We start from the raw sequence: 288,358 nt of genomic DNA, 5'->3' as shown, positions 1-288,358 counted from the left end.
TCAGCGAGAGGTGGATGGTCGGAGTGGTGGAGGTGTTGCCTCAGAGTAGTGGCGTCAATGGAAGACGCGGCTCTTCCTGTTACTGGATTACAGATGCGCTGTGGATGTGAGAGTGGTGGCTACGCGGAGGGATCTGGAAATCGTGCTCTCCTGGGGCAGTAGAGTCAAGGTGCCGACGGCAGCAGCAGGGTCGAGTTCTCTATGGCTAGTTAAGGTGATGGCACAGATCTCCCAGGAATAGTGCTGCTGAACAAGGATATTCCCGCCGTGGCTTCCTGGCCTAGAGGAGGTAGCGTCTTGGTGGCACATTGCTTGTTCCATACTGATTGTTTGTGGCACTAACTGTCTCTTGAACCACTCATGTTTTGGCGATCTTGATATGTCCCCGGTCCGCTGAAGGAGGTGGGTGACTGGAAAATCTGTCTGAAGTGACTCTGTGACATTTCTATACTTTGTAGGGGACACTGGAGGACTTCCCTTTAAAATTTAAAACTTGGCTTGCTGATAAAGCTGAGGTTGTGTAATAGCCCAGCAGGGCTTTTGTTTATTTAAGCATAATCAGAGACATGGTCTAAACAGGCTAAGTCCTGACAGACATTGATTGACATCACTGCTGGGCATAAAAGTCTCTTCTAGACCAAGGGGTTCAGTATTGTTTAAAGAAAAGAGACAAAGCTTATGATGATTGTTTCATATCTATAGTGGTAACATCAAGTAGTCTGCTGATTTAATTGTATGTGTAGATATATTTCCTCAGGTTAAGAATTCTATCGAAAGGATCATTTGAGGGGTATTTGTTATCGCTTTGAATATTCCTATTTGCTGAGTCTGATCACAGAAGAGTGGGTATCAATAGGTTGTTCTAAGATTGGAGTCTAAATTAAATCTTTTTTTTTTCTATGTATATATAGGTCATAGACCTTAAGCACTATACTGATGGTATTTTCACATTTTTGAGTAAAGGCATTATCATAAAGATAATGGATCAGTAGTCACATAGAACACAAAAAAGAAAAGAAAAAAGAAAAAAAAAAGGAAAAAAAAGAAAAGAAGAGAGAAGGGTTAGAAGGAAAGCAAGATAAAGGGAGAGAGAAGGGGAAAAAATTAAATAAATATATATATATATAAAACTGTGGGCAAGAGTACTGATAAGAACATGGATAGAATGGTTTTTGTTAGCCAATATAATCCACTTAGCAATAAAATAGAAAAGTTAATACGCCAGAATTGGCACATTTTGGAGGAATGTAACAAGGGAGTGATACAATTTAAAGAACCACCACTCATGGCCTACAAAAGAGTCAAGAGCTTAAGGGATCAGCTAGTTAAAACAGATGTGGGCAGCATGGGAAAAATTCAACAGACCCTTACAGGTAATAATAGAGTAGGTACTTTCCCTTGCTATAATTGCATGAGTTGTCACTCAATTATTAAAGGAGAAAATTTCCACCACCCACAGAGTGGTAGGAAATATATGATTAAAAGCTTTTTTACGTGTGAGACAACTCATGTAATTTACCTCATTAAATGCCCTTGTTCTCTGGTATATATTGGCGAGACTACCCGGAAGGCTCGTGACCACATGAGCCAGCACAGATCAAACATTAGGTGCAAAAATAAAGAGGCCCCTGTTTCAAGCCATTTTTTAGAGAAGGGCCACAGTGTCAGTCAGATGAGGTGGCAGATCATAGATCATGTGGGCCCCAATAGAAATGGTATGGATAGGGAACGTCTCCTCCAACAAAGAGAAATGTGGCGAATACACCAATTAGCTACATTACAACCTAGGGGTCTAAATAGAGACTATGATCTATCTTGCTTTTTCTGAACATGATAGTTTATAATGTTATTTTATTTTATCATGCACCTGCTTCATTTTATGATCTAAATAGTTGCATACTCTTCTATTTATTTATCTCACAATATATCTGAGGTTGTTTTAGAACTGTCCCAAGAATTTAAGATATATATATATACACAAAACTCTTCAAGTGACATAGAGAGTGTACTATTGTCAATGCGATTTTAAATATAGAATGCCACAACTAATAATCTATCTGCATCCACAACATTCATTACTGTGTATTGTTTTTATTTAGGTGGTCATTATAGTGTGAGAAACATTAAATTATATAGGCCTTGTGCAATAGTTACATATGACCACTAGAGGGAACCATTTCCTCAGTGTAGGTGCATTTTGGCGCCCTGTGGAGGGTATTTAAATGTTTGTGTGTTGTTAATAAAAATATATCATGAGGAAGGGGCTGTGACCCCGAAACGTTGCTCTTTGAAATAAATATTGCCTTTTTAACCTTTGGAGTGCTGGAGTTCCATTTTGTGTTTGCAATCTGATCCAATCAGCTAATAGGATTGAGCTTGCATTCTATTGGCTGTTCCAATCAGCCAATAGAATTCGAGGTCAATCCTATTGGCTGATTGCATCAGCCAATAGGATTTTTCCTACCTTAATTCTGATTGGTTGATAGGTTTCTATCAGCCAATCGGAATTCAAGGGACGCCATCTTGGATGACATCACTTAAAGGACCAGTCATTCAGTTGTTGGCCGTCAGATGAAGAGGATGCTCCGCGTCGGATGTCTTGAAGATGGACCTGCTCCGCTTCGGAAGGATGAAGATAGAAAATGCCATCTGGATGAAGACTTCTGCCACTTGGAGGACCTCTTCTGCCCTGATCGGATGAAGACTTCTGCCCCTCTAGAGGTCCACTTCTGCCCGGCTGGGTGAAGACGTCTCAAGGTAGGGTGATCTTCAAGGGGGTAGTGTTAGGTTTTTTAAAGGGTGGATTGGGTGTGTTTTAGAGTAGGGTTGGGTGTGTGGGTGGTGTTTTTTAATGTTGGGGGGATGGTATTGTATTTTTTTTTTACAGGTGAAAGAGCTGATTACTTTGGGGCAATGCCCCGCAAAAGGCCCTAAGGGCTATTTGTAATTTAGTATAGGGTAGGGAATTTTATTATTTTGGGGGGCTTTTTTATTTTATTAGGGGGATTAGATTAGGTGTAATTAGTTTAAAATTCTTGTAATTCTTTTTTTATTTTCTGTAATTTAGTGTTTTTTTTCCCGTAATTTAGTTTATTTAATTTAGTGTTTTTTCCCGTAATTGTAGTTAGTTTAGATAATTAATTTAATGATAGTGTAGTGTTAAGTGTAATTGTAATTTAGGTTAGGATTTATTTTACAGGTCAATTTGTACTTATTTTAACTAGGAAGTTATTAAATAGTTAATAACTATTTAATAATAGAAATGTACGATTCGTTTCGGATCGATTCGGAAATTCGGCCGAATTCGGTAAATTCGGGATTCGGATCGATTCGAATTTCCGAATTAAAATAGTGCAGAATCTACCGAATAAATCCGAATTAGTTCGGATTTATTCGGTAGATTCGGATGGCCATGGATTACACTAGTATTGTACAGTATATTAGGTTATATCACTCTGCTATGGGTTAAACTTAATATACAGTACATAATACTAGTCTAATACACAGCACATCCCACCTAATACTTACCGAAATTCTGAATTTCCGAACCGAACCGAATCCAGCCGAATTTATTTGAACCCGAATAAATCAGAAACAAATTGATTAGAATTTTTCCAAATTCGAATCGACCCAAACCGAAATTCTAAAAAATCAGAATCGAACCGAACCAAATGTTTTCGCCATGCACTTGTCTATTTAATAACTATTGTACCTAGTTAAAATAAATACAAAGTTACCTGTAAAATAAATATAAATCCTAACCTAGTTACAATGTAACTATTAGTTATATTGTAGCTATCTTAGGCTTTATTTTATCGGTAAGTATTTAGTTTTAAATAGGATTAATTTATTTTATTATGTTAAATTTATTTTGTTTAATTTAAATTATATTTAAGTTAGGGGGGTAGACTTAGGGTTAGACTTAGGTTTAGGGGTTAATAAATTTAATATAGTTGCAGCGACGTTGGGAGGGCAGATTAGAGGTTAATAAATATAATGTAGGTGTCGGCGATGTTGGGGGCAGGAGATTAGGGTTTAATAAGTATAATGTAGGTGGTGGCGGTGTCCGGAGCGGCAGATTAGGGGTTAATAAATATAAGGTAGGTGTTGGCGATGTTGGGGGCAGTAGATTAGGGGTTCATAAGTGTAAGATTAGGGGTGTTTAGACTCAGGGTTCATGTTAGGGTGTTAGGTGCAGACATAACTTTTATTTCCCCATAGGAAACAATGGGGCTGAGTTAGGAGCTGAACGCTGCTTTTTTGCAGGTGTTTTTTTTTTCAGCCAGCTCAGCCCCATTGTTTCCTTTGGAGACATCGTGCACGAGCACGTTTTGCCAGTTTACCGCTAACGTAAGCAACGCTGGTATTGAGGTGAGATGTGGAGCTAAACGCTCATTTTTCTGAGGCTAACGCCGGCTTGCAGAAAACTTGTAATACCAGCGTTGGCTTAAGTGAGCGGTAAGAAAGTGTTAGCCCCGCACAGCCTTACCGACAAAAACTCGTAATCTGTCCGATAATTATTTTGCAATATATTTGTAATTAATATATATATATATATATATATAAATATATATTTATCTAAAATATATTAATGTTATTTTAAACAAATATTAAACTCAAGACCTATTGCTTTTGTGTCAAACATTTCTTGTACACAAGTAAGTAGTGTTTAATGTCCCTTTAAAGTATTATGTGACAACTGATATTGGATGATAAATAAGGATGGCATTCTAAGTGGTTATTGCTAGAGGTCATCTTTTTCTTTTTGAGACACCCATCACTCATATCAATGTTATCATCATTTTCTCATCTTTAATCTGCCAACATCTATTTTTCACCCTCTACTTGACTTATCATGGTAGCACATATGGTACTTACAGACACTTGTGCCTGAATGTAAAGACTTTGTGCATTTATAGGATAAATTATCTGGGGTAAACATATTACCTGGATTTATTATATTCTGGTAGATAGCTGTATTAGGTTATATAGCTAGCTATATTCCTCAGTGAAAAGTATAGTATAAAAGAGAGAGTGAAACTCACAAAGGCACCAATGTTTAAAACATCAATGGACCATCAGAAAACTGCTTTGTTGACCTTGTCAGCATCACAGCCCGATGCGGGGCTTGTCAGAGCGATGGAGTCAATGGGAGTTTGACATCAATGCCAACACCGATAACATCGTCAGCATTTTACTGCAGGGGGGTCTTATTCAAAGTGTGTTTACACAGCACAAACAGCGCCCTCACTGAAACTAAAATTAGTTTCCTTGTAGTCACACTTCAAATATTTCTGTGTGGAACTTTTACTACAACTATACTAACTAGCTCAGGCACTGTTTGTCTCAGCAGCTGATAGCCATCGAGACAAACATGGCCGCTACCACCCTTGAAACGTGCAATTCACTACTTTGAACATATCAATTTTGTGTCCATGTGTCCAAAGCAAAGTGCCGGGTACTCCCACTAGCAAGCCTCACTATCTCCCCCTTAACGCCTATATCTACGTCACACCTAAGATACAGTCCCCCTGCTCTGCCTTGCTACCTCCCACCGACTGCCTACACCTACGTCATGGCTAACCTACATCCCCCCTGCACCACCAAGCTAACTCTCCTGACCGCCTACACATAATTTTTCAAGACTTATTATCTTCAAGCATAGTACCCCAGGATTGGCGTAAAGCTGATGTTGAGCCACTCTTCAAAAAGGGAAGCAGGGATGATCCAGAAAGCTACAGACCAGTTAGTCTGACATCAATAGTGGGGAAGATATTAGAAGGGATAATAAAGGATTATATTGATGAGCATATGCGTGTAAACAAGATTATGACTTCAAATTAGCATGGTTTTATGAGAAATAGATCATGTCAAACTAATCTAATTAGATTCTATGAGGAGGTAAGTAAAATACAGATAAAGGGGTATCAGTTGATGTGATATATTTAGATTTTGCAAAGGCATTTTATACAGTGCCACATGAGAGATTAATGCACAAAATTAAGGGACTCGGAATAGCTGAAAATGTTAGCTCATGGATAAATAACTGGATAAAAGATAGGGAGCAATGAGTAGTAGTGAATGGATCATACTCAGATTGGACAAAGGTAATCAGTGGAGTCTACTAGTGATCAGTACTGGGCCCTGCTCTTTTAATATTTTTATTAATGACTTGGAGCAAGGATTAAATAGAGACATCTCTATTTTTGCAGATGATTCTAAGTTAAGTAAGGTCATTAGGTCAGAGCAGGATGAACTTTCATTAGAAAGGGATCTGCAAAAATTAGAAGTATGGGCAGGTAAATGGAAAATTAGATTTAATACGGGAAAATGCAAGGTTCTACATTTTGGAAGTAAAAATAAGCAGGCAATGTATTATTTAAATGGGACAAGACTTAGCCAAACAGAGGAGGAAATTAATTTGGGAGTAGTAATAGATAACAAGCTAAAGATGGGTGCACAATGCAGGGCAGCGGCTTTAAAGGCTAATAAGATACTAGCATGTATTAAAAGAGGCATTGATTCAAGGGAGGAAAGCATCATTCTGTCACTATATAAATTCCTGGTAAGACCTCACCTTGAGTATGGAGTGCAGTTCAGGGGATCGATCACTAAAAAGATATTGCACAACTAGAAAAAGTTCGGAGAAGGGCCACAAAGCTAATATGGGGAATGGAGAATTTAAGCTATGAGGAGAGGCTAGCCAAGAGGTGATATGATCACTTTATACAAATATATTCAAGGGTCATGTACAGAGATGGCAGAAGCTCTGTTTATTCCAAGAAAATTGTTTGTGACAAGAAGTCACAATTTAAGGCTGGAGGAAAGGAGATTTAATTTAATTTTAACGGAAAAGTTTTTTCACTGTAAGAGCAATCAAATTGTGGAACTCATTACCAAAGGAGGTAGTGAATGCCAATACCCTAGATACATTTAAAAATTGTTTGGATACATTTCTGGCTAGAAACAAAATTGATGGATATGATTGCTTGTATTAAATGGGTCACCTTTTAGTGGGATTAATTTAAGCTCAACTGGAGCTTTTTTTAAGTATATTAGATTTGTATAGGTTGAACTCGATGGACTTCAGTCTTTTTTCCCATCTAACTGCCTAATGTCAAAAAATATCTAAGTATAATAAAGTATACTATAAGTAACAATCCTTATTAAAGGCATCGGAAAAACCTGCACAGCCTATCCTGGCTTCTGGAACTCAGTGCCGGACCGGAATTGAGCTGCAGACCATTGGCGGGGCTGATTGCCAGGGAACCGGAAGAACCTGCATTGCCATGTAAAATGTAGATTATTTAATGTATTGAAGATATCTTAAAAGGAATGTAATAGTTATTTGCTATTATTTCAAACATAAATATATATTTGAAAACACATGTTTATGTTTAAAATAAAATTAGGCAAAAATTAAATCCATTTTAAGATAGCTACAATAATTTAAACAATATGAATTGTAAATGACAAAGCATATAATGTAAACATTAACCCCTAATCTGCCATAACTTGAAACTAATTTCAATATTTAAATGATGCATTGTGATGTGCAATGCATATAATTTAAAATGTGATTAATGTTGCTTGTATTTATTATTTCTTATTAAAGACAGAATAATTAATATAGATATACACAGCTGTCTGCCTGTTGTGTAAATATATAATTTAATGATACCGACTTCTTTAACATAAATACATATTAACATATATATGGCATCCCTAATAAATTCAACAAGCTTACATTAAAACATATTTTATGTATATGCAATAGTTAAACCATTATGCGATATACATGTATAACTGTTTAAATATTGAATATCAATGCAAGGCCTGACTACATTATATCTACAATCTTTGAAATAAAATGCACGGTTATGTAGAATGAATATTAGTTTAAGTATTGGGTACATAAATTAAAATGTGGTTATTCTTGCTTGATGCATTTATTATTGTAAATAAAAATATATTTTTAAAATAGATCTTTAAGTTTTATAAAAGACAGTCACATTATAATTATAGTATCACATGACTATTATTCAATAAAGCAACTGTAACACGAATATAAATTTTAAAATATATATTTTTAACAAGAAAGAATAAATACATATTAATTTATCTACAATAGTTAAAAAAATATGCATTATACATAAACAAAATATTTTAAAAACTGTAAATAAATGTACTATTAACCACTAAGCTGTCTTAACTTAATCACTTAATGTATGAGTGGTGTTAGTTGATTAAGTATAATAACAAAAGGGATGGTTATCCTAGTAACACAAAGTCTCTGCAAAAGGGTATATATAACCAAGTATATCTATGTAACCCTAAGAGTGGTAAGCCCAACGATAGCTGTACGCTGTTAGACGTGTGTAATATGTAAAGTTAAGCTAGGAATCTTTAAGCATTAATTAATGACAGGTATTATTTCCCTATTACTGGTAAGGATTTCCAAAGGTTAAATGTATTGTTGTACGCTAAGGAAACCAGAGGATGATACCAGAGATCTCCCTAGTGCTTTAGTATATGCCAATTGAGAACAGATTAGTTAACATGTAGTATAATTAGCTATCTATTCGCTTGGCAGAAATCACAGGGAATACTTGAATAATGTCAGTAGAACACACAGCCAAATGTTAACAGCTTCTAGTCTCAAAGATTGTATAGAATATGATAACCGGAGGCTCACATAAAAGTCAAACACACACTTGCTCAAACCTTAAGATATTGGAAAGGTGATCCGGAGTGTTCAGGAAGAAGCCTAGATGATCTGGAACTGCTGCGTGAGCGGAGCGGTAGTGAGCTGGGACACAGTGCGACTGTCAGGCAGGGAGACTAGCAGTCGGCTGTGTCTGATGACGTAGGCAGCTGTGTGTACCGCGGAGAGACAGCTGTTTTGATAGCTGCGTGTGAGAGACACGTATATCCAGAGATGGAAAGAACAGAGGAGTAGTAACAAGGAAGCGCAAACTAGTTAAGGTAACTAGAACCAAATATATCTGCAAGGCAGGTTACAGGCTGACAGCCTATTCTGAACCAGAATCCTGAGACGAAGTCCAGGTAGACAATCTCAATTAACCAGCAATGAGTGTTGGTAGGAGGTGCTATAAATAGGCAAGGGCTTAAAGGGACAGTCAAACACACAATAACCCTTACATAGCCCCCCCCCAACAAGGAACCACAGCGTGGGTCACGGTCTGGGACGGTCTGGATTGGGTCTGTGAAACAGGGACACCAGGCGAGGAGCTGAGACATTCGAGGCCAGTTCCCAGGAATCATCCTCATGGCCGAAATCTTTCCAATGAATGAGATAGAATAGAACCCCTCGACGGATGCGAGAGTCCAAGATACTGTGCACAACATATTGTTGATCTGGAGGATCGGGAAGAACAGGATCAGATGTGCCAGATCCAGATGTAGGAGCGTTACAAGGTTTGAAAAAAAAGAGACATGGAACGTCAGATGAATTTTGAAACTGGATGGGAGCTCCAGAGTGACAGTAGGTTTTTCGTAGAAAGCCAAACATATTGGCCTATGGCATATTGAGGACTAGCTCGATGGCGCAGGTTGTAGTACCTCCTCTGGGATGCCTGTGCCTGGAGTATGTTATCTCGAACAGAGGCAAACAGCTCAGAGATATCATTGACTAGGTCATCAACCTGAGGACAAGGGTTATCTACCCTTGGAAGTAAGGTAAAACGTGGATGTAATCCATAATTTATATAGAAAGGAGAGGAACCAGTAGAGGAGCTTTTGTTGTTATTGTACGCAAAATCTGCAAGTGGTAGAAAGGTTGCCCAAGAATCCTGCTGATGAGAACAGAAGCAGCGCAGATACTGCTCTAGCCACTGGTTGACCCTCTCTGTCTGCCCGTTTGTCTGGGGATGGTATGCAGTGGTAAGTTTCTGTTCAATATGTAGAGCTTTGCATAAAGATCTTCAAAATTTGGAAGTGAACTGAGTCCCCCGGTCACTGATGACAGTCGTGGGTATGCCATGTAAGCGAACAATGTGCTGTAAAAAGAGATCACATGTCATTTTAGAAGTGGGTAACGAAGTTATAGGTACGAGGTGTGCCATCTTTGGGAATAGATCAGTGACAACCATGATTGTGGTAAAGTTACTAGAGACAGGGCGATCGACAATGAAGTCCCTAGAAACTGTTTCCCATGGAATACTAAGTGCTGGAAGAGGCTGTAGAAGTCCCATAGGTAGCTGTCTAGAAGGTTTGGAGGTGGCACAAACTGAACACTTGGATAGGAAGTCTGCAAGATCCTGTCGTTGAGAGGGCCACCAATACGAACGACTAAGTAGTTCTGTGGTTTTTTCTTTCCCCATATGTCCCACTAGAGGTGAGTTGTGAACTGAACTGAGGACTGCGGGTCTCAGACTTAGAGGTATATACAGTTTGCCATCTTTGTGAAACAAACCTTTTGAATCTTGTGCGAGTTTGTGAAACGGAACAGAAGTTTCTGTGGTTGTTGCATCCTTGAGCAAAGGTTGAAGACTGGTGAGAATTCCAACAATACAGTCCCTTGGTATATTAGTGGTAGGTTCACTGGCAAGGAGAGGTTTTGAAGCCTGCCTGGAGAGGGCATCGGCTTTCCCATTCTTGGAACCCGGTCGATAAGTGATGATATAATGGAAACGGGAAAAGTAAAGACTCCATCTCAATTGTCTAGATGATAGAGTACGATTAGATTGGAGATATTGTAGGTTTTTGTGGTCTGTATAAATGACCGTGGGCTGATTTGCACCTTCTAACAGATGCCTCCAGTGGTCAAAGGAGCATTTTATAGCTAGTAATTCTTTTTCACCCACCGGGTAATTTAATTCAGCGGGTTGCAGGAGCCTAGAGAAAAAGGCCACTGGATGCAGGGAATCTTTAAAGGATTTTCTCTGTGAGAGAATAGCCCCAATAGCGAAATCGGATGCATCGACTTCTAGTATGAATTGTTTGTCCATATCTGGATTCTGCAATATAGGAGCTGAGGTGAATCTTGACTTGAGGTTGTCAAAGACGGTTTGAGTCTGGTTTGTCCATCTAAAGCTATCTTTTAGTTTGGTGAGTTCTGTTAAAGGTTTCATGATGGCAGCAAAAGCTTTTATAAATTTTCTATAAAAATTAGAAAAGCCTAAGAAACGTTGTACATCCTTTTTTGTTTGAGGTGTAGGCCAATCTAAAATTGCCTGCACTTTGTCACTCTGCATCTTAATTCCCATAGGGGAGATTTCATAACCCAAGAATTATATCTTTCTAGACTCGAATATGCATTTCTCGAGCTTTGCGTATAGGTTATTTTTTCTTAACCTAGTGAGTACTTCCCTCACGTGTATTCTATGTTGGTCTAGGTCTTGTGAAAAGATTAAAATATTGTCTAAATAGACAACAATATAGACGTCCAAAATGTCCCTGAAAAGGTCATTGATTAGACACTGGAATGTTGCTGGAGCATTACATAATCCGAATGGCATCACTGTATATTCGAATAGACCGTATCTAGTCCGAAAAGCAGTGAGCCATATGTCTCCAGCTCTAATTCGTATCAGATTGTAGGCACCTCGGTGTGAGGATACAGTTTTGTTTTTAATAAAATTATCAGTAAGTATTTGTAATTTACCAGTTAAAGGTTTTGTATGAATACACAATCTCCTTAATACCATTACTTAGGTATAAGGTTCCTGTGTGTATTCAGTTTTAATGGTGGATTTAGTATTTAATGTCACAACTATGATTCTCTGTAGTTGTGACTGACTCATATGATTTATTTATAGACAGAGATAATTTGTACTTTGAGATATGAATATAATAAATGAGCTTCTCAGAAAGTAGGCTAAGACTTGGAGATTCGATATAAGTAATAAGTTTGATATGACATATAATAGAAATTGAGCAGTGATGGCAGTTACAGCGTGTCTTACTTGGATATGGTGTTTAGTTCAATGTCTAAGGAGACAGGAGAGCAGCGTCTGATGCCTGCAGCGTGTGAGCAACTCCGGCGTGCTGCGCAGTGAATACTGAGAGTCGGAGGTGACGTCAGCAATAGTCTGAGCGTCCGATTGAAAACTGGTAACGAAGAGAGATGCAGCTTGACACAGGTGCTAAAGCAAAAGTGAAATTGATTTCCCATTCAACTTTGTATATCAAGTTATAGCGTAAAGTTAAAGCCATCAATAATAAAGGCAAAAATAGTGAGCAAAGTTTTAGAAAGAGAGAGGTTGAAATTATCCTCCAATATTAAGGATTGCTCAAGGCTAATTATTCTTTAAGATATAAAGAGACAAGATGCTGTCTCAGAACACTCTTTAATAATCAAGCAATGTCTTATGGGTAAAGTGTGTTTAAATAGTCAAACTGAGGGGAGGAGAACTTGACTTAAAGGTACAGTGAAATGGTTGATGCTGACAGATCCCCCCATTCAAGAGGGCCTCCCAGCAGTCCGAGGGCCCGGCTTAAAGGGAAAGCGAACATGATAGTCCTTCAGCAAATCAGGTGCATTTAAATCACGGAGAGGGACCCAGGAATTTTCATCATCCCCATAGTCCTTCCAATGTACCAAGTATTCAAGGGTTCTTCTTCGATACCTAGAATCCAAAATCCCATCTACTTCATAATCTAGTGGATCAGGTATAGGGAGAATGGAAAGATCAGAGGATGGAGGTGTTGTTCCCAGATAGGGTTTCACCAAGGACACATGGAACGAGGGATGTATTCTCATTGTGGCCGGTAATTTCAAAGTCACCGCATTGTCATTTATTACCCTGAGTATAGGGAAAGGTCCTATAAATTGATCAGCAAGTTTTTTACTGGGTACAGGTAACCTGATATTTTTAGTTGATAACCATACCATATCTCGGGGTTTATATACCGGAGATGGTATCCTCTTTTTATCATAGTATTTCTTCTGAGCTTCTTTGGCAGCGGCCAAATGATCTTGTAGTGTGTCCATAACTTCTTTCAATGAATCAGTGTAGTTGGACACTGATGGAGAATGGGAAGAAGTTATAGTATTTGGATATGTTCGAGGATGAAATCCATAAGTTGCATAAAAGGGAGAGACTTTTGTGGAAGTATTGTTTGAATTATTATAGGCAAATTCCGCGCTTGGTAACCATTCCAACCAGTCATCCTGTTGAGATGAAATAAAACATCTCAAATACTGTTCAAGTGTCTGATTCAATCGTTCTGTTTGACCATTTGATTGGGGATGGAAAGCTGTCGTAAGTCTGAGTGTAATTTGTAAAGCTTTACATAAATATCTCCAAAATTTGGAAGTAAACTGACTTCCTCGATCAGTTACAATTGAAGCAGGTAAACCATGTAATTTGACTACATGGCTATGGAAATATTTGGCAGTGGTAGAAGCAGTTGGTATTCGTTTTAATGGGATGAAATGGGCCATCTTGGTTAAATGGTCCACTACAACCATTATGGTATTATGTCCATTTGAAATTGGTAAATCTACAATAAAATCAATTCCAATCATATCCCAAGGTTTCAAAGGTATTGGTAAAGGTGTTAAGAGACCATAGGGCTTATGATGTTCTTTCTTTTTCTTTGCACAAACGTCACAATTTATCACATAGGAATGAATGGTAGTTTTCATCTGGGGCCACCAGTATTCCCTACTTATTAGTTCAGCGCTTTTTTCAATACCAGGATGTCCAGCTAAAGGGGAATCATGGTGTTGGTGGATAATCTGGTTCCTTAAAGTTGGTGGAACATAGATCAACCCATCTTTCATATATAATCCAGATTCAGTGTCTGGTGTACAAATAGGTGGAATTTGAGTATCCACATTTTGTGCTTGATAAATATCAGATGTCTCTAGTATTGTTGCTGCAATGATTTTAGTTGGTGGAATTATATATGTATTAGTTTGAGACTCCTCAGTTGTCTCAAAAGATCGTGACAAGGCATCTGCTTTTTCATTTTTTGTTCCTGGAATATATGTTAGCTGGAAATTAAACCTGTCCAAGAAAAGGGCCCATCTTACCTGTCTTGATGACAGGGTTTTATTTTTCTTCAAATATTGAAGATTTTTATGATCTGTAAAAACTTGAAAAGGAATTACAGTCCCCTCCAAGAGATGACGCCAATGTTCCATTGCGGATTTCATGGCTAATAATTCCTTATCGCCTATAGAATAATTAGTCTCTGCTGTAGTTAACCGTCGTGAGTAATAAGCGATAGGATATAGTTGATTGTCATGTATATCTGGTTGCATTAATATTGCACCAATCCCAACATTTGAGGCATCCACCTCCAAGGTGTAAGGCAGATCTGGATCAGGGAGTCTCAAAATTGGTGCTGTAGTGAATTGTTGTTTTAAATTGTGAAAAGCACATTCAGCATTGGAATCCCAAACAAATCTTTGTTTTCCTGTCAATCTTGTTAGTGGCTGTACAATGGTAGAATAGTTATTGATAAACTTCCTGTAGAAGTTTGAGAAACCTAGAAATCTTTGTAAGGATTTCAGGTTTGTAGGAGTTTGCCAATTGATTATGGCTGTTACCTTTTCTTGGTCCATTTGTATGCCATTGGGAGAAATTATATATCCCAAAAATGTAATAGTGTCTGTATGGAACTGACATTTTTCCATTTTGGCGTATAATTGATGTTCACGAAGTGTTGAGAGAACCCATCTTACATGTTTTCTGTGGTCCTCTATAGATTTTGAATATATGAGGATATCATCTAGGTAAACAATTACGCACACATCCATAAGTTCTTTAAAGATCTCATTTATAAAGAACTGGAATGTGGCAGGGGCGTTTGTCAAACCAAAAGGCATAACATTATATTGGAATAGGCCATATCTTGTTTTGAATGCTGTCTTCCACTCATCACCGGATTTCATACGTATTAGATTGTATGCACCTTTTAAATCTAACTTGGTGAAGATGTTTGCACCTGTTAGTCGTTCAATTATTTCCGGGATGAGTGGTAACGGATATCTGTTTTTTATCGTGACTGCGTTTAAGGCACGATAATCAATTATGGGTCTAAGTGTACCATCTTTGTTTGTAACAAAAAAGATGGAAGATGCTACTGGTGATGAAGATGGGGTTATAAAACCCTTTCTTAGGTTCTCATCTAGATATTCTCTTAGATGATTTAATTCTTTTTGTGAAAGGGGAAAGATTTTCCCTGATGGTATCTCTATCCCTGGTTTTGTGTCAATTGGGCAATCAAAATGCCTATGAGGTGGGAGAGTTTCAGCATTTTTAAGATTAAAAACATCATTGAAATCATGATATTCTTGAGGTAATGTGGAACTTATATGTGCGATATTGACATATGGGTAACATGTTTTTTGACAGTATTGTGATGTGAAAGTGATTTTATTTTGTGACCAATCTATGGTTGGATTATGTTTTTGTAACCAGGGTATACCTAGTACTATTGGGTGAATTGAAGTGGGAATAATGTCAAATGTTAGAAACTCTTTGTGCCCATCAGGTGTGATGGTTAATAAGGGTATTGTATGGTGTGTGATAGGACCCTTTCAAATTTGAGATCCGTCAATTACCCTAACAAAAACAGGAGAAGATTTCTGCAATATTGGTATTTTATTTTGTTTAACTAAAGATTCAACAAGAAATAAGCCTTCAGCTCCAGAATCAATAATGGCTTCGTTCTGTAGTTGTTGGCTGTCCCACTGTAAAGTCAATATTATTGACAGGTAGGGTATATTTTTAGATTTTTCACATGAACAATTATTTAATAACTTACCCTTCTTTTGACGGGATAGAATAGGACATGTGGAAACATCATGGTCTTTATTTCCGCAGTAAAGGCAGAGATTGCCTAATCTTCTTCTTTGTTTTTCTTCTAAACTTAGAGGACCACGTATGGTACCTATTTCCATTGGTATGGGATTTATTTGGGTTTTTTCTTGATAAGATTGAAAATTTATTTTGGGAGTACTTTCAAAGAAATGTTTTTCAGTCTTCCTTTCCCGGTACCTTCTATCCATAGCAATACATAACTTAATCAAAGCATCCAAACTTTCAGGAAAGTCCACTCTAGATAATTCATCCTTTAAGTGTTCTGACAATCCTAGGCGAAATTGATTTTTCAGACTTACTGTATTCCACTCTGAGTCTGTTGCCCATAGTTGAAAATCTGAAATGTAGTCTTCCACAGGCCTTTTTCCCTGTTTAAGGGATCTTAATCTATTTTCTGCAGTTTGTTGCTTATTAATGTCATCGTATAGTATTGCCATAGTTTGGAAGAAATTCTCAAGAGAATTTAAAATAGGATCTTCTGACTCTAGGAATCTATCTGCCCATGCTCTGGGTTCTCCAGATAGATAGGATATTGCAGTAAATACTTTAATCTTTTCTGATCTGTAGGTTCGTGGTTTTAAGGTAAAAAGTAATAAACATGCATTTTTATATTCACGAAATTTCGTGCGATCACCAGAAAATGGAGTTGGGGGATTAACCTGTGGTTCAGGTGTCTCATTAGTTTTTTGACTAATAAATTCATTTATTACTTGCTTAAGACTACTATTTTCATTTTTCAATTCGGTTAGTCCTTGTGCCAATATTTCCACCTTTTGATTTAGTGTGGTGATCTGATTAGCCATTTCATTAGGATCCATGTTGTACCTAGAAATATGTGTGTGAATTTAAATATATTTTTAAGGCTTGATTATTCTGTGAGGATACAGTTTTGTTTTTAATAAAATTATCAGTAAGTATTTGTAATTTACCAGTTAAAGGTTTTGTATGAATACACAATCTCCTTAATACCATTACTTAGGTATAAGGTTCCTGTGTGTATTCAGTTTTAATGGTGGATTTAGTATTTAATGTCACAACTATGATTCTCTGTAGTTGTGACTGACTCATATGATTTATTTATAGACAGAGATAATTTGTACTTTGAGATATGAATGTAATAAATGAGCTTCTCAGAAAGTAGGCTAAGACATGGAGATTCGATATAAGTAATAAGTTTGATATGACATATAATAGAAATTGAGCAGTGATGGCTGACGATTTCCAAACATATAAACATAGGAATTTCAGTAATGCATTACCCTTTATATAGTTGTCCTAGCATGCTTATATACTTTATCGATGGTGCACATACCTTGAATAAGAGAAATAAGTAACAGTTACAGCGTGTCTTACTTGGATATGGTGTTTAGTTCAATGTCTAAGGAGACAGGAGAGCAGCGTCTGATGCCTGCAGCGTGTGAGCAACTCCGGCGTGCTGCGCAGTGAATACTGAGAGTCGGAGGTGACGTCAGCAATAGTCTGAGCGTCCGATTGAAAACTGGTAACGAAGAGAGATGCAGCTTGACACAGGTGCTAAAGCAAAAGTGAAATTGATTTCCCATTCAACTTTGTATATCAAGTTATAGCGTAAAGTTAAAGCCATCAATAATAAAGGCAAAAATAGTGAGCAAAGTTTTAGAAAGAGAGAGGTTGAAATTATCCTCCAATATTAAGGATTGCTCAAGGCTAATTATTCTTTAAGATATAAAGAGACAAGATGCTGTCTCAGAACACTCTTTAATAATCAAGCAATGTCTTATGGGTAAAGTGTGTTTAAATAGTCAAACTGAGGGGAGGAGAACTTGACTTAAAGGTACAGTGAAATGGTTGATGCTGACACTCGGAGATCCAACTTGGTGAAAATCGAGGCTCCCCTTAATCTTTCTATTAACTCCGGAATGAGTGGAAGGGGGTACCTGTTCTTTCTTGTACGCTTATTTAGCTCCCTATAGTCGATAATGGGTCTCAAAGTACCATCTTTGTTAGTAACAAAGAATATCCCAGCATCTGTAGGGGAAGTACTGGGTCTAATAAACCCTTTCCTAAGGTTTTCATCAATATAATTTTTTAAGTGTCCCAACTCTGGCTTGGAAAGGGGATATATGTGACCATAAGGGATCGAGACCCCGGGAAGTAAATCGATCGGGCAATCATAAGCCCTATGAGGCGGTAAACTTTCTGCATCTTTTTTATCAAAGACATCAGAGAAGTCAGCATAATGTGTAGGTAAGGTATTAACATCTGTCTGTAAAAAGACTGAGCTGTCATTATTTGGACAAGAGGTAGTAGGGGTTGGAAAGGTAAGACTGAGATCTTCCCAGTTAAAAATAGGTTTATGAGTACATAACCAATCAATACCAAGTATGATGTCAAACATGGGAGAAGAAATAACATCAAAAACACAGGTGTCGGTAATGGTGGTTCAAGCAGTTACCTGGAGAGGTGTGGTCTGATGGGTAACAGGACCAGAAGTAAGTAATGAACCATCAATAACCTTCACAGAGACTGGAGCTTGTTTACACACAATAGGAATTTTATTTCTTTTCACAAAGCCATGATGAACAAAATTCCTGCAAGAACCAGTGTCCACAATTGCCTCAGTGGATATCTTGGAGTGTTGCCACTGTAAAAGAAATGGAATGGTTATGTATGAAGTTTTAATCGTTTTCAGCATATAGTTTTCTATTGATTTAAGTGACCTACCCTTCTTAGTTTTAGCAAGCACTGGACAGTCCTTAACTTCATGGGTGGGGCAGGCACAGTACATGCATAGACTATGCATTTTCCTTCTTGATTTCTCTTGAGGGGTGAGCGGCCCCTTCATAAACCCTATATCCATGGGTTGTGGGGTTTCCTTCACCTGGTAGGTAGGAGTAGATAGATAATTCTTAGAGCCACTAGCCTTTTCTTTGAGACATTCTCTGAGGCGTCTATCGATATTTATAGTGAGTGTAAAGAAATCCTCTAGGGAATCAGGGATTCCTGTGCGTGAAAGTTCATCTTTTATCTCTTCAGACAACCCTAGGCAGAATTGCGTCTTAAGAGATACCTCATTCCACTCTGAATCACGAGCAGAGATTTTGAACTGAGTTATGTAATTTTCCACAGGATTCCTCCTTTGTTTTAATGACCTAAGATTATTTTCGGCAGAGACCTGCTTAAAAGGGTCGTCATATAGCGCCGACATTTGACTGAAGAATGTTGAAAGGGACCCCAGTATGGGATCCTGACTCTCATAGAAGGAGTCTGCCCAGGCCCTGGGCTCCCCCCTGAGGTAGGATATTACTGTAAGAACTCTGGCCCTTTCTGAGGGATAAGTGCATGGCTTCATTTCAAAAAGCAGCATGCAGGAATTTCTGAACTCCCTGAAGCGTGTCCTATCTCCAGAGAACTTCTCTGGGGGGGAGACCAAGGGTTCAGGGGGGGAATCAGTATTGGTTGGTTTGGGGGCTAGAACCTCCCGTAGACAGGCTTTTAAAGCCTGATTCTCCACTTGTAATTCGTGGAAGGATCCTGATAAAGCATCCAATTAGTCTGATAACACTTGTACTCTATCATTCAGTGGTTCCTGTTCCATATTGGCTTAAAGAATAAGATTACAGGAATTAACGGTGTGAAATTTAAACACTAATTCCTATTTCCTTGTGGCTGGTTAATTATGTAATATGTAAAGTTAAGCTAGGAATCTTTAAGCATTCATTTATGACAGGTATTATTTCCCTATTACTGGTAAGGATTTCAAAAGGTTAAATGTATTGTTGTATGCTAAGGAAACCAGAGGATGATACCAGAGATCTCCCTAGTGCTTTAGTATATGCCAATTGAGAACAGATTAGTTAACATGTAGTATAATTAGCTATCTATTCGCTTGGCAGAAATCACAGGGAATACTTGAATAATGTCAGTAGAACACACAGCCAAATGTTAACAGTTTCTAGTCTCAAAGATTGTATAGAATATGATAACCGGAGGCTCACATAAAAGTCAAACACACACTTGCTCAAACCTTAAGATATTGGAAAGGTGATCCGGAGTGTTCAGGAAGAAGCCTAGATGATCTGGAACTGCTGCGTGAGGGGAGCGGTAGTGAGCAGGGACACAGTGAGACTGTCAGGCAGGGAGACGAGCAGTCGGCTGTGTCTGATGACGTAGGCAGCTATGTGTACCGCGGAGAGACAGCTGTTCTGAAAGCTGCGTGTATGAGAGACCTGTATATCCAGAGATGGAAAGAACAGAGGAGTAGTAACAAGGAAGCACAAACTAGTTAAGGTAACTAGAACCAAATATATCTGCAAGGCAGGTTACAGGCTGACAGCCTATTCTGAACCAGAATCCTGAGACGAAGTCCAGGTAGACAATCTCAATTAACCAGCAATGAGTGTTGGTAGGAGGTGCTTAAAGGGACAGTCAAACACACAATAACCCTTACAACGTGTTATAAGTCCAATGACATATATGAGCTATATGGTTCGTCAGTAATGTTTCAACGACATGGAGATTGTGTGTGTATCAGACAAGCTTGCACCGCAGCTTACCCCAAAGAAGAATCCACTTGCAAGGTGTTTGCGTCTTGTCCTCTGGAGTGGGTAACTCAGTTCTAACAATCCTCTTAGTGATTGTCAGGTTTGGACGAGTGGAAAGACCAGGAATCTAGCATGTTCCTCTAGCAGCCTCCCATTCTCTGACATCACTGTGGGTGTGTACACAGGTCACCTCCGTAACCAATGTGGTCTAAAGTAGGGCAGCTGAACACACAATCATTATGTACAGTGATGCCATCCGGTCCTGGGGAGGAGGAGATTTACTCACATGGAATCCAATCCGGCTTAACCGATCACCATTGTGACTCCTCCGACTTCCTCCTCAGATGGCATTTGAGGAAAACTCAACTGTGGGACAGATTATGGGGATACCATTCTGCAGCTCCTGGTCAGCTCAGAGAACGGGCATGTAGGGAAAATGCCCTACTATTTTAGCTCCCCGCTTCTAATAGGTCAGATAAAGTCCAATGTGAATAAGAAATTGAAGCGGAGCAAAAAGTAGTGAAAAATAAAAAACAATATTTATTTATAATAGTATAAAATGGCAATACACATAATGGTAAACAAAAGGGTTTGAAAGAACACAACTGCCGCGTTTCGGCTTCCTGCCATTGTCAAAGCTTTGACAACGGCAGGAAGCCGAAAAGCGTCAGCTGTGTTCTGACAAACCCTTTTGTTTACCATTATGTGTATTCCCATTTTATACTATTATAATTAATTACTGTTTTTTATTTTTCACTACTTTTTGCTCAGCTTCAATTCCTTATTCATGTTAGTTGATTAAGGCCTAATAAATGGTAACCATCAATAATCACCTAATCAACCCCCATACAGGTATGAGGGGTGGTTAGGTAATTAAGGCCTTATAAATTGTAAACATCAATAATCATCTAATCAACCCCCATACAGGTATGGGAAATGGTTAGGAGATTAAAGCCTACACATTCCTAAATAAATACAATCCCCCAATCAACCCCCATACAGGTATGGGTGGTGGTTAGGAGGTAAAGCCTAAACCGCCACCTCCCAACGCAAACTAGAGCTACACTAACTCAAACCCCCCCTCTAAACTAACCACTATCCCCACTAAGTTACAAAACACACAAAAAATATGTTACATAAAAAAAATAACTGACAGAAATAAAAATAAAAAAACATTATCCAAAATATTTTCTTTTACCTAACACTAAATGCCCCATAAAATCAAAAAGCCCCCCAAAATAAAGAAAAAGCTAAACCCTAACTCTAAAATAAATTGCAATAGCCCTTAAAAGGGCCTTTTGAAGGTCATTGCCGTAAAGCGATCACACCTCTTTTGCAAAAAAAAAAGTCACCAAACCCCCCACTTACATTACAGGAACCCCCAACCTCAAAATAAAAAAATATATAAACTAAAAAACCTAGTCTAAAAAATAAAAAACCCACACCAAAAAAAAAACTATTTCATTTTACAACTGTGACTCATGGTTAATGAAGACTCCAGCTTCTCTTGATCTGTCACAGGCCCCTCTTTATCCAGGTGCTGGGGCCCATCTTCGCAGTGGCGGAGGCGGACTTCAGCAGTCTCTTCAGCTGCTTCCACTCCCCAGCTTCTTTTCTTTGGCTCCCATTGGGGTGCCCTCCTCTTCATGGGATCTCGGTCGCACACTGAAACCCGGAAGTGCAAAGCCCCATTATATTGGAATCAACCCATATTCACGGCAACGGAGGCAAATTTCAGTGGCCTCTTTCACAGCTTCCACTACACAGCTACTTTTCTTCAGCTCTCATTGTCTCCATACCAAAAAAAAACCTATTTAACCTCACAATTGTGACTCCCTGTTGATGAGGACTCCGGCTCCTCTTGATTTGTCACAGGCCCATCTTCATCCAGGCACCGGGGGGGGAATCTATGCGAAGGCGGACTTCAGCGGCCTCTTCCACCGCTTCAGCTCCACAGCTTCTTTTATTTGGCACTCATCGGGGAGCCCTCCTCTTTATGGGATCTCTGCTGTACACTGAAACCCGGAAGTGCAAAATCCCAATATATTTGAATCAGTCAATAGAAATAACTTTTTTAAATTTCAATTCTAATTATCTTTTTCTATTGGATGATTAGAATTTAACGTTTAAAAAACGTATTTCTATTGGCTGATTCAAATCAGCCAATAGGGATCGACTGATTTGAAATCAGCCAATCAGAAGTAAGGGGTGCCCCTATATATGTGGGGTTCCACACTTCCATGTTTCAGTGTGCGGTGAAGATCACAAGAGGAGGATTCCACAAAGAGAACTGAAGAAAAGAAGCTGTGGAGCAGAGGTGGCAAAGAGACTGCCAAAGTCTGCCTCCTCTGCTGCGAAGATGGGACCTGGGCGGCATTTAGAGTGGATGAAGATGCGCCCGGCTGTTGATGAAGGTTGCAGAGTGGAGGCGACAGAAGAGGCCGCTGAAGTCTGCCTCTGCTGTGAAAATAGGCACCCGGCGCCTGGATTTTGGATGAAGATGGGCCCATGACGGATCAAGAGGAGCCAGAGTCCTCATCATATTTGATTTTTTTTTTTTTTTTGGAGGGTGGGCGTAGCTTTAATGTAAGTGGGGGGATTTGTAACTTTTTTTATTTTCCAAAGAGTTGATCGCTGGCAATGCCCTACAAAAGGCCCTTTTAAGGGATATTCTAATTTATGTCGCCCTAGTTTGTATCTCAGTGTGCTTGGTTTGGTATGTTATGTGTGTGCATGTTTGTGTATGTGTATGTATGTCTATATTTATAATATTTTCTCATAATATTGAAAATTTATTGTTTAGACTGGCTTCTAGATTTTCAAATCATATTTGTCAAGCCGTCCTTGTAGCTAAGCGTATGCACACTTGTCACTTTTTTTGGTGCTAATGAGCTAACATGTTTAAAATTATTTGATTTTTTTTTTATTTTGGAGGGTGGGCATAGCTTTAATGTAAGTGGGGGGATTTGTAACTTTTTTTATTTTCCAAAGAGTTGATCGCTTTAGGGCAATGCCCTACAAAAGGCCCTTTTAAGGGATATTCTAATTTATGTCACCCTAGTTTGTATCTCAGTGTGCTTGGTTTGGTATGTTATGTGTGTGCATGGTTGTTTGTATATGTATGTCTATATGTATAATATTTTCTCATAATATTGCAAATTTATTGTTTCGACTGGCTTCTAGATTTTCAAATCATATTTGTCAAGCCGTCCTTGTAGCTAAGCGTATGCACACTTGTCACTTTTTTTGGTGCTAACATGTTTAAAATTATGTGCCTAAGACAAGCAACTTGTTCTGCTTTACATGTTGCAACTAATATTATTATGCTTGGGGTATTTTTAATTTTTTTGCTCCACCTGAAAACATTTTTGTGGCCACCCACGAGTTGCAGTACTGAAATTCAAATTACTTTGACTGATTTTGGGCAAGATTAAGAGTAGAGCGCTATTTAATGCTTTTGCTGGAGTGTTAATTGTACTAGAGGTAAACTTTTTACTCACGTCGGGTTGCGCTCGTATTATGGGTTACAATTAAAAAGTTTTTGCTCTTGTGCTAACCCAATGTGCGCAAAAAAACAAACTTAGAATATTGCACGTGCAATAACCTTTTCCCTCATAGAAGTAAGTGGAGCAAAAATGTGGAAAGAAACACCCCACTCGCGTGCTACCCCGAATGCATATTCTCAAGTGCGCTAACCGAACAAGAAAATATGAATATTTCACATTCCAATGTTCACGTATAAGAATATGTTCTATTTATTTATATATATATATATATATATATATATATATATATATATATATATATATACACACACACAGTATATATATATATATACAGTATATAAATATATATATAAAAAACATTGGAATGTTAAATATGTACAGAAAATGTACTGTATAAAAACTTATTAAATGTGATTATTGCATAAATATTAGGATTGCACCGATACCATTTTTTTATGACTGAGTACAAGTACCGATACTTGTTTTCAAATACTCGCCAATACCAATTACCGATACTTTTTTTAATGTCATGTGACAGTTTACCAAGCACAATACAGACTAATTAAGATTCCTTCTTTATAATTATAAAGGGCTGTAATTCAAAAAACATTATGAAATAATAAAAAAGTTCACTGAACAGGTTTATAAATAAAAAATATTACAATAAAATATTACATTTAAAGGGGTGATGCAATTGGGTTGTAGGGATGTTATATAACATCAATCTGACATTTGTATGGAGGTTCAACTCTAAGCTGAACAGTCTTTCACTTTCCACACTACTGCATGGGGCAGAAAGATATTTTTGGGCCATTTTAGCCAGAGCTACAAATTTGTTTATTAACTGCCCAGTACTTCAGGGGTTTATCTTAACAAGGTACAGTGATCTCTCCTACAATAATACAAATAACAGCAATTTGTATTGGCAGAACAGTAGTAAACAATTTTTAGCTTAGTCTCCACTCCAGTTTAAAATGAAATGGGAACATGCAGTTTGAAAAAAACGCCACAAGATAGCATATGGGTAGGAAGTGGAGGTATCGGTTTAAGTATCGGTGCATTTGCATGAGTACAAGTACTCATGCAAATACTTGGTATCGGTACCGATACCGATACTAGTATCGGTATCGGTGCATCCCTAATAAATATGCTATAACATGTTTTCATCTACTTAACTGCAAAGGGTTTCAATGCACTTCTATATGCATTAACTTCAATTGCACTCAAGTGATCGCGTTTACTTTCAACTTGTAATATGAGCACAATTTTACTTGCACGAATTTAAACACGAAAACCCGATAATTGCTCACACATAAATGATAGCGCTCCACTTGTAATCTTGCCCTCTGTATATAGATTAATAAGAGCAGGTAGTTCAATGAACAAAAGTAATAAAACTACTAAAAGCAGACTTTAACAAACTGATGGACATGTTGCTGTCATTCTTTTTTTCTGAGATATTGGGGCATATTTATCAAGCTCCGTATGGAGCAGTTATGAAGCAGCGGTCACAAAGACTGCTGCACCATATCCCTGTCCGCCTGCTCAGAGCAGGCGGACAGACATCGCCGGAAATCAACCCGATCAAGTACGATCGGGTTGATTGACACCCCCTGCTGGCAGCCGATTGGCCGCGAGTCTGCAGGGGGCGGCGTTGCACCAGTAGCTCTTGTGAGCTGCTGGTGCAATGCTGAATACGGCGAGCTTATTGCTCGCCATATTCAGCGAGGTCTGGCGGACCTGATCCGCACTATCGGATCAGGTCCACCAGCCCTTGGAAAATAGGGGCCAATGGATTGGTTTGTGCAGTAATTATGGCAGCTTGCATGCCACCTATACACAATTGCTGTTCTTGATATTTCATATGTTTTCTAATAGTTTTTGTGGCAATAGGAAGAAGTGAGATTAGGCAGCAGAAAGAGGCTAGGGGTAGATTTATCAAGCAATGGATGCTGCAATCTACCCCCGTAGTTTCAGGTTCCTCTTAAACTGAAGTTAAAAAGCAGCAGTCTTAAGACTGCCAGTCCTTAACTCATCCGCCACCTTTAAAGTGGCGGACAGCAATCATTCCGATTAGATATGATCGGGTTGATTGACATCCCTTGCTAGCAGTTGATTGGCCGCAAATGTGCATAGGGCGGCATTGAACAAGCATTTCACGAGAAATGCTTGTGCAATGATAAATGCAGACAGCGGATAAATGCCGACAGTTGAGAATAACATTTTTCCCCCAAGATATGTAATAAAACTCTACATTAAATAGACATAAATGTGACTTTCAGTTGTTAGAATGAGATTAAGAAACAAGTTAAAGCTAAGGTTAGGGTGGTAAAGAGAGAGTACAAGTTGTTACTGAATAGGATAAGGTTTGTGAGGTGGGAAGATCACAAAAGAGAAGACACCTCATTCTCTGCCATGAGTTTGAAGCGGCAAAGGGTGGTGGTTTGTTTTGGAAGGTTGCAGAAAAGGAGAGGATATTGTGAGCAGGTTTCGTACACCAATATTGTTTGCCTTATCCTCTCATAGAGATGTTAAAAATGTTCCCATAAAAGAATGATTTCTCCCTACATAAAGGGGTGGCACTTAAAGGAATATTAAACCCATATTTTTTCTTTCATGATTCAGATAGAGCATGTAATTTTAAGCAACTTTTTAATGTACTCCTAGTATCTTGGTATCTTTATTTAAAAAAGTAAGAATGTAAGCTTAGGAGCCATCCCATTTTTGGTTCAGCACCTGGGTTGTGCTTGATGATTGGTGGCTATATGTAGCCATCAATCAACAAGTGCTACCCAGCGTTCTGAACCAAAAATGGGCCGTCTCCTAAGTTTACATTCTTACTTTTTCAAATAAAGATACAAAGAGAACTAAGAAGAATTGATAATAGGAGTAAATTAGAAAGTTGCTTAAAATTGAATGCTCTATCTGAATCATGAAAGAAAATAAATAATGAATGCATACAAAATATAACAATAAAAAAAAATAATGAAAGCAGTCATATTTTATAAGAATTTGTTAATTGCTTAGTAAAGAAAAAAAATATGTATATTTGTCAATTAGTTTGTTTCCCAAATCCCAGTATAAGGATGCATGGGAAATAAAGTTTAAACAGCGTGGCACACTCAGAGGTTCCTTTCAACTGCAGCCTATATTTACTCAGCTTATCGTGTTCCTCCAGTTCATCTAAGGACATGAAAATGAAATGTCCTACACCAGAAATGATTCTGATTTATTGCATGCACAATGTCATGGTGCATTAAAGGGCTTTTCAAGGAAACAAAATAGATAGCATATTTAAATTTCTATGGCAGCTGACAAATGCCATTTCCCATATTAAAAAATAAAGCAAAACAAAAATGTAATATACCAGACCAGATAAACCTCAGTTGTTTACAACCAGTTCTGAGTGCCGTCATTTTTGAATAGCACATCATAGACAAGGTGACTTTTTTGCTGTAGTATTAAATATTGTAGTTCATTTTTCTTTGTGTCATATAAAAGAGAACATTTCAAAATGTATTATAGGTGTATTGTAGATTCACTAATATACTCTAGTGTCCAGAATAAGGCCACATTTCCTTCAAAGCTTGCAGAGGTGTGCGACTCTCAGTAGTGTCACTGCTAAAAAAATATGTAAGGGAACAACACAACAATGGAGGGGTGCACGCAGGATAGGAGGACACTGCAAAGTCCCCAAACAATATAAACAGTTTGAAGAAGAAGCCCCAGCACTCCAAAATTATTTTCAGCAATTTATTAATGAAAACAACCTGTGTGCTAAAGATTCTTCTTCAAACTGTTTAGTAGTGGGACTGCTGACTGACAACCATGTTTGCGTAGGACCAGCAGTTCTCTGTGGCTCCCAAGTCGACTTTGACTATGGGCTCCTTGTATTACCTAGTAAATACTGTTATGAAGCACTTGCAGTGAAGGTTTACTCATACAAGCCTGGTTACCACAAGTTGCAAAATAGCAGTCATACTACTACTAATTTGCAACCTTTCCACCACATCTTAGGTTGCAGAGATAAATTCTCTCAAAATGTACTTCTTCAGGAAGATTGACAGGCCCTGCTGTTGCAGATTTGTCACGCAAGGGCGTGGGGCAGTACTGCAAAAGCAAATTTTTTTTCTGCGATAGATAATACAGGCAGTCCACACACAGTGTCTACGACCCTTTGCTGCAAAGACAGATGGACAGATTAGACTAGTCTCGCAAGTCTGTGCCCTATTTAATTTTTTATGTGAGCCATCTTTTAACCATTGGAATATAGTTTAGAAGTTTCTACGGTACCAGTTTATGAGTCCTAATTACAATTCAGCATTGGAGAGCGCTAACCGGACAGAGGTAAACAGCGAATCACGCCATGACCCGTGGAGGCTCTGGGTCAATTCCACTGTAGCTACATAGACCAGTAACACCATGACCGCTACCCCATGGACAGCATAATTATGGAAATTTCACGTCAGAGAAGAGATCACATGATACAGGAGACATGTGAGACGCTGAGCGAGAGACACGGAGCAGCACAAGCGGAGGAAAACTACCGGGTGAGATATCACAACGATATTGGGTAAAGAGTTTTATCTTCCAGGAGGCCACATATCGCAGGAGCTGTACCAGGAAAAGGGGTGAGATGACTTCACTTACCTTCATAAGAATGATCGGATAATATTTGGGTAAGCTGATTTTGACTTTATTTCAAGTGTCACCGTGAGCAGCAAGTATCTTGGAACAGCAGGACTTTCACATTTTTCAAATGGTTCCACAAATTTGGGAACCTTATAGATCCATCTATTAGTACACAAGACCCTATGGGCTCAATTTATCAAGCAAGGGCGGATATATTCGCCCCGCCCACCCAAGCTCTCCTCTGGTGGGCAGCAATCTGCTGTCAGAATTTAACATTGCATGCAAGCGCTATTTTGCGCTTACATGCAATCCCACCCCATTATGCACAGACAGGAGCTGTCAATCTCCCCGGTCAGATGAGACCGGGGAGATTGAAATTCTCCATCTAAGAGGTGGAGAAGAGGGTAAGGGAGCAGGGGTCTGATGACTGCTGCTTGATAAATCATGATTGCAGGAGAATATCTTGATAGATCAAGCCCTACAGTATGTGTTGAATCCCCTTTGCAAAATTATAAATGTGATCATGTTATTTTTGCACTACAATATCCTTTTAAGCAGCTTTTCTTTAACATTTGTCATGCAAAAAAAATAATTTTAAATTCTGCTCTTTCATTTGTATGATTTTTTTTAGTAAAATGTTGCTTTAACACAACTCCCTTGAGTGCCTGAGTTCAGCTTTGATGACTGATGACTGAAGGCTGTGCTGTGTGGGACTTTAACCACAGTGTGGTATTTGCAGTATTTAGCATAATGATCATGGGTCATGCTTTGTGCTATAATTATTTAGTCATTGAAATGCACATCGTCAGGAGAAAATAGCTTAGGCCTGAGGAATGACTATATCATTTTGGGGCTGTCTCTGTGCACTACAAAATTTCTACATATTTTTTAACATTTTGACTTAATATCTAGTAAAGAAAGTCACAAGTATATATACTTTTGTAAGTGATGTTTTTTTTTGTAAAGGCATTTTATTTTTTAAACAGAAGGGTTAGATTAAAAGTTGCTTGTAAACTTGCCAAGGGGGTTCTTTGTAAAGGTAATCGTGTTTGAAACTCATTAAGTATTGCTTCATGTATATCGGTTAGTTAGTGGGCGTAACTGACATTAATACCGTGAGATGCTCAGTACATCAGCTGCAACATCAAACAAGAATTGTTAGCAAGATGGAAAAATGATTACAATCACAACGCGCTTGTGAAATTGTTTATGTAAATGTTTGTAATTGTAAATCATTCACATGTCGATTTTGTTACAGTAAAGCTGTGTCACTGGATAAAACTAAACGTGTCTGGGGCAGAGTTTGGCCACGCTGGCAGATGGCTGCACATTAGGATAGCTCCTCATCCCCAAAGCAGTAAAGTACAGTTTTAAAGGCATGCATTGAGCCCCTCTCTTAACATTACCAAACTGGAAGTATAGGGTAACAATCCTGCCTACAGCGGAAACATGAGGAGCCAACCTGCAGAGACTCTGGCACCACAATCCCTGCCACGCTGTGCAGACATCCACGGCACATCTGAACAGAGGTCCAAAAATCATTACAAGAATACTTCACACTTAACCATTCACCTGCCTCCTCCACAACAATTGTATGGGAAGCCCATAAAAGTGTCCTCAGTTGAGTTCTAATCAAACATAGATCCAAATTAAATAGAGAATATAGAGAAAAGTATGCTATATCACTGAAGCCTCCAAGCTTTAGAGAAGGAACCCAAGCACCAACCCCAAAAACAAGATATTTTACACTCCCTAACGCAGGCTAGGGTAAATTTGCAGCACCATCTACTAGAGAAACATCAAAGACAGGCTATGTTTTTGAAACAACAATATTATTCAGAGGGAAATAAACCGGGCAAATTACTTGCCAGAGCTATACCCAAAAAACAGCTAAAAATCCAAATCCACACCATATCAACAGACCACGGAACACTACTCAAGGACAGCAAACATATAGCTAAAACATTTTGTGACTACTACCATTCACTCTATAATATCCATGAAACCAAACAAGACGTAGACTTGCAGACTTTATCAGACTCCAGACAGAATGTCCTCCGGGACTATTTTAAAAATCTAAAATTACAGCGGACGAACAACAAAAAAAAAAAAACAGCTTTTAAAAATCTCCCTTCGGGAAAATCTCCTGGCCCAGATGGATTTACATTGAAATATTATAAACTTTATCAGTCTACACAATTCAGAAACTCAAATCTGAACATAACGTCACAATAGCACCCCATAAACTAAAATACCTGGGAATCTTCCTCATAGCAAACCCTCAAGATATCTTTAAGTATAATTATGTAAGACTAAAAGAGGAGATGTCAAAGGACCTCTACTCAGACTTTTTAGCCACACTAGAAAAACTCATAGACGACTATATATGGGCAGGCACTAGACCTAGAATCAAGCGACACGCAATGATGCTCCCTAGAGACAGAAGGGGTTTGGGAGTACCAGATTTATAATTATACAGACGTGTCACTTTGTATCCCTGATGAAGAGCTTGTTTTAAGCAAGAAACGCATCAGAGGCAGCTCCTGTGTACTGAGGTTGTATGTACAAGTTTGGGTGTGCTTTGGAAACATTTTCATGTTCTTAACAATGTTCTGAATAAATATATTGGATAACAGTACGGCCTGCAATTTCTTTGTCCTTTTGAATCTTTCGCTTTGCTTCAAAGACTGGGGGTGTGGTGTCACAACACTGACCGCAAAGCATGGATTAGACACACATATCTTTAACATTAAAACTATGGGAACGCTGGCATGGCTCCCCTCACAATCTTGTCCTAGGGTGCTCTCTTCATACCCTCTCTCTGCAAAGATACTACATGAATGGGACAAAACCATCAACACCAGTACAGAAATCCCCTCTATACCTTCCCCACTTCTCTCTATAAAAGAACACCCAAGTTTACTATACAACTATGTGGGCCTTCCTCAGGGAGTATATTACTCTATGAGGACTGGTGCATTGTACTTTGCTTTAGAGGGAAATAAATTAATTCACCAACATAGGTTACTAGAACTACGCCCAGATCTTCAATTGTCCTGGTTTAGATACAACAAACTCTCCCATTTCTTTTCCCATCACAAAAATAGAAAAGCCCTACTTAGATGTCTAACGCCATTTGAGCAGTTATGCACAATGGTCCATACTCCTAAACATTCTATTTCGCTAATATATAAAATCCTACTAATTCCAAATGTTACCCTGCTACCTACATACATTACATCATGACATAATGAGCTTGTATTGGATCTGGATGAAAAATTATGGCTCAAGACTTTCAATCTAACCAAACGAGTATCCTCATCAGCCACAACACAGAAGATGCTAAAAAAATTGCAATGCAGATGGTATCTTACCCCGCAGAGACTACACAGATCACTCCCCTCCATAAGCAATCACTGCTGGAGGGGATGCGGAGAGACTGGGACATTATCACACATATGGTGGTCCTGCCCTAACCTACGCTCCTTTTGGACTGAGGTGCTTAGAGTGATCTCGGATAAACTGAGCATTATTATACCAAATATACCAGACATTCTCCTCTTTCAATCCATCCCAAAAATTTGAAACAAAATCAAATCTTCTTGGCTGACTGTAATGCTCAATAGCGCTAAAAAATTTATTCCCAAAAAATGGAAATCCCCCAATACTCCCACCAAGTCACAGAAATACTAATTCTAGAAAAATATCATTATCATCTAACCGGTAACATGGAGGATCACATCGCCAATAACAGAGACACTCAATGCTAATTACAAATTGCCACTTCTTTCCGCCCCCCTCTCTCTCTCTTTTTTTTCCCTTCCTCCTCCCCTCCCCCCTACACATTGAGAGATGGAAAGCCGCTGGGTTATACTATTGTTTATCTTATTTATCTGTTTTTTTACCCGTTTTTTACACAGAAGACGCTACACCACCTTGTTTAGTTGAAGAAAAAACTTTTATCACTTTATTCTCCTCTGTGCAATACAATTTCTGTACTGAACCTTGAACTTTTCAATAAAGCTCATTTATTTTAAAAAACTAAATGTGTCTGGAGGTCTGGCTGTGGGTGTTCTTGGGCGTTTAAGAGGAATGGTCAGGATGTTTCCGCTACACCTCACAAAAGCACACTAATTAATTTATTGCCTCTGTATGTTGTTGTGTCTCATGCTCATGCCTCACTATTACAAGCTAATGAGTTTTCTTTTATTTCTCTGCTTTTATTTTGTGCATCTGTTAGAGTGAACTGCTTTACAGAAGACTTTTTTTTCATTTTAAAGGGACATGAAACACAAAATATTTATTTTATGACTCAGGTAGAATACATCTATTATCAATTTTACATCATTCTCTTTGTATCCTTTATTAAAGGATCATCAATACACTACTGGGATATAGCTGAACACATCAGTAAACCAAGGGAAAGAAGCATATATGTGCAGCCACAATCAGCAGCTAACTCCCAGCTCCTAAGCCTACCTAGGTATTCTTTTCAACAAATGATACCAAGAGAACTCAGAAAATTAGATAATAGATGTAAATTGGAAAGTTATTTAAAAGTGTATGTTCTATTTAAATTATTAAATAAAAATTGTGGGTTTCATGCCCCTGTAATTATTTTTTTCTGTAATATTTGAAAAGTGTTTTTTTGTCATCCTTTATAAAAATATGCTTTGAGAAGTGAACAAAAGATATGTTGCTTCACTGATTATAATGGATAGACTCTCGCAATTCACAACTATGACAAGAGACAGGTACACATCTTTATACATTTTGGAAATTTCGAGTTTGATGTTTTGGTGATTTTTTTTGCCTGTCACAAACAAATTTCTTTGTATCTAGGTCTAAGTCTCACTCTCACCACAGTAAGGATGAGGAGCATGTGTGTGTACATTCAGTTACAGGGGTTAAAAACATAGTAAAAGAAGGATTTGTTTGAATAAATTCTTTAAAAAAGAACACATGGCTACTTAACAAGTGAAGCACAAACAATTGCGCTGAGTGCTGAAATAACAGAATCTGCTATTACAAGTGTATGGTTAAATATTTTAACCAAGGCATCATAACATGGTCAAAACATTTTTAGTGCACCCTTTTAGAGTGCCCACTTTGCACATATTAAAATTTGTGAGTTAAGTGTTGTATTTGAGTGCAAACTAAAATAATTAATTTTTACATTAGAATCATTATTTTTATTATTTTTTTCACCCCCTCTCCAAGGGGAAAAAACAACACCCATACTTGAATGCTAATGCAAATCACAATAAGCCCCCTACTCTAAAAACCCCTAAACCACTGCATAAACCATTGCAAAGTCCCCACCACACTATTAACCCCTTAACGACCAAAAAATGTAACTTTTTTTTTAATTTGATCGCATTTGGCGGTGAAATGGTGGCATAAAATATACCAAAATTGGCCTAGATCAATACTTGGGGTTGTCTACTACACTACACTAAAGCTAAAACTATCCCAAAAAGCTCCCTACATGCTCCCTAATTAACCCCTTCACTGCTGGGCATAATACACGTGTGGTGCGCAGTGGCATTTAGCGGCCTTCTAATTACCAAAAAGCAATGCCAAAGTCATATATGTCTGCTATTTCTGAACAAAGGGGATCCCAGAGAAGAATTTACAACCATTTATGCCATAATTGCACAAGCTGTTTGTAAATAATTTAAGTTATTTAGGGGCTACACTATTAACCCCTAAACCACCACAACCCCATCTCAAAGTAACCTACTACATATTACCCCTAAACCGCCACAACCTCCATCGCAAAGTAACCCAATAACATCTAAACCCCCTACCCTAAAACCTCCAAGGTTATCCGAGAACAGACTAACCTTACTTTTAAAAAAAAAAAAAACAACTAACATTACTTTAAAAAATCCTTACATTAATTAAAAAAAACTTAACATTGCATTACTTAAAAATAATAAAAAATGCCATTATAAAAAATAAAAAGAAACTACCATTAAAAAAAAATAACAACAAATTACCAAAAGTAAAAAATCAGTTATGCCTATTCTAAAGCGCTACTGAAAAAAAATCTACCCCAGAAAAATGCCTTTAAAAGGGCATTTTGTAGGACATTAGCCTAAAGTGTCAGCTCTTTTTGTGAGAAAAATAAACTACAAACCTCTACCCCCCACCCCCCAAAAAAATAGTCTATCAAACAAAAAAACTACTCTTAAAAGTGCCCTGAAATGGGCATTTGGCTGGGCATTTAGATCTTTTGCTGCCCAAGAAAAAAAACAGAAAAAAGCTAATCTTAAAAAAAAAAATACCCACCCAAAAAAAAAACTAACACTAAACCACGAAGATGGTACTTACCAAAGATGAATACAGGCGGCGGAGCTTCATATTCATCCTGGGCACTCCATCTTCATCTCAGAAGGGCTTCATCTTCATCCATTTTCTTATCTTAATCCCTGAAGTCCTCTTCATGTGATCACAAGCTGAATTTTGAATGCTAGGTACCCCTTTTATATAGCGGTACCCTTGCATTCCTACTTACTGATTTTACATTTCAAATTTAAATCAACCAATAGAAAAAGCTTTCATTCTATTGGCTGATTTTAATTTGAAATGTAAAATTAGCCAATACATGATGATGGAGCTTCGCCCAAATTTATCTCTGGTGAGTACCATCTTCGGGGTTTTGTGTTAGGTTTTCGTAATCTGGCTCTTTGTGTCAAAAGTACCTTCATAACAGAGACGTAACTAGAAACCTAAGGGCTCCGGTATAAGAAAAAGAACCCATGAAGGACCACCCCCACAACACACCACCATCCTCCACCTTCCTCCAGTATTTATTGTATTAAATTAAGTGTACAGAGTCCATACATGCACATATATATATATATATACATGCAATATAAAGAAAGAGTGCATACTCTCAAAGAAACTTTACCATATATCTAAAAAATATATTAATTAAAAGTTGTCCCATTGGAACATATATTTTAATAAAATTGTAGCCAAAACAGTATAAACAGTTCATAGTCTCTTACTCAAAGCAAGATAATAGAGTTGTGTATAAACTTATAAATGGGTGTGTTTGTAGTTTTTTCTGGTCACGTGACCATTAAGACTAATCAAAGTCCACTAAAACTCTCTACAATATCTGAATGCCTTTTTAGAGCAGTTGATCAGATATTATTACTTATAGTGAAAGTGTCACATTGTGGACACATATGTTGCAATGTTATGTTTAACCACAAGTTTAAAATTCCTAAAATCACTGTTTATTTTACTTAAGTTCCTCTTCTTTATCTTGTAAATTGGTCACCTTGATTTTTAAATACTCCATTTTGGATACCATCCCGATTCTTGATGTAAATCTGGGCATGGAGTATATAATAAATTTGCGGTCTCTCCTTAGATTAATTTATCCATTTATAAATAGAACTCCACAGCATAGTTATGCTCTCTCCTCGGATCAGTTCATATATTTATATGCAGGACTATACTGCTGTTCACTCTATATGCTGATCTGTCAGCATTCCATACACAGCTTTAACCTCAACGACTGAACTCACCAAAGTTAAATCCGGCTCCTACATGGCGGTACATATTCTGGCGGCAATGGTTATTCTTCATCCTGGCGGTGCCGGTCCATCTTCATCCAGCATTGGTCTTCTATCTCTTCTTCTTTTCTTCTTATCTTTGGATATTCTGTCCCCAATGTCCTCTTTATGCAGTCACCCGCCGCACACTGATTTTTTTAATGTGGAGTACCCCCTTTACAGGGAGTGCAGAATTATTAGGCAAGTTGTATTTTTGAGGATTAATTTTATTATTGAACAACAACCATGTTCTCAATGAACCCAAAAAACTCATTAATATCAAAGCTGAATAGTTTTGGAAGTAGTTTTTAGTTTGTTTTTAGTTATAGCTATTTTAGGGGGATATCTGTGTGTGCAGGTGACTATTACTGTGCATAATTATTAGGCAACTTAACAAAAAACAAATATATACCCATTTCAATTATTTATTTTTACCAGTGAAACCAATATAACATCTCAACATTCACAAATATACATTTATGACATTCAAAAACAAAAACAAATCAGTGACCAATATAGCCACCTTTCTTTGCAAGGACACTCAAAAGCCTGCCATCCATGGATTCTGTCAGTGTTTTGATCTGTTCACCATCAACATTGCGTGCAGCAGCAACCACAGCCTCCCAGACACTGTTCAGAGAGGTGTACTGTTTTCCCTCCTTGTAAATCTCACATTTGATGATGGACCACAGGTTCTCAATGGGGTTCAGATCAGGTGAACAAGGAGGCCATGTCATTAGATTTTCTTCTTTTATACCCTTTCTTGCCAGCCACGCTGTGGAGTACTTGGACGCGTGTGATGGAGCATTGTCCTGCATGAAAATCATGTTTTTCTTGAAGGATGCAGACTTCTTCCTGTACCACTGCTTGAAGAAGGTGTCTTCCAGAAACTGGCAGTAGGACTGGGAGTTGAGCTTGACTCCATCCTCAACCCGAAAAGGCCCCACAAGCTCATCTTTGATGATACCAGCCCAAACCAGTACTCCACCTTGCTGGCGTCTGAGTCGGACTGGAGCTCTCTGCCCTTTACCAATCCAGCCACGGGCCCATCCATCTGGCCCATCAAGACTCACTCTCATTTCATCAGTCCATAAAACCTTAGAAAAATCAGTCTTGAGATATTTCTTGGCCCAGTCTTGACGTTTCAGCTTGTGTGTCTTGTTCAGTGGTGGTCGTCTTTCAGCCTTTCTTACCTTGGCCATGTCTCTGAGTATTGCACACCTTGTGCTTTTGGGCACTCCAGTGATGTTGCAGCTCTGAAATATGGCCAAACTTGTGGCAAGTGGCATCTTGGCAGCTGCACGCTTGACTTTTCTCAGTTCATGGGCAGTTATTTTGCGCCTTGGTTTTTCCACACGCTTCTTGCGACCCTGTTGACTATTTTGAATGAAACGCTTGATTGTTCGATGATCATGCTTCAGAAGCTTTGCAATTTTAAGAGTGCTGCATCCCTCTGCAAGATATCTCACTATTTTTGACTTTTCTGAGCCTGTCAAGTCCTTCTTTTGACCCATTTTACCAAAGGAAAGGAAGTTGCCTAATAATTATGCACACCTGATATAGGGTGTTGATGTCATTAGACCACACCCCTTCTCATTACAGAGATGCACATCACCTATTATGCTTAATTGGTAGTAGGCTTTCGAGCCTATACAGCTTGGAGTAAGACAACATGCATAAAGAGGATGATGTGGTCAAAATACACATTTGCCTAATAATTCTGCACTCCCTGTATATAGGAGTACCTTGCATTTCTATTGGCTGATTTTCTTTTTTAAATTCAAATCAGCCAATAGAAAAAGCATTCATTCTATTGGACGATTCAAATGTAAAAATTAAAATAGGCCATTAGGAATGCAAGGGTACCCCTATACAAAGGGGGTACCTTGCATTCAAAATTCAGTGTGCAGCAGGAGACTGCATGAAGAGGATAGAATATCTGAAATATGAAGAAAAGAAGATGGATAAAGATAGAAGAGCTAAATGCCCTTCTAAGGGCAATATCCAACCAAATGCCCTTTACAGGGCAATTTTAGAGTAGTTTTTTAGATAGCTTTTTTGGGGGAGATGTGCGTTACTTGTAGTGTAGAATTGTGTATTTTTTTTGGGGGGAAAGAGCTAAATCACTTTAGGGAATATCCTACAAAAAGTCCTCCTAAGGGTTATTGATATAGTTTTGTGTTAGTATAGGATTTTTTATTTTGGGGTGGTTTTTTAAAAAGTGGGATTTCAGTTTTAGAATTGTTTTTTTTTTTTTTTTTTGGTAATGGTAGTTTTTTTACTGGTGGCTTTTTTTTTTTTTTTCTTCCATGTAATGTTCATTTTCTTTTCCATAAATGTTAGGGGCGCGATCCGATATCGATCGCAGTTTGCGGCGCAAGCGAGGGAACCGGCGTCGCCCGCAGTTTCAGCTCGCAACTCGAGCCATCCCATATAGGTCGCCGTCAGATGCTAACGTGCCGTAAGTCTCACAAACCAGCGATGTCCAGAAATCTGCGTAAGTACAAATTTCTGGCGTCACCAGTGACTTGCGGCACGTTAGAAACTGCCGGCGCCTATAAAACCTGACTAAAGTTTAAAACACCCGCACTGTCTAACACGCCTCCCTAACATAGCCCGCACTGTCTAACACGCCTCCCTAACATAGCCCGCACTGTCTAACACGCCTCCCTAACATAGCCCGCACTGTCTAACCCTCTATCCGCTATCCCCCCTCACTAGCCTAACAATAAAAAAGCTATTAACCCCTAAACCGCCGCTCCTTTACCCCGCCGCAACCTAATAAAGTTATTAACCCCTAAACCGCCGCTCCCGTACCCCGCCGCCAGCTATATTATATCTATAACCCCCTAAAGTGAGCCCCTAACACCGCCGCCATCTATATTAAAATTATTTTAAAAAATCAGCCAATCAGATTCAAGTTCAATCCGATTGGCTGATCCAATCAGCCAATCAGATTGAGCTTGCATTCTATTGGCTGATCGGAACAGCCAATAGAATGCGAGCTCAATCTGATTGGCTGATTGGATCAGCCAATCGGATTGAACTTGAATCTGATTGGCTGATTCAATCAGCCAATCAGATTTTTTTAACTTAATTCCGATTGGCTGATAGAATCCTATCAGCCAATCGGAATTCGGCGGACGCCATCTTGGATGACGTCATTTAAAGGTATCTCATTCCAAGTTCAGCAGTCGGCCGGGATGGATGCTCCGCGGCGGCGGAGCGAAGAAAGAAGATTGAAGATGCCGCCGGAAGAATGAAGACTTTGCTGCCGCTTGGAGGAAGACGTCGCCGGAGGAAGAATTCTTCTTTGCCGCTTGGAGGATGACATCGCCGGAGGAAGAATTCTTCTTTGCCGCTTGGAGGAAGACATCGCCCGGATCGGATCAGGAGTTCGGCCCGGTGTGGTGAAGACAAGGTAGGGAGATCTTCAGGGGGGTAGTGTTAGGCTTTTTTAAGGGGGGTTTGGGTGGGTTTAGAATAGGGGTATGTGGGTGGTGGGTTGTAATGGGGGGGGGGTATTGTATTTGTTGTATGCAAAAGAGCTGAATTCTTTGGGGCATGCCCCACAAAAGGCCCTTTTAAGGGCTGGTAAGGTAAAGAGCTTTGAAATTTGTTGAATTTAGAATAGGGCAGGGAATTTTTTTTATTTTGGGGGTTTATTATATTATTAGGGGGCTTAGAATAGGTGTAATTAGCTTAAATATCTTGTAATATTTTTTTTATTTTTTGTAATTTAGTGTTTGTTTTTTTTTGTAATTTAGTTTAGTTAATTTAATTGTATTTTTAGATAGATGTTTGTAGTTTATTAAATTTATTGATAGTGTAGGTATATTTGTAACTTAGGTTAGGATTTATTTTACAGGTAATTGGGTAATTATTTTAACTAGGTAGATATTAAATAGTTAATAACTATTTAATATCTATTATACCTAGTTAAAATAATTAACAATTTACCTGTAAAATAAATATTAACCCTAACATAGCTACAATGTAATTATTAATTATATTGTAGCTATCTTAGGGTTTATTTTATAGGTAAGTATTTAGATTTAAATAGGAATATTTTAGTTTATAAATGAATTAGATTAATTTAATATAAATTTAGTTAGGGTTAGATAGAGTTAATATAGTTAATATAAATACTATAGTAACTATATTAACTATATTAACCCTAATATAATTAGGGTTAATATAGTTAATATATATAATGTAATACCTATATTAACTATAATATACTTAGGGTTAATATAGATAATATAGCTGGTGGCGGGGTAGGTAGATTAAATTAGGGGTTAATCATTTTAATAGAGATGGCGGCGGTGTAAGGGGCTTACATTAGGGGTTAATAATTTTTATATAGGTGGCGGCGGTGTAAGGGGTCAGATTAGGGGATAGATAAGGTAGATGGCGGCGGTTTTAGAGGCTCACAGTAGGGGGTTAGTTTATGTAGATGGCGGCGGGGTCCGGGAGCGGCGGTTTAGGGGGTAATAACTTTATTAGGGATTTCGGGGGGGGGGGGATCGCGGTTGACAGGGAGATAGACATTGCGCATGCGTTAGGTGTTAGGTTTATTTTAGCAGATCGCGGTTGACAGGGAGATAGACATTGCGCATGCGTTAGGTGTTAGGTTTATTTTAGCAGATCGCGGTTGACAGGGAGATAGACATTGCGCATGCGTTAGGTGTTTATTTTCTAGTTAGTTTAGGGAGTTACGGGGCTCCAATAGTCAGCGTAAGGCTTCTTACGGCTGCTTTTTGTGGCGAGGTGAAAATGGAGTAAGTTTTCTCCATTTTCGCCACGTAAGTCCTTACGCTGCATATTGGATACCAAACTGCGCGGGTTTGGTATACCTGCCTATGGCCCAAAAAACTACGGGCGACGGCAGAAATATACGCGCGTAACTTCTAGGTTACGCCGTATATAGGATACCAAATCCGCGCAAATATTGGCGTCGCCGACTTTTGCGGGCGACGATTTATATCGGATCGACCCCTAGTTGTTTTTTTTTTCAGTAATGTTACATTTTTTTTTTTTTTGGTAAGTTAGGGGGTGTTAGGGAGATTAGCTGGTTAAGGGGTTTGGAGGTTAATGGGTATTTTGCAATGGGGTTTGTGGCACTTTAGGGGTTACTAGTGTAGGGTGGTAGTTTGTGGTTAGTAGTTTACAGGGGTATTTTGTGATTTTGTGATTTGGAGTGTGGCGATTTAGGTGTTAATAGTGTAGTTTAGTGCAACTGTTTCCCCTGGCCAAACTCTTCATGAAAACTTTCAGGTTGCGTAAAATGTTTGAGCGTTAAATGTAATTGCATTCAAGCAACCGCATGTACTTTAAACTTGTAATACAAGGGGGCATTAGAAAAATATATAGAAAATATGGTGAGCATAAATTACTGCGAGTTTGTGTAAACGAATTTGGGGTAATTTAAACAGCTCACCACTTTTAATATGGATTTGAGCGTAAAATACACTGCAACTTACGTTCCTTGCACTAACTATATCACTCCACTTATTATTTAGCCCAAAATGTGGTAAAGAATCAACATGCTTTGCTACATTTAGTGTGGAATAATCTTTATTTTTTGCATAACACTTTCATGTGCTCCTGGTCTCTGGTTGTGAGAAATCTAAGAAGTAATTATGAGCTCAAATTGTTAATTGGACATTGTACTGTAAATTTTTCTTTCTTTTCCTAGTGATTAATTTTGCCTGTTTGTGTGCATTAAATTGTTTGCCAATACCTCTTTTTTGGAATTTGAAAGAGCTGATTTTGCCTATTAAAGCCACAACTTTACTGAACATGTAATTTCTGTAGTCAATATTGGTTATGGAAAAGCTATGTAAGAAGAAGAACACTACCCAACTCCTCTAAGTTTGTTGACCAATTAAGAGTTTGCGCAGCTGTGCTAATGACAATACCTGGTCTGTCCCCAGACATGCTATCCTTCCTATCTGAAACTTCTGAGCTTGCACTATCCTCCAACTATAGCATGTTTGGATCTTCTCAAGGTGCGCTTAAAGATTACTCCAGTTCAACATAACCCATACTAATGTTAGGAGATCCTCCTTGCTTAAATTGACAGTTCACCCAAAAACTTTCTCCCCATTAAATTGTTTACAAGAAGCTCCTTTACCCCTATTTTGGCATTTGAAATAGCTGATTTATATTGTGGTATCCCCACCTATACTGGAAGTTTCTACATTGGAGTCTCTGTGGTGTGCAGGATAGTTAAGTAATAAAATGATAATTAAACCTGAAAATGCAATTTCTCATAAATATTATATTCTTCAGCTGGTATAACATGTCATTGAAAATACATTAATATAAAAACAAATTTAGTGTACGGTCCCTTTAATCTCAAAAGTGCGTTATCGTCTACCCGCTCGTGCTAGAATGCTCTGCACTATATTAGCTTCAGTGGAAAGTTAGTATGCATGCTAAGTCCTGAACTCTCAATACAAATGTTTTGACCTATGTTCCTCTGTTGTCACAAAGAGGGACATGGGTCAACAGAGGGACATAGGTCAAAACATTTTTATTGGGGTTTCAGGACTTAGCATGCAAACTAAACTTTCACTGAAGCTAATATATTGCAGAACATTCTAGCATGAGCGAGTAGAGGATAACACACTTTATATTCTCATGGAGACTCTCAGAAGGTGCTTGGTTATTCTGATTCTACTAGCTCCCAGTATCCCTATTTGGTGTTACTGGTTATCCTGCTATCCTTACCTTTCTCCAGTTTTGTGCTACCTCCTGATATCTGGCAATCTGAACCTTGACTACCTATAATGACCTTGTCTCCTTGTCTGTTCCATTGACTTTGGTGTTTCTTAAATATTGTCTACCTGGTTTTGACCCTAGGCCTGTTTATTTGACTGCCTTCTGCCTTACACTTGAATTGACTCTTGGCTGACCAAATCTGGTTTTAACCCCTTTTGCTTGTCTCAAATACTCCAAGTACATCTGCTGACCCAGACTCTCTAATTGGCTTCTGCCTCAGATTACTCCTGAATGCATTTGTGGATTTTGTGGCGTGTTGCCTCCAGTCCCTGTGCCTCTTACCTTCAGTATACCTGTACTATTCTGGGTTTACTGGAAGAGGTGTATGTAGGGTGTACTAATACCAGTTTGTTGATCTCCTACTACTCAACTCCTCAAAGTAATAATTTACAAGGAGAGAGCCTAGACCATTTTAAAAGGTGTTTCTGTTAGACATGTGCGATTCGTTTTGGATCGATTCGGAAATTCAGCCGAATTTCTTAAATTCGGAGATTCGGATCGATTCGAATCTCCGAATTGAAATAGTGTCGAATCTACCGAATAAATCCAAATTAGTTTGGATTTATTCGGTAGATTTGGATGGCCATGGATTACACTAGTATTGTACAGTATATTAGGTTATATCACTCTGCTATGGGTTACACCTATAATACAGTACATAATACTAGTCTAATACATAGCATATCCCACCTAATACATACCAAAATTCTGAATTTCCGAATTGAACCAAACCGAATCCAGACGAATTTATTCAAATCCGAACGAATCCAAAACAAATCCGAAACGAATTGATTCAAATTTTTCCGAATTCGAATCGATCCGAACCGAAATTCGAAAACATCCGAATAGATCCGAACCGAATTTTGTTCGCCATGCACATGTCTAGTTTCTGTGGTATCTTTGCATACAATTAACTCTTAGCTGCTTGTCTATGTACACTGTAAATCAAATTAATAAATAAGCAACTTACTTTGTAGAACTGTGTAAATGGGAGATATTATGAGGCCAAAATTACATACAAATAACAGAGATTGACAAAAAGCAATGAAACTGTATAGTTTACTTTGATTCTACTGTGAACTTTGTATTGATTGGTACACTTAAAGTATAGCAATTATCATGCATGATATCCACTTATAGCTTTTACTTGTTTGCGGTGAAAGGTTTTATGAGCATCACTTATTCCCAATGGAGTTTTGTGCTCCACCATCTCCTGCTTTCACCTGTCAAACACTGATAAATATTGATTATAAACAGTGGCATATAGAAAGTTAAAGCTAGACGTATATATATATTTTTATTTGTTGTGCTATATGATTTAGAAAAAGAAAGAAATAAGCCTAAGGTTACAAGATCCTTTCATGTATTGTATCTGTCTTGCTATTACTTTGAAGTGGTATGAGGATTTTTTGTTAAGAAGACCCCACACCTCATATGTTTTTTGTTTTTGTTCCGTGCTTTCAGAATTGATTTTCTCTTTTCTAACAATAACTATTCAGAAATGTGTTTTTACTGTGTGTGTGGTGTGTATGTATGTTTATTTTATATATATATATATATATATATATATATATATATATATATATATATATATATATATATATAATTAAATTATATTGGTTGTTGCATGCTGTGGTTGCATGCTTTATTCTACTTGCATGATGCCTGAGAGTCATATCTATATTTCCTAGAAAAACAAAAGTTTCCTCCACATGTAAAAATGTTGTATTCATATTACTGCAAGAAGTAGGGCTATTGGAAAAGGAAATAAACCTGGGGAGTATTTCCTCATGTCAGGAGTTTTCCCAGTACATTGGAAAATATTGACTGAGCAATTCTACTAACCATATCCTCAAGCAACTGAAAACTGCCAAATCTAAGAAAATTCATATAAAAATAAAACATTACTAGCCAACCAAAGTATAACCCTATTAGTTTATGACAGATAGCCCACATCCATAGAATATGGTTAGCAATTCTACATGTGCGCTAGCCTGACACCTTGTTAGACCTAAAGCATCATATAAGCAAAGTGCGATTTGCATATTTAACATACTTCAATGTTCCTCAAATAGAAAACAATGTCATTTTTATTATTATTAACTTACAGTTATGGAAAAAAATTTAGACACCACTGCAAAATTATTAGTTTCTCTGGATTTACTATTTATAGGTATATGTTTGAGTAAAATTAGCATTTCTTTCATGTAATTGGCAAGAGTCCATGAGCTAGTGACGTATGGGATATACAATCCTACCAGGAGGGGCAAAGTTTCCCAAACCTCAAAATGCCTATAAATACACCCCTCACCACACCCACAATTCAGTTGTACAAACTTTGCCTCCTATGGAGGTGGTGAAGTAAGTTTGTGCTAAGATTTCTACGTTGATATGCGCTTCTCAGCATTGTTGAAGCCCGATTCCTCTCAGAGTACAGCGAATGTCAGAGGGACGTGAAGGGAGTATCACTTATTGAATACGAAGATTTCCCTAACGGGGGTCTATTTCATAGGTTCTCTGTTATCGGTCGTAGAGATTCATCTCCTACCTCCCTTTTCAGATCGACGATATACTCTCAATTTACCATTACCTCTACTAATAACTGTTTTAGTACTGGTTTGGCTATCTGATATATGTGAATGGGTGTCTGTCTTTTGGTAAGTATGTGTTTTATTACTTAAGACACCTCAGCTATGGTTTGGCACTTTATGCATTTATATAAAGTTCTAAATATATGTATCGTACTTATATTTGCCATGAGTCAGGTTCATGTATTTCCTTCTGCAGACTGTCAGTTTCATATTTGGGGAATATAAACATTTTTTTTTAAGAATTATTTTTTTTCTTACCTGGGGTTTAGTCTTTTTCTCAATTGACTATTTCTTGCAAATTGCGGGCGGTATTAGGCCAGCGGGTGCGTCAAATGATAAACTTTATTGCGTCATTCTTAGCGCGAAAATATTTTTGGCGCGAAAAAATAGGTCAATGATGCAACTTCATAATTTCCGGCGTCATACTTGACACCAAGACCTTTCACACGGTTGCGTCATTAGTGACGCGAGTGTGTCATTTCCGGTAATTTTTTGGCGCCAAAAAAGTTTTGTTGTGCGTCATACTTGGCGCCAAACTTTTTCATTATTTCAATACCCCATTGATGTTTGCCTCTTGCCTTTTTCTCTATCAGAGGGCTATGCTATTTGCATTTTTTCCCATTCCTGAAACTGTCATATAAGGAAATAGATCATTTTGCTTTATATGTTGTTTTTTCTCTTACATTTTGCAAGATGTCTCAATCTGATCCTGCCTCAGAAGTTTTTGCTGGAACATTGCTGTCTGACATCGGTTCTACCAAAGTGCATTTGTTGTAAAATTGTAGAAATTATTTCGCCGAATGTCATTTGTAATAGTTGTCATGATAAACTTTTACATGCAGATAGTATATCCATCAGTAATAGTACATTGCCAGTTGCAGTTCCTTCAATTTCTAATGTGCATGATATACCTGTAAATTTTAAAGAATTTGTTTCTGATTCTATCCTGAAGGCTTTGTCTGCATTTCCACCTACTAATAAATGTAAAAGGTTTTTAAAACTTCTCATTTAGTTGATGAAATTTCAAATGACCAACAACATAATAATTTATCCTCTTCTGATGAGGATCTATCTGATTCAGAAGATCTTTCCTCAGACATTGACACTGACAAATCTACTTATTTATTTAAAGTAGAGTATATGCATTCTTTTTTAAAAGAAGTGTTAATTACTTTGGATATTGAGGTAACCAGTCCTCTTGACGTTCAGTCTAATAAATGTTTAAATGCTGTTTTTAAACCTCCTGTGGTTCCTATGGAAGATAGTACTTCCTTTAAGGATTCTTTAGATAGGAAACTTGAATCATATCTAAGGAAGGCCTATTTATATTCAGGTCATCTTCTCAGACCTGAAATTTCTTTGGCTGATGTTGCGGCTGCATCAACTTTCTGGTTGGAGAATTTAGTGCAACAGGAATTGGATTCTGACTTATCTAGCATTATTCACTTACTGCAATATGCTAATCATTTTATTTGTGATGCCATTTTTTATATTATCAAAATTGATGTTAGATCCATGTCCTTAGCTAAATTAGCTAGAAGATATTAGCTTTGTGGCTTAAATCTTGGAATGCTGATATGACATCTAAATAATCTAGATTACTATCTCTTTCTTTCCAAGGTAATAATTTATTTGGTTCTCAGTTGGATTCAATTATTTCAACTGTCACTGGGGGAAAGGGAGTTTTTATGCCTCAGGATAAAAAACCTAAGGGTAAATCTAAGGCTTCTAACCGTTTTCGTTCCTTTCGTCAGAATAAGGAACAAAACCTCAATCCTCCCCCCAAGGAATCTGCTTCCAATTGGAAGCCTTCCTCAAATTGGAATAAATCCAAGCCATTTAGGAAACAAAAGTCAGCCCCTAAGTCTGCATGAAGTTGCGGCCCTCATTCCAGCTCAGCTGGTAGGGGGCAGATTAAGGTTTTTCAAGGATATTTGGATAAAATCTGTACAAAATCAATGGATTCAGAGCATTGTCTCTCAAGGGTATCGAATAGGATTCAGAGTAAGACCTCCTGTGAGAAGATTTTTTCTCTCACGTATCCCAGCAAATCCAGTAAAAGCTCAGGCTTTCCTGAAGTGTGTTTCAGACCTGGAGTCTTCAGGGGTAATCATGCCAGTTCCTTTTCAGGAACAAGGTTTGGGGTTTTATTCAAATCTATTCATTGTCCCAAAAAAGGAAAATTTATTCAGACCAGTTCTGGATCTGAAAATTTTGAATCGTTATGTAAGAGTACCAACTTTCAAGATGGTGACTATAAGGACTATTCTGCCTTTTGTTCAGCGAGGACATTATATGTCCACAATAGACTTGCAGGATGCATACCTTCATATTCCGATTCATCCAGAACATTATCAGTTTCTGAGATTCTCTTTTCTAGACAAGCATTACCAATTTGTTGCTCTTCCATTTGGCCTAGCAACAGCTCCAAGAATCTTTTCAAAGGATCTTTTATTGCGGTGTTTCCTTATTTGGACAATATCTTGGTACTAGCTCAGTCTTTACGTACTGCAGAATCTCACACAAATCAACTAGTGTTGTTTCTTCGGATCAATTTACCAAAAAGTTTCTTGATTCCTCAGACAAGGGTCACCTTTTTAGGCTTCCAGATAGAGACAGAGTCATGGACACTGAATCTAACAGACAAGAGACGTTTAAAATTGGTTGCAGCCTGCCGGCACCTTCAGTCTCAGTCATTCCCTTCAGTGGCTATGTGCATGGAAGTTTTAGGTCTCATGACTGCAGCATCGGACGCGATCCCCTTTGCTCGGTTTCACATGAGACCTCTACAGCTTTGTATGCTGAACCAATGGTGCAGGGATTATACAAAGATATCACAATTAATATCCTTAAATCCCAATGTACGACACTCTCTGACGTGGTGGATAGATCACCATCGTTTAGTTCAAGGGGCTTCTTTTGTTCAGCCAACCTGGACTGTGATCACAACAGATACGAGTCTTTCAGGTTGGGGAGCTGTTTGGGGATCTCTGACAGCACAAGGGGTTTGGAAATCTCAAGAGGTGAGGTTACCAATAAATATTTTAGAACTCCGTGCAATTCTCAGAGCTCTTCAGTTTTGGCCTCTGTTAAAGAGAGAACCGTTCATTTGTTTACAGACAGACAATATCACAACAGTGGCATATGTCAATCATCAAGGTGGGACTCACAGTCCCCAAGCTATGAAAGAAGTATCTCGGATACTTGCTTGGGCTCCTGTCTAATCTCTGTGGTGCATATCCCAAGTGTAGACAATTGGGAGGTGGATTATCTCAGCCGCCAGACTTTACATCCAGGGGAGTGATCTCTCCATCCAGATGTATTTTCTCAGATTGTTCAGATGTGGGGTCTTCCAGAGATAGATCTCATGGCCTCTTATCTAAACAAGAAACTTCCCAGATACCTGTCTAGGTCCAGGGATGTTCAGGCGGAAGCAGTGGATGCGCTGACACTTCCTTGGTGTTATCATCCTGCTTACATTTTCCCGCCTCTAGTTCTCCTTCCAAGAGTGATCTCCAAAATCATCATGGAACAATCATTTGTGTTGCTGGTGGCTCCAGCATGGCCACACAGGTTTTGGTATGCGAATCTGGTTCGGATGTCCAGTTGCCCACTTCCGTTACGGCCAGACTAACTATCTCAAGGTCCGTTTTTCCATCAGGATCTCAAATCATTAAATTTGAAGGTATGGAAATTGAACGCTTAGTACTAAGTCATAGAGGTTTCTCAGTGATTAATACTATGTTACAAGCTCATAAATCTGTCTCTAGAAAGATTTATTATAGAGTTTGGAAGACTTTCATTTCATGGTGTTCTTCTCATAAATTTTCCTGGCATTCTTTTAGAATTCCTAGAATTTTACAGTTTCTTCAGGATGGTTTGGATAAGGGTTTGTCTGCAAGTTCCTTGAGAGGACAAATCTCTGCTCTTTCTGTTTTATTTCATAGAAAGATTGCTATACTTCCTGATATACACTGTTTTGTACAGGCTTTAGTTTGTATTAAGCCTGTCATTAAATCAATTTCTCCTCCTTGGAGTCTTAATTTGGTTCTGAAGGCTTTACAGGCTCCTCCATTTGAACCTATGCATTCTTTGGACATTAAACTACTTTCTTGAAAAGTGTTGTTCCTTTTGGCCATCTCTTCTGCTAGAAGAGTTTCTGAGCTATGTGCTCTTTCTTGTGAGTCTCCTTTTCTGATTTTTTATCAGAATAAGGCAGTTTTGCCGACTTCTTTTCAATTTTTACCTAAGGTTGTGAATTCTAACAACATTAATAGAGAAATTGTTATCCCTTCCTTGTGTCCTAATCCTAAGAATTCTTTGGAAAGATCCTTACATTCTTTGGATGTGGTAAGAGCTTTGAAATATTATGTGGAAGCTACTAAAGATTTCAGGAAGACTTCAAGTCTATTTGTTTTATTTTCTGTTTCTAGGAAAGGTCAGAAGGCTTCTGATATTTCCTTGGCTTCTTGGTTCAAAATTTTGATTCATCAAGCTTTTTTGGAGTCGGGTCAGACCCCGCCTCAGAGAATTACAGCTCATTCTACTAGATCAGTCTCCACTTCATGGGCTTTTAAGAATGAAGCTTCAGTTGATCAGATTTGCAAAGCAGCAACGTGGTCCTCTTTGCATAAATTTACTAAATTCTACCGTTTTTATGTATTTTCTTCTTGGAAGCAGTTTTTGGTAGAAAAGTTCTTCAGGCAGCTGTTTCAGTTTGATTCTTCTGCTTTTTGATTCAATTTTTTTTCTTTCAATTATGAAAATAAACATATTTTTTTGGGTTGTGGATTAATTTTTTCAGCGGAAAATGGCTGTTTTTATTTTATTCCCTCCCTCTCTAGTGACTCTTGAGTGGAGATCCACATCTTGGGTATTGCTATCCCATACATCACTAGCTCATGGACTCTTGCAAATTACATGAAAGAAAACATCATTTATGTAAGAACTTACCTGATAAATTCATTTCTTTCATATTGGCAAGAGTCCATGAGGCCCACCCTTTTTTATGGTGGTTATGATTTTTTTGTATAAAGCACAATTATTTCCAAATTTCTTTTGTTGATGCTTTCTACTCCTTTCTTTATCACCCCACTGCTTGGCTATTCGTTAAACTTAATTGTGGGTGTGGTGAGGGGTGTATTTATAGGCATTTTGAGGTTTGGGAAACTTTGCCCCTCCTGGTAGGATTGTATATCCCATACGTCACTAGCTCATGGACTCTTGCCAATATGAATGAAATTAATTTATCAGGTAAGTAACTACTGACAACGTTTCTCCCAAATAACAATATTGTCATTTATAGCATTTTTTTGTAGAAAATGACAACTAATCATAGTAAAAAAGATGCCATGTTTTCAGACCTCGTCTAATAGAAAGAAAGCAAGTTCATATTAATTTTTAAACATTACAAATGTTTTAACCTAACAAGAGTTCTGGAATCAATATTTGTTGGAATAACCCTGATTTTCAATCACAGCTTTCATGTGTCTTGGCATGCTCTCCACCAGTCTTTCAAATTGCTGTTAGGTGACTTTATGCCACTCCTGTCACAAAAATGTAAGCAGCTCGGCTTTGTTTGAGGACTTGTGACCATCAGTCTTCCTCTTGATCATATTCCAGGGGTTTTCAATGTTTTCTTTTGTGTTTAGTGCAACTTTTTTTAATGCACTACCCTTTACGCAAGGGTCACGCTAACTCGCTGAGCGTAAAAACTGCGATTGCAGCCTCACATTCACATTAACTTTCAACATACGCTATTTCTGATGTGCACAAAAACCCGATATTGCTTGTGCGCAATAGAGCTCCATTTGTAATCTAGCCCTATGTACACAGCTTTAATGATTCCAGTATGTAACAGATATTAGAAATCTCAGCAAGCAGAAGAGAGGCTGCGTCATATTAACAAAGTTTTTACATTTAGATGCTATTGCAAACAATGCCATCCATTACTAACAGTAAATAAAATTAATTAATATATAATTCATAAATATTTGGTTCCCCATTTCTAAAAAATCCTCATGCACTTCAGTATTCTCTGCAGCAGGCCGCTCAGTTTTGGCTTTTTTTTATATCCATATTGTTCTATGCTAAATATTATAAATAGTCTCTATTGTAATCTATTAATGCAAAATGACGATAATAGTTATAATGATAATAAAAATAATAATAATATGATGAATATTAGAAGGAGGAAAAGGAGGAAGGTTATAATGTCAGCGTTGCGGAATCTGCTGGAGTTCTACAAATAACTGATAATAATAATGATGTTGAATAATAAAAATGAAAAGTATTTTGAAAGGAGCAGAAAATGAAGTGCTTTCTACCATCGTCATTTGTTTACTTACAAAATGATCCATAAACTATGTACATTTTAAAGTTCATTTTAAAAACGCATCATTTTCACGTAAGAAGACAGATAGGAGGTAAAAAAAAGCATTGGTTTTGACACATTAAATGCAGCTTTAACATCCTGTACACTTCTGAAACTACATAGTAAACTAGAAATCATACTGAGATATTTGGTATTAGCAATCACAACAAGGCAGAAATAAATGCAGCGCTAACATTCACACAGTACAGTATGTCCCATGCTGAGCTATTTTAAGACTATTCAGTGGACTGAATGCTTGAATGGTACAATCAATTTACTGAGTGTGAAGGAAAGGGAATATTATTTTCCAAGATGTCAAGACCTTTGTCTCTCTGAATATAAACGTACAGCATTCAAGAACAGTTATCCCACAAAAGTAAATGATGGTTATACATTTATCATGTACATTATACAGTATGACATCCTTTAATAATACCTACTCTATGTAAGCAAGAACAGAATATTAGATCAACAACATGACATGGTTGAAAACCAGGTTTCTGTACATAATTCCCCCTCTATTTTCTTAAAATTGAAGTCATTGTCAATTACAATTACTTTCAATTATAAGTATATTGTAAAATCTAGCAAAGAAAATAGGCACATAATAGGAAAGGAACATGGAATTGATGGCTTGTTTTGAATCTATTATTTCCAATCCAAAAACAAAATGTTTCTTTTTATATTATATGAATAGGAGCAAAATATTCTCTTTAAAGTGATAAACTTTAAATGTGCATGAAAGCAATTCAATTGTAAAAAAAAGCATTTTAGCAATATTGTTTCTAGTTAAAGTATGGGGGAACATATTCTGTCAGTGAAGACTTTGGGGTCAATTTATTATTGGCCGAATTGGGCCAATTCACCCTGTTTCCGCGATAACTTTTAGGCTCGCCGGAAACAGGAGTTAAGAAGCAGCGGTCTATAGACCGCTGCTCCTTAACTCATACGCCACCTCTGAGGCTGCGTACAGCAATCCACCTGATCCTATAAGATCGGGCTGATTGACACTCCCCCGCTAGCGACCGATTGGCTGCGAATCTACAGGGGTCGGTATTGCACAAGCAGTTCACTATAACTGCTTGTGCAATGCTGAATACGGACAGTGTATGTTGTATCATGCCCACCAGACTTTAATAAATTGACTCCTTTGGGGTAGATTTATTATCAGTAGAGCGGACATGATTCGCTACAGGTGATCCTGAAATGATGGGACTCCGAAGCAGCATCCGCTGCTTAATAAATGGAGCCCACTGTCTCCATAATTTGTGTGATACTATTTACTGCTCATTCTCTGAGAAGGTGTAGTGTTTAATTGCTGTTGCATGGGGCACTCACAGCATATATGTGTATGCAGCAGAAAAAACAGCAAAAACATTTAGTAGAAGCATTTTAGCTAATGTAATTATATCGCAAAAATGCTTCTATTTAAACCTAATATATTACTTATATGTATATATATATATATAGTAACGATAATAACGTTTATATTGAATAAATATATCTTATACCAAACTAGGGTCTCATAGATGAACCAGATCACATGGCTATTATAAGTAAAGACCGAAATAAATCAGGTTGCTAAAAATATAAGCAACATATCACTGCCGGCTGCTAATTTGACAGGAGCCACTCAAAAGACACCCCCTGTATATACATATATCAGGAACACACAACAAATATTTAACATTAAGTTCTACTGTCACATGAAAGTCATCTACTGAGCATGGGCAATAAACTGGCTGCAGCTAGAGTCGGTGTCTATTATCAACCACATCAAAGAAAATGCTACTCCTTTGCCTTCTAGTAGAAAACACAGCCCCTTTGTGGACTGTGACAGAAAGTAATAGACCCTGCACTAATTTAGTAAAAAAATAAAAATAAACAAAAGTTCAGGTCAATTAAAAATGGTGAATAATACATACTACAATGCTTTTTACGTATAACCAGCTGCTTTTTTCATTACAACAATGCAACAGACTGTTTTATATAATAATAATAATAATAATAATAATAAACCATTTTGTTTAGCCCAAGATTAGTTCATTTGGTAATCTGGTTCAGATGACTTGACAACATTATTAAATTAGTAGAAATGTAATAGCTCTTAATTCCTTTACGGAAAATCTTCAGGGCAGCAGAGGAGAAGCTGAGCAGTTAATGGGACAGTCTAGTCAAAATTAAACTTTCATGAATCAGAACATGCAATTTTTGAACAACTTTCCAATTTGCTTTCATCATCAAATTTGCTTTGTTCTCTTGGCATTCTTTGTTGAAAGCTAAACCTAGGTAGGCTCATATGCTAATTTCTAAGCTGTTGAAGGCTGCCTCTTATCTTAGTGCATGTTGACCGTTTTTCCCAGCTAGACAATGCTAGTTCATGAATGTCATATAGATAACATTGTGCACATTCCTGTGGAGTTATTTATGAGTCAGAACTGATTCGCTAAAGTACAAGTCTGTCAAAAGAACTAAAATAAGGGGCAGTCTGCAGAGGCTTAGATACAAGGTTATAACAGAAGTAAAAAGTATATTAAATTGTTGGATATGCAAATCTGGGAAATAGGTAATAAAGGGGTTACCTATCTTTTAAAACAATAACAATTCTGGAGTGCTGTCTCTTTAAAGTAGTATCTAGTGTTACTGCTACAAGCCAGCAGTAGTACAAAAAAATATATATTTTTTATTAAATAGGTCTTTATGTCAAAAACAAAAGTGGAGCTTACATACTCCAGACACAGGAGTCAATCAACTGTCTAGGTCATTACTGGATTAGCATTAAATAATGTAAAAATGTCAATTTAATTTTTCCACCTGCAGAAAATGCTTTCCTCCCTTTTAAAAAAAGGTTTTAATTGCATGAACAAATCACCCACTTTTTTTTTTTTGTTGGCACATTAATTTATTCCTTAGATTTTTTGGTAAAAGGGATAGCTTGTTATGCATTTTCGCAAATACAAAAAATAAAGCAACATTAGTAAATATTTTCCATTCACCAAATCTGACTGCACAAGTCTATTAAACAGAAACATTTTGGGCTAGATTAAAATTGGCATGGTAAAGTTACCGCAGGTTGCAATATGAAATAATACGACTGTACTTTATCTATACCTGTATATATTCATATAGCTATACAGGTATAAATATACTGTATATTTAAAAAAAAAAAAACATCAGATATATATAGAAATATATATTGAAAAATAAAAAAGAAAATGTTCTATGTGCAGAGAATTGGAATGTCAAATGTGCATAACTTAAAAAATATTAGCCTGCCACTTGTAAACTTACATTTTCTGCTAGATTACGAGTTTTGCAGTAAGAGCAGTGCAGTACTAACTTGCAAGTTATTGTTACGGCTCACTTCTCTACAGTGCTGGTATTACATAAACCCGACATTAACAGGCAAGAAGTGAACGTAGAGCAAAATTGAGCTCCATACCGCACTCCAATACCAGCGCTGCTGAAAGCTGTGGTGAGCTGGTTTTACATGCTCGTGAAAAAAAGCCTAACACCTGCAAAAAAGGAGCGTAAAGCTCCGTAACACAGCCCCATTGATTCCTATGGGGAAACAAAATTTATGTTTACACCTAACACCCTAACATAAACCTAATCTAACCTAGTCTAAACACCCCTAATCTTACAATTATTAACCCTAATCTTCCGCCCCCGACATCGCCGACACCTATATTATACTTATTAACCCCTAATCTGCCGCTCCGGACATCGCAGCCACTATAATAAACATATTAACCCCTAAACTGCCCCATTCCAGCATCACAAACACTAGTTAAATATTATTAACCCCTAATCTGCCGCCCCTAATAGGGACGGGAGATTAGGGGTTAATAATATTAGGGGTTAATAATATTAGGGGTTAATATTAAACTAGTGTTTGGAGTGCGGCGGTTTAGGGGTTAATATGTTTATTATAGTTGCGGCGATGTTGGGAGCGGCAGATTAGGGGTTAATAATTTTATTTTAGTATTTGCGATGCGGGAGGGCCACGGTTTAGGGGTTAATAGGTAGTTTATGGGTGTTAGTGTACTTTTTAACACTTTAGTTATGAGTTTTATGCTACAGCTTTGTAACGTAAAACTCATAATTACTGACTTTAGATTGTGTTACAAATCTTGTGGGATAGGCTGTACCGCTCACTTTTTGGCCTCCTAGAAAAAGCTTGTAATATCAGCGCTATGGAAGTCCCATTGAAAAAAGACTTTACGCAAATTGCGTAAGTTCATTTGCGTTAAGGCCAAAAAAAGTGTGCGGTGCCCCTAAACCTGCAAGACTTGTAATACCAGCAGTAGTAAAAAAGCAGCCTTGTGACATGCCTTGCTTTGTATTATTTTCTTTGGATATGATGATAACCATCTCAACACGATGTTCAAAATGTAACTATTTACTCAATGTTCTCCTTACCCAAATGTTATTGTTCTACTTTTCATTTGACTCAATAAAAAAAATTTGTTTAAAAAAAAAAGCAGCATTGTGAGCCTTAACGCTGCTTTTTCACTCATACCGCAAAACTCAAAATCTAGCCGTCTGAGTTTCATCTTCTCTAATGGGATGAATTCTGTACTGCATATTTATAACAAATAGCCACAGTAGCTCTTCTACACACAATGAAAAAAACTGTCACCTGCTAACGAGAGCCGCATGCATCGGCTTGTCATGTGACAACTTCATATAACATGGCACGGGTGCAGTGCAGGTATTATGGGCAGATTATTTTGTGGAGAGAACTAGAGAAAGAAGTCGAATTTCCTAGATAAAATTTCTCTTAAAAATAAATGAACCCCTTGACATCAAAATAGCATAGATCTATGTCATGCTGTATGAAGCCCATTGTACCGCATAACTTAGATCTCCTTCGCAGCTGCAGGAAGATCCAGCAGTAGCCAAGAGCTACTGCTTCATATGGTAATGGAGCACGATCAGGAGTTGCAAGTTACTTTTGGTTAGAGTCTGTGGCCTCTAGTTATGAAGCCGTCTACTTACCTGCATTCGCCGGCCCAATACACTCGCCTAAGCTTGCCTCACATCGCCGCCGCGGACCTGAATACGCTCGCCAAAGTTATCAATAAATCTGTCAAAAAGCCGCGCACCAAGTACGGGGCGATGAGCAGCGGACTGTGATAGTTATCACTCATCAATCTCGCTGCTCTTCGGCTTTTTTACAGCTTTATTGATACCCCTGTCACTAAGCACTCACACTATACTATACTGTTCTACCCCCTATACCGGCACCCCTGGAGCCCCCCGCAATGAAATAAAGTTATTAACCCCTAAACCGCTCCCGGACCCCACCGCCACCTACATTATACCTATTAACCCCTAATCTGACGCCCCCTATACCGCAGCCACCAACATAAACTTATAAACCCCTATCCTGCTGATCCCGGACCTCGCCGCAACTAAATATATTGTTTAACCCCTAAACCGCTGCTCCCAGACCCCACTGCAACTATAATAAATATGTTAACCTCTAAACCACCGATCCCGGACCCCGCTGCAACTATAATAAATATGTTAACCCCTAAACCGCTGCTCCCGGACCCCGCTGCCACCTACATAATACCTATTAACCCCTATCCTGCCCCCCTATACTGCCGCCACCTATAATACATTTATTAACCCCTATCCTGCCCCCTCTACACCGCTGCCACTATAATAAAATTATTAACCCCTAAACCTAAGTCTAACACTAACCTTATCACCCCCTAACTTAAATATTAATTAAATAAATCTAAATAATATTACTCTTATTAACTAAATTAATCCTATTTAAAACTAAATACTTACCTATAAAATAAACCCTAATATAGCTACAATATAACTAATAGTTACATTGTAGCTATTTTAGGATTTATTTTTATTTTACAGGCAACTTTTTATTTATTTTAACTAGGTACAATAGTTAATAAATAGTTATTAGCTATTTAATAACTACCTAGCTAAAAGAAATACAAAATTACCTGTAAAATAAATCCTAGCCTAAGTTACAATTAAACCTAACACTACACTATCATTAAATTAATTAAATTAATTAACTACAATTACCTACAATTAAATACAATTAAATAAACTAAACTAAATTACAAAAAAAACCAAACACTAAATTACAGAAAATAAAAAAATATTACAAGAATTTTAAACTAATTACACCTAATCTAAGCCCCCTAATAAAATAAAATAAAAAAACAAAATAATAGAAGTCCCTACCCTATTCTACATTACAAAGTAATCAGCTCTTTTACCAGCCCTTAAAATATTTTTTTTTGTGGGGCATTGCCCCAAAGTAATCAGCTCTTTTACCTGTAAAAAAAATACATCCCCCCAACATTAAAACCCACCACCCACATACCCCTACTCTAACCCACCCAACCCCCCCTTAAAAAAACCTAACACTAACCCCATGAAGATCTCCCTACCTTGAGTTGTCTTCACCCAGCCGGGCCGAAGTCTTCATCCGATGGGGCAGAAGAGGACATCCAGACCGGCAGAAGTCTTCATCCTATCCGGGCAGAAGAGGACATCTGGACCGGTATACATCTTCATCCAAGCAGCATCTTCTATCTTCATCCATCCGGAATGACGGTTCCTTTAAATGATGTCATCCAAGATGGTGTCACTCGAATTCCGATTGGCCGATAGGATTCTATCAGCCAATCGGACTTAAGATAGGAAAAATCTGATTGGCTGATTCAATAAGCCAATCAGATTGAAGTTCAATCCGATTGGCTGATCCAGGAAGGATGCTCTGCGCCGGAGGTCTTGAAGATGGAGCCGCTCCTCGTCGGATGGATGAAGATAGAAGATGCCACTTGGATGAAGATGTCTGCCGGTCCGGATGTCCTCTTCTGCCCGGATAGGATGAAGACTTCTGCCGGTCTGGATGTCCTCTTCTGCCCCATCGGATGAAGACTAACTGGGTGGGTTAGAGTAATGGTATGTGGGTGGTGGGTTTTAATGTTGGGGGGGTTGTATTTTTTTAAGGACTGGTAAAAGCTGATTACTTTGTAATGTAGAATAGGGTAGGGACTTTTATTATTTTTTTTATTATTATTTTATTAGGGGGCTTAGATTAGGTTTAATTAGTTTAAAATTCTTGTAATATTTTTTTATTTTCTGTAATTTAGTGGGGTTTTTTTTGTAATTTAGTTTAGTTTATTTAATTGTATTTAATTGTAGGTAATTGTACTTAATTTATTTAATTAATTTAATGATAGTGTAGTGTTAGGTTTAATTGTAACTTAGGTTAGGATTTATTTTACAGGTAATTTTGTATTTCTTTTAGCTAGGTAGTTATTAAATAGTTAATAACTATTTAATAACTATTGTACCTAGTTAAACTAAATACAAAGTTGCCTGTAAAATAAAAATAAATCCTAAAATAGCTACAATGTAACTATTAGTTATATTGTAGCTATATTAGGGTTTATTTTATAGGTAAGTATTTAGTTTTAAATAGGATTAATTTAGCTAATAAGACTAATGTTATTTAGATTTATTTAATTAATATTTAAGTTAGGGGGGTGTTAGGGTTAGTGTTAGACTTAGGTTTAGGGGTTAATAATTTTATTATTATGGCGGCGTTATAGGGGGGCAGTATAGGGGTTAATAAGTTTAATATAGGTGGCAGCGGGGTCCAGGATCCGCAGGATAGGGGTTAATTAGTTTATGTAGGTGGCGGAGGTATAGAGGGCGGCAGATTAGAGGTTAATATGTATAATGTAAGTTGCGGAGGGGTCCAGGAGCGGCGGTTTAGGGGGTAATAACTTTAAACTTAGTTGTGGTTTTAACTTAAATTTAGTTGTGGCAGTGTAGGGGGGGGCAGATTAGGGGTGTTTAGACTCGGGGTACATGTTAGGGTGTTAAGTGCAGACGTTTCCCATAGGAATCAATGGGATATAGGGCTGCAGCGAACATGAGCTTTCGCTATGGTCAGACTCCCATAGATTCCTATGGGATCCGCCGCCTCCAGGGCAGCGGATTGAAATCCAGGTACGCTGGCCCGGAATAGTGACGAGCGTACCTGGTAGTAGTTTGATAACTACCAAAAGTAGTCAGATTGTGCCGAACTTGCGTTTGGAACATCTGTAATGACGTACGCATCGATCTGTGTTGGACTGAGTCCGACGGATCGAAGCTTACGTGACTAGATTCTACTTTTGCCGGGCAGTAGGGCTTGATAACTAAGGCGAATCAGCCTCGCCACAAATACGCTGCGGAATTCCAGCGTATTTGCGGTTGACGGCTTGATAACTAGAGGCCAGTGCCTCTTCCCACATGTCAGCTAACTTGATATTTCAGAAGCATCTGTTTTTAATCTGAGGGTGGAACTCAGGCTTTGCAATGGGAATACTCTTTGGGCATTGAACTGCTACTGCTTTGGTTTGAGTTTTAGGTAAACAGATCTTCAACTCTTGGAATATATTGCTTGTTAAAACTTTACTTCTTTCATGCCTAATTTATTGTTTAATTGTTAACACAACCATCTTGGTCTTACTTCCAGTTCTGTGTCTGTGGGTTTATTTTGCTTGACCAAGGTGGTGGTGGTGGTGGGGGTCCCTTTGGTTCAGGTACTGTAATTAACCTGCAAATTAGACATAAAAAATAGACAAAAAATAAATAAATCAAACATAATATTTTGAATTAAAGATGTGTCAGAAACATCTTTTACAAATGCAGCTAAGAGAAGCTGAAAAATGAATACACATTAGCACTCAAATCCTTTAAAAGGTGTTAATAAGTGGTTATGTCAACTCAAATATAAAAATTAATTCTTTATTAGTAAAGGTTAAAATGGGTACTTTAACAACAACTAAACATGTATGGGCTGTTAAGTAAAGATAAATCTTGGTTTGAACAGGACCAGGAAATTGGGATAAACACAATATTCTGGGTTAAGTGCTATATGGGTTAGATAGAAATATTAATTAATATTACCAGTTATTCAGTCGGCAAAATTTAGCCCACACTACGGTTATAATGTCAACTGCTAATGGATAGGCTGATATGTGGTTAATAATTAGCAGTCATTGAATAATAGTGCTTGGTGCAAACTTAAAACAATATGTATTTGCTCTAAAATTACTTAAAGGGACAGTCAACACCAGGATTTTTGTTGTTTAAAAAGAAAGATAATCCCTTTATTACCCATTCCCCAGTTTTGCATAACCAACACAGTTATAATACACGTTTTACCTCTGTAATTATCTTGTATCTAAGCCTCTGCTGACTTCCCCCTTATTTCAGTTCTTTTGACAGACATGCAGTTTAGCCAATCAGTGCTCACTCCTAGGTCACTTTACGTGCATGAGCTCAATGTTATCTATATGAAACATGTGAACTAATGCCCTCTAGTGGTCAAAATGTATTCAGATTAGAGGCAGTCTTCAAGGTCTAAGAAATTAGCATATGAACCTCCTAGGTTTAGCTTTCAACTAAGAATACCAAGAGAACAAAGCAAAATTGGGGATAAAAGTAAATTGGGAAGTTGTTTAAAATTGCATGCTCTATTTAAATCATGAAAACATTTTTTGGACTTGACTGTCCCTTTAAAAGGGTCACCTATACAAAAAATAGGTTTGTATTTGTAAATCTCCACCATACAGTCCCCTATAGGGTGCTGTGGTATGTACTGGATTGCTCTTGTGAGAACCACCCACATATACACCAAATTATTATGCCAATGATATATTTCTCATTTACCTAAATAATTGATGTAAACAACAGTCAGCATAATTCTCATGTTATCAACTATTAAGAGTACAATTCAAATTTTATTGAACAAACCTCCTAATGATAACAGTATTTTTTTTCCAAATAAAAAACTTACAATGCACTGTTCCAAATTATTACGCACAGTAAGTTTCAAAACACTTTATTGGTTGTAAAGAACTGAAAATTGTCATTTGTTGTGTTTGCAGCATATTTACTGAAATCAAAAGCTATTTTAATCAAACTTTGAACAACATTTAAACTTTTTAAACATTTTAACAGGCCCCGTTACATTTTAACATAGGACCCCTTATTTGATAGCAGCTTCACAAGTCTTGCATCCATTGAACTTGTGAATTTTTGGACAGTTTCTGCTTGAATTTGTTTGCAAGATGTCAGAATAGCCTCCCAGAGCTGCTATTTGGCTGTAAACTGCCTCCCACCCTCATAGATCTTTTGCTTGAGGATGCTCCAAAGGTTCTCAATAGGATTGATGTCAGGGGAGGATGGAGGCCACACCATGACTTTCTCTCCTTTTATCCCATAGCAGCCATTGATGCAGAGGTATTCTTTGCAGCATGAGATGGTGCGTTGTCATGCATGAAGATGATTTTATTATGGAAAGCATAGTTCTTCCTTCTGTACCAGGGAAGAAAGTGGTCAGTCAGGAACTCCACATACTCCACATTGCAGAGGTCATCTTTACACCTTCTGAGATCCTAAAGGGGCCGACCAGCTCTCTTCCCATGATTCTGGCCCAAAACATGACTCCACCACCGCCTTGCTGACGTCGCAGCCTTGTTGGAACAGGGTGGCCGTCCACCAACCATCCACTACTGCATCCATCTGGACCATCCAGAGATGCACGACACTCATCAGTGAACAAGACTGTTTGAAAATTAGTCTTCATGTATTTTTCTGCCCAATGCAGCTATTTCTGCTTGTGAGCATTGGTTAGTGGTGGCCGAATGGAAGGTTTATGCACAGTTGCAAGACTCTGGAGGACTCTACACCTTGATGTTCATGGGACTCCAGAGGCACCAGCAGCTTCAAATATCTGTTTGCTGCTATGTAATGGTATTTTAGCAGCTGCTGTCTTGAGCCGATGCATGGATCTGGAAGAAATCTTCCTCAATGTGCCTTTATCTGCACGAACCCGTCTGTGCTCTGAATCAGCCACAAATCTCTTAATAGTGTGATGATCACGCTTAAGTTTTTGTGAAATATCTAATGTTTTCATACCTTGTCCAAGGCATTGAACTATTTCACTCTTTTCGGCAGCAGAGAGATCCTTTTTCTTCCCCATATTGCTTGAAAATGGTGCTCTGCTTAATAATGTGGAACACCCTCCTTAAGTACTTTTTCCTTTAATTGGGCTCACCTGGCAATCTAATTATCACAGGTGTCCGAGATTGTTTTCAGTGATCAAAAGAGCCCGGAGACACAATGCCATCGATGAGTTAAACTGAAAAATAAATAAAAAATTAATCTTTGTGACACTGAAATAGAATTTGCATAATAATTTGGAACAGGGTGTAGTAACCTCCAATGATAGATGATATACTGTAAATCACAAATATATTGTGATCAGAAATCTTAGAGTATCTTCTTGTTATATAGATACTATCATTGGAATTGTTATTAGTAATATCAGTCTGTGGTTACAGATGTAATCTACCATTTGTATTGCATAACCCTATTGTGTCATTGTACTGTACTGGTAGAGGTTAGACAATATTATTGAGCTTCGTTTGATAACTAACTGAAACTCAATAATACTGTCTAACACAAGCGAGCAAGTGCATTTGTAACCACAAACTGCTACTGTTAACATAACCATTACTTACTAAAGCAACTAATAATTAGGATATCCTCTATTTACCATCTTAATGACTTCCACCAGTACAGTATTGGGTTTATGCAATACGAATGGTAGCGTCATACTCTTCAAGGGAGCCGGTTCAGGAGTTGTTAACTGTTGTGCAGAGGTGTCAGGTTCTGGGGTTAAAGTTGTGTTTTGTCTGCGTGAGTCTTTCCTTTTTGGCATAATTAAACAGGTACAAGGTTATAGGAAATAAAGGTGATGGGTTTTATTGATAGGATAATTAGCAATGCAGAGATATGCAAATGATATAAGGCAAAGTCTATAGGCTGTAGATTGGAAATCTGTAGCATCAGGCAGAAATGCAGATCTTTGTAATAACAGACAGGATACTTGCATATGCTGTAAACTGGAACTATAGGCTGTAGACTGAAACTCTGTAGTAACAGGCAGGAATGCAGGTCTTTGTAATAACAGGCAGGATACTTGCATATGCTGTAGACTGGAACTCTGTAATAACAGGCAGGAATGCAGATCTTTGTAATAACAGGCAGGATACTTGCATATGCTGTAGACTGGAACTCTGTAGTAACAGGCAGGAATGCAGTTCCTTGTAATAAGACAGGATACTTGCATATGCTGTAGACTGGAACTCTGTAGCAACAGACAGGAATGCAGATCTTTGTAATAACAGGCAGGATATTTGCATATGCTGTAGACTGGAACTATATGTTGTAGACTGGAACTATAAGCTGTAGACTGGAACTCTGTAGTAACAGGCACAAGCAAGCAAAAGTACCTGAGGCAGTCCTTAGGAAATATCAGGGGATTAGCCAAGATCAATTGCCAGGAAATCAGTCCAAAAACTAAACACAGTGCCAAGGGAATATCCAGAAGAGTAGTCACAAAATGAAGCAGATATCAGGCACCAGAAAATCCAACAAATCTGTATTTCACTCAGGAAACAGGACCAGAGGGTCTGTCAGAGTATAACACTCAATGTCAAAGCCAGAACTGCAAGCAAACCTCCCAGATATAGAAGGCTGTTGATTATATGATTTGTTTCAGCTGGTAAGCAGGTGGAGCCAGAGAACCAAAGTTGCAGCAAACAGAAAACCCAATATTCTTAGTCTGTGCTCAAGCCATCTGGTGGCAAAGTGGTAAAACAACAGGCTGGGGAGGAACAGCAGCAGACAGAGAAACAGGTCCCAGGTTCAATTCTAGGCTGGATCATGACAGGTAGATTACATCTGTAACCACAGACTGATATTACTAATAACAATTCCAATGATAGTATCTATATGAAAAGAAGATACTTTCAAATTTCTTATCACAATATATTTGTGATTTATATCATCTATCATTGGAGGTTACTATAAGTGGGTGGTTGCTGCTCTTACCCGGATAACTTTATGAGTGTATTCTCACACAAGCAATCCAGTACATACCACAGCACCCTAAAGGGGCCTGTATGGTGGAGATTTAGAAGAAATAGAGAAGTTTGCACCAAGCACTATTATTCGGCAACTGTTAATTATTAACCACATATCAGCCTATCCATTACCTGTTTATATTATTACCGTAGTGTGGGCTAAATTTTGTCGGCTGAATAACTGTTAATTCCATGTTGGTGATTTCATAAGCCCATTAATATTTCTATCTAACTCATATAACACTTAACCCATAATATTGTGTTTATCCCAATTTCCTGGTCCTATTGAAACCAGGATTTATCGTTACTTAACAGCCCGTACATGTCTAGTTGTTTTTAAAGTACCCATTTTTAACCTTTACTAATAAATTATTAATTTTTATATTTGAGTTGACGTAACCACTTATTAACACCTTTTGAGGGATTTGAGTGCTAATTTGTATTCTTTTTTCAGCTTCTTTAGCTGTATTTGTAAATGTTGTAATTAATACACAGCACCTTTGGGCCACACTGACAATATATTCAAGGCCAGTGAAAAACTTTTAATGGCTTTATCCCTTATTTGATCATCTATAAGAGTAGCACCATCATTTCTCCATCCTTTTGTCAGAAACATCTGACATTGCCTCAAAACTTTTTTGCTGAATAATATTTGTTTGTGAGTCCTTCTGTTGTTGATGAATGTGCACATTGTATTGTGTGAATGATCTCAGCAATATTCCTCCAACTGAAGCAGCCTGCTGGAGATATTGAGAGTAGGGAGATAGGAGTGGCAACACAGAGGTTCCTAGACTACAGAGATTACATAGAGGGGCCTAATCTTGAGGTGCAGCAGTGGAGGAGAATCTGCATGATTAATGGGTGAAGAGCTTAAGGGCAGTCATGGATCCCCATACAGCGGAACAGGAGGAAAGAACCTGCAGGGGGAACAGCTCCAAATGGCTGGAAAACCTTCTCTTTTAATATGGGGCCTTAGGATAATGGCCCATTGGAAATGAAGCCACTACTACAAGTCCACTACTTAACCCCTATACTGCCAATACCCCCTAACTTATTAACCCTTATACCGCAACAACCCCCCAACGCTAACTACCCCTACACTACTTAACTACCTAAGCCCCCCACCCACCTCTAAGCTAAAACCTCCTAACTTACAAAAAATAAACACTAAATTTACAAAAAATAACAAAACCTAACATTACAGAAAACAAAAAACAACACTACCAAAAATAAAAACCCCACATTGCCCCCCCAAATTTTTTTTAAAAAAAATAATAAAAATATAAACCAACACTAAAAGTTAGTATAAGAATAGCCCTTAGAAGGGCTTTTTGTAGGTCATTGCCCTAAAGTGTCACAGCTCTTTTTAAAAAATAAATAAATTAGCTGGGCGTTCCAGGGGGAGTATAGCTAGAGTATAACGTAGGTGTAGGCATTCTGTGGCAGTTAGCCTAGCATTCCAAGGCGAATAACCTGTACTTTGATTGGGATGCAGAGCGATATATTCCAATCTCTAAAGTATAGGTTACAAGTATGGTGTCACAAGCCATGTTTGTCTCACCACATTTTCAGTGCTGAGACATTACAGTGTGAGGCAGTTAGTGGTTAGTGTAGGTGTAGTTAGAGTAAGGTCACACCCCACTATCGTGCAAAAAGCTTACTTCTAGCGAAAGCACTAAATAGAGCTCCACTCATAACCTGACCCTATGTTTCAAAAGTCTCTACTTTAACAAATTAGGATCATACTTTCAAACTTTACTGTGTATATTTTACAAAATACATTGCACTTTGTATTTTCTCTATTGTAAAATAAAACAGAGCTTCAGAAAACGTGAGGGACAGGGCACTTCCCTGGGCTGAACAAGTTTTCAGGGTATGTTTGAAACTCTATCACAATTCTTGTGAAATGCATTTTACACAAGCAGATTTCACAGATTTATCTTCTCAGCTGTATGCAAGTGACGTTTGCTCAAAATTCACAATGCACTTATTTAACTGACAGAAAAGTAATATTTACTAAACTTCTGGCAAAAAGGTCGTAGTAAAAACATTCCAGTTTAATTTGTATTTGCTGCAAATTTAGATTTTATATAAGTCCAAGTTAACGTCCTGTTAACATTTGTTAACGTCTTTCTCTGCTGTGAAAATCTGTATCCCAGAAAGCCTCATTACTTTCTATTGATCTCTAATATATTAGGTGCCAGGTTCTGCACTATTTCTAATTTAATTCAGTGAGCTCAGCCCTGTGGAGGTTAAAGGGACACTGTAAGCAAAATTTAATGATGCTTGTTACAAACTAACTACCCAAAATAAGCATGTTCTCAATAGGATCTCATTATGAGATTTTTACCATATCGCCATAATCTTCTTTAATAAATTAATTATTTTCCAAACCCACTCCGTGGGTATACTTTGCTCCTCTCCAATCCTGGCTGTCAACTGCAGTTTGAATATGGCGCCTAAAATTCTCTCTGCGCATGCGCAAGATTGCACATCGTCACCGCAAATGTCACTCCACTAAAGACTGCCTGGAACATAGAAGACCTGCTCTATTGATCGTACATCATAAGATCCAGCAGTGCTTTGAAGATCAGGGCGTGCAGGCTAATAGTGTTTCTATTGTACATAGAAAGCCTGGAGAACCAATTGCATAGATTTTGGTCTAAAAAGGGCAAGGTGATTCCAATCTAGCTAAGGGCAATTTCGGCTTCAATAGTTGATAATGCGCATGCGAATGAGAACTATTTAGTCTAATAATGATATGCAAAAACACCAAATATGATTGGTTATAGTTTTAAAACAGGTAGTGCCGAAAATTGGGGGCTGGATATTATGATGTAATCATCCAAAAATAAAGATGCTTTTTCTAACGTTATGCGGCTTCGTTTTTCAACATTTGTAGGTCAGTAAGTTTTACTTCATACATCTTACTTATTATATGTGTTTTTTTATACTAAATTTAGTAAAAGTTAGTATTCCTTTAAACTATAATTTGTCTCTAATCTAGAGAATCTTTGCTGATTGGGCCCATAGAAAATAATAAAGCTTTCTGGGAAGCTGAAACTGTTAGTTTTTCAGATTTATTTTAAGTGCAATATTATTTGTAAAAAATACACATAAATAAATTATGAGCCTAATTTGCTAAAGTTACACAAAAATTCAAAAATTCTAAATTTGTAAAATCACATTTCTAAATGCACTGCTGTATACAAAATAAAATAAAAAAATAGAAAGCGCAAAGTTTATATGTAATAAAACTTAATCTGAAATGTCAAGTAATATAATATACAAAGCACAAAGTGTAAATGCAGCAGAACTGTCATGTAATGCAGTGCTATATTGCACTGGTCTCTCCTTCACATACAGAAATGCATGGAACGTCCGTTGGAGAAATATATCAAAATCTGTCTTTATAGATTTTCACTAGGGATCATTCGGTGCTGGAATATCATTTTATATCATCTCATCTGAGCGGAGAGGTTTATATTATCAGACCCAATGTGAGACCAGTGATGGTAAAATGTCTATTATATTTTTAGGCAAAGGTGAGAATTATGAGGGTCTATCAGGAGATTCCTACATTTATTTACCATGACAATCTGAATATGATAGAAGTTAATGCTTACCTTCTACAAACTCACAATAGAAATCTTTGGAATTAATAAAAGGCATTGAAAAAGATTGTTAATAACATTAAGGGGCCGATTTATTAAAGTGTGGATGGACATGATACGATGTAACATATCATGTCCGCCGCAAATCGGACATCATGCCCGCCGCCCCCTGCAGATTCTCGGCCAATCGGTGGAGATGACCTGTAGAAATTGATTTTTGAGATAGAACTGCACTTGAGGCTTTGGCCCCCTATTTAAGAAAGTCTGGCGGACGTCTGGAGTATGTTTGGTTTGTTTTTTTTGTAATTTTTTTCTCTTTTTTTCTTTCTAATTAGTCTTCAAATATAATGACAGTTAAAGGGACACTGAACCCAAATTTTTTCTTTTGTGATTGATATAGAGCAAGCAATTTTAAGCAACTTTCTAATTTACTTATCAATTTTTCTTCGTTCTCTTGCTTTCTTTATTTGAAAAAGAAGACATCTAAGCTATGAAGCCAGCCAATTTGTGGTTCAGAACCATGGACAGCACTTGTTGATTGGTGCTGTCCAATCAGCAAGGACAACCCAGGTTGTTCACCAAAAATGGGCCGGCATCTAAACTTAAATTCTTGCTTTTCAAATATAGATACCAAGAGAATAAAGAAAATTTGACAATATGAGTAAATTAGAAAGATGCTTAAAATTGCACGCTCTATCTGAATCAGGAAAGAAAAAATTTGGGTACGGTATCCCTTTAAGATAACTTCAATTCAATATATGGTGTTTAATTCCCCTATAAAAAGTAAAAAAGAGATTAAAGGGATAGTCTAGTCAAAATTAAACTTTCATGATTCAGATAGGGCATGCAATTTTAAACAACTTTCCAATTTACTTCTATTGTTTAATTTGCTCAATTCTTTAGATATCCTTTGTTGAAGAAATAGCAATGCACATGTGTGAGCCAATCACACAAGGCCTCTATTTGCAGCAACCAATCAGCAGCTACTGAGCATATCTAGATATGCTTTTCAGTAAGTGATATCAAGAAAATGAAGCAAATTAGATTATAGAAGTAAATTAGAAAGTGGTTTAAAATGACATGCTCTTTCTAAATTACGAAAGAAAAAAATTGGGTTTCATGTCCCTTTAAAAACTGATATAGCATTTATTCAAGAGATGCACTTGAATGATAAACAACATGAGAGATTGAAGAGAGCATGTGTTAAAACATAATTTATGTAAGAACTTACCTGATAAATTCATTTCTTTCATATTAGCAAGAGTCCATGAGCTAGTGACGTATGGGATATACATTCCTACCAGGAGGGGCAAAGTTTCCCAAACCTCAAAATGCCTATAAATACACCCCTCACCACACCCACAAATCAGTTTAACGCATAGCCAAGAAGTGGGGTGATAAGAAAATAGTGCGAAAGCATAAAAAATAAGGAATTGGAATAATTGTGCTTTATACAAAAAAAACATAACCACCACAAAAAGGGTGGGCCTCATGGACTTGCTAATATGAAAGAAATGAATTTATCAGGTAAGTTCTTACATAAATTATGTTTTCTTTCATGTAATTAGCAAGAGTCCATGAGCTAGTGACGTATGGGATAATGACTACCCAAGATGTGGATCTTCCACGCAAGAGTCACTAGAGAGGGAGGGATAAAATAAAGACAGCCAATTCCGCTGAAAATAATCCACACCCAAAATAAAGTTTAAATCTTATAATGAAAAAAACTGAAATTATAAGCAGAAGAATCAAACTGAAACAGCTGCCTGAAGTACTTTTCTACCAAAAACTGATTCAGAAGAAGAAAACACATCAAAATGGTAGAATTTAGTAAAAGTATGCAAAGAAGACCCAGTTGCTGCTTTGCAAATCTGATCAACCGAAGCTTCATTCCTAAACGCCCAGGAAGTAGAAACTGACCTAGTAGAATGAGCTGTAATCCTTTGAGGCGGAGTTTTACCCGACTCGACATAAGCAAGATGAATTAAAATTTTTAACCAAGATGCCAAAGAAATGGCAGAGGCCTTCTGACCTTTCCGGAAAAGATAACAAATAGACTAGAAGTCTTTCGGAAATTCTTAGTAGCTTCAACATAATATTTCAAAGCTCTAACTACATCCAAAGAATGCAATGATCTCTCCTTAGAATTCTTAGGATTAGGACACAATGAAGGAACCACAATTTCTCTACTAATGTTGTTAGAATTCACAACCATAGGTAAAAATTTAAAAGAAGTTCGCAACACCACCTTATCCTGATGAAAAATCAGAAAAGGAGACTCACAAGAAAGAGCAGATAATTCAGAAACTCTTCTAGCAGAAGAGATGGCCAAAAGAAACAAAACTTTCCAAGAAAGTAATTTAATATCCAGCGAATGCATAGGTTCAAACGGAGGAGCTTGAAGAGCCCCCAGAACCAAATTCAAACTCCAAGGAGGAGAGATTGACTTAATGACAGGTTTTATACGAACCAAAGCTTGTACAAAACTATGAATATCAGGAAGATTAGCAATCTTTCTGTGAAAAAGAACAGAAAGAGCAGAGATTTGTCCTTTCAAGGAACTTGCAGACAAACCTTTATCCAAACCATATTGAAGAAACTGTAAAATTCTCGGAATTCTAAAAGAATGCCGGGAAAAATGATGAGAAAGACACCAAGAAATGTAAGTCTTCCAGACTCTATAATATATCTTTCTAGATACAGATTTACGAGCCTGTAACATGGTATTAATCACAGAGTCAGAGAAACCTCTTTGACTAAGAATCAAGCGTTCAATCTCCATACCTTTAAATTTAAGGATTTGAGATCCTGATGGAAAAAAGGACCTTGTGACAGAAGGTCTGGTCTTAACGGGAGAGTCCACGGTTGGCAAGAGGCCATCCGGACAAGATCCGCATACCAAAACCTGTGAGGCCATGCTGGAGCCACCAGCAGAACAAACGAGCATTCCTTCAGAATCTTGGAGATTACTCTTGGAAGAAGAACTAGAGGCGGAAAGAGATACGCAGGATGATACTTCCAAGGAAGTGACAATGCATCCACTGCTTCCGCCTGAGGATCCCTGGATCTGGACAGATACCTGGGAAGTTTCTTGTTTAGATGAGAAGCCATCAGATCTATTTCTGGAAGTCCCCACATCTGAACAATCTGAAGAAATACCTCTGGGTGAAGAGACCATTCGCCCGGATGTAACGTTTGGCGACTGAGATAATCCGCTTCCCAATTGTCTATACCTGGGATATGAACCGCAGAAACTAGACAGGAGCTGGATTCCGCCCATACCAGTATTCAAGATACTTCTTTCATAGCCAGAGGACTGTGAGTCCCTCCTTGATGATTGATGTATGCCACAGTTGTGACATTGTCTGTCTGAAAACAAATGAACGATTCTCTCTTTAGAAGAGGCCATGACTGAAGAGCTCTGAAAATTGCACGGAGTTCCAAAATATTGATTGGTAATCTCACCTCCTGAGATTCCCAAACCCCTTGTGCTGTCAGAGACCCCCCAAACAGCTCCCCAACCTGTCAGACTTGCATCTGTTGAAATTACAGTCCAGGTCGGAAGAACAAAAAGAAGCCCCCTGAACTAAATGATGGTGATCTGTCCACCATGTCAGAGAGTGTCGTACAATCGGTTTTAAAGATATTAATTGAGATATCTTTGTGTAATCCCTGCACCACTGGTTCAGCATACAGAGCTGAAGAGGTCGCATGTGAAAACGAGCAAAGGGGATCGCGTCCGATGCAGCAGTCATAAGACCTAGAATTTCCATGCATAAGGCTACCGAAGGGAATGATTGTGATTGAAGATTTCGACAAGCTGAGATCAATTTTAGACGTCTCTTGTCTGTCAGAGACAGAGTCATGGACACTGAATCTATCTGGAAACCTAAAAAGGTTACCCTTGTCTGAGGAATCAATGAACTTTTCGGTAAATTGATCCTCCAACCATGATCTTGAAGAAACAACACAAGTCGATTCGTATGAGATTCTGCTAAATGTGAAGACTGAGCAAGTACCAAGATATCGTCCAAATAAGGAAATACCACAATACCCTGTTCTCTGATTACAGACAGAAGAGCACCGAGAACCTTTGTAAAAATTCTTGGAGCTGTTGCTAGGCCAAACGGCAGAGCCACAAACTGGTAATGCTTGTCTAGGAAAGAGAATCTCAGAAACTGATAGTGATCTGGATGAATCGGAATATGCAGATATGCATCCTGTAAATCTATTGTGGACATATAATGCCCTTGCTGAACAAAAGGCAGGATAGTCCTTATAGTTACCATTTTGAATGTTGGTATCCTTACATAACTATTCAATATTTTTAGATCCAGAACTGGTCTGAAGGAATTCTCCTTCTTTGGTACAATGAAGAGATTTGAATAAAACCCCAGCCCCTGTTCCAGAACTGGAACTGGCATAATTACTCCAGCCAACTCTAGATCTGAAACACATTTCAGAAATGCTTGAGCTTTCGCTGGATTTACTGGGACACGGGAAAGAAAAAATCTCTTTGCAGGAGGCCTTATCTTGAAGCCAATTCTGTACCCTTCTGAAACAATGTTCTGAATCCAAAGATTGTGAATTGAATTGATCCAAATTTCTTTGAAAAAACGTAATCTGCCCCCTACCAGCTGGGCTGGAATGAGGGCCGCACCTTCATGTGGACTTGGGAGCTGGCTTTGGTTTTCTAAAAGGCTTGGATTTATTCCAGACTGGAGATGGTTTCCAAACTGATACCACTCCTGTGGGTGAAGGATCAGGCTTTTGTTCCTTATTGTGACGAAAGGAACGAAAACGATTATTAGACCTAAATTTACCTTTAGATTTTTTATCCTGTGGTAATAAAGTTCCTTTCCCTCCAGTAACAGTTGAGATAATAGAATCCAACTGTGAACCAAATAATTTATTACCTTGGAAAGAAAGGGAAAGCAAAGTTGACTTAGAAGAAATATCAGCATTCCAAGTTTTAAGCCATAAAGCTCTTCTAGCTAAAATAGCTAGAGACATATACCTTACATCAACTCTAATGATATCAAAGATGGCATCACAGATAAAGTTATTAGCATGTTGAAGAAGATTAACAATGCTATGAGAATTATGATCTGTTACTTGTTGCGCTAAAGCTTCTAACCAAAAAGTTGAAGCTGCAGCAACATCCGCTAAAGATATAGCAGGTCTAAGAAGATTACCTGAACATAAGTAAGCTTTTCTTAGAAAGGATTCAATCTTCCTATCTAAAGGATCCTTAAAGGAAGTACTATCTGCCGTAGGAATAGTAGTACGTTTAGCAAGAGTAGAGATAGCCCCATCAACTTTAGGGATTTTGTCCCAAAACTCTAATCTGTCAGATGGCACAGGATATAATTGCTTAAAACGTTTAGAAGGAGTAAATGAATTACCCAAATTATTCCATTCCCTGGAGATTACTTCAGAAATAGCATCAGGAACAGGAAAAACTTCTGGAATAACTACAGGAGATTTAAAAACCTTATTTAAACGTTTAGATTTAGTATCAAGAGGACCAGAATCCTCTATTTCTAATGCAATTAAGACTTCTTTAAGTAAAGAACGAATAAATTCCATTTTGAATAAATATGAAGATTTATCAGCATCAACCTCTGAGACAGAATCCTCTGAACCAGAGGAACCATTATCAGAATCAGAATGATAATGTTCATTTAAAAATTCATCTGAAAAATGAGAAGTTTTAAAAGACCTTTTACGTTTACTAGAAGGAGGAATAACAGACATGGCCTTCTTAATGGATTTAGAAACAAAATCTCTTATGTTAACAGGAACACTCTGATTATTAGATGTTGACGGAACAGCAACAGGTAATGTAACATTACTAAAGGAAATATTATCTGCATTAACAAGTTTGTCATGACATTCATTACAAACAACAGCTGGAGGAACAGATACCACAAGTTTACAGCAGATACACTTAACTTTGGTCGATCCAGCACCAGGCAGCGTTTTTCCAGAAGTATCTTCTGACTCAGTGTCAATCTGGGACATCTTGCAATATGTAATAGAAAAAACAACATATAAAGCAAAATTGATCAAATTCCTTAAATGACAGTTTCAGGAATGGGAAAAAATGCCAGTGAACAAGCTTCTAGCAACCAGAAGCAATAAATAATGAGACTTAAATAATGTGGAGACAATAGTGACGCCCATATTTTTTAGCGCCAAAAAAGACGCCCACATTATTTGGTGCCTAAATGCTTTTGGCGCCAAAAATGACGCCATATCCGGAACGCCGACACTTTTGGCGCAAAAAAGTAAAAAATGACGCAACTTCCGGCGACACGTATGACGCAGAAAAAAAAATTGCGCCAAAAAAGTCTGCGCCAAGAATGACGCAATAAAATGAAGCATTTTCAACCCCCGCGAGCCTAACAGCCCACAGGGAAAAAAGTCAAATTTTTAAGGTAAGAAAAAATTTTGGCGCAAAAAAGTAAAAAATGACGCAACTTCCGGCGACACGTATGACGCCGGAAACAGAAAAAAAAAATTGCACCAAAAAAGTCTGCGCCAAGAATGACGCAATAAAATGAAGCATTTTCAACCCCCGCGAGCCTAACAGCCCACAGGGATAAAAGTCAAATTTTTTAGGTAAGAAAATTTTTTATTCATATGCATTATCCCAAATATGAAACTGACTGTCTGAAATAAGGAATGTTTGAACGTCCTGAGACAAGGCAAATAAATGTTTGAATACATATATTTAGAACTTTATATAAAAGTGCCCAACCATAGCTTAGAGTGTCACAGAAAATAAGACTTACTTACCCCAGGACACTCATCTACATGTAGTAGAAAGCCAAACCAGTACTGAAACGAGAATCAGTAGAGGTAATGGTATATATAAGAGTATATCGTCGATCTGAAAAGGGAGGTAAGAGATGAATCTCTACGACCGATAACAGAGAACCTATGAAATAGACCCCGTAGAAGGAGATCATTGAATTCAAATAGGCAATACTCTCCTCACATCCCTCTGACATTCACTGCACGCTGAGAGGAAAACCGGGCTCCAACCTGCTGCGGAGCGCATATCAACGTAGAATCTAGCACAAACTTACTTCACCACCTCCATAGGAGGCAAAGTTTGTAAAACTGATTTGTGGGTGTGGTGAGGGGTGTATTTATAGGCATTTTGAGGTTTGGGAAACTTTGCCCCTCCTGGTAGGAATGTATATCCCATACGTCACTAGCTCATGGACTCTTGCTAATTACATGAAAGAAATAAGTGGTTTATGACTCTAATAACATCAAAGTAGGGGTGTGGAGATTTTGTGCTAGTTTACAAGTGGCAAGCTATTTAGCGTTCCCTCAAAATTTAACTTTTTGCGCGTGTCGGGTAGCACTTGTATAACAATTTGAAAATAAAAAGTTTGCATGCAAGCAAATCCCGGTGCACGCAAATTGTTGGACTTCAAACATCATGACTGTGTTATTGTATTCTCCCCTTAGGCTTCAAAAGAGCGTGCAAACTAAAAAAAAGTATTATTCTTGTGCACTAACCAAAACTGAATTATTAATATTACATATTCTAATTTTCTTCACATTGATATATATGTAATATATATATATATATATATATTTAAATATATATTTATATATACATCTGTATATATAGTATGTATAACTATACCTTTATATATTTATTAGTCCTAAAGCCCGTATACACGGGTCATTTTCTGTAGTGCAGCGGCCCCTCCCAGTCCCACCCCGCCACACCTGCTCCTGTCCGACCACGCCCCATCATGCCTGCTCCTGCCCTGTCACGCCCGCTCCCACACTCCCTCTCTGCTGTCTGATCCTCACAAATGGCCAGTTATGTTTGTCCTCGCGCAGTCTCTACTGCTCATGACAGCTTCGGCCAAACATATCTGACCTTTTATTATATAGGGGATATATATATATATATAAAAAAGAGATATAAATATTACATTATATACATTTATATTGTGAAGAACATTGGAATGTACAAAATGTGAAACATGAATCGGATTTAGCGGTGTAGGTCGTCTAACTCATTGTTGGGTTTAGCGCATTTGAAGATATCTTAAGGTGTGTTATGTAAATTTTAAATATAAAAATACAGTAATGTAAAAAATATTAATAATAATTAAAAATTATAATAGATGTTTTAAAATATTCTAAAAAGTAACTATGTATTCTATTGTTTTTTTTTTGTTTTTTTTTAGAACCTCTTTAATAATAATTAATTATTATTAATATTTTTACATTATTTTATATTTAATAATTACATAACATTCCTTAAGATAAATGTTTTCAAGTGCACTAACCCAGCACGCCTTAGACGAACAATGCTAAACCTGATTCGTAATCCGTATATTTTACATAACAATGTTTTTCACATAGAAGAAAATCTTCTATTTATTTTTAAATTTATTTATTTATTTTTATATATATATATATATATATATATATATATATATATATATATATATATATATACATGATTATTATTTTGTAATATATATATATATATACAGTATATATATATATATATATATATATATATATATATATATATATGTATACAAGGGTTGATACAGCGCCTATATATCCATTAAAATATGGGTAATGTATGGGAATATGAATAAAAGAGATAAATAATAGATTAAAAAATATTGATAATAAATAAAAAAAAGATATAAAAATATATAGTAAAATAAATAATACTAAAAAGTAAATAAATTGTGAAACAATGTTCATATAAGTCTTTAGAATGTATACAGTCCGTAATAAATCTTCACATAAAGTTGATATGCAGTAATAGATGGTATATAATACCCTTACCAGATATTACCCCAATCTAATGAGGTAAGTATGCCGCACTGGGGGTATATATAGATAGTAGAATCTTCTCCTTGTATCCAGATGTGATGCCTCTTGGGTTTTCGTTAGCCTCCTGGAGTATGCAGGGATGTGTTTCTGGTTGTAAATAGATCCCTTGCACTTCCTTTGGGTTGGTAGTTAGCCTCTTGGAGTACCTTTTCTGTCTTGGTATAAACTTTCTTAGGGGTCAATCATCCACAGAAATAAGCCTTCTGGAGTCACTTTCTGAGCCACAGGACCCTCTCACATGGAACTGCATGCACTGCCTTGAAAAGCTCAAAGGCTCAGAAAGTGACTCCAGAAGGCTTATTTCTGTGGATGATTGACCCCTAAGAAAGTTTATACCAAGACAGAAAAGGTACTCCAAGAGGCTAACTACCAACCCAAAGGAAGTGCAAGGGATCTATTTACAACCAGAAACACATCCCTGCATACTCCAGGAGGCTAACGAAAACCCAAGAGGCATCACATCTGGATACAAGGAGAAGATTCTACTATCTATATATACCCCCAGTGCGGCATACTTACCTCATTAGATTGGGGTAATATCTGGTAAGGGTATTATATACCATCTATTACTGCATATCAACTTTATGTGAAGATTTATTACGGACTGTATACATTCTAAAGACTTATATGAACATTATTTCACAATTTATTTACTTTTTAGTATTATTTATTTTACTATATATTTTTATATCTTTTTTTTATTTATTATCAATATTTTTTAATCTATTATTTATCTCTTTTATTCATATTCCCATACATTACCCATATTTTAATGGATATATAGGCGCTGTATCAACCCTTGTATACACATTTACACTTACTGATTCGGGTCATACATCTCAACCAGTACTTGTCTTATATAGCTGCCACTATACCCTACACAATATTGACTAGCGCCAATTATAGATTATCACTTGTGTCTACCCAGTATACTGAGTGAACACATTTTACTTGCTTCTCTCTCTCTCTCTCTATATATATATATATATATATATATATATATATATATATATATACAGTATATATATATATATATATATATACAGTATATATATATATATATATATATATATATATATATATATATATATATATATATATATATATATATATGGATATATACAGGTAGAGGTATATATATATATATATATATATATATATATATACTGTATATTTAAATATATATCTAAAAATACACTGTGTGCAGAATTATTAGGCAAATTAGTATTTTGACCACATCATCCTCTTTATGCATGTTGTCTTACTCCAAGCTGTATAGGATCGAAAGCCTACTACCAATTAAGCATATTAGGTGATGTGCATCTCTGTAATGAGAAGGGGTGTGGTCTAATGACATCAACACCCTATATCAGGTGTGCATAATATTAAGCAACTTCCTTTCCTTTGGCAAAATGGGTCAAAAGAAGGACTTGACAGGCTCAGAAAAGTAAAAAATAGTGAGATATCTTGCAGAGGGATGCAGCACTCTTAAAATTGCAAAGCTTCTGAAGCGTGATCATCGAACAATCAAGCGTTTCATTCAAAATAGTCAACAGGGTCGCAAGAAGCGTGTGGAAAAACCAAGGCGCAAAATAACTGCCCATGAACTGAGAAAAGTCAAGCGTGCAGCTGCCAAGATGCCACTTGCCACCAGTTTGGCCATATTTCAGAGCTGCAATATCACTGGAGTGCCCAAAAGCACAAGGTGTGCAATACTCAGAGACATGGCCAAGGTAAGAAAGGCTGAAAGACGACCACCACTGAACAAGACACACAAGCTGAAACGTCAAGACTGGGCCAAGAAATATCTCAAGACTGATTTTTCTAAGGTTTTATGGACTGATGAAATGAGAGTGAGTCTTGATGGGCCAGATGGATGGGCCCGTGGCTGGATTGGTAAAGGGCAGAGAGCTCCAGTCCGACTCAGACGCCAGCAAGGTGGAGGTGGAGTACTGGTTTGGGCTGGTATAATCAAAGATGAGCTTGTGGGGCCTTTTCGGGTTGAGGATGGAGTCAAGCTCAACTCCCAGTCCTACTGCCAGTTTCTGGAAGACACCTTCTTCAAGCAGTGGTACAGGAAGAAGTCTGCATCCTTCAAGAAAAACATGATTTTCATGCAGGACAATGCTCCATCACACACGTCCAAGTACTCCACAGCGTGGCTGGCAAGAAAGGGTATAAAAGAAGAAAATCTAATGGCATGGCCTCCTTGTTCACCTGATCTGAACCCCATTGAGAACCTGTGGTCCATCATCAAATGTGAGATTTACAAGGAGGGAAAACAGTACACCTCTCTGAACAGTGTCTGGGAGGCTGTGGTTGCTGCTGCACGCAATGTTGATGGTGAACAGATCAAAACACTGACAGAATCCATGGATGGCAGGCTTTTGAGTGTCCTTGCAAAGAAAGGTGGCTATATTGGTCACTGATTTGTTTTTGTTTTGTTTTTGAATGTCAGAAATGTATATTTGTGAATGTTGAGATGTTATATTGGTTTCACTGGTAAAAATAAATAATTGAAATGGGTATATATTTGTTTTTTGTTAAGTTGCCTAACAATTATGCACAGTAATAGTTACCTGCACACACAGATATCCCCCTAAAATAGCTATAACTAAAAACAAACTAAAAACTACTTCCAAAAATATTCAGCTTTGATATTAATGAGTTTTTTGGGTTCATTGAGAACATGGTTGTTGTTTAATAATAAAATTAATCCTCAAAAATACAACTTGCCTAATAATTCTGCACTCCCTGTACATAGAACATATTCCCCTATGTGAAGAACAATGGAATGTAAAATATTTACATATATACAGTATAGGCTCCATGTACTAAGCAGTCAGCGAGCTGCCCGCAAATATTTTCATGTCACAACTTGCACACGGAAATGTACAAAGCCGTCGACTATGTGCAAACCCACATTTTTAAACTTGCGAGCGTACTTATCTGCTAAACCTCGCTACCACACAATTTTTCAATGTAAATAGACAGATTTGACCACCTCGCAATAAACAAATGCACTAATAAATCTATTAATCGGAACGCTACATTTTTAGCTACCACCTCATTATTTTTCCTCACCACCTTTTAGGTGGCGGGTAAGGTACAAAAAAATAGGAAAGTCAATGTAGACGCCAGTCTAGACCTATATAAAAGGCAGTAATCATTGTACTTACAATGTTTATTTCTTCAGCTATGGAGACACTTCTCTTTTTGTTTCTTCTCCGTGTGATGCAAATCCGGTCTAGAAGACAGAATATCGAAGAAAATGTTGCTAATCGAATAGTTAGAAGAAGGAGAGTTTGTGTCCCACGTGTATTCCTTCCACAAGTTGGTTTGCACGGCCTTTCAGGCCGAGAGATTGTACGAAGATTCCAGCTTGATCGTGAATCCATATTACACTTGTATCAAGAGATAGAAGATTATTTGGAGCCGATAACGGCGCATTCACAAGCTATTCTGGGACTATTGAAAATATTAGCTGCATTGCATTTTATGGCAACAGGCTCCTTTCAGGCGGTTTCTAGCGTCATTACCATTATTGGAATAAGTCAATCAGCATTTTCACATCACTTAACAAAAGTCATAGAGTCTATGATGATTATGTTTCCACGATATGTTTGCTTACCATCTACCCAAGAAGAATGGCAATCTATAAAATCTAATTTCTATAAGATGGCTGGCATGCCCAATATCCTAGGGGCCCTCGACTGTACCCATGTTGCAGTAAGACCACCAAGCATGTGAGGAGATCTATAGAAATAAAAAGCATTTCCATTCCTTGAATGTTTAGATGGTCTGTGACCCCAACATGAAGATAATCAGTGTCTGTTCAAACTACCCAGGCTCATGTCATGATTCATACATCTTAAGGCAGACTGGCTTATATTGAAAGTTTGAGGATGGAGATATGCCCAAAGGATGGCTTCTAGGTAAGCATAAGTGGCGTCTAATTTGTATTTTTTAATTTTCATTTACATAATTGGCACCAAATGTGTCTTTTGTAATTAAATTTTAATTGATACAAATTTTGTATAATAAAAAAAAGTACACAAAATGTTTAAATTAGTATTCCAAAATTATTATTTTTTATTAAAGGGACATTACAGCCCTCTTGCTCAGAGAGCCTATGGTGCTTGTACCATCTGTTAAAGACTCAATTTGTTAATTGATGGCATGATACCCTAATCACATGACATGACATGATTGCCCTAATCTTTCTTCCTTTAAATGTTCCGTGAAGACTTTTCTGTTCAAGGAAGCCTACCACCCAACTCAATAATAAATTAACTTCACTTACCTAACATTTTCCTCATCTAACTCTGTATTAACATCTTTCTCAATCTTGCAGTCCTCACCTTCTGTTTATAAACCTCCTACCCTTCTAGATTGTAAGTTCTCACAGGAATAGGGCCCTCAACCCCTCCTGTATGTGTTTGTAAATTTTGTCCTGTATCTTACAAGTCTTGTATTGTTTTATTTAAATTAATTGTATCCATGGACAGCGCTGCAGAATATGTTGGCGCTTAATAAATAAAGTATAATAATAATAATGATACAAGCTCCACTAATCTTATCAGCAAATGTAATATTGTAAATAATGTTGCAACAATAATATCTTGTTTTGTTTCACATGCACGTGCAGAGTAGAAAGATGCTAACTTAAAACAGTGATAATTTTTACTAGAAACAATTTAGATAATACATGTGTATTTAAAATATGTTTCTAATCAATGTTGGATTTCATTTATGTGCATTTATATTATGACTGTAATGTCCCTTTAAATGTAAAATAAAATATTTAATTTTAAAATTCATCCAAATTTTTAAAATTTTTACTAAATATGTTGTATGTTTTACATTAATATTGTATTATTTCAAAATAATTCTGACTAATGCAATTCTATTTTTTTCTTCTTTTAGGAGATGGAGGGTACTCGTACAGAATGGCTGTTGACTCCATATAACAACCCCCAATCCAGAAATCAAGCTTGTTTCAAATAAAAACATCGATCTACCAGGGGGATAATAGAGAGGACTTTCGGTCTTTTGAAAATTAGATTTCGCTGTCTCGATCGTTTTGCCGGGGCAATGCAGTATGCACCAGAGAAAGTTGATACAATTATATTGGTTTGCTGTATACTACATAATATTGCAATTAAAAGGGGGTGCCAGTTAGAGGAAAAAAAAAATTCCCATACCTACTGATGATTGGACAGAAGAATTATGTAGAGAAAAACCTATTTATTGCAACAAGGGACATAGTGTCTGAACATTATTTTGATGAAAACATTTGATGTCATACTTTTATTGGGACCGCTTGCTTTTTCTTTTTTCATTACCTAATCTAATAGCCCTATTAAAATAAAAAAGCCCCCCAAAATAAAAAAAAAACCTAGCCTAAACTTAACTACCAATAGCCATTAAAAGGGCCTTTTGCAGGGCATTGCCCAAAGTAATTAGCTCTTTTACCTGTAAAAAAAAAATACAAACAACCCCCTGACAGTAAAACCCACCACCCACACAACCAACCCCCCAAATAAAATAATATCTAAGAAAACCTAAGCTCCCCATTGCTCTGAAAAGGGCATTTGGATGGGCATTGCCCTTTAAAGGGCAGCTAGCTCTTTTGCAGGCCCAAAGTCCCTAACCTAAAAATAAAACCCACCCAATACACCCTTAAAAAAACCTAACACTAACCCCCTGAAGATCCACTTACCGGGAGAAGTCTTCATTAAAGCAGGGCCAAAGTCCTCAATGAAGCCGGGTGAAGTCTTCATCCAAGCCGGGCGAAGTGGTCCTCCAGATGGGCAGAAGTTTTCGTGCAGATGGCATCTTCTATCTTCATCCATCCGGCGTGGAGCGGGTCCATCTTCAAGACATCCGACGCGGAGCATCCTCTTCCTCCAATGACTAAAGTTGAATGAAGGTACCTTTAAGTGACGTCATCCAAGATGGCGTCCCTTAGATTCCGATTGGCTGATAAAATTCTATCGGCCAATCGGAATTAAGGTAGAAAAAATCCTATTGGCTGATGCAATCAGCCAATAGGATTGAAGTTCAATCCTATTGGCTGATCCAATCAGCCAATAGGATTGAGCTTGCATTTTATTGGCTGTTCCAATAGAATGACCCGCTCCATGCCGGATGGATGAAGATAGAAGATGCTGTTTGGATGAAGACTTCTGCCCTTCTGGAGGACCACTTCGTCCGGCTTGGATGAAGACTTCCCCCGGCTTCGTTGAGGACTTCGGCCCGGCTTGGATGAAGACTTCTCCAGAAAAGTCGATCTTCAGGGGGTTAGTGTTAGGTTTTTTAAGGGTGTATTGGGTGGGTTTTATTTTTAGGTTAGGGACTTTAGTCCTGCAAAAGAGCTTACTGACCTTTTAAGGGCAATGCCCATCCAAATGCCCTTTTCAGAGCAATGGGGAGCTTAGGTTTTTTTTAGATATTATTTTATTTTTACAGGTAAAAGAGCTGATTACTTTGGGGCAATGCCCCACAAAAGGCCCTTTTAAGGGCTATTGGTAGTTAAGTTTAGGCTAGGGGTTTTTTTTATTTTGGGGGGCTTTTTTATTTTAATAGGGCTATTAGATTAGGTAATGAAAAAAGAAAAAGCAAGCGGTTCCAATATCCAAAATTGATTAAAAAAACAGCTTTATTGATCCAAGTTTAAAAATAACATGGTACACACAGTTAGTAGACGGGTTTTACGCGTTTCGGCTGGGGCCGTATTCATAAACCTGATTAGGCACCGGTGAGTGCCTGCTTAAAAGGGATACAAACTTGATGGTTATTGGTTGGTGTGAAACACACCCCTGTTAACCATTTGAATAACAGAATATACACAAACAGTTATTATATAATACAAGTAATTGAATCAATCAGTAAAAAACTTGTTTGAAGAACAATGCAATCACATAAGCAGCAATATAAAGATCATTAAAGAATATATATACATATTCAAAACAGTTCAATGTACATAACTAATACATATGGGGGAGCTTTATACTCTAGTGTGGGAAAAAAATAATTTTAGTATAGATAAAAATTATTTATTGGGTATAAACTAGATACTAAGAGATGAGACCATTAGTGTTATATACAAAATGCTCAGTAGAGTAAAATGCAGGTACTAAGGGAATTAAACTGCAGCTGCGACTGCAAAATGCTCAGTAGAGTAAAATGCTGGTACTAAGGGAAGGAAACTGCAGCTGCGACTGCAAGGGCTGGAACCGGAGCTAAACCATAAACAGTAGTAAATAGTAGTAAATGATGCTGCAAGTGTCTTAAGCTGTCACACAGCAAAACAACAATAATACCTTAAATCATCTATAGTTGTTTGAACATAATATAAATCTCAATCACTGATTGTATATTTCACCTGAATATCCATTAAAAAATGTGTACATAAAGGCTTATATTAATTAATGCCTGTAATATATGTAAGTTGATAGGGTGTTCATTCAGAAAGACCATATGATTTAAATTAGTTTATTTAGCTACATATTTACTCTGAACCTGATCTATTTAATGGCGAATGCTGATGAGTAGAGTATGCCCATGATGTTGATGGAGTGGCCAGGGGTGTACTGGACCATGAAACAATTTATTTCCAATGGTTAATAATATCAAACTCAGAGTTAAAACCCTGAGGAACTTGAGTGTTAAGTTTCATGATCCAGTACATCTCCTGCCTTGCCAAAAGTTGGTCCTTGTTGCCTCCCCTGGGGGGCAATTTTATAGTTTCAATGCCCCACATCTAAATAATCCAGTGTCCTTGTCGTGCATCTCAATAAAATGCTGTGATAATGCCGAGCATGGCTTATCATATTTAATGTAGCCTAGGTGCTCACGAATCCGTGTACAGACCTCTCTGCTAGTCATTCCTACATACTGTTTGGAATGTACACGGCACTCTATGAGGTACACGACATATGCACTGGAGCATTTGATGCATCCTCTGGAAGCAAACCTTTGTGTGGTAGTACATGAATAGAATTCTTCGCCCTCAGTGATGTAATCACAGGCCTTGCATCTATGATCCCCACACTTGTAGGTTCCATTGACCTGCAACCAGGAACTATTGGCCTTTTGCTTGGAAGGTAAGAGGCTTGGAGACAAAATATTACCCAAGGTCAGGTTCTTTGAATACACACACTTGAACCCCTTCTCTACTGTTGATCTTAGGTGTATATCACCCAAAAGAATGGGAAAATATTTTTTTATGATGTTACACACTGTGGTAAAATCTGAAGAGTATTGGGTGATGAAGGTAAGTGGTCTATCCTCCCTGTTCTCCCATCGATTGGGCATTAAAGTATTCCTTTCTGCTGAAGTGTTTTTTTTAGCCACATTGTTAAGCAACTTAGATGGATAGCCTCTATTTTTGAGTCTCTGTTTAATTTCCTTACATTCCTCAAGAAAATCACTATCTTGGCTGCAAACCCTTCTAGCTCTCAGGAACTGACTTTTTACTATTCCATTGAACACATCGGAGGGGTGCCCTCTCTTGTGATGAAGAATTGTGTTCCCTGAAATAGGTTTTCTATAGAGTTTGGAGTTTATTTTGTGTGCTGCTGAATCTCCTATCAGGGTGACATCCAAAAAATTGACTCTCTGTGCCACTCATAAGTAAATTTGAGACCTTCATTGAGGTACCCGAAAAATGAAATGGCTTTTTCCTCAGTGGATGACCAAATGAATATTAGGTCATCAATGAAGCAACGGTAAAAAACTACTTCTGCTCTGAGGGGGCTATCACCTCCATAGATGAAAAATCGTTCAAGCCAGCCCATGAACAAATTAGCATAGGAGGGGGCAAATTTGGCCCCCATGGCCGTGCCTTGCTTCTTGAGGTAAAATTTCCCCTCAAAGCAGAAGTAGTTGTGTTCAAGCAAATACCTGGTGACTCGTAAGAGATACGCTATATTATCTGTTGTTAGGTCTGCACTGGAAGTTAAAAAATATTCAATGGGTTCCAAACCCATATTGTGGGGTATGCTGGAATACAAAGAAACCACGTTTATGGTTAGCCAGCTGTAATGTTCGTGCCAATCAATTTCTTCCAGCATACCCAACACATGAGATGTATCACGGATATAGCTAGGCAAAGCCAGAACATATGGCTGAAGTATGCCATCTAGCCAATCACACAAAGGCTCCAGAAGGGAACCTATCCCTGACATGATAGGATGACCTTTGACATTGATCAGGCTCTTATGAACCTTGGGCAGATGATGGAAGACGGGGATAATCGGATGTTTCACATATAGGGAATCCGCTGTTTGTTGATGAAGTATTCCCAATTCCACCCCGTCATCCAGCATCTGCCCAAGTTCATATTGGAAGAGTTTGGTAGGATTCTGGCCCACAATAAAATATGTACAAGGATCAGTTAGTTGTCGCAATGCCTCATTGACATAGTCCACTCAGTCAAGAACCACCACACTACCCCCCTTGTCAGATTGCCTTATGACAATTGAGTCATTATTTTGTATTGAAATAATAGCTTCTTTCTCCGACCTGGAGAGGTTGTGTGTGGTTGGTGTAATGGAAGAACTCAATTTATTGAGATCCTCAACTACCCTTTTGTGGAGCACCTCTAAAGATTTACCCCGGTGGTGTATGGGGTAAAAATTAGAGGTAACTTTTCTTTGAGGAAACTTTGTGTTGGTTGCTTGAACAGGTAATGTGGACTCCCTCTCCAAACTCTCCAAGGAGGCAACACTGCAAGCCTCCTGGAATGTGAGAGAGGAAGGATGTGTATATTCAGTGGTGTCATTATGGCAGGGGCTCACATCATCAGTGCTGGCAATCATTTCAAAGTGCTTGTTTAAGGTTATTTTCCTGACAAAACAATTAAGATCGATAATAGTTTGGAAAAGGTTAAATATTCTATTTGGACAGAAGCCCAAACCAAGTTCCAAGATCTTAATTTCAGCTCTGTTCAGGACTTGTGAGGATAAGTTGATTACACTGCTAGATAAAGTTAGCTTGTCGTTCTGGGGTCTCTCAGGGTGTACCTGTGTTTGGGGGTATGTACTTGTTTCTCCCCTCCTCCCGTGTGCTTCTGTGCTACGTGAAAAACCTGCGGTACTGTATGTTCTTGTTGTTTAACAGTCCCAGAATGCACATGTTGCTGGGTTACCTCAGTAGTTGACAAAGTAGAACTATGTGGTTTATCTTGTTTTTTGGTCTGAATAATCTTTGGTCTGGCACCCAAATTAAGTGAATTATCTTTAACCATATTGGTAATTAGTGCTGCTGGCTCAAACTCTTCACCACTTACCTCTAGGTCTCCATTGCAATCATTCCCTGAACCCTCATCACCAGAAGTAGATGCCCCCTGTGACGATAAATCATCGTCTGTGGTTTCTGGTTCAGAAAATGTAACTCTTTTTTTAGATTTATTCTTTCTCTTCTTGTGATGAGGGATGAATGGTTGCACTTCTATATGTGTGGCTAGGCCCTGGTTGGCATACATAATGTTTGTATTAGTATGAGTATTTTTGTTTTTTTTATGATTAGCATTAGTAATACGTTTATTGTTATTAAATTGTCTTCTATAACGCTTATTATTTTTCTGCCAGATAAAAACTGTGTAATCCTTCTGGTCACGTAAAAACTTAGTATGCTTAATAGAAATCAAATCATGCCTAGAGGACTCAACCACATCTCTTAACATTGTATTCAGCTCTGCCTGTAATTTAGCAATGTTATTTCTAACTATAACCAATTGGTCAGATTTTAATTTTATGAGCATAACCATAAGTCTTAGAGAACATTCAGAAAGTATGCTGTTCCATTCTCTCACAAAGTCCTGATCAGACACTTCAAAGTTGGGAAATTTCTTCACCCTTAGTCCCCTTGGAATCATTTGTAAGGCTAAATATTTGTTCAAAATCCAGGAATCCAACTTCAGCCTGATTTCTTTAAGTCTCAAAATTTCCAAATTATGAAACAAGTCCCCCAGCTTAATATCTATTGTTGCTGCTGAGAAAAACGCCTCAAGTTCAAGTCCTTCTAAATCCTGATCATTCAAACTTATTAATGAATAATATTGTGTAGATTCTAGTGTGTTTTCCATGTTCAAAGCTTTAACAAGTAACAGGCAAACCCCTCTTTTAGGGCTGTGATGCAGGGAAGCCGCAGTATAAAGGAAATAAATAAATAATTCTGTGGTTAACCTGTAGATAGCCGTGTAATGAAAAGTAAAGCAGTCCACAGCTCTGTAATAATCGTTGCAAATACTAAGGTATAAATACAACTGAATGAGCACTATGTGGCATACATCCGCACAACACCTATAAGATGAGACAATCAAATGTGTAATACCATTCAAATTAAAGACTCACCCACTGTAATCCAAAATTGGCTCTGACGAGTATCCACTATGCGCGGAGATAGGGCAAACCAGGTGCTCTAAATACTCTTGTTGCTCACAATGAGGTTACATTTTTCGGCCATAGCCCAATACGTGCTGCTCCTGTAGTGACTTCGACTGTGCGGCTCTGTCAAATGCCAGTTCCGGGTTACCTCAATACTTTTAGTGAGCAGTTCCGTTGTACGAATGAGGATTGAGATGTGGGGTCACGTGGTAGACGGTAAGCCAATCCGATGCTGTGCTCATACTTGGAACTGAAATAACACCTTCTGAGTGTATGGAGCTTGCAAAGGGAAAAGTTGGTCCGCCGGGGGTTGCCTATAGATACTTGTGGATAGAGGGCACCATAAAGGATTCCTTGTAATCCTGGTAATGTAGATAATGAAAAAAGAAAAAGCAAGCGGTCCCAATATCCAAAATTGATAAAAAAAACAGCTTTATTAATCCAAGTTTAAAAATAACATGGTACACACAGTTAGTAAACGGGTTTTACGTGTTTCGGCTGGGGCCGTACTCATAAACCTGTTTAGGCACCGGTGAGTGCCTGCTTAAAAAGGATACAAACTTGATGGTTATTGGTTGGTGTGAAACACACCCCTGTTAACCATTTGAATAACAGAATATACACAAACAGTTATTATATAATACAAGGAATTGAATCAATCAGTAAAAACTTGTTTGAAGAACAATGCAATCACATAAGCAGCAATATAAAGATCATTAAACAATATATATATTCCAGTTGCAAGTACGAGCACAGCATCGGATTGGCTTACCATCTACCACGTGACCCCACAACTCGATCCTCATTCGTACAACGGAACTGCTCACTAAAAGTATTGAGGTAACCCGGAACTGGCATTTGACAGAGCCGCACAGCCGAAGTCACTGCAGGAGTAGGACGTATTGGGCTACGGCCGAAAAATTTAACCTCATTGCGAGCAACAAGAGTATTTAGAGCACCTGGTTTGCCCTATCTCCGCGCATAGTGGATACTCGTCAGAGCCAATTTTGGATTACAGTGGGTGGGTCTTTAATTTGAATGATATTACACATTTGATTGTCTCATCTTATAGGTGTTGTGCGGATGTATGCCACATAGTGCTCATTCAGTTGCATTTATACCTTAGTACTTGCAACGATTATTACGGAGCTGTGGACTGCTTTACTTTTCATTACACGGCTATCTACAGGTTAACCACAGAGAACTTTTGTTTTTTATTAGATTAGGTGTAATTAGTTTAAATATCTGTAATTTGTTTATTATTTTTTTTGTACTTTAGCTAATTTAATTTAATTTAGGTAATTGTATTTAATTTAGTTAATTTATTTAATTATAGTGTAGTGTTAGTTGTTACTTTAACTTAGGTTAGGTTTTATTTTACAGGTACTTTTGTATTTATCTTAGCTAGGTAGTTATTAAATAGTTAATAACTATTTAATAACTATTCTACCTAGTTAAAATAAATACAAACTTGCCTGTAAAATAAAAATAAACCCTAAGATAGCTACAATGTAACTATTAGTTATATTGTAGCTAGCTTAGGGTTTATTTTATAGGTAAGTATTTCGTTTTAAATAGGAATTATTTAGTTAATGATATGAATATTTATTTAGATTTATTTAAATTATATTTAAATTAGGGGGTGTTAGGTTTAGGGTAAGACTTAGATTTAGGGGTTAATAAAATGTAACTAATGTTTGAGAGGCGGGAGTGCGGCGGTTTAGGGGTTAATATGTTTATTATAACAGCTGCGACAATGGGGGCGGCAGATTAGGGGTTAAAAAGTGTAGGTAGGTTGCGGCAACATTGGGGGCGGCAGATTATGGGTTAATAAATATAATGTAGGTGTCGGCGATGTTGGGGGCAGCAGATTAGGGGTTCATAAATATAATGTAGGTGACGGCGATGTCCGCAGCGGCAGATTAGGGGTTAATAATTTTATTATAGTATTTGCGATGCAGAAGGGCCTCGGATTAGGGGTTAATAGGTCGTTTATGGGTGTTAGTGTACTTTTTTGCAATTAGATATGAGTTTTATGTTACAGCGTTGTACCATAAAACTCATAACTACTGACTTTTAAATGCGTTAGGGATCTTGACAGGATAGGGTGTACCGCTCACTTTTTGGCCTCCCAGGACAGACTCGTAATACCGGCGCTATGGAAGTTTACGTAAGTCATTTTGCAGGAAGGCTAAAGAAGTGTGCGGTATACCTAAACCTTCAAGACTCGTAATACCAGCGGGCATAAAAAGCAGCGTTAGGACCTCTTAACACTGTTTTTTTACCCTAACGCACAACTCGTAATCTAGCCATATAGAAATTAAATTTTTTTAATTTATATATATTTCTAAAATCAATAACAATGCAAAATTATTAATTATGTGTCATTAATTCTATAAATCAAATTCATTGAGTCCTATGTGCGACGTTACTTACGTAGGCAGCTTATTTTTTTTTTTGTAAGACAAATAAGGTTATTTTACAACAATAATATTGGACAAATACATCTATCGATATTTTACAAGCATTTTGTGTCAATTATTACGTTTTACATTTGTGTCTGAAATCACTGTCACAGTCGTCCGTTATGCCGGTGATGATCTCAGGCCCTAGTTGCTGATCAAGCTTCTGTTCATAGTCATTTAAGTTGGCCACATATGCTCTTCCACCTCCAGTAGCACATGCAGAATTTTTTTCTTTGGCCAATTTTGCTTTTGCAACACGTTTGATGTCGTTATATTATTTCTTGAGGTGTTCCACGTCTTTTTTTTCCAGGACCCTGGGCACTAACTGCATCCCTTATCTTCCTTATTGAAAAATTAGTCTGTTTCACACGGCATCCAAATAAATAATCATAAGATTCAATAATCATATCAATCAAAACTACGTTTTGCTGATGAGAAAAGTGAGGATTCTTGGATTTTGAAGTCTGGGAAAACGATCCAGACGAAGCAATATCGAATTTGTAATTAAATATTACAAAAATAACGCACAAAATGAACTGATCAAAACTTTTTGAGCAAAATTAATTTTTTTTAGAAATGTTGCACTATTATAATAGCTAAATTCTGTTCCTGCGACTACAATGACATTTCTGACACCTTGCATGTCACGTGTTGATAATTGGCCATACAATTCTACAGACAATTAAGTAAATTAGATTAGTCACGGCAAACGAGGCGTCAAATTTATCAATAATCCGCCACTGCTCGCGGTAGACTAGACGTGTCTATTTCGGAGTGTTTTTTTAGTACATAGTGACAGCGGACACTATTTCGACTGCGGCGAGTAACAGCGAGTTTATCCGCGTCTACAGTGTCGGATTATTTGAGTACATGGTGCCCTACATATTTAAATTTATACACAGTTACACATTAAACAATTATTAAATATTAAAGATGAATATATATATGATTTTTAATGTTTAAAGGGACAGTATACACTCCTTTTCATATAACTGCATGTAATAGACACTACTATAAAGAATAAGATGCACAGATACTGATATAAAAATCCAGTATAAAATGGTTTAAAAACATACTTAGAAGCTTTCAGTTTAGCTCTGTTGAAAAGGCCGTTGGAAAGCCCACTGCAAGTGGGAAATAAGACACTCCCCCCCTCCCCCTTCCCTTTAAAGGTATTTGACTGAAAGGGCTCCAATGTGTGTGTGTGTATATGTGTTTGTGTGTGTGTGTGTATATATAAATATATATATATAATTCCAGACAGTGTGCACTCCTGAATAATGAGAACAGCAGCCTTGGGGGCAGCAAAATAACAATAATAGCTCCGGACAAAAAGCTCACTCCACAGGTCTTTTGCAAAAGAATAGTCACTTTATTGTGAACGTTTTCGGTTTTAGCAAAACCGTCCTCAGACAAATAGTGAGACAAGAAAGAACACTTACCCACCACCAGACTTATAACCACTCGTGTAACAAACAAGCCGACACTACGTTCTCCCCAGTAGCTCGGCCCCTTCCGTCGGAGTGAGCATCCGGGGCAGCGTGTATCCGATACTAGAATCTACATTAAAAACAAATAAGCAAGTAAATAATGCATAGCACAATTTCGCAAGCATAACACATACCAGGATAATTTCGTCATACAAACAGCGCCCTTAATACCAAGCACCAAAGAGAAAGAGAGGATCGGTGTCTCACAACGTCAGCACTAAGTCTCACAGGTTACTATAGTAACACATACAACATATGCCAATAGGCAGAGACAAAAAGTGCAGACGATGTAAACACCCAATTGACAATACCAGAGAAGAAAGTCAATGGAAATAAAGTAGATCCCTAATAAAAACCTAAGCATATAGGCCAATGAGTGAATAAGACATAAAAATAGAAACACACATAATGAAAGGAACACACATAGTTAGAAATAAATGAGCCCTACTAATTTAGCAAATTAGATCACAAGCACAATAGAACAGAATACAACAAATAGATTAGATATATATATATATCAGAACTTAAATAATCATAGATGGATAGTGGATCTCATCAAGTGGCTAGAGGTGCTTACAAGAACACCTGCCAATCAAGATGGGTATTCAAACCCTTGGGAATCAGTGTATCCAAATAGAAAGTTCATTTTGCTTCCCTCTGTAACAGAATCCTATTATGGTCACCCCCCTAGGCATTGGGGGAACGTGATCAATAATAGTATATTTTAGGTCTGTGACTTTATGTTGCAAATCCACAAAATGTCATACCACAGGCTGTTCAGAGGTCCCATTCTTGAGAGCTGTCCAGATGGCTGAACGATGGTTCGCCATCCATGTCCATAGATCATCAGAGATCTTTCCTGCGTAATATAGGAAACAAATGCAATGTAGGAGGTAAATAATATGTGTTGTAGTGCAGGTCAGGCGGTACCTGTGCTTGTAGATTATTCTCTTATGGGGGTGCATGAAGGAGGTGCCTGTAATGAGGCCCCCACATGTTACACACCCCAAGCAATGATACACTCCCAGTTTGTTAATATTCATCCACGTACTTTTTTTATAACACTGTACTGGATCAGTTTTTACAAGGAAGTCTCTTAGAGATCTGGCCCGCCTATATCCCATTCATGGAGGTGGTGTCTGTAGCAATGGTAATGTTTTGTCCGTGTTGATAATCTGCCAGTGTCTGTTAATAATGTCCGGTAATGCCTTCTTATCATTAGAATAAGTGGTCATAAATGTCCTTCTATTGGCATCAGGGACAGCTTTTTTATTGTTCCCCAGCAATTTGGCACACTGTCTGTCCAGGAGCTTATTAGGATAGCTACGTGTCTGAAAACGATCTTTCATTTCATTCATCTGTTCTTCTCTGTTACCCTCTTCCGTATTGTTCCTCAACACTCGAAGAAATTGAGACTTAGGTAGTGCTCTTTTGAGTGTTGGTGGATGGCAACTTGAAAAGTGTAGAAGTGCATTACGGTCAGTGTCCTTACGGTACAGAGTAGATTGCAAGCTACCAATGTTCTTATACAGCCTTACATCCAGAAAATCAAACTTCCTTACTACAAATTATTTTAAATTTGAGCAGCAATTCTTTTTAAAATTAACTGGGACAGCGATGGGGTCCAATGTGGCCCCATCCTATGCCAATTTATTTATGGTCTTCTTCGAGGAATTCCGCACAGAATTGTTTAAGGTGGAGAACATCATCTTTTTCAAAAGGTACATTGATGACCTGTTTCTATTATGGACAGGAGCTACAGAGGAACTGGAACTTTGGTTCGCAAAGTTGAAAGCAACCCACCCTGCATTAAAATTCAAGATGCATTCTAATCATCAACAAATTGATTTTCTGGATGTAAGGCTGTATAAGAACATGGGTAGCTAGCAATCTACTCTGTACCTTAAGGACACTGACCGTAATGCACTTCTACACTTTTCAAGTTGCCATCCACCAACGCTCAAAAAAGCACTATCTAAGTCTCAATTTCTTAGAGTGTTGAGGAACAATACGGAAGAGGGTAACAGAGAAGAATAGATGAATGAAATGAAAGAACGTTTTCAGACACGTAGCTATCCTAATAAGCTCCTGGACAGACAGTGTGCCGAATTGCTGGGGGACAACAAAAAAGCTGTGAGAGTCCCTGATGCCAATAGAATGACATTTGTGACCACTTATTCTAATGATAAGAAGGCATTACCTGACATTATTAACAGACACTGACATATTATCAACACGGACAAAACATTACCGTTGCTACAGACACCACCTCCACAAATGGGATATAGGAGGGGCAGATCTCTAAAAGACTTCCTTGTAAAAACTGATCCAGTACAGTGTTATAAAAAAAGTATGTGGATGAATATTAACAAATCGGGAGTCTATTGTTGCTTGGGGTGTGTAACATGTGGGGGCCTCATTACAGGCACCTCCTTCACGCACCCCCATAAGAGAAAAATCTACAAGCACAGGTACCGCCTGACTTGCACTACGACATATATTATTTACTTCCTACATTGCATTTGTGGCCTATATTACGTAGGAAAGACCTCTGATGATCTACGGACATGGGTGGCGAACCATCGTTCAACCATCCGGACAGCTCTCAAGAATGGGACCTCTGAACAGCCTGTGGCGTGACATTTTGAGGATCTGCAACATAAAGTCACAGACCTAAAATATACTATTATTGATCACGTTTCCCCAATGCCTAGGGGGGTGACCGTAATAGGATTCTGTTACAGAGGGAAGCAAAATGGACTTTCTATTTGGATACACTGATTCCCAAGGGTTTGAATACCCATCTTGATTGGCAGGTGTTCTTGTAAGCACCTCTAACCACTTGATGAGATCTATGATTATTTAAGTTCTTATATATATATCTAATCTACTTGTTCTATTCTGTTCTATTGTGCTTGTGATCTAATTTGCTAAATTAGTAGGGCTCATTTATTTCTAACTATGTGTGTTCCTTTTATTATGTGTGTTTCTATTTTTATGTCTTATTCACTCATTGGCCTATATGCTTTGGTTTGTATTAGGGATCTTCTTTATTTCCATTGACTTTCTTCTCTGGTATTGTCAATTGGGTGTTTACATCATCTGCACTTTTTGTCTCTGCCTATTGGCATATGTTGTATGTGTTACTATAGTAACCTGTGAGACTTAGTGCTGACGTTGTGAGACACCGATCCTCTCTTTCTCTTTGGTGCTTGGTATTATGGGCGCTGTTTGTATGACAAAATTATCCTGGTATGTGTTATGCTTGCGAAATTGTGCTATGCATTGTTTACTTATTTACTCGCTTATTTGTTTTTAATGTAGATTCTAGTATCGGACACACGCTGCCCTGGATGCTCACTCCGACGGAAGGGGCGGAGCTACTGGGGAGAACGTAGTGTCGGCTTGTTTGTTACACGAGTGGTTATAAGTCTGGTGGTGGGTAAGTGTTCTTTCTTGTCTCACTATTTGTCTGAGGATGGTTTTGCTAAAACCAAAAACGTTCACAATAAATTGACTATTGTTTTGCAAAAGACCTGTGGAGTGCGCTTTTTGTCCAGAGCTAAATATATATATATATATATATATATATATTTATTTATTTTTTGCCTTAAACATCAAGGGGCGATTTATCATGTTCGTGCGGACATGATACGCTGTCGGCATTTATCATTGCCCAAGCATTTTGTGTGAAATGCTTGTGCAATACCGCCCCCTGCACATTCGTGGCCAATCGGTCACTAACAAGAGGTGTCAATCATCCCGATCGTAATTGATCGGGATGTTTGATATCCGCCACCTCAGAGGTGGAGGACAAGTTAATGAACAGTGCTCTTAAGACTGCTGCTTCTTAACTTATGTTTCCAGCGAGCCTGAAGGCTAGCACGGAAAATGCTGCAAATTAAATTGGTCCCTCAAGCTCAAATTGATATTTTTAAAAGCAATAGATTTAGTTTTCCCATACATATTGGGTTCAAAATGAATTTTAAATAATATCTGATTAAGAAATAGGAGGAGTATTGTGAATTAAACAAAAGTGCTAAATTAGATATTGAGGTGGGACATTATAGCGTTTATGGCTAAGAGAATTAAGAAAAGTTAACGGGACCTGATATAAAAACATTAACATTTTGGTAGATATCTGGATATAAGATTAATGTGAGCAAGTCAGAAGTGTTGTTGTTATTTAAAGAAAAATATTGAAAGTCAGATATTTACCCCTTTAAGGAGGTTAAAAAAACCTTGACTAATTCTTATTCTTTTCAATTATTTATAGAACGCCAAAAATTGCCCCCCCCAATAAACATAGGAATAATATGTAAAGGTAGCATTTATAGGAGACAAATGTGTAGAGGGCCCTGCCAAAAGTTACACTATTGCAAATCAACTCTCATGAATGTGATCTATAAAACAACTGGGCTTGTAGGCTTACTTACTTAGAGATTCAAATTACTAAAAATCTAGAGAAATTCTATAAAATGAATATAATTTTGTTATGTGAACAAGAGGTTCTGCACCTAAGAAGTTAGATGCATCTGCCTCTTTCCCTTACAGGGAGAATCAATTAGTAAAAATTATGATTTTAACCTGAATATTATACCCAATGCAAATGTTGCTCTTTTTACTTCTTCACAAGGAGTTTAAAATAAATGAAAAAGCCAGAGAGATATTTTATGGAAGGGAAGAAAATTGTGTATAAATCTTAAGAGACTTTATTTAACTTTCAACAAAGGTGACGTATTGCTACCTAATACGCAATATTATTACTGGTCATCTTTTCCTAGGATAGCAGTCGATTTCATACACGGCAAGAACTTTTTTTTTTTTTACAAAAAATTGCAAGAAGCTCTCATAGCCCCCATGGCTTTGGGATGTCTTCCACACATGCAGAAAGATAAAATTCTAGAGCTTGGGCTAAAGCATATATAACATGATGAAATGTTATGCCGTCCAGATTATAAATGATATGCTTCAATGTTTAAGTTGAAGGATGGAGCCCGAAACGCGTTTCGCCTGTGTGTGTGACCTCAGACACCAGACCAAGCCGATGCAAACAAATTCACTTGAATCGTTGGAGGATTGCTGGATTGCCTTGTGTGCGTAGAGGGATCGTTAAACATTGAAGCATATAATTTATCATCTGGATGGCATAACGTATTACTGAGGTGGATCGTCTGCACAGCCATACATTTTTATGTAAACTCCTAGAGGATGGGGTGAGACCACTCATTGAGTGAAGTTCTACTGTGCTGTGCCTCATTACTGGCGGATTTTGGTCTCTAAGAGCCGGTATTATTTCTTATATCTGACATATGCTAGAAATCATGCTGAGGACACTGACATTCACACTTCCCTTACGCTCTTTACAAGGCAATCTTGATGCATGAACTGCTTGACTACATCATACTAAGCTTTTGCACTTTGTACTGCTTGCATACTACACTGCTGCATTTGCTCTTAAACTTGCTTATACGATATATATTTATTTATATTATTTATCTGAGGTGTTTTATCTGGAGTACACCTTTGTCTCGTGCACTACCATACATAGGCCTAGATATAGAGTTTAGCGGTAGCCGTGAAAACCAGCGTTAGAGGCTACATTTTGGTAGATATCTGGATATAAGATTAATGTGAGCAAGTCAGAAGTGTTGTTGTTATTTAAAGAAAAATATTGAAAGTCAGATATTTACCCCTTTAAGGAGGTTAAAAAAACCTTGACTAATTCTTATTCTTTTCAATTATTTATAGAACGCCAAAAATTGCCCCCCCAATAAACATAGGAATAATATGTAAAGGTAGCATTTATAGGAGACAAATGTGTAGAGGGCCCTGCCAAAAGTTACACTATTGCAAATCAACTCTCATGAATGTGATCTATAAAACAACTGGGCTTGTAGGCTTACTTACTTAGAGATTCAAATTACTAAAAATCTAGAGAAATTCTATAAAATGAATATAATTTTGTTATGTGAACAAGAGGTTCTGCACCTAAGAAGTTAGATGCATCTGCCTCTTTCCCTTACAGGGAGAATCAATTAGTAAAAATTATGATTTTAACCTGAATATTATACCCAATGCAAATGTTGCTCTTTTTACTTCTTCACAAGGAGTTTAAAATAAATGAAAAAGCCAGAGAGATATTTTATGGAAGGGAAGAAAATTGTGTATAAATCTTAAGAGACTTTATTTAACTTTCAACAAAGGTGACGTATTGCTACCTAATACGCAATATTATTACTGGTCATCTTTTCCTAGGATAGCAGTCGATTTCATACTCGGCAAGAACTTTTTTTTTTTTTACAAAAAATTGCAAGAAGCTCTCATAGCCCCCATGGCTTTGGGATGTCTTCCACACATGCAGAAAGATAAAATTCTAGAGCTTGGGCTAAAGCATATATAACATGATGAAATGTTATGCCGTCCAGATGATAAATTATATGCTTCAATGTTTAAGTTGAAGGATGGAGCCCGAAACGCGTTTCGCCTGTGTGTGTGACCTCAGACACCAGACCAAGCCGATGCAAACAAATTCACTTGAATCGTTGGAGGATTGCTGGATTGCCTTGTGTGCGTAGAGGGATCGTAAAACATTGAAGCATATAATTTATCATCTGGATGGCATAACGTATTACTGAGGTGGATCGTCTTCACAGCCATACATTTTTATGTAAACTCCTAGAGGATGGGGTGAGACCACTCATTGAGTGAAGTTCTACTGTGCTGTGCCTCATTACTGGCGGATTTTGGTCCCTAAGAGCCGGTATTATTTCTTATATCTGACATATGCTAGAAATCATGCTGAGGACACTGACATTCACACTTCCCTTACGCTCTTTACAAGGCAATCTTGATGCATGAACTGCTTGACTACATCATACTAAGCTTTTGCACTTTGTACTGCTTGCATACTACACTGCTGCATTTGCTCTTAAACTTGCTTATACGATATATATTTATTTATATTATTTATCTGAGGTGTTTTATCTGGAGTACACCTTTGTCTCGTGCACTACCATACATAGGCCTAGATTTAGAGTTTGGCGGTAGCCGTGAAAACCAGCCTTAGAGGCTCCTAACGCTGGTTTTAGGCTACCGCCGGTATTTGGAGTCACTCAAAATAGGGTCTAACGCTCACTTTTCAGCCGCGACTTTTCCATACCGCAGATCCCCTTACGTAAATTGCGTATCCTATCTTTTCAATGGGATTTTTCTAACTCCGGTATTTAGAGTCGTTTCTGAAGTGAGCGTTAGACATCTAACGACAAAACTCCAGCCGCAGGAAAAAAGTCAGTAGTTAAGAGCTTTCTGGGCTAACGCCGGTTTCTAAAGCTCTTAACTACTGTACTCTAAAGTACACTAACACCCATAAACTACCTATGTACCCCTAAACCGAGGTCCCCCCACATCGCCGACACTCTAAAAAAATGTTTTAACCCCTAATCTGCCGACCGCCACCTACGTTATACTTATGTACCCCTAATCTGCTGCCCCTAACACCGCCGACCCCTATATTATATTTATTAACCCCTAATCTGCCCCCCTCAACGTCGCCTCCACCTGCCTACACTTATTAACCCCTAATCTGCCGACCGGATCTGAGCGCTACTATAATAAAGTTATTAACCCCTAATCCGCCTCACTAACCCTATCATAAATAGTATTAACCCCTAATCTGCCCTCCCTAACATCGCCGACACCTAACTTCAATTATTAACCCCTAATCTGCCGACCGAATCTCGCCGCTATTCTAATAAATGTATTAACCCCTAAAGCTAAGTCTAACCCTAATACTAACACCCCCCTAAGTTAAATATAATTTAAATCTAACGAAATTAATTAACTCTTATTAAATAAATTATTCCTATTTAAAGCTAAATACTTACCTGTAAAATAAACCCTAATATAGCTACAATATAAATTATAATTATATTATAGCTATTTTAGGATTTATATTTATTTTACAGGTAACTTTGTATTTATTTTAACCAGGTACAATAGCTATTAAATAGTTAAGAACTATTTAATAGCTAAAATAGTTAAAATAATTACAAATTTACCTGTAAAAGAAATCCTAACCTAAGTTACAAATAAACCTAACACTACACTATCAATAAATAAATTAAATAAAATACCTACAATTACCTACAATTAACCTAACACTACACTATCAATAAATTAATTAAATACAATTGCTACAAATAAATACAATTAAATAAACTAGCTAAAGTACAAAAAATAAAAAAGAACTAAGTTACAAAAAATAAAAAAAATATTTACAAACATAAGAAAAATATTACAACAATTTTAAACTAATTACACCTACTCTAAGCCCCCTAATAAAATAACAAAGCCCCCCAAAATAAAAAAATGCCCTACCCTATTCTAAATTACTAAAGTTCAAAGCTCTTTTACCTTACCAGCCCTGAACAGGGCCCTTTGCGGGGCATGCCCCAAGAAATACAGCTCTTTTGCCTGTAAAAAAAAACATACAATACCCAAGCCCCCCAACATTACAACCCACCACCCACATACCCCTAATCTAACCCAAACCCCCTTAAATAAACCTAACATTAAGCCCCTGAAGATCATCCTACCTTGTCTTCACCATACCAGGTTCACTGATCGGTCCAGAAGAGCTCCTCCGATGTCCTGATCCAAGCCCAAGCGGGGGGCTGAAGAGGTCCATGATCCGGCTGAAGTCTTCATCCAAGCGGGGCAGAAGAGGTCTTCCATCCGATTGAAGTCTTCATCCAAGCGGCATCCATCCGGAGCGAAGCGGCAGCATCCTGAAGACCTGCACCGCGGAACATCTATCCTGGCCGACGACTGAACGACGAATGACGGTTCCTTTAAATGACGTCATCCAAGATGGCGTCCCTCGAATTCCGATTGGCTGATAGGATTCTATCAGCCAATCGGAATTAAGGTAGGAATATTCTGATTGGCTGATGGAATCAGCCAATCAGAATCAAGTTCAATCCGATTGGCTGATCCAATCAGCCAATCAGATTGAGCTTGCATTCTATTGGCTGATCGGAACAGCCAATTTATTGATAGTGTAGTGTTAGGTTAATTGTAGGTAATTTAGGTAGTTTATTTAATTAATTTATTGATAGTCTAGTGTTAGGTTTATTTGTAATTTAGGTTAGGATTTCTTTTACAGGTAAATTTGTAATTATTTTAACTATTTTAGCTATTAAATAGTTCTCAACTATTTAATAGCTATTGTACCTGGTTAGACTTAGCTTTAGGGGTTAATACATTTATTAGAATAGCGGTGAGCTCCAGTCGGCAGATTAGGGGTTAATGTTTGAAGTTAGGTGTCGGCAATGTTAGGGAGGGCAGATTAGGGGTTAATACTATTTATGATAGGGTTAGTGAGGCGGATTAGGGGTTAATAACTTTATTATAGTAGCGCTCAGGTCCGGTCGGCAGATTAGGGGTTAATAAGTGTAGGCAGGTGGAGGCGACGTTGTGGGGGGCAGATTAGGGGTTAATAAATATAATATAGGGGTCGGCGATGTTAGGGCAGCAGATTAGGGGTACATAGGGATAATGTAAGTAGCGGCGGTTTACGGAGCGGCAGATTAGGGGTTAATAATAATATGCAGGGGTCAGTGATAGCGGGGGCGGCAGAATAGGGGTTAATAAGTGTAAGGTTAGGGGTGTTTAGACTCGGGGTACATGTTAGAGTGTTAAGTGCAGACGTAGGAAGGGTTACCGCATAGCAAACAATGGGGCTGCGTTAAGAGCTGAACGCGGCTTTTTTGCAGGTGTTAGGTTATTTTTCAGCTCAAACAGCCCCATTGTTTCCTATGGGGGAATCGTGCACGAGCACGTTTTTGAGGCTGGCCGCGTCCGTAAGCAACTCTGGTATCGAGAGTTGAAGCTGCGTTAAAAATGCTCTACGCTCCTTTTTTGGAGCCTAACGCAGCCTTTATGTGGACTCTCAATACCAGAGTTATTTTTATGGTGCGGCCAGAAAAAAGCCGGCGTTAGTTTTTCGGGTCGTTACCGACAAAACTCCAAATCTAGCGGTTAGAAATTACACTTTTATTTAGTTGCCACTTGTTTATTAGTGCTTATCCATAATCTTCTGTGTATATATATATATATATATATTTATATTTATACATAGATATAAATATATTTTGTACCAAAATACCATCAGTTTATAGAGACATATGTATTTATAAATAAATAAATAAAACATATTTTGCTATGTGAAGAACATTGGAATGTGAAATATCAATATTTTTATGTCGGTTTAGCGCCCTTGAGAGTGTACAATTGAGTTTGCACACGAGTAGGGTCCACTTTTTTTGCTCTGTTGACTGGGGTAATAGATTATGGCGTGCATGATATTGTAAGTTTGGCTTTTTGCGTGAATCAGTTTAGTGCAAGAGCGATAACTTTTTACTTTCAACTCGTAATACGAGCGCAACCTGACGAGTCCAAAAAGTTTACTGCTAGTGCTATTAGCGCTCTAGCAAAAGCACAAAATAGCGCTCCACTTGTAATGTGGCCATATGTTTTGAAAGTTTATGTGTTACTTTAACAAATTAGGATCAAACTTTGTATATTACTGTGTATCGTTTACAAATTACATTGCACTTTGTATTTTCTCAATTGTAAAATAAAACAGAGTTTCAGAAAATGTATATAATCAACATTTATTTGCATTTCTACAAGCAAAACACTACATTGACACACTGATAAGAGAAAGAGATACTCAAGTATAGGATGACAACCCTTTAAGCATTAACTATTTAGGAAACAGAAATATAATTTAAAAACTATTTATAATACAATTATTGCAGTAATTAGTCAAGAAATCTTGGATTTCAAGGGTTTGGTATATAAGATATTACTAAATCAACTTGAAAGTGCTAAGACATTGGGTAGCTTTAAAATTAAGTTGAATTTAACAATGTCTGCAGAATTAAGGGAGTTTCAAATGAGACTTTACCATAAAGATTATCTTACTCCAAACAGGGTTTGAAATATAACAAATCATGTCAAAATTGTTGTATAAAATGTTGTTACCTTAATCCAGTTATAGTCCACAATTTTTGACATTGCCCCCAAATTAATCAATTTTGGAAAAAGATTCAATTTTGGGTCACTGAAATTCTGAACCATCCTATAAATCTGGTAATAGAACAGTTTTTTGTAAATTTCTAAATCTTCCTAAAGATGAAAGGTGTTTTTTGACTTCAGTAATATTATTGTCAAAGATTCTCAGATTGTGGGTAAAGGAAAAGTCCATCTATACATAACGTATTAATGATTAAACAGACGATAGTAAAGAAGTAGAATGTCTCGTACAATGAAGAGAAAAGTGGATACATTCTACCTGAAATTGGATAGTTTTATTAATACCCTTCAGAAGAGTATACAAAATCAAATTAGATATCCTCTACTGCAACAAGACTAAATGGGTTTGGCTTGCAGATAAAATAACAGAATTATGGTTGGATACTCAAGTGTTAACTAATCTCACAATTTTGCATGCAGATTAGGTATATGAGATAAATCTGATGTATTTTGAATATTGATGAATAATTATTAATTACTTGCTCTTTTTCTTTTCTCTTTTGTTTAACTTCATACTTTTGTAAATATAAAATAAACAAAAAATAAATATATTTGTTTGTAATAATCCAAGCACAGTTCTGTATGTTTCTGAATCTCGATCCCTGATTTTAAGCATTAACAAAAAAAAAAAGAACAAAGCATCCCTTTTCTCTGAGAACAAATGCATAGAAGATAAATTACTGCTTCTGCAGCAATTAGTTTCAATCTGCTCTGTGTTATTGTTAAAACGACTTCTACCATATGTCAATGAAGAACAAAGCTGACATTTCTCTGTGTAATCTGCGTGCTGAAAAATGGCACTGACTCTGTAACTTTATCATAATCCTTTATTAAGTAGCATAATAATAAAATTAGGTTTAATTTTATTTGCGTGCTGTTGCATAATTGATTCTAGAATGCCATTATGAAATGTAGTATCACTTTTTAATTTTAAATGAGCTTTATATTAGACCCCTAAAAGGATTTGACCACAAATATTTCATCTAATATGTTTGTACAAATGTGTTGCTGTAAATCAAACAGCAAAATGCTAAAGTACACATTTTTATATTTTCTTTTTGTATTTAATTAGTATGTTGCTTGTATTTTATTGCAAAATATAAAAATGACTTATGAGAGTGCAAAGGGTAATCAAACTATAAAGTCACACAATTATTTTATAGGAAATTAAAATTACAAAAAAGAAAGTGTTCTGTCGTGTTAGATCATTTTATTATTGCACTATTGCTTGCATATATTAATGTATTATTTAACCCCTGCAAAGGGTTGACACATAGTTAAGGTCCAGAGCATTAATGTACTATTGGGGCCCAGCTAACTACATCAGGGGTCCATCCGATAAAAATCGTCGCCCGCAAAAGCCGGCGACGCCAATATTTACGCTGGTTTGGTATCACATATACGGCGTAACCTAGAAGTTACGCGCGTATATTTCTGCCGTCGCCCGTAGTTTTTTGGGCTATAGGCAGGTATACCAAACCAGCGCAGTTTGGTATCCAATATGCAGCGTAAGGACTTACGTGGCGAAAATGGAGAAAACTTACTCCATTTTCACCTCGCCACAAAAAGCAGCCGTAAGAAGCCTTACGCTGACTATTGGAGCCCCGTAACTCCCTAAACTGGCTGCTAAAATAAACCTAACACCTAACGCATGCGCAATGTCTATCTCCCTGTCAACCGCGATCTTCTAAAATAAACCTAACACCTAACGCATGCGCAATGTCTATCTCCCTGTCAACCCCGATCTTCTAAAATAAACCTAACACCTAACGCATGCGCAATGTCTATCTACCTGTCAACCGCGATCCCCCCCCCCCCCCCGAAATCCCTAATAAAGTTATTAACCCCTAAACCGCCGCTCCCGGACCCCGCCGCCATCTACATAAACTAACCCCCTACTGTGAGCCCCTAAAACCGCCGCCATCTACCTTATCTATCCCCTAATTAGAACCCCTTACACCGCTGTCATCTACCTTATCTATCCCCTAATCTGACCCCTTACACCGCCGCCACCTATATAAAAATTATTAACCCCTATTCTAATCCCCCTATACCGCCGCCAGCTATATTAATATTATTAACCCCTAATGTAAGCCCCTTACACCGCCGCCATCTCTATTAAAATGATTAACCCCTAATTTAATCTACCTACCCCGCCGCCAGCTATATTATCTATATTAACCCTAAGTATATTATAGTTAATATAGGTATTACATTATATATATTAACTATATTAACCTTAATTATATTAGGGTTAATATAGTTAATATAGTTACTATAGTATTTATATTAACTATATTAACTCTATCTAACCCTAACACCCCTAACTAAATTTATATTAAATTAATCTAATTCATTTATAAACTAAAATATTCCTATTTAAATCTAAATACTTACCTATAAAATAAACCCTAAGATAGCTACAATATAATTAATAATTACATTGTAGCTATGTTAGGGTTAATATTTATTTTACAGGTAAATTGTTAATTATTTTAACTAGGTATAATAGCTATTAAATAGTTATTAACTATTTAATATCTACCTAGTTAAAATAATTACCCAATTACCTGTAAAATAAATCCTAACCTAAGTTACAAATACACCTACACTATCAATAAATTAAATAAACTACAAACATCTATCTAAAAATACAATTAAATTAACTAAACTAAATTACAAAAAAACAACAACACTAAATTACAAAAAATAAAAAAAGATTACAAGATTTTTAAGCTAATTACACCTATTCTAAGCCCCCTAATAAAATAATAAACCCCCAAAATAAAAAAAATTCCCTGCCCTATTCTAAATTAAAAAAGTTCAAAGCTCTTTACCTTACCAGCCCTTAAAAGGGCCTTTTGTGGGGCATGCCCCAAAGAATTCAGCTCTTTTGCATAAAAATACAATACCCCCCCATTACAACCCACAACCCACATACCCCTATTCTAAAACCACCCAAACCCCCCTTAAAAAAGCCTAACACTACCCCCCTGAAGATCTCCCTACCTTGTCTTCATCACATCGGGCCGAACTCCTGATCCGATCCGGGCGATGTCTTCCTCCAAGCGGCAAAGAAGAATTCTTCCTCCGGCGATGTCTTCCTCCAAGCGGCAAAGAAGAATTCTTCCTCCGGCGACGTCTTCCTCCAAGCGGCAGCAAAGTCTTCATTCTTCCGGCGGCATCTTCAATCTTCTTTCTTCGCTCCTCCGCCGCGGAGCATCCATCCCGGCCGACAACTGAACGACGAATGAGGTACCTTTAAATGACGTCATCCAAGATGGCGTCCGCCGAATTCCGATTGGCTGATAGGATTCTATCAGCCAATCGGAATTAAATTAGAAAAATCTGATTGGCTGATTGAATCAGCCAATCAGATTGAGCTCGCATTCTATTGGCTGTTCCGTAATACCTATATTAACTATAATATACTTAGGGTTAATATAGATAATATAGCTGGCGGCGGGGTAGGTAGATTAAATTAGGGGTTAATCATTTTAATAGAGATGGCGGCGGTGTTAGGGGCTTACATTAGGGGTTAATAATTTTAAGATAGATGGCGACGGTGTTAGGGGCTCACTTTAGGGGGTTATAGATATAATATAGCTGGCGGCGGGGTACGGGAGCGACGGTTTAGGGGTTAATAACTGTATTAGGTTGCGGCGGGGTACAGGAGCGGCGGTTTAGGGGTTAATAGCTTTTTTATTGTTAGGATAGTGAGGGGGGATAGCGGATAGAGGGTTAGACGTGTCGGGCTATGTTAGGGAGGCGTGTTAGACGTGTCGGGCTATGTTTAGGAGGCGTGTTAGACAGTGCGGGTGATTTAGACTTTAGTCAGGTTTTATAGGCGCCGGCAGTTTCTAACGTGGCGCAAGTCACTGGCGACTCCAAAAATCTGTACTTACGCAGATTTCTGGACATCGCTGGTTTGTGAGACTTGCGCCACTTTAGCAAGTGACGGCGCCGCATATTGGATGGCTCGAGTTGCGAGCTGAAACTGCGGGCGACGTGGGTTCCCTCGCTTGCACCGCAAACTGCAATCTATATCGGATCGCGCCCCTGGTGAGCCAATTACAAGAGGCATTGCTAATCACCAGCTAGTTCCAAGTAGTGTTATTACTCCTGATCCTACCTATGTATGCTTTTCAAAAAAGGATACCAAGAGAACAAATGTAATTTGACAATGGAAGTAAAATGAAAAGCCTCTTAAAACTGCATGCTCAACATGAATCATGGAAATGTCATTTTTACTTTCATGTCACTTTGACACAAAGTACTGACATATATGAAAGAGCTGCATGTGCATATATAAAAAATATCTCCTGAGTGAAAAAGCTGTTTAAATTGTAAGTAAAAGGAAGTGTATGTTTTGTATAAAATTGTTACCTGTGTATTTATTGCTTATACAGAAAAAGGTTTATTAAGCACAGGCATATTTATTTTTTATAACACAAAGGATCATAATACAGTTTTAAACATTTTGGGCCAGATTACGAGTGGAGTGCAAACATTTGTTCCCGAGTGATAAGGAGATTATTGCGGGTATTTGCGCTCGTCTGGCTTACCGCTGGTATTATGAGTTAAATGTAAAAGTAAATGCTGGAATTATTACCGCAACTGTTTTTTAAAACTAAAAAGTGGCACAAAACACATCAAAAATACATTACAAAGTATAGTTACACTAATAATAAAACTATCTAATAAAAATTATTAAAAAAAATATTGCACAAAAAAGTTACAAGGGCTCAAAGATTTGAAATCTCAGGTTTTAGGAAAAAAAACATACATATACATCTTTAAAAATGTATATGTATGTGTGTATATATATATATACTAGCACTGCGGAATCTCTACAAATAACCAATATATATATATATATATATATATATATATATATATCTATATATATATATATATATAAAATACATATATATGTGTGTGTGTGTGTGTACATATGTATTTACAGGGAGTGCAGAATTATTAGGCAAGTTGTATTTTTGAGGATTAATTTTATTATTGAACAACAACCATGTTCTCAATGAACCCAAAAAACTAATTAATATCAAAGCTGAATAGTTTTGGAAGTAGTTTTTAGTTTGTTTTTAGTTATAGCTATTTTAGGGGGATATCTGTGTGTGCAGGTGACTATTACTGTGCATAATTATTAGGCAACTTAACAAAAAACAAATATATACCCATTTCAATTATTTATTTTTACCAGTGAAACCAATATAACATCTCAACATTCACAAATATACATTTCTGACATTCAAAAACAAAACAAAAACAAATCAGTGACCAATATAGCCACCATTCTTTGCAAGGACACTCAAAAGCCTGCCATCCATGGATTCTGTCAGTGTTTTGATCTGTTCACCATCAACATTGCGTGCAGCAGCAACCACAGCCTCCCAGACACTGTTCAGAGAGGTGTACTGTTTTCCCTCCTTGTAAATCTCACATTTGATGATGGACCACAGGTTCTCAATGGGGTTCAGATCTGGTGAACAAGGAGGCCATGTCATTAGATTTTCTTCTTTTATACCCTTTCTTGCCAGCCACGCTGTGGAGTACTTGGATGCGTGTGATGGAGCTTTGTCCTGCATGAAAATCATGTTTTTCTTGAAGGATGCAGACTTCTTCCTGTACCACTGCTTGAAGAAGGTGTCTTCCAGAAACTGGCAGTAGGACTGGGAGTTGAGCTTGACTCCATCCTCAACCCGAAAAGGCCCCACAAGCTCATCTTTGATGATACCAGCCCAAACCAGTACTCCACCTCCACCTTGCTGGCGTCTGAGTCGGACTGGAGCTCTCTGCCCTTTACCAATCCAGACACGGGCCCATCCATCTGGCCCATCAAGACTCACTCTCATTTCATCAGTCCATAAAACCTTAGAAAAATCAGTCTTGAGATATTTCTTGGCCCAGTCTTGACGTTTCAGCTTGTGTGTCTTGTTCAGTGGTGGTTGTCTTTCAGCCTTTCTTACCTTGGCCATGTCTCTGAGTATTGCACACCTTGTGCTTTTGGGCACTCCAGTGATGTTGCAGCTCTGAAATATGGCCAAACTGGTGGCAAGTGGCATCTTGGCAGCTGCACGCTTGACTTTTCTCAGTTCATGGGCAGTTATTTTGCGCCTTGGTTTTTCCACACGCTTCTTGCGACCCTGTTGACTATTTTGAATAAAACGCTTGATTGTTCGATGATCACGCTTCAGAAGCTTTGCAATTTTAAGAGTGCTGCATCCCTCTGCAAGATATCTCACTATTTTTGACTTTTCTGAGCCTGTCAAGTCCTTCTTTTGACCCATTTTGCCAAAGGAAAGAAGTTGCCTAATAATTATGCACACCTGATATAGGGTGTTGATGTCATTAGACCACACCCCTTCTCATTACAGAGATGCACATCACCTAATATGCTTAATTGGTAGTAGGCTTTCGAGCCTATACAGCTTGGAGTAAGACAACATGCATAAAGAGGATGATGTGGTCAAAATACTCATTTGCCTAATAATTCTGCACTCCCTGTATATGTGTATATATATTTACAGACATATATACAAATAGAAACTCATGCATACATATGTATACATATATATATATATATATATATATATATATATATATATATATATGCAGTGGAGCACTTTGCAGTTAAGTAGATGAAAACATTTAAAAGCATATTTATGCAATATTCATATTTAATAAATGGTTATACTGTGTATTTACTGTAAATATGTGACATTCCAATGTTCTGTACAAAGCAGAATATCAATATGTTCTATGTATTTATAAATAGATATTCCTATATATCTGTATATATCTATACCTATGTTTAAATATCTATATATTTTGGTATATATATATATATATTGTACAAAAAAACATCAGATATACAGTATATAGAAATATTTATTTATGAATAAATAGAACATATTCTGTTATGTGCAGAACATTGGAATGTAAATTATTCATATTGTCATGTCGGGTTAGCGCACATGAGAATATGCGTTCGGGTTTGAGTGAGAATGGGGTGTTTTTCCACTTTTTTTTCTCCATTGATTTGGGGGAATACATGAAGGTGCACACGATATTCTAAGTTCGTCTTTTTGTGCTTTTTGAGTTAGAGCACAAGCAAAAAAAGTTTACTTTCCACTCATAATACGGGCGTAACCCAATGAGTGCAAAAAACTTACATCTAGCACAATTAACGCTCGAGCAAGAGCATTAATTAGCACGCCAATTGTAATCTGGCCGGCCCTTTCTTTTTTTTACATAAATATGTTTTCCGTGAAATTTTCGTGTCAGCTTCTTACAGTTATGCTGCATCACTTTAAAATGATTTAGCATATGGTTATTTTGTCGCTTTAAGTCATATGGTGCAAAAAGTTAATAAGAACAGGTGAGTGAGAGGGAAACTCTAACAAGGTGAGGACATTAGTGACGATGGACATCCGCTAGAAGTAAGCTTCTTGCGCGTGTGTCGGGCAGCGTGCATATTACAACTTAAAAGTAAACAGTTTTTGCACAATCGTTAACCCAGGGTGCACAAAAATCTGAACTTAGAATATTGCTACCATGTTAACATATTCCCCCATAGACTTCAATGTAGTGTGAAAAGTGGAAAAATACCCAACAGTCATACAAATGCGATCTCATTTTCTCAAGTGAACTAACCCGACATTAAATATAAATATTAACATTTTACATGTTCTTCACATAGCAGAATATTCTTAAATACATACATATATATATATATATATATATATAAATAAAGGAGCGAGTAGCCAAACGTCATAAAATTAAAAGTTCCAAATTTTAATGGTCAAATCTTAAAAGCATTAACAGGATTCAATAGAAAGGTCTGACATGTTTCGGCCAATGGCCTTAATCTTAGACAGTGATTCTATACAAAAAAACGCCAACATTTAAAAGCAGTACTTGAACCCTATTGGTTGCTTGAGAAATAGTAATCAATCAGTAACAACTGAAACAAATTAATTGATTAATCCTAGATACATAGTAACTTATTTCTTGCACATAAACAGATTAAATAATACAAAGAAATTGGAACACCAATTTAAACACAAATGTATAATTTAGATTAAACTAAATTAAATTAAATAACTATTTGCAAATTTCTCTATACCTTTAGTATACAATAATTATTATAATTGAATTTATAGCTTCCTAAAAAGAAAGAGAGACATTTAATTTAATTTAAATGCAAACAGCTGAATGTACATAGAAAGGGAATCAAAAAGGAAATAATAATAATACATGTTCAAAGCTGAGATGTATTGGCCTATTAATGAGAGATTGTCAAGATGTAATGTTCATCTTAATATATATAGGCAAAGTAGTAGAAATGATGTTTCATTAGCTAACATAATAACGATAGCAGGCTAATGTATAGACAGTATATAAACATCTATTGGAACTGCCTTGTATATAAACAAGTGAGCAACTATTGCTAAGAAAATAAGAATATATAAAAAAGATGGAACACCCTCCATTAGCAAATAAACAGCAATGACTAACTGTAAAATATATATATAGGTGTAAATATAGATGTATGCATATGTGTACAAAGTTATATTTATCTAATTAGAAAGCGTGGTCTCAAACAATGGAGTACTACAACGCTCCAGTACACAAATTGCATACATGCATACAAAAAACCCTTTTAATGATTCCTAATTCTAGTGGTTGTGTATATATGTATGTGCATAAGAAAAACTAGGAATGAATGAGTAATTTATAATGAGATGGCATAAAAGTTAATGAAAGATGTATGTATTATTCCCAAAAGTTTATAACATCGTGAACAGAGTTATAACCTTTTGGAATGCGTGTTTCTAATGTAAAAATCCAAAAAGCCTCTTGTTTTAACAAAACCTTGTTAGTATCGCCACCTCTGGGGGCTGCTTTGACTTGCTCTATGACTTTCCATTTGAAAGTAGTGTTACTACTGTTGTGTCTTTGAATGAAATGTTTGGCCATGTCTGAGCATGGATCTGACCGTTTTATATCTGATAGATGTTGCCTAATGCGTTCTCTAACCTCTCTTGTAGTGCAACCTACATATTGCTTATTTGTGCATGTGCACCAGATCAAATATGCTACATTTTTGGACCTGCAGTTTAAACATCCATTGATCTTGTATGTTTTGTTGGTAACAGCAGATGAAAATTCATTTCCCTTGTGTATAAAGCTGCATGGAATGCAAGCGCTGTACCCACATTTATACATCCCCTTAGAATTCAACCAGGAGTTGGCACTGGGTGGTTTTGTGGGCAGTACACTGGGTGAAATTCGATTGCCTATAGTGACACCTTTTCTATAGGCAAATTTACACCCTTTCGCTAGAGTTGTCACCAAGCCTTCGTCGGCTTGAAGCATGGGCATGTGTCTACGTATGATTTTACAGATTTCTTTGTAATCCGAGGAGTACTGTGTGACAAACGTCACTTGATCAGCAGGCTCCTTTTTTGGTTTTGTTTTGTCCATGAGCAGAATACTTCTATCTATAGATTCAACCTCTGATTTTGCCTTTTGTAATGGTTGTATTTCTATAGCCTTTTTTGAGAGTCTTTCAGTGAGATCTTTGCTTTGAGTGGCATAGTCAGATTTTTCTGAACAGTTCCATTTTATTCTAATAAATTGTCCTTTTGCAATTGCATAAGGAACTTTGGGAGGGTGATTGCAATATACAAACAGAGCAAAGTGAAACTAATCTGCTAGATCAGGTTTTTCAGGTACCCCCAATGATCCCCACTCGAGGGGGAGGGGCAAATCAAAGAGGGGGTCAGAACATGAGACAACAAGCCCGATATTCTCTAAGGACAGGGAGAGGCCAAAACAAATACCATCTATAACAGATGGATCGTCAGCTCTCCCAGATACACATAACAGTGACATTAGAATAAATGTGAATTGTGATCACAATGTAATCAATTTAACTGACTATCAGTTAAGCAATACTCAGCTCAAAGTCCTAAGCTATGGATTGGGATTTGTACCCTCCAGTAGGTTCAACCTTTTCCAGACACTTGTTGACATTAAAGGGACAGTCTATACCAGAATTTTTATTGTTTTAAAAGATAGATAATCCCTTTATTACCCATTTCCCAGTTTTGCATAACCAACACAGTTGTAATAATATACTTTTAACCTCTGTGATTATCTTGTATCTAAGCCTCTGCAAACTGCCCCTTTTTCAGTTCTTTTGACAGACTTGCAGTCTAGCCAATCAGTGCCTGCTCCCAGATAACTTCTCGTGCACGAGCACAGTGTTATCTATATGAAATACGTGAACTAACACCCTCTAGTGGTGAAAAACTGTTAAAATGCAATCTGAAAGAGGTGGGCTTCAAGGTCTAAGAAATTAGCATATGAACCTCCTAGGTTAAGCTTTCAACTAAGAATACCAAGAGAACAAAGCAAAATTGGTGATAAAAGTAAATTGGAAAATTGTTTAAAATTACATGCTCTATCTGAATCATGAAAGTTTATTTTGGCCTAGACTGTCCCTTTAATAAGTTCAAGTTCAAGTTACAGTGAAAGTGTAAGTGAAGTCCCTATATGTACTTCTACTTTCAATAAAGATCATATTGCACCAAATCGAATGCATTTGGATTTTTCTGAAATTTGAGATATTGAGTCTTTAATTTCACTTAATGAACAAAGCCTCTCTTTAGAGACCAAGATACAGAAGACACAAAATGCACATATTGGTTTTAAGCCAAAATCTGTATTTTACCCCATACAATCGAGGGGTGATATTTTGGTTTCTTTTCAAAAGAGAGTGGAAAATTACCTTATTGAACTATCCAAAAAACCCTATACAGGGAAACATAACTTGACAAAATCTGAGAAACTGGCATTGTCCTCCTTAAAATCCAATCCTGACCTTGTAATCAAAAATGCAGATAAGGGCGGAAGTGTGGTTGTGTGGGACGTAAAGTCCTATAAAGGAGAGATTATGAGACAACTCAATAACCCAAATGATTATCGAGTTTTACCGTGTAATCCAGTGCAGAGTTTTAAGAAAGAATTGATATCCCTTCTTGATGATGGCCTAGAAGAAGGCCATATAGATGTAAAATTTTTTGAGTTTCTTATAGTGGATAACCCAGTTACCCCTATCATCCATGTGCTGCCCAAAGTTCATAAAAGTATCATCAATGTAAAGGGTAGACCTATAGTGTCAGGCATAGGCTCACTTTGTGAGCCTCTGTCTGAATGGCTGGACAGCATTTTGCAGCCCTTAGTCTATTCCTTGCCCAGTTTTCTCAAAGACACCAAGCATGTGCTTCAGATTTTTGAAGATTTCACATGGGAAGACAATTACACCTGGCTTACTGTTGACGTTGTAGCACTCTACTCTTCCATCCCACATACCATGGGCCAGCTAGCCATAAAATTCTTCCTTCAACAAAGGTCTAATTATACTGAGGAATTTATAGGGTTTATCCTAGAAATTTTGCAATATCTGTTAACACACAATTACTTCAAATTTGAAGATCTGTTTTATCTACAGTTACAAGGCACTGTGATGGGGGCAAAATACGCGCCCTCCTATGCCAATCTGGTAATGGGATGGTTTGAGCTTCATATGATATATGGAGACGCCAACCCATATATTCAATATATAAAGAGTTATCATCGCTACATTGATGACTTACTCCTGGTTTGGAAGGGCAGTACTACCACTATTAAGAATTTCATTGAATTTTTAAATGGAAATGAGTGGAATTTACAATTCACATTTGAAACCAATCAAACGAAAATTAATTTCCTTGATGTTGAACTTAGTGTTGTCACCGAAACAAATAAAGTTAAATCACAGATATATAGAAAACCAATATCTGGAAATACTCTCTTGCATGGTAAGAGCAATCACCCTCCCAAAGTTCCTTACGCAATTGCAAAAGGACAATTTATTAGAATAAAACGGAACTGTTCAGAAAAATCTGACTATGCCACTCAAAGCAAAGATCTCACTGAAAGACTCTCAAAAAAGGCTATAGAAATACAACCATTACAAAGGCAAAATCAGAGGTTGAATCTATAGATAGAAGTATTCTGCTCATGGACAAAACAAAACCAAAAAAGGAGCCTGCTGATCAAGTGACGTTTGTCACACAGTACTCCTCGGATTACAAAGAAATCTGTAAAATCATACGTAGACACATGCCCATGCTTCAAGCCGACGAAGGCTTGGTGACAACTCTAGTGAAAGGGTGTAAATTTGCCTATAGAAAAAGTGTCACTATAGGCAATCGAAATTCACCCAGTGTACTGCCCACAAAACCACCCAGTGCCAACTCCTGGTTGAATTCTAAGGGGATGTATAAATGTGGGTACAGCGCTTGCATTCCATGCAGCTTTATACACAAGGGAAATGAATTTTCATCTGCTGTTACCAACAAAACATACAAGATCAATGGATGTTTAAACTGCAGGTCCAAAAATGTAGTATATTTGATCTGGTGCACATGCAAAAATAAGCAATATGTAGGTTGCACTACAAGAGAGGTTAGAGAACGCATTAGGCAACATCTATCAGATATAAAACGGTCAGATCCATGCTCAGACATGGCCAAACATTTCATTCAAAGACACAACAGTAGTAACACTACTTTCAAATGGAAAGTCATAGAGCAAGTCAAAGCAGCCCCCAGAGGTGGCGATACTAACAAGGTTTTGTTAAAACAAGAGGCTTTTTGGATTTTTACATAAGAAACACGCATTCCAAAAGGTTATAACTCTGTTCACGATGTTATAAACTTTTGGGAATAATACATACATCTTTCATTAACTTTTATGCCATCTCATTATAAATTACTCATTCATTCCTAGTTTTTCTTATGCACATACATATATACACAACCACTAGAATTAGGAATCATTAAAAGGGTTTTTTGTATGCATGTATGCAATTTGTGTACTGGAGCGTTGTAGTACTCCATTGTTTGAGACCACGCTTTCTAATTAGATAAATATAACTTTGTACACATATGCATACATATATATTTACACCTATATATATATTTTACAGTTAGTCATTGCTGTTTATTTGCTAATGGAGGGTGTTCCATCTTTTTTATATATTCTTATTTTCTTAGCAATAGTTGCTCACTTGTTTATATACAAGGCAGTTCCAATAGATGTTTATATACTGTCTATACATTAGCCTGCTATCGTTATTATGTTAGCTAATGAAACATCATTTCTACTACTTTGCCTGTATATATTAAGATGAACATTACATCTTGACAATCTCTCATTAATAGGCCAATACATCTCAGCTTTGAACATGTATTATTATTATTTCCTTTTTGATTCCCTTTCTATGTACATTCAGCTGTTTGCATTTAAATTAAATTAAATGTCTCTCTTTCTTTTTAGGAAGCTATAAATTCAATTATAATAATTATTGTATACTAAAGGTATAGAGAAATTCGCAAATAGTTATTTAATTTAATTTAGTTTAATCTAAATTATACATTTGTGTTTAAATTGGTGTTCCAATTTCTTTGTATTATTTAATCTGTTTATGTGCAAGAAATAAGTTACTATGTATCTAGGATTAATCAATTAATTTGTTTCAGTTTGTGCCCCCTATATCTATGTATAACATCACAGTTGTTACTGATTGATTACTATTTCTCAAGCAACCAATAGGGTTCAAGTACTGCTTTTAAATGTTGGCGGTTTTTTTGTATAGAATCACTGTCTAAGATTAACGCCATTGGCCGAAACATGTCAGACCTTTCTATTGAATCCTGTTAATGCTTTTAAGATTTGACCATTAAAATTTGGAACTTTTAATTTTATGACGTTTGGCTACTCGCTCCTTTATTTCTACGATTGAATTTCCCTTCATGAGTAAGCCTGTCAATTTAGCAAAGCAGTGGAAAGCAAGGCGGTTTCTCAGACTTTTTTGTTCCCCTTACCTAATACTGGAGCACCCTCTGGATTGGAGGAGCAGATTGATACACATCACGGACGTCTCCTGCGTGTCTTGTGGTTGAAGCCTGAACCTGTGTGCTGAAGTCTGAGCCTGGTTCTCAGAAGCAAAGTTCGTAGAAGGTGTGGAGGAAGCAGCTTGACCGGTCTTCCTGGGGTGCGGCGGTGGCGGTACCAACAGGCGGACACTTGGTGAGAGCAAGTATTACCCCTCCTTCCACAATCGATCACTGTTTGCTATAGCGCTTACAGCGTTACACAGGCTGCCTCATTTACCATCAATCTGTTTTGTTTGACAAATGACTCGAGCTAACAACTAACTGTGTCCTGAACTCTCCTTTGTTTCTTTTATATATATATATATATATATATATATATATATATATATGATGTTTAGATGGTAAAATATATATCTATTTCTATATATCTATATGATTATATATAAATGTAGAAAGAGAAAATCAAAACAGAGAAAAGGTGCACAGCAATGTATGTGTATATAGAAATATGGCTATAGTTTCATGAGTCAAATTGACTGAAAAAGTTCAAAATACAGAATTATTAACTGTTCAATATTTTCTTATAAATGACTCCTTGTTTGCGGTAAGTATATTGTGAGTACCTGAAGAGACCTTAATCCTATGAGGTAAGTGACCAGCAGTGGGGTAGAGATGATCTCTTGGCTCTTTTTGGAATAATTCCTTGATGGTTTCCTGTAGTTGGTTTGTCTGGAAATGGGAATCCTGGACTCTTTTGTATAAGTAAAGATGATCCCCTGGCTCCCTCTGGGATGGTATCTGGACCAGTCTTTTTAACAATGGCAATCCTGGACTCTCTTGGTGTCTTTCTTTTCCTCTGGTGGTGAGATATCCAGTGTCCTCACATACTGTACTGGATAAGCAGCCGTTGCTGAGAGGCCAGCAGAAGTGTTCCTTTGGTGTCTGCTGTGGATCCTGGTGTCCTGATAAATGAATACTGTACTTTGTTCAGGTAAGAGCATGAAACAGTCCCTTGTTAGCAGGAGGAGTGAATGAACGCTGACACAGGTTGATGGTAGCTGAAGGTAATTAGCTGGCAAAAGTGGTTACTAGAACAGCTTAGGAGTAATTAGTTGAATTCAGTCACAACTTAAACAAAGGATACTGACAATGTCAGAAAATAAACTCTAAGGATAAATAAGCTTTGAGATAACAGAACTTGGCTTAAATTCACTTATGAACAGAGGGAATAAATCCCTAGGCAACTGAGCAAATAATCAAGCCATCAAGGAATTATTCCAAAAAGAGCCAAGAGATCATCTCTACCCCACTGCTGTTCACTTACCTTATAGGATTGAGGTCTCTTCAGGTACTCACAATATACTTACCGCAAACAAGGAGTAATTTATAAGAAAATATTGAACAGTTAATAATTCTGTATTTTGAACTTTTTCAGTCAATTTGACTCATGAAACTACAGTATAGCCATATTTCTATTTACACATACATTGCTGTGCGCCTTTTCTCTGTTTTGATTTTCTCTTTCTACATTTACCTACCACAGTGACAAGGGTACACTGTATCATTACATAGGCAGCACGCGTATACCTTACAGGACATAAGTAACATTTTACTTGCTTATATCACACAGTGATTCTACATTTTAAGATAACTAATATCTATCCAATATAAGACACAACCAATAGATAGATCCTACTAACATAGTGGTATTTTAGTTTTAGCGCTGGTGCCCTTCCTTTTTTATCCATGATTATGTATAAGTGTACAAAAAGCAGTCCAGTAACAGGTGACATAGAATATAGGATAAAACAGCTACATTTTGGGCCTGCTCAGCCCTTATTCATGTATATACTGTAGCTATTTTATTCTGTATTCCATGCCGCCTCAATAAAGGAACTTTTTATTTGGAAAACAGTCCTATTCCAACGTGCATAAAGAGCCGCTATGAATCCCTTTTTGCTTGCTCGCAACTGTTAGTGTGTAATTCCCGCCCCTTCTCTTGTGCAATCAATCGTCCAATCAATCTGTCAATCACTCCAAGCGAGTGAGTTCGGGGTGATTTTGTCACCGCATAGGTGACAAAGAGTGTAAGAAGCAACGGACTAATGACTGCTACTTCTCACATTGTGGGAAGCAGGCTCCGGAGCAACTTAGGTTGCTTTGTAAATTGAGCCCAATGTGTAATATATTTAAATATCCTTCTTTAGATACATATAAAAGTAGCTAATAAAATGATCAGCAGTAAAATCTATGTTTCTATTTTTTGCACAGTAGCACTGTTTACAAATTGAAGCATGAGATGTTATTGATATGCTCCTTAACATTACTTTTATTTTAAAATTACGAAGCATTCCACAGCCGTAAGAAAATATGCAGAGTTCACAAAAGCCACAAGACTCCAGTATGTTCAGCAATAAACAATAATATCTTTCTTTGTTAAGTATAAATATATATGCAGCACATTTCCTGAAATATGTAATTATCTTAGCGCCAACATCTATTTCACTTGCTATTTATACACACACACAAACACACTCATACTCAGTGCATACTGATTATCCACGTCATCAATATGCTAGAAACTTGCTTTCTTGGTACATTAAGGAACATTAAGCGCATTAAGCATGTAAGGTCTGGATTACACATTAAAATCAGCATTACAGGAAAAATCAATACAATCTACCTAGATATTTATAAATAATCAACTGGAACTTGCCAGATGAGCTACTAAGCTCCTAGATCAACTGCTAAAAGAGAAAAATAAATAAGGCAAGAATGATCTTGTCCTATAACATCAGTAATGTGAGAGTATAAGAAAAAAAACATTACATATATTTGGCTATCTTAATTCATGACTTTGGACTGTTTTCATTATAGCTATGATTTACTCCAATTCCCTGTTTTGACTTTCAAATAATTTTACACTGTTTGTTTTGATAGTAAAGGGATAGATTACAAATGGCGCACTATTGTTTGCGCGCAAGCGATATTTTGTTTTTGTGACCGTTTGCACGCAGGTTACATACATTACGCCCATATTACAAGTTGAAGTAAATGCAAACGCATGAGCGCAATCACAATTTACGCTAGAATGGTCAACTGTTAAACGGGTAAAAAAAAGTGTCACAAAACACACACAAAAAATACATTTAAAAGTACAGTTACACTAATAATAACACTATCTAATAAAAATTATTAAAAAAAGAAATTACAATAAAAAGTTATAAGGGCTCAAATATATAAGATGACCAGTGATAGAGGAAAAATGGGTCAAAAGTGCTTTTACATAGGGATCCATAGGAACACATGTATACATTTATGTATGCATATAAACACAAAATTTATGCTTACCTGATAAATGTATTTATTTCCGGATATGGTGAGTCCACGGCTTGAGTAATTACTGTTGGGAATATCACTCCTGACCAGCAGGAGGAGGCAAAGAGCACCACAGTTAAACTGTTAAATATCACTCCCTTACCCACAACCCCCAGTCATTCGACCGAAGGGAAATGGAGAAAAAGGAGTAACACAAGATGTAGAGGTGCCTGAGGTTATAGTCAAAAGAACAACTGTCTTAAAATAAAGGATGGGGCAGTGGACTTACCATATCCGGAAATAAATAAATATATCAGGTAAGCATAAATTTTGTTTTTCTTTCCTAAGATATGTTGAGTCCACGGCTTGAGTTGGACTCAACTTGTTGGAAACCAATACCCACGCTAGAGGACACAGATAAACAGGAAGGAACAAGACAGGAAATCCTAAACAGAAGGCCCCACCGCTTGAAGAACTGTTCTCTTAAAAGAAGCCTCAGCCAAGGCAAAAGTATAAAATTTGTAAAATTTTGAAATGAGTATGTAGAGAAGACCAAGTTGTAGCTTTGCAAATTTGTTTCACAGAAGCTTCGTTTTTGAAAGCCCAAGAAGAGGAAATAGCTCTGTGGAATGAGCCATAATTCTCTTAGGAGGCTGCTGTCCAGCAGTCTCATAAGCCAAACTAATTATATTTCATAACCAAAAAGAAAGAGTAGTAACAGTAGCTTTCTGACCTTTATGTTTCCCAGAGAAACAGACAAAGAGGGCCGAGGACTGGCGAAAATCCTTAGTCTCCTGTAAGAAGAATTTAAGAGCATGTACAACATCCAAATTGTGTAACAAATGTTCTTTGGAAGAAGAAGGATTAGGACACAGAAAGGGAACAACAATATCCTGATTTAAGCGTTCAATCTCCAAGCAGTCAGCTTCAGAGAGACGAGATTTGGATGAAGGAAGGGACCCTGAATCAGGAGTTCCTTCCTCAGAGGTAGTCTCCAAGGGGGAGAAATGACATCTCCACTAGGTCTGTAAACCAGATCATGTGAGGCCACACAGGGGCTATTAGAATCACTGACACCCTCTCCTGTATGATACGAGCAATGACTCATGGAAGGAGTGCAAACGGAGGAAACAGGTATGCCAACCTGAAAACCCAAGGAACCACCAGAGCATCTATCAGAATGGCCTGCGGATCTCTTGACCTTGAACCGTACCTTGGAAGCTTGGCGTTCTGATGGGACGCCATCAGATCTAACTCCGGCACCCCCCATTTGAGGACTAAGTTGGAAAACACCTCCAGATGGATTCTCCACTCCCCGGAATGAAAAGTCTGTCTGTTCAGAAAATCCGCTTGCTAGTTGTCTACTCCTGGAATATGGACAGCAGATAGACAGCAATTGTGGGTCTCTGCCCACTGAAGAATCTGAGTAACCTCTTTCATGTCTAAGGAACTCTGAGTTCCTCCCTGATGATTGATGTAAGCCACAGAGGTTATGTTGTCTGACTGGAACCTGATAAACTGGGCTGAGTCCAACTGAAACCAAGCCAATAGTGCATTGTAAATCCCCCTCAACTCCAAGATCTTAATGGGAAGAGCAGACTCCTACCGAGCCTGAAGGCCCTGAGCTTTTTATGAGCTCCAGACTACTCCTCAGCCCAGCAGGCTGTCGCTTGTGGTCACAATCACCCAGGAAGGACTCCGAAAGCATGTGCCCTGAGACAGATGTTCCTGAGAAATCCACCACGGGAGAGAATCTCTTGATGACTGATCTAACTCTATTCTCTGAGATAGATCCACATGGTTGCCAATCTAATTGTCTGAGTATGCACAACTGGAGAGCTCTCAAATGGAATCGAGCAAAAAGAATGATGTCCATGGAAGCCACCATCAGACTGATTACCTCCATAAATTGAGCCACTAACGAATGAGCAGAAGCCTGAAGAGAGAGGCAAGAGGAAATGATTTTGTTTTTTCTGACCTCTGTAAGAAAAATCTTCATCAATAGAGAATCTATTATGGTCCCTAAGAACACTAATCTTGTAGCAGGGGGAAAAGGAGATTTTTTCCGGATTCACATTCCATCCATGGGAACAAAGAAAAGACAACAATATCTCTGTGTGAGATTTTGCTAGTTGAAATGATGGCGCCTGAACCAATATGTCATCCAGGTAGGGTGCCACATCAATTCCACAAGAACGGATCACTGCCAAAAGAGCCCCCAGAACCTTTGACCAAATGGAAGGGCCACGAACTGGAAATGTTTGTCCAGAAAGGCAAATCTCAGGATTCTCTGATGGTCCCTTTGAATAGGAACATGAAGATACACATCCTTTAGGTCTATGGTTGTCATGAACTGACCCTCTTGTTCTAAAGGAAGAATGGAGTGTATAGTCTCCATCTTGAAGGGTGGAACTTTCAGAAACTTGTTTAGACACTTCGAGTCTAGAATGGGACAGAAAGTTCCCTCTTTTTTGGGAACCACAAATAGGTTGGAGTAGAACCCAAGACCCTGTTCTGCACTGGAACTGGAACTATCTCTCCCAGGGAGGAAATATGTTATATACATTTCAAGAACACCTCTCTCTTTATCTGGTCTGCAGATAATCTTGAGAGAAGGAATCTTCCTCTGGGAGGAAAAGTCTTGAATTCCAATTTGTAACCCTGGGATACTAAGTCCACAGTTCAGGGATCTAGGACATCTCGTATCCAGGCTTGAGCGAACTGAGAAAGTCGGCCCCCACCTGATCCAATCCCGGATCAGGGGCAAACCCTTTATGCTGAATTGGAATCAGTGGTAGGTTTCTTTGATTGTTTCCCCTTGTTCCAAGACTGATTGGATTTCCAAGAAGATTTGGATTGTTCCTGCTTGGAAGATGAAGGGGAAGGCTATCCTCTGAAGTTACGAAAAGGAACAAAAATTACTATGACGTCCTCAGAGATAATTTTTGCCAAACCGGGTCCAAACAAGGTTTTGCCCTTGCAAGGAATTGCCAGGAGCTTGACTTTAGAGGAAACATCCGCAGACCAGGATTTCAACCATAACGCCCTGGGGACTAGGACAGCAAAACTAGAAGTTTTAGCTCCTAGTCTAACAACCTGTAAAATGGCATCTACAATAAAGGAATTGGCCAACTTAAGAGCTTTAATCCTATCTTGAATTTTATCCAAGGAAGTCTCTACTTGAAGAGAATCAGACAAGGCATTGAACCAATAAGATGCTGCAATAGTCACAGTAGTAATACACACCACAGGTTGCCATTAGAGACCTTGATGAACATAAATCTTTTTCAAATAAGCCTCCAGCTTCTTGTCCATCTGATCCTTAAAAGAGCAGTTATCCTCAATAGGAATAGTGGTTCTCTTAGCCAGAGTGGAAATGGTCCCTTCAACTTTGGGTACAGTATACCAAGGGTCTTTAATGGAGTCCCCTCGACAGGAAACATTTTCTTAAAAATGGGAGATGGGGAAAAAGACACCCCTGGTTTCTCCTATTCCTGTGAGATAATCTCCATAGCACGGTCTGGCACAGGAAAAATCTCTGAAGTGGAAGGTTCATCAAAGAAACTATTAAGTTTACTAGATTTCTTAGGTGTGACAATGACTAGCTAAAATCTCCTTTAAAAATACATGAATGATACTACCTCAGTCTCAGAAGAAGGAATTATACTGTCTAAATCTGAGATTTCACACTCAGAAAGTCCCGATGTATCTTCCCCATCAGACTTATGAGAAATGGCAACTTGGGAACAGGCACCTTACTTTCTGAATTTTCTAGATTTCCTCTTGCGTTTTCCTTGTAATCTGGGAAAGGCAGCTAATGCCGCCGATACCGCTGAAGATACCTGGGCAGCAATTTCTGCTTTTAAATAAACTCCACTAGGAGTTATAGAGGAACCGCAGATCACTGCATGTAACACCATTGAGGCTTGGGACGTAGCAGGAAAAAGCTGAGGTATTATTTTACCAGCATTATCCTGAGAGACATTAGGCTCAAACATTTTACCTTTGTTTTGCAAGGTTTTCTTGACACATGAAGAACAAAATTGCATAGGAGCTGCAATTTGTGCATCTAAACATAATAAGCATGAATTCATGAGAGCAGGCTCTTGCTCCATATAAGACATGTTGTGAAACAGTAAATAAACTTGTACAGATAAGTTTCAAATATTTTAATATTCAATTAAAATAATCCAAGGAAAAAATTCACTTTAAATTTTATCCCAAATTAGGATTATTCCCCAGCTAAAATTATGTGAGAAAAGTTAAGAAAAATATTTAATAAACATCAAATTAACTTCTAAAATACCCCCAGGCAACCCCACACCTCAATTACTGAGGTGCCTTACCGCTACCAATTAAGACCAGATCACCCAGAAATTAGATATGTGCAATTCGTTTTGGATCGATTCGGAAATTCGGAAAATTCAGCAAATTCGGAGATTCGTTCGGATTTATTCTGTAAATTCGGATGGCCATGGATTACACTAGTATTGTACAGTATATTAGGTTATATCACTCTGCTATGGGTTACACCTAATATACAGTACATAATACTAGTCTAATACACAGCACACATACCGAAATTCCGAATTTCCGAACCGAACCAAATCTAGACAAATTTTTTTGAATCCGAATGAATCCGAAATGAATCCAAAACTAATTTATTCGAAGTTTTCTGAATTCGAATTGATCCGAAACGAAATTCGAAAAACTCAGAATCGATCCGAACCGAAACAAATTTTTTGATCATGCACATATCTACCAGAAATGGAGAACAACAACTTTTTCCTTAGAAACATTATGAAGTAAAGCCGGTCATGTGTCCACAACTGCCAAGCTCAAATTACTGCTGCGACACAGAGAGGCACTAAAAATAGCTTCCTGGTACACTGAGTACCAGAAATAACCATTTTTTTCAAACCGGACAGTTTCAAATGTTGCTGCGTTATATTTTAAAGCAATGGGGAAATGAATAAGCTGCTGAAATAGAAAAGTCTCCCTTTCTTTTAGTTTAAACTTGTGTTGTTTTATCAAGTAAATATGTGTCAGAAAATAAAGCCTAATAAAAACATTTTACCCTTTTTTTTAAAAGGTCTCACACATGCTACAGTGCCTGCTTCATGCCCCAGTGTAACCCATACAACAGGATTATCTATGTCCCAATAAAAAAGCAGTGTCTTTTAATTTGTTACATGCATGGTCTCCCCAACTGGAAGAAAAAGCACTTACTTGCTCCACTGTCCGGCATGTAGACAGTTACAAAGTATGAGAAAACACAGTTCTTCACAGAGACCTTTGAAAAAAAAGAACAGAGTAGCCAACTCTGGCTTTCTAAACCAGGGCAGCAATTGTTATGAAAACTCAGTAATTCCCTCTTTACAAATTCCTAACTGCTTTAAAGCCACCACTACCCGACTGCAAGGAATGATGTGGAATACAGCTATACCCCAAAACTAGCTTGTAGATAAAATCTAAATTTTTCTTCAGACACCTAAACTTCACCTCCTCCATGCATCAAAGGCAAAGAGAATGACTGGGGGTTGTGTGTAAGGGAGTGATACTTAACAGTTTAACTGTGATGCTCTTTGCCTCCTCCTGCTGGTCAGGAGTGATATTCCCAACAGTAATTACTCAAGCCGTGTACTTAGGAAAGAAATATATATTTGCATGTATTTCTATACATATGTATATATGTATTTATATGTGTATAAATGTATTTACAGACACATATACACATATAAATAAAGATATACATATGTATAGAAATACGTACATATAACTTATTGCAATCCTGTGCTCGTGTATGAGCGAGCTGGCGGCTGTAATTTTTTGCTGTTGTTCAAAACGAGGCTTCATTAAAGTCTATGGGGAAATACAATCCTACATTCACAACTTTGCAATTACTTTTTTTCTGCTTGAGGATGCAACTGTGAGAACGCAGAAGTTTGACTTCCAACCTGTAATAAGTGCACAACTGGGCGTGCAATGGTAAAAAAAAGTTGAGTGCAGATAAAGCACTGGTGGGAGAGTAAATTTGCGCTCCACTTCTTATCTAGCCCATAGTGCTTTGGTTTATATCAATATGACTTTGGTTACACATAAGCTTTCATGTCATTTTTGTGTGCTATTTTTTTACAGTTAGGCTCCTGTTTGAGACTTGGAGGTTTCCTCATTTGCCTGCTTGCTGTTTGGATTTGCAACATGACATCCTGCTTTCTTTCCTTCAGCTTGTCCCTGACCACTTTCTAGAATTGGGACTATGTTCCTGATTGATTCTGCTGATACAGACCCTTGGCTTATCCCTGACAACAAATATTGCTTGTTGGGGTCCTGTATTTAGACTGACATTTGCAATGTCCGAATAATTGTGTGGGTTTTTATGGCAATTAAATGACATAATTGCAGGATATTATTATTATTATTATTGTTATATATTTGTAAAAATCTATAAACATTATTTATATAAATTCATATGAGTTCCAAAAAAATCAAGGATGAGGTCTACCAAAAAAATATACAATTAGGCCTTATTTGAATGTTTGTGCGCACACACATGTATATACAATCATATATACACACTAATATATACACATTTGAGCCCAGTCATATACCATGACCCTTTAAATCATTGTTTAATTTATTTTTTTAATAATAAACACACACACCAAAATGTTTGTCTTCAGGTTCATTACTGATATAAAGCTAGGTTCCATGTACAGTATCTATTTCTATATAGTTATGTAAATATACATTTTATAGCTATTGACAGTGAAGAATATAGAAATGGGAAGGGTTCAAAAGTGATTATAAATATGTAATACACACAAACACACACACACACACATATACATATATATATATATATATATATATATATATATATATATATATATACACAATGTAATATAAGACAGAAAGAGGCGCCACATGTGCAGATCAATAGTACAATGTGTGATGTAAGCAAGAAAAATGCACACAGGGTACTCACATTTGGAGAAGGCATTCAGTCATGCCCATAGAAGCAGGCTGGATTTCTACAGCAGTCCAGCTAGCTGAGCACCTTCCAGATGGATATCCACGGTGCAGGACCACAGATAATCAGGAACAAAGGAAGGGAAACCAAATGAAGGGAATGAGCCCTACAGGTAGCGTAAGCTCAGAGAAAAATACTTTGCAATGAGAGTTAAAAACATCAAAGTGATTTATTAAAAACACAGTTTAAAAACAGCTCATGCTTAATAAAGTATAATCTCTAGCATAGATGTGGAGAAACCATGCAACGCGTTTCTCGGTGATAACCGTTTCATCAGGCATGTTTACAAACAAACTCATCTGCCCTTAAATAGGGCTACGCTACCCTCAGGTACAATAGACCCTCCCCTTCCATACATATTCATTATCAAATCAAAACCCTTTGTTTCCACATACACACATTAGTATACCTATGACTTAAATAATTATACATAAATATGCTCCCCTTTGCTTTTAGAACGTCCCAAACCTGCATAGATACCGTGCTGGGTTAACAATTGCAATCCACAATATTGTACTTATTGGTAAAACAAAGGGCATAATATGCATCTAGATTATCAGAGATGATAATAAGAATAATAATGGGCCATCGGTATTTCAACTGAAAATATCAGTGAACCGCAGTAGATATGAGTAAATGTTAAACATAACTTGTTATTATAAAAAACATTTACGTGATCTATAAAATCCTAATGTTAGAACCGGGACTTGTCTCTCAACCTTAATTGGTCTAAGCAAATATCAGTCATAGCAGCGTCAGCATAGACGTCAACCTAAACCGCCTCCTACCAAAGGTGATAGGTTCTACCCGGAGTATGACGATAATAACGTCAGTATACAACGCCCACTTTTAGTGCTGTAATAAATGCATGGCGGAGTAACGTTAACATACACGTGGACCTGGGCGACCTCCTACAGAATGTGATTGGTTCTTTATGATGATAAAAACATCAATCTACTACGCCCACTTATCGTAGCGTAATGTAAACATGTCAAAGCTCTAACCTGTCAAATGTCAAATGGATGGAGGTGCCCAGATACTAGGTGGTAAGGGTCCAAAAGGAGTGTAATCCAAAAGAAGGTGTAACTGTACTAAGATCCTAAACTAATACAGTGTAGTGTAATAAGGTGTGTTAGACTTCTTCTAAGTATTGTGCTCAATCTGATGAATTAAAATACGTGATTGATGATTATGTAGTTCTATTACTAAAAATGAATATAAACATTAACACCAGGATTATGAGTTTTGCGGTAACAGGGGTGCGTTGCTAACGAGCCTTTTTTTCCCACCGTTCACTTAAAGGGCCACTAAACCCAAAATCTTTCTTTCATGATTCAGATAGAGAATAGAAATTGAAACAACATTACAATTTACTTCCATAATTTATTTTGCTTCATTTTTTAAATATCCTTATTTGTAGAAAAAGCTATGTACATGGTGAGCCAATCACATGATGCTTCTATGTGCAGCAACCAATCAGCAGCTAGTGAGCATATCTAGATATGCTTTTCATCAAAGAATATCAAGAGAATAAAACAGATTAGATAATAGAAGTAAATTAGAAAGATGTTTAACATTTCATTCTCTTTCAAAATCATAAAAGAAAAAATGTGGGTGGCATGTCCCTTTAAGACAACGCTGGTATTACAGGTTAGCCGCAAAAAGGTGAGCGTAGAGCAAAATTTAGCTCCACATCTCACCTCAATACCAGCGCTGCTTAAGTCAGCGGTGAGCTGGCTAAACGTGCTAGTGCACGATTTCCCCATAGGAAACAATGGGGCTGAGCTGGCTGAAAAAAAACCTAACACCTGCAAAAAAACAGCGTTTAGCTCCTAACGCAGCCTCATTGTTTCCTATGGGGAAATTAATTTTATGTCTGCACCTAACATCCTAGCATGAACCCGAGTCTAAACAACCCTAATAGTACATTTATTAATCCCTAATCTGCCGCCCCGCCTATCGCTGACACCTACATTATATTATTAACCCCTAATCTGCCGCTCCGGACACCGCCGCCACCTACATTATACTTATGAAGCCCTAATCTACTGCCCCCAACATCGCCGCCACCTACATTATATATATAAACCCCTAATCTGCCCCCCCAACGTCGCTGCAACTATATTAAATTTATTAACCCCTAATCTGCCGCCGCCAACGTCGCCGCCACTATTATAAATTTATTAACCCCTAAACCTAAGTCTAACCCTAACCCTAACACCCCCCTAACTTAAATATAATTTAAATAAAACGAAATAAATTTACCATAATTAAATAAATGAATCCTATTTAAAACGAAATACTTACCGATAAAATAAACCCTATGCTAGCTACAATATAACTAATAGTTACGTTGTAGCTAGCTTAGGATTTATTTTTATTTTACAGGCAACTTTGTATTTATTTTAACTAGGTAGAATAGTTATTAAATAGTTATTAACTATTTAATAACTTCCTAGTTAAAATAAAGACAAATATACCTGTAAAATAAATCCTAACCTAAGTTACAATTACACCTAATACTACGCTATCATTAAAGTCTTCATCCGATCCGGGCAGAAGAGGTCCTCCAAGCGGCAGAAGTCTTCATCCAGACGGCATCTTCTATCTTCATCCATCCGGAGAGGAGCGGGTCCATCTTCAATCCAGCCAACGCCGAGCCATCCTCTTCAAACGAAGTCCAAGCGAAGAATGAAGATTCCTTTAAATGACGTCATCCAAGATGGCGTCCCTTGAATTCCGATTGGCTGATAGGATTCTATCAGTGAATCGGAATTAAGGTAGGAAAAATCCTATTGGCTGATCCAATCAGCCAATAGGATTGAGCTTGCATTCTATTGTATCAGCCAATAGGATTTTTCCTACCTTAATTCCAATTGGCTGATAGAATCCTATCAGCCAATCAAAATTCAAGGGACGCCATCTTGGATGACGTCATTTAAAGGAACCTTCATTCTTCGCTTGAACTTTGTTTGAAGAGGATGGCTCCACGTCAGCTGAATTGAAGATAGAAGATAGAAGATGCCGTCTGGATGAAGACTTCTGCTGCTTGGAGGACCTCTTCTGCCCGAATCGGATGAAGACTTCTGCCCCTCTGGAGGTCCACTTGTGCCTGGCTGGGTGAAGTTGTCTCAAGGTAGGGTGATCTTCAAGGGGTTAGTGTTAGGTTTTTTTAAGGGGGGATTGGGTGGGTTTTAGAGTAGAGTTGGGTGTGTGGGTGGTGGGTTGTAATGTTGGGGGGGGTATTGTCTTTTTTTTTCAGGTAAAAGAGCTGATTACTTTGGGGCAATGCCCCACAAAAGGCCCTTTTAAGGGCTATTTGTAATTTAGTATAGGGTAGGGAATTTTATTATTTTGGGGGGCTTTTTTATTTTATTAGGGGGATTAGAGTAGGTGTAATTAGTTTTAAAAAATTGTAATTCTTTTTTTATTTTCTGTAATTTAGTGTTTTTAGTACTTTAGTTTATTGAATTTAATTGTAATTAATTGTAGGTAGTTTAGGTAATTTATTTAATGATAGTGTAGTGTTAGGTGTAATTGTAACTTAGGTTAGGATTTATTTTACAGATATATTTGTCTTTATTTTAACTAGGAAGTTATTAAATAGTTAATAACTATTTAATAACTATTCTACCTAGTTAAAATAAATACAAAGTTGCCTGTAAAATAAATATAAACCCTAAGCTATCTAAAATGTAGCTATTAGTTATATTGTAGCTAGCTTAGGGTTTATTTTACAGGTAAGTATTTAGTTTTAAATAGGAATAATTTATTTAACTGTAGTTATTTTATTTAGATTATTTTAAATTATATTTAAGTTGGGGGGTTAGGGTTAGGTTTAGACTTAGGTTTAGGGGTTAATACCTTTAATATAGTAGCGGTGACATTGGGGGTGGCAGATTAGGGGTTAATAAATGTAGGTAGGTGTCGGCGATGTTAGGGACAGCAGATTAGGGGTTAATAAAATTTAACTAGTGTTTGTGAGGCGGGAGTGTGGTGGTTTAGGGGTTAATATATTTATTAAAGTTGCGGTGATGTCCGATCGGCAGATTAGGGGTTAATATATTTATTAAAGTGTTTCTGATGGGGGGGGGGGCTCGGTTAATAGGTAGTTTATGGGTGTTAGTGTACTTTTTAGCACTTTAGTTAAGAGTTTTATGTTACTGCGTTAGACCATAAAACTCTTAACTACTGACTTTTAAATGCGGTAGAAGTCTTGACAGGAGAGGGTCTACCGCTCACTTCTTCCAAGACTCGTAATACCAGCGTTAGGCAAATCCCATTAAAAGGATAGGATACGCAATTGACGTAAGTGGATTTGCGGTATGGTCGAATCGCGGAAGAAAAGTGAGCGGTACACCTGTACCTGCCAGACTCGTAATACCAGCGGGCGTTAAAAACCAGCGTTGGGACCCCTCAACGCTGCTTTTTAAGGCTAACGCAAGACTCGTAATCTAGGTGTAAGGGAGTACAATAAGTGCTCAAAAAGTATCCTATATGCTAGTGATAAAACCATTAATGTGCTAAGTGATCACCTAAATGGACCAAGTATAATATCCTATCCATATACTAGATATATAATAATGCTAATAATAAATTATGTGTAACTAGTACATAATATTAATAATGTGCATAGATACAGTACCAATATTAATATTGGTCACAATGTTTAATAAAATAAACGTGATTAAAGGAGCACAAATATCAAGTGGCTCGCTCAAAGAGGCGCCCCATAAGTTAGGTATAAAATAGGAAGAAGATGTATAATAAGTAAATAACCCAAATATTTGATAAACAACGTTTTTAAAAATAAAAGGAGAAATAACAGAAACCTGTAACTTTACCCAAAGTCCTATAGCTATTAGTTTTCTGTTTCCAGGGAAATGGAACTAAGAAATGGCCAGATACACTGTTATGCACTGCTTTCCATGTAAAATTCCTAAGCCAGCCTTTCTGGGTTAGAGGGGGGTGAGATAATCTGCCCTCAACATTTAAAATCTTACTTTCTAAAGAGCAAATCCTGAATTTATTCCAGTAATACAACATTTCCCAGATACACTTAAAGGGACATAAAACAAGTTGGGATAGAGACAAAATAATATAATATGTACTTTAATTACTTTACCTGCAAATTTATACCGCAGTGTCTCGCCATTAACCCTTTCTTTTTAGTTTCTGAATTGTAAAGCTCTAACTCCCCCCACACGATTCCTTTTATGGCTGTATATATGCTTATTGTTCTTTTGGTAAAATGCAAAAGTGAATAGGGATTATCTGCTGGAGCATGCCTAGAAGCTGTGAACTCAGTTGAAATACAATGCCTGTGTCTAAACACTGATAAGAGGGGTGGAGTTAGCTACTACAGGCATCTTAGCTATGTAATTCATTTTGCTTGTTTTTGACAATTATTTTAAAATACTTGTCAGCAATTTTTAAACATTTTTTTATGCAAACTATTTTAAATTAATTAACCCTTCTAGGATATGCACAGATCTCAACCTGTTTATGTCACTTTAAGTCATCTGCCAGCTAGCCCAATACAGATTTTAGACCACTGACAACATTTGATACCACATATTACAAGGTTGTCATATTTCTTTCAAACAGTGTCATATATGTGATTAAAATACATTTCCAGATATATTAGAGTCCCCTCTGATTGACCTCAGTTTTCGATGGGTAGAGGGCACTGGTTTTAATCATGTAACATAGTAACAAAGTAACACAGTAGATGAGGTTGAAAAAAGACTGAAGTACAACAAGTTCATCTTATAAAAATCTAAAATACTTACAAACTCCAGTTAAGATTAAATAATCCCACTAAAAGGTGACCAATTTAATACTAGCAATCATATCTATGAATTTTGTTTATAGACAGAAATGTATCCAAACAATTTTTAAAGGTATCTAAGGTATTGGCATTTACTACCTCCTTTGGTAATGAGTTCCACAATTTTATTGCTCTTACAGTGAAAAAAACATTTCCGTTGCAGGAGATTAAATCTCCTTTCCTCCAACCTTAAATTGTGACCTCTTGTCACGAACAGTTTTCTTGAAATAAACAGAGCTTCTGCCATTTATTGTATATGGGACTTGAATATATTTATATAAAGTAATGATGTCACCTCTCAAGCGCCTCTTTTCTAAAGAAAACAGACCCAGTTTGGCTAGCCTCTCCACATAGCTTAAATTCTCCAATTCCCTTATTAGCTTTGTGGTCCTTCTCTGAACTTTTTCTAGTTCTGCAATATCTTATTTTGCGATTGGTCCCCAGAACTGCACTCCATACTCAATGTCTTACATCTATTTATGAGGGGCTCAGGTTTATTAATTAAACACACAGGAACACACTTCTTCTGAACCCCCCAGAAATTATTTAGCACACAAACTAAAAAGTTAACCCTAAAAAGTTCCATAATAATATTTGTGTTTTACTGTGTATTTACTGTAAATATTTAACAATCCAATGTTCTTTGCATACAGGAAAATTGTATTTTTATTGTAAATATATATATATATATATATATATATATATATATATATATATATATATATATATATATATATATGGATTTACCTATACCTGTATATATATTCCTATAGATATAGAGGTATAGATATCTTTTTAACATTAACATTTTCAAATATATAGAGAAATATATATTTGATAATAAAAAGGAAAAAAAATTCTATGTGAAGATTATAGTAATATAAAATATGCTTAGTGCGCTTTAGGTTTCGCAATGTAGTTCTATCTCAGTGTCTGGTTAGCGCACATGAAAAATTAGTTATCTTAAGGCACCTTATTGAAATAATAAATATTAACTAAGGCCTAGATTACGAGTTTTGCGTTTGCCTTAAAAAGCAGCATTGAGAGGTCCCAACGCTGCTTTTTTCCTAACACTGGTATTACGAGTCTTGTAGGTACAGGTGTACCGCTCACTTTTTTTCCGCGACTCGAAAATACCGCAAATCCACTTACGTCATTTGTGTATCCCATATTTTCAATGGGACTTGCATAACGCCGGTAATACGAGTCTTCCTAAAAGTGAGCGGTACAGCCTCTCCTGTCAAGACTGGTACTGCATTTAAAAGTCATTAGTTAAGAGTTTTATGGGCTAACGCCGTAACATAAAACTCTTAACTAAAGTGCTAAAAAGTACACTAATACCCATAAACTACCTATTAACACCTAAACCGAGGCCCCCCCACATCGCAAACACTAAATAAAAATGTTTAATCCCTAATCTGCCGAACCAGAGATCGCCGCCACTATAATAAATATATTAACCCCTAAACCGCCGTACTCCAGCATCGCAAACACTAGTTAAATATTATTAACCCCTAATCTGCCATCCCTAACATCGCCGCCACCTACCTACATGTATTAACCCCTAATCTGCCGCCCCCAACATCGCCGCCACTATATTAAATGTATTAACCCCTAAACCTAAGTCTAACCCTAACCCTAACCCCCCTAACTTAAATATAATTTAAATACATATAAATAAAATAACTACAATTAACTAAATTATTCCTATTTAAAACTAAATACTTACCTATAAAATAAACCCTAAGCTAGCTACAATATAACTATTAGTTACATAGTAGCTAGCTTAGGGTTTATTTTTATTTTACAGGCAACTTTGTATTTATTTTAACTAGGTACAATAGTTATTAAATAGTTTTTAACTATTTAATAGCTACCTAGTTAAAATAAATTAAAATTTTCTTTTAAAATAAATCCTAACCTTACAATTACACCTAACACTACACTATAATTAAAATAAGTCCCTACATTAAATTAAATTAATTACAATAAAATAAAATAAACTAAAGTACAAAAACAAACACTAAATTACAGAAAATAATAAAATAAATACAAGTTTTTTAAACTAATTACCCCTAATCTAATCCCCCTAATAAAATAAAAAGCCCCCCAAAATAATTAAAATCCCTACTCTATACTAAATTACAAATAGCCCTTAAAAGGGCCTTTTGCGGGGCATTGCCCCAAAGTAATCAGCTCTTTTACCTGTAAACAAAAAAGTACAATACCCCCCAACATTAAAACCCACCACCCACACACCCAACCCTACTCTAAAACCCACCAAATCCCCCCTTAATAAAAACCTAACACTAACCCCTTGAAGATCACCCTACCTTGACAAGTTTTCACCCAACCGGGCAGAAGTGGTCCTCCAGACGGGTAGAAGTCTTCATCCAAGATGGTAAAAGAGGTCCTCCAGACGGGCAGAAGTCTTCATCCAGACAGCATCTTCTATCTTCATCCATCCGAAGCAGAGTGGGTCCATCCTCAAGACATCCGACGCGGAGCATCCTCTTCTGTCTTCATCCGACGACTATATGACGGTACCTTTAAGTGACGTCATCCAAGATGGCATCCCTTCAATTCCGATTGGCTGATAGCCAATCGGAATCAGCCAATCGGAATTAAGGTAGAAAAAATCCTATTGGCTGATGCAATCAGCCAATAGGATTGAGCTCGCATTCTATTGGCTGATTGGAGCAGCCAAGAGAATGCAAGCTCAATCCTATTGGCTAATTTAATTGTAATTAATTTAATTTAATGTAGGGAATTAATTTAATTATAGTGTAGTGTTAGGTGTAATTGTAACTTAGGTTAGGATTTATTTTACAGGTAAATTTGAATTTATTTTAACTAGGTAGCTATTAAATAGTTAATAACTATTTAATAACTATTGTACCTAGTTAAAATAAATACAAAATTCCCTGTAAAATAAAAATAAACACTAAGCTAGCTACAATGTAACTATTAGTTATATTATAGCTAGCTTATGGTTTATTTTATAGGTAAGTATTTAGTTTTAAATAGGAATAATTTAGTTAAATGTAGTTTTTTATTTAGATGCATTTAAATTATATTTAAGATAGGGGGGTGTTAGGTTTTGGGTTAGAGTTAGATTTAGGGATTAATACATTTAATATAGTGGCGGCGACGTTGGGGGCAGCAGATTAGGGGTTAATAAATGTAGGTAGGTGGCAGCAATGTTAGGGATGGCAGATTAGGGGTTAATAAAATGTAACTAGTGTTTGCGATGTGGGAGTACGGCGGTTTAGGGGTTAATAACTTTATTATAGTGGTGGCGATGTTGTGGACGGCAGATTAGGGGTTAATAAGTGTAGTTAGGTTGCGGCGACATTGGGGGCGGCAGATTAGGGGTTAATAAATATAATGTAGGTTGCGGCGATGTTGGGGGCAGCAGATTAGGGGTTCATAAGTATAATGTAGGTGGTGGCAGTGTCCGGAGCGGCAGATTAGGGGTTAATAATAAAATGTAGGTGTCAGCAATAGCGGGGGCGGCAGATTAGGGGTTAATAAGTGTAAGGAGGTGGTAGTAAGTGCGCTAAAAGAAGCTAAAGGTATCCTTAATTGAAAAAATTGGGTATATATAGTATATATATTAGAAATTGTAAAAAATAGTGCAAAAATTAATCATATGTGATAAGAGAATAAGTGGAGGGTAATATATCTAGGAAAATGTATCTATCTAAGTTATCGGTGAAAAACCATAAAAGTTTTATGATCCCTACAATGGGAAACTACAAGAAACTAAAGCAGTCTATCATCTGTGTTCTATTCTAAGAAGAAAAAATTGCTGAAAATATGTAACAAATAGCAGTTGCAATATACTTGTAAAGAAAAGTATTCTTTAATACTATGAAGTGGATTAATGTAGTTACTTTATAGCGATAGTGTTAAACAGAAACAATGTGCATTTCTATAGTGCCAAAAAAAATGGTGCTAAAAAACAGTAATAACATGCGCTAATGATATATACTAGATATCCAAAAGTGAATACTTGGATAATGGTCTAAAAATTACTAGAAACCAAAAATATTTGTACAAAACCAAAAATCAGAATTGAATTTAAGCTAAAACAAGGGGACGTCTCCCCAAAGATAAAATGTTAAAATCAATATTAAACAGGTTGATATTCCACACCAGGTACTTTGTAAGCATAAATGCTTTGCTGAAAATTGTATTTGTAATCTACTCTGTTTATACAGGGAAAATCAGTCTCTTTGTATTACATCAACTATTTGTGAAATGTCGTTGCCTTGTAAATAGGCTTTGCTGACCAAGCTCGAATCTGAGCAATAAAGCAGTAGTGAGACTTCTTATAACACGATACAGTCAGTTTACCTTATTTATCTTAGTCTTTTAAGGTTCTTTTTACTCACTTCACCTCTCGTGTGAGACCGATATCGTTACCAATGTGTTCTCTTACTCGATCCCTTACCATTCTTTTGGTTTCCCCAAAATAAAAAAAAGGTTACAAGAGCACTTTAGGACGTAGATTATATTTTTATTAGTACATCTTATGGTGTCTTTAATAGTAAGGGGTTTCTCTATATTATTAATTCTAATATTTTTCAATTTATTACTGTGGCCACACGCCTTACATGAGTAGCATGGAAAGAAACCCATAATATTTTTCCCAGTTATATCTTTTTGTTTTCAGTTCGCTAGGTGCCAAAAGTGTTTTAAGGTTTGCTACCTTTTTGAAAAATTTTTAGGGTTATCTGTAATTTTATCCCCTAAAAGATCATCTTCTCTTATCAGGTGCCAGTGTTTTTTTATGATTCTTTTAATAATATTTTGATCAGCACTATAATCTGTTATAAAAGGAACCATGATCTTATCGTTAGTATCTTTTTGTTTCTCTTTATAAATTAGAAGGGACTCTCTATCTGTATTCTTAGCTCTCTCTATGGCTTTATCTGTAATATCATTTTTATAGCCTCTCACCTTAAATCTTTCTAATAAAATTTCAGATTGCTGTTCGAAGTCTATCATCCTGGAGAAGTTCTTTCTAATACTTAAAAATTGCCCTACCGGGATGTTCTTTTTCCATACATCTAGATGGCAACTTTTTGCATGTATGTGCAGTCGACCTTTTTAAAATGGGTCTTGGTTTCAAGTTTATTTTCTACTTTCATTATTTCTAGGTCTAGAAACACCACTGAATCTCTACTGCAGCTATATGTAAAATTTAATCACCAAGTGTTATTGTTCATTTCATCAAACATATTCTTAAGTTCATTTTCAGTGCCCTTCCATACTATTAGAAGGTCATCTATATACCTTTTGTAGAGCACAAGGTTTGCACCATAGCTGCCTGGTGCCAAAGAATTGAGTTTCCCAGGCACCCATAAAAAGATTGGCATAGCTAGGTGCAAACCTTGTGCCCATAGATGTACCCTCAATCTGCAGGTAAAATGTATCATTAAAAGAGAAGTAATTATTGTCAAGTATGTATTTGATGCTTTTTAAAATGAAAGCCCTGTGTTGATCTGTCATGTTTGAGTCACAATTTAGAAACATTTCAACAGCTTTAATACCCTTAGAAGGGTCAATTACCGTATATAACGATGTGACATCGCATGTTGCTAGAAACATCCGCTCCTCCCAATGTATAGATTTAAGCGTATTTAAGACTTGTGTAGAATCCTTAAGGTATGAGTTTAGGTTTTTGACATGTTTCTGGAGAAAATTGTCCACATATTTGGACAAATTACCTTAAAAACACCAATCAAGGAACTACCAATCAGAACCTTCTGACACCTTTATAAGGATATACCTGACCAGTCACCTCTATCTTGAAAAAGCTCCCTGGTGAGCGAAACGCATTGATCTGAGTGGCTGTGTTATTTGTCAAAATATCACATGAATGAGGACATTCCAAATCTGAAGACTTTCCAAAGCATTTCATTGTAACCCGGGTTATCCACATATCTAACAATCTCTTATACTTCCTTTTTCTCCTGCGTGCATTAAGCACTAAGTGCAGGGATTCACATCTGGCTGCAATAGAAGAGATAACTATCTCTATAACACCTAACGATTTGAACATCCAGAGAGCCGATAACCAGCATTAACAGCTGTGAAGTGTACCGATGACGTCAGACGCCAAGACACACGCGGCGCACTGATTCGGTTTGGAACTTGGAGCTGAACAGACGATATCGGTCTCACACGAGAGGTGAAGTGAGTAAAAAGAACCTTAAAAGACACACGCGGCGCACTGATTCGGTTTGGAACTGCAGAACCTCTTATCACATATGATTCATTTTTGCACTATAGATATTTTTTACAATTTCTAATATATATACTATATATACCCAATTTTTTCAATTAAGGATACCTTTAGCTTCTTTTAGCGCACTTACTACCACCTCCTAACTCTATTACATTTGAAAAGATAGAAGGATCTTTTCTCCTCTGTAAGTTGTGTGGTATCCTCCCTCTAACCAGCGCTCTGCTTAAACACCTTTAATGTTAATAAGTGTAGTTAGGTTGCGGCGACATTGGGGGCGGCAGATTAGGGGTTAATAAATATAATGTAGGTTGCGGCGATGTTGGGGGCAGCAGATTAGGGGTTCATAAGTATAATGTAGGTGGCGGCAGATTAGGGGTTAATAATAAAATGTAGGTGTCAGCGATAGCGGGGGCGGCAGATTAGGGGTTAATAAGTGTAAGATTAGGGGTGTTTAGACTCGGGGTTCATGTTAGGGTGTTAGGTGTAGACATAACTTTTATTTCCCCATAGGAATCAATGGGGCTGCGTTAAGAGCTGAACGCTGCTTTTTTGCAGGTGTTAGGTTTTTTTTCAGCCGGCCCTGCCCCAATGATTCCTATGGGGAAATCGTGCATGAACACGTTTAGCCAGCTCACTGCTACCGTAAGCAGCGCTGGTATTGAGGTGAGATGTGGAGCAAAATTTTGCTCTTCACTCACTTTTCTGTGGCTAACGCTGGGTTTAAAAAAAAAACATAATACCAGCGTTACTGTAGGTGAGCGGTGAGCATAAACTGCTCGTTAGCCACGCACAGCTTTACCGACAAAACTTGTCATCTAGGTGTAATAATTTTAATAATGAAAAATGATTATAGATACTGTAAAAAATTCTAAATGATCTATAAAATATATATAATATACCCGCAAGCGCAAAAAGATTACTTCTAACAAAGTTTACGCTCAAGTGGGAGCCCTAAATAGCCCCTGAATCTGTAAAGAAACACACTTCACCATTACATTTTTTAACATTTGCTTTTTGTAATCCTTTTTTTTTTTTTAAACATTTGATAAACAGGAGAAAAACAAAAACTTGGTTGTTTAATTTAAAAAAATATTCACATTTTACAATACTATAATAATAAAAAAGTTATCTAAGACATATTTAGTTCACATTATTGTTTTGCTTAAAAAAAATCTCATCAAAATATAATAATGACACATGTAAGAGTAATGCTGTGCCAAACTGCTTTTGTGTGGGCATTTATTCTGCAAGATAATTTTTGTAGCAGGGAATTCAACATTTGCCAGTACATATATAGTTTAATATAAAAGCAGTTTATTGTGCAGGACCACAAATATTAACCCTAGTAATAACTTCTGCTGATTTTTTTTCTTAGCAGGAATATCTGTTGACTGATTTTGAAGAAGGTTTAGTTCATCCAAGGTCTTTTATAAGCATTTTTCCCTATCTGTATTATCTATTTGCTTATCTAATTCTTCACTCACACTTACCAGACAAGTGCAAAATTTGATTGTGATTGAGCACACTGTTTACTTTAAACTTTTAACATATGCACAAGGTCACACTTGTAAGCCACTAAGTAATCCCCCCCCCCCCCCAAAAAAAAAAGGATAGGAATTTATATCTCTTTGACATTTCTTTCTTATGGATCACATCAAATAAACAACTTAAATATAGAAAACCAAAGAGAAAAAAAGTCAGACTTGTACCTCAGAAAACAAGACAGGTGGGCACGGAGGATAAAAAGTCCAAATCTTTATTAGCAGTCACCATAAAGTGAGTAAACTCAAAGGAGGAAGATGAAAGCAGTCTTACGCGTTTCGGCTGTGTATCGCCTTATTCATAGACTGATATCTCGTCCCCCCCATATGCAAACATTTATACAAATTACTGAAACTTGATAGGTCATGACATTTAACAACAATTTAAAGGTATATATACACACCATTGCCTATACATATTCTATTTACATTCACAAAGGGGTAATTAGTATAACAATTAATATTTAAAGCATACTATACAAGTTTATAATAGACAAAAGGGGGTTAATATATTTCCACATTCATCATATTTAACAAAGACTACTTAAAAAACAAAATTCTATCTAAACTCTAGACATGAGTCGTAATGTTAAGCATATAATGAAGCAATAGATTACATCCCATATGGCAAAACTCACATGATAATATATACATGATAATATATACAAATTTCTGTGTCTTTTTGACTTGTACCTCACTAGACAGATATTTAAAAACAACTATGACTGGTACAAAAACATACAATTTGAAGGAAAACAAAGTCACAAATACCTTCCAGTAAGGTTTCAGCTATACTTTTATAACTTTTTGGTGGGTGAGTTGAAGTTGAACCGCATTGCTTGTTCACAAGGGAATTGTGAGAAAAGTCACAAAAAGCTAAGCTTGAACTCTGTATTAAAAAAACTTTTGAAAGCTAGCACATCCAAAATACACTGCTTTTTATCTCTGATTCACAAAAGCTGCTCCTTGTTTAATAAGTACTGTTCAAATGAATCAGTATTTCAACTCTTTAATACATGATTGAAAATAGATGTGTGAATTCTGAGGTTCACCCTTCGTGCCATTCGGCTATTCATGGTAACATTTATTCTTGTGAAATAGCAGCAAAATCAGATTTTAGTGTGTTTGGTGTCAGCACCACACCCAATTTGGACAGGAGGAGCATAAATATATTCAGGCAGGGGTCATAGAGACAAAAATACCCAAAAGTCTTGTCATACTTCTGTTTTCTAACATGAGACTGCATTTTATAAAATAAAATCTGCATAAAATAGTAAAAGAGTGTTCAATGAACTAGAAAAATGAAACTCACCATCTGCTGTAAGACTGTAGATTTCTTGTTTATAATTTTTTATTGTATGGTGCCATAACCATTAATGCCAATTTTAATGTTATGGAGGAGGAATTTGCTTCTGTATGCTTGGCATAAACTACCCTACATCCCATGTAATGTACCAATGTGGGAGGCATCTGAGGAACTATTTTATAATTACTGGAACTGCATTGCTTTTTTTGCATGGAATGTGTGTTAACTTTACTTTCTCTATTGTATTTGTATACTTTTGGTCATAATAAATTATCATATTTATTTAACTGTATGATATTTTGAGAAACATGATTTCAATATCTTTGAAGGGTAAGAGTTCTAGAATAACGTAGAAATAGTATAATTTACCTCACAAAAGATTATGAATATATTTTGCTAACTACTAACAATATATATCTGAATAGACTGAAAACATTTGGATTAAACACTTTTTTTTAACTAGTAAATTATTTTTATTAGCCTGTTGCAAGTTTATTGATAGGGTCCTCCTGTGAATACTAAAAAAAAAATCCTAATGAAAAAAAAGATAACGCTTCTCATGTTATTGAGCCAGTATAAAGTTACTCTAAAACCAGCAGCAAGGCAAAAGATGGATACATTTTAAATGTTCTACCTCTCTGACTATATTATACTGATATCATTGTTATTTATATAACAGGAAGTGTTCAGAGGCCGAGTCACTTCCTCATTGCTTTTGTGGAAGTCTCTTATAAAACCCATATCTTGGCCTTTGCACTGCTTTCATAGGGACATGAGTATGCACTTTCAGATGTCTATTAAACAAACACGAAACCAAAAAAACACTAAACCAAAAGTCATATTAAATAGATTTTCAGAATAATAACCACACATTTTAAAAAAGAGGAAATGAAAATGCTTCTTTTAAAAGGGTTCATATTATTTTATAAAGTTAATGATGATTGTAATGAAAATATATGAAATATTACCTCGGTTCCAATCAATCACAATTTTTGTGCATAGCTATTTGTTGGGCTTTTACATTCAAATCCATTCAACTCCATTAGAATTTTTTTTTTAAAAAAAAAAAGCTTTTTCTATGATGTTTTCAAGTGGCTTTGCACCTCGTTAACTTTACTAATACTTTGCATAATCTTGTAAATTAGAAAACATTATTTCAAGGAGATTTTCACAAGACTCTTGGGCTCGATGACAACAAATGTTCTGGTTTGACAAGATTATCTAAGAAGTCTCATTAGGATTGCGAAATCCTGCAAAGAATTTTAGAAATGCTAATTTTCGCCTCAGAAATGCTTATGTTGTAATGCAGGGATCTTTATGTGAAGGAGAGACACTTGCATTGCAAAATTAAAATATTTTTTCTGTTTGTATGGTTTTATTTTAAGTTAATGTTATTGTTATTAAGACAACTGTTTAATTAATTAATTAAAAAAACAGCTCAGATCAGGTTTAAACTATGAAACATACAAAGCAAAAATAAAGACATCAGAATATTCATTTATAATTATAATGAAGTGCTTTAAAGTTTAAAATATTTAATTTAGAAATTCTTGAAATCATACAAAATTGCTCATTGATATTGGTAACTGTTAGGGACATAGTACATTGCATATATATTTTGTAGATGATCCATTTATGTAGCCCATCTGGGATTGTTTTTGTATTAATGTATAGTTTTGCTTAATTTTTAATAACATTGTGCTGACATTGTGCTCTTCCAGCTTTCTCAGCCCCTTTCACTGGGTGTCCCAGCCTAACCTCATTAACAGTGATAAACTGTGAGCTTCTAAGTAAGTTTTTAAAAGGTTTTATACTGGATTTTTAGATCTGTATCTGGGCAAATTCTTTATATTAGTGTCTGTTACATGCAGTTATGTGAAAATTGGTGTGCATTGTCCCTTTAACTTCATTACCATTTAAGAAAAACCTGCATTCAAACCCATTAGCCAGTCCTCTCCATTAATTAATCATTTCGTCATTATGTTTTACTTTCACTTTTGCCTCATATGTTTTGCTTCTGTGAAAACTCTAAATTTATAATATGAAGCTAAGTTCAGTTGTAAATTTTACTTATTGGGACATCTGGATTTAGCAATTAAAGGGACAGTAAACTCAAAGTTTAATTCCCTACAAAGGGACAGATTACAAGTGGATTGCAACCAATAGAGCAAGGTTCTTTATCCTTAGCGTGACCCTGCTCTTTGAATAGCACGTTATCTGGTATTACAATTTAATGTTTACCAGAGAATCTTAAAACTTCTCATTTTCTTTTGCGCGCCCTGTACTTTTAATGGATTGTGCAGGGTGCGCTATTATCACGCGTATTGGAAGTGGTGAGCTAAGTTTTGCCCTGAAGTGCAATACAAAATATCACTCAAAAATGTAGTATCTTTCAGAGACCTGAAGTAAAGTGTTAATGCTTGAATATATGAATAGCAAAACACATGTATAGTAAAGTATTTTATTCATTGTGGCTACAATACATATGGGGATTGATCACAATATAGTGTTTTAAAATTATCAGCATGTTAATGGCTACCAATGAGCCATTTTTTATTTCTATTCATTGAGTCATTTTCATTGTTTATCAGCAGCACTTTTTTCATTAATGTTTTGGTGAAAAATGACCCTATAGTTACCATGTAGCATAGTAACATAGTACACGAGGTTGAAAGAAGACATTAGTCCATGAAGTTCAACCTATAGAAATCCTACTTGATTTACAAAGAAGCTGTATAGAAATGTGTTCTCACTCTCGGTTTTAGATGAAATAAGATAAGACTAAATTAGTGTTCCGCCAGGTATAAATAACCTCAAACAGACGCTTGGGTCTATAAGTGGACTTGGCTTAAAGGGACATAAAACAAGTTGGGATAGAGACAAAATATAATAATATGTACTTTAATTAGTTTACCTGCAAATTTTTACTGCAGTGCCTCGCCATTAACCCTTTCTTTTAAGTTTCCGAATTGTACAGCTCTAACACACACCCCCACACACACACACACTTAATTCTTTCTATGGCTGTATCTATGTCCACCTTTGGATTTGGTAAAATGCAGTTTATCACTCATTATCTGCTGGAGCATGCCTAGAAGCAAATAAGCAGCTGTGAATTTAGTTGAAATACAATGCCTGTGTTTCTGATGATAAGCACTTATAAGGGGGGTGGATCAGACTACTCCAGACAGCATGGCTATGGGCTCCATGTACTAAGAGGCGGGCGGACAGCTTCTTAACTCGCGACGCGGCCCGCCCGCCTCCGCTACACACGGGCAGCGGATCTATTGATCCGCTTGCCCGTATGTATCATTACACACTCAGCGGTGTGTGTAATGCCCGCCCCTTCAGTCGCGCGACCAATCACGCGACTGAAGGGGCTGTCAATCACCGAGAGAGAGCGAGCGAGCGAGCTCTCAGTTATTTTGCTTCGCCACCTAAGAGGTGGCGTAGGGTGTAGGAAGCAGCGGTCAAATGACCGCTGCTTCTTACATTGCGGGAAGCAGGCTCGCATATGCGAACCTGCCCCGCAAAGGCTCCGGAGCAGCTTTCGCTGCTTCGTACATGGAGCCCCTAGTAACTAATTTTGCTTATTTTAAAAAATTATTTAAAAATACTTGCCAGAAATTTGTAAAAAAAAAAAAATATGCAAACTATTTTTACTTAATTAGCCCTTTTAGGATATGCAGAGATCTCAACATGTTTTATTGCACTTTTAATAGCCACCAAGTCTCTTAATTAACATGATTTTTAATTAAAAAAACTTTCCTTCCAAAAGAATAAATCGCACTCTAAACTTAGTTCCAATTGGACACTAAGGCCTGGATTTCGAGTGGAGCACAAAATTGAGCTTTTGCAAGCCCGATATTTGTGCTCCACTCAGTAAAACCAGTACACACAAGTGCGCTGGTATTACAAGTTAGGCGCAATGCGAATGCGACCTCGCGTTTGCATTGCCTGGAAGATTTGCGGTCAGGAGAGCGTTCTTCCATAGGCTCCAATGGCAGCCTTGTTCTAATGTTGTGAGACACAGCAAAGAACCTACTGCAGCGCAGTGGGTAAGTCATGCACTGTTGGGCAGCAAATTAAAAATATATATGAATATGAATATGTACATATATATTTATGTGTTTATATGTGTATATACATATATATTTATGTGTTTATATGTGTATATACATATATATTTATGTGTTTATATGTGTATATACATATATATTTATGTGTTTATATGTGTATATACATATATATTTATGTGTTTATATGTGTATATACATATATATTTATGTGTTTATATGTGTATATACATATATATTTATGTGTTTATATGTGTATATACATATATATTTATGTGTTTATATGTGTATATACACATATTAACACATAAATATATATATGTGTATAAGCACATACATTTATATTTACAGTACAATCACAGTCCCCATAGACCGCAATGTAAAGGCACTTTACATTATTAACCCATTATAACTGCTTTGTGCAGTTATTTTATAAAAAATAAAAAAAATAAAGATTTTCATATTTATTATTTACACAAAGGAACAGTACACTTTATTGGGGGGGGCATTTGAAAAAAAAAATATTAACCAGAGGTCTAACCTCTGGTTAATTGGGCTTAGCGCAAAGTGCTCCTGCGAGCTCGAAGTAGCATTAACCAGCCACCTGTATTGGCTGGTTATTTAACATTGCCCCTTTATGGGTGCACATTAAAATAGCGCTTCACTTGTAATCTAGCTCAAAATTAATATTCAAATCTTTGTTGCCACATCATAAATTTCATATAGCAAAATCAGTAAGAAAACCCCCAGTATTACAGCTTTTCTTACTGCTGGATTTGAAGATATATTTAACATTGGATATTAAATAGCTTTGAATGCTGAAAAAAAAACTTGGAATGGTACCAGGAACTGCACAATGCTTTCTTAGCAGTTAAACCATAATTATTTTCTAAAAATCCACAATGCTCCTGAATATCCCACTGAAATTAAATGCCAATAATTATTGTATTTAAAGGACATTATGTGCCAGATTACAAGCGGTGAGCTATTTAGTGATTTTGCTTGTGCGCAAACACTGCAAAAAGCAAACTTTTAATGCGTGCGTGTATTATAAGTTGAAAGTAAAATGTTTGCGCGCGAGTGAAAGCTTTCGCGTATTATCTTGAGGACTTTGGAAATCGTGACTGCATTAACTTCTTCTTCCCATAGTCTTTAATGGAGCGTGCAAACTGAAAAAAAAAAAACATAACATTTATCACTTGCACGCTAACCCGAAGGTTATTTATATTTTACAATCCAATGTTCTTCACATAGAAAAAAATGTTCTATTTATTTTTAAATAGATATTTTTATATATCATATGTATTTTTTGTTTACATCTATCTATCTATCTATCTATCTATCTATCTAGGTATATGATATATAGAAATATCTATATAAAAAAATAGAACATTTCCCCCTATTTAAAGAACATTGGAATGTAAAACATTTACAGTACATACACAATAAAAAACATTATTAAATATTACAATTGAAGAAATAATAGAAATAAATATTACAATTGAATACAAAATATATTTCATATTTACAGTTTGTCATATACCATATAGCTTTTAACCCTTATAAAATATGTTTATATTTCTATGAATAATTTGTATTAGTGGATAATATATAAATGTGAAATTTTGGTGGAATGGTACTTACATGTACAAGAGCTGCTATAGCTAAAATTTGTGCTCTCAGTAAAATTGAACTAATCGCTTGCAGGGGATTACAATTCTTTTATTAAAACATAGCATATTACCATAAGTTAAAAACAATATACTCTGTAAAGCATAGCAGTCATAAGGTCACTCTGGGGTTTATATATTCCACCACCCTTCCACATTATATACCCTATTATGTAACTGCTGTTTGTTCCAAAGCAGTTACAATGTGATCAGCGTTTGTGTATAAGGAAAGGTGACCCCTTCTTGTGATGACTTGCCGCTGTAGCTCCACCTCTGACGTACATTTCATCTTTTGTGCTCTGTCAAGGATGATAACTAAGTGGTGTCTTCATGCTTTTAAAAATTCTCCTGTCTGCTGATTGGTCTTAATATACATCAAGTAAACCATAAAAGAAGAGAAAAGGCACTTCCTTGTGTGCATCAATCTTAAAGATTATGTACAGAGAAAATTTTTTGCAAGATTATGGATACTCACCCACTTTCTCCCCTTTGTTCACGTTGGTGACACTAACTCCTCATATAGGCAACCAGGATGTTGGACAGATAAACAGGCACTTCAAGTGGAAGTTTGCTCCAAATGAAAAATTTATTATGTACAATAAAAATTAAAAACAATTATATATATTACGCATTTCTCAGCCTTCTTCAAGAAATGTTGTAGAATATTGCAGGGTTCTAAGCTCAGCAGAGTGTACTCCATCCTTTCTGAAGACAAACTATTGTTTTCTCTCAGCCAACATTAAATATATATACCCATTGACACCCAATTGTAAAGAGGAGGATCTCCTCTATTAAATGAGGGATAATTTGACCCTTTAGATATTGCTTCATAAATGTAGAAATAAATAATTATATGCAGCATGATGTGATTAAAGGATGAGTGCTAAATCTATATATTCTCAGCCACATACAAATTCATACATATAATGGCTCTTATTTAAAAGAAGACATGGCTACACATGCACTATTAAAGGGACATCAAACTGCTAGGTACAGTTAAAGTAGCAAAGTTACTTTTCACCATGTTATAGTTTTTCCTTGTGTACCCACAGCTCTCTTCAAATCTCTTCAAATCCTTTTCTTCAAATTCTTTTATTTTAAACCTTCATTAGTGCTGTTTAGTGAAGTTCTGCATCTTCACATTGGGAACTGCCATTTTGGAATGTAAGTCTTCTTGAACTTGTGACAGAATGGTGCACATTCACAGATCAGTGATATTGCTGTCTTCTTGACAACGCAGATCATGATCTTCAGTTCAATTTGTATATTACAAATCTGGAGCTGTATATTCTTGAAGAAACTGCATTTCTCTGTATTATTCCTGAAGCTTTTTTAAAATTTGTTAAACAACTTTTAAACTGTGTAAAATAAAAAACTGCAAAAATGTAACTCCTCCGCTTTCTATTGTGCCAGCTAATCCAAAGTGCAAGGTATAGCTGTCAAAAAGCCAGTAACGTCACTGAAACATCACTGAAAGTGCACTGCCTCTGTCACAGGAAGCAACAATACACGAAAACCAAGATGACAGCGCCCAGTATAAAGATGCAGAGCTTTACCAACTGGCTTTCTGTAATAGGTTAAAATAAGAGAACGGCTGTAGGTATAGCAGGAAAGAAAAAAAACGGTATGGTAAGTAGTAACTATGTTACTGTAGTTGTACCTAGCAGTTTCATGTCCCATTAAGAGCCCTTATTATATGGATTAGAGACTCTTCTTTTAAATCATAGCATGTTTAGTCATAGGATGTAGACTCTAGAAATGAAACATTTCGAGAGAAGGTAATAAAGAGGATAAATTAAACATTATTTTATAACCTTATATTTAGGATAAGACTGCAGTAGAGACATGTACCATAAATTGGGGGACATTTGCCTCTGTGGATGCCCATTGTACAAAGGTATATGTTGCTGTATTTGAAAAATATACATTTGGAATATATACTGCTTGTTACACTCAAGAAATTATATGATTAAATATCAGAGCTGAAAAAAACTGTACTCATTTAACTGTAAATCATTCAGTATAGAAATATATCTACAGAGATAGATGATAGATAGATAGATGATAGATAGATAGATAGATGATAGATAGATGATAGATAGATAGATAGATGATATATAGATAGATAATAGATAGATGATAGATAGATAATAGATAGATGATATATATATATATATATATATATATATATATATATATATATATATATATATATATATATAGTGAAGATTGGAGTAGCCGTGTTAGTCCAGTAGATAGATGCTCAAAAAACAAAGTATTGCAGTATGCAGTGATACCTTTTTTATTGGACTAACATAATATTTAAAAGACAAGCTTTCGAGAGTTTTCCTCTGTTCCTCAGGTCTGAAGCAATACTGATCATTCTGATATAGATACACATCACATACAACAAATGGAAGGGAGGATCACACATTTCAATACCAGAAATGAAGGACTTAATGTAGACTCTGGCTTTCTCACACACTACCATAACTTTCTATAATCTCTCATCTTATTGTCCTATATTGGTTTCTTTTTCCTTTTTGTTTTTCCTCTCATCTGACCTATTTACTCTCCTCTGTTTATTTATTCTTTCTGGCTATTCTCAGCTATTTTCTCCTTCAGACACATTCTCTGCTTTTATGACCCCCCCTCTCACCCCCCTTCCTCCCTTCTATTTGTTGTATGTGATGTGTATCTATATCAGAATGATCAGTATTGCTTCAGACCTGAGGAAGAGAGGAAAACTCTCGAAAGCTTGTCTTTAAAATATTATGTTAGTCCAATAAAAAAGGTATCACTGCATACTGCAATACTTTGTTTTTTGAGCATCTATATATATATATATATATATATATATATATATGTATATATATATATATATTAGTAAAAATGTATTTAGGTTCAGGCTTAGCTAAATGTTTGCAAACACATTTTAAGAATGTCCATTAGAAGTTGGGTTACAATGAGAAGATTTAGAAAGATTGTGTTAGAACAGAATGACCGTGAAAACCATTTCTACTATAGTCATATCAAGCAGTGATATAAATTTAAAATAATTGTATTTGATTACGATCAAGCGTGTTAAGAGGAGGCTTTATGTAAGCAACACACACAACCAATATCCGCCCTTGACAGATTTTACAGAAGTATAATGAAGTCTTTCTATGAACTTTGCTTGACTCATCACTCAGCTGGGCTAGTGAGCACATGCATACCATGTGCAGACTCTTTCCTGTCAAATGATTTTACGTAAATGCAGAAAGATCAGCAGCCGCATCAGTTATACTGACAAACAGGAAAAACAATGTGTGAGTCACTTAAATCGTATAGAACAGTGGTCAAAGTATTATATTCTAAATGTACAGAAACAATAAATAATTATTCTATTTTCAGTGTGACTCATAAAGAATTGATTTGTTTATATTTGAATGTTTTATTAATAATTTAGCATCAAATATACACAAAAATGTTATGTTGGACATTAAACAATGTGTCTATATTTACAAGCAATTCCCTTTATCTGTAAAGGAAGTCTGTCTTTAATTTAGCTGTGTGAGGGCCGACCAGCTCAGTCTATCACATGTTGTCTGCTGCTCCATCTTTGAGAAACATCTGCATCCTAAAAGTTACATGCACGCACATACACTTACGCTTATATGCACATACACTTATGCTTATATGCACATACACTTATGCTTATATGCACATACACTTATGCTTATATGCACATATACTTACACTTATATGCACATAAACTTATGCTTATATGCACATACACTTACGCTTATATGCACATACACTTACGCTTATATGCACATACACTTATGCTTATATGCACATACACTTATGCTTATATGCACATACACTTATGCTTATATGCACATATACTTACACTTATATGCACATAAACTTATGCTTATATGCGCATACACTTACACTTATATGCACATTCACTTATGCTTATATGCACATACACTTACACTTATATGCACTTACACTTATATGCACATACACTTATGCTTATATGCACATACACTTACACTTATATGCACATACACTTATGCTTATATGCACATACACTTATGCTTATATGCACATACACTTATGCTTATATGCACATACACTCACACATGTATGCACATACACTCACACATATATGCACATACACTCACATATATATGCACATACACTTACACTTATATGCATATACACTCACACATATATGCACATACACTTATGCTTATATGCACATACACTTATGCTTATATGCACATACACTTATGCTTATATGCACATACACTCACACATGTATGCACATACACTCACACATGTATGCACATACACTCACACATATATGCACATACACTTACACTTATATGCATATACACTCACACATATATGCACATACACTTATGCTTATATGCACATACACTTACACATGCATGCACATACACTCACACATATATGCACATACACTTACAGTTATATGCAGATACACTTATGCTTATATGCACATACACTTATGCTTATATGCACATAAACTTACGCTTATATGCACATACACTTATGCTTATATACACATACACTCACACATGTATGCACATACACTCACACATATATGCACATACACTCACATATATATGCACATACACTTACACTTATATGCATATACACTCACACATATATGCACATACACTTATGCTTATATGCACATACACTTACACATGCATGCACATACACTCACACATATATGCACATACACTTACAGTTATATGCAGATACACTTATGCTTATATGCACATACACTTATGCTTATATGCACATAAACTTACGCTTATATGCACATACACTTATGCTTATATACACATACACTCACACATGTATGCACATACACTCACACATATATGCACATACACTCACATATATATGCACATACACTTACACTTATATGCATATACACTCACACATATATGCACATACACTTACGCTTATATGCACATACACTTATGCTTATATACACATACACTCACACATGTATGCACATACACTCACACATATATGCACATACACTTACACTTATATGCATATACACTCACACATATATGCACATACACTTATGCTTATATGCACATACACTTACACATGCATGCACATACACTCACACATATATGCACATACACTTACAGTTATATGCAGATACACTTATGCTTATATGCACATACACTTATGCTTATATGCACATAAACTTACGCTTATATGCACATACACTTATGCTTATATACACATACACTCACACATGTATGCACATACACTCACACATATATGCACATACACTTACACTTATATGCATATACACTCACACATATATGCACATACACTTATGCTTATATGCACATACACTTACACATGCATGCACATACACTCACACATATATGCACATACATTTACAGTTATATGCAGATACACTTATGCTTATATGCACATACACTTATGCTTATATGCACATAAACTTACGCTTATATGCACATACACTTATGCTTATATACACATACACTCACACATGTATGCACATACACTCACACATATATGCACATACACTCACATATATATGCACATACACTTACACTTATATGCATATACACTCACACATATATGCACATACACTTATGCTTATATGCACATACACTTACACATGCATGCACATACACTCACACATATATGCACATACACTTACAGTTATATGCAGATACACTTATGCTTATATGCACATACACTTATGCTTATATGCACATAAACTTACGCTTATATGCACATACACTTATGCTTATATACACATACACTCACACATGTATGCACATACACTCACACATATATGCACATACACTCACATATATATGCACATACACTTACACTTATATGCATATACACTCACACATATATGCACATACACTTACGCTTATATGCACATACACTTATGCTTATATACACATACACTCACACATGTATGCACATACACTCACACATATATGCACATACACTTACACTTATATGCATATACACTCACACATATATGCACATACACTTATGCTTATATGCACATACACTTACACATGCATGCACATACACTCACACATATATGCACATACACTTACAGTTATATGCAGATACACTTATGCTTATATGCACATACACTTATGCTTATATGCACATAAACTTACGCTTATATGCACATACACTTATGCTTATATACACATACACTCACACATGTATGCACATACACTCACACATATATGCACATACACTTACACTTATATGCATATACACTCACACATATATGCACATACACTTATGCTTATATGCACATACACTTACACATGCATGCACATACACTCACACATATATGCACATACACTTACAGTTATATGCAGATACACTTATGCTTATATGCACATACACTTATGCTTATATGCACATAAACTTACACATACATGCACATACACTCACACAAATATGAACATACACTTACACTTATATGCACATACACTTATGCTTATATGCACATACACTTACACATACATGCATGTACACTCACACGTGCATTCACATACACTCACACATAATGTATATGTACATACACTTACACTTATATGCACATACACTCACACATATATGCGCATACACTTACACTTATATGCACATATACTCACACATATATGCACATACACTTACACATACATGCACGTGCACTCACACGTACATGCACATAAACTAACACATATACACATTCATTCACATACACATGTACATACACTTACATGAACATGTTCTTTGTTGAAAAGTATAGCTAGGTAGGTCCAGCACGTAGGTGCTATTTGCTGATTGGTAACTGCACATATAAAATGTGCAGCCACCAATCAACAAATACTGTTGCACCCAGGTGCTGAGCCTACCTAGCTATGCTTTTCAACATAGAATACCTAAATAATGAAGCAAATTATATAAAATAAGTCAATTGGAAAGCTCTATCTAAATCATGAAAGACATTTTGTTCCCTTTTCCTGTAATTTAACTCTGAAAATTGTTGTTTTTCAAAATTCCACTGAGTTTCTATAAAGTATTAGGTTCAGCCATGTTTGAACTTAAGGTGACCCTTATCTGTTTCCCCTGCTGAAGTCAGTTAGGAACAGATATAAAACAGACAATAAAAAATTATTAAAACAAGTTATAAGGGTCCAAAGGTATATGGTATATGACATTTTGTTTGAATGCAAAGGGCTATAACATATACAGGTGAAACTCGAAAAATTAGAATATCGTGCAAAAGTTCATTTATTTCACTAATGCAGCTTAAAAGGTGAAACTAATATATGAGATAGACTCATTACATGCAAAGCAAGATAGTTCAAGCCGTGATTTGTCATAATTGTGATGATTATGGCTTACAGCTCATGAAAACCCCAAATCCACAATCTCAGAAAATTAGAATATTACATGCAATCAATAAAACAAGGATTGTACATAGAACAATATCGGACCTCTGAAAAGTATAAGCATGCATACTGTATGTACTCAGTACTTGGTTTGGGCCCCTTTTGCAGCAATTACTGCCTCAATGCAGCATGGCATGGAAGCTATCAGCCTGTGGCACTGCTGAGTTGTTATGGAAGACCAGGATGCTTCAATAGCGGCCTCCAGCTTTTCTGCATTGTTTGGTCTCATGTCTTTCTCTTGGCAATGACCCATAGATTCTCTATGGGATTCAGGTCAGGCGAGTTTGCTGGCCAATCAAGCACCGTAATCCCAAGGTCATTGAACCAGGTTTTGGTGCTTTTGGCAGAGTGGGCAGGTGCCAAGTCCTGCTGGAAAATGAAGTCAGCATCCCCATAGAGCTCGTCTGCGGAAGGAAGCATGAAGTGCTCCATAATCTCCTGGTAGACAGCTGCGTTGACCCTGGACTTAATGAAGCACAGTGGACCAACAACAGCAGATGACATGGCTCCCCAAATCAACACAGACTGTGGAAACTTCACACTGGACTTCAAGCATCTTACAGTTTGTGCCTCTCTATTCTTCCTCCATACTCTGGGTCCTTGGTTTCCAAATGAGATGTAAAATTTGCTCTCATCAGAAAAGAGGACGTTGGACAACTGAGCAACAGACCAGGTCTGTTTTTTTTTAGCCCAGGTAAGATGCTTCTGACATTGTTTGTTGTTCAGGAGTGGCTTGACAAGAGGAATACGACATTTGAAGCCCATGTCCAAGATCCGTCTGTGTGTGGTGGTTCTTGATGCACTGACTCCAGCCTCAGTCCACTCCTTGTGAAAGTCCACAACACTTTTAAATGGCCTTTTCCTGACAATCCTCTCCAGGCTGCAGTCATCCCTACTGCTTGTGCACCTTTTTCTTCCACACTTTTTCCTTCCACATAACTTTCTATTAATGTGCTTTGATACAGCACTTTGGGAACATCCAACTTCTTTTGCAATTACCTTTTGAGGCTTTCCCTCCTTATGGAGGGTGTCAATGATGGTTTTCTGCACAACTGCCAGGTCAGCAGTTTTTCCCATGATTGTGATTCCTACTGAACCAGACTGAGAGACCATTTAAAGGCTCAGGAACCCTTTGCAGGTATTATGGCTTAATTAGCTGATTAGAGTGGGACACTTTGAGCCTTGAATATTGCACCTTTTCACAATATTCTAATTTTCTGAGATTGTGGATTTGGGTTTTCATGAGCTGTAAGCCATAATCATCACAATTATGACAAATCACGGCTTGAACTATCTTGCTTTGCATGTCATGAGTCTATCTCATGTATTAGTCTCACCTTTTAAGTTGCATTAGTGAAATAAATTAAATTTTGCACGATATTCTAATTTTTCGAGTTTCACCTGTATATACATATTTCTTTATTTTTTTACACATATATATATATATATAAAAGTACTGTGGGGTCGGGTTAGCTTGTGAGCAACAGGTGTTAGGTTTTCTTTTTAAATGTGCTCCATTGAAGTCTATGGGGAGAAGAAGTTAACGCGGTATCCAAAGTCCAGGGGTTAGCATGCATTGGGTTTCACTCATGCAGAAAACATTTTACTTTTAATATGTAATACGGGTGCTAACCCGCCCACGTTGCAAGTTTACTTTCAGTGGAATTAACGCTCAGGCATGAGCGCTAAATACTGCTCAACTTGTAATCTAGCCCCAAATGGGAAAAATTAATAACAAGCAATATGGCGATTTTGTAGGTTTAACAATTACATCACAGACTCTGCTCCCTCTAAGGTATGCACATTTGTGCGCACACATCCACTTTGAAGTGGGAATACCTTGGGGTTTAGGCTCACCAGCTTTGTTTTTAAATTTAAAGGGACACTGAACCCAAATTTTTTCTTTCATGATTTAGATAGAGCATGCAATTTTAAGCAACTTTCTAATTTACTCCTATTATAATTTTTCTTCATTCTCTTGTTATCTTTATTTGAAAAGCAAGAGTGTAAGTTTAGAAGCCGACCCATTTTTGGTTAACACCCATCATTAAACAAGTGCTGTCCATGTACTGAACCAAAAATTCACTGGCTCTTTAGGTTAGATGCCTTCTTTTTCAAATAAAGATAGCAAGAGAATGAAGAAAAATGATAATAGGATTAAATTAGAAAGTTGCTTAAAATTGCATGCTCTATCTGAATCATGAAATAAAAAATGTGGGTTTAGTATCCCTTTAAGTAAATCGTTACAGCCTGTGCACGGGCTTCTGGAGAAAGAGGAGGGTGGTGGGCGGAGCAAGGCAGTCATGCATCATGTAGGACCTGCAATGCTTCATAGTCACCACTACTGCTCTGCATGAATAAAATAATCAGAGGCAGGATGTCAATGTTCAGGAGAATGTCCCACTTTGTTTAGAGTGAGATATGCTGGCTTTAGGTCCTTTCAATCATCTGTTACATGAAGGGCATGAAGCCTATGTAGAGAGTGGGTGGGACTGCTCTACATATCAAAGCCCAGCCAAAAGAGGAAATTAAGGGGGCGGAGGAACAGACAATACCAATTAGGATTATAAACCTTTTTATTATAAAATATGTATACACTTTGAAAAAAATTATATGGTTTTACTTGCAAACTAACTACTAGATTAAGAGTCTTGCGTTAGCCTTAAAAAGCAGCGTTGAGAGGTCCCAACGCTGTTTTTTAATGCCCGCTGGTATTACGAGTCTGGCAGGTACAGGTGTACCGGTCACTTTTTTTCCGCGACTCGAGCATACCACAAATCCACTTACGTAAATTGCGTATCCTATCTTTTTAATGGGATTTGCCTAACGCCGGTATTACGAGTCTTGGAAGAAGTGAGCGGTAGACCCTCTCCTGTCCAGACTCCTACCGCATTTAAAAGTCAGTAGTTAAGAGTTTTATGGGCTAACGCCGTAACATAAAACTCTTAACTAAAGTGCTCAAAAGTACACTAACACCCATAAATTACCTATAAACCCCTAAACCGAGGCCCCCCCCCCCCACATCGGAAACACTTAAATAAAAATGTTACCCCCTAATCTGCCGACCGGACATTGCCGCCACTTTAATAAATATATTAACCCCTAAACCACCGCACTCCCACCTCGCAAACACTAGTTAAATTTTATTAACCCCTAATCTGCCGCCCCAACGTCGCCGCTACTATATTAAATTTATTAACCCCTAAACCTAAGTCTAACCCCCACTAACTTAAATATAATTTAAATACAACAAAATAAAATAACTACAATTAAATAAATTATTCCTATTTAAAACTAAATACTTACCTATAAAATAAACCCTAAACTAGCTACAATATAACTAATAGTTACATTTGTATCTATCTTAGGGTTTATATTTATTTTACAGGCAAGTTTGTATTTATTTTAACTAGGTACAATAGTTATTAAATAGTTATTAACTATTTAATAACTACCTAGTTAAAATAAAGACAAATTTACCTGTAAAATAAATCCTAGCCTAGATTACAATTACACCTAACACTACACTATCATTAAATTAATTGCATAAACTAACTACAATTAACTACAATTAAATTAAATTAACTAAATTACGATAAACAACAAACACTAAATTACAGAAAATAAAAAATAATTACAATTTTTTTAAACTACAGGTGCAGAATTATTAGGCAAGTTGTATTTTTGAGGATTAATTTTATTATTGAACAACAACCATGTTCTCAATGAACCCAAAAAACTCATTAATATCAAAGCTGAATAGTTTTGGAAGTAGTTTTTAGTTTGTTTTTAGTTATAGCTATTTTAGGGGGATATTAGGGGATTTAGGGGGATATCTGTGTGTGCAGGTGACTATTACTGTGCATAATTATTAGGCAACTTAACAAAAAACAAATATATACCCATTTCAATTATTTATTTTTACCAGTGAAACCAATATAACATCTCAACATTCACAAATATACATTTCTGACATTCAAAAACAAAACAAAAACAAATCAGTGACCAATATAGCCACCTTTCTTTGCAAGGACACTCAAAAGCCTGCCATCCATGGATTCTGTCAGTGTTTTGATCTGTTCACCATCAACATTGCGTGCAGCAGCAACCACAGCCTCCCAGACACTGTTCAGAGAGGTGTACTGTTTTCCCTCCTTGTAAATCTCACATTTGATGATGGACCACAGGTTCTCAATGGGGTTCAGATCAGGTGAACAAGGAGGCCATGTCATTAGATTTTCTTCTTTTATACCCTTTCTTGCCAGCCACGCTGTGGAGTACTTGGACGCGTGTGATGGAGCATTGTCCTGCATGAAAATCATGTTTTTCTTGAAGGATGCAGACTTCTTCCTGTACCACTGCTTGAAGAAGGTGTCTTCCAGAAACTGGCAGTAGGACTGGGAGTTGAGCTTGACTCCATCCTCAACCCGAAAAGGCCCCACAAGCTCATCTTTGATGATACCAGCCCAAACCAGTACTCCACCTCCACCTTGCTGGCGTCTGAGTCGGACTGGAGCTCTCTGCCCTTTACCAATCCAGCCACGGGCCCATCCATCTGGCCCATCAAGACTCACTCTCATTTCATCAGTCCATAAAACCTTAGAAAAATCAGTCTTGAGATATTTCTTGGCCCAGTCTTGACGTTTCAGCTTGTGTGTCTTGTTCAGTGGTGGTCGTCTTTCAGCCTTTCTTACCTTGGCCATGTCTCTAAGTATTGCACACCTTGTGCTTTTGGGCACTCCAGTGATGTTGCAGCTCTGAAATATGGCTAAACTGGTGGCAAGTGGCATCTTGGCAGCTGCACGCTTGACTTTTCTCAGTTCATGGGCAGTTATTTTGCGCCTTGGTTTTTCCACACGCTTCTTGCGACCCTGTTGACTATTTTGAATGAAACGCTTGATTGTTCGATGATCATGCTTCAGAAGCTTTGCAATTTTAAGAGTGCTGCATCCCTCTGCAAGATATCTCACTATTTTTGACTTTTCTGAGCCTGTCAAGTCCTTCTTTTGACCCATTTTGCCAAAGGAAAGGAAGTTGCCTAATAATTATGCACACCTGATATAGGGTGTTGATGTCATTAGACCACACCCCTTCTCATAACAGAGATGCACATCACCTAATATGCTTAATTGGTAGTAGGCTTTCGAGCCTATACAACTTGGAGTAAGACAACATGCATAAAGAGGATGATGTGGTCAAAATACTAATTTGCCTAATAATTCTGCACTCCCTGTAATTACACCTATTGTAACCCCCCTAATAAATTAAAAAAGCCCCCAAAAATAAAAAAAATTCCCTACCCTATACTAAATTACAAATAGCCCTTAAAAGGGCCTTTTGCAGGGCATTGCCCCAAAGTAATCAGCTATATTACCTGTAAAAACAACAATACCCCCCCAACATTAAAACCCACCACCCACACACCCAACCCTATTTTAAAACCCACCCAATCCCCCCTTAAAAAAAACCACTACCCCCTTGAAGATCACCCTACCTTGAGACGTCTTCACCCAGCCGGGCACAAGTGGACCTCCAGAGGGGCAGAAGTCTTCATCCGATCCGGGCAGAAGAGGTCCTCCAAGTGGCAGAAGTCTTCATCCAGGTGGCATCTTCTATCTTCATCCATCCAGAGTGGGTCCATCCTCTACAAATGAAGTCCAAGCGAAGAATGAAGGTTCCTTTAAATGACGTCATCCAAGATGACGTACCTTGAATTCCGATTGGCTGATAGGATTCTATCAGCCAATCAGAATTAAGGTAGGAAAAATACTATTGGCTGATGCAATCAGCCAATAGGAATGAGGTCGCATTCTATTGGCTGATTGGAACAGCCAATAGAATGTGAGCTCAATCCTATTGGCTGATTGGATCAGCCAATACGATTTTTCCTACCTTAATTCCGATTGGCTGATAGAATCCTATCAGCCAATAGGAATTCAAGGGACGCCATCTTGGATGACGTCAATTAAAGGAACCTTTATTCTTCGCTTGGACTTCGTTTGAAGAGGATGCTCCGCGTCGGCTGGATTGAAGATGGACCCGCTCCGCTCCGGATGGATGATAGAAGATGCCGTCTGGATGAAGACTTCTGCCGCTTGGAGGACCTCTTCTGCCCGGATCGGATGAAGACTTCTGCCCCTCTGGAGGTCCACTTGTGCCCAGCTGGGTGAAGACGTCTCAAGGTAGGGTGATCTTCAAGGGGGTAGTGTTAGTTTTTTTTAAGGGGGATTGGGTGGGTTTTTGAGTAGGGTTGGGTGTGTGGGTGGTGGGTTTTAATGTTGGGGGGTATTGTTTTTTTTTTTACCGGTAATAGAGCTGATTACTTTGGGGCAATGCCCCGCAAAAGGCCCTTTTAAGGGCTATTTGTAATTTAGTAAGGGTAGGGAATTTTTTTTTTTTTTTATTTATTTTTTTTTATTAGGGGGATTAGAGTAAGTGTAATTAGTTTAAAAAAATTGTAATTATTTTTTTATTTTCTGAAATTTAGTGTTTGTTGTTTTCCGTAATTTAGTTTATTTAATTTAATTGTAGTTAATTGTAGTTAGTTTATGTAATTAATTTAATGATAGTGTAGTGTTAGGTGTAATTGTAATTTAGGTTAGGATTTATTTTACAGGTAAATTTGAACTTATTTTAACTAGGTAATTATTAAATAGTTAATAACTATTTAATAACTATTGTACCTAGTTAAAATAGATACAAACTTGCCTGTAAAATAAATATAAACACTAAGATAGATACAAATGTAACTATTAGTTATATTGTAGCTAGTTTAGGGTTTATTTTATAGGTAAGTATTTAGTTTTAAATAGGAATAATTTATTTAATTGTAGTTATTTTATTTAGTTGTATTTAAATTATATTTAAGTTAGGGGGGGGTTAGACTTAGGTTTAGACTTAGGTTTAGGGGTTAATAAATTTAATATAGTAGCGGCGACGATGGGGGCAGCAGATTACGGGTTAATAAGTGTAGGTAGGTTGCGGCGACGTTGGGGGGGCAGATTAGGGGTTAATAACTATAATGTAGGGTTCGGCGATGTTGGGGGCGGCAGATTAGGGGTTCATAAGTATAATATAGGTGGTGGCTGTGACCGGAGCGGCAGATTAGGGGTTAATAATATAATGCAGGTGTCGGCGATGTCGTGGGTGGCAGATTAGGGTTAATAAGTGTAAGATTAGGGGTGTTTAGACTCGGGGTTCATGTTAGGGTGTTAGGTGTAGACATAAATTTTATTTCCCCATAAGAAACAATGGGGCTGCGTTAGAAGCTGAACGCTGCTTTTTTGCAGGTGTTAGGTTTTTTTCCAGCTGAATCTGCCCCATTGTTTCCTATGGGGAAATTGTGCACGAGCACGTTTAGCCAGCTTACCGCTGACTTAAGCAACGATGGTATTGAGTTGAGATGTGGAGCTAAATTTTGCTCTACGCTCACCTTTTTGCGGCTAACGCCAGGTTTAAAAAAACCCCGTAATACCAGCAATGTCTTAAGGGAGCGGTGAAATAAAAAGGCTTGTTAGCACCGCACCCCTGTTACCGCAACACTCGTAATCTCAGTGTAATATATTTTTCATTGCAACATTCTTAAAGTCTGAAATTTACCATAACTTTAAAGAGACAGTCTACACCAAAATTTTTACTGTTTAAAAAGATAAATAATCTTTTTATTACCCATTCCCCAGTTTTGCATGACCAACACTGTTATATTAATGTACTGTTCACCTCTGTGATTACCTTGTATCTAAGCCTCTGCAGACTACCCCTTATTTCAGTTCTTTTGACAGACTTGTATTTTAGCCAGAAATTCAATCCTTCATTCTTCCAGCTCCCACCCAAAGCATGTGTTTCAGGGCATAGCGAAGGGACAGTTCCTGAGAAATAGAAGAATCTGCTCTAATGAACAAGTATTCAACTCTGAATGTAATAATCTAGGTACTAGACTCCGTAAACGGGGCTATTGTAAGAAAGTTATCAAACAGGCCCATGAATACGCAGCACAATGTGATAGAAGCAGTCTGCTCTCGGTAGCTGGTAAATCCAGTGACAGAAAGATCCAATTTGATAACAAACCTAGCTTTATTACAAGGTACTCTAATCAATATTATCAAATTTGTAACATAGTCAAAAAATATCTACCTATGTTATATGGCGATGACGTTCTTAAAGATGTGGTCAAAGGAGGATGTAGGTTTACATATAGAAAGAGTCTTACATTGGGTAACTTGATCTCACCTAGCCAGTTACATAAACCTGTTAGTCAGAGCTCCTGGCTAAGACATAATGGAACATATAGATGTGGAAAGAATTGTAAAGCCTGTGAACATGTTAAGATATTTAGTTCTTTTAGCTCCTATGTCACTAACCAGATGTTCGATACTAGGGGATGTATCAATTGTTCTTCTTCATTCATAGTGTATCTCATTGGTTGCACGGAACATAAAATTCAGTACGTGGGTATGACTTCCCGTGATATTCGTACTCGCATCCGTGAACATTTGGTATACATTAGGAATGAAAACCACTGTTCTGATCTTGCGAGTCATTTTATTGATATTCATCATGGAAATGTGTGCAGTTTCATATGGAATGCCATAGAAATCATTAAGAATAACCCTAGAGGTGGTGATAAATGGTCCACCTTGGCACGCCAGGAGGTCTATTGGATACATAAACTGTGCACACTAAAACCGGATGGTTTCAATTCAGAAAATGATCTTATTAATTTTTGGGAGAATTGATATATATGTACTTCATTTAATTTGAATTTTTAAGATATATTTGGTAAATACTCTGAATGAATTATTTGTACATTTAACTATTGATGTATTTATTTATGTATATTAAGCAACAGTGATTATCTACATTCTTTACATTTACTTATTCAGTGAGTTTATTATAAATTGAAATATATTGACTTTAATATATATGTATATTCATTCTCCATTAATATGATTATTTTGTATTATTCTGTACTATTTTCATTATTGGATTTTCTTCCTGATTTTGATCTATATATATATATACATTATGTTTTTTGTTTGATGTATATACATATGTACATATTTATGTAGAATTAGTTATTTTTCTTCATTTATTATTTTTTATATTATTTTTCACTGTTATATATAAAGCCATTGATTATAGGTGCTAAAACGCCTATTATATGTATATATCTTTTGTGTGATGATCCCTTTAAAATGGTGTTTAGGAGGTGTGTGTGATCTTTTAACCAATGGGTAATCTGTGTAGGATATATAAACCTGTATCACCTGTGAGCATGTATGGTCTATGATTACGGCTGAACCCTGCCGAAACGCGCAAGACCAGCTCTTTCCTTCTTCATGCCTATTTTTGATGCCCATATGTTTTAATTTTCTAATAAAGAATTGACTTTTTATATTTTTGTTCTTTGGGTCATTTTTTTCTTGTATTTTAGCCAGTCAGTGCCCTCTCATAAGTAACTCCATGGAAGTGAGCACAATATCTATATGGCACACTAACACCGTCTAGCTGTGAAAAATTGCCAAAATGCCCTGAAATGAGAGGCAGTCTTCAAGGGCTTAGAAATTAGATTATGAGCCTACTAGGTTTAGCTTTAAACTAAGAACACCAAAAGAACAAAGCAAATTGAATGATAAAAGTAAATTGGAAAGTTGTTTAAAATTGCATGTCCTATCTGAGTCATAAAAGTTTAATTTTGACTTGACTGTTCCCTTAAGTATATGTACTGATCTATATATATATACTTTGTTTTCTAAGAATAACAAAATCAGCCATCACAGCACAAGATGACACTCCTTTATGTCAAAGATTTCCTGCACCCTTCCTAAGTTTTAAAATATATTGGTATTTTTATTTTACTTCTTCCTCCCTTTCCTCTCAGATGAAAATCTTTTATACTTTTGAGCTTCAGACTTGTTTTGAGTTAAAGGAAATGTATTGTTTTGCTTAGAGCGTCTGTACTGTCTGCTATCGTCTGCTTGTTATGTAGAAGAGGAAGAAATTCCATGAAGAGCCAAGGTTGTTATTTATTGTCATATTCATTTTGCTGTTGTTGTATGAATGTATATACCAAACAATCGCAAATGGAATGTACCTGTAGAACACAAACAATTGCTATTTTGCTCTCTCTATTCAAGATTACTGACCAAAAGGCTGAATACTTTTTAAGGATTCTACTAATTAAAGCTGAAACTATTTTAAAATGTCATCAGTCTTTCCTAGTGAGATTTCTAGAGATACAAAAATAAGACAATGTCCAAAAACCATTTTTGTTGCATAGATGAACTGTTTTATTTCCTGTTTATTCATTGAAAATTTTAACTGACTTAAAGGTGCTGATTTATCATCGGTCCGTCCGACATGATCCGCTCAGCGGATCATGTCCGACAGACTTCGATAAATGCTTGGGAACTGCTTGTGCAATGCCACCCCCTGCAGATTTGCGGCCAATTGGCTGCTAGCAGGGGGTGTCCATCAGCCCCATCGTATAGGATCGGGTGGATTGATGTCTGCAGCATCAGAGCAGGCGGGCCAGTTAAGGAGCTTCTGTCTTAAACCGCTGCTTCATAACTGCTGTTTTTGGCGAGCCTGAAGGCTCACGCGGAAACATGGGCATCAGCGGCCGTTCGGCCCTTGATAAATCGGCACCTATGACTTAACATATAAATTAAACTTTCATAGTTCAGATAGGCTCAAGAGCAGCTATGCCCTACTGGGAGCTAGCTGGTCATTAGTGTCTACACCCATATGCTTTCTTGTTATTGGCTCACCTCATGTGTTTAGATAGCTCTCAATAGTGCATTGTAGCTGTAGAGCTATCTTTAACTATGTGTTTAATCCCTAGTTGTATGCAACAAGCATTGCAATAATAAAATGCTGTAATACATAAGTTGATTTCTACTTGTTGGAAGTGGACCAATAACCCATCAGTAGTAGACTGGAAGAGATGGGAAGTTACCAGAATATTAGCACTGGAAATATATCTCCATATGTCACATTGTGACATGGATAATTATTGCTCTTTGGTGTATTTATGGGAGACATATGTTGCCTCTGTGACACATTATATCATTATCTTCTTGCATGTTCATGTCTCTTTAATAGGCAACAAACTATAGAAACAATAATCTTTGTTTTGTACACATTTATGCAAAAATAAAGAATAAATAAATATAAAGATATCAATAAATCAACTGTAATATATAACATTTAAAGGGACCTTAAACACTTTGAGATATTAAATTAAAATGTTTAACTGTATGTAATAAAACAGCTTTTCAATATACTTTAATTATTTATATTGTTCCCCTTTCCTGTCATTTAATTCTGAGTATTGTGGGCTTCCCAAATTCCTGTTAAAAGTGGAAGTGCAGACACACTCTAATTAAACTATTTATAACTGTATCTAATTGGCTTTATCAGAAAAAGAAACCTAAGTCACAATATGGTGGCATCCACTGCTTTACGGACATTAGAGTGTTAACCTTATTTTTTCAATATTTAAAAAAACTAATGTTATTTTAAAAAATACATGTCTATTATTCACAGTCTAACATTTGCTCTGAATCCATCTTTCTATCAATGATTTATTTGGTATTTAATGTCCTTAAAAGCACATATAAAAATGATTATGGTAGCAAGATCTAAAATCTGTTCTGAATTATTATTATAATTTATTTATAAAGTACCAAATTATACAACAGCGCTATGGCATTAGGTTTGTGGTTAATTAAAATAAATTATTAGATTTATAAGCACACATCATTTTTAAAACATAACTTTTACTGGGAAAAAAAATCACATGTAATGGCCACCCATAGATTCATATACCAAAACACTTTCCTGGCTGACAACTGGAACCTCAGAGTGAGGTGGGGGTTAAGGAGCACAAGATGAGACTAAGAGGTCTACTTATCAAGCCGTCATCTTTCTTGCATTCAATGGCACCAATACGCTCGCCTCACATCGCCTAACATCGCGGTCGTGGACCTGAATACGCTCTCTCCATCCTATAACATAAAAGGCCAAGTGTGTTTGTCCGAAGCTGTCATGCCCAGTAGAGACTGTGCACGAGGACAAACACACCTGGCCTTCCAACTGACCTGGTGTCGTGTGGTGGAGTGGGCTTGGCTGGATGGGTGCGGAGAGGGCGTGACCGGGCGGGTGCGGAGTGGGCGTGGCCGGGCGGGTACGACATTGGCGTGGCCGGACGGATGTGACATGGGCGTGGTCGGGCGTGATGCGGGCGGGGCCAGACGTGATGCGGGCAGGGCCAGATGTTGAGAGACAGAGAGCTCTAAAGAGGGGGGATAGAGAGAGCAGAAGAGGGGGGATAGAGAGAGCAGAAGAGGGGGGATAGAGAGAGGGAGAGAGAAACAGCAAAAGAGAGAGGGGGAGAGAGACAGCAAAAGAGATGGGGGTTAGAGAGCGCAAAAGAGAGGGGGAGAGAGAGAGCAAAAGAGAGGGGGAGAGAGAGCAAAATAGAGGGGGAGAGAGAGAACGCAAAAGAGAGGGGAGAGAGAGAGCGAAAAAAGAGAGGTGGAGAAAGAGAGATCGCAAAAGAGAGAGAGAACGCAAAAGAGAGGGGGTTGAGAGAGCGCAAAAGAGAGGGGGAGAGAGAGCACAAAAAAGAGGGGAGAGTGCAAAAGAGGGGGAGAGAGAGAGTGCAAAAGAGATGGAGCGAGAGAGCGTGCAAAAGAGGGGGGAGAGAATGCAAAAGAGAGGGGGGGAGAGAGAGAGCGTAAAAGAGAGGGGGAGAGAGAGCGCAAAAGAGAGGGGGAGATAGAGCAAAAGAGAGGGGGAGATAGAGCAAAAGAGAGGGGGAGATAGAGCAAAAGAGAGGGGGAGAGAGAGAGCAAAAGAGAGGGGGAGAGAGTGCAAAAGAGAGGGGGAGAGAGTGCAAAAGAGAGGGGAAGAGAGAGCAAAAGAGGGGGGAGAGCGCACAAAAGAGGGGGGGAGAGAGGGGGGAGAGAGAGCGCAAAAGAGAGGGGGGGAGAGAGCACAAAAAAGAGGGGGAGAGAGAGAGCGCAAAAGAGGGGGAGAGAGAGAGCACAAAAGAGATGGTGAGAGAGAGCGCGTAAAAGAGGGGGAGAGAGCGCAAAAGAGAGAATGAAAAAAAAGGGAGGGGGAGAGAGAGCGTAAAAGAGAGGGGGAGAGAGAGCACAAAAGAGAGGGGGAGAGAGCACAAAAGAGAGGGGGAAAGAGAGAGTGCAAAAGAGATGGGGAGAGAGAGCGCGCAAAAGAGGGGGGAGAGAGCGCAAAAGAGAGAATGCAAAAGAGAGGGGGAAGAGAGAGAGTGTAAAAGAGAGGGGGGAGAGAGAGCGCAAAAGAGAGGGGGGAGAGAGAGCAAAAGAGAGGGGGAGAGAGAGCAAAATAGAGGGGGGAGAGAGAGCAAAAGAGAGGGGGAGAGAGAGCAAAAGAGAGGGGGAGAGAGAGCAAAAGAGAGGGAGAGAGACAGCAAAAGAGGGGAAGATAGAGCAAAAGAGAGGGGAGAGAGAGAGCGCAAAAGAGAGGGGGAGAGAGAGAGCGCAAAGAGAGGGGGAGAGAGAGTGCGCAAAAGAGGGGGAGAAAGAGAGAGCACAAAAGAGGGAGAGAACGCAAAAGAGAGGGGGTTGAGAGAGCTTAAAAGAGAGGGGGGGAGGGAGCGCAAAAGAGAGGGGGGAGAGAGAGCACAAAAGAGAGGGGAGAGAGAGAGCACAAAAGAGGAGGAGAGAGAGAGTGCAAAAGAGAGGGGGAGAGAGAGCGCGCAAAAAAGGGGGGCAAGAGAGAGCGCAAAAGAGAGAATGCAAAAGAGAGGGGGGAGAGAGAGAGGGTAAAAGAGAGGGGGAGAGAGAGCATAAAAGAGAGGGGGAGAGAGAGCAAAAGAGAGGGGAAGAGAGAGCAAAAGAGAGAGTGAGAGGGTGCAAAAGAGAAGGGGAGAGAGATCAAAAGAGAGGGGGAGAGAGAACAAAAGAGAGGGGGAGAGAAAGCAAAAGAGAGGGAAAGAGAGAGGGAGCAATAGAGAAGGGGAGAGAGAGCACAATAGAGAGGGGGAGAGAGAGCACAAAAGAGAGGGGGTGAGAGAGCAAAAGAGAGGGGGGGAGAGAGAGAGAGCAAGGGGTGGGACCGCTGTACTGCAAAAAATGGCCCGTGTGAACGGGCTTTAGGACTAGTATTTATATTAAAATCTGTTAAAAAGCAGCGCACCAAGTACGGGGCGAAGAGCAGCGGACTGTTGTTAACTAAACAGTCATCAAACTCGCTGATTTTCGGCTTTTTCCCAGCTTTATTTATACTCTGTCACTAAACACCGCCACTATACTAAAATGTTTACCCCTATCCCGCCGCTCCTGGACCCCACCGCAACTCTAATAAACTTATGAACCCCTATCCTGCCACTCCCGGACCCCTCCGCAACTAAATAAAGTTATTAACCCCTACCCCTCCGCTCCCGGAGCCCACCGCGACTAAATAAAGTTATTAACCCCTAAACCCCTGGCCTTCTACATCACTACCACTTACTAAACATATTAACCCCTAAACCGCCAGCCCCCCACATAGCCATAAACTAAATTAACCTATTAACCCCTAAACCTAACAACCCGCTAACTTTGTATTAAATATTAATTCATCCCTATCTAATAATAAATTAAAACTTACCTTTAGAATTAAATTAAACTATATTAAACTACTAATTAATCTACCCTAACTGTTATACTGAAATTACATTAAACTATTAATTAATCTACCCTAACTATTATACTAAAATTACATTAAACTGGAATAGCCAATAGAATGCAAGCTCAATCCTATTGGCTGATTGGATCAGCCAATAGGATGAAAGCTCAATCCTATTGGCTGATTGCAACAGCCAATAGGATTTTTTCAACCTTAATTCTGATTGGCTGATAGAATTCTATCAGCCAATCGGAATCTAAGGGACGCCATCTTGGATGATGTCATTTAAAGGAAAACCTCATTGTAAAGAAGACGTCGAAAGAAGAGGATGCTCCGCGCCGGATTTCTTGAAGATGGAGCCGCTCCGCGCAGGATGGATGAAGATAGAAGATGCCGTCTGGATAAAGACTTCTGCCCGGTTGGATGAAGACGTCAACCCACTTAGATGAAGACTTCTGCCAGCTTCGATGAGGACTTCTGCCGCTTCGTTAAGGATGGATGTTGGGTCTTCAGAAACTGTAAGTGGATCTTCGGGGGTTAGTGTTAGGTTTTTTTTAAAGGGTTTATTGGTTGGGTTTTAATTTTAGATTAGGGTTTGGGCAAGGAAAAAGAGCTAAATGTATTTTTATTTACAGGTAAAAGAGCTGATTTCTTTGGGGCAATGCCCCGCAAAAGGCCCTTTTAAGGGCCATTGGTAGTTTATTGTAGGCTAGGGTTTTTTTTATTTGGGGGGGCTTTTTTAGTTTCATAGGGCCCTTAGATTAGGTGTAATTAGTTTAAATATCTGATCATTTATTTTTTATTTTGTGTAACTTAGTGTTTTGGTTTTTTTGTAACTTAGTGTTTGTTATTTTGTGTAACTTAGTTGCTAGTTTTTTGTAACTTTGTAATTTTTAATAGTAGATTTAAATTATTTGAGTAGGGTTAGGTTTTTAACTATATAATATATTTAATTTAATTTGTAGTTTAATGTCATTTTAGTATAACAGTTAGGGTAGATTAATGAATAGTTTATTATTTTAGTATAATAGGGTAGATTAATTAGTAGTTTAATATAGTTTAATTTAAATCTAAAGGTAAGTTTAAATTTATTATAAGATAGGGATGAGTTAATATTTAATGTAAAGTTAAGGGGTTGTTAGGTTTAGGGGTTAATAGGTTAATTTAGTTTATGGCGATGTGGGGGGCTTGCAGTTTAGGGGTTAAAAGGTTTAGTAAGTGGTAGTGATGTGGGAGACCAGGGGTTTAGGGCTTAATAACTTTTTTTTTTAGTTGTGGTGTGCTCCAGGAGCGGCTGGACAGGGGTTAACACATTATTTAGGTGGCGGCGGGGTCCGGGAGTGGGGGGATAGGGGTTAATACTTTTATGTAGGTGGCGGCGGTGTCGGGGTGGCAGATTAGGGGTTAATAAGTATAATGTAGGTGGCAGCGATGTCGAGGCGGCAGATTAGGGGTGTTTAGACTTGGGGCTTATGTTAGGGTGTTAGTTGTAAACGTAACTTTTATCTACCACAGGAATCAATGGGATATTGGGCAGCAGCAAACATAAGCTTCCGCTGCTTTCAGACTCCCATTGATTCCTATGACATCCGCGGCCTCCAGGGCATCGGATTGAAAACCAGGTACGCTGGGCCGGAATAGTGGCGAGCGTACCTGTTAGATATTTGTTAACTAGCAAAAGTAGTCAGATAGTGCCGAATTTGTATTCAGAACATCTGTAATGACGTAAGCATTGATCTGTATCGGACTGAGACCGTCGGATCGTATGTTACATCACAGATTTCAACTTTTGCCGGTCTGTAGGCTTTGATAAATAAGGGGAATCAGGCTCTCCACAATTGCGCAGCGGAATTCCAGCATATTTGACGGCTTGATAAATAGGCCTCTAAAACTCACAATCTCGTTTTTGAGTGTACATGGGCCATTGTCAATGTGAGATTGAAGCGAAAAGATCATTATTATTATTTGTTTGTTCAAAAATGTAATAACCTATTTTATTGAAGTGCTTTAAAGGGACAGTCTAGTCCAAATTAAACTTTCATGATTTAGATAGAGCATGCACTTTTAAACAACTTTCCAATTTACTTTTAGCATCAAATTTGCTTTGTTGTTTTGGTATTCTTTGTTGAAAGCTAAACCTGGGTAGGCTCATATGCTAATGTCTAATACCTTGAAGGCTTATATCAGTGCATTTTGGAAAAAAAGCACAGCTAGCCAGCACTAGTTCATATGTGCCATATAGATAACAGTGTTCTCACCTGTGGAGTTACCTAGGAGTCAGCACTGACTGGCAAAAATCCAAGTCTGTCAACAGAACTGAAATAAGAGGCAGTCAGCAGAAGCTTAGGTACAAGGTAAAGACAGAGGTAAAAAGTATATTAATATAACAGTGTTGGCTATGCAAAACTGGGAATTGGGTAATAAAGGGATATCTATCTTTTAAAACAAAAAAGATTCTGGAGTAGACTGTCCCTTTAAATAATAGCATGTATTAATATTACTCAATTATAAAATATATTTAATTAAAAAGACATAAATAAATATAAATATGGAAAGATTGTGTAATGTGTTTTAAAACATAACAATAAACAGCTTATTACTCAGAAGCATGAGCTTTGAAGTCTGCAAATTTCATTTAATCAGAAACACGTTACATGTTATGCAATTGTGTATTTATTAAAGGGAAGTATTACAGTAAATGCTCTGTTTCTTGCTTACGCTGCACTTCTTGTAATGTGGTTATTGCAGAACCATTTGATTTTCATACAAACAAAAATAGCTTTAACACAAGGGAATAACTTCCTACCATAAACTATAGCTCTGCTTCTCAACCTGTGATACTTAATTTAATGATTTTCATTATGTTTTGCCCTGGTATAGCTAATGTAAAAATGTAATATATCACAGAAATCTGTGTTTTTTTTCAGTTGTACCCTCAAGCACTCTAAAAGGCCAGATTTAAAGGGCTGGTCAGCTGCTCACTCACTGTGATTGGCTCTCATAAACTGAGGTAATGACATTCTAAGAAACTGACCTGTTAGTGACATTAGGGGTCGATTTATCATCAGTCTGTCCGACATGATTCGCTCAGCATATAATGTCCGGCAGACATCGATGAATGCCGACAGCATATGCCGTCAGCATTTATCATTGCACAAGCAGTTCTGGTGTCAATCAGCCTGATCTTATAGGATCGGGTGGATTGCAGACCGCAGCCTCAGAGGCAGCGGACCAGTTATGGAGCAGTGGTCTTAAGACCGCTGCTTCATAACTGCTGTTTCCAGCAAGCCTGAAGGCTCGTGCGGAAACATTCGGCCCTTGATAAATCGGCCCCTAGGACTGAAGTTAATGAAACCCAATTTTTTCTCTCTCATGATTCAGATAGAGCATACATTTTTTTAACAATTTTCAAAATTACTTCTATTATCAACTTTGCTTCATTCTCTTGGTATCCTTTATTGAAGAAATAGCAATGCACAATTGGGAGCTAGCTGAACACATGGGTAAGCCAATGATAAGAGGTATATATTTGCAAACACCAATCAGCAGCTAGCTCCTATCTCCTATCTCATACAAAAAGAAGAAAATAGAGAGATGCACTCAACTGAGACAGAACCAAAGCTAGAAAAACTTCCATGCTTGTTCAAAAGGCGATTGCCACTCCGGGTGCAGTCTCTTTTAGGACACACTGGGGCTGATTTATGAAAGTGCGAGCGGACACGATACGATGTAGCGTATCATGTCCGCTGCACATCAATCGTATAGGATCGGGCAGATTGATGTCCGCAGCCTCAGAGCAGGCGGACAAGTTATGGAGCAGTGGTCTTTAGACCGCTGCTTCATAACTGCTGTTTCCGGCGAGCCTGAAGGCTCGCACGGAAACAGGGGCATCAAGACATTGGAAGCTTGATAATTCGGCCCCTATGCCTTTAACAGAGGAGAAATATCCTGTAGCAAATCCCAGTCCAGCCCAAATACCAGGCAATTCTCCTCTGAACAAGAGAAAACAACAAATCCCAGATGTACATTTCAACCTATTTGGGCCTCATCAGTGAGGTGCAGTTGCATGTATCTAGGGCATGTTTACAAGGAGTCCACAGCTGGTTTCCCCTTTTACTCTTAGGGATTAAGAGTAAAAGGGCATACCCAAGTATGCCAAAATTAAATCAGCTTGATAAGCAAATTATGTGATGATGTTAGATGCAATAATGTGTTTTTTTCTAATGTAAGTCACATGCTGTAATATTAAATAATTATATGTGTGCTGTTTGTGTGTTTTCTTTATAAGTTGCTTTCTTTATTATTTCTAATTTTTCCAAATATTTTCTGCATCTTTATTCAGTAAAACTGTATTTTAAAAAAAATCATGAAAACTTTAAAATTATATCAGATGCCAAATTGTCACATGCTGGGGTATGCACATTTGTTTTTTTACCTAATAATATTTACGTGTTGCAGTTTGAGGTACTGAGAGTGAACATTTATACCTGTAGGGTACTTTTTACACAAAGGCTGAGAAATACTAAACTATAGGACCATATCAAGTATATTTGACTGAATGTAGGGGTTCAGGGGTTCTATGATCAGATAAAGATACCCTCATCTATGCCATTTTAATTGGGCTCAGTGACTTCACCCCTATGCTTGTGAAGAGACACTATATCCCCATTGCTGCTTCTAGCTCACTGTATTTTGCAAAATAAATAAAAATATCGATAAGATTGTGTGTAATGAAGCAACTTTTTATGAGCCAGGAAGACATGATCTGGTGACTTAGTCTAATGACCGGTCTAGTCCAGAATATACTGTGTACATCAATCAGGATAGCATAGCAAGGGGTTAGCTTAGCAAGGGCAGTTAGCATTATAACAATATCATATGCTTACATATATTAAGTGAGGCAATATGATTTATACAAAAATTCAACAAGGATTTAACAAAGGACAAAATAGAAAGTTCTGTTTAAATATTGCTGTTCCTTATGTATCACTGATTCCTTTTTGTAAAAATGCTTTATATCTTTATGCTCCTTTTTGCAACCTCCTTTCTTTAAAATAAACTATCAGCTAGATTACGAGTTATGCGCGCTATAGGGAAATTAACGAACACAAGAAAAGACGCGTTATTTAACCCCCTATAGCGCAGAAATTACAAGTTTTTCAAAAGCCGGCTTGTGCGTGCGATATGGTGCTTTTAAGCTCCATACCACAAAAAATACAATCGCTGTTTTGACATGCTTGTGCACGCTTCCCCCATATATATCAATGGGGAGAGCGTGTAAGAAAAAAGTCTAACACCTGCGATCGCGGAAAGAAAAGCTCCATAACTCAGCCCCATTGATGTCTATGGGGAAAAAAAAAATAACGTTTAAACCTAACACCCTTACATAAACCCCACGTCTAAACACCCCTAATCTGCCGCCCACCAACATCACCACCACCTACATAATGTTATTAACCACTAATCTGCCGTCCTCGATATTGCTGCCACCTAAATAAAGCTATTAACCGCTAATCTGCCGCTCCCGATATTACTGCCACTATACTAAAGTTATTAAACCCCTATTTCACTGCACCCCAACATCGCCCACACTATAATAAATCCATTAACCCCTATTCCGCCAATCTCTGACATCGCCACAACGAAATAAAGCTATTAACCCCTAAACCTCTGGCCTCCCACATTACTACCACTAAATAAACCTATTAACCCCTAAACTGCCAGCCCCCAATATCAAAACAACCTAAATTAAACTATTAACCTAACCCTAAACTTAACCCTAAACCTAACCCTAACCCTAACCACCACCTAACTTTAACATAATTACAATAGAGCTAAATTAAACTTACAATTATTAACTAAATAATACCTATTTAAAACTAAATACATACTTACCTGTAAAATAAACCTAAGCTAGCTACAATATAACTAACAGTTATATTGTATCTAGCTTAGGTTTTATTTTTATTTCTCAGGGAAGTTTGTATTTATTTTAAATAGGTAGACTAGTTAGTAAATAATAATTAAAATAAAATTAAAAAACCTACCATTACAAAAAAACAACAAAATTATCAAAAAAATAAATAAAAATTATTCCTATTCTAACACCCTTTAAAAAAAATAAAAAAATTAAAAAGCCTAATCTACAATAAACTACCAAGAGCCCTTAAAAGGGCCTTTTGTAGGGCATTGCTCTAAAGTTAACAGCTCTTTTGCTACAAAAACAAACAAACAAACACCCCTAACAGTACACAAACCCCCACCCCCCAAAATAAAAATTAAGTAAAACCTAATATATCCATTGCCCTAAAAAGGGCATTTGTATGGGCATTGCCCTTAAAAGGGCATTTATCTATTTTGCTGCCAAAGCCCTAATCTAAAAATAAAAACCCACCCCACAAGGAAAAAAATACATTACACTAAATAAGAAACACATTATCAAAAATAATAAACATTATTCCTATTCTAATAAACATTAAAATAAACTAATCTATAATAATCTACCAATAGCATTGCCCTAAGTTAAACAGCTCTTTTACCTGAAAAAGAAAATACAAAGACCCACTAATATTACAAACCCCTACCCCCCAAACCCACAAAATAAAAAAAACTATCTAAAAAAACCTAAGCTACCCATTGCCCTGAAAAGGGCATTTGTATGGGCATTACCCTTAAAAGGATATTTAGCTCTTTTACAAGCCCAAACCCTAAACTAAAAAAAAAACACCCAAAAAAACCTTAAGAAAAGCCTAACACACGATTAGCTTACAGTTTTTGAAGTCCCGCTTGAACGATCTTCATCCCGGCGGCAAAGTCCTCATCCAGGCGGTGAGAAGTCTTCATCCAGGCGGCCTCTTCAATCTTCATCCCAGCGGCAAAGTCTTCATCCAGACGGCCTCTTCAATCTTCATCCAGACGGCACTTTCTATCTTGATCCCGGCGACATGGAGCGGGTCTATCCTGAAGACAACCGGCGCGAAGCATCCTCTTTATAAGGTCGCCACCGTACACTGAATCTTCAATGCAAGAGAGCCATTTCAAAATGGTGTCCCTTGCATCCCTATTGGCTGAAAATAATGAATCAGTCAATAGGAATTAGAGCTGCTAAAATCCTATTGGCTGTTCAAATCAGCCAATAGGATTTAAGCAGCTCTCATTCTATTGGCTGATTCAGATTTTTTTATTGTGTAGTTTAGTTTAAATTAATTGGTAGTTAGTTTAATTTTAGTTTAATAATTAAATTAGTTTAAACTTAGTTCTTTTAATTTGACAGGTAAGTTTTAATTTAATTTAAGATAGGGAAATTGTAATTTTAATATAAAGTTAGGGGGGCGTTAGGTTTAGGGGTTACTAGTTTAAATTAGTTTATTGCGATGTGGGGGGCTTTAGGTTTAGGGGTTAATAGTTTACTTTAGTATATTTTGTTGTGGGGTCTTGTGGTTTAGGGGTTAATAGGTTTATTATAGTGGTGGCGGTGTACGGCTTAAAGAGATATTCCAGCCAAAATTAGAAACCACATGGGTGCACTTTGGTATTAAACAGAAGAAATTTTGTAATATATGTATAGATTGGGGAAGTGAGCGCCACAAGCAAAAAAGGCTAAGATGGATGAGGTGAAGAGTTATAAAATTAAATATGTTAATATATGACAATCAATTAAAATCACAATTATGTCAATATAAAACTTCATGGATCCATTAGTACATATCAGTTATAAAATATAAAATACAATGATTACAAACAGATAAAATACAATACAATAGTAGTAGTAGGGTAGTCACAGGAAAAGGTCACTATGTGGTAATGTGTAAAAATGTTACACTCCATGACAATGTACAGAAATATGGCAAATGGATGTTAGCATACAATGTATAGGTAGCTATTCTAGTTTAGATATACCTAAAAGATGCTCCAATAAAGAGACTTCAAGATGGACGTTGGAATAGTCTTAACAAATGATAGAAAGTCTTTCTGGGCAGTGTGAATTCTGTGTATATGATTTACAAATCCAATTATTCAGAAATGTGAGAAAAATGGGTGAAGAAATCCGTGAGAAAATCCGTGAAAAAAACAAAAAGGTTTCAATTAAAAGTTCCAATAGATGAAAAATGTGTATATGAAAAATAGTAATTACTGCAATTTCATGATGTGTCTACAAAAATAGATACAAATAAAAATAAAAATAGTGCTGTAGATAAAGGGTTTAAATGGTGCTGTAGAAGAAGGAATTCTGCGTATAAAAATCTCCAAGAGGGTTAAAAATAGTGTGCATGAACTAAAATGTCTTCAATTTCAGAATAAATGGTGGGGTTCTTAATGCAGACAATGTAGTAGCAAGGTGTGTATATAGAGGCAATTAAACTGGGCTCCTGTTACCTAACGTGAAAAATCCAAAAAATATGAAAAATATATAAAAAAAATACTAAAAAAGATAATCCAAAAAATAATATAAAATATAAAATGTAATCCAAAACCTGTGAAAAAACAAAAAAAGGAGAACAATAGTGCAATAAAGTTAGGGCACCTTTTTAGATTATTAGAAATAGGCTTACCAGTGGTATGTCGACACGTTACGGCCTTTCCCAGGCCTTTCTCAAGACTGTACCACTGTGTATTATCTGGAAGCTTATATAGGGTGAAAACTAAGATCAATTATGTCTGTTTGGGCGCCAAAATCATTTGGAACACCCACTTCCTGTTTGTGCTAATGCCTGCTGGGTATTATGTTAAAAGACTATATTCGTATGGAATCAAAAGTATTTAGTGTTAGAGGACATTAGTGGGATTGATGGTCCCATGTGTGATCTGAGTATTATGTTATCGATGTGGAATATCAATAAGCCAATCGATCTGTTATTTGCCTGGTTATTCTTGAGCCGTATTAGTGTGACGTCACTTCCGGTTTCTGGCAAGTGATGTCACTTCCGGTTTCGGTATTACCGGATGTTTACTCCAAAACGGGCTAGCGACTTCACAAAGGATCACCATATCCAAGGATAGCTCGCCACACATATGATCGCAGATGGATACAGTATGCATGTATCTATGAAGTACTGAGTTTGACAATAAGACCTTACAACAGTTACACCATGTAACACTATATCTGCTACCGGTTAATGTGGTAACCGGATATGGATAGGGGTGTCCTATAAGACAAGGAGGGAAAGCTCTATGTCAGAGGAGTAGCTGTGTGAGGGTGTAATATGCCTCTCTATCTATATTAAATACTCGTAATAGATGAACACTAGGATTCCAAATGACAATAATATAATAAACAATGAACAATCATCATATAAAATAAACAATGAACAATCATCATATAAAATATGTATATATGAAAAATATGACAAATGCTTGATATCTGGTGTATAATGTGAATAAAAAAATTAAATACACAGTAAGGAATGGAAATTTTAGCGTATAATTTGGGCTTTGGGCTTCTTCTTAGTGTCAGTCTCCTGACAAACTCTTTTATGCTTATAAAGGTCTGGAATGTATCCATGCCAGACCTTTATAAGCATAAAAGTGTTTGTCAGGAGACTGACAATAAAAAGACACTTTTCAAGATCACCCTTTTTAATTAAATTTAATACAGCCCAAACAAACCCGTGGTGGATGGATTCTTACACACAGATCTAAAACCCAGATCAACTTTCTACCCAGTCAGCAGCAAAGGCCGTGCCATTGAGACATTTGAGTTTAATGTATACCAGGACATCAGAAATTTGAGCTTGGGTAAGCTCAAACGTATGAAACATTAACTATCAAGGTCTGAGACACTATAAGATAACTAGAAAACAACCACTATCTGATGATCAAGCCAGCAGACAAAGGTGGTGGAATAGTCATCATGAACAGAAGCGACTACGACAAAGAATGTAAAAGAATCTTGTGCGACGAGAAAACTTACCAAAGACTCTCCCAGAACCCGGTGGCTAGATACAAAAGGGAATTGGAAGATATGATAACAAAGGCCAAAACACAGGGGATAGTTTAACTATATTAGGGTAGTACACCCGATAACCCCAATCTTTTATCAACTTCCAAAAATCCATAAATCCCTAAATAACCCACCAGGTAGGTCCATCATATCGGGAATAGGGTCCATATCCAGCAATCTTTCTGAATACGTGGACAAGAATCTCCAGAAGTTACCAACCTTTCATCTTATCTAAGAGACTCCACCCAAGTTCTAGCAACGTTGGACAAGATAACCTGGGATGGGAAGTACATATTGGCGACATGAGACGTCACATCGCTTTACACAAGCAGTCCACATGAAGGAGGTCTTGAGGCTGTGAACTTCTTCCTCAAAAAAGACCCAGAGATACCTGAAGAAGAAGAATAACGCACTTTTATACTAGAGAGTATAAACTATATTCTAACCCACAACTACTTTTGCAACAACAACAAATTCTACCAACAATTATGTGGGACAGCCATGGGGATCTATACCATCGATGTGATGAATAAAAACTCGATGAATTTAAAATTCACGTACGAATACAGCTATAACAAGATCAACTTCTTAGACCTGAAAATTGAAATCATAGACGGGATGATTGAGACATTGACCTTCTTTAAGGAGGTCGATTGCGATTATTACATACACAGTCTAAGCTGCCATCACCCCACCTGGAAAGTGAATATCCTGAAAGGGCAATTACTAAGGGTGAGAAAAAATTTCTCTAACCCCGACAAATAGGTGAAACAAGCCATTATCCTAAAACAATGATTCCTAAAGAGAGGATACGATAAAGAAACCCAGGATGAAAAGATTGAGGAGATTAGGAAAGTCAACCGAAGTGAGCTCATCAAATATAAAGACAAGTTGACAAGGAGGTTGGATGAAAACACTATTGACGTACCAATGATAACAGAGTATTGTACGAACAAACACATCATAGAGAAAATATTCAAGGAACATTGGCCACTCCTTAAAGAAGATAATGTAATCGGCAAAAAACTGACACCTCAGCCAAGGTTCATATATAGAAAAACTAATAACTTGAAGAACATGTTGGCTCCAAGTATTCCGAGACACAGTAAACAAAATCTCACAAACTATCAAGGTAAACAAATAAAAGGTTTTTTTCCATGCCCGAGCTGTAAGGCCTGTAAAAGTGGGTTGAAAACCAATCAATTTTCCTCACATTACAAGAGAGATCAATATAAAATCCGAGAACTCATAAGGTGCCATGATAAGAGGGGTCATATACCTGATACAATGCACATGTGGCTTGCAATATGTGGGACAGACATCTAGAACCCTCAAGGATAGAATCAGGGAGAACATACTTTGCATTGAGAAAAAAAGATTGACACCCCACTGTACCGACACTTTTCTACAAAACACAGTGGTAATATCAAAGATTTCAAATTCTTTGGAATACAAAAGGTGAACAAGAATTGGAGAGGAGGCGATTATTAAAAGAGATTACTTTTTAACGAATCCAAATGGATCTTCACACTTGAATGTCTTTACCTGAAGGGATTAAACCATAAAGAAGATCTCTCACACCTGTACCTGAAAAAGTAACAAATCCACCCGTAATAAATTCATATTAGGATCACACACTGATCACATGTATTTTCATACTAGTCCTCATTCTGACCCTAGGTGATAAGACGGACAAGTGTACAGAGATATAATACCCTCGGACTATGCATTAGTGTGAAGACAGCCTGTGTACCATCTTTAGTTTACGAATTATCACAAAATTTCTTAAACCTGACATTCTATCAAGTTTTTTTTCATATATACTAGTTATAGCCTCCATTTCTTACACTAAGTCCCAATACTTTTGAAATAAATTTGGCCCTTATTTTTAAAAATAAGATTTTTAAAAAATACAATATTTTAAACATACAATTTTTAAAAAATACGAGTAGTCATGAGTAGACATAGAGTTACCAGAAGCTCTCATAGATTAAACCAAAAGGCCTGATCAACAATAGATTATGTTTGATACTCAGGAAATCTCTCATATTTCCCACTTATGGTCTTCACTAGCATTACAGCTTAAGATTTAATTTGGAGCCTAGCACTCTAGACTATATATAATATATATTTAGAATCTTACAGGCTGCTAAGTTTTAAGTTTTAATGTATCTACAACACATATCCCCTTTTTTAACTAATTTTTAACTATTCTAATTATTATTGTTCATAAAGATTTTGTTATGTATTTCCTCACTCTATTTTATTTTCATTGTGCTATGTAATTGAAATGTATTTGTATATTCAATCATCTACTATGTCCCTTTATACTATTGCCAACTTAGTTTACTTAGCCCAAATTATACACTAAAATTACCATTCCTTACTGCTTATTTAATTTTTTTATCCACATTATACACCAGATATCAAGTATTTGTCATATTTTTCATATATACATTTTTTATATGATGATTGTTCATTGTTTATTATATTATTGTCATTTGGAATCCTAGTGTCCATCTATTACAAGTATTTAATATAGATAGAGAGGCATATTACACCCCTCACACAGCTACTCCTCTGACATAGAGCTTTCCCTCCTTGTCTTATAGGACACCCCATCCATATCCGGTTACCACATTAACCGGTAGCAGATATAGTGTTACATGGTGTAACTGTTGTCAGGTCTGATTGTCAAACTCAGTACTTCATAGATACATGCATACTGTATCCATCTGCAGGCAATGTGTGGCGAACTATCCTTGGATATGGCGTTCCTGTGTGATGTCACTAGCCCGTTTTGGAGTAAACATCCGGTAATACCAAAACCAGAAGTGAAGTTACTTGGCTGAAACCGGAAGTGACGTCAGTCTAATACGGCCCAAGAATAACGAGGCAAATAACAGATCGATTGGCTTATTGATATTCCACATCAATAACATAATATTAAGATCACACATGGGACCATCAATCCCACTAATGTCCTCTAACACTAAATACTTTTGATTCCATACGAATATAACCGTCTTTTAACAAAATACCCAGCAGGCATTAGCACAAACAGGAAGTGGGTAAGCCTATTTCTAATACTCTAAAAAGGTGCCCTAACTTTATTGCACTATTGTTCTCCTTTTATCACAGGTTTTGGATTACATTTTATATTTTATATTATTTTTTGGATTTTTGGATTATCTTTTTTTACTATTTTTTATATATTTTCATATTTTTTGGATTTTTCACGTTAGGTAGCAGGAGCCCAGTTTAATTGCCTCTATATACACGCCTTGCTACTACATCGTCTGCATTAAGAACCCCACCATTTAATCTTCAATTGAAGACATTTTAGTTCATGCACACTATGTTTTTACATGCAGAAATCCTTCTTCTACAGCACTATTTTTATTTTTATTTCTATCTATTTTTGTAGACACATCAGGAAATTGCAGTAATTACTATTTTTCATATACACATTTTTCATCTATTGGAACTTTTAATTGAAACCTTTTTGTTTTTTTCACAGATTTTCTCACGGATTTCTTCAACCATTTTTTTCACATTTCTGAATAATTGGATTTGTAAATCATATACACGGAATTCACACTGCCCAGAAAGACTTTCTATCATTTGTTAAGACTATTCCAATGTCCATCTTGAAGTCTCTTTATTGGAGCATCTTTTAGGTATATCTAGACTAGAATAGCTACCTATACATTGTATGCTAACATCCATTTGCCATATTTCTGTACATTGTCACGGAGTGTAACATTTTTACACATTACCACCAGTGTTCCCTCTAAGGCCAGTTTTGTGTGCAGCCCAGCAGTGAAACAGTTAATTAGGTAACCGCACCCTGCAATTATCAAACACTGCCCAATACAGACTACAAGGTATGGTTCTCTTGTTAACTGTTTCACTGCTGGGCCGCACACAAAACTGGCCTTACAGGGAACATTGATTACCACGTAGTGACCTTTTCCTGTGACTACCCTACTACTACTATTGTATTGTATTTTATCTGATTGTAATCATTGTATTTTATATTTTATAACTTATATGTACTCATGGATCCATTAAGTTTTATATTGAAATGATTGTGATTATAATTGATTTGTCATATATTAAAATATTTAATTTTATAACTCTTCACCTCATCCACCTTAGCCTTTTTTGCTTGTGGCGCTCACTTCCCCAATCTATACATATGTTATTTATTTAAGTCCACTAGGGGACTCCTGGAAGAGAGCTTAAGGTGTACCCATTAGCGCTTGGTTTACTACACTATTGTACACATAATTTTGTAATATACATGCATTAGCAAAAATGCTTTCAATAAAAGCTATAACTGTTTTAAAATTGTATTTAACGGGACATTCCAGCCCAAACTGGATTCCACGCGTATGTATTTCAGTTTTGAAGAGAAGCATTTCTGTAATATACTTGTATTAGCAAAAATGCTTCTAACAAAAGCTATAGCTGTTTCAAATGTCTATGCACCAGCATTTTAAACCTAGCACATTCTCAGAGAGCCTAAGTTGCTTGTAGCATCTGGTAATGAGTCAATTTGGTAATTGCTGACATGATGCAAACCCCACTGTTGCTCTTAACAGCTGCAACATTTAAAATGCTGGTGCACTGAGAATATCCATCCATGCTTCACATGCACATGCAGAGAAAAATGTTAACACTAAACCAGTGATAACTTTTACTGGAAGCATTTTTGACAATACATTTATATTGTAAATATGTTTCTATTCAAAGATGTCATTAATCTATGTGCATTTAAATTTTGACCGGAATATCCCTTTAAGTATGCACCGTGCACCAGCATTTTAAACACAACACTTGTGCGGAGAGCCTAAGGTTCTTGTACCAGCTGGTAATGACTCAATTTGTTAATTGCTGACATGATACAAGCCCCACTGATGATCTGAACAGCTGCATTATTTAAAATGTGGGTGCAGTGAAAATATCTAGCTATGCTTCACATGCATGTGCAGAGAAAAATGTTAACATTAAAACAGTGATAACTTATACATGAAGCATTTTTGCCAATACATTTATATTGTAAATATGTTTCTATTCAAAGATGCAATAAATCTATGTGCATTTATATTTTGACTGGAATGTCCCTTTAATAGTGGGGGCGATGTGGATGGACGGCAGATTAGGGGTTAATTATATTTAAATAGTGTTTGTAATGCGGGAGGGCAGCGAATTAGGGGTTAATACGTTTATTATAGTGGTGACGATGTTGGGGAGCGGCAGAATAGGGGTTCATTTTTTTTTTAAAGTGGCGGCAAAATCGGGAGCGGAAGATTAGGGGTTAATAAATTTAATATAATGTTTGTGATGCAGGAGGGCCTCGGTTTAGGGGTTAATAGGTAGTTTATGGGTGTTTAGTGTACTTTGTAGCAGTTTAGTTATGAGTTTTAGATGGCGTTACGGATCTTGTCGTTTTAGGCTGTAATGCAGGTTTTTTAGCCTCACCGCAAAACTCGTAATGGCAGCGCTATGGGAATCCCATGAAAAAACATAATTTTTATGAGTGTGGTACTGACATTGCGTTACAGGCTAAAAGGCTTGTGGTAGACCTATACTGACAAGACTCGTAATGGCTGCTGTGCTGTTTTAACGCTGAAAATGCCATATTTTCAGCGTTAAAAGACGAATGCACAACTTGTAATCTAGCTGAATATTAATTATTTACTTCTTCTACTTCACCACCTGAAACATTAATTGGCCTATCGCTCCAACCCTCACTTCACTTCTGATCTCATGAGCTCCACACATTCCTAAACTCACACATATCTTCAATCTCCCCCTCACCAGTGGTATATTTTCCTAATCCCTTAAATATGCATTAGTCACACCTATCCCCAGGTAGATACATGTCTATTACATTTTCTCATATCAAACTCCCTGCTTAATAAATTGCTATCTGTATTTCACCCCAACACACAGATAATGCAATCATTATGTTTACTAAAGACCTAATTAAAGCAAAATCTACAAGTCATTTCTGGCTGTTTCCTTCTTTACCTGTGTGCAGCTTTTGTTACTGTTCACTATCCTCTTTTGATACAAACCCTCTAATACTTTGGCATTTGTGAAACAAACCTTTTTGGTTTCTCTCCTACCTGTCTAACTGTACATTAAGTATAGCCTTCTCTAGTGCATCCTTTACCCCTTTACCACTTTCCGTTGGAGTACTACAAAGAATTCATGGTCTCCTATTTTCAAGCTATGCTTCATCCTTAGGTTCATTAAAAAAGACTCTCGGGTTTCAGTATCATTTGTAAGCTGATGACACCCACATCTACCTCTCGGCACCAGACCTATCACCATTGTTGTTATCTCATGTCACTTACTGCATTTCTATTATTTAATCCTTTCCTCTTAACTACAGTACCTTATGCTAAATCTCCCTAAAAATTAGCTCCTTCCCCCTCCCCTTCTTCCAAAATCTCACATCCTCAACTTTCTATAACTGTTAATAATAACATCATTACTACAAACCCTTATGCCTTTTGCCTTGGGATCACTCTTGAAACAGATCTTATTTTTGCTACTTACATCAAGTCGTTGGTCAATACCTGCCATTTCCACCTTAAGGGGCATATTTATGAAGCTCCTTACAGAGCTTGATGTCCCGTGTTTCGGCTCGCCGGAAACAGAAGTTATGAAGCAGCAATCTAAAGACCGCTGCTCCATAACCTGTCCATCTGCTATGAGGCGGCGGACAGAAATCAACCCGATCCAATACGGGTTGATTGACACCCCCTGCTAGCGGCCGATTGGCCGCAAATCTGCAGGGCCAGCATTGCAAAAAGCAGTTCACAAGAACTACTGGTGCAATGATAAATGCCGACAGCGCATGCTGTCGGCATTTATCCATGTGCAGCCGACATGATCCACTCTCTCATGACTTCCTGCCTTTTCTATTGCAACTCCATCCTCTCTGGTCTCCATAGCTGTTGTCTATCTCCTTTACAATCTGGCTTCTTCTAGTCTACAGAATAAAATGCAAAATTCTGACCTTAACATTTAAGACCTTCAATTAAACTGCTCCCCCCCCCCTTTATCTCTTGTCTCCAGATACTCTCCCTCCCGTCACCTTTACTCTGTTAATAACCACCTTCTCTCCTCCTCTCTTGTTACCTCCTCACATTCCTATCCACAGGACTTCTCTGTGATAGCCTCTAGCCAATGCCCCAATCAACAAGACTCTTCTCTAGCTTTCAAAGTTTCAAGTGCTCCTTAAAGACTCTACTGTTTAGGGATGCAAATAAAATAAATGCTAATCTTTTCTCGCCTGTTTTGTCATCCCCCTGTACCGCCTCAGCATGTAAGCCCACGAGCCCTGCTGTTTTATAGGATCACCTTCATGAGAGCTGATTTAGAACAGTGCAACTCTTGGCAATGCCCTCTACCCATTTTCTTCTTACAAATGCTACCTTCGCATATTATACCTATATTTATAGCACTGCATAATCTTTTGGCACTCTACAAATACATGATAATAATAATAATTAGACTTGTGCAGCAGCAAATCATTTGTTTTGGACCAATAATTTGGTTTATCAAAATATTCTTTTGTTGCATTATTTGGTACTCATTTAATTTAAAACTAAATAAATACTGAATATTTGTAATATTTAAATTTATCTTTATTAAAACAAATGTAAATGTTCCTTTACTGCAGGTGAAAAGGTATTACCTGTAGTCCTACACTTACCATAATGCAATGGGGGAGCGGCACTAATCATGACCCTTCTTTAAAAAGCTCAGGGCCGTACCAATATAATGCTTAGCACTGTGTAACAAAACATATGCACATGTCTAATAATAACTGCAATGTAACGTTACTAGAGGGGAAAGGTTGAAACATACTAGAAATCTGCTACAAGTTCAGAGAATTCAAGTTTAGGCAGAACTCAAAGACAATGGTTGAGATTGACCCCCAGGAGCCATTCAGACCTTCTGAAACCCCTGATAATACCTCCATAAAATGTTTTCAATGACTTATAAATAACTGTAGCTAAATAAATAACTATGCATTGCAGCTATACTATCCAAGCATGTTCCATACAGCAATGCAATGCCTTACATGACATATAAGAATATGGAAACTTTTAAAGGAACACTAAAGTCAAAATAAACTTTTATGCATGCAGTTTTAAGACACTTTCCAATTTACTTCCATTATCTGGGTAACAAGATCCTCCTGAGCATGTGCACAAGCTCACAGGGTATACTAGTCTGTGATTGGATGATGTCTGTCAAATGATACAGGGGGCTAGAAAATGGGAGAAAAAATTGATTTGTCATAAATAAAATCTAATGCTTATTTGAATTTCAGAGTAGGTGTTATTGCATTGTCTTTTTATTATGCACTTATTAATTATGTAATTCTACTGCATTGAGTGGTAAAGGGATAGGAAAGTCAAAATCAAATTTGCAGGATTCAGATAGAACATGCAATTTTAAGACATATTTATATTCACATTTATTTTCAAATGTGCTTCGTTCTCTTGGTATTCCTTGTTGAAAAAGAATATGCACTTATCATACACTAGTGGGAGCTAGCTGCTGATTGGTGCCTGCACACATTTGTCTCTTGCGATTGGCTAACTAGATGTGTTCAGCTAGCTGCCAGTAGTGTTCTTTCAGCAAAAGATATCAAGACAATGAAGCAAATTTGACAATAGAATTACATTGGAAATTTGTTTAACCCCTTAGTGACCAGACCATTTTTCAATTTTCTTACTGTTAAGGAGCAGGGCTGTTTTTACATTTCTGCGGTGTTCTAACTTTGACCCCCAAAATCTGTTACACATCTACAACCACCATAAAACACGAATGCTAAATAGTTTCTAAATTTTGTCCTGAGTTATAGGGCAATAAGTACAAGTAGCACTTTGCTATTTCCAAACCATTTTTTTCCAAAATTAGCAAAAGTTCCATTGTAACACTGATATCTGTCAGAAATCCCTGAATATCCCTTGACATGTATATATATATATTTTTTTAGTAGACAACCCAAAGCATTGATCTAGGCCCATTTTGGTATATTTCATGCCACCATTTCACCGCCAAATGCGATCAAATAAAAAAAATTGTTAACTTTTTTTCACAAACTTTAGGTTGCTGACTAAAAAATATTTACAAACAACTTGTGCAATTATGGCATAAATGGTTGTAATTGCTTCTCTGGAATCCCCTTTGTTCAGAAGTAGCAGACATATATGGCTTTGGCATTGCTTTTTGGTAATCAGAAGGTCCCTAAATGCCACTGTGCACCGCACTTGTATTATGCCCAGCAGTGAAGAGGTTAATTAGGTAGCTTATAGGGTTAATTTTAACTTTAGTGTAGAGATCAGTCTCCCACCTGACACATGGGACCCCTTATCCTTTACAGACCCCTCTTAAACAGCTCTCTTCCCTCCCCCACCCCCCAAGGTTCACTCCATCTTAAGTTCTGGCAGAAAGTCTGCCAGTCTAAAAATAAAAGTTTGTTGTTTTTTTGTTTATATATATTTTCTGCAGTTTAGGATCCCTCCTTACCACCCAAACTCCATGAGCCCCCTAACAGCTCTCTAACCCTCCCCCTCTACCTATTTGCCGCCATCTTAGGTACTGTCAGCTTTCTGCCAGTACCCAGTTTGCTCTAAATGATTGTATTTTTATTTAAAAAAAAAAAATGTTTTTATGTAGTGTAACTGCCACCCCTCATTAGCATACCCCCTCCCAGATCCCTTTCCAGACACCGATCCCACATAGGATTCCCCTCTCCTCCTTTCCCCCTCCTCTCTCTATCCCACTGCCGTACTGTAGCGTGGTGTAGCGGTCCCACAGAGTGGCCCTCTCATCATCGGTTACTGCTTAAAGGGTATTGCATGATGCCTCAATATCGAGGCATTAATGCAATACTCAGAGAGCGGCATACACAACTTAGCATTCGCTTACAGCAGATAAAAATGTCTATCTCACATGTGGCAAAAGCTTTGAGTAAAACTTAAAAGGGACAGTCTAGTCAAAAACTTTCATGATTCAGATAGGGCATGCAATTTTAAACAACTTTCCAATTTACTTTTATCATCAAATTTGCTTGGTTCTCTTGGTATTCTTTGTTTAAAGATAAACCTAGGTAGGCTCATATGCTAATTTCTAAGCCCTTGAAGGCCGCCTCTTATCTCAAAGCATTTTGATAGTTTTTTACAGCTAGACAGCGTTAGTTTATGTGTTCCATATAGATAAATGTGCTCACTTCCGTGGAGTTATTTATGAGTTAGCACTGATTGGCTAAACTGCAAACCTGTCAAAACAAATTAAATAAAGGGGCAGTCTGCAGAGACTTAGATAGAAGGTAATCTCAATGATAACAATTATATTAAAGGAACAGTATAAAATTGTTTTACCCTTAATGTGTTTTCAATTATTTTTTTTACCAACGGCAGAGTATAAAATGTATGAAAATTTGCTTTTTAAAGTTTATTTGTGTATATTAAATAGCTGATTTAGTGTTTTAAAGCTGCAACCTAATAAAATGGGTTGAGCTTGTAGGTATAATCAGATCTCATTACTTTATCACATTGTGTACATATACATGTGTCTTTATCTTATATCTGATCGTAAACCAAAGACCAATACTTTGAGAGAGCAATGGAAAATTTACATTTTATTACCTTATCTCTTCTATACCCTACTTTCTGCTGCTTGCTGTGTTTGCACAGCTTATCTATAAGGTGGGGATAGCACAGGCTAAATCAACTATTTCAAATGCCAATACAGGGAGTGCAGAATTATTAGGCAAATGAGTATTTTGACCACATCATCCTCTTTATGCATGTTGTCTTACTCCAAGCTGTATAGGCTCGAAAGCCTACTACCAATTAAGCATATTAGGTGATGTGCATCTCTGTAATGAGAAGGGGTGTGGTCTAATGACATCAACACCCTATATCAGGTGTGCATAATTATTAGGCAACTTCCTTTCCTTTGGCAAAATGGGTCAAAAGAAGGACTTGACAGGCTCAGAAAAGTAAAAAATAGTGAGATATCTTGCAGAGGGATGCAGCACTCTTAACATTACAAAGCTTCTGAAGCGTGATCATCGAACAATCAAGCGTTTCATTCAAAATAGTCAACAGGGTCGCAAGAAGCGTGTGGAAAAACCAAGGCGCAAAATAACTGCCCATGAACAGAGAAAAGTCAAGCGTGCAGCTGCCAAGATGTCACTTGCCACCAGTTTGGCCATATTTCAGAGCTGCAACATCACTGGAGTGCCCAAAAGCACAAGGTGTGCAACACTCAGAGTTATTGCCAAGGTAAGAAAGGCTGAAAGACGACCACCACTGAACAAGACACACAAGCTGAAACGTCAAGACTGGGCCAAGAAATATCTCAAGACTGATTTTTCTAAGGTTTTATGGACTGATGAAATGAGAGTGAGTCTTGATGAGCCAGATGGATGTGACCGTGGCTGGATTGGTAAAGGGCAGAGAGCTCCAGTCCGACTCAGACGCCAGCAAGGTGGAGGTGGAGTACTGGTTTGGGCTGGTATCATCAAAGATGAGCTTGTGGGGCCTTTTCGGGTTGAGGATGGAGTCAAGCTCAACTCCGAGTCCTACTGCCAGTTTCTGGAAGACACCTTCTTCAAGCAGTGGTACAGGAAGAAGTCTGCATCCTTCAAGAAAAACATGATTTTCATGCAGGACAATGCTCCATCACACGCGTCCAAGTACTCCACAGCGTGGCTGGCAAGAAAGGGTATAAAAGAAGAAAATCTAATGACATGGCCTCCTTGTTCACCTGATCTGAACCCCATTGAGAATCTGTGGTCCATCATCAAATGTGAGATTTACAAGGAGGGAAAACAGTACACCTTTCTGAACAGTGTCTGGGAGGCTGTGGTTGCTGCTGCACGCAATGTTGATGGTGAACAGATCAAAACACTGACAGAATCCATGGATGGCAGGCTTTTGAGTGTCCTTGCAAAGAAAGGTGGCTATATTGGTCACTGATTTGTTTTTGTTTTGTTTTTGAATGTCAGAAATGTATATTTGTGAATGTTGAGATGTTATATTGGTTTCACTGGTAAAAATAAATAATTGAAATGGGTATATATTTGTTTTTTGTTAAGTTGCCTAATAATTATGCACAGTAATAGTCACCTGCACACACAGATATCCCCCTAAAATAGCTAAAACTAAAAACAAACTAAAAACTACTTCAAAAAATATTCAGCTTTGATATTAATGAGTTTTTTGGGTTCATTGAGAACATGGTTGTTGTTCAATAATAAAATTAATCCTCAAAAATACAACTTGCCTAATAATTCTGCACTCCCTGTATAAGGGTAAAGGAAATACTTGTAAACAATTTAATACACTCTAGCAGGTAAAGTGGATCATTTGGAACAAATTAATGGGGAGAAAAATGTTGAGTAAACTGTCCCATTAATATAACAGTGTTGGTTATGCAAAACTAGTTAATGGGTAATAAAGGGATTATCTATCTCTTTTTAAACAATAACAAAATCTGGATTAGACTGTCCCTTTAACTTTAAATTATATTGTTAAAAACAGTATCAAAAATACTGTTACATAAATATAATTAAAATTGAAATAGTAGTCACAGCAGAGTAGCCCAGGGAATTAAATCTCTTATAAGCAAACTAATAAGTAGACATGTGCAGCAGTGAATAGTTTGCTTCAGACGAATCATTCATAATGCATATTCTGAAAAATTTGGTTTTTAGAATATTTGTTTGCTGCACTATTCAGTATTTGTTTTGTTTAATACGAAAGTAATACTAAATATTCGGTAACACATTTGTTTTTGATAAAACTAATGTAAACGTTACTTTGCTGCAGATGACGCAGTATCACGTGTAGGCTTAAACTTGCCTATAATGTGCTGGAACTGTGCTAATCCAACCCTTCTTCAAAAGTCCTGGGTCGCGCTAATAGGAGGCTATGGGCCCGATTCTAAAATATTTGACAGCCTAGAGTAGTTTTCCAGTCCAACACTTGCTGTGGCAGCCCTCATGGAATTCTAGAAAAAGGGGCTGTCCCTGCGAGTGGTGAGCGGTCTTCTATAAAAATGAGAGCTTTATGCTATTTAAAAGTTTGCAATGGAGACAGGGAGAACCAGGCCTATGTTTAAACTTTAATATCATGCCTAATATAAATCACATTACGCTGTTTTCAATGCACTGTACCTTAAAGGGACACTACACCCACATTGTTTCTTTCATGACTCAGATAGAGCATGCAATTTTAAACAACATTCTAATTGACTCCTATTATCATTTTTCCTCATTCTCTTACTATCTTTACTTAAAAAGCAGGAATGTGATGCATGCATAGGAGCCGCCCATTTTTGGTTTGGAACCTGGGTTATGCTTGCTTATTGGTGGCTAAATGTCAGCCACCAATAAGCAAACACTATCCATGCTGCTGAACCTAAAATGGGCTGGCTGCAAGATTTACATTCCTGCTTTTTAAATTAAGATAGCAAGAAAACAAAGTAAAATTGATAATAGGAGTAAATTAGAAAGTTGCTTAAAATGTCATGCTCTATCATGAAAGAAAAAATGTGGATTTAGAATCCATTTAAAATCACTGTTATTTTCATATGCATAGGGTTTCCTTTAAGAGTATTTTGTGTTTTGAGTATTTTGACAAAAGCTCGCCACTTTTTAATAGATCTTAAGGGCTAAAATGTTTACAGAAAATTTCATACACGCCCATGGAATGCCCATGGTCAGCCCATTTTAAGAAAAAACAACAATTACGCTTTTTATTTTGTACATATACGTGCAAATTTCTTTATGTTTCATAAGAAAAAATAGATTTCTTTCATGTAATTGGCAAGAGTCCATGAGCTAGTGACGTATGGGATATACAATCCTACCAGGAGGGGCAAAGCTTCCCAAACCTCAAAATGCCTATAAATACACCACTCACCACACCCACAATTCAGTTTCACAAACTTTGCCTCCTATGGAGGTGGTGAAGTAAATTTGTGCTAAGATTTCTACGTATATTTGCCATGAGTCAGGTTTATGTATATTTGCTTTTGCAGACTATCAGTTTCATATTTGGGAAAAACATATTTAAAAAATATTTTTCTTACCTGGTTTTAGTCTTTTTTTCAAATTGACTGCTTTTTTCATTAAATTTTGCGGGCAAAATTAGGCTTGCGAGGGCGCAAAATACCAAAGTTTATTGCATCATTCTTGGCGCAAGAATTTTTTTGGCGCTAAGGTACATCCGATTACGCAAATTCATTCTTTGCACAAGGTTGCGTCTTCAATGACGTGAGTGTGTCATTTCCGGATGTAGTTAGCGCCAAAAATATTTCAGTTACATTGTGCGTCATACTTGGCGCCAAATATTTTCATTATTTAAAAACCCCATTCCCATATGCCTCCTGCCTTTTTCTATGTCAGAGGGCTATGCTGTTTAAATTTTTTCCCATTCCTGAAACTGCCATATAAGGAAATTGATAATTTTGCTTTATAGGTTTTTTTTTTCTCTTACATTTGTAAGATTGTCTCAATCTGATCCTGCCTCAGAAATCACTGTTGGAACCCTGCTGCCTGATAACAGTTCTACCAAAGCTAAGTGCATTTGTTGTAAATTTGTGGAGATTATATCTCCAGCTGTGGTATGTAATAGTTGTCATGATAAACTTTTACATGCAGAGAATGTGTCAATAAGTAATAGTACAATGACTGTTGTTCCTTCAACATTTAATGTTGTTCCTTCAACATCTAATGTACTGTACATGATATACATGTGAATATAAAAGATTTTATTGCTGATGCGATTCAGAAGGCTTTATCTGCCATCCCGCTTGCTAATAAACATGAAAGGTCTTTTAAAACTTCTCATAAAGTTGATGACATTTCAAATGACCGACAACATACTGAATTATCCTCCTCTGATGAGGATCTATCTGATTTAGAAGATCCTTCCTCAGATATTGACACTGACAAATCTACTTATTTATTTAAGATGGAGTATATTCCTTCCTTGTTAAAAGAGGTGTTGATTACACTGGATATTGAGGAAACTACTCCTCTTGATATTAAAACCAGTAAACGTTTAAATTGTGTTAATAAACCTCCTGTGGTTACTCCAGAGGTTTTTCCAGTTCCTGATGCTACTTCTGATATGATTTCTAAGGAATGGAATAGGCCTGGTACTTATTTTATTCCTTCTTCAAAGTTTAAAAAATCGTATCCTTTGCCAGCAGTTAGATTGGAGTTTTGGGAAAAGATCCCCAAAGTTGATGGGGCTATCTCTACTCTTGCTAAACGTACTATTATTCCTATGGAAGATAGTACTTCTTTTAAAGACCCTTTAGTTAGGAAACTTGAATCTTATCTAAGGAAAGCTTATTTATAATCTGGCTATCTTCTCAGGCCTGCCATTTCTATGGCTGATGTTGCAGCGGCATCAACTTTTTGGTTGGAAAGTCTAGCGCAACAGGAAATGGATCCTAATTTGTCTAGCATTGTTTGCTTGCTTCAACATGCTAATCATTTTATCTGTGATGCCATTTTTGATATAATCAAAATTGATGTTAAATCTATGTATTTAGCTATTTTAGCTAGAAGAGCTTTGTGGCTCAAATATTGGAATGCTGACATGGTATCTAAGTCTAGATTACTATCTTTCTTTCCAAGGTAGTAAGTTATTTGGTTCTCAGTTGAATTTGATTATTTCAACTGTCACTGTGGGGAAGGGAGTTTTTTTGCCTTAGGATAAAAGACCTAAGGGTAAATCTAAAGCTTCTAACCGTTTTCTTTTCTTTCGACAAAATAAGGAACAGAAACCTAATCTTTCCCCCAAAGAATCTGGTTCCAATTGGAAACCTTCTTCAAGTTGGAATAAATCCAGACCGTTTAAGAAACCAAAGCCAGCCCCCAAGTCTGCATGAAGGTGTGGCCCTCATTCCAGCTCAGCTAGTAGGGGGCAGATTAAGATTCTTCCAAAACATTTGGGCAGATTCTGTCCAAAATCAATGGAATCAGAGTATTGTTTCTCAAGAGTACCGAGCACGATTCAGAGTAAGACCTCCTGTGAGAGGATTTTTTCTCTCACATGTCCCAGCAAATCCAGTAAAGGCTCAGACTTTTCTGAAGTGTTTCAGACCTGGAGTTTTCAGGGGTAATCATACCAGTTCCGTTTAAAGAACAGGGTCTGGGGTTTTATTCAAATCTATTCATTGTCCCAAAGAAAGAAAATTCATTCAGTCTAGTTCTGGATCTGAAAATTTTGAATTGTTATGTAAGAGTGCCAACTTTCAAAATGGTGACTATAAGGACTATTCTTCCTTTTGTTCAGCAAGAGCATTATATGTCCACAATAGACTTACAGGATGCATATCTTAATATTCCAATTCATCCAAATAATTATCAGTTTCTGAGATTCTCTTTTCTAGACAAGCATTACCAATTTGTCGCTCTTCCATTTGGCCTAGTGACAGCTCCAAGAATCTTTTCAAAGGTTCTCGGTGCCCTACTCTCTGTAATCAGTGAACGGGGTATTGCAGTGTTTCCTTATTTGGCCGATATCTTAGTACTAGCACAGTCTTTACATTCTGCAGAATCTCACATGAATCAACTAGTGTTGTTTCTTCAAAGACATGGTTGGAGGATCAATTTATCAAAAACTTCCTTGATTTCTCAGACAAGGGTCGCCTTTTTAGGTTTCCAGATAGATTCGGTGTCCATGACTCTGTCTCTAACAGACAAGAAATTAATAAAATTGGTTTCAGTTTGTCAGAACCTTCAGTCTCAATCATTCCCTTCAGTAGCTATGTGCATGGAAGTTTTAGGTCTCATGACTGCAGCATCAGATGCAATCCTCTTTGCTCGTTTTTATATGAGACCTCCCCAGCTTTGTATGCTGAACCAATGGTGCAGGGATTATACAAAGATATCACAATTAATATCCTTAAATCCCATTGTTCGACTCTCTCTGACTTGGTGGTTAGATCACCATTGTATAGTTCAAGGGGCCTCTTTTGTTCATCCAACCTGGACTGTGATCACAACAGATGCAAGTCTTTCAGGTTGGGGAGCTGTCTGAGGATCTCTGACAGCACAAGGGGTTTGTAAATCTCAAGAGGCGAGGTCACCAATCAATATTTTAGAACTCCGTGCTATTTTCAGTGCTCTTCAGGTTTGGCCTCTGTTAAAGAGAGAAACATTCATTTGTTTTCAGACAATATCACAACTGTGGCATATGTCAATCATCAGGGTGGGACTTACAGTCCCCAAGCTATGAAAGAAGTATCTCAGATACTTGCTTGGATGGAATCCAGCTAGTGTCTAATTTCTGTGGTTCATATCCCAGGTATAGACAGTTGGGAAGCGGATTATCTCAGCCATCAGACTTTATATCCGGGGGAGTGGTCACTCCATCCAAATGTGTTTTCTCAGATTGTTCATATTTGGGGTCTTCCAGAAATAGATCTGATGGCTTCTCATCTAAACTACCCAGGTACCTGTCTAGGTCCAGGGATCCTCAGGCAGAAGTGGTGGATGCATTATCAGTTCCTTGTTGTTACCAACCTGCTTATATCTTCCCGCCTCTGGTTCTACTTCCAAGAACGATTTCCAAGATCATCATGGAACAATTGTTTGTGTTGCTGGTAGCTCCAGCATGGCCTCACAGGTTTTGGTATGCAGATCTTGTTTGAATGTCCAGTTGCCAACCTTGGCCACTTCCATTAAGGCCAGACCTTTTGTCTCAAGGTCCGTTTTTTCCATCAGGATCTCTAATGATTAAATTTGAAGGTATAGCAATTGAACGCCTAGTGCTTAGTCATAGAGGTTTCTCTGACTCAGTGAATAATACTATGTTACAGGCTCGCAAATCTGTTTCTAGGAAGATTTATTATCGAGTTTGGAAGATTTATATTTCATGGTGTTCTTCTCATAAATTCTCCTGGCATTCTTTTTTACTAGAGTTACTAGAATTTTACAGTTTCTTCAGGATGGTTTGGATAAGGGTTTGTCTGCAAGTTCCTTGAAGGGACAAATCTCTGCTCTTTCTGTTTTATTTCACAGAAAGATTGCTAAGCTTCCTGATATTGTTTTGTACAGGCTTTGGTCCGTATCAAGCCTGTGATTAAATCAATCTCTCCTCCTTGGAGTCTTAATTTGGTTTTAAAGGCTTTACAGGCTCCTCTGTTTGAGCCTATGCATTATTTGGACATTTAACTACTTTCTTGGAAAGTGTTGTTCCTTTTGGCCATCTCTTCTGCTAGAAGAGTTTCCGAATTATCTGCTCTTTCTTGTGAATCTCCTTTTCTGATTTTCCATCAGGATAAGGCAGTTTTGCGGACTTCATTTAAATGTCTACCTAAGGTTGTGAATTCTTACAACATTAATAGAGAAATTGTTGTCCCTTCTTTGTGTCCTAATCCTAAGAATTCTTTGGAGAGATCCTTACATTCTTTGGATGTGGTAAGAGCTTTGAAATATTATGTTAAAGCTACTAAAGATTTCAGGAAGACTCTATTTGTTATCTTTTCTGGTTCTAGGAAAGGTCAGAAGACTTCTGCCATTTCCTTGGCATCTTGGTTAAAGCTTTTGATTCATCATCAGGTTTATTTGGACTCGGGTCAGGCCCCGCCTCAGAAAATTACAGCTCATTCTACTAGATCAGTCTCCACTTCATGAGCTTTTAAGAATGAAGCTTCAGTTGATCAGATTTGCAAAGCAGCAACTTGGTCTTCTTTGCATACATTTAGTAAATTCTAGCGTTTTGAGGTATTTGCTTCTTCGTAAGCAGTTTTTGGTGGAAAAGTTTTTCAGGCAGCTGTTTCAGTTTGATTCATCTGCTTATGTTTAAGTTTTTTCTTTTCATTATGAAAATAAACTTATAATTTGGGTTGTGAATTAATTTTTTTCAGCGGAAAATGGCTGTTATTATTTTATCCCTCCCTCTCTAGTGACTCTTCTGTGGAGTTCTACATCTTGGGTATTACTATCCCATACGTCACTAGCTCATGGACTCTTGCCAATTACATGAAAGAAAACATAATTTATGTAAGAACTTACCTGATAAATTCATTTCTTTCAGTCCATGAGACCCACCCTTTTATGGTGGTTATGATTTTTTGTATAAAGCACAATAATTTCCAAATTCCTTTGTTGATGCTTTTTACTCGCTTCTTTATCATAATAAGTTCTTTTGATAATAAGACAGCAGACAGATCTCTAAGGGACTCTGTCTTAGACCGAGCTGCCACCGTGTTGAACCTGTACTAACAAGTTTTCCATGCTCCTGAGGGTCGGAGTTCCGCTCCGGAGCTGCAAACAATCAGAAGCCAAGCCTGAAGTTAGGAGTTTAGAAGAGGAGGGGGGTCTACCGGTGGGTCTGACCGCAACTCTCACTTTGTGACCCACGCTGACAGCCCGCTATCTTAGGAGCCTAACGAAAGGTGACCTTCTTACCTGGGGACAGGCTTGGACTCGATTGGCCACAGATGAGCTCCCCCTGACATCAGGGACCGTCCGGTACACCCCTTGAGCTGGAGCGCAGTCATCCCTCAGAGCCTGGGCACATTTGTTAAGGCGGTGTGGTGAGAACGGCTGCCATCTTTGATTCAGGCCCAACAGTGTGGCCCACTAATCCTCCTAAGCTGAGTGTACAAATAACTGCAAGTGATCCATTTAAGGTGTGCATACACACAACTACAGAGACGTCAGACCTTCAAGCCCTAGGGAGACACAGGAAGTTAGGAGACGTGGGGCCTTCTCATGTGCCTGCCTCACGGGAGACGGTAACTAACTGGGACACCGTATTATAGTGCAAACCCCCATCTTAAAGAAATAACAGTTTAGGTGAACCCTTCAACTCGAAATACTCCTCAGGGGGAACCCCACACTTAAAGCAGCAAACCGCAGCAGCTCTAGCTGATAGAGAGACATAAGGAATAACTCCTCTTTCACATTAAAAAAATCAAAAGCCTGTACTCTGCAGTGAACCTCACTTGGAGGCAATCTCATCTGTGACCATCAATACATTCCCCTTTTTGCTGCGCTTTGGGAGAGGGTGCCTCCTGAAACTACCCCTGCCTCATCAGAGAGTTGTGAGTCTCTAGAAATGCATATTTAATTCGGAGGACACTCTGAACATAGGTATACGCTCCTCCTCCAATACACCAGATCTCCCAGAACAGGCTCGCAGACTGCTCACACCTGTCCCTCACAACCCGCATATGGCCCTGGGTCATGAGTCTATCTGCAAAAGGTTTGATCAATCTTGTTTAGAATTGAGGAAAGATATCACTTCAATTGGAGAGCGCACGGATTCCCTGGAGTGCAAGCAAGATGATCTCTCAGTGGATCACACAAACCTGATATCATATTAGGAATGCTTGGTAGGACAAATTACAACCTTGGAGTCTAAGTTAGCAGACCTGGAGGACCACTCCAGGTGCAATAACTCTCTGGGATGGGGACATCCCAGAGAGTGTTCCCCCCAAGGACTTACAATCCTATCTACAGGAAGTGTTTACAGCTGCCCTTGGTCCCCTGCAGGATCCTGAATATCTTATTAACAGAGTCTACTGGGCGATTAGACCGGGAGCTCACTCGGACGACAAACCAAGAGACGTGGTTGTGAGATTGCACTATTATACTTTTTGGGAAAAATTCTTGAGAGCAGATCATTCTGGATCCCTAAAAACCACTAAGTTTGACAGCCTACAGATATTCTCAGATCTCTCCCCACACACTTTACAGAAGAGAAAGGCCTATCCTTAGGATCCTTAGCAGTAAAGAAATAAAGTAACAGGTGGGGCTTCCCGGTCCGACTGTTCGTCACCAAGACGACATCCAGCATATTATAACGTCCCCGGAACAAGCCAGAAATCTTCTCTCTAAATGGGATCTGCTCCCTAATCTCTTCAGCCTCCAGGGCCCCTGCCAAGGAGCTGAGGGCTGAAGCCCCACCTTGGAAACAACTGCCCCCCAGGGAGAAAAACAGAGGCTCTTCACAGGCTTCCCTTTTAAATACCCTACCCTCTGCTCAGGAAGTTAAATGATGTCCTAGGAAGGACCCTTGGAACTCTCTTCATTAAACTTTCATTAGAACGGTGCACCTTTAATTGAGTGACTGTGAAATGGACTCATGTATCCTTTTTTGAAAGGTTGCCAAGCTGTGGTTAAGTTTGTAAGGTTATGAATGTTGATAATGTTCTGGGGTTATGGGTTTATGTGGTTTTGCAACTGTTTTCTCTCCCCAGGTATACAGTTTTGGAGTAATGATGGATCTGCTGGTGACCTGCCTAATTCTGTTTTCAGTATTGAGAGAGTAAGGAGAGTGGGATGCTAGACCCAGTTCCCCTCTCGAAAAACATGTTAGAATATGTTTAATTTAGAATGGTTAAGAATGTTGATAATGTTGTGGGGTTATGTTTTTTATTGTAGCTCTCCATTTATTTTCCCCAACTAGTTATACAGAGTTATAGCTGAGACGAAGCTATTGGCTGATTGGTTTGACTCTAACCCCTGTCCTACAGACCCTTACCTGTGAGTCTTGTCCTGGCCCTTCCCCTTTTCCTTAACCTGCATAATGCCACTCCCCCCCCTGGGCCCTACCCCACCCTGCCTGAAAACCCCTATATAGAGAGGGCCTAACTGTTAAGTATCGCTTCCCTAGACCCACTTAGATAAGAACGGTGAGCACATATCAGGTATCCCTGAAGTCTGTTCATTGACATGTTTATTTACAGAAGATCAACTCGGTACCCTGTGACCATTTACTTAACTTCTGTCTCGGTTGAAACTTGTAAAATGTATCAACTCTGTTGTAGTGTGATATCAATGAGCCAGTTAATATCTTTAGGGGCAACTGCCTCTACCCTTCCAGGTATGGTAAGCACGAGCTTAACCGGATCAGGTAACTCCAGATTCCCCCAGCCCCCCTCCCCCTAATTCTTCCCTCACTATCGTTCACCAGGACGTCCTAGCCCCACCCCCACATGTTGTTACCACACTAGGGAACTCACTACTTACTTATGAGGGGGTCACACCCTTTGTCCAGTTTCACACATTCAAGAAGGTGTCACTTCTTTTTAATTCTGTATTTACTTGTTATACACTTGTTGATCCAGGTTTATTTGTATTCTTTTATGTAATTTGACTTTTGCATTAAGTTAAGGTTATGCACAATGCGGGAACTAAAAGTTCCAAAAATAGACATTGAAAGCTGTAATAAATGTCAATTTTTAAGGTTTATTTCAATACTCGGGTTCACCCGTTTTGGGACTATTCGGCATATTATTCGTATAGCGCAGATATTGGCTGTGTTTATTTTATCATAGACCTTACCTATTCACCCAAACTTGAAGTAAGTCATCCACGAATAGAGACTGAGAAACAAAAATTTGTAATAGTCTATATTGCTGGAGCTAGTGAGAACCAACTAGCCCTCCCCCCTTTTTCTTTTTCTCTCTCTCTTCTCTGCCTCCTCTCTGACCTAAGTCAACATGGCTCTTAAGTTTACCACCCTGAATACTGAGGGATTGAACTCACCAACAAAGAGGAGTTTACTTCTCAGATACCTGTTAAAAACTAATGTAAAGGTTGCCTTCCTCCAGGAGACCCACTGGCCCAATGGCTCTTCGTTCATACATAATTCCAAGTTATTCCCAACGTGTCAGTCGGCATCTCATCCAACTAAAAAGAGAGGCGTCTGCATCATGGTTCATAAGTCAGTGATGTTTGAGATTCAACACGTAGAGAGGGATCTGGAGGGCAGGTTCCTGATGCTGGTTTGCACTCTGGACAGTGTCCAGTACACTCTGGTCTCATTGTATGCTGCAAACACAAATCAGCTTCCCTTTCTGAAATCAGTTCTTCTCCTGATAGACCAACTATGCAGAGGCACCCTGATAGTTTGGGGGATCTGAATATAGCATGGGACCCGGCGATAGACAGGAAAACCTCCAAACATAAACCTCCAGATAAGGCGGCTATTCAGATCTCTAATCTATTTAGATCTATAATGTACCAATATAATTTGTATGATTCGTGGAGATGCCTATCCCCCACTGAGAGGGACAATACCTTCTATTCTAACCCTCACCAATGCTATTCCAGGATTGATTACCTACTGTGTCATTCCAACCTCCTAGACAGACTCTCTCACCCTAAAATTCAGGTTTGCCCATGGTCAGACCACAATATGGTCACAGCAGACCTCACCAACACTCACCAGAGGTCCTCTCCCTCCAGCTGGAGATTACATCCCTTTTTGAAATCCGGGCTTTCTAGCGTAGACACATCCAAGATTATTACCGACTTCTTTAACATCAATGATAACATGATGACTGATGAGCCTACATTGTGGGCAGCCATGAAAGTTTTCCTGAGGGGTTATTTCATAAAAAAAGCTTCAAAAAATTGCAAGCTTAGGGGCAAGCCCCTTGCCCAATTATACTCCGAGCTACGCTTACTAGAGCGGCATAATAGAGGTGACCCCTCGAGATTACAGCTGTTCAATTGAAGAGAGGAGGGTACAATCGAACATTCTGGGCCTTAAACAATTGTATTACTATAAAAGCAATAGGGCGGACCGACTTCTGGCACATAAACTCAGAGTCCGCACTCAGCAAAGACGAATCCCATCGACCTATTCCCCAAAAGATATCGCAAGCGCATTTGCTCACTATTACAATACATTATATAATCTTGATAGCTCTCTGGGAAATGCTAAAACTCCAACCCCGCAAACTGAGCAGTTCCTTTCCTCCCTTAATCTTCCTTCAGATAAATAAGGCCCCAGGCCCGGATGGGGTTACCGTTTTATTCTATAAAACCTTTTCTTCGCAACTGATCCCAATCCTCACCAGATTTTACAATTCTGCCTTCGATGAGGGCAAGTTACGGCCGGAACTTTTGGAGGCGTTGATCATCACTTTACCTAATGAGGGGAAGGTCCATTCCTTATGTGAAAATTACAGGCCAATTTCTTTAATCAACGTGGACATAAAGCTTTATGCAAAACTGCTGGCCACGAGATTAAACAGACTTCTTCCAAACCTGGTCAATGCTTACCAGGTGCGCTTTATCCTGGGCAGACAAGGCCCGGATAACACCAGATGCCTCCTGAATATTTTTACTGAGGCTGCAAATATGGGGATCCCCCTTCTCGCCTTGTCAATGGACGCTGAAAAGGCATTTGACAGGGTGAGATGGGACTGCATGTTTTCTGTTCTTAGAGCATTTGGTCTCCTGGAAGCCTTTCTTAAGGCAGTAGGGTCTCTATACTCCTGCCCCACGGCGAGGGTGAGAGGCCTGGACTTCTGCTCAGAAGTGATGGATATTAGAAATGGGACAAGGCAGGGTTGTCCCCTATCCCCCCTATTGTTTTCCCTCACTATCGAACTGCTGGCAGTGGCAATTAGGAACTCAACCCAAATCCAAGGGCTGATACTTCATGACACACCTTAGAAACTAGCGCTCTATGCAGACGTCCTGATGCTCCTTATCACGGACCCAGAAGATTCTCTTCCCGCCTTATTTGACCACCTGGAGGGATTCAGGAGTATTTCCTATTATAAACTAAATCTTAGTAAAACAGAGGCATATCCCCGAAACTTATCTGAATGTACGCTGCACTCCCTTAGGAGAAAATATAAATTTCAATGGTCTATGTCTGGTCTAAAACACCTAGGGGTGTTCCTTTCTCATGACATTGGAACTGTGGTATCTAAGAACTTTAACATCCTCCTATGCCAATTCCAAAGAGATCTGTGCTCCAGGAGATACAACAAAATCTCTTGGTTCAGGAGAATCACTGCGGTCAAGATGATGCAGCTTCCTAAATTAACATATCATTTTAGATGTTTGCCAATAAAATTTCCATTTTCGTTAATTAATAAATTCCAAACGGTGATCAATTGGTATGTTTGGAATGGGAAGAGTCCCCGCATTGCAGCCTCCCTGCTGTAATGTCCTATCCTCTCTGAAGGACTAGGACTCTCTGAACATAAGGCTTTATTATGGAGCCGCCCTTATTTTCCACATCGCAGAATGGAATATAACAGGGGCTGGCCCTCGCTGTATAGAGATTGAGCAGGCGTCTCTGCCTGCCCATATGACCTCAATGGACCTTATTTGGATTCCCCATTGCGCCTCGGACATTACGATTAGTAATAAAATTATCCTATACTGCAGGAACTCCTGACTGGGTCTCTGCCATAACGTCCTGGTTTCTCCTTACCCTTCACCATATCGCTCCATATCAGGCCTTCTATTCGGCCTCCCGCTTGCAGGACCTGTGGTGCAGTGGGCTTTCTCCTGACTCAGGGTGGCTGACCTTTTCTTGGGGGAGAGTCCTTTGTCACCCAGTGACCTGGCTACCTAGCTAAAATAAATACAAATTTACCTGTAAAATAAAACCTAACCTGTCTTACACTAACACCTAACATTACACTACAATTAAATAAATTACCTAAATTAAATACAATTTCCGAAATTAAATAAATTACCTAAATTACAAAAAAATAAACACTAAATTACACAAAATAAAAAACAAATTGCAAGATATTTAAACTAATTACACCTAATCTAATAGCCCTATCAAAATAAAAAAGCCCCCCAAAAATAAAAAAAAACCCTAGCCTAAACTAAACTACCAATAGCCCTTAAAAGGGCCTTTTGCGGGGCAATGCCCCAAAGAAATCAGCTCTTTTACCTGAAAACAAAAATACAAACACCCCCCCAACAGTAAAATCCACCACCCACACAACCAACCCCCCAAATAAAACCCTAGCTAAAAAAACCTAAGCTCCCCATTGCACTGAAAAGGGCATTTGGATGGGCATTTGAGAGTGCTATATTCAGTACTGATCACAGGGCATAAGTCTATCTGCCGTTTTTCTCACCACTAGTGCTACTTATCACCCACTCCTTTGGTCATATTTGAACCACCTTTTTTGTGCCTTCACATATACATAGATCCTTTCCAGACAATATTCCTCTGGACGGACTTCCCTCCAGGTCACTTACATTACAGCCCCATTATTGTTTGTCCTTTTTGAGACTCAGAGAGTTAGCTTCATATAATGTATGCAGCTCTTCTTCTAATCAATTTCTGAGGCCCAGTGGATTTCACGTTACTGTGTTTTTAAGAGTTAGGCCATTTTTTCTTTATTTTTTTCACCTGTTTTTATTTTAAGTTAGTAATAAAAGTTGAGTTTTAATTAGTCCTTAACCAGATATTCACACCTGTATTTTGCTGTTCCTATGGGTATTACCTCTGTAATACAGGTTTGTTGAGTGCTACCTGTACATTCTTGTTCAGTTTTATACTGAATTTGTTGCACACAGCCATTAATGTCTAAACCATTGGAAACAAAAGTGAGTACACCCCTAAGTGGAAATGTCCAAATTGGGCCCAATTAGCCATTTTCCCTCCCCAGTGCCATGTGGCTTGTTAGTGTTACAAGGTCTGAGGTGTAAATGGGAGCAGGTTTGTTAAATTTGGTGTTATCGCTCTCACACTCTCTCATACTGGTCACTGGAAGTTCAACATGGCACCTCATGGTAAAGAACTCTCTGAGTATTTGAAAAAAATAAATTGTTGCTCTACATAAAAATGGCATAGGCTATAAGAAGATTTCTAAGACCCTTTCCAAGAGTTGCGTGCACATGCTCAGCGTCATATCCAGAGGTTGTCTTTGGGAAATAGCCGTATGAGTGCTGCCAGCATTGCTGCAGAGGTTGAAGGGGTGGGGGGTCAGCCTATCAGTGCTCAGACCATACACCACATGCTGCATAAAATTGGCCTGCATGGATGTCGTCCCAGGAGGAATCAGTCAAGTATGGTGGTTGGAGTGTCATGGTCTGGGCCTGCATGAGTGCTGCCAGCACTGGGGAGCTACAGTTCATTGAGGGAACCATGAATGCCAACATGTACTGTGACATACTGAAGCAGAGCATGATCCCCTCCCTTCTGAGACTGGGCCCCAGGGCAGTATTCCAACATGATAACGACCCCAAACACACCTCCAAGACGACCACTGCTTTGCTAAAGAAGCTAAGGGTAAAGGTGATAGACTGGTCAAGCATGTCTCCAAACCTAAACCCTATTGAGCATCTGTGGGGCATCCTTAAACAGAAGGTGTTGGAGCGCAATGTCTCTAACATCCACCAACATCCACCAGCTCCGTGATGTCATCATGGTGGAGTGGAAGAGGACTCCAGTGGCAACCTGTCAAGCTCTGGTGAACTTCATGCCCAAGAAAATTAAGGCAGTGCTGGAAAATAATGTTGGCCACACAAAATATTGACACTTTGGGCCCAATTTGGACATTTACACATAGGGGTGTGGTCACTTTTGTTGCCAACAATTTAGACATTAATGGCTGTGTGTTGAGTTATTTTGAGGGGACAGCAGATGTACACTGTTATATAGGCTGTACACTCACTACTTTACATTGTAGCAAAGATTTTTTTTTCTTTAGTGTTGTCACATGAAAAGATATAATAAAATATTTACAAAAATGTGAGGGGTCTACTCACTTTTGTGAGATACTGTATATATCTCCAACTTGGGCCTTTGTCAAGATAGCATACAGACATAATGTGCAAACATTTATACCTTACAAATGAACTATACCACACCCACGTACCAGGTGCAACCTAGGTGCAATTTGTCTCAGGTGCATCCGTCTGCCATCTAGTGGAAGCAATATGTGTTCCAAAAAATGTTTTTGCCTCATCAGGTAAAGTTCCTTTAATTGTTCCTTTAATTGTTCCTTTAATTGACTCCTTCATTTTTCTTGCTGGAAGAGATAAAATGTAATGAGACTAAGTTCATAGTATAATACACAAAATTTTATATACATCATATACATGATCAAGGGCTTAATTTCATCCCTAAAACTAGGGGTAACAAGTGGAGGAATAGCATTGACATTTACAGGTTTGGATGTTATCTGAGGCTGAAAGACTTCTTCTTGGATAGGAAGGACACTGCTCAGAATACCCAGAAGGATCATAAAAGTAAATTTAATTCTCCACCCCGTAACTCACATATAGTGACGTTCCTGAATATGGTTGAAATAGATTTAGATAATCTGAATAAGATTCCATTGAAATTTAGACCTCATTTGGAAAAAGGAGAGTGGGAGGCACTGCGTACACTTCAGAATAATAAAGACATTATAGTGAAGCCCTCTGATAAGGGCGGAGGTAAAGTCCTTATAAGAATTATAAGGACTATAAAATGAAAGTAATAAGACAACTAAGTGATGTGAAGAATTATATCAGGCTTGACAGAAACCCCACTCACGAATATAAAAGGGAACTTGATAATATCTTACAGATGGGATTACAAAATTGGTGGATTACAGAGAATGGGAGGGGTTTTATGAGCACGGAATACCCTAACACCCCAGTATTCTATGTGCTTTCCAGGATCTATAAGTCTCTCACAGCCCCCCCAGGGATATCTATTATCTCAGCTATGGACTCATTAAACCAACCAGTGGCTAAATATTTAGACGATATATTAGGGATTCCAAACAATTCATAGAACTGTTGGAAGAAGTAAAAGATTGTGGGGAAAATACCCTGTTTTTAACCATGGATGTGTCTAATTTATACTCATGTATCCCCCATGAAGAGGGTATTCAGGCAGTCAAGGATGTACTACAGGGAAACACTGACTTCAATGGTCCTTCAGTAGAATATACTACCTTGTTCTTACACTTTGTGTTGCATAAGAACTACTTTAAATTTAAGAATGATATATACTTGCAGTGTATTGGAATAGCTAAGAGCTCACGTGTGGCCCCAAGCTATGCAAATATATATATATATATATATATATATATATATATATATATATATATATACACACACTTCTATGAACAGAAGTACATTCTCAAAAATTCCTTGTTCATTCAACATGGCAGAAAATACTGCAGGTTCATTGATGACGTGTTTTTCCTGTGGTATAGGGAGGAGAGGTCTCTGGTTGAACTAAAAGAAAGCCTGAATAGTCTTTCTAACACTATTAGATTAGTACCAGAATGGGACTCCTCAAAGATAGAAATTCTTGATGTAGAATTATATAAAGAGAATGACAGATTTGAGACCAGGGTTTATAGGAAACCCATGGACAGAAACACCATAGTGAAATACGAAAGCTTTCACCCACATCTCTTAAAATCTATACCAAGATCCCAGATGTTGAGGGCAGTAGATTTGACCTCCAAGAGTGAGGAGTTGAGAATGGCAATATATGATATGGGTGAAAGATTCTCTCAATGGGGTTACCCAGAGAAGATTTTGATTGAGAGTAAAGAACAGGTATTACAGACAGAGAGAACTATGGTTAAGAGACATGCCAGTGATAGACTATTTTTTGTCACTGACTATACTACTGACAGCTGGAAAGTATGCAAAGCTATCTTTGATAACTGGAGGGTTCTCCAGAGTGATAATAGGCTTTCCTATCTTGTTAAGGAAATTCATATATTTTCTTATAGGAGAGGAAGGTCTATTAGTGATATTCTAGTGCAGGCTGACCCCACTAAAAAATATGAATCACGTAAACACCATTTTTTACAGAGAAAACCGGGTGTTTACAAATGCCATGGCTGTGTGATGTGTGACAACCTTATTTTGGGTGACACATTCAGGAATACAGGAAGGAGATATTGCATTAAATATGCTCTTAACTGTGAATCAAAATATGTGGTTTATCTTACCAGATGCCAGTGTGGGGATGTTTACTTTGGAAAGACTGAGTGTATGCTCAAAGAAACGATTGCTGTACACAGGTCCAGTCTCAGACTAGCTATAGAGAAGGGTGAATCTGACCAGCCTGTTGCGAAACATTTCCTTGACAGTGGGCACCCTGTGTTAAGCCTGAGATGCTGCCCAATAGATCATATCCCACCACCAAAGAGAAGGGGTGATAGGAAGAGGGATCCTATTACAAAGAGAGGCTAAGTGGATCTCTGAGCTTGACACAGTATACCCTAAGGGCTTGAATACAATATCTTGCTTTCTGTGAAATGTAGATAGGAGTACTCTTTCTTAATGTTTAACCATATCTTTAACCATATCTTAACATCAGTATTGTAATGTACAAGATGGTTGTTTAATGTAAATAGTGATGTATATAAGTTTTTGTGTATTATACTATGAACTTAGTCTCATAACATTTTATCTCTTCCAGCAAGAAAAATTAAGGAATCAATTACAGGAAGTTTACCTAATTTTTTTTGCAACACATATTGTTTCCACTAGATGGCAGAGATGCAATGCACATGAGACAAATTGCACCTAGGTTGCACCTGGTATAAGGGTGTGGTATAGTTACTGAGTAAGGTATAAAATAAGTGTTTGCACATTATGTCTGTATGCTATTTTGACAAAGGCCCAAGTTGGGGGCTGAAACGTTGATAATAAATGTTCTTGAAAAGAAAAGCAATATGAGTTGGGGTCATCTGTAAAATATTGAACATTTCTGACTACCTCTGGAAAGTTTTGATAGTGTGCAAACAATACCTGGATGGATATATATATATATATGGGAAAAAATTTGATGTGAAGAACATTGGAATGTGAAATATGAATAACTCACGTCAGGTTGAGTGCACTTGGTCTAACGCGAAGTCTATGAGGCGAATGGGTTATTGTGGTTGCAATATCCTGAAGTTAGCACACATCGGGTTTCCCTCAGGTGCAAACATTTTACTTTCAACTTGTAATATGCCTGAGTTAAAATTTTGCTTAAAAAAAAAGAAAAAAATAAGTCCAAAGAGTCGCCAATGCAATTAAATAAAAGTCCAAATTTTATTCAGGATTCATATCCAAATTTGTTTAAAAGCATATGAAGGTAACATCAAAGGATGGTGGAAGATACAAAACAGGTCTTACATGTTTCGGCAGAGTATAGCCGTAATCATAGACATGTGTTTTGTATCTTCCACCATCCTTTGATGGTACCTTCATATGCTTTTAAACGAATTTGGATATGAATCCTGAATAAAATTTGGACTTTTATTTAATTGCATTGGCGACTCTTTGGACTTATTTTTTTCTGCTTATCTGGAAGGGTAAGGAGCCCTTCTGTCTACATGTTGCCTTGCAGCCACGGGTGGTTGTACTTTTCTTGAGCACTGCTGTTATGTGTGGAGGAGGGTTGAGAGAGTAGCGCTGCTTGGAGTTGGTGCTGTTCGGGAGCTGACGTAGGACCACGTAAACAGGAAGTGCCATTGCGCATAGTTGTGCAGCCTCGCGGAGGTGAAGGCACAGAACGCCGAACAGGTATACCGGTCAAATTTGGGCTGTAAATATATAAGCCTTTGAAGCAGGACCGGTTGGATGTTGCGGTTCTCCTGTCGAGCTGGTGAGTTCGTCCATTTGTGAATAACGAGTTTTACTACCCTCAGCATATACATTTTGCACCTTACCGCTACGATACCCTCCACACACAGGGACATTTCTATTTGCAGGAATTGCCTTATATATATGTACAACCATACAAATTCTCTGTACCCGGCACCATCACAATTCTACTGGAGTAAACTGTACGCTTGTACTATTTTCTATTAAAATTTTGCTTCTATCATTTTTTGCTCACGAGCAAAATTGCTAAATAGTGCGCCACTTCTGGCACAAATGTTTTACATTTAATATGCATTTATATGAATAAAATACTTTATTTTAATATGCTTTTACATGTGATTTGCTATACTTTTGGGTTTCCAGTGTAGCTATTTTTTTAGTACTGTTATGTATTGTGCTTGAGCAGAACACATAACTCATAACCTGTAATTTGAGTGATGTTTAGTGCAGCCACGCTATTCAATGAAAGTAAAGGCCGCACTAAAGAGATATCAGCAGAGCTAAGCATTCTCTAGTAATTCTGTTTTACCATGAACTTGTAATACCAGATTATGTGCTATTGTGAGTGCAGACAAACAAATATTTATAGTGCACCCTGCGCTATCAATAGTGTGTCACTTGTAATCTAAGCCTTGTTTTTTCATCTCCCTCTTAAGAGACTTTAGTGCTTGTATCACAGCTGATTTACAAGAAGACCTGAAATACAGTTCTTCCATTATTTTCAAGTGGTGTGTCACAGAGCTGCTCTTCATTTGTAAAACTTTTTAAATTGTGCTAATAAAATGCATTTAAAAATGATTTTTTATACATATCTTTATCTCTATCGATCTATCGATCTATCTATCTATCTATTTATCTGTCAATGGATCTATCTATTTAAAAGAGCAATTTTAATTGTGACTGAGCACAAGCAATTACACATCATCTTGAATATTAATAAAAAAAAACAATTCTCAGTATTATTATTTCATATTTGACTGCACTGATTCTATCCTAACACAATGACCATTATATCAATACTTAATGCTATACATCTTCAAATTAACGACACAGCATTTCACCAACTTTGATACTAATCAAAAGTGCTGTTACTATACACAGTGCTGTTATATCGGAATAGCTAAATATCTACTGATAGAATTTAGCTAATTTTGCTAATATCCTGCAGGGTCTGTGAAGATGATCAGTTCTCAGATTTTATGTTGTTATTTGGGGAAATATTTGTAGAGAGTGGAGAAGAATTTCCAGGAACTTATATTTTGCAGCTGCTCAGTATGACAGTCAACCTGGATGTGAGATCATTTTGAAGGGCTATAAAATGTCTATATGGAACAATTTAAAAAGGTTAAAAATGAAACTTCTATGTGCGGTAAAGCACATGATTTTGAGGTACTTTGTCTTTTTCTTTTTGTAAATAAAACCTGATGAAGACGGTACATTCCCACTGAAATATTGATCCTAACTTGTTTTGATATACTAACTTGGGGAGTTCAGTTTTCTTTTGGTACAATAAAACATAATTGTATAATTGCACAATAATGAATTCTGGCCACCATGCAATTTTCCCACGCTGGCAACTTTGCATACCTATGTACAAATTAAAGCATGCAGCAGATTATCAATTATTAGCATATTACACCATAAAAAACATATATATCTTTTTTTATTGCACACAAGTGTTTTCACAATGTTTAAGAAGGTTTAATTTTATATCTACAAAAATTATGTTTACATGTTCATATATCAGGCATTTTAAAGGGGCAGTACTGTAAATTTTCTACTCTTTAATTTGCTACTAACCACCCATTTTACCTACTAGAGGGTATTAAATTGTTTACAAAAAATCATTTACATTTATATCAACATTTAAATTTGATTACCCTACCTATACTGTTTCTATACTGTAAGTATAGGCTATAGAAAATCTGTGTTATTATATCCAGCAGAAAAAAAATACACTCTGAATTAGAGCTATGAAAGATAAGCAATGAAATATCAATTTTCAGTTGTTCTACATATTGGGCTTTGATAAACAGACATAGATAATATAAAGAAGCATGTGTGTTTACAGAAAGTAATGAAGCACGGAAAGCTGATTTCCATGGAAGCTCAGCATATTTTAAAGGGTTGCAGTATCAAAAAACAAAACCAGCTATATAATATACAAAAATAAATCTAAATAAGTGATTTCTCATCCATTTCATACTCTACAGCTGGTATAACAAGATAACAAGTCATTTAAAACACATTAAGGGAAAAATAATTTTATAGTATACTGTCCCTTTAAAAACCTTACCATCTAATCAGCAATCAGAATACTTTATGACATACAGATAACTGCACCTATCTTGTGGCACATTCCTTAATGATATGAACAACCCAAATGCTAAAACAGAAATCTCTATCAGTGAGTCACAACAAGACAGGAAATCTCACGCAGACCCACCCTTCCTTCCTCCAACTGAGCTGTTGAACCCCAGGCAAGTGCAAGCAGATGGATCATAAAAGTGCATTAGTGACATATAATAATGATCCTGGAAATTACAAAGCATTAATACAATCAAAGCAAATACAACTCATTACTAGCATTCCAAAGAGAAGTAAAACACTTTTGGCACTTACAGCAGGCTTCACTTAAAACTATACACCTCTACTATTACTAGTATTTGACAGCTTCCTGATAGTGGCAGAAAAACTGGCTGTGTGACAACCTGTGTGTGGTCCTGAGACATTAGGTACAATATTTTGTTCAATATATACAAAAGGTAATGTTACCCTCTTGCTTTACATGCACTAGAAATATCTATACTGCTTTTCTATGAAGCTACTTGAAAATGCATGAAGCTTGTAATATTATACAGTACATAAAATCCTGCAAAAAGGACTAAAGCACAGCTAGCACGATTTCAGTATTTTATAGCTTGCAAGTTACCTTGAATAGTAACAAAGAAATTGTTACTCACCATGGCATCCTGCTAATAATAAGACATGTAATTGTGCTGCAGATTCCAGCCCTTTGTCTATGCCTATTGCTATCTAGCTCAGATAATGATGCAAACAGTTTAGAATACAATTTAGAGTAAATGGATATTGTATATTTATAAATAATTGTCAGTAATATTTAAATAATGATCTCTATCCTGATCTTTTAGTTTTGACTTTGAACATTTTTTTTTTATTCAACTAATGTTTTTTTCCTATCTTTATCGATCACATTTCTATGCATTAGAAGCATATTTTAAATAGCCAACCCACTAGAATTAGGTTTCTAAATTCACAGGAAAATCTGTTTTTCTTATACTTGAACTCAGGGCCCCCATCAGGGGTTACTGGTATCAGATAGACAGAGAAGTGCACAGTTGGCTGCCAGTACAAAAAAAGCTGGTTGAAGGCAGTGTCAGCCCAGACCCCTGTCATGCATTTTATGGGGGGGGGGGCAGTCAGGTGGACGTCTTCACTAGTACTAGAACACTAGTGTAGTGCAAACCAGTACTACTTAGTGAGGACAAGCATGAAATGGGACAGAGAGGCAACTTAGAGACTCTGAGGAGGCTGGCATCAGCTTTTCAACTGTAGTGTAAAACTCTGTTGGATTAAGTTTTTGTACAATCATTTTGGATGGACGTAGGCAGGCAAGGGCAGGAGGGACATTAATACAAATACAAAAGAAAATGTGTTATCACCTTTTCTCTATCTTTTGTGGAAACAAGTTTCCTGAAGTTCTAGAGACAACTGGAGTACCTTGGGATGCTTTGGGGCTAATTCCTCCTATTAACATATGTCTAGATTACAAGATGAGCGCTTTTGGATGTGCATTGGTATACCATTGTAAGCCCTCAGGTCAGATACACATACCCTATAGTTCATTATGTTAGCTGCATGCCCAAAATAGAGTTTAGATCCTATGCATGGCCCTTGTAGACTACTTTACCAAGTTAAATATTCAAATCAGATCAGAAGCATGACCCTTCAGCCCCTTGATGACATTTGTAGGATGGAATTAGATTTAAGATCATGTGCATGATCCCTGAAGAGCGAATACTAGCTCCAATAACTGCATCATCTTGCTCTATTCACTGGGCTAGTCTTGCCCTTGGAATTTTGTGTGGTTAATGGGTAAATTTGAGGGCCCAGCCTAGATCCTTCCCCCAATTCTTCAATATATATTTCTTACAACTAAGCAGTTGTAGAGGACAGTAACCTACTGAACATTACTATTTAGCCCCCTTTTAGCCATTAATATACTTTACAGTAATTGTAAGTCCCTTGATGCCAGTAAAAAAACCCACCTGATTTTACACCCAGTGGCTTTAACAAAAAAAACAGTTATTTTACTGGTATAGGTTTTTTTATGACAGTAACACTCAGAATAACATTTTTCACATATGCTGTCAGTAATACATAGAGCAGCAAATACAATACTTGATGGGAGTTATGTAGAACAGTTTCTGCCCTTATGCTATCCTCTCACCTCACTACCTGTCCCTTCAACCCCATCCCCTCACAGCTACTCCCCTCCCTCTCTTCTACCCTTACCACTATACTCACACACATCTTCAATCTCTCCCTCAGCACTGGTATATCTCCCTCATCTCTTAAACATGCACTGGTCACATCACACCTATCCTCAAAAAAAGTCTCTTGATCCAACCTCCCCATCCAACTACTGCCCTATTTCCCTACTCCCTCTTGCCTCAAACATCTTGAAAAGCTAGTATAAGCACGTCTATCCCATTTCCTTACATTAAACTCCCTCCTTGACCCACTGCAATCTGGATTTCGCCCCCTACACTCCACAGAGACAGCAATTGTTAAGGTGCACTGCAATCTGGATTTCGCCCCCTACACTCCACAGAGACAGCAATTGTTAAGGTTACCAAAGGCCACTCTACTTATCTACTAATATAGTTTACATGGTGCAAAGTCACTTGAAAACAATGCTGTAATTGGTTATATATTGGATTGGAATGGCTTGAAATTTGAAAATCCTACAAAAAAAAGTACAATACATGTTGCACTGATTCCAACCATACCATATTGCAGGAAATTTAATTAAAGAGCTCCAAACTATTTTAAGGGATTGTCACAGTATGAAAGTTCTGCCCCTCCCTCTGCTTACCATAGTTTATGTATGTCTTATTTAAACTATAAATCTAGGGGATTTCTAAACTCTAAACATAAATACCCATCTCCTCCCTTGATCTATCAGTCATGCACCCTAAATGCCACAAAACTAATTGATACCTACCTTAACTCTATCACACACCACTCAACTCCACCCAGGCAGTTGTCTGACTCAATCTCCATACCACAAAGAGTTTGCACTTAGCCTCCCAGCCATGAGAGCATTGATGACAATGTTGCAAAGTAGAAAATTATAAGGCAGAGACAAGTTTCAAATGCTGAATGGGGTTATTACAATACATACAAAAATTCAAGTGAAATGTGGATAGTAATTTCAGTAACAATAATAAGCATACACATTAATTTAATTAGAATTTAGAAACTAATTGAATTGGAAATATGATGAACAGATAGATTCCTTTAACATTTGGTTCATCTACACAGTGATTTTAGGTATTTTCTTTACCCAGAAATATTCAAACAAATTTATTATTCCTTGCATTTTCATGCAGCATTTCTGCTTAAAGGACCACTAAATACAGTCAAATTGTATAATTAACAAGTGCATACTAAAAAGACAATGTAATAACACTCTGAATTTCAAATAAGCAGTAGTTTTTTTTTCTGACAAATGTATATTTTCCCCATTTGCCGGCCCCCTGTATCATGTGACAGCTATCAGCAAATCACAGACTAGTAAACATTTACCCTATGAACTTTATCACATGCTCGGTAAGAACTAGTGCCTCAAAAAGTGTGTTTATAAAAAGAATATGTAAAATTTGATAATAAAACTAAATTGGAAAGTCTCTTAAAACTTCATGCTCTGTCTGAAGCATGAAAGTTTAATTTTGACTTTAGTGTCCCTTTAAAGGACCAGTCAACTAGGGATGGGCGAATGTGTAAATTTCCAAATTCGAATGTTAGAACGAATGTTATTACCGAAATTCGAATTATTAATCTGAATGTTGATAAGAACGAATATTCTTAAAAATTCTATAATCGAATGCTATTTACAGTTTTCGAATGTCACTTTCGAATTTGAATGTTTATAATTATATCGAATGTTTACATTCGAAATTTCGAATTTAACATTCTATTTAACAAATACTAGTCAGAAGTTCAATAGTTCATGTGGTAGGGAGGGAATCTAGTAAATTGATACATAATAGATACAAATATATCATTTTGAATATTACATTTAAAGAAAGCATTAGAAATACTATTACAAACATATAAATTCAAATATTTCGAATTTGAATATTGCATAATTTGAATATTACATTTAAAGAAAGCTTTAGAAATACTATTACAAATATAAATTCAAATTTTTCGAAATTAATATTTTTCAATGTAATCGTAAAATTAGAAACCGAACATTCGAAAATCGAATGTTAGAATGTTATGCAAACATTCAAAATTCGATTCGAACGAACGAATGTGTTAAAATTAGTTTCGTTTTTTGAATGTTGCAAAACATTCGACCATCCCTACAATCAATACAGTAGATTTGCATAATCAACAAATGCAAGATAACAAGACAATGCAATAGCACTTAGTCTGAACTTCAAATGAGTAGTAGATTTTTTTTCTGACAATTTTAAAAGTTATGTCTTTTTTCCACTCCCCCTGTACCATGTAACAGCCATCAGCCAATCACAAATGCATACACATACCATGTGACAGCCATCAACCATTCACAAATGCATACACACTTATTCTTGCACATGCTCAGTAGGAGTTGGTGACTCAAAAAGTTTAAAGGGACAGTAAACCTCAAAAATAATGTTATATAATTCTGCACATAGTGCAGAATTATATAACATTATATTAGCGCAAACATTATAAAACATAATTTCCCCTTTGAATTTTTTTTAAAAACGGCTGTTTTACAGACCCACTCTCTGTGATCTTCTGAGCGGGTCTGACAGAGCAGGAGCGAGCTGCACTTAGTGTTATGGTGCGGTCGGGCCGGGCTGTTACTATACAGCTGGCCTGATGCGCTGTTTGAAAAAAACAGACCCGCAGAATTATATAACATTATTTTTAAGGTTTTTACTGACACTTTAAATATAAAAAGACTGTGCACATTTAGTTAATGGAAGTAAATTGGAAAGCTGTTTAAAATGGCATGCTCTATCTGAATAATGAAAGTTTAATTTTTTTTTTAAATAATTTTTTATTGAGGTTTTGTGACAAGAAAAACAAACAATGAACGCCTCATAGCATCAGAGACAAATACAGCATTGTTTAAATTAGATTATCACTTGTAAAGAAAAGGAAAAATATAACATTGCAAAACACAAGATAGGCGCTTGAAACCTCTGTTTTACGATACTATAGCATAGTTGGCTGACTGATCGGATGATCACATATGGGTCAAGTGGACATTAATGCAAAGAGATATATAATAGTCAGGTGATCTGCCGCGTCTGGGCCATATAAATATAATACAGTTATTTAGGAAGGGGGAAAGGTATCAGTGGGCAAGTGCCACTCAGAAAATGGGGGAAGGTGGGGGGGGAGGTAAATGGAGCCAAGTGTATTTATATAAGTAAAAGGCCCGGGGAGTGAAAAGAAACTAAATGGTAGTTATAGTGGAAAGGATAACTTTACCCATAGGACTCCATATGATATTATAAGGGTTAAGCGTTATTCAGTAGCAGAACATATAGCCTCTAACATAAAATAACATTGAAAGATTAAAAATATAAACATCTTATAGGTTACAGTTAGCATCCTAATTATAGTAGCCAGGAAACAATAACTACAGATTTCTCTAAGTTTTATACTGTATAAAATTACCCTGTAGGTGAATAATAGAGGCACAAAAATAAGGAGCAACTAGGATATAGCATACCCTGTGAAATACAGATCTTAAACTTATATGGCAGAAAGAGTAAAAACACCTGGGGGCATATTTATCAAGCTCCGTATGGAGCTTGATGCCTCGTGTTTCTGGCGAGCCTGCAGGCTTGCCAGAAACAGCAGTTATAAAGCAGCAGTCACAAAGACCGCTGCTCCATAACCCTGTCCGCCTGCTCTGAGCAGGCGGACAGACATCGCCGGAAATCAACCCGATCGAGTACGTTCGGGTTGATTGACACCCCCCTGCTGGCAGCAGATTGGCCGCGAGTCTGCAGGGGGCAGCGTTGCACCAGAAGATCTTGTGAGCTGCTGGTGCAATGCTGAATACGGCGAGCGTATTGCTCGCCGTATTCATCGAGGTCTGGCGGACCTGATCTGCACTGTCCTTGATAAATAGGGGCCCTGGTCTCTACCTATATGTTAAAGCTATTAAAATTTTAAGTTAAATTAGGTGAATTATAAGGAGACTTGGGCAATATATTGTCTGATATTAAGATTATATGTGGCTATCTAAAAAGGCCTATGATAACATCTTAGTGAGTGAAAAGAATAAAGGATATGGCTGCTGACCCAGTTAATAGCACAATAATAACCTACTTGAGTTGTAGTAGACATGAGTAGAGATAGAGGCGAGCACCAGAGCTTAATACTAGAACCATGGTTATAGGCAAAATATCAACTTAAAAACTTCTCCTGATATATAATAACATATATTTCCTGTGTTATTCATGGGAGACAATATGACTATGTATTAAATGTATGGGCTTCTGAAAGATCCAGTCTTGGCGAGAGTGAGATCTTAGTTAAAATCCAGACTAAATGTTGGCGAAAACAAATAAAACAGTCTGCAATTAGGGATTTAGGACGCCAAGATAAATGTAATACAGTAAAACCAAGATGGATATGCCCACTCAAGTTCTTTTGCAGCAATAATATGACAATAACTTGGTATAGTCTCCTCAGTAAATAAAATGTTAAATCATGAAATTAGGTATAAATGCAAAGCTCTCAATTAATATGTATAAGTGCCAAGTTAGAGAAGCTTTAATGCCTAATATCCTAACCAAGATGTAAAACCATGTAACCTAGGCAAACTATAAGATAGAAACACATATCTGCTAGTAAAGCCAAAACTAATATAGATATGGGGAAAACCAAATATGACTCCAGGATTATGAAGTATCAGTCATATGAGCAGTGCATATTTGAGTCATACAGAATAGGGAATACAAGAGCCAGTGTCTTCCAGTTTACATGTGCATAAACGACAAACATCAAGGGAACGCTGAAGAGGATGTCAACACATTCTCTGACATTTCCAGATTTAAATCAGTAGTTCATCCTATACCTGTTTTCTTCAAATTTCTGACCTGGAGATTAAAAAGTAGGTCTCCTAGTGACCAGGGCACAACACCCCCAATGCACAGGCTAGAACGGTCAGTACCTGCTGGCTGAAGACAAAAGGACTCCCGCTCTGAACAAGCACAGGCACAAATCTGCACCCCAAAAGCAAATACAGGGCTCAGCAAAAGCAAAACACCAGGCCTCCACATCCAACCTCGAGGGAGCGCCGCAAGTGCAAGGGCCGGGTCACCATCGCACCAGTCGATCCGCTCACTGCTGTCAGGAAGCATGTCATGTGACTCCATCGCTGTGAGATACGGTTGGGGCTCAGAAAACCAGCAGACCTCAGCGTTCTGTAGAGCCTGTTCTAGCAGTGTAGCGTTGCTCAAAGTAATTTTTGTGTGGTCATTAAGGAGCGGGTCGTAGTGGCTGTTACTATTTATGTTAAGTAGTGAAGGCTGTTGTTGATGTGGCAGTGTCATCGGCAGGCATTCCAGCAGTAGCTGTATCTGCGTATCTCCAGGTAGCTTGCTAATTAATGCGTTGCAGGTCATACCTCTTGGTGTAGTTTCTAAGGAATCAAATAGATCAGCAAAATAGTTTTCCATCTTACGATCCAAATTCTGTAGCATGGCATATAATAGCTCATGGTCTTCCTCCATTTTAAGGGTAGCTTCAGAATTCTTCTTGTAGAGCTTTAGACTAGTAATGATGGTAGAAGGCCTACTAATTCTGCCTCTTACAGTGCAATGGCTCCCTCCCGGAGGTGTAAATAAGCATTAAATTAGCTGTATAATCCTTCTCAGATCAATGATCCCTTAGTTATTGACCAATTGGTGATAATCCACAAATAGAATTAGATGGGACTTTTGCTGAAAATAAGTATATTTATAACTCAAAGCCTAGGAGCTGAAAAGATATGCTTCTGCCTGCCTCGGCTGTTGGCTCTGCCCCCCCATGAAAGTTTAATTTTGATTGAGTGTCCCTTTAAGCTTACTGCAATACCTCCTTCCCCTTGCTGTTTTTGGGGTGCTGTTATACAACCTCATTCCTGTTCACACAAGCTTTTTGCTGTGGATTAAGGCTCATGCACAGTGGGTCAGTTTTAGTAACTGGAACCACTATTATTTAACCCACCCACAAAATGTAACGCCTCTATGTGACCTTCCAATGGTATGCACCCTTCTCTCTCTTATCACTACCCCCATCACCAACAACACCATAACACATAATACCTTTATTTTATTAAAAAAAAAACCTGAACTTAAATTAAATAGCCCTTTCTCCTTACCAGTCTTGAATGACAGTAATTTAATAAGATTGGGGATATGCAAGCTGCCAAAACTAACCCCTCTCACTTACCTTTAAAGCAATCAAGATAATTATTTTGTTTTATAAATGTATGAGAAGCTAAAAAGTCAGAATATAGCAAAGGTTCTTTCTTTTCTAAAAAGATCTGTTGCTAATGAATAGAGAGACAAGAGATTTGAATCATATGCTATATATATATATATATATATATATATATATATATATATATATTTTTTTTTTATATATATATATATATATATATATATATATATAAAATATAGTGATGTTTTCCGACTATATATATATATATATATATATATATATGTATACAGTATATATATATATATGTGTATATATATATATATATATATATATATTTATTTATTTGTATACCGCTAAGAAATTCCGTAGATCGTTGGCATTGGCAAGTATTATTGGTTTCTCTACTTTTGACTGTGGCTTCCTGTTAGATGGACAATGCTATTCATAACAACAATGGGCCTTTTTTAATTATGTGTTATATAATTAAGTAGGGAGTTATGTGTTTCAGGGGATCTTGTTGGAGTGGGGTTACTGATAGTAGGTGGTAAAGTTAGATGGGTGATGTATGGGTGTATTTGCAGTATGGGGTCACACATTTGGTTGTTAGACAAGTAGATTGTGAAATGGGTTTGTCACATTTAGGGCTAATTGCTCTGGAGGGTCATTGCAATAATTGGGGTGGATAAAATTTAAGTCAATGTGAATTTTGGGGCATTAGGGACAGTGTAGTTAGAATTATTTGTTGTGGGGGATGTTGCTATTATGGTTTAAATTTGGGAGCAAGATCATTTGTAGCTAAGGTTAATCTGTATCAAGAGATTTACTCAATGTTGAGGATCATTTAATTTATATTGAAAATTCAGTATCAATTCAAATAATGAGTTTAGTGGCTGGTTTAGTGGCTTAGTATCCTCTATTCTAATGGCATCTGCCAGTTTGCTTCCTGTTGCTGATTAGTCCAGTGCAATTTAGAAAGAATTTTCTAAATGGGCTTATTAATTTTGGAGATGTTTTAACATTAAAGCAGAATGATTTCGGCATATATGAGAAGTGAAACATCAATATAACTATTCTTGTGAGCATGTGCATTTCATATGCATTTTGGAACATTAGCATATGTGATACAGTCATAATTCTCAATTACAGCCAAATACAACATTCCCGGGTGAAGAGTTTGCTTGATTAAAATTAAAAAAATAAAAACTCACCCCAAAGTTGGTAAGGAAGTATAGTACTATTATTATCAGGTATTTGTAGAGCGCCAACAGATTCCGCAGCGCTGAATAGTACTATACACATTAGATAAGACATTGTGAAAATAATGGTTTGGAAATTGTATTTATTTTATTTTTTTCTTTAATTCTGTGGTTTGTAATTTAAAAGTGAATATATATATATATATAGTGTATATATATATATATATAATATATATATAAATATATATATATATATATATATATATATATATATATATATATATATATATATATATATATATATATATATATATATACAGTTGCAAGAAAAAGTATGTGAACCCTTTGGAATGGTATGGATTTCTGCACAAATTGGTCATAAAATGTGATCTGATCATCATCTAAGTCACAACAATAGATAATCACAGTCTGCTTAAACTAATAACACAAAAACAATGAAATGTTGCCATGTTTTTATTGAACACACCATGTAAACATTTACAGTGCAGGTGGAAAAAGTATGTGAACCCTTGGATTTAATAACTGGTTGAACCTCCTTTGGCAGCAATAACTTAAACCAAATGTTTCCTGTAGTTGCAGATCAGACGTGCACAACGGTCAGGAGTAATTCTTGACCATTCCTCTTTACAGAACTGTTTCAGTTCAGCAATATTCTTGGGATGTCTGGTGTGAATCACTTTCTTGAGGTCATGCCACAGCATCTCAATTGGGTTGAGGTCAGGACTCTGACTGGGCCACTTCAGAAGGCGTATTTTCTTCTGTTTAAACCATTCTGTTGTTGATTTACTTCTATGCTTTGGGTCATTGTCCTGTTGCAACACCCATCTTCTGTTGAGCGTCAGCTGGTAGACAGATGGCTTTAAGTTCTCCTGCAAAATATCTTGATAAACTTGGGAATTCATTTTTCCTTCGATGATAGCAATCCGTCCAGGCCCTGACGCAGCAAAGCAGCCCCAAACCATGATGCCCCCATCACCATACTTCACAGTTGGGATGAGGTTTTGATGTTGGTGTGCTGTGCCTCTTTTTCATCAAACATAGTGCTGTGTGTTTCTTCCAAACAACTCAACTTTGGTTTCATCTGTCCACAGAATATTTTGCCAGTACTGCTGTGGAACATCCAGGTACTCTTGTGCAAACTTTAAACGTGCAGCAATGTTTTGTTTGGACAGCAGTGGCTTCCTCTGTGGTATCCTCCCATGAAATCCATTCTTGTTTAGTGTTTTACGTATTGTAGATTCGCTAACAGGGATGTAAGCATTTGCCAGTGACTTTTGTAAGTCTTTAGCTGACACTCTAGGATTCTTCTTCACCTCATTGAGCAGTCTGCGCTGTGCTCTTGCAGTCATCTTTACAGGACGGCCACTTCTAGGGAGAGTAGCAGCAGTGCTGAACTTTCTCCATTTATAGAAAATTTGTCTTACCGTGGACTGATGAACAGCAAGGCTTTTGGAGATACTTTTATAACCCTTTCCAGCTTTATGCAAGTCAACAATTCTTAATTGTAGGTCTTCTGAGAACTCTTTTGTGCGAGGCATCATTCACATCAGGCAATGCTTCTTGTGAAAAGCAAACCCAGAACTGGTGTGTGTTTTTTATAGGGCAGGGCAGCTGTAACCAACACCTCCAATCTCATCTCATTGATTGGACTCCAGTTGGCTGACATCTCACTCCAAATAGCTCTTGGAGATGTCATTAGTCTAGGGGTTCACATACTTTTTCCACCTGCACTGTGAATGTTTACATGGTGTGTTCAATAAAAACATGGCAACATTTCATTCTTTGTGTGGTATTAGTTTAAGCAGACTGTGATTGTCTATTGTTGTGACTTAGATGATGATCAGATCACATTTTATGACCAATTTGTGCAGAAATCCATATCATTCCAATGGGTTCACATACTTTTTCTTGCAACTGTATATATATATAACAACCTAATGCTCTCATGTGGAATTAAATTTTTTTTTTTTTAAATAATACATTAAATAATATGTATATATATACTGTTATACTTGTTTTTGTTTTTTCCCTTAAATTATACATTTTGCACTTTGAGATATTTTTTTGTTCTTTAGAAATATTTTTGTTGCCTAAGCTTTTTTTTCTATAATAGTATATTCTCACTATCTTAGCAGGCATTGCTTCAAATTTGTCCATTCTGGCAATTTTATATAGAAGGAAGAATACATTTATTTCTCCTATTGAGATAATGCCTGCAGAGAAAAATAAATATGTTTTTAGGATATAGATTTATTATTTTTTCCCAAAAAATATTTTTTATTAAAATGCTTTTACATGGTTTGCAGAGTATGTTAGAGCCCCATAGCTTTTTTCTATTTTATGATATTTTCACTACACAAGGAAAACTAGGATGAAAGCCATTTATGAATACATCATAGTGAAAAAAATGCAGAATTTAAAATGCAAATGTGCTGTAAATGTCACATAATACTCTTTGTCCCTTATGTATAATCATTTAAGCAAAACAAAAACTCTTTGTGATTACATCATTTTTGTGAAGTATCTTTTTCTTAGTTTGTTGATTCTTTCATGATTCAGATAGAGCATGCAATTGTAAGAAACTTTCTAATTTACTCCTATTATCAATTTTTCTTTGTTCTCTTGCTATCTTTATTTAAAAGAGAAGGCATCTAAGCTTTTTTATTAGTTCAGACTCTGGACAGCACTTTTTTATTGGTGGTTGGATTTATCCACCAATCGGCAAGAACAACCCAGGTTGTTCACCAAAAATGGGCCGGCATTTAAATTTACATTCTTGCATTTCAAATAAAGATACCAAGAGAATGAAAGAAAATGAAGAAAATTTGATAATATGAGTAAATTAGAAAGTTGCTTAAAATTCCATGCTCTATCTGAATCACAAAATTTTTATGTTTATGCCCCTAACGAAAAACAAATAGCTTTATTTTCACACATATCCAACCTATTGACCCAGTGGTCACATTCCAGGATATTCTTGGGTGGCGATTTTAACGTATCGATGTATGCGCATCTAGGTGAGGGCGGGCTAACATTAACACAGAAAAAAACTGAGACACAACTCAATAGTAAAAAAGATAAAAGAGGTGTTCTTATCTCACAATATTTTAGACTCATGGGACAAACTGTATGGAAAAACAATCGACTATACATACTACATTTACTCGAAATTAGATTACATATATCTGAGTCAAACAATGATACCAGATCTGATCTCTTCCATGATACACGCTTGTGCCTGGTCAGATCACTCTATAGTTCAGGTGGATATTAGGGAGACATTTCATACTAGCGCCACACGATCATGGCATTATGACCCATATGTACTCAAAAATCCAGATCCACAAAACTCTATTATGAGAGTACTCTCTGAATACTGGGATTTAAACGTAGGCACAACTTCTAATCCCCTCAACATCTGGGCAGCACATAAACCCTATATTAGAGGACTACTCATTAAGGAGAAAGCATTGTTAACTAAAGCCTCTAGATTGCAGACAGACTCCTTGCAACGACAGATAGACACTCTTACTAGACTACACCAGCAGACTCTGTCTACAGACACTTTCACACAACTACAAGCCAAAAGAGTAGAATTAGCTACAATCATGAACAAAGCTTCTATAAGAGCAGCAAACAGACTGAAAACCCAATATTTTCTTTATTCTTATAAACCAGACAAATACCTAGCACATAAGCTCAGGGAACAGACTAAATCCTTTGCTATACCATATCTGCAGAAAATGGATGGGACAAATACCTCAGACCCACAAGACATTGCTGACAGTTTCGCCCAATATTGCGCACATTTCTATGACGGAGAAAAAAAACACTCCACAATGATCAGACTGAAAGACTGTTGACTGACTTTCTAGACCAAGCTAAGCTAAAGTCTTTAGATGAGAACACTAGGGAGGAAATGAATGCTGGAATTACGACCAGGGAGGTCCTAAATGCCATTAAAGAGCTTAAACCAGGAAAAGCAGCGAGCCCGGATGGGTTCCCAGGAGAGTATTATCAACTTTTTAGATCAACATTAGTCCCACATTTGGTAACTTTTCGTAATGATATTTTACAAGGAAAAGAAATTCCCCAGGATATATTACAAGCCAAAATTATAGTAATCCCCAAAGTAGGCAGAAACCCAAGGTTATGTCAGAGCTATAGGCCTATATCTTTAATTAACCAGGACATTAAGATTTTCACTAAGATTCTAACAAATAGACTTAAAAAATATTTACCGACATTGGTCCATCCAGATCAAGTTGGATTCGTTTCAGAGCGAGAAGCCCCAGACAACACGAGGCGCACAATCTCCCTGGTCGACTATCTCAGTAAAACCAAAACGCCTTCTCTGGTCCTTTCCCTGGATGCGGAGAAGGCGTTTGATAGAATAGATTGGGATTTTTTGATGGCGGTGTTAGCAAAAATGGGTCTTATGGGACCGTTTGTACAGGCTATTAAAAGCATTTACTCACACCCAACGGCTATTATTAGAGCAGCAGGCTACCAATATAAACCTATAGACATTTTGAATGGGACTAGGCAGGGTTGCCCCTTATCACCACTGCTGTTTGCGCTTTGCATTGAGCCATTGGCAGCAACAATTCACTTATCCCAGATATCCATGGAGTTCCAGTTTTAAGAAATGAATTTAAAGTTTCCTTGTTTGCGGATGACATCCTCCTTACGTTGATTAAGCCGCTGATATCTCTCCCAAATTTATATTGAATATTACAAAACTACTCAGATATTTCGGGATACAAAGTCAATTTGGAAAAATGTGAAGCTCTCCCTATTGCCCTTCCAAATCACACCAAAAAGCTTATTGAGACTAATTTTGAATTTTCGTGGACGAAGGAAGCAATTAAGTATTTGGGGATAAAATTATCAAGTAATATTATGGAGCTTTATAAGCTAAATTATATCCCTTTGTTTAAAGCAATTAGGAAGGATATAAGGAAGTGGAAGACTGGAGGCTTTTCCTGGTACGGTCGATTGTCGGCCATTAAAATTAATATTCTACCAAAGCTACTATACCTCTTTCGGGCCCTCCCAATCAAGATTCCCTTGGTAGATCTCAACAAATTACAATCAAATCTAGTAGGTTTTTTGAGAGGGAATAAAACAGCCCGAATAGCCTCCCGGGTTTTACTACAACATAGACAATTAGGTGGGGTGGGAGTACCAAGTTTGTTACATTACTATCAAGCGGCGAGACTAGCACAAACTACATTAATAAACAAAAATCCAGAGGAAATAGTTTGGCTGAGAATAGAAACAGCATTAGCAGGATATAAGCATCCAGACAATATACTCTGGGACAAACGGGGACAACACAGGCAGGAGGCTTTTGCCTCGACAATCACTATAGAAATGATGCAGAGTTGGACATCATTGTCCAAATCCTTGCAACTAATTCCGTTGAACTCGGGGGTAAGACCAATCAAAACCCTTTTGGATCCAGATTTCCATGCACAGATTGGGAAGTGGGAAAATAAAGGTCTATATAGGGTAGCAGACTTCTTATTCAAAGGCAAAATAGCTACATTTCACCAAATACGAGAAAAAATAAAACCAGATAAGCTACAATGGTTTTTATATTTACAAATAGCTTCAGCTATCACAAAATACTCACCAGACTGTCCTAGACAAGGTTTGACAACATTAGAACACTGTTGCAATACGAATTTAAGACACAAAAAACTGATCTCCTGTATTTATTTAACACTACAGAAAGCCAAAAGCATCTAAAACACTTCTAATTGATAAATGGGAGTCAGATAGAAATAGGGCATACTCAAAAGACGAATGGGACAGGATTTTGCATTCATCTAGTAGAGGTTTAATTAGCGCAGATTTCAAAGAGAATTGTTTTAAAACCTCCTTTCGGTGGTATCTTACCCCTATAATTACTTCACACTATACCCAACATGGTAGTAAAAACTGTTATAGGGCTTGTCTAGAAGTGGGGACGTATATCCACATGTGGTGGGACTGTCCTCAGGTTCAGAGGGTGTGGTCTAGATTGAATGACCTGTTAAATACGGTGCTGTCGGAGGCATTCACCCTGACGGCGTCCCAAGCATTATTAAACGAACACATAAAGACATTTAACGCAGCGACTAATACATTCATCAGTATTCTGTGTACAGCCACTAGAATATGTGTAGCAAGGTATTGGAGGTCAGGAATACCCTCTTGGGGGGAGATGATGGAGAAGATCAAAAATACATATAAAATGTCGGAAACAGCAGCCTCTATATTAAGTAAACAAGATCAGTTCCTAAGGGTATAGAGTTATTATATATTAGAGGGATACAATAACAGTAGACTAGTACATTTCCTTGGAGGAGATCTGACATTGGGAAGGGGTTCTTTTCCCAACTTGAGACACTTACTGACTAAAGAGGCCTCTGGGTTGTTGTGGAGGAGCAGGGGCTTCCCACCCAGATCTTTTGGCGTGGGTTTGTTGTAACAGGCAGGTTGGATGCAGTCTATTTGCTTTTCTTTGCTTTTGTAAAAATGGCAGGTGTGGGGGGGGGGGGGGTTTATTTAAACTACAGGATGTGGATGAGGAGGAAAGTGTGGGGATAATGTTTGATGTCTTTTTGCTTTTCATGCTTCCTCCTTTCTCCTATGCTACATTTTGTTAAAGATACGGACACACCGAGCTACGGGACTCATGGACTTGTTAACATATTAACATATGTTCAAAATGTTAATTCAAGGACTTTATGGTATTACCTAGTCAGTTGATAAGCATTTGATGTTTTTGAGAATCCCTAAAGAGATAAAGGGAAATGTTATATCTTTCAATGTTGAACAGTATAACCTGTAATTTTTGTGTGTTATGCAAAAAAAAAATATTTCAACTAAGATACTTAAGTGTAGACTTTGGTTGTTTATATAAAAACTGTTTCTTAATACCATATAAATAGATAGATAGATAGATAGATAGTCAATGTTCTAAATGTCCCCCAATTGCCCCCAAAATGTATTGGTTATATTTAAAAAATAAAAAATAAGTGCATTTTTTTTATTAAAAAAACTGCACTAAGCAGTTTTAAGGGGTTAAAAGTGTGGGGTGTTAGGAAGAAAACAGCCATGAAAGTACCTTTACATAGTGGTCTATGGGAACTGTGTATATACACATATTAACACACAAATATATCTATATATTTACGAATGAGGAAAAAGGAATGCTGAGACTTGAGGTAGATGAAATGAAGTTTTATTCAGGAGCAGGCTTATCATCAGACACTAGGTAAGCTCCTATCTTACGCGTTTCGCGCATGGGCACATGCGCTTCATCAGAGAAAACAGCCATGAAAGTACCTTTACATAGTGGTCTATGGGAACTGTGTATATACACATATTAACACACAAATATATCTATATATTTACATTTGCTGCCCATCACTACACCACTTACTCCCTTGGTTGCGTTGGTTCTCATGCCGTGTCTCACGGCATGAGAATGAGGCTACCATTGAAGCCTATGGAAGCACGCTCTATTGAGCCCATAGCTTCCTAGCAATGTGAACACAAGGTCACGTTTGCATTGCGCCACACTACAAATATCCGCACTGGTATTAGGAGTGGAGCTCAAATATCGAGCTTGCGTAAGCCCAAAAGTCACAATTATTGACAAACACAATCTGACTAAACTAATAACATACAAACAGTTGTACTTTTAAAATCTTCTCAAGAAAGATTGGTTAATTTGAACTATGCCTCAATCCCAATAACTTTCACAAGACTTTAGAAGATGCATTATAGCAGTGATTTGTAACCTTTTTTTTTTGCCACGGCACATTTTTTTTTACATTAAAAAATCCTGCGGCACACCACCATCCCAAAATTTACGGCTACTACTCATTATTCTCCGTTCTCTTCTTATCTTTATTTGAAAAGCCGGAATGAAAGCTTAGGAGCCTGTCCATTTTAGGTTCAGCACCTGGTTAGGCTTGCTTATTGATGGCTAAATGTAGCCATCTATCAGCAAGCTCTACCCAGGTGCTGAATCAAAAATGGGCCGGCTCCTAAACTTTCATTCCAGCCTTTTAAAAAAAAGATACCAAGAGAATTAAGAAAAATTGATAATAGGGGTAACTTATGCGCACATACTGTCTCATACACACAAAGTCTCACAGGCACACATCACATACCTATGCTCACGCACACTCTCTCTCTCACACACACACACATCTACTAGGTATATCTGACAAAAAAAACATGCCCAAAGTTCAGGCACAAAAAGAGATTTAAAATGAGAGATAAAAATACAAAATTCTTATTTTAATACTACATAAGTACTCAACTGAAAATTCCATTGGAGTGTATTCCTGAAAGTGAAATGCATATATTAAAATCTTGCAGTATTCAGCAGTCTTATATACAGTACACAAATTCCACTCAAGTACTAAGAAAAGCCTACCTCTTCTGCAAAATGTTAGTGTGCACTTTAAGATATATACTATATATATATCGGGGTGTACAAAGTCAATATTTTTTCCTGCTGGAGCTTGGTGCGCTGCCTTAACTGCACATACCCGCCTCATTATAAAGGCATTTTTTTTTTTTTTTAGCACCATGCGCACTGCGCATACCTGGCTGATTAAAGAATATGCATAAGCAAGTGCGTGCAGTATCAATTCATAAAGATTCACCTGTAATGATGTTCTCTATGCCCTCGCAGCCGTCTGCCCAGTAACTGGACCTGCTTTCTTATCCCCCACCAGTCCTTCATATACCAGCGTAACTGTTGCACTAGCAGATTTTACAGAGCGGTAAAAATTGTAACAGACATTACAAGGTTTAGGTCAACATACTTTAGTTGCCACCCACTTTTCAATCAGCAAGTTTTAGTACTTTGTTAGAATATTAAACAAGCCGATGCGCAGGGAAGGAGAATAAAATGGCGGGTCTAGTAAAAATATAAGCACTAAGTTTTTTTTTTTTAATGTGCCAATGGCACTCAAAAGCACTGCCTGTGTCCATTCTTTCTGCAAACATGCTGCATTTTCTGCGATGACATCGCAGATCGCAGTATGTTCTGCCTTGGGGGAAGGGACCAATTCACGGCGGCACACCTGACGAACGATCTCTCACGGCGCACTATTGTGCCGCGGCACAGTGGTTGAAAATCACTGCATTATAGAGATGCACAAAGTTGGAAAAGGTTACAAAAGTATTGCCAAAGACCTGGGTTTTCATCTATCAATGATAAGACAATTGTCTACAAATGGAGACAATTCAGGACTGTTGCTACTCTCCCTAAGAGTGGGCTTCCTGCAAAGATCACTCTGAAATACAATGGGCAATCATGAAAAAGGTGAAAAAAAAAACAAAGGTAACAGCAAAAAACCTCCAGAAAACTCGAGAAACTGAGAAAGCCTTTCTTCATGTATTTACTGTCAGAAAAACACTGAGCAAGAATGGTATTCTCATGGAAGGACATTACAAAGGTAAATTCTGCTGTCTAAAAAATAGCATTGTCGCACGTCCCTAGACCAACTGGATGTTCCACAACAATTCGGGAAAAATGTGCTGTGGACAAAAGGTGATTTTTTTTTTTTTTTTTTGGCAAAAATGCACAACTCTATGTGTGGAGGAAAAAAAGGCAAAGCCCACCAACATCAAAACTTCTTCCTAGCTGTATAGCATAGTAGAGGGAGCATCATGGTTTGTGACTATTTTACTGTCTCAAGGCCTAAACACCTTGCAGTCATTCAGGAAACAATTAATTCAAAAGTGTGTAATTTTACAGGAGAATGTCAGAGCTTAATTAAGCTTAAAGAACATAATACGTATATGCTAAATACAACATAACTGTAAAAAGCTAGCAAGAAAATATCACCTGAACATCTCTATAGAAAAAAAATACATTTTACTTCAAAATCTATTTCTTCAGCTCACAATAGTTAGTGCTCAGTGAACAGTTATCCTTCAGCTATTGTCCAGCTGCAGGTTAAAAGGAAAAAAACTAACAAACAATAGCAGCTAAGGATCAGAAGTACTGAGTTAATGCTTTGCTCTACCGTGATTTCATGAGATTTTACTAAAATCTTGTGAGATTTTATAGTAAACTTACTTAAACTGAATAGGGAAATAGCAGGACTGTGCTGCATATGACATATGCACGCTCCTTCACAAGTCCCAGGACTAGAATCCTGATTGGCTGCTGAAATCCGTTGAAAGTCCTCAGAACTCTGGTTAACTGTTTTGAGAAACAAAAAAGTCTCACAAAACACATCAAAAATACATTACAAAGTACACTTACACTCATAATAACACCATCTAATACAAATTATTGAAAAAAAATATAGACATATATATATATATATAAGTGCATTGGAGCATTGGAGTTCGATGAAAACATGTAAAATCATATTTATGCAATATTCATATTTAATAAAGTGTTTTAGAGTGTATTTACTGAAAATATTTCACATTCTAATGTCCTGCACATAGGGGAATATGTTCTATGTATTTCTAAATAGATATTTATATTTATAACTGTATATACCTATACCTATATAATCATGTATATACTATATATATATATATATATATATATATATATATATATATAATATATGTGTATAGATATATATTGTACTGAAATACCATTAGCTATATGTAGAAATATACACTCATTTCAAATCTGATGACTGCAACACATTCCAAAAAAGTTGGAACAGGAGCAATGTAGGACTAATAGCGATGTGACAAGTTGAAATAAGAAGGTGATGTGAAACAGGTGAGGCAATGATGTAATCTTAGTATATAAGGAGCCTCCAAAAAGGCCTAGTCCTTCAAGAGCAAGGAAGGGTCGAGGCTCGCCAATCTGCCAACATATGCGTCAGCGAATAATCCAACACTTTTGAGAACAACATTCCCCAAATACAGTGCACAATATAATTAAAAGATTCAAAGAATTCCATTAAATCTCGGTGCGTAAAAGTCAAGGACGAAAACAACTTCTGAATGTGAGTGATCTCCGGTCCCTCAGATGTCACTGCCTCAAAAACCGTCATGAGTCTGCAATGGATATCCTAACATAGACTCGGACATACTTTGGTAAACCTTTGTCAGTCAAAATCATTTGCCGCTGCATCCACAGATGCAAGTTAAGGCTTTACTATGGAAAGCAGAAGCAATAAATCAACACTGTCCAGAAGCCCCGCTGATTTCTCTGGGCTTGGTCTCATCTGAGATGGATAGTGGCACAGTGGAATAGTGTTTTGTGGTCCGACGAGTCCAAATCGTTTTTGCAAAAAACAGCTGTCGTGTTCTCCGGGCCAAAGGGGAAAAAGACTATACAAGTCGATATCAGCGTCAGGTCCAAAAGCCAGCATCTTTCATGGTATGCTTTAAGCAAGTATCCTACAGGTGACTGCCATCTGCATCAAAATAACATTTACATTAATTTTAACTAAATTAATGTAAATGTTAATGAATAGTTAGTATTCGTGCAGCACATGTGCAACATTGTAAATGATTTCTCCAAAATGAATTAAGTGCTTCACTAGTCTACTTTACGCTGGGCAATATTATTAAAGGGACAGTCAAGTTCAAAATAAACTTTCATGATTCAAATAGGGCATGCAATTTTAAACAACTTTCCAATTTACTTTTATCATCAAATTAGCTTTGCTCTCTTGGTATTCTTTTTTGAAAGCGAAACCTAGGTAGGCTAAAACTGATTTCCAAACCATTGAAAACCACCTCTTATCTCAGTGCATTTTGACAGTTTTTCCCAGTTAGACAGTGCTAGTTCATGTGTGTCATATAGATTACACTGTGCTTGCTTCTGTGGAGTTATTTAGGAGTCAGCACTGATAGGCTAAAATGCATATCTGTCAAAAGCACTGCGATAAGGGGGCAGAGTCTGAAGAGGCTTAGATACAAAGTAATTAAAGAGGTAATCAATGTATTAATATCACAGTGTTGGTTATGCAAAACTAGGGAATGGGTAATAAAGGTATTATCTATCTTTTAAAACAAATAGACTGTTCCTTTAAGTATTTCCCATTTGTTTGTTTAAAACCACAACTTTTTTACAGTTATAGTGACTGTTCACTAGATTTTTCCTTGCATACATTTTTTGTAGACAATCCATTTATATAGCCCATTTCTGAGTGTTTTTGTAACAATGTATAGTTTTCCTTTTTTTTTTATAACATTGTGCTGATTTTCAGACTGCTAACCAAGTCCCAAAGTGTCATATGTATACATGCGTTTACACACTACTGCTGGCTCCTGTTTGTTTAATTTGTATTTCCATATGCAGAGGAAGGGGAGGGGGAGTTTCTGCTCCCAGCCCCTTTCACTGGGTGTTCCAGCTAACCTCATTCACAGTGCTAAACTTGGAGCTTCTAAGTAAGTTTTTAAAAGGTATTATACTGGATTTTTAGATCTGTGTCTGTGCAGAGTATTCTTTATAGTAGTGTCTATTACATGCAGTTATATGAAAACTGGTGTATACTGTCCCTTTAAGCTGCTGTTAGTCCACTGAAAACATATATATATATATATATATATATATATATATATATATATATATATATATATATATATATATATATATTACAGATTGGAGAATTATAATTGTAATTATGAATTACCTTATTTTCTACATGCTTTTGGAATTGTCCTAAAATTAAAACCAAATTGCTATATTGGTTAAAAAGTATTAGCAAAGTTGAATTAAAATTTGATATTTCGTATATAATATTTTATTTACATTTTCTGAAAGATGAGTAAAGAATAAAGGTTTTGAAATTCTGACTATTCTATTAGCCAGAAAATGTAAATTTAATAGAAACCCTTCTATTGGCTGATTTGATTTAAAAAATAAAAATAAAAATAACTGACTGAAAAACATTAGTGTGCTGCAACAGAAAGCAGAGCAGTTGGATGAAGAAGAGGATCCGCTACCACAGAGGAGGAGCTGCTGCTGCCCCAAGGACTAAGAAACCATTGCTTCAGCAGAAGATCAGAAGAGCCGCCAAGGGCAGGAGGAGCAGTTGAGGACCCGAGGAGCAGTCAAAAGGAGGAGCGGGGCTTGTAAATCAAGCCCATAGTGGTGACAATTTCCAGTGTGTGAAATGTACTTAATGTACAGTGAAAATGTTTATTTAGGCATTATTTGAAATGTTCCTACACAGAAAACATTTTTTGTTTCAGTGAACACACACTTCAAATACAGCCCCCCCCCCCGACCAAGATTTCAGATGAGTGGTGATGTGGGTGGACTTTTGTTGAACCTGCGATTCCTATTGTTTCCAATGGGAAACATATAGCCACTCGCCGGGACAGAGAGGGTCAGCCAACTTTTTTGCAATATTTATTAATCATCAGGGCCTTAGAGAGAATAAAAAAATAAAATTTGAGTACCTCTCTGTCACAGCTCACCACTGGGAGAGCATTATTTTATCTAAACCTTTTTGTTTAAATGTTTTGTTTTGTAACCAGAACTTAAGTTCAGAAATGTTCAGTATAGATGGGGAAACAATAGTCAAAATCAGTTATTAAAAATGAGAAAATTAAGGTGAAGGACTTATTTGAAATTTAATACACTCCAGTAGATAAAATGAATAGTTGGGAACACATTAAAAGGGAAAACATTATTAGAGTACTCTGTCCCTTTAAGCTTTAGAAATCAAAATAACTAAAGTTATCTAGCCATGTAAACTTAGTAAATGATGATGAAGGGATCATTAAACAATACAATTCTTTGACTCTGGGAATAAAATGTAAACATTTTTGGAGACATTAGAATCTTTTATTTACTCATTATTGATAAATAAAGATTAACATTATTTTCTTTTCGTAGAATATTTGTTAAAGGAACAATTAAAGGGATGACTGACTAATAAAAAACCTCTTACCTCTTCTAGTTTCTTTATAAGTGTGGTGGGGAAATTAGCACACATAGGAGTCTACCACAATCCTTTAGAAAGTTATGATTTTCAACAGAAAATCACCATTAAATTCAAATGGGAGTTTTGGAAATAAATAATTTGATAATAATAATAAAAATATAAATATTGCATTGTAAAGTTTTTCACATAATACTGCCAACATGAAACCAAAAATGCTTTCTTTCATGATTCAGACAGAACATGCCATTTTAACCAATTTTCCTATTTACCTTTATTATCTAAATTCCTTTGTTCTTTTTTATCCTTGTTTATCCTTTGTGGAAAGCAAGCTAGGTAGACTAGGAGCAGCAATACACTACTGGGAGCTAGCTGCTGATTGGTGGCTACGCATAAATAGCTCTTGTAATTGGTTCACCCGATGTGTTTAGCTTGCCTCCAGCAGTGAACAATTGATCATTTAACAAAATATACCAAGAAAATGAAGCACATTTGATAATAGAAGTAAATTGGAATATTGTTTAAAATAATATGCTCTATCTGAATTATGAAATAAATTATGTTGGTGTTTCATTTAATTAATCTTTTGTGCTGACTGCCATGCTGCTATTGTTCAGGGGTTTTGTTGTAATTTACATATAATTTAGACCTTACTTATTTATAAAACTCACATTCATGTCATCCCAATGTAGTGACATCATCTGAAACTAGTATTTGAAATCCACATGTTTACAGAAATGTATTGTCCAGTCAATGCTTTAATCATGATTATTAAATCTTCAAACAGATCAGTAAAGTTAATGAATTCATATGAGTGCATTGCTTTGTCTAGGTTGTACAGTAAAGAATGTACAGTAATTTTGCGAGAGCAGGCTCCCATAAAATTTTTGTGACAGCCTGCTGAATAGGAGGTATTGTTGCTTTAGAAGTGAAATTACAAATTGCAATCTCAATTTGTACAATAAAAAAAATGTATTTTCTTAATACCAGTTTTAAGCTTAAAGGGACACTGAACCCAAATGTTTTCTTTTGTGATTCAGGTAGAGCATGACATTTTAAGCAGCTTTCTAATTTACTCCTTTTATCAAATTTTCTTCATTCTCTTGGTATCTTTATTTGAAATGCAAGAATGTAAGTTTAAAAGCCGGGCCATTTTTGGTGAACAACCTGGGTTGTCCTTGCTGATTGGTGGATAAATCCATCCATCAATAAAAAAGTGCTATCCAGAGTTCTGAACCCAAAAAAAGCTTAGATGCCTTCTTTTTCAATGGGACAGTGTACACCAATTTTCATATAACTGCATATAATAGACACTATAATAAAGAAGAATATGCACAGATACTGATATAAAAATCCAGTATAATTTTTTTAAAAAAAACATACTTAGATGTTCCCAGTTTAGCACTGTTGAGGAGGTTAGGCTGAGACACCCAGTGAAAGAAGCTGGGAAATCAGGAAGAGCAGACACTCCCCCCCCCCCCAACTTCCCTGCATATGAAAAGAACCTTTAGATAAACAGGAGCAAGCAGGAGTCTGTAGACCTAGGTCTACATCTGATATTTTGGGGCTTATTATGATTCTCAAAATCAGCACAATGTTTTTAAAAAAAATAAGCAAAACTATACATTGTTACAAAAAACACTCCCAGATGGGCTGTATAAATGGATCATCTACAAAAAATGTGTGCAAAGAAAAATATTGTGTACAATGTCCCTTTAACACAGCACATTCTTAAGGCATACATTGGTTTCCAATGTTTATGCACATGGGAAAGTTTTATAAAAAAACAAAATGTTATAAAATGTAATATAAACAATCATAAATAAAGTGTATATCATTATGTTATTTTATATACTGTATACACAAATAATATATGACCAAAAGTATGTGATCACGTGACCATTACATCTATTTGAGCTTAACATCCAATTCCAAAACCATGGTCATTAATATGGAGTTGGACCCCACCTTTGCAGCAAGCCAAGTCTTCATGGACCTCGCTTTGTGTACAGGGGCACAGTCATGTTGGAACAGGAAAGAGCTATCTCAACACTTTGCCACAATGTTGTAATCGCCCAATTGTCTAAACATGTATTGGTATCTTGTAATATTAAAATTACCTTTTTTAAACCTAAGGAGCTTAGCCTTAACCATGAAATACAGCTGCAGACCATTATCCCTCAACTGACTTGTGACAATGGTTGCATCCTATGATACTGCCACGATCTCTGAGCTCATCAGCATGAACCATTGTACTGGCAATGTTTTTGTATGAAGATTTCATGACTATCTGCTGTTTTTTAGACATGTACGTTTTGGCCAAATTTAGTTTTCATACACATTTTTGCCAATTCGGAGATTCAAATGCATCCCAATTTCCGAATCTGCACCATAACTAAAATCCTGAAAAATTCCGAAAATGAATAAATCAGTTTCCAAATTTTCTGATCCATTATTCATATTCAGAATTTTTCATTGTTCTAATCTAAACCGCAGTTCTCCGACATCGCCGACACTAACTAAATCACTAAATAAAGCTATTAACCCCTAAACCACCATACACCCACATCGCCAACATTAACTAAACCTATTAACCCCTAAACCGCCAGCCCCCACATCGCAACAACCTAAATTAAACTATTAACCCCTAAGCCTAACACCCCCTAATGTTAACATAATTAAAATAGGCCTAAATTAAAATTACAAATTTTAACTAACTACCTATTTAAAAATAAATACAAACTTACCTGTAAAATAAAAATAAACCTAAGCTAGCTACAATATAAATATTTACTAACTACCTACTAAAAATAAATACAAACTTACCTGTGAAATAAAAATAATACCTAAGCTTAAACTAATAAAACCTAACATTACTAAAAATAAAAAACCTAACATTACTAAAAAAAAAAAAAAACTGATTACTAAAAAATTAAAACTACAATTACAAAAAATTATACACACTAAAATTACAAAAAATAAAAAAATACTACCATTACAAAAAATAACAAACAAATTAATCCAAAATAAATATTATTCCTATTCTAATATCCTGTTTAAAAAAAAAAAATCCCACCCCAAAATAAAAAACCATAATCTATAATAAAAAAACAAGGGCCCTTAAAAGGGCCTTTTGTAGGGAATTGCCCTAAAGTTAACAGCTCTTTTATAAACAAATAAAAACAAACACCCCCTAACATTACAAACCCCCACCCCCCAACCTACAAAATTAAAAAAACCTAACTAAAAAAAAAAACTAATCTAACCATTGCCCTGAAAAGGGCATTTGTATGGGCATTTCCCTTAAAAGGGCATTCAGCTCTTTTACTGCCCTTGAAAGGGCATTTAGCTTTTTTTCGGCTATTCAAATAGAAAAAGTCCTAATCTAAAAAAAAAAAACACCCCCCAAAAAAATACCTAACACTAACCTCAAAATCAGTACTCACAATTGCTGAAGTCTGGCGAAAGATCTTCATTCAGGCGGCTCCATTTGTATCCATCACGGGACCGACATCTTCTATCTTCATCCCAGCGGAGGCGGAGTGGTCGGTGGATGGGCGGAGGTCCAGGCGGAGGTCTATCGGTCTGACGTGGAGGTCCTATTGATGTGAACATCCGCTGCACACAGCTGCTTAAATCCTATTGGCTGATTTGAACCACCAATAGGATTTAAACAGCTCTCATTCCTATTGGCTGATTCGAATTAGCCAATAGGAATGAGAGCTGCTTAAATCCTATTGGCTGTTCAAATCAGCCAATAGGATTTAAGCAGTTCTAATTCCTATTGGCTGATTTTTATTTTTTAGCCAATAGGAATGCAATGGTACCCCAATATAAAAGGGTTAACTTGCATTGAATCCTCAGTGTGCGGCAGACGATCGCATGAAGAGGACCTCCACGTCAGACCGATGGACCTCCACCGACCGCTCCGCCTCCACTGGGATGAAGATAGAAGATGCCGGTCCCGCGATGGATACAGTTGAAGCCGCCTGGATGAAGATGCTTCCTCGCTGGGATGAAGATCTTTCGCCGTACTTCAGCAACTGTGAGTACCGATTTGAGCTGAATGCCCTTTTAAGGGCAATACCCATACAAATGCCCTTTTCAGGGCAATGGGTAGATTAGGTTTTTTTTTTAGTTAGTTTTTTTTTTATTTTGTGGGATTTTGGGGTGGGGGTTTGTAATGTTAGGGGGTGTTGTGTTTTTTTGAGCTGTTTAGGGCAATGCCCTACAAATGCCCTACAAAAGGTCTTTTTAAGGGCTATTGGAAGATTTTTAAAGATTACATTTTTTTTATTTTGGGGTGTTTTTTGTTTATTTTTTTAAACGGGGTATTAGAATAGGAATAATGTTTTTTTTCTGGATAATTTTGTTTGTTATTTCTGTAATGGTAGTTTTTTTATTTTTTGTAATTTTAGTGTTTATTTTTTTTCAATTGTAGTTAATTTTTTTAGTAATCTTTGTTTTTTTATTTTTAGTAATGTTAGGTTTTATTAGTGTAAGCTTAGGTTTTATTTTTATTTCACAGGTAAGTTTGTATTTATTTTAACTAGGTATTAAGTTAATAATTGTAACTTGAATTTAGGTCTATTTTAATTATGTTAAAGTTAGGGGGTGTTATGTTTACGGGTTAATATTGTTTAATTTAGGTTGTTGCAATGTGGGGGCCGGAGGTTTAGGGGTTAATAGGTTTAGTTAGTGTTGGCCTTGTGGGTGTACGGTGGTTTAGGGGTTATAGGTTTAGTTAGTGTCGGGAATGTCGGGGAACTGCGGTTTAGGGGTTAATAGGTTTAGTAAGTGTTGGCAACGTTAGGGAATGGTGGTTTAGGGGTTAATAGGTTTATTTAGTGTTTTAGTTAGTGTCGGCGATGTCAGGGAACTGTGGTTTAGGGGTTAATAGGTTTAGTTAGTGTCGATGATGTTTGGGAATGGCGGTTTAGGGGTTAATAGGTTTAGTTAGTGTCAGCGATGTCGGGAACTGCGGTTTAGGGGTTAATAGCTTTATTTAGTGATTTAGTTAGTGTCAGCGATGTCGGGGAACTGCAGTTTAGGGGTTAATAGGTTAAGGTAGTGTTGGCGATGTAGGGGACGGCAGTGTAGGGGTTAATATGTTTATTTAGTGTTGACTATGTGGGGGGATGGCAGTTTAGGGGTTAATAGCTTTTATTTATTGTCGGCAATTTGGGTGGCTGTGGAGGTTTTAGATCATTTTGATTCGGCAATCGCCAGCATATTAGTTATTTCATATGCATTATTCTATTTTAAACTTCAGAATAGAATAATGCATATGAATAAAGAATGGATCTGAAAAAATGAACAGATCAAAAAAAACGATTTATCTTAACAAAACAAATTTTCCTAAACAATTTTTTTTTTTAAACTAAACTAAATTAATTTGCCGAAACAAAATTATTTATTTAACTAATGAAAACAAAACAAAACAATATTTTTAGCTTTGCACATGTCTACTGTTTATAATGCACCTGTTAGAAATGGGTGTGGCTAAAATACCTGAACTCAGTAATTAGTAGTTGTGTCCAAATACTCTTAGCCATAGTTTGTGTGTATATTGCAAATCCAATATAGCTGCAAAGATGACTCCTGAGACGTACTATTTAAAGAGAATAGTGCGGAAAAGGGAGAGTGTGCAAATTGCTCAAAGATATTGTGTCCCAAAGGAGTGATGTACATAAGCAACAAATGCAAGATAACAAGACAATGCAATAGCACTTAGTCTGAACTTCAAATGAGTAGTAGTTTTTTCTATAACAAATTTCAAAGTTATGTATATTTCCACTCCCCTTGTACCATGTGATAGCAATCAGCCAATCACAAATGCATATACGTATAGTCTGTGAATTCTTGCACATGCTCAGTAGGATCTGGTGACTCAAAAATTGTAAATATAAAAGACTGTGCACATTTTTTTTAATGGAAGTAAATTGGAAAGTTGTTTAAAATTACAGGCTGTATCTGAATCATGAACATTTAATTTAACCTGAGTGTCCCTTTAACATCTTGCTCAAAGATATTGTGTCCCAAAGGAGTGATGTGCATAAGCAATCTGGAGCGTCAAATAAACAGCATATTACAAAAGTACGCTAAACAGAAGTCGTCAGCATACTAGGACACATTTTTATGAAAAATCTATTCTTCTACAATATTGGCTGAGTTATGATGATCAGCAAGCACATGGTCACATTTTCAAAGCTTTTCGTGTGAATTCTAAAAATGTACACTTGTTCTGCAGATGTTTTTTTATGAGTCACCATTTTGTAGCATATTGAAATGGTTCTTTAGATGTTGAAAGCATAAATGTGAATTATGCAAATTGTTTGCAGACATTTATAAATAAAAATAAATATAAATAAGTATGTTGCACAACTGATAAATAACATTAGTATTATTATTATTTGTAACAACAATAATTTATATACAGTTAATTTATATTAAGACCTAAAAGTTAAGCTAGAAACAAATGTTAGCAATTTTAATAATGATTTGTGCGGTGTGCAGTACTTATAAATGTCACAAGACAGTTCAAGAACTATAGGAAAAGAATGTTTCCTGCAGGAAATCAGGTCAAAGGAGATAAAGAAAAAGATAAAAAGGTAAAAGGCAATAAAAAACCCCACAATTATAACATCCAAAAACATGAATATATTTGTTGTCTGACAGCAGAAAATACCTACATACATGTCAAAATACCTACATACATGTCTCCTTGGCCTGCCTTTGGGGGGTGCTCTCTAATGAGCTTAAATTTATAAACCTTACTAGCCTTTTACTAGCCTTTTACCACTCACGTTAAAACTTTGCTGGGTTTAAACACATAGGGGCCGATTTAACAATGTGAGAACGGACATAATCCGCTGTAGCGAATCATGTCCACCGCAGATCGATATATGCCAACAGCATATGCTGTCGGCATTTATCATTGCACAAGCATTTCTAGTGAACTGCTTGTTTAATGCCACCCCCTGCAGATTTGCGGCCAATCGGCTGCTAGCAGGGGATGTCAATCAACCCGATTGTATCCGATCGGGCTGATTGCTGTCCGCCACCTGAGAGATGGCAGACGAGTTAAGGAGCAGCGGAAACAGATGCATTAAGATGCATACAGAGCATGATAAATCTGCCCCATAGGCTGATAGATTATAAATGGAGTGCTATTGATGCAGGGTGTGCTATCAAAATTGCTGAACCATGCTAAAATTAGCAAGGAAATTGATATTACAAGTCCTAGGTAAAAGGGAATAATGTTTACCGTGGCTGACATCCTTTTAGCACGTCCTATGCTTTCAATGGATATCTCAACCGCACTCATATTACAAGTTGAAAGTTATGTATTGCACTTGAGCACAACACATTATAGTGCTAGAAGAATTAGTGTGACTTGAAACCTGAAGCAAAGTGTTAGGGCTAGAATAAAAGTATAACAAAACATGTAAAAAGTATTAAAATAAAGTATTACACTCATATATATATGGATTTAATATAGAATATATGTTTATTATTGAAATAAATTAATAAAAAGTAGATGTGCATTCATTTCATTATGAATGCACATTTGTTAATTTATTTCCATGAAACGAATATCGAACTGAATGCAGCACAAAAATTAAAGACAATAATCGAATAACATGAATTTGTGTCCTTTAAATAGTTACCATTAGCACGCTGGGGAGCCATGGCAATCCTGTCTTCTTCTTCACAGCGCCCCGGCCGCGCTAATAGGAGGCCTTGCACGGTGGCTCCCAGGGCACCGATGGGGGGCTCGGCGGGTGTGGTCATGGCACCCCCCCCGCGACTGTCATGGCATTTGTGGGTGCTTGTGTGGCTGCACGTGCAAATTTGTAGGTGTCTTTGCGGGTGCGCGTGCACGCGGAAATTGGAGGGTGTCTGCGCGGGTGTCTGTGCGTGCGTGTGTGCGGCTGACGTGCACAACACATTCCCAACTCCTGACAGACAGGGTGAGTGTTCTGTGGCTACATCCTTGCATTCCTGGTCCTTGCATAGTTTAAAGCCTGGACAGCCCTCTCACTCGTTGCTGGGTTATTCTGCTGGCTGATTCACAGAGACTAAGCACTTATCCTGTTTCCTTACCTTGTATTTTGGATTTCCCTGACTTTTGACCTTTGACTTGTTTTTGACATTGCTTCTTTGCTGCCTGCCCTGACCTTGTATACTCCTGACTTTGATCTCTACTTCAACCTTTGCCTGTTGTGACGCCTTGGACTTTGTCTATTTATTGCTCTCTGCCACTAGGTTCAGTTCCTACTTACAGGCCTGCACTAAAGGAGAAGGTCATTTATTGCAGGTCCTGGGATCCACTGCTCTAATCCTCCTATTAGCACGTGCCCAGGGGTCTGTGAAGAAGGATCGGGATTAGCACGGCCCTCCAGCACTCTAAAGGTATATATTTCTTTCAAACAGGCGGTTAGAGTCCATGATCCATTGCTCCTGGGAATTATTATTCCCTGCCACTAGGAGGAGGCAAAGATTCCCAAACACCAAGAACTCTATAAATCCCCTCCCACCTCACTGGCACCTCAGTCTTGTCTTTGCCTCCACTGGAGGAGGTTAAAGAATGAAAAAGGGCATTCTTCAATAAGAGGGGTTCTCAGATTGAGTTGAGGCCCATTTACCCTCAGAGTACATTGATTGTTGGAGGGATGTATTTGGAGTATAGGTAGTGGCATATATTTCACCTACTAGGATTTAATCACAAGCCTTTCCATGGATGTCGCAGAGACTTGACCTCCTCCTGTTGGATCATCGATATACTCCAACTCCAGATCCTCTATAGTTATGTTTCAGCACTGGTTTTGGCTTCCTACTGGTTTCTTCCAGTATTAGGATGCCTGTTGGTAAGTACTTTATTTTTTATTGTTTGGCACTCTATAAACCTGTTAAGTTGTTGTTATATATATGTATTATATATGTATGACCTTTCGGACAGTTATGGTGTATATATATTTTTGGGGCAATTCCCCTTATTTTTTTATTATTAAGTATTTATAAAAATGCGTCATGTTTTCACCTGTGTACAGTTTTTAGCACTTAATAGCTTTTCTCACGCTTATATTTTAAAAAGTACGCCAGATGTTTTTGCGAGCATACTATTTTACTTTGCACGTTGGTCGTACGTTTTGGCACAATTTTTTCTTTATATGACACGTGCTTCCTCTTATAATTATAACAAGTGTCCTGCGTGCTACCACATCTCTATTTTTATCATTTTTAAATTTGTAAGTTTTTATGAGTTCCTTTCAGAGGGGGTGTTCTACTTTCTTCAAAGCTTTTTTAATGGGGATATTATTGTTTAGCTATTTGCTTGTTGTTTTTCTGCATTTAACTTCTGTATAAGTTGTCTGCAGTTATGGGACCTTCTGAATCTATCCCTATATATTTTCCTTAGAAGCTGGGTCATCTAAAAATGTTCCTCCCAGTGATAAAATGTTTGTATTGTAAATGAGCTGAGTTTTTATCTCTGGCTAACTTATGCAATAAACTTATTAATATTGTAATGCATTCTGACCAATCTAATGCTGCTCTTGCTTCTAAATGTTTTACTGCTCCTACTGTTTGTCCTTTACAGAAGAATCCTACCTCCCACTGGAAGGTTCTTTCTGTCCAATGTTCCAAGAAATCCTGTGAAGGTTCAGGCCTTTTTTTTCAGTCACCGTTAGATCTGGAATCTATGGGAGTGATTATTCATGTTCCCTTGCTGAAACAGGGAATGTTTTTTTTATAACCTCTTCATTGTTCCAAAGAAGGAGGGAGCTTTCAGACTTTCAGTTCTAGATCTAAAGGTTCTGAATACTTTCTAAATGGAGACTATTCAGACTTTTCTACCTTTTGTTCTACAAGATCAGTTTATGTCCACAATTGATTTAATAGATGTTTACCTTCATGGTCATATTCTATAAGAACAGCATCAGTTTCTAAGGTTTGAATAAAAAATACTTAGTCCCACTGTCACCAGTCTTAAAAAGAATAACAGAGGTGCTACTCCACAGGCAAATTATATTATATGGTGAAAAATGCCATGAACAGCTCTTCATGAAATAAGATATGCAGCTGAAATGAAAACTAAAAAAGAAGGTGCTCCAATGGCACAATGACTTTAGCATTCAGTTCCCACTGATATAGGCTACTCACACAGTTTAGGCACTTATCTTAAAGTGCAAATAAGGCCGTCTGGGTACTCAAGAGCTCCCCAGCTAGCTCACCGCCAGCCACAAAGGGATCAAAATAGGTCACTTATATAGATGAATTGGAAGTGCCCCAGCAAACAGAAAATCCCAATACAGGATAACTAATCTGCCTAAAAAGTATTCCAAGTAAACTTGGAAAGCATTTAATAAAATGTGTAATACAATAAAAACAAAGCTGGACGTGTTTTGCAAATGCAACTTGTTGTGATCGCGTTAATGTATTCTACCCATAGGAATTTAAAAGAACATAGGAATGTAAAATATGGGTAATGCGCTTCTGGGTTTGTGCTTTAGGTCTAACACAATGATGGGTTGGTGCACATGAAGAATTGCTATTTACAATATCTGTTATTGAAATATTACATATAAAATATTAATAATTATTAATACAATTGATTAAAAATTATTTTAGAGGGGGGGGGGGGAGCTAGCCGGGAGTCTGAGCGGTCGCATATTAAGACAGTTCTCCATAGATATTTAATTTTTATACTTCCACGACAGCTCAAGACTTTCTAAGACTTCAACTGTTTGTGACTATCACACTAAAGACCAAAACTGCAAAGTTCAGTGACAAGAGGAGATCTGGGTCTAACAAATCAGAGCATTTTTCCTTCACACTGCTTGTCACTTCATGCGGCCATCTTCTAAACCACGTGGAGCTAAAAGTATGCAGCGATTCAACTAAGAGTGAAGGGAATGGTGAACTCCGACATCTCAGAGCCATTCCAGCACTGTCCATAGAGAGGAACAAAACTGAGTGTCACCCAAACAGGTCAGCAGTTTCTGGTAGCGGTACCGAGCTGCTGAGCCAAATTTGCCACAGCACTTACCATTGCCTAGCCCTAGACTAAGGTGAAAGTAAGTGGAGCGCCCAGCAAATTAACAGACTGGCTGCCGGCCAGGGAAGTCACGCTGCTCACCTGAAACCAGAAGCCGCAGACGAGACAGGCTCAAGGAGACGTAACCGCTTTGGGGCACACACCTATCCTGTGCTCTATTATAGCGGCCGGATACCGATCCACACTAAGGCGTGAAACAGCATTGGGGTAAGATTTACCTACCCGCATAACCCCACTGTACAGCCCATAACCAGATTACACCTTCATCGACCCCAGTAACAACAAGAGACACTATACATAAGCAGCTTTGTGCTGAAACTCTGGAGAAACATGGCAGATATAGATGCATGGATTGAAAAAAGTCCTACTACTAGTTGATACTTCATTTAAGAGTTTTGAGTCACAGCTAAACAAACTTTTTACAGATATGACACTTTATCATAAGCCTGACACACACGCTGCACAGGGGCAAAGGAATCCTAATGGGCCAGATATTACAAGCCCCACAACCGTGAAAGCCCATTTCAACGAGGTGGCAGAATTTGTCAATCGGTGGAATCTCTAGTGGGTGAGGTGCCGGTGTCGGTAGAGACTAGTCACCAGGGTTTGTTACCGCTAATTAACTATGGGAAACCCCTCTCATTTGTAGCACGGTCAGAATTGCAGTCAGCGAGACACTCTTCTACAAACCTTGAGCTTGTGGCTGAGATGGAAGATGTGAGCTGCGTTACTGATACGATTTGGGAATCTATTGATCTAGGTGGCACAGAAGATGCTGACAAGTCACCAGTTACTATTACTTTGCTCTCTTCTATAAGGGGAACTGCTGTTATGTGGATTATAACCCCCTATAGAAGATTAAGGAGCTCCCCTTTACTACTTCAAGAAGGAAAACTGCAGAAGACTGAAGAACACCAGGCAAGTCTAAAAATTACCTTACTACCAAAAATAGGAATGGGGTAACTCTAGTTGAGTGAGTAGGAGAGAAGTAGTAAAGTCAGTAACACCTCATGATGTGACTATTTTCTATCTTGCACTGATTGGCTCAGAATTGTTACCTACTTGTTAGGTTGTTGTTTCAAACCATTCCTATATATTGTTATAATTCAGTTTGTTATTTCATTATATTATCCTGATCATTTTGTATGGCTCTCCTTAGGTCTCTTCATTAACCTGTTGGTCCATCACTTCACTGTCTGCGGCCGAGACGGTGGAGTCTGGAACCCTAAGTTATCCTAGATCTCTGCTGAGAGTAGGAGCAAGATATAATATTATACTAGGTTATTCCTCCTAAGCTCCCTAGTTGAGAGTTCGTATTTATTTTATAATCTGAGCTTACTGATCTCTGCTATATTGGTGGTTTATAACAAAGTAAATAGCTGCACTCCTGATATAACATAGAATATTAACATAGGGTGGCTTATATATATGCTAGAACAGTCAAGGTCTGGGGCCTTACAATTAGCCCTATTTATAATGAATGTCTTCTGATGTGAAACGATACATAGTGCTACCTTACCTGGTTGGGTACTTTTTCTCTCCCTGAGTTCTTTGTATTATGGAGTTTTATAACTACAATTTGTACTCTGCTTATGTTCTAATTATATGAGAAGCTATACTTATACTGTATTATTTATGCTACGTACTGTTAAAGTGTCTAAACTGTTTAAGGGCCCTAGCAACCTTTATAGTCTTTTGTATGCGATCACTTGGGCACCAGAAAGGGATGTAGCACATTAGATACAGGGCTGTAATACAAGCTATATTTTAGTTAATATGTGACCCATACTGACTCCCACCCACCTCTATATTAGATATTACTGTGTGCCCAGAATGCAAAAATATCCAAAGTCCTCAGTTCTACAATATTTACTAGTTTGTATCCCTCTCACTTCACAGAGGTTACTTGGCAGATTCAGGGAACTACACTGCATTAGCTTGCCTTAGATAACCACATAATATATAGACATCTGCTTCACTGGTTTCTCTTAAATAGTAGCTCCAAAAGTTCTTTATTGAGAGTATAACCATCAATCCCTATATGGCAGGGGTACGTCATATATTCTACAGTGGGGATGCAGCTAAGATTAATTTATGTCTTTTTATCGGTTGACCCCACAATATAGGATGTACCTCTCCTTAAGACACCGAACCACATATGAGTCACAAGCTTAATACATTATTGCTAGCTCTGTTCCCCCCCTTAGAGTTTACTTGTTAAACCGAGGAAAATATATCCCATGTTCATTTCCCCAAATTTTTCTATAGATACGTTTAACCATAGAAGTCATTGATAGACCCTCCCTTGATCTAAAATGAGGTACTAATCCCATAGGTTCTTTCGTACAAGTTTAGGGCACCTACATAAACAACATATGTAAACTAATGAAGGTTATCTATACACTATATGGTACTTGAGCACACCCACTATTGTACTAGTTTTTGTGACCTTACTAGATAAACAATGAAAATATTTATATAGACTATCAACGGTGTATTTTAGCTTCTCAAACATTGTATGGTTGCCATTATTCTGTACATGGTCTATGCATATAAAAGAAAATGTTGTATTTGTTATATGTACATAATTACCTCAAAAAAAAAAAAATAAAATATTCTAGATATTGTAAAAACTTCTAAATAATCCATAGAATATACAGTATCTATATATATTTTACAAAAAATGCAAAACTCCACAGCACCAAATATAAATGAAAATCTTCTTTATTTAAATGTTAAAAGCATACTAAGAAGGGGGCGGAGCCAACTAGGAAGCAGAGCAGTCGCACATTCCAGCAGCTCCGGCTATAAAATATATAAAACCCGATCTTAAGGACTGTTCCAGCTCCAATATTTAATCTTTTAATGTAGACTGCTCAGCTCCAACGATTTGTGCAACTAATTTTAGCGTGAATTTTGCTATTTCAACGGCAACACCCGATTCTGTAGCACATATTGCCAACAAGAGGCTCTGAAATTGGCCATCTTGAGCCCATCACCACAGTTTTATTCTAAAGCCCTGTGCCTCCTACTATCTACAGCTATGCAGACCTCTGAGCAAATTATGGAGGAGATACACATCTTTCTGGTCGGGTGCCGCAGTATGTTTGAGCGCCGAATCCCTTTGGCGCCCCAGCAAGTAGATGCCGAGTCTGGGGACCATGCTGCCCAAGCACCCATTTACATAATGACTCAGGGAGGAGATGACGCCTTGGGGCCCCGGCGCTCCTCACTTTCTGGAGATATGGGAGCAGAATATAGGTCAGTAGTGGCGCAATTGTTTCTAAGGGATGCCGTGGACAAATCACCCAAGACAGATCACCTAACACTCCCAGGCGCTGCACGCATCGCCTGCTTGTCGCCTGTTACACCAGAGTATACCAGCACAACACGACACCACACACTTCTCATTGAGGCTTGTAATTGCTTGTGGATCCTATCGTCTGCAGCTGAGATGGAGGATATTGCAGCCTGGGATAGCTCTCATCTTCCTCTACTAGCAATTCTTTCATCACCGGGCAGATGCGCCCAGCTCTGCTTAGCTGCTGCGGTCCAACTAACGATCCCCAGAGGAATTGGGTAGATGAACTTTCCTACTACTCACTGAGTCCGCCATGCTTTATATGGACACAGTAAAGATGCTTGTTCTGGCAAAATCGAACTTGGCTGCTTCTGGACCTTTAAATGTTTGGTACTAGTCTTTTGCGTTAACGTATAATATGCCCATAGCTGTCTCATATATATTTGCTAACAATTTTGGAAAGTTATCTTACAGTGTGCTCAAGTTTTACTCTTTACATTTGATTATTCTCAGTCTAAGTAATTGCTGTGATTTAACTATATAACTGTTTGTTTCTGTGATATCTGATGATGGCTAGATAACATTTGCTTTTGAACTACCATGTTGCACTATCTGCTTCTAACTTTTTTTACTTTGCATAGCAAGCATAGGCCTTTGTTGACACAAGAGTATATGCTATATAAGATTTTCCATGCATATACCAGTGCATGTTGCTGTGCTGCTAGCGGCCGTGGCAGTATAGCTTCATAAGATTCTCATTTGGAGACCTATATTTGTAACTTAGTTTAGTCTTGAACATACCAGCCTTTTATCCTCCCACTTGACATGATATACTCACTTCTTCCAGGATACAGAAGCCGCTCAGTGTAGCATTTAATATTTAACATTTAATAAAGGCTAATGTTTATTTCTAGCTAATAGGACCCTCAGCAAATACTACCTTGCATTCTTTCGTATATAGCTTTTTGATATCCAATGTTTATGTGGGGTTACTATTGACCCACAGCCTAATAAGATGGTTTTTCCTGGTTGCTCCCTTAGTACCTAATTATACCCGGCTTATTCTATCACCTAAGTTCCTGGCTTTATGTTAAGCTTTTCACCTTGATGGTGGTTTCTTTAAATATCCCCTATAGTTTTCAGAGTTCCTAGGAATGTAATTCGCATGTCCATAAGTTTTGTTCCAGAACTCTGTCCATAAGGCCTTCTAGTCACAGTCACGCTCACATGTATAGCCCCAAAAAACTAACTCAAATCCCCTGCACCTGTCCAATTGTTTGTTTGTATAAAATTCACTTCTGGTAAATTATTTCAGTGGCTAGGTTACTCTTGGAATATCCTAGTCCTCTACTTTCCCACATAGTATAGTAAATCCATCTCTTCCAGCTCAGAGGAGCTGTGTAGCATAGCATATTTCATTCAGCTCTCCACAAACGCTGGTGTATAGTTATAGCAAATATGATTTTTTGGGGCTACTGCCCTGCATTGCTCCGTATATAGCTACTTGGTATTTATCTCACTTATAGAATTGACTTTACCTACCACCTCCCCCCCCCCCCCCAAAATGTATCCCCTACTTTAGGGGAACTAGCAAGGCGGTCTGTCTTGTCTGTACCGCACCTGAACTACAGCTTTTCAACTACTAATTACCCTAATCTACTGACCTAAATTGTTTTAGAAACCTACACAATTTATGGGTAGTCCTGTAGATTCAATATTATCCCCAGTTAATACCCCTCCTGTTTATTGTTATAAGAATCTTCAGGTCCTCAGGAACATAACCTTCATTTTAATATTATTCCATACCTACATCTCATATCATATTCGGTTAGCAAGGGAATGGCGCCTTTACTGTATTTAATGTCTGACAAACTAATTGCCATCTCGTTCTAAGTCGCCATGCTTTATATTTTGCAACACATCCTTATATTCTACTATGTTTTTTAAATATTAATATTACCTAATAGCATAAGTATGTATTTACTCTATTTTTGTAGGATCATTCGCATTTCCCACTTTCCACTCCTACTGTTAATATAGAAGGGACCTTAGTATTAAGTGAGGATACTCGTCTTGTCCAGAATATGGAAAAAAATAAAAAGAGGTTCCAGTTTTTCGTATAACGTTGCCTTTGATAGGAATGTATCTGTCTTTATGTATGCAGAAATATTATATTGTACCGTATATATCTGATTATTCTTCATAAGTTGTATTCTATTTGCACAACCTCAATAAAAATTTAAAAAAAAAAAAAAAAGCATACAAAGAACAGGTATGCAACGTTTCGAGACCGTGGTCTCTTAATCATGCGTAGCACCAACCAATCACAACAGGAATCTAAAGAAAACACACCTTGCAAGGGGAGTAACCCTTTCACTGCTTATTTCATGTATGGATCTAATAATATTCCATGAGGATGGTTACTGCCATCTAGAGGTTAGTATAAACAATTAAAAGTAAATATAAATACATAAAGGCCAGGTAAATTACAGGCAAAGAGCAAATGTAGAATACCAGAAATTCACACATTTTTTCATTTCTCATTTGTTCAAAAGATTTTTCCAAAACAGATAATAGTTAATTATGTTCACAAAGGATATTATATATATCTTATAAATCCTAATCCATATCTTAGCCAAAGTTCTACATTCTTTTGAAATGAAAAAAATCTTTTTGAAGATAAACTGCTGCATACTATGTCTTACCATTGGACAAATTCAAGTGAAGCCTAGTACATAGATGTATAGTGCCAGAATGTATGTATTCAGTAAACAAGCTTTTGCAAGACCATTAGAAGAAAAATTATTAGAAGAAAAAAACATTTTTAGAAGATTTTTTTTTTTCCTTTGGACAGTTTGTTTAGAGGAAAACAGACAGATCCCATTCTCTATTTACCCCCTTTGAGTGCATGGAATCCAACTTATGGATCCAAAATGCCTCTCTTTGTTTTAGAAGCATTTCTATGTTGCCTCCTCCTCTAAGTACACCCACTTGATCAATTATTTGCCATCGTAGCTGGCTAATTTGATGGCCATATTCCACAAAATAGCAAGCTACTGGTGCTTTGTCATCTTTTTTCCTAATGTTGGATTTGTGTTGGTTTAGCCTGTTTCTCATGCTTTGGGTCGTTTCACCTATATAAATCCTGGCACACGGGCATTTTATAATATATACCACATAAGTGGATTCACATGTATAGTGGGATTTTAGCTTAAACCTATGCCCACTTATAGGATGAACAAACTCCTTGCCCTTGATTATAGAATGGCAATTACCACAACCCAAGCATGGGTAACAACCAATATTTTTCTCAGTAATATACCTTTCTTTGTTCCTCTGTTTAGATCCTAAATCGGATTTTACCAAAATATCACCAAGGTTCTTAACTCGCCTGTAAGCCATAATGGGTTTATTCTGGAATATCTTTATTTCCTTATTGCAATTCTGAATGATATGCCAATGCCTTTTGATAATATTAGATATCTTATTACTGTATTCATTGTGCTGGGATATAAATATAAATTTTTCTTTATTATCCTGTCTGGCTGTATTTTTATCCCTTTCACTACACACATTCTGAGTTTCCCTGTTAATTAACTCTACTGGTTATCCTCTATCCAAGAATTTTTCCCCCATTTCTTTGAGTCTTAACTTTTTAATCTCTTGCTCACTTACAATCCTATCCACTCTAATGAGTTGACTCCTAGGTAGTGATTCTTTTAATTTACTGTTATGAAAGCTATCATACCTCAAAAGGGTATTGCGGTCTGTCTCTTTACAATGTAGATCCACTTTTAAATCTTTACCCTTTTTGTATACCTCAGTGTCTAGAAATAACATTCTTTCTTCACTCAATGTTAAAGTAAATTCTAGGCCTGCTACTTCATGGTTAATCTCATCTACGAAGATTGAAGAAAAATTTGTACACAATAACCTTTGTTCTTTTTTTAAGGTATGGCGCCAGCTGGTGGCGATTTATAGATGATATTTTTGGCATATGGTGGGGCAACAGGGACTCCCTGGTCAAATTTTTATTATGTCAAGGGTAGGCACCGCACCCAATTCATTGCCCCCTAGATGTAAAAGTAATACGTTGGGATGACCCCACCTCCGGTGAGCTTTCTGGATTAGTGCTGGCAAGTCGTACCAGCATAGACCTCTGCACCCTAGCCATCTGATGGACGCCCGGGAAGGGTGAAAGCCAAGCCAGCTCCCATCTGGGACTGCTAACGCTCTGATGGAGGCCTAATGGACAAATGAGTGCCTGACAATCCAGACTTTTAGTGGGTTCTTGCCTCTACCTGGAAAAACACAATGTTACCCCCGGTACAACCAATTAAGCAAAATAATAACGATACCCAGAGCCACTCTTTCTACACTATGTACAACCTCCCCAAAGTTTAAGGGCAATGATCTTCAGTAGGCCTGGCATATGTCCTATAGCGCTGCGATCTCCAACACCCTAGTGCCTTAATTCTATCCGCTGACCATCCTAATGCTGCCGTGCTGGTCGCTGTGCCAACCCTGAATAAATTAGGTGCAATGCGCGATGCATCCAGCTGTGCTTTTAGCTCTGCTTTTGCATAACCCTGTGAAACTGAAACTTGGTAATCCCCAAACCATCTTAGTGAATTAGATATGGGCCCCGTTCCACGGGGCACCGAGCCCTCAATTCAGTCAGTACTGCCACTGGGCAAATCCTGGTGTCATACATTCTTGAAAGATGCAACCATACTCCTTTTCCTTCCTGATCTGTCTTTGATCGTGGAATGAATAATAGAGCCACCTCAATTGACAGCCTAACATGCATTTTTTAAACCCCGAATTGAGGGCAGATTCTAGAGGGAGACAATAATTCACTAACCCACAGAGCACCATGGAATGCCAGTGAAAAAGTCGCTTTAAACAACGCCACCTCATATTGACCTGTGCATATTGACTCCAGCGCTTGCATAAGTATTATTGGATGTGATATGGTAATTGGTAATCTAAGATCCCTATTCTCCACCTCCCTGCGACCCCAGCCCCTTACCGATTGTCTCACTAGAAAAGTGCCAGAATAGTCTCTCACTTGGAACAGTTTGCTGAAGAAGGACAACACTGCCAATTTTCCTTGCACCATAGACTTCCTAACTCCCCGTGTAAGAGCGTTACCTGAGTAGCCTTGAAATAAGAGAGATGCGTGCTCTCGCAGAAAGTCTGTCACACGTTCCAGTTCCTCACGTAAGCCCTCCAAGTCGCAGGAGCCAGTAAAGCCTTAACTAGGGGGAAGACAGATTCCCAGGGAACGCAAGCTGCCAGAGATAAAACGGGCAAGGCTTGCCGTGAGGAGATGCACGAGGAGCTATCTTTCTAAATGCATCCCTCTTCCCCCTAGACAGTGCGTCAGCCATAATGTTTTTTTACCCCTGGCATGCACTGTGAACTGAATATTGTGTTGCAAGCATTGAAGCATTAAATGTCTTAGAAGCCTGACAAACCCTGCAGAGGTTGCGGACAGGCGGTTGATTGAGAAAACCACGCTCTGGTTATCCGAAAATCACAGATTTATTTGACAACCTATGCGAACATAACTCCACTGCCACGATGATGGGGAATAGCTCCAGGAGACACAAGTTCCTGGTGAGACCCGCCTGGACCCAAGTTGTTGGCCATGCCTCAGTGCTCCATTTTTCACCTAGAATTGCCTCATACCCCACGAAACCTGCTGCATCCGTGAACAGATGGAGCGACTGGTTGGATTCCGCGGGTGTTCTCCAAATACAAATACCATTAAAATCTGAATGAAACATCTCCCAGACTCTTAAATCTTTCTTCATCTCCTCTGATATTCTCACCCTAGCCTTTTGGGACTTAGACCCCCCTAGTTGCGCTTCCAATCTGCGATTGAAAATCTGCCCCATAGGGATGATGCGGACAGCAAAGTTTTGTAGCCCCAGCAAGGAGGTCAATCATGCCCTTCATCATGTCTGCACACTGCGTGGAATTTGGAACTCCCACTAATAGAAAATTGTCCAGATAGTGGGCATACGATCAGTCCCCATATTCTGTGCAACTGCCCAGTGAAGGAAGGAACTGAATGCCTCAAAGTACACGCATGAATTAGAGCATCCCATAGGGAGGCACATGTCCACATAGTATTTCCCGTCAAAATAGCAACCCATCAGTCTAAACTACACCGGATTAATTGGAAGGAGCCTGAATGCCAATTCGATGTCGAGCTTGGCCATTAGAGCCCCTATGCCCGCCTGCCTCACAATATCAACCGCCGACTCAAATGACTGACATTGAACTGAACTCAGTTCCAGTGGTATGGCATCATTGACGGACCTCCCTTTTGGAAACAAGAGGTGCTAAATAAGTTGAAATTTACCTTTCTCCTTCTTCGGCACCACCCCAAGTGGGGACACCACAAGTCCTACTATTGGCGGGTGGTCAAACGGGCCAGCCATTGCCCCAAACCCACTTCCTTACCGATCTTTTCGCGCACCACGTTCATAAACTGATAGGCAGATTTTAAGTTGCGATGTGTTAAAGATCCTTTCATCCAACCCTGTTCCGGAATAATAAACCCTTCCCATAACCTGGAAAGCAGCAATCCTGCTGCTGACCGTTCTGGGTATCCTGCTAACCAAGTCTCAAGGGCGTCAGCCTTCAGTGGGGTGGCTGTCCATCCCAATTGCAGACAATTTTGCCCCACCATGCTCACCAGTCTGATCGTGTTTTTTGGAACATTCAACTCCTGGGTGCTGGCCACTGCAATATTGACATATGTGTCGAAAGGCTGATCCCTTCTCGCACTGTTTATCTTGATATGTCCAGCATTCCCACACTTTTCTGCAAGCACACCAGCCCGTCTGAAAGGGCTGACTGCTCTGAGCAGGAGGAGGAGCTGTCACCTTCTCCGGCCGAGCTTTCACCATAAGGTCAATTCAATGGCTACAAATGACAGAGCAGGGTTCGCTTCCATTTTCCTATGGTATCCTATGTCAAAATCCCTCCAGGCTCCCTCTTTATGACATTTGTACACTCTTTCAATTGTGTCTTGATATTTTAATATTTCTGCCCCTTGATCTGGTCATCTAGCTAGAGCAAGAACTCAGCACCCTAAAACAGCTCACCCACTCCTCATATGAGTCTGGCCTTTTAATCTTTTTAGGGTCCGTGCCATCCTCGGCCATATCCTTTTGCTTCTGAGCTTCTGCCGATAGCTCAAATATATTAACACACTTTCTACTATGTATTTTCTTCACTACCTTTGATTTTAAGGGTTCGTGTAACGAGTGAAATGTAAATGAGAATGAATCTCCTTCCAAGGCAGACTTCCTATTGCCTGCCTGCATGACTACGCCCTATGCAGGGACTACATTAGCTGGAACTAACGCCTTATCTAAGGACTGCGCATTGCCTTGACTGCGTGCTTTGTTTCTATCCACCACCAGTGTTCTAAGCATTCTATACATGCATTTTCCCCTTTTTTATGTAGGCTTAATGCACTGTCACTCTCTGAGCTAGACCCAGTAGAGCTTGAATCCCCCTCATCATGTGTGTATATTGCTAATGCCTGCTCACTGGTTTCCATGGGCTGCAATTACCCCTGAGCTGTCCCAGAAGATGACATCCCAGCTGCGTCCCTGGACGTGGAAGGTGCTGCCATTGTCACTGGAGTAGACCTGACTGCTACTTCCCTGGATCCTGCAGAGACTGCAACCTCCTGAGCTTCCACCTGTGGGAAGATAGAGAGGAGAGGAGTACCAGCAGCATGGGAAGTCGAGGCACCACTTACACCTGCACCAACATTCACACCATATGTGTTCCTACTAGCGCCTTTCTGATCCCTAGCTTGCATTATTTGAACCCCTCCAGCATACATCCTACTATCAGGCCCCCATATATGAGGCGCATACTCATAATTCATATCCCCTACTTGGTTATCAAATTCCTGATGAGCTGGCATATCCCTAGGCCTGTCACTAAAATGAGAGTCCATACATGACCCTAGCCTCTGCCCCTGCAAATTGACACCAGTGTCCCTTAGGACCGAAGGCCCAGTGCTCATATAGCCAGCCCCCCTTGCCCAGTATTGATCATAATTTTTATTGCCTCACAAGCGCATTTGCCCCATGCTTTGCCCATCCTGACCCAACCCCCCCACGGCCGGCACCCCCTCCTACCTTGTGGAGAGAGGGATGCAGAGAGAGCGCTCCTTTTCGCTCCTCTCTTAGCTGCTGTTGCCACGTGTCCACGCCCTCCCTGACCGTGACCGGAAGTCCTGCCCACCAGAAGTACGCCGGAAGAAGAAACACCAATTGCGGCCTGCAAAGCCTGTTCAGCCGCATCCATGGCAGAGGTAGGCCCACTGGGGACAGATGGAGGTGGGAGGGAGTAGGTAGTGACATCGGGTGGGACCTGGAGATGGGGAATTTGCTCCAGAGCCCAGATGCGGCCTAAACCTCAGCCCTAACTAAGAGACCTGAGTGGGCCTGGATTCATGAGCCTGGCTACCTAAAACCCCTGCAGAGGCCTCTGCTGGGTGTTCTCCACTGCCCCCAGTGTCCCTAACTGGAAGGTGAGCCTGAAGGGAGCATTGGCTAATCTAAGGGAAGGCCCTTGGGACCTGGGGGAAGGTGTAACTATATCTAAGTCACTTATCTTTCTCTCCCTAGGTGTCCTGTGTCCTGGAGAAGGAGAAAGTGAAGACCTGCGGGACCTATCCATGATGAGAAATCAGAATGGAACTTTTCAGCTACAATATCTGTAACGACAGAAGCAGAAAGAGGGCCTAAAACTCCCAGAAAGCCCTTTTTAACCATGAGTAGAGACCCCTCCCTTATATCTGCAACAATGTTGCAAATCTAACTCTCAGCCTACACTCACTCCTCCTCCCTGAATCCTTAACCCTTAAGACGTTATTGGCTAGAGCCCTGCACTTTCATTATGAGTGTAACTGTACTTTGTAATGTATTTTTGATGTGTTTTGTGAAACTTTTTTAAATGTGTCTAATTTCAAATTAAATATTGGTAAATAAGGAGCAGTGTGTAAATATGTCTTCATATAATAGTGGTATATATATATATATATATATATATATATATATATACTGACCTTAACCTTTACTTATGCAGAGATTATAAAAAACACTTATTAATTAGTAATAAAATAGGTGCAATATGTATAATGTTTAATCAAGGATTTTAGATTTGGACTTATTTTCTTTATATCCCAAGAAGCTGTCAAAATCATCAGTGGTGGTTAAGAAATGCGGAATATATTTCTCAGGTTCCTACATACATAGCTCCATATGATCTGCTTAAGGCATTATATGTTGGTGTACGACACCAATCAAGATTCCCTGGTATACCCCTGTAATTTATCCGCTAAGTGTTGGATTGCTAAATCAAAGAGGGGAGGGCAAAGAGGGGATGCTCTTCCATTTAAGGAAGTTATATAGTCAGTTTAGGTTCTCTAAAACCTTTTTTTTAAGAATTGTGCATTAGTCTTTTTCCTAGACTGGGATGGGAGACAATGGAATGTCCAGTCCATTCTAGCTCTAGTTATTATACTAAAGAAACAAAGCAGACCGGCACACCTAGTGTCAATGTCCAGTATGAGCGCCAAGATGGGTGCAGACAATTTCAGAGCATAACCCCTTGCTCCAATGAATCAAATAAATCAAGGAAAAGCAGCACTCTCATAGGTGGAAAGTGAAAATCCTTTATTAGGTGAACAGCAACGTTTCGGGGCACCTGGCCCTTTGATGAGCTTGACAAAAGGGCAGGTACCCCGAAACATTGCTGTTCACCTAATAAAAGATTTTCACTTTCCACCTATGAGAGTGCAGCATTTCCTTGATTTCTAGTTATTATACTAATTCATGTATGAAGAAAGAAAAGGGATAAGACAATAATTTCTATATAGGACCCCAGATAAATCCCTAGTGCAATATATAGTCAGAAGAAACTGACTATATAATTTAGTGGGTAATATTCCCGTTCAAAATATCATGTGGGGGGTGCTCCCTATCCTGGTAATAATAGATAGAACAAAAAAGAAAAAATGGATAGTTCAGAGCACTCGAGCAAATACAAATTAGTAAACTGTATCACAGTGAGGTTAGGCAAGACGGGTAAATTATAAAACTTAGCATTTAATAAATGAATTTAAAAGTAGAGAATAGCTACTAGTGTAGGTGTATATAAAACATAGATAAAAATTCTAAAGAGGATAAAGAGCAGGCATGCCCAGGTAATAACCTTACCTATGTAATGTAACTAACATAATGGCATGACACAATAAATAATCAAATAGTAGTATGTACTAAATAGGGGGATATCTGGCAGGTATATGCTCACGGATTGCACAGCAAAACTATCTACAAAAAAGAGGAATGACCTCAAACAAATTAACTGTTCCTAGTGCAATACTGGAGCGGTGCAAACATTGTCAGAGTGTTTTTTGTTTGTTTGTTTTTTTAGCCTTTGAAAAAGCCATTTTGTGGCGAAATGCGCATCAGGCGCCTGTGTTAAGAGCTCTGCTGCCTTATCCTATGTATTGTAGTTATTCTATAATATGCTACTAACTTCAGCATAATTGGCATTGATACTACACCGCATTGTCTTTTATTTGCATATATTGCTCTGGGACTCTGACAGTGTTTGCACCACTCCAGTATTGCACTAGGAACAGTTAATTTGTTTGAGGTCATTCCTCTTTTTTGTAGATAGTTTTGCTGTGCAATCCGTGAGCATATTTGGGTGCATACCTGCCAGATATCCCCCTATTTAGTACATACTACTATTTGATTATTTATTGTGTCATGCCATTATGTTAGTTACATTACATAGGTAAGGTTATTACCTGGGCATGCCTGCTCTTTATCCTCTTTAGAATTTTTATCTATGTTTTATATACACCTACACTAGTAGCTATTCTCTACTTTTTAATTCATTTATTTAATGCTAAGTTTTATAATTTACCCGTCTTGACTAACCTCACTGTGATACAGTTTACTAATTTGTATTTGCTTGAGTGCTCTGAACTAACCATTTTTTCTTTTTTGTTCTAGTTATTATACTAGTATGCAAATACATTTAAACAAAAATGGATATCACTCAAACCCCCTTCATTGAAGCAGCTAAATATTTGTTTTGCCACCAACTTTCTAGAACAATGTGATCCCAGGATGGATATTAACATAAGATCTGATGTCATGCATTGAAACTTTCTTGCCGGAATTACAAGGGTTGCGGTACTGTCCCAGTTCTTGCAGAAAATGCTAAAGGCATTTCTGTGGGGGAATTGTAGATGAGAGGCAGATTAAAACTAAGTTAAAATTGAATATTTTTTTCAGCCATGGACTTTTTTGTACTCACGTTATTTCCAATGTCGATTTATTTGGACTATTATTCTCTTGATGATTAGTACGGACTAACTTTTCCTTTGGTAATCTGTGTATCACTCTTATGCTTATCTAATTGCATGTATTAAAACAAAATCGTTTATTAAAATAGAATTAATTTTTTTGGTAATTAAAAGGGACAGTCTACACTAAAAAGGTATTGTTTAAAAAGATAGATAACACCTTTACTACCTATTCCCCAGGTTTGCACAACCAACATTGCTAGATTAATATACTTTAGAATATTTAAACCTCTACATTTTTGCCTGTTTCAAAGGCTCTACAGACAGCCTCTTAATCACATGCTTTTGTATTTGCTATTCACAACAGGAGACTGCTAGTTCATGTGGGCCATATAGATAATAATCAGGTAGATTACAAGTTTTGCGTTCGTGTTTTAATGCTGAAAAAATGGCCATTTCAGCATTAAAACAGCAACACAGCCATTACGAGTCTGTTCGGTATAGGTGTACCGCAAGCCTTTTAGCCTGAAAGGCAACGTCCGCCCCGCACTCAAAAAAAATGATGTTTTTTTTCATGGGATTCCCATAGCGCTGCCATTATGGGTTTTGTGGTGAGGCTAAAAAACTTGTGTTACAGCCTATGCCGACAAGATCCGTACCGCCATCTGAGAGCAGTAGTTACGAGTTTTACACAACAAAACTGTTACATAAAACTCATAACTAAACTGTTACAAAGTATACTAACACCCATAAACTACCTATTAACCCCTAAACCGAGGCTCTCCCGCATCGCAAACACTATATTAAACTTATTTACCCCTAATCTGCAGCGCCCAACATCTCCGCCATTAATAAAATATATTAACCCCTATTCTGCCGCTCCCTGACATCGTCACCAATATACTAAAGTTATTAACCCCTATTCCCCCGCACCCCAACATTGCCCACACTATAATAAATATATTAACCCCTATTCCGCCGCTCCCTGACATCGCAGCCACTAAATAAAGTTATTAACCCCTAAACCTCTGGCCTCCCACATCACTACCACTAAATAAACCTATTAACCCCTAAACCGCCAGCCCCCCACATCGCCAAAAACTAAATTAAACTATTAACCCCTAAACCTAACAACCCCCTAATTTTAAATTAAAATTACAAGATTCCTATCTTAAAATAAATTAAAACTTACCTGGGAAATTAAAAAAAACTAAGTTTAAACTATAAATTAAACTAACATTACTATTATACTAAAATTAAAATAACTACAAATTAGCGGCTAGATTTAGAGTTGGGCGGTAGCCGTCAAAACAAGCGTATAGGGCTTCTAACGCTGGTTTTTACCGCCCTCGGGTATTTAGAGTTCACTTACCGACACTCAAAAATCTCCCAACGCACAAATTTCTACCGACAACTCAGACACAGTAGTTAACATCTACCGACAAAATAAACATCCACGAATCAAAAAAAATATATTACACAAAGTACACTTACACTCATACAAACACTACACTATATTTATTTATTTTTTTTTTTTTTTGAACATCAAAATAGAAATGATCATAATGTAGTATCTTGGAATGTTGGAGGTATCACCTCTCCAGCTAAAAGAAGCAAGATACTCCACTACCTCAACTCAATCCACGCAGATATTGCACTGTTGCAAGAAACCCACTTGACACAGGAAGAGCACGCTAAGCTGAAGGTTAGATGGGTAGGTCAAGTTATAAACACGCCAACGACAGGCAGAAAAAAGGGGGTAGCGATACTGGTCAGGAAAGGGTTACCAATAGTGCTTACAGATACACATATCGACGTGCAGGGAAGGTATATCATCACTAGCTTGCATGTATCTTCCAAAACCTATACACTTTGCAGTGTCTATGGGCCGAAGTCTCTCTCCCCACTTTTGGTCCCAGATTCAATCACTCCTAACTAAACGTAATAGCTCTCAAATCCTCATGGGAGGGGACTTCAACATGGCCCAACTATCCCCTCTCGATAGATTTATAAACCCCTCGCAACCCTCTAGCATAAAACAGGGCTCTCAGCGACAGAAAATTGAATCTAAAATTACTTTAAGGCTTAAGGAGGGCTTGGGATTGGTTGATTTATGGAGATTGCGTAATCCAGAGGTTAGGGACTACACCTGTATGTCTAAATCACACCACACATTGTCCAGGATTGACTACTTCCTCACGTCTCCTGCTCTCACCCCTTTTATACCCTATACTAAAATACAACCCATCACCATATCAGATCACGCCCCTATCACACTGGTGCTGGACTTTACCCCCGCCGATAATTTACACAAAACATGGAGGTTTCCCTCTCATCTTTACAACAATGTAGATTTCCGCCAAAACTTACTTGCATACTGGATAGACTATGATGCAGATAACGCCCAACACCACGACAACACGGATCTCTTTTGGCATGCCTCAAAGGCTGTGCTAAGGGGGAGAATTACAGCATACACTTCACATCATAAGAAACAGACTAAGAGGCTCACTGATCAAATGCTAAGAAATCTCACAGATGCATATAATACATATCTGCAACACCCGACCAGCCAATCGAGGCAACACTATTACAACTTGAAGCAAGAAAGAGACACCCATATCCAAATGGTAGATAACATACACACATTGCACAGGCAGGGACGATTCTACAGATACGGGAACAAGGCAGGGAAAATAATGGCAAACATGGTCAAAGTGGTCACCCCTAGATCTAACATTCCAGCAATCATTACAGATAAGGGCCTTTGTAATGACACCCCTACGATTATGAAAGAGTTTGTGTCATACTACACTAAACTATACACTAAGCAGGACATATCAGAACATAATAAACAGTCATTCTGGCGCAATGTCACCGTCCCCACCATGACCCAGGAACAATTGGCTACGCTTAATGCCCCTATTCAAATACAAGAAGTTGTGAATACCATACGAAGCATTAAACTAGGGAAGGCGGCGGGACCTGACGGTCTCCCCGCAGAATATTATAAAATCTTATGCCCGGCGATAGCGCCCACTTTGGCAAAGCTTTTTTCAGACTACTTAGCAGGGAAGTCTGTACCGGACTCTAGATTTACCGATGCTAACATATGCGTCATTCCCAAACCGGATAGAGATTCGACTCTGCCGTCTTCTTATTGGCCGATTTCTTTATTAAATGGGGACTATAAGTTAATGACCAAAATCCTCGCTAATCGGCTGGCAGATGTTCTGCCACTGCTGGTCCACCCAGACCAGACGGGTTTTGTCAAACACAGATCATCAGTTATCAATTTACGCAAAGCACTGGCAGTCATAGCACAATACCATCAAGCCCGACATAACCGGTCAGATGCCTCACTACAGGATGCCTGCTTCCTCTCTGTCGACGCCGAGAAGGCGTTCGACAGGGTGGAGTGGGATCACTTATACACTACGCTCATTAACTTTGGTATCACAGGCCACTTCTTGGATGCTGTACGTAGACTATATAATTCACCCTCGGCATCCATCATTATCAATGGTGGTCTCTCCCCTTCCTTTAAGCTAGAAAGGGGCACAAGGCAAGGTTGCCCATTGTCCCCGCTCCTATTCGATCTTGCCATTGAGCCGCTGGCTTGCTATATCCGACAACACTGTGCTGGCCTTAAACTACACGCACAGTGTCTACATATCTCATTGTTTGCTGATGACCTCTTGTTGTATATTAGCAACCCTGATCTTAACGTTCCTCAAATATTACAAGTAATGACAAACTTTGGTACCTTTACTGGATACAAAATAAACGAAGACAAATCTGAAGTCACTTGGCTTCAAAACCAGGGAGGCAGCTCCCTACAGAACACGAGTCTCAAGGTCACGGACGGGTCTTTTAAGTATCTGGGGATTCACTTACATGTAGACCCCACAAAGATCTATCAACTTAATATCCCAAAAGTTATACTTAGTTCACAGAACACCATCCGAGGTTGGAGGGGTCTTCCCCTCTCCCTTCACGGTAGAATTCATTTATTGAAAATGGTAATACTACCAAAAATCTTGTATCCCTTGCAAATGCTCCCTCTTCTGCTCCACAACAAGGACATACAGGTAATCTCTTCTACTTTTGCCTCCTTTGTGTGGAACCAAAAAAAGCATAGGATCAACACCACCAGACTCTCTATGCCACTGGGGGTGGGGGGACTTAGGTTTCCGAACATACAGTGGTACAATTGGGCAACACTAACTAAGCTGGTGCTTGGCTGGTTGGCCGGATCTGAATACTTCAGCCATGCTGTAGAGGCGGACTGTGCGTCACCGCTGAACTTGGCCTACCTCCCACACTCTACCTTGTCTGCCTTACCCCATCACATTTCTCAGAACATACTGTTTAGAGACCCGCTGAGAGCATGGCACAAGCTATGTCGATTCTGGGGTAGTGATCACAAAGTGACCAAATATCTGCCCATACAGGGAAACCCTACGTTCATACCTGGTTTCACCACCAGGGCCTTTCAGAAATGGAGGGCCTCTGGCCTGACCTCTATTGCACAATTTATCAATCCTAACACGCTTCAGGTTCTCTCTTTCCAGGAACTGAGAGAAACCTTTGCTATCCCCGCTGATACCATGTTCGCATATTTTCAGTGTAGGCACTTTGTCAGGGCTCTCATCTTAGACAATCGGCTTACTAAAGTAAGTTCTGGCGTGGACAGACTAGTCCGCATGACGAAACAAGGATCATATTCCATAACCCGCATATATAACGAAATCACAAGTCACTTAGAACAACCTGTCCTTCAAACAATACACAACAAATGGCAAGGGACAAGAGACATACAGATTACGGCACAAGAGATCGAAGATAGCTTTCAGAGAGTAAGGGCAGCTACCCTTTCAGCTTATTCTAGAGAGGCACACACTAAACTAATACATCAGGCATATATCCTCCCTAAACTAAGACTAAGGTGGGCCCCTCAGGCAGTAGATAAGTGTAACAAGTGCTCCTTTGCATCACCTGATCTCACACACTTAATATGGGACTGCCCCAAAATAAAAAGACTGTGGGGTAAAGTTCAGTTTTGGCTCCAGAGGGTACTCCAGCAAGAGATAGCTTTAACTCCCTCCACCATTATTTTTCTGACAGACCTGGGGATTACATCCCAACATCAGAAATTTCTGAACTCTGTGATTCTGCTCTCTAGGCGACTAATCATGCAGTATTGGGTAAGGGATAAGGCCCCACCCTTCAAGAAACTGTTGGGGGCAATACACACTCAGGTTTTGGTGGAGCAGGCGGACGTACAGGGAGATCTTGATAAAAGAATAAAATCTTATATATATAAATGGGAACCTTATTTACTGTACATCTCTCCACAAGTAAGACATAGAATACTTTATCCTTTTCGCAATTCAACATTTATCATGGAGGAAAATCTGAGAGGGAACTGGTGTCTTTCTCTGTCGCCCCCCCCCCCCCCCTCAGCCAACCTGACCACATACGCATAGCTTCGTAGTAGCCCTTAAATTCTCTTTGACATAAGTGCCAGGGAGCTCAGTCCCCCCCCCCCTCCCCAAAATCTATCCCTCCCCCCCCCCCCCGGAGTGGAAGGACCTGATTCGATTTGATTTGATAGGATTGTTTACTGTTTATGGTTTGTATTAGTTACTTGATGCTTTATAAAAAAAATGGAAAAAACCAGATTAACATCTCAGTATGGAGATATCTTATTTTGGGAAGGCCCTTTCCCCCGGACTGTGGGGGAAGAGGGTCGTCGAATTCCCTTTCTGTATCTTAAAATGTAAATTCTGATGTATTACATACTATGACTTCCATGTTGTGATGGATCTGGATTATAAATAAAGTTTTAAAAAAAAAAAAAATTAGAAATGATCAAAGTTGCGAGATCTCGGGTGTTAGAAAAAAAAAAACAACACAAATCCATTTTGCCATTGACTTACATTGACACACGGGAAAAGACCCTCATATAGCTACATCTAACTAATAATATTATCACAAACATACACTCATCGATGCATACCAAAAATATACACCAAATTACATACACAAACAAGTTATTTATTACAAAATGAATATGATTTAGCTACTTTTTAACACAAGCTCATGACGTCACTCACTTTACGATGAAAACCAGTCTTTGAATTTTTTTTAACACAAATTTTGAGCCTCCATTGACTTCTATGGGGAAGACGTGCTCGTGCACGCAACAGACAGATTTCCCTAACGCACGCAAAAAGCGTAGACAAAAAAACTCTAAATACCAGCGCTAGAAATCAGAAAATAAATCATGCTTTTCTGCGTTAGACCCAGCTATGACAAATAGATCAAGAAATGGCTATTTCCCTATGGTGGACTTATGGAGTTTACTTATGGAAAATCCCCAACAGCATTAAATTGTTTCATACTTTTACATTACATCAACTACAAATCAACATCACTAGTAACAAACATTTACAACAATTACATCACATTTAAACGGACACCAAAAAAATTGAAACTTTTCACGATTCACAAACAGTAGACAATGGGAAACACCTCTCGTTTACCTTTATTATTGCATTTCATTTATTCAACTCATATGCTTGCAGCAACAGCGTATCTACATAGGCTTAACACATGATCAGTCATGGATGCACATACTTTACTTTTATCATTCACTCATACATGTGCATTCAAATGATGGGGGAAAAACACATTACATTCTCTCTAGGAATCACGAAAAAGAAAATAGGGATTTTACTGTACTTTTAGCATCATGATTCCATCACAATAAACCATTAGGAATTACGTACAATAAGAACATCATTACAACATATTACAGCTGTCAATTTATGGGAAGGAACAACAATGCCAGACCGCTATATAGAAGTCAGCATATGTGGGACACAATCACAATATATACGTATATGTACATAACACGCATCACGCAACCACAAAGCACACATTTATATTTTAATCAGCACACAATAACAATGTAGTCAAATACAACAACACAATGAGGATTTCATAACTACACAGGCAGGTTAATAATATCATGACGTCATTAGAAGATTCAACCATACACATTACAGCTTTACGACTGTACCGCCCCTTTCAGAACTTTAACACTTAATACTACTCCACAATATATATGTAAACGACAGTTTGGAACAGCATTATTAGGGCGATTTTAATGGGATGCATACAATATTGACATCTCGGCAATCACTTATATATATAATACTACAGATGACATCCGGAAGTTCTTCAGTATTAGTGCGATTTTAATGGGACGCCTACAATATTGACATCTCGGCAATCACTTATATATACAATACTACAGATGACAGCCGGAAGTTCTTCAGTATTAGTGTCATTTTAATGGGACGCATACAATATTGACATCTCAGCAATCACTTATATATATAATACTACAGATGACAGCCGGAAGTTCTTCAGTATTAGTGCGATTTTAATGGGACGCCTACAATATTTACATCTCGGCAATAACTTATATATACAATACTACAGATGACAGCCGGAAGTTCTTCAGTATTAGTGCCATTTTAATGGGACGCATACAATATTTACAGCTCGGCAATCACTTATATATACAATACTACAGATGACAGCCGGAAGTTATTCAGTATTAGTGCGATTTTAATGGGACGCCTACAATATTTACATCTCAGCAATCACTTATATATACAATACTACAGATGACAGCCGGAAGTTCTTCAGTATTAGTGAGATTTTAATGGGACGCATACAATATTTACAGCTCGGCAATCACTTATATATACAATACTACAGATGACAGCCGGAAGTTATTCAGTATTAGTGCCATTTTAATGGGACGCCTACAATATTTACATCTCGGCAATCACTTATATATACAATACTACAGATGACAGCCAGAAGTTATTCAGTATTAGTGAGATTTTAATGGGACGCATACAATATTTACAGCTCGGCAATCACTTATATATACAATACTACAGATGACAGCCGGAAGTTACTCAGTATTAGTGAGATTTTAATGGGACGCATACAATATTTACAGCTCGGCAATCACTTATATATACAATACTACAGATGACAGCCGGAAGTTCTTCAGTATTAGTGAGATTTTAATGGGACGCATACAATATTTACAGCTCTGCAATCACTTATATATACAATACTACAGATGACAGCCGGAAGTTCTTCAATATTAGTGCCATTTTAATGGGACGTGTACAATATTGACATCTCGCTAATTACTTATATATACAATACTACAGATGACAGTTGTTACTTTATCGTTTACAAACAATATTGCAGCAACATTGATCTGCATACAAAGAGAGAAGCGCTCTACCAGGAACGAACAACAGCTCAGTGGCTTGTTCTATGGCGATTTAACACCCGGAAGCAGCCTCTTTTAGACCAGTGTGCTTTTCACAGAAGAAAACTTTCCTGAAGTATATCAGTCTGATCCTGCCAAGTATGGTCAGTCCAGCCCCGAAATACCAGGCAATTCTCCTCTGAACAAGGAACATGACAACCCCAGACGATCGTTTCAGCCTCCTATGGGCCTCGTCAGTGAGGTGCAGCCACATTCCTCTAAGCACACTGGGCAAGGAGTCCACGTCTGGTTTCCCCCATCACCCATAGGGAGACTTCCCCAGGGTCATAATAATTTGCATACAAAGAGAGAAGCGCTCTACCAGGAACGAACAACAGCTCAGTGGCTTGTTCTATGGCGATTTACCACCCGGAAGCAGCCTCTTTTAGACCAGCATGCTTTTCACAGAAGAAAACTTTCCTGAAGTATATCAGTCTGATCCTGCCAAGTATGGTCAGTCCAGCCCCGAAATACCAGGCAATTTTCCTCTGAACAAGGAACATGACAACCCCAGACGATCGTTTCGGCCTCCTATGGGCCTCGTCAGTGAGGTGCAGCCACATTCCTCTAAGCACACTGGGCAAGGAGTCCACGTCTGGTTTCCCCCATCACCCATAGGGAGACTTCCCCAGGGTCATAATAATTTGCATACAAAGAGAGAAGCACTCTACCAGGAACGAACAACAGCTCAGTGGCTTGTTCTATGGCGATTTACCACCCGGAAGCAGCCTCTTTTAGACCAGTGTGCTTTTCACAGAAGAAAACTTTCCTGAAGTATATCAGTCTGATCCTGCCAAGTATGGTCAGTCCAGCCCCGAAATACCAGGCAATTCTCCTCTGAACAAGGAACATGACAACCCCAGACGATCGTTTCGGCCTCCTATGGGCCTCGTCAGTGAGGTGCAGCCACATTCCTCTAAGCACACTGGGCAAGGAGTCCACGTCTGGTTTCCCCCATCACCCATAGGGAAACTTCCCCAGGGTCATAATAATTTGCATACAAAGAGAGAAGCGCTCTACCAGGAACGAACAACAGCTCAGTGGCTTGTTCTATGGCGATTTACCACCCGGAAGCAGCCTCTTTTAGACCAGTGTGCTTTTCACAGAAGAAAACTTTGATCGATCACATTCTATGCACATTATACACAATTATGCACTTTCCTTCATGTTATCGTGGATGTGTTATTTTTACTATAAGATCACGTTTAATAAATATTTATTACGCATATGAACAAACATTACAAACATGCACTGTATGTGTGATATTTGACACTTTCACATTGAGATTCATTGGGGGAAAACAATATTTCAACAAACACCTTAAAAAAACACCCACTTTGAAAGCATTCGCGCCGCTCACATACAAACAAGTGAATACAATTAGCAATCATTACAAACTCACTACCATTGGACTAATTGCACTATAAATCCCCCAAACAACATGGCCAAAGCGTCCATGGTGATCAACATCGTATCAATTCGCTTCTGTGTTTTTGCATACCCTGTTACTCCTTGCGCTGTGTTTGCACTGCTGTTTGGCTTCGTGCTGCTAAGCTTGGCAAATATGGATGACGATGATATGGTAGACGCTGCTGGTGGTGCTATTGGCCAACTAGCGGTTGATAGAATCAGGCAGCCTCAGCGGCTCAGACTGAGATGAAGGGGTCATATGGTTAGAGGTCCTCTTGTCTACAGGGTAAGACCCACCTTGGAAAACATGAGTGACTTCGAGGTTTATGATAAGTATCGGCTCAATCGCGAACAGCTCATTGGCCTTTACGATGTTCTTAAACCTCATTTGGAGCCACGTATAACAATAAGGACTGCTGTCCCCGGCATGACTAAGATGCTAAGTTGTCTATACGTCCTGGCCTCCGGGAGTTTTCAATCAGGAGAGATGTACATGCATGGCCTGTCTCAAGGTACATTCTCTGGGGTGTTTGATAACTTTCTGGACGCCATGGTACGTATCAGTAAGCACTACATAGGATTCCCACAGAATGATGGTGATTGGAGGCGCCTGAAGCGGGAATTCTTTGCTATTGCTGAATTGCCCAATGTCTTGGGAGCCATTGATTGTACCCACATTGCGCTGTGTGCTCCAATTGATGACTTGCCCTTCAGAAATCGCAAACATTTTCATAGCCTCAACGTGCAGTATGTTTGTGACGCACGGATGAGGATTATGCAAGTGTGTGCGAATTTTGGGGAGGCTTGTCATCCTCTCTCTGTCCACCCTGTGGCGGAAGTTTGAGGAAAGAGAAATGCCCCCTGGGTATCTCGTTGGTGAGTATTTGTGCACAACATGGTTAATTAGTTAGACAATTGCCACTGTAGTCTTAAACTGTTAGTGTAATGTGCAGCTATAGGATGCAATTTAACCATGTCATTGTCTCTTTCCGCAAATGTCTAGTTTTAGTTCAATGCAGATATGTAGCATGTCTTACCATAAATGCTCAGATCGAAAAAGCTATTTAACCTTTTAGTTTGTATTTTACACAAGATCTGGTTTAGGCCAAATACGCATATGTAGCATGTCTTACCTGAAATGGGAAGATAGCAAACTCAATTTAACCATGTCATTGTCTCTTTCCGCAAATGTCTAGTTTTAGCTCAATGCAGATATGTAGCATGTCTTACCATAAATACTCAGATCGAAAAAGCTATTTAACCTTTTAATTTGTATTTTACAGAAGGTCTGGTTTAGGCCAAATACGCATATGTAGCATGTCTTAGCTGAAATGGGAAGATAGCAAACTCAATTTAACCATGTCATTGTCTCTTTCCGCAAATGTCTAGTTTTAGTTCAATGCAGATATGTAGCATGTCTTACCATAAATACTCAGATCGAAAAAGCTATTTAACCTTTTAGTTTGTATTTTACACAAGGTCTGGTTTAGGCCAAATACGCATATGTAGCATGTCTTAGCTGAAATGGGAAGATAGCAAACTCAATTTAACCATGTCATTGTCTCTTTCCGCAAATGTCTAGTTTTAGTTCAATGCAGATATGTAGCATGTCTTGCCATAAATACTCAGATCGAAAAAGCTATTTAACCTTTTAGTTTGTATTTTACACAAAGTCTGGTTTAGGCCAAATACGCATATGTAGCATGTCTTAGCTGAAATGGGAAGATAGCAAACTCAATTTAACCATGTCATTGTCTCTTTCCGCAAATGTCTAGTTTTAGTTCAATGCAGATATGTAGCATGTCTTACCATAAATACTCAGATCGAAAAAGCTATTTAACCTTTTAGTTTGTATTTTACACATGGTCTGGTTTAGGCCAAATACGCATATGTAGCATGTCTTAGCTGAAATGGGAAGATAGCAAACTCAATTTAACCATGTCATTGTCTCTTTCCGCAAATGTCTAGTTTTAGTTCAATGCAGATATGTAGCATGTCTTACCATAAATGCTCAGATCGAAAAAGCTATTTAACCTTTTAGTTTGTATTTTACACAAGGTCTGGTTTAGGCCAGATAAGCATATGTAGCATGTCTTAGCTGAAATGGGAAGATAGCAAACTCAATTTAACCATGTCATTGTCTCTTTCCGCAAATGTCTAGTTTTAGTTCAATGCAGATATCTAGCATGTCTTACCATAAATACTCAGATCGAAAAAGCTATTTAACCTTTTAGTTTGTATCTTTACACAAGGTCTGGTTTAGGCCAGATACGCATATGTAGCATGTCTTAGCTGAAATGGGAAGATAGCAAACTCAATATAACCATGTCATTGTCTGTTTCCGCAAATGTCTAGTTTTAGTTCAATGCAGATATGTAGCATGTCTTACCATAAATGCTCAGATCGAAAAAGCTATTTAACCTTTTAGTTTGTATTTTACACATGGTCTGGTTTAGGCCAAATACGCATATGTATCATGTCTTAGCTGAAATGGGAAGATAGAGAATAAGATAGAACTCGATTATTCTTTTTAAATTTTAAAATTTTATAGTGGATTATCGTGTACAAAAAAATTATTTTAATATGATTTAATTGTGTTCTGTTCATAATTTATAGGTGATTCTGGTTACATGAGCCGGCCTTGGCTCATTACACCGTTACGTAACCCTACTGATGAGGCTCAGGAGCGCTAAAATAGGGCGCACAAGAGAACCAGGGCTGTGGTCGAGAGAATGTTTGGGCTCCTCAAAATGAGATTCCGGTGCCTTGACAGGTCGGGAGGAGCCCTCCAGTACAGCCCTAGGAAGGTGGCTAAGATCATTGTAGCCTGTAGCATCCTGCATAATATTGCACAGCGGGCTGGGATGCTGCAGGCCGTCCAGGTGCCCCGACGCCTCCTCGATGATGAGGTGGACGAGCCTGTTTTAGAGGGGCCATTCCGGGACGAGGGGCTCAATGTCAGAGCAGACATCATCAACTGCCACTTCAGACGGTAAATAATAGAAGTTAGTTTGGAGTATTGTCAATAGATGTGAACTCTAGGGAAATGACAAGTAGAGAATTATGCAAACATGTTAGGATTGTTCATCAAATGATAACAATTTGTTTCATTTATTAATATAGGTGATGCTCTGGTCATTGGGTCCTGTAGCGAGTCTTTGCCACCTGGTTTTTAAAGACAACATCAGCTGGTAAGTATAAATGTATGGACTGTGGCTGGTAGGAATTTTACACAAAAATACATCATATGGCATACATTTTTCAAAACTAGTATTTAGTTTACACATTACTTAAAATTTAAATACTCAGAAAGGGATCCTCTAGCATGACTATCCTCTAGCATGACTATGGTTCAAAGTTAGATTCTAAGTCACACATTAGAGGTTCGTTCTGCTCAATATGACTCATCTTCACACTTGATAGAACATAACACAAGATGCTACACACGCTTAGTAAGCTAGTGACAGAAATTGATTCAGAAATGGGGGGTGGGAGAGGGGTACAGAACTGATTCACACACTTGTAGTAATAATTTTAATAAAACATTTTCTGCCATTAGGAAGATGACTTCATCTAAAGACTGACAGTGAAGAATTCGAAGACTGACAGTGAAGAATTCCCAGACTGACAGTGAAAAAGCCAAGATTGAAATTGAAGAATACCAATGGGATCATGTCTGGCATTATCTTTCAAATCTGCTGACCTTGAAAACCATACAAAGACATGTTCACATGGTAAGTGCCAACTATTTGATAGAATAAGGCTGTGGAGGCATCCTATTGGAGACACTTAGATTATTTTTTAATTTTTAGATGGTATTTCACAGTCCTCTATTTTGGAAATGATGAAGAAGACACCTATTGAAGATCAACTGTTTTCTCCAGAATTGACTTTCAAAGACCATGCATTATCCAGGTTGGTTTTCCAATGCATGCTAGTTAAAAATCACAGGAAGAATGTAAAATATTTTGAAAAGATACATGTCCTATATTAGAATATTTGTAGCTTACATACATTACCCATACTTTGCTCATAATTAGATATTTATGTATCACAATCAGACAAAGGAATACATATTATAGTTGATATAGAGGTATTTGAATGGACATGAAATATTACATTTATGTTCAGCATACATATATGTATTTTTGATTATTTAAATGTGATATACATTATTATGTATAATTTGAAATGCTGATATTTAAATGTAATTTGGATTACACAATATAATGGTGTTTTTTTTTTGTTGTAAAATAAAATTAAAATTCATAAATATCTTGATAAAATCTTGCACATAGTTAGAGCATAGACACAAGATGATTGTAAATGTATTTTATTTTATGAATATTTTACGTGTGTATTAATTTTGTTAATTTTTTTATTTTTACAGATTTTCATCTGATGACTTCCAGGATATTATTTTATTTTTGTTAAAAGAAAAATATAAAAAAAAAAAAAAATGGTAGTAATCCACATTTTATCATTAAATACCCTCTTTTGAACAGATTATAATAAATATCCATATAATCTGTCAATAAAAACAATTTGACTCCCATGACTGGTAGTTGTCTATTTGACAAGCACATGCATAAGATCAAATTAGGCATCATGTATTGCATAAATTTGAGAAAATCCACTGATTCAGAGAATATAAAAGTCCACTATCTTTTTAAAATTAATTGGTGAGTGAAATCCATCGATGATTTTATTGTGTAATTTTTAGATGTTAATTTTTTAAAATATTTTCGGATATGTAGTCAGAATTTGACATAAATTTATTTTTTTCACTTTTAAGAAGGGGAAGTGGTTCACTTACATTAAAGTGACAGTGTTGTTGAATGTAAAATTTCTTTTAGAAGATCTTGTATCTTCCTTAGGTATCTAAAAACATAATTTTATTAAATTTATCTTTAAAAAAAAAAATGGTAGGTCAGTTAACTTCATATTTTGCACAAGATAGTTATTGGATGCCATATTAATTTATTTTATGTTCTAGTGGAGTCATTTAAATGGTCATTTAACTATAGTTATTAATATTATGTAATTTTTAAAATCTTACCTCTTGGTTAGACATCACATATCTATATATATTTTCATTCCCCTTTAGTTTATTTCTACAATGTTAAATCAACATTCAGAATGTTTTGGTCCTTAAAGGGACATTCCTAAAATATATTGTGTATTTAATTTAAAAAAATACAAAATAATCTATAAAAAATTTTGAATGTACTATTGAATTACATTTTGTCTTTAAATATACTTAGAAAAAGATATATCAATGCACATGTCTTAGACAATGACATAAGGCATCTATGTGCAACCAACAATCAGCATCAAAATAGCCTACGTAGATATGTATTTAATCCAAGAATATATATAATTAAAATCTAATGATCGAATAACAAAAAAAATTAAGGTGTTAAAATATTATATTATTCTCCAAAATGCGTAAATAACATATAGCTTAATGTCCCTCTAAGCTGAAGAATGCGAAATACAGCCATTACAATATATATTTCATTCAGTGTGTAAAACAATCCAGAAGTTAATCTAAATATACTTTAGTCATATGTTATACTAATTTTGACAAAGGAAGGTGCCTAGGTTTATGATATTTCAAACATTATTGGGAAATGTCTCCTTAAAGGGACATGAACTCAAAATATACTTAAAGGGAGACTGTTCAAAAATTAATTATTTATACATTCTGAACGAGTATTCAATTTTAAGCAACTTTATAATTGACTCATATTATCAATGTTCCTCGTTATGTTGCTATCATTACTTGAAAAATAAGGCATTAAATTGATAATTTATTAGCTTCAGTACTCTGGACAGAATTTTTTTTTTTTGGGTGGATTAATTTATCCAACAATCATCAAGGACAACCCAGGTTGTTTGCAAAAAGTTGTCCGTAATATAAAATATAATTTTTGATTTGCCAAGAAAGATACCAAGATAATTATTAACATTTGAGAATCGGATTAAATTATAAAGTTGCTTAAAATTTCACGCTCAATCTGAATCACGCTAAATTTGTTTGTACAGTGTCCCTTTAAGAGATTTAAAGAGTGTATTTACTTCTCTTATCTTATTATCTTGACATACTTTGCTTTAAAATAATATCGAGATAGGCTCAGTAGATGAAGATTGGTGGATGCACAGAGATGCCTTATGTGATTGGCTCAACCATGTGCATTTAAATTTCTGGTGTTGAGGATATCTAAATACAAAGATCAGTTGAGTTGCATTTTAAAGTCTAAACATATTTTATCTCTACAGATCATTTGATACAATTGTTTGGTTGTAATGTCTATTTAAAAATAAAGACGCCATTGCACAATAACATATATGAGCAGTTCAGACAAATACAAGCTCGAGGTTTATTTACTAATAACAAACAAACCTGTAGTTTAACATCTATAAACAGATTACCCAAGTTACTGACATTATAACCTGAATTGAACATTCATAAATGTTGCGTGGGAAACGGATCTTGAAACACCAGATTTGCATCTTTAAACATTAGAGTCTAATGTCACGCAATAGCACACAATCAATGTGCATTATAAATACATTTAATAGAGCAATGTTAATACTTCACAATAAGTCACAAAATTTATTTTATGAACAATAAAGACATACAATATTAAATGTGTATTTATCCAACGTATTTGTATTAAAGAAACAGACCGTTATTCAACCGAGAAATGTCTACAACATTTAATAATGTGACAGTATTAGATTTTAAAGAGAATTTAAACATTAATATTTAATGGATCACGGATATTAAATCTGCGTCACACATATCCGCATGTCAGGCCCATGAGTTACAAATAAGTCTACATGAAAAATGAAGTAACAGCACCACCAGGAGGTATGTGTATGGAAGTTACTAAGATATGAAACATTAAGGAACGGCCAATCAGAGTTCATCACACAAACACAACTTGAGTCAGGATGGTCTCACAGACATTCTAACAATATTTCAAACTTTTATCCAATCAGATGTACAGATAACTTGTCCCATGGTGCATCTCATGTTTACTTCACCATATAAAAGTCCATTACACGTTGCCATCTTTGTCAGTTCTCTAATGCCTGCAGGTGTATTGTATATATAATTAATATAATAATATATAATAGTATATAATAAATATAATAAGTCTATCACCAATGCGGTTCAATTGGTGTGTGGCGTCCAGAGGAGCCAGGATCAGATCATGCGGAGATTCTGAGATATGAGGTTGCGCTTGACCAAAAAAGTCGACCTCATAATGGAGTGGGTACAAGCCCGTAAAAGAGGGGCAAAAGAATGGCCCCGCGGAAACTCTACCTACTCCCTTATGAGGTGACTTTATGCGAGCTCCTCAGTCTCCGGGTCCCCAAAAGATTTCGATCCTCTCCATCCTCGGCCTCCTCTTCTTCTCTCCCAGCTGCTGGATCTGAAAGTCCTGACCCGGGGGCCAGGGCAGCTGCTTCTCCGTCCGGTGGCCTGGGAGAAGCGGACAGAGATTCTGAACCAGGTAACTATCCAACTTCATATAATATATTAAGATTTGATTAGCTTTTTAAGAAATGTGTATATAGTCATATACTAAACCTATATAGATCTCACAACATATGCTACAGATGATGTTTAGATATCTGATTTTCGATTAGTGACACATGAAATAGGAATGATGTTTCTTGCGCTCTACAGAATATGCGTCACAGAGCGAAAATGGAATTGCGCATCCGTGAAATCACTGCTGTAAGTGGCATTGCTTTACACATGTTGGTCAAATGATGGATGCGTAATTCCACTTGGAATCATTGCGCAATGATCCCGAAAAATAGAATTGCGCACACACGTGAACATGGGTTTGCTGTAAGTGGCATTGCTTTACACATGTTGGTCAAATGACGGATGCGTAATTCCGCTTGGAATCATTGCGCAATGATCCCAAAAAATAGAATTGCGCACACACGTGAACATGGGTTTGCTGTAAGTGGCATTGCTTTACACATGTTGGTCAAATGACGGATGCGTAATTCCGCTTGGAATCATTGCGCAATGATCCCAAAAAATAGAATTGCGCACACACGTGAACATGGGTTTGCTGTAAGTGGCATTGCTTTACACATGTTGGTCAAATGACAAATGCGTAATTCCGCTTGGAATCATTGCGCAATGATCCCGAAAAATAGAATTGCGCACACACGTGAACATGGGTTTGCTGTAAGTGGCATTGCTTTACACATGTTGGTCAAATGACGGATGCGTAATTCCGCTTGGAATCATTGCGCAATGATCCCGAAAAATAGAATTGCGCACACACGTGAACATGGGTTTGCTGTAAGTGGCATTGCTTTACACATGTTGGTCAAATGACGGATGCGTAATTCCGCTTGGAATCATTGCGCAATGATCCCGAAAAATAGAATTGCGCACACACGTGAACATGGGTTTGCTGTAAGTGGCATTGCTTTACACATGTTGGTCAAATGACGGATGCGTAATTCCGCTTGGAATCATTGCACAATGATCCCGAAAAATAGAATTGCGCACACACGTGAACATCAGTGTGCTGTAAGTGGCATCGCTTTACACATGTTGGTCAAAATGAAATGTGAATTATTATATATGTGAAGAATACAGTATTCTTATTTTCAATATTATACATAATAAAAAAGATACTAGCAGAATCAAAATAAATAATAAAATATGTCCATCAATTGATGAGAATGAAATAACACAAAAAATTAATTAAAGCTACAGTCAACAACACAACTGATTGAAAATAAGAGTACAGGATATATTTATGATTAATTTAATTGAGGAAACAATTAACTCATGGGACTACCAAAAGATTAATAGTTTTTAATTGATTTGGTAATAATGTAAAGATTTTAAACATGGCATGATTTGTATTAATGATATCCAATCCTCATTTAATATATTACAGATCGTGATGTTGGTGCTGGAACCTCAAGCCAGGGCTTGTCACAGTATGGTATGTCTCATTTTAATTGACATTTGTCTTAGAAACATGGACAGAACATTACATACAAAATCCACATTGTTCAATATTTATATGTATCCGCAAAATGGATTTGTAAAATATTTGAAAAATGAAGTAACAGCACCACCAGGAGGTATGTGTATGGAAGTTACTAAGATATGAAACATTAAGGAACGGCCAATCAGAGTTCATCACACAAACACAACTTGAGTCAGGATGGTCTCACAGACATTCTAACAATATTTCAAACTTTTATCCAATCAGATGTACAGATAACTTGTCCCATGGTGCATCTCATGTTTACTTCACCATATAAAAGTCCATTACACGTTGCCATCTTTGTCAGTTCTCTAATGCCTGCAGGTGTATTGTATATATAATTAATATAATAATATATAATAGTATATAATAAATATAATAAGTCTATCACCAATGCGGTTCAATTGGTGTGTGGCGTCCAGAGGAGCCAGGATCAGATCATGCGGAGATTCGGAGATATGAGGTTGCGCTTGACCAAAAAAGTCGACCTCATAATGGAGTGGGTACAAGCCCGTAAAAGAGGGGCAAAAGAATGGCCCCGCGGAAACTCTACCTACTCCCTTATGAGGTGACTTTATGCGAGCTCCTCAGTCTCCGGGTCCCCAAAAGATTTCGATCCTCTCCATCCTCGGCCTCCTCTTCTTCTCTCCCAGCTGCTGGATCTGAAAGTCCTGACCCGGGGGCCAGGGCAGCTGCTTCTCCGTCCGGTGGCCTGGGTGAAGCGGACAGAGATTCTGAACCAGGTAACTATCCAACTTCATATAATATATTAAGATTTGATTAGATTTTTAAGAAATGTGTATATAGTCATATACTAAACCTATATAGATCTCACAACATATGCTACAGATGATGTTTAGATATCTGATTTTCGATTAGTGACACATGAAATAGGAATGATGTTTCTTGCGCTCTACAGAATATGCGTCACAGAGCGAAAATGGAATTGCGCATCCGTGAAATCACTGCTGTAAGTGGCATTGCTTTACACATGTTGGTCAAATGATGGATGCGTAATTCCGCTTGGAATCATTGCGCAATGATCCCGAAAAATAGAATTGCGCACACACGTGAACATGGGTTTGCTGTAAGTGGCATTGCTTTACACATGTTGGTCAAATGACGGATGCGTAATTCCGCTTGGAATCATTGCGCAATGATCCCAAAAAATAGAATTGCGCACACACGTGAACATGGGTTTGCTGTAAGTGGCATTGCTTTACACATGTTGGTCAAATGACGGATGCGTAATTCCGCTTGGAATCATTGCGCAATGATCCCAAAAAATAGAATTGCGCACACACGTGAACATGGGTTTGCTGTAAGTGGCATTGCTTTACACATGTTGGTCAAATGACGAATGCGTAATTCCGCTTGGAATCATTGCGCAATGATCCCGAAAAATAGAATTGCGCACACACGTGAACATGGGTTTGCTGTAAGTGGCATTGCTTTACACATGTTGGTCAAATGACGGATGCGTAATTCCGCTTGGAATCATTGCGCAATGATCCCGAAAAATAGAATTGCGCACACACGTGAACATGGGTTTGCTGTAAGTGGCATTGCTTTACACATGTTGGTCAAATGACGGATGCGTAATTCCGCTTGGAATCATTGCGCAATGATCCCGAAAAATAGAATTGCGCACACACGTGAACATGGGTTTGCTGTAAGTGGCATTGCTTTACACATGTTGGTCAAATGACGGATGCGTAATTCCGCTTGGAATCATTGCACAATGATCCCGAAAAATAGAATTGCGCACACACGTGAACATCAGTGTGCTGTAAGTGGCATCGCTTTACACATGTTGGTCAAAATGAAATGTGAATTATTATATATGTGAAGAATACAGTATTCTTATTTTCAATATTATACATAATAAAAAAGATACTAGCAGAATCAAAATAAATAATAAAATATGTCCATCAATTGATGAGAATGAAATAACACAAAAAATTAATTAAAGCTACAGTCAACAACACAACTGATTGAAAATAAGAGTACAGGATATATTTATGATTAATTTAATTGAGGAAACAATTAACTCATGGGACTACCAAAAGATTAATAGTTTTTAATTGATTTGGTAATAATGTAAAGATTTTAAACATGGCATGATTTGTATTAATGATATCCAATCCTCATTTAATATATTACAGATCGTGATGTTGGTGCTGGAACCTCAAGCCAGGGCTTGTCACAGTATGGTATGTCTCATTTTAATTGACATTTGTCTTAGAAACATGGACAGAACATTACATACAAAATCCACATTGTTCAATATTTATATGTATCCGCAAAATGGATTTGTAAAATATTTACAAATAAGAATAAAAAACAAACAAACATAGGATTACATTGTAATACTAATCTGAAATTTTTTCGAATTTAAGATATCCCATCTATTCTTGATATCTTAATTTTAATGTAAGATTCTTTGAATGTCTAATTTATATTCTTCCCCTGTGTATTGCTTAATCTTATTTGGATACATTTTGACAACATTCACACACTTTTGCATATGTTTGGATTTTTAAAATATAGATTCAATTTTTCTAATTGATCACGTCATTTAAGGGACATGCCAACTAAATTTTACATTGAATGATTTCGACACGTGATTTTATTGTTTTGTATAAACATTTTATTAGTTAAATTGGTTCAGTATATTGTTTTAGTTATTCTAAAAACATATTGATTTTTGTTTACGATAAACAATGCATTACTGGTATTATCCGGCTGTTTTTTTATGCATAAATTGGCCTTTTTTTTATAATTTAAAATCATGTGTTCAGATAACAGTAGTACATAGTTTCAAAAAGTATACAATTACACATTTTGAGCTTCATGTCCCTTTAAGAGAGGATAATTAAAGATTTTTTAGCATATCCTTAACTAACATATTAGATTGTAATTGCATGCTCCATCCCATTCATTACATCAACATATGGAGTAAAGAATTCATTAACACCAACATTGTCAAATCAATATATTTTTATATTAAAGGGACACTGAGCTAAAATTATTACTGTTGTCATTCAGATAGAGCATGCAATATTAATCAAAATGTAAATATAATACTATAATCATATTTTAAATATTCTATTGATAAATGTATTTTAAAATCAAGAATGTACGTTTATCTGCAGCTCCATTTTGTTTGACCAACCTGGGTTGTTATTGATGATTGGTGGATACCTTCAACAAACAATATTTATTGAATCCAATATTGCTTATCTGCCTTTAAGATTAAAATGTTTCAAAATTTAAATTATAATAGGAGTCAATGTTAAATAATTTGGAACAGTTTGAACAGTGAAATCACTGATTGAAATAAATCATGTCAGTGTCCCTTTAATAAACAATAGATTCATTAATCCTTACATTCTTTGGATTAAACAATATTGATATATAATTCACATATTCACTGTTTGAGTTACTTTCTAGATATAAGCATACTCTAACAGCACCATGGTTTCATATTTGTACAAATCAATTTGGTTTGGTATTGTGATCAATATGTGTTGTGTCCTAAACAAGATTACTGTACATTGCACAAATGGCTCGATGTGCCACATGTCTTTGTTTATATTTGTCAAAGGCTGCTATTCAAAATGTGGTTTGTGTGTATTCTTTTAAGAAAATTGATCAATGGGTATATTTAGATATGCAATAGCATCGTATGAGATGACTTTGATGTCTAATATAGTCAGAAATTAAACATATGTTAAATACATCATTTTTTACATAATCCCCTTGATTCAATCAAGCATTTTTTATTCTAATGACTGCTCTATTCTTCATATTTTCAAGTTGATTATTCTTATAAATCGATACAGATGTGATTTAGTGCTATCCCAAATGTGTTCACTAATATATATCTATATCATTCATAGAGAGAGTTGTTGTGGGGAGCCCAGAGGGATCCAGCACCGACACAGAGCTGCCTTTGCAGTCTTCTGGTAAGTCCATTGACTCATTTATATGTCATTGAAGGTGTATTGGTAATCAATATTATGAGCATGATTCTGATGAAGCATAACATTTGAAACAAACATATAATTTACTCCTCTGATTATATATCAATTTTATTTTAATATTGAAAGATTAAGAATTACAATTTTCTTAGTCTACACCTTTGTTATTCAGAAGATGTATAGCATATGTTTGTTTACATTTTCAATTTTGACAACAATCATCAAGTGATACACACATGAGAAATCTTAAATGTTCAATGTACTATGCTTTTATGATTTTTAAAATAATACAAACAATAAATCGAAAATCTGAATCATTGAGAATAACAAATCTAATGTCATTTGTATGCTCCATCAAAATGATGTAAATCATAACTTTGGGTGTGTATATCTTTAATGCAACATTGATGTGTGTCTTTGAGCAACAGTAACATATGTTATAATATCTGATCTTAACGTGTACACAACATGTTATGTTTTACAGAGATTGATTTAACATGTGGGACGGAGGAGGAAGAGGCTCCCTTGAAGTCTGATGGTATGTGAAATATATCTAACATGTATCCAACATGTTTTTTTATTGGAAATCATTTTATTGAAGACATTCAAAGTCTACAGATTTTGCACTTTAAAAAGGAATATTATTTTTCTGTTCAAATACACTACTGCCCCCTTTCTATATCAGGCAGCATGAAAATATGCTTGGATTATTCTTTTTCTTTTTTTTGGATTTGTAATTCATGCCATCATGATGTCACATGCATATTCCAGGCCAAACCACAATCATAATTTTATAATTGTACAGACAGTCATTGCTATTCATCTGAGTGCCTATATGCATACCATATCCTCATGTAATCATTGTTTAGAAATTCAAACACACTTCTAAGTATATTGAAAACATAATCAAGTTTAAATGTGTTGATTTGATTTCATGATGTATGAGATGTTAATATATTTTTATTATTTATTTCAGATCGATCCTCCACTTCTGGTCATCATTTTTCCACCCCTGCCCAGTCCCCTGCCCAGACCCCTGCCCAGACCCCTGCCCAGTCCCCTGCCCAGTCCCCTGCCCAGGCCCCTGCCCAGTCCCCTGCCCAGGCCCCTGCCCAGTCCCCTGCCCAGACCCCTGCCCAGGCCCAGGCCCCTGCCCAGGCCCCTGCCCAGGCCCCTGCCCCTCAACAGACCTTAGACCCTCCCAGCCCTTCAAATTTTTTGTGTCCCTCCCAAAAAACGCCCCTTCGTCCCCCTTCGCCGCTCTCCCCATCTTTTGGCCCGTACAGCTACCCCAGCTGCCAGGCACCCAACTCACCACTCCCCAGCTGTACAGCCTACCCCAGAGCAGCAGCCCATCCCTCCCCAACCCAATCCCATCCCTCCCCCCTGTCTCAACCTTCATTGTCCTGGGTGTCGGATTGTCCTTCCCAGGCACAGCTGTAAGTATCATTCAAGATCAACATTATAAGATACTTAAAGGTACACTGAAGGCAAATTGTTTCTATTGTGATTCAAATAGAGCATGCAATATTAATCAAATTTATAATTTACTACTCTTATCAATTATTCTTCATTCTCTTGCTATCTTTATTGAAACAAAGAAATGCCTATAATTATTTTGAAAATTAAAAAAAGTCTGAACATCATTTCTTTATTGTTGGATGAATGTATCCATCAATCAGCAGGGACAACCAAAGTTGATAACCAAAAATGGCCTGCCCTATAAACTTACATTCTTGCATTTAAAATATAGCTATAGAATTCTAACATTTCAAGAATAGTAGTAAATTAAAATTTTGTGTAAAATGTCATGCTCTATCTGAATCAGTAACT

This window comes from Bombina bombina, chromosome 4 (assembly GCF_027579735.1).
Source record: "Bombina bombina isolate aBomBom1 chromosome 4, aBomBom1.pri, whole genome shotgun sequence".
NCBI classification, from domain to species: domain Eukaryota; kingdom Metazoa; phylum Chordata; class Amphibia; order Anura; family Bombinatoridae; genus Bombina; species Bombina bombina.
The sequence above is the reverse complement of the archived record's forward strand: the minus strand, read 5'-3'. Positions refer to the sequence as shown.